The sequence below is a fragment of the Phacochoerus africanus genome, chromosome 9, assembly GCF_016906955.1.
Source record: "Phacochoerus africanus isolate WHEZ1 chromosome 9, ROS_Pafr_v1, whole genome shotgun sequence".
NCBI classification, from domain to species: domain Eukaryota; kingdom Metazoa; phylum Chordata; class Mammalia; order Artiodactyla; family Suidae; genus Phacochoerus; species Phacochoerus africanus.
Window position 1 is genome coordinate 9,757,583 of NC_062552.1, and position 210,116 is coordinate 9,967,698.

At 48.6% G+C, this 210,116-nt stretch overlaps 1 protein-coding gene across 1 annotated transcript; it reads right to left on the reverse strand.

The window, feature by feature from the left end:
- Nucleotides 1–8,758: 8,758 nt before the first annotated feature.
- Nucleotides 8,759–125,837, reverse strand: GFOD1 (glucose-fructose oxidoreductase domain containing 1). Its single transcript, XM_047794428.1, has 2 exons — nt 124,880–125,837; nt 8,759–13,657 (listed from the first exon to the last, which is right to left on the reverse strand). Exons 1-2 carry the CDS (start codon nt 125,130–125,132, stop codon nt 12,738–12,740), a joined length of 1,173 nt encoding a protein of 390 aa, XP_047650384.1. The 5' UTR covers nt 125,133–125,837; the 3' UTR covers nt 8,759–12,737.
- Between the last annotated feature and the right edge of the window lie 84,279 nt (nt 125,838–210,116).

A 210,116-nucleotide genomic window follows, 5' to 3' on the forward strand; every position in this document is an offset into this window, starting at 1 on the left:
GCTGGCAGCTGCAGCTCTGGTTCTGCCCCTGGCATAGGGCCTTCCACATACCACAGGTGTAGCCGGAAAAAGGAAAAAAAAATACATTAAGTGAAAAAGAGGAAGACACAACAGTGTGTACAGTGTATATAGTGTTTGGGTGTGACACCCAGATAATTTCAGGGAGAGGATGCAGGCCATTGAGGGAGTTAACGTCTAGAATGTTGGAAATGAGAGTCTGGGATGGAAGGGATTTTAACATTCATTGTATACCTCTTTTTACAGTGTGGGCTGTTTAATAGATGCCTTGTGTTATTTGCATTTAAAAATTTTCCAGGTACCCCTTCTGCCCCCAAGTCAGTTCAGGTGGTATGGTGCAGTGTCTGGGGAACTGCTTATGTTAAGGTGGCCCTTTTGATTCTGATGCTCAGCTTTGTTTGAGAGACACAGCTTTGGAGCAAGAATTTCCCAAAGACAGGGTGGGGGTGGGGGTCGGGGTCATCTTTGGATTTCAGCGTATCTGTGTTAAACTAATTGTGTCATGACTTAAATCACATTCAAGAACCACGGAAAATAAGACACATCTGCCTATAAAGTAACAGATTATATTGTGGGGTTTTTTTTGTTTTTGTCTTTTAGGGCCGCACTTGTGCCATATGGAGGTTCCCAAGCTAGGGGTCCATTTGGAACTGTAGCTGCCAGCCTATACCACAACCACAACAAGGCGGGATCTGAGCTGGGTCTTCAACCTACACCACAGCTCACGGCGACGCCGGATCCTTAACCCATTGAGTGAGGCTGGGGATCAAACCCACATCCTCATGGATGCTAGTCGGGTTCGCTAATCACTGAACTTTGATGGGGGTTCCCAGGTAACAGATTCTATTGTTATAGTCATCCCCCCATTTTTAAAGGTGTGATAGGGCAAGGGCTGGGCTTTTTGCTGAAGTGTTAAATAAAAAGATCTGGTTGTAGCCTAATGATTTCCACAATTTTAGGGACACGAAGAATATAAACAATATTTCAAGATATCTGCAAAGCCAGTGACGACATCTGAAGTACATGTGATTCTTCTTGGTGTAAAGCCACAGATAATGATAAATCCAAATGTAACGTGATGCCCCATTTGAAGAAAGTGCTAAATTTCAGTTCGAATTAGTGAAAACGAAGATGCCTTTTTCTTTCTTTCTTTTTCTTTCCGTGCAAGTTCAAAAACTCCCTGCATCCATTTTCTGACCCCCTGGAGGCTGCAGGGAGAATTCAGTGGACAGGGAGCGATTCAAGGTGGGGGATGGGAGCAGGCTGGGCAGCGGGGAGACCCAGCCTTCGTTTCCCAGGTCGGACGAGGAAGCCCGGGGACGCAACACAAACCAAGGGACCAGGACAACACGCAGCGGGGGCTCTCCTCCCACGACCTCCATTGGATGAATGGAGAAATGGGAGCAAGAGGCCGTAGCAAACAAGTAAAGCCTGGGATGTCACCGGCGACCTGACGAGACACAGGTGAGGACGCAGCCGGCGGCAGGGCCCAGGGCTGCACGTGGCAGCCAGTCCCTCCATTTCCTCCAGAAAAGCTCTCAGGAGGGGGAAGCCCAGGGCGGGGCAGGCCTGCGGGCGGGGCCGCTGGAAGCTAGGGGGGTGGGGGGGCTGCGTGTGCCCCAAAGAAGGAAAGGCCACCTGGCAGATTCCCGAATGTGTCCAAGAGGCCCTGGAGGGGCCACAGGGCGAAATGGCAGCTGTTGAATCCTTGAAAACGTCAGGGTGGCGGGGTCGTGGGGGGGGGGGAGGTGCGGTGGGGGGTGGGAGGTAGGGGGTGCGATGGGGGGTAGGGGGTTGTGGGGGGTGCAGTGGGGTTGGGGGTTGTGGGGTGGGGGTGGGGTGGGGGTGCGGTGGGGGTGGGCAGAGACGGCCCATAAGAAAAGCAGCAAGGCAGGGGGATGGCATCAGCTGCCCTTGGGGTCCGGTGCTCATTTAACACGGAGGTCAGTATGGACATTCTTGCAGCGGATGCTGACGACGGCTTGGGAACAGCTCGGGGACTGAGCCAGCCAGGCTCTTCCAAGTTCCGGCAAGGACTCCTCCCTCGGGCCTTCTCCGTGCTCTCCTCCCCGCCGTGCACGCTGTTCTCGGGGCACCGATTAGGACTGTCGGCCGCAGAGGAACCACGTTTCGGAGAGCTCACGTGATGTGTACTCATCTCCAGAACCTTCCATATCTCTAATGCCTCTGGCCTTTCACCTCTTTCCCCTTCTTCATCGATTTTCCGCCTGGGCGTGAGTTTCCACCCTTGCTCCTACTCTATATGCCCCCCCCCCCCGCCCCTGCTGGCTCCCCACGAGCCCAGCTCCTCCTTTTTCTTCGCACCCCTTCCCGCCCAGCCCCTCGGGACATGGGACACCCGCCTTGGGGCCGCTCACCGCGGCTGCCGTGCAGCGGCGCTGACCCGCCAGCTCGCGCCTCGGCCTCGAGGCGAACCCCTGGGTGTCGAGTCCCATCCCTGAGGACGGCACACGGAGGGGCGACGGGCGCTCCGGGCTCCCCGGGTCGCCAGCACATCCCAGACAAGCGGCCTCAGAAGGGCTAGAAAAACAGGGGGCCTCTGGTCTTGCCTCCCTCCCGCTATTTTCACCTGTCACGGTGCCTGCCTGGTCTTGGGTTCTGAGACGGCTGGAGAGTCGCCCGTCCCAAGGCAGTTCTCGAAAGGGGAGTGGGGGACTTGAAGGCTAGGGTCTCGTGGGCTGGGCGGACACAGTCCCCACATCTGCTGCGGCCACTCCCGGTCCTCTCAGGGATCCTCCACCTCAGGGTGTCCTGCTGCCAAGGCACCGATGGCCAAGGATGAAGGGGTCAGAGACAATGGGACTTGTGGACGTGTCCCCCCCCCCAGACTGTAACCCTGGGACTGAGTCCCATGGTTGTACAAATCATCACCAAGAAAGGAATCCATCTGTAGTTGCCCAAGAAGATGCTCCTAGAGGGAGTCTTTCTTTTCTTTTTAGGGCCTCACCTGCAGCATATGGAAGTTTCCAGGCTAGGGACTGCATCAGAGCTGCAGCTGTCGGCCTCAGAGGAACCGCATTTTGGCTAGCTCACCTAAGGTTTACTTATTTCCAGAACCTTCCATATCTCAGATGCATGCCTCTGGCCACAGCAAAGCCAGATCTGAGCCTCGTCTGCAGCCTACACCACAGCTCACAGCAACACTGGATTCTTTAACCCGTGGGTGAGGCCAAGGATCTAACCTGCATCCTTGTAGATACTAGTTGGGTTTTTAACCCTCTGAGCCACCATGGGAACTCCCTAGAGGTAGTTTTTCATTTTCGCTCACGGCTAAAGGGAGAGTTTGGTTTGTGATCAGAACCTGTGTAACATTAGGAGAGAAAGGTGTTCCCTTCCTTAGGATATTTGAGAGGAAGTTCAGCGACCAACTTGGGGATGAGCTCATGGAGTAGAGCTGTGGTTGGACCACAGCAATGCTGCAAAGGCTGTTCTCCTTCAAGTCATCTCTCAGGAATGTACCCTGCAGGTGGAGACTCGGAGACAGGATTCAAGAGGAAGCCTGAACTTGAATGAACTAGCAAAGAATTTTGAATGTTTTGCATCAGCTTCTTTGTAGAGGTTTTGGCTCAAGTAAGCTGTCATGCTGTCTAGTTGGCGGTGACATGGCTCAAACTCTGAAGTGGCATCTATTCCATCTCTGTCCTCTACACTTCCTGGCCAGCCGTCCACCAGGGGGCACTGCGCCCGCCAAAGATATAGAGGGACTGCCTAGGAATGTCTAGGCAGAGGGGTCTTTTCTGCTCAGGCAAGATGAAGTGTAGGTTGATAAAATGGGGGCATACAACGTGGAGTCAGGTGAAATGACTATTTGTCATTTCTATGTAAAATTGTGCACACTTTGTAGATGTGTGATTCATTCTCCTAACAACCATACCAGTCTTTTTTTGTTTCAAGTTGTACCACCAAGATTTATCACACTATGTGCTAAAAATGCCCAAGATAAAAGAAGCAGGAGGTGAATATGGAAAATGGCTCTGTGTATTTGTGTGTGTGTGTGGGGGGGGGGGGATTGGTGGCCGGGGTTGTGGGGGGGTAGATAGGTAGAGGAGACATAGATTTCTCTTCCTTTAACCTGTGAACAACAACTCGAATGTCTTAAAAGGTAATTGCAACTGTGCTTTTCAAACATCAGTCCAGAGACTATGAAAGCAATGTGATCATATCCTGTGATTTAACAGGACGCAGCATAATCCCCAGTTTACGTAACAAGAAACAAGCCTATATTGAGAGAAACCAGCACCACAAAGAGGTTCCAAATCTGTGAGGGAACAACCAGCTCCTGGATTAAAAATGTACAGGCGTTCCTGTCATGACTCAGCGATAATGAACCAGGCTAGCATCCATGAGGATGCAGTTTCGATCCCTGACCCCATTCGGTGGGTTAAGGATCTGGTGGTGCTATGAGCTGCAGTGTAGGTCGCAGACATGGCTTGGATCCCGTTTCTGTGGCTGTGGTGTAGACCACCAGCCGCAGCTCCAGTTCTACCCCTAGCCTGGGTACTTCCATATGCCATGGGTGTGGCCCTAAAAAAAAGACCAAAAAAATATACCTAAATGCTTAGGAGTGTAGAGTCTTCCCTCAGGGGCTGGTTCCCAGGCCACTCTGCTGGAAGAAGCCAAGAGGCCTGGAGCCCATGGCAGCCACATTTTATATTTGGGCAAGTGGGCTTTCAGCTTTGACAAAGCAGTCACTCTCACTGCCTTCTTCAGACCTGATCTTAGATCTGCCCACAGTATCATGAGGAAGGCGCATGTAATGTGTGATAATCCATGTAAACACAGGGTTTTGCTGCAATTTCATTGTCTTCGTGGATGGATGGTGTTACGAATGCATTGACACCACAACCTGATCATGAAGGAATGAACTACTGGATCTCAGCTTTGTATTCATTCTAATTCTTCCCTGTTTTCAAGTGAAGGGGAAACATGGACCGGAGGAATTATCTGTGTGCGTTTTCTGAGACAGCAGAGGTAGAAAGGCCAGCCAGTCCACAAGAGACCCGATCCATGCAACTCTGATATTTGGCTGAGCTCAGTCCAAGATGGTGGCCCTTAAACATGACAAAGTCATCAGAGATGGTCGTAAAGGATCAACGGGGCCATTGGAACATGTCTTGCAGATCTTGACGTAATAGAGAATTCTAGATTTGCTTCCCCAGTCTACTCTCTCTGTTGTCATCTTCTCGTTTGTCTGGACTAGTCTTTCACACAGACACACACAAACACACCCCAAGTGGTCTTAGGCAGCTTATTTCCCCTCCATTTCTACATTTTCAAGGTGAGAGTTTGAACCAGATTGCTCTAAAGTGCCTCAGTTCTAACATTTAATATGTCTACTATCAAAAAAAGGTGGGGAGTTCCCATCGTGGCTCAGTGGTTGACAAACCCGACTAAGAACCATGAGGTTGCGGGTTCGATCCTTGGCCTTGCTCAGTGGGTTGCGGATCCAGCAATGCTGTGAGCTGTGGTGTGGATTGCAGATGCGACCCAGATTCCACGTTGCTGTGGCTGTGGTGTAGGCCGGCGGCTACAGCTCTGATTAGATCCCCAGCCTGGGAATCTCCATATGCCATGGGTGCAGCCCTAGAAAAGACAAAAAAAAAAAAAAAAGTGGTGGTTGAGGAGCTGTCGTGGCTCAGCAGTAATGAACCCAACTAGTATCTGTGAAGATACAGGTTTGATCCCTAGCCCCGCTCAGTGGGTAAAGGATCCCAGTGGTGCCATGAGCTGTGGTGTGGGTCACAGACTCGGCTCAGATCCCGTGCTGCTGTGGTTGTGGTGCAGGCCAGCAGCTACAGCTCTGATTTGACCCCTAACCTGGGAACTTTCATATGCCGCAGGTGCAGCCCTAAAAAGACAAAAAAAAAAAAAATCAGGTGGTCAGTGGATTCCATTGCTCACACCCCCCGAAGTACCACCATCACTCCCTCCCCCCGTTCTTGCTAGAGTACCAGGGTCCAATAAACAGGAAAACAGCTGGATTTGTATCTTCAACCTTTATTTGCTACTTCCATTCCTTTATCCCAGCAACACAAACTGGGGAGGACAGCAGGAAGCCACATTTGAAGTGGCCCGTGCCAGCTGGCAGCATGATGGTACGCATGGGCCCCTGAGCGTCACAGAGCTAGCAGGAGGCAAGTGCTATGGGCCGGGAGCGCAACACTGAGGCCCAAGGACCTGGTGAGGAAGGCGGCCTCCCACAGCAGTTTGGCCTTTAGAGCACTAAGAACAGTTGCATTCACTGTCTTTTTTTTTTTTTTTTGCTTGAATAATAATAAAAAAAGAAAACCCAAACCTTCTATAATTTATAAGCTATTTGCTATCTACATTATATATAAAATATAGACTCTGTTTATAACACACATCTTTTCCCCTTGATAAATAATTCTTTAAAATATCTAGTATACATGCCTTGACTTTTTATATATGTTTGTTTTTATACAGATACATACATACATGTACTCATGTTTGTGAAACACAATAAATATATACTTGACATTGACAACCAAACAAATGCAATTTTGGATCCAAAAAAGAAAAAAAAAAACCAGCAACAAACAGTCAAAGCACCAGGCAACAAACAGAAGCCATAATTGCCAGAAACGTCTCCCTCCCCTGGGCAAGGCACAGGGCAGAATCCTCAGTACGGCTGGTCGGATGCCTGACGGAGAAGGAGGGGAGCAGAGGAGTGGCAGGTCGCTTGCCTGTGTTCTGTTTTTTAGCCCGGGACTAGAATCTCAAGGAAGTCATTGGGTTTATGGAGAGACACCACGGGGCTCATTCAACAGCAGAGCCCCTGTGGTGGCTGCACAGGACAGTGGAGACCTGCCCAGGGAAGAGGGGACAGCTGATACCAGGGTTAGCCTGGGGGGCCCTGCTCACAGCCACCCAGGCAGGCTGACTGCCACACCAAGCATGGCACTGCTGCAAGGGACATGGCCTTGTTTTCATCTACTCACAGATTCAGGGTCAGAGATTTGACTCGAGAGGATTCACCAGTGCAACCCTTCAGGCCCGAGAGCCAGATGCCTGGGGACCCCAGTCCACAGGGACCATAACTCAGGGAAGAAAGTCAGCAGGCCAGATACAGGACTAGCCTCACCTCCAGACTCTCAGGAGATCACCGAGCTCCAGCCCCTTCAAGCAGCAGGAAGGTGTCCATGCCTCCTCTCAAACCTGGAGCACTCCCCGTCACCCACTTGTCGGGGCCTGTGGGCTGCAGAGCAGCGAGCACAGCTTTTTTTTCATCCTCCTCCTCCCTGTCCCCAGAGGGAACTGAAATGCAGGGCTCTGAGTGTTGATTTAAAAAATAAAAAAAAAAAAAGGAAAAAGAAGCTGCTCCCCAGTGTCATGGCCTCTGCCCCATGAACTTCAGGACTTGGGGGGCCCTGGATGGCTGAAAAAACAGGCGGTGGGTGGAGCAGGAGTCCTAAGCTAATCAAGGGCTAGATCTGTACTCGGAGAGGGGTGGGGCCTCTAAGAAGAGGTGGCCTCAGGAAACCCCAAAGGTGGCATTGGGATATATGTCCCCCATCCTTGCTTCAACAAATTAGAGGTAATCATTCACATTATAGTCAGAATGGGAAACTTTTTTTTTCTTTCCCTTTTTTGGCCACCCAGAGGCATATGGAGTTTCCGGGCCAGGGGTCAGATCTGAGCTGAAGTTGTGATCCAAGCCACAGCTATGGAAAGAGCAGATCCTTAACCTGCCCACTGTGCCGGGCAAGGGATCGAACCTGTGTCCCAGTGCTCCCAAGAGGCCACCCATCCCTTCACACAACAGTGGAAACTCCCCCAGAGGGAAATTTTAAACAGCTAGTTCTCTGAGTACGAATTTCAAGACATAATTGGGAAAAAAAAGAAAGAAAGAAAAAGTTGACTCTGCTGCAACAGCTCAGGGAATAAATACAGTTTCAGGTCTGAGTTCTAATTGCAACTCTTCCACCAGCTAAGCCATGGGAACACAGCCTCCCTGTCCCCATCTGAAAGCTACACACGCTGTGTGAAGCAAGATGTGACTTGGCATGAGAAAACTGGGAGTGCAGTCCTGGTTCCACGTCTAAGAAGGAGTGTGCCCTGGGCCATGACCTAACCTCCGGGGGATGTACAACTCAAAGGAACTGAAGAGATTGGGCTCTAAGTCCCTTCAGATGCAACTGGATTTACTCCCCCCGCTCCAGGTGCCCTTATCAGTGTGAATCCCCCCCCCCCCCAGCCCCCAGAATAAAAGCCAGGCAACCAGAAACCTAATTTACCACCACAGGTCAAATTCAACAACTGTGACTGAGTTAAGATGATGAGTTAAGAGAATCAAAAGGTACAAATGCACAGCTAAAATCTGAGCCACAAGCAAATCAACTTTCAAAGTCCCACTCCCTGAGAAAAGACATTTTCCTGTGTTCCCCTTAGACCAGGAGAGCCAAGCCCCAGGGCAGCTATAATAATCCGCCAGCAACAAGCCAAAAATCCCCACCTCAGCAGTTTCCTGCATCACCTACAGTTGCAATCAACTGAGGAAGTGGGCTTTACAGAAGCTGAGTGAGGGAGTTCCTGTTGTGGCTCAGGGGGTTAAGAACCTGACAAGTATCCATGAGGATGTGGATTTGATCCCTGGGCTCACTCAGTGGGTTAAGGATCTGGCTTTGCCGTGAGCTGTGGTGTAGGTTGCAGACAAGGCTCAGAACCCACATTGCTACGGCTGTGGTGTAGGCCAGAAGGTACAGCTGCAGTTCTGTCCCTAGCCTGGGAACCTCCATGTGCCACAAGTGTGGCCATAAGAAGAAAAAACCAAAACCAAAAAACCCCCAAGAAGCTGAGTGATATTTCCACTGTGGAAGGGGAAGAAAAATCGCCTTCTTCCATTTGCAACCCTACAGGAACCTTCTGGCAGAACATCAAACATGACGTCCTGCCAACAGGAAGCTGTCAGCAGCAGGACCTGGGGGGCAGGTGGGCGAGACAGGGAGCCCCCCGCAGGTCACACCTAACTCTCATCACTGCGGCTCTGAAGAGCCTGCTAGTTCCCCGAGGAGCATTTGCCTGCTGCAGGAACTGCAGAGGCTCAAACCTTTCTTGGCAGCAGGCAGCTGGGCGGAGGGGAGAGGAAAGGTTTCAGATTCAGGCGACCCCACTTCTGCTTAATAGTTGTGTGAGCCTCGGCAAGTTCCTCCTCCTCCTGGCCTCAGTTTTCTCCTGTGGGAAATGGGATAACAGTACCCAGTGCAACAGGGCTGTTTTTAGGGATTCGGTGAGATCAGGTACTTAAAATACCCTGCACACCTGTACTTAAAATACCCTGCATACGTGGGACCACAGGGAGGAGTGAGGTGGCTCTTTGCAGACGGAGGAAGGGTCTGGGAGAAGTTTGCCTTGAGCTGGAGTCAGCCAAGGCTGCCTTCGAACCCACAGATATTTGCTGCCAGGTAGTCTAAGGAGGAGCTGTGGTCCCTGCGCCTCCTCTAGCTTCGAGGCGTAAAGTCATGGGGAGGCTGATGGCAGACAAGGGCTCTCTCTCCAGAAGAAAACTCAGACTCCAAATCTTGCAAAGCAGCACAGAGCCATTCCAAACATGCGTGGGTACCAGGTCAGAACCCCGGACTCACACTCTTGCTTAGGATTTGGAATCTGGAACATCTGCAGAGACCATGCTCAGCATGAGCCCAAACGCCCAGCTCCAGAGGCACCCACACCACGATGAGAACAAAGCAGGCGGGGGGAAGGAGGGCTAAATGTGACAGAACTAAAAACAGAGCACCCCTGACCCTCGGTCCTCGATGCTCATTAAACAAGGCAGAAGGGCGCGGGGGGACTCCGGAGACTTCATCTAAGCTCAAATCCAGCTGAGGGGACCCAGTTCCCTGAGGGGACCACTGGGGGTGCTGGGCTGGAACCCAGTCCTTCTATAAAATGCTGCCGAAAGCTTGAGATTTCAGCTTTATACGGTGGCTCCCAGTCAGGTCTTTGCAAGCAACAGGACAGGGGCCAAGAGAGCACGAATGAGCCCATTTAGTCTAGTTTTTGTATAAAAATTAAAAAAAAAAAAGAACTCTCTAGGTCTTTTCTTCCTCTCATTCCTGCATCCACCTACTACATGCATTTCAATAGACAAAAATTGAGCACACTTACTAAAATAGTTTCATGCTTCTTGTAAAGAATATATATTCTTTCTATATACCCCTCCCCAAATGAGAACTCTTGTTTCAGACACTAAATATTTATCACAGAGCTCAGCTCCCAAGTATTTAAGTACAGAAACATAAAATCAAAAGCCCAGGAACATCCCAGCTTAGATTAGAAACGACTTAGAAAAATGACACCCATAGAATCACTAGTTTCCTTTCTCTTCATCCTTAATCACAGCCTTTCGGGCTAGCTAGAAAAAATAAATTCTTTCCACAGAAGCTCTTTATCCAGAGGGGAATTTAGGAGGATATGAACCAAAACAGCCCATGGCACAGCCCACTGCTCAAACCAAGACTGGGAGACTTCCATTCTCCCAACTGATAGAGCTGTCGACAGAGCAGGGACGGAAGGGCGTGCGGACAGTGTCAGCTGACTAACCGCGCCATGTGGCAGCGGGGCCCCAGGGAGCCGGTCATTCTTTCTAGGAAGGCAATGCCTACTCCTGCGTGCTACAAAACACCAGCATTCCCTGGGGTTTGGACACGGCCGCACGTCGCCCTGAGGCCACCCAGGATCATCAGGGTATTGACCCTGGGAGGAGGCTGGAAGCGACAACTGATCTGATGGTTTCAGCTTCTGTCCCCAGAGCCTGGGGGGGGGGGGCACCTTGGCCCTTCAATTCCCTTCCCGACCCACTGCCAGTTATATGAAAAGATGTCAAAACTTCACTTGGGGGCCAAAGACAACGGCTGGATTTCTGGGACTCTGAACCAACGCTATGTGGATTCACAAGTAACCTTCTCCACATCTGATCCCCGGCAAATGTCCTGGGCAGGGTGAAGGGGGAGGCTAAGAATACAGAAGGATAATCCCCCATTTTCAAACCACATTTGACTTGGGCTATCTTGAAAGATCTGGTCCGAATATCTTTTTTAATAGCTGCACCCAGAAGTTCCCGGGTCAGGGATTGAACCCAAACTGTAGGGGTGGCAGCATCGGATCCTTTAACCCACTGTGCTGGGCCGGGGATCAAACTCGAGCCTCCACCGTGACCGGAGCCACTGCAGTTGGATTTTTAACCCACGGTGCCACAGTGAGAACTCCAGGTCTGAATTTTTTAAGAGGGATTTTAGTGACACTGGTGGTAGCCAGCATTGACGTGTGTGTGTGTGTGTGTGTGTGTGTGTGTCTGGTTGTCCCCTTCCGGCACTGCCTGCTCCGATCCATCTCCAATATAAGCTCCGTAAACAGGATGACAAGAGAGACGGGAGACCACGGGGAGAAAGATTTTCTGTCCTACATTAGGTTTCTCAAGCCTATGTGACGTCTATACCGCAGGGGTCTCTCAAACCCCATTTCTGAAACACTGAAAATTATGCTTGTTGTCCTTTTGTATTAATACCTATTCACAAATTTTCAGGTGTGTGATGCATGAGAGCAAAGGTCCAAGCTAAGGAGAAGAGGTTTGAGGGGTTTTTTTCTCCCTCTAAGGGATGAGGATTCTATCTGAGTGGACCTGAAGCTTCCCTTTTACATCCGCGAAGCTGGAGAAGCCCCTAAACGCCCTCCCCAGCCTGCTAGGAGCAATGTGCCCAGGGCTGGCTCCCGTTCCCACTGCCACCCTGGGGCGCACAGCTTCCTGGAGGACAGAACAGCAGCCTAGAGTCAAACCACCCCACCCCCACCCCCGCACCAGCTATCTCCTTGGCCCCAAGAAGGGACAATGTCAATACTTCAGGACCGAATCCCTCTCACACTCAATTCTGCTCCACCGCGAATAGTTATAAGGTGGCTCCTTGTGGGCTTTTAATTGCTGACAAATCCAAAGAGATATTTTCTTCTCTGCCTCCCCCGTTTGCCACAGGCTGTGTCCTCGCCCTCTCCTTCTGGCTCAGGGGTAACCTGATTCTCTGCTTGCCATCCTGGCATGCCCCTACGCGACACCCCAGGCCAGGAAAAGGGCAAAAAGCCGATTAGGAAGACACTCCCTCGGCTCCTGCCAGGAGGACCAGTCAATGGCCAAGGTTGTACACTAGGCTCCCACGTGCTTTTTCCTTCAGACACCTCAAGTGGTTTCCTGGAAGCTGAACTTGCTCATTAGCCCCTGCACCCCCTCCCGTGCCCAGACCAGCGGGCTTGCTGGACACCTGAAGCTGTGCCTTCTCCTGCCCTTGCCTGGCGACTGGATACAGGGTCTTGACCCCGCAGGAGTGTTTGGCTTGCAAAGGAGGCCAAGGTGAGGGGGTCTCATGAGGGGCAGAGGCCAGCAACCCCACGGGGCTTCACATAGTGAAGGGGCAGTGGAGGCAGCCCCCCCCCCACCCTCTGCCCCAGGCATGGCCCCTGGAACCCGGGCCCTCTGAGGACTCCTGGGCTGTTAGCTCAGCACCCCCGGTCTCAGCTCAGCACCCCCGGTCTCGTTCCGGCTCCTTCGCCTGGGCGGGGCTCAGCCGCACAGAAGCCGTTTTCGCACACTGCCCCCGCGCTCCTCCTCGAGGTCCCCTCAGCCCCACGCCCTTCCCATTCTCTGGGCTCCGCCCAGGAGGCCTAGGTCGCTGGGTCCCCAGTCGGCGGCGCTAACAATACAGGGACACCCTGCTGCGGCGCATGGCCTCGCTGATCAGGTAGGCGGGGCTCAGCTCGGGCTCCTCGGTCATGACGGCGATGTTCTGCCACTCGCCCGTCTGGCTGGACCGCTTGATGGTGTCCACGACGCACAGGGCGTACAGGCAGTCGTCGAAGGTGGCGGCCATGGTCAGCGGCCGCCCGTCCCACGTGCGCCGGTCGTCCTGGTCCTGGAAGGCCTGGCGCACGGCCTGCATCATCTTGATGGTGCCGCGCAGGTAGGGCGACGGGATGTCGCTGAAGGCCTTCTCGGGCAGCAGGGAGTTGCTGACGGGCGTGGCGTCCTGCACCAGCAGCTCCTGCTCCGCGGCGCTGTTGCGCTGCCCATACAGGTCCGTGCCCACCGCCAGCAGGCGCCCGGCCGAGCCCACCACGGTCACGTCCTGCTTGAACTCGCCGGGCACGTTGAAGTTGAGGGTGACGGTGCAGCACACGCCGCCCTCCAGCACCATCTGGAAGGTGCAGAAGTCGTCACTGGTGATCTGGCGGATGCCCTTGATGTGGTCGGTCTGCTTCACGAAGGTCTTGAGCAGCCCGTGGACCTTGACCGCCTTCTGGCCGGTGAGGAAGGTGAGCAGGTCGATGATGTAGGTGCCCACCGAGTGCAGGCCTCCGCCGCCCATCAGGTCGTCGCAGCTCCAGTTGTACTTCTTGCCCAGCAGGCTGCCGCTGTGCACCTGCACCTCGCACACCAGCAGCTCGCCCACGTAGCCCTCCTCGATGAGCTGCTTCATGCGCACGAAGGCTGGCAGGAAGCGCAGCACGTTGCCCATGATGCTCATGAGCTTGGGGTAGTAGTGGGCGGCCGACATCATGCGGAAGGCGTCCAGCGGCGTGGCCGTGCGGTCGCAGATGACATTCTTGCCGATGCCTGCGGGCGGGAGGACAAACAGCAGGTCAGGGCGCTGGCGCCGAGGGAGCGACAGGGGGCGCTGTGGCCCCCAGATAGTACTGGATGGCCTGGGAACCAGACCGGACTAAGCCACCCTTTCGACAATTTCAAAACATTCCCTAACACCTTTTATTTATATAAAAATAACAGTCTCTGTACAGTGCAGGAGCACTTTAAATATGTAAGTCGAATTACTTCAGTGCTAAACCATCCGCACTGACTTAAATACTAAGATTTATTTTCATTCATTTACACAGTCTATAATTTAGAACGATTTTTAAATGTTTGCTGGTATCAAATGTTTCATTTAACTTTATTTAATCTATAACATTGTATAGACAAATGTATTTTCCTTATAAAATATATATGGAAAATATTTAAAGATAAAAGGAGAGATATATATATATATACATTTTTTTTTTCCTTTGGTAAGGCCGCATATGGAGGTTCCCAGCCTAGGGGTCGAATTGGAGCTGTAGCCACCAGCCACAGCCACAGCCAGATCCCAGAGCCGTGTCTGCGATCTACACCACAGCTCACGGCAACGCCAGATCCTTAACCCACTGAGCAAGGCCAGGGATCGAACCCAAAACCTCATAGTTCCTGGTCAGATTTGTTTCCGCTGCGCCACGATGGGAACTCCTAAAATGAGTTCTATTGAAGTATACAATATAATGTTTTACACATAAAATATATTTTATTATCTTACATATGTAATATTTTGTTTTATTTAAATTTTATGTGTTTTATTTCTATTTATGTAAAATATAATTTTTTATTAAAAATATCATATGTAGAGAAGAAAATAGTGTCTTTATCTGGACAGAACCGGAATACATAATCTGAAACCATGTCCAACAAGAGTCTGATTAAGTATGAGGAAGAATTTCTTATTCATATACTTGAAGAGTCTAAGCTTTACCTGTCTCCTCAACCACTGCCAACAAAGGATTATTTTGAATATTTTCTTGCTTATTTTGCATTATGGCTTAGGGCTGGCAGTAGTGACAGATGTGTTTGTTTAATGTTTTCCTGGTCCTTACGGGATGAGTGGCTCTTCCTTATATTTGATGGGTGGGCAGTGGCCCGACCGTCTTCTGTTTCATGGTGAGGTTCGGTGCCTTTGGCAATGGAGCTGAGGCCAAATAAGAATTAGGCTTACGTGAAGACTGTACCGGGTGCCTAAGTTACAGGTAGACAGAAGCCCTTTAAGAAACTGAGTGGTTCTGGGTCAGAAGAAAACAAAGGATCAAAGAGCAGGAGAGGGACAGGGAATGAGAGAAGGATTCATTCCAAGATAAAAGCAAAAGCAGGGAGAAAAACAACTCAGCTGAAGCTGGGGAAACAGCCAACCAGAATGCGAAAAAAATAAAATAATTAAAACAATAATTAGACAGATTTGTTAGCCAGCCAGAGTGAAGGATGCCAGGTGGAGAGAGTTGGGGAGCTACTGAGTCAAGGCACGTGCCTATGAGGCTCTGCTGTCCCCATGTCCTCGTATGGAGCCCCGAGCACTCCAGCCACAGGGGATGTGGGCTGATGAGACATGTACTCATCCCAGCTGTCCTGACCATGGACGACCTGACTTGACAAAATCCACGAGCACTACCAGCAAGCTGAGCTAAGAGGGTCCTATGGGAGTCCCATAGGACCCACACACAATGTGGGTGTCCATCCCACGGAGATGCCTGGACAAGGCCACGGGCCCACGGGAAGAGCTGCCCAGAGCTAGCCAAGCAACGGAAGTGGCCAGTGCAGACTGGAGAAAATAAATGGAGTCGATGGTTGTCAGTTTCCATGTGCTCATTTCATCCTGGCCCCGAGTGGAAGCCAACACAACAACCACATCTCCTGGCCTCCTGCCCATTGGCAGAGCTGGGCTGCTTTCCTGATGACCAGGAAAGAGCCGGAAGAAGCTCCTTTAATTCTGAGCAACCAGGTGAGGGCTGAGGCTCTGGCAGAAGGATGGGGAAACAGTGGTTTGGGCTACCAAAAGTGCCGTGCACCTGTATAATGTAATGTTCTGATAACACGATCCTACCGCCATCAGGCTCGCGCAGCTCCGGCTCGTGCTGGCAGGAGCAGGTTTCTATGTAAATGGATTGGTAGGTCACAGCAGATACCAGGTGACAAGTGGCGCTAAAATCTGCTCGCACCTGTTGGGTATAGGCTGTGGCCTCTCTTACACCCTACCTCACAGGACCCCGATGGCTATCTTCTCAGTACACTTTGCCAGCCAAATTAATGGCTCATGGAAAAAACCAAGTTTATCTTATTTTTTTCTATTATAAAAACTATAAAATAGTAAAATAAAAAAAATTGAGAAAATAATTCACTCCCCCTCCACATTCCCCAATCATTGCAAGGGTAATTCTTACAAGCTCTGTAGATAAAAAAGATGATGATAAAAGCTATAGACTCCCTTTTTGGAAAGGGACTATAGACTATAGACTATAGACTTGCATGGCCCCCCCAAGAGGTACAGGCATCTCTTCTTTCGGGCTATTTAAGTAGGCAGTGGTCCCACACTATACAACAGTTCCGTAAGGATAAAGGCTGGGCTAATTTCTTAATTATTAATTCATTTCTAATTTCTTAATCATTCATTAATTTCTAATTTCTTAATTCTCCACTCTGTCCACAGCACCCAGAGGCATGCCGGGAGTCTGCAGGAACCCAGTGAGTGTTGCTGCCACCCCCCTCCACCCCCACCCCCAGTCCTTTGCAGCGTCCACAATGTATGGGTGAGTCTTGCTAACATCTTAGCACACAAATGTCTTCAAAAGTCAAAAGAGACTTCTAGGAATCTATCCTAAAGAAATCCTTCAAAATGTAAGCACCGCTTCTCGCCCAAAGATGCCTCTCGCTGCATTATTTATTAAAGCGAAAAGCTGGGAACAATGCAAATGCCCACCATGAGAAGAAAGGGTAAGCAGGCTGCAGTACGGCTGTATAATGGAATATTGTGCGGCCCCTGAAAATGAGGCTTGTAAAGACTTTTTAACGGCAAGCAAGATGGTTATGAGGTCATGTTAAGAGGGCTGTTTTCATAGACATACTATGATCTCAGCTCTCTCTTAAGAGAGAGAGAGAGAGAGAGAGAGAGAGAAACCTGGCCGGGAATACCTCGAAATGTTTACAATGACTCACTGATGAGGGGGATTAGGACTGGCTTTTATTTTCCATATTTCCTCACTTCCTTTTTCCACATGTTCCAAGTTTCTACTTTCATGGTTAGGAAAACATTCGTTTTCTCCTTTTTAAGTCCAAAGGAGACACGAAGACCTCACGTGATGGCAGAAAGGCCCTCGAAAGGCAAGGGCGGGCAGGCAGGTCCCAGAGCTCATGGACCTGCACTGGGTGCCGTGCCCAGGATGCTGGAGAACGCCCTGGCGACCCTGAACTTGGGATGCTTCGGAGGCTCAGGCCGCGCTGCCAGGTCTTCCTGCTCCAGTTCCCTGGGATGGCATCTTGATTCTGCTGGAGGCGACAGACCCTCTCCAGAAGCTGCAGGTCACACATACACACACACCTTTACCCTCAACCCAAGCCTATCATGGGCCCCTCCGGTTCTGAGGAACGGGCACCTCCGTGTAAATTGTAAGGCAACTCCTGAAGCCCTTATAATGTATTGATAAAAGCAAGATAATGCGTTCAGCTTCAATGGAACCCAGAATGCAGAGCCGGCAGACCCCTCACAGATTTATAAAGCAGGGTTTGTCTTCTCTGTTTTTACATGGGCTTCTCATAACCCTACCTCTTGGTGGGGCTTCCGCAGAGCCCAGTCTGGGACCCCCCTGAACCAAGATCCTTAGGTTCGCTCGCCTAGCTTCTCCTCACCAAAATCTGCCTTTCCAAAATGCCCAGAACCCGGAACACCAACATTCTTAGCAGTATGACAAGAATCAAGGGTTTAGGCTAAACCATTCTATCTGTGGACTGCCAGTCATCAGATACTCTGTGCGTGTGTGTGTGTGTGTGTGTGTGTGTGTTGGCCCCGAGCAGCAGTCCCTCACCCTTGAAATCACATGACATGTAAAGGCAGCTGGCATCATCAGAGCAGAGAGGTGACACAGCCCCACATCCAAGTGTGGCAGATGCCGCTGAATATTGCAGGCACTTTTCCCTAAGAAAGCAGACAGATCCCTGCCTTCTAATTCACCGCCATCAGCCTGGTCTTTGGCATCTTGGTGATTTTCATGTTTTACTGCCATGCGTTTCCTGCCACCCCCAGAGAAAGTGCTGGCGTGGGCTCTTTAGGGAGAAGCCCACGCTCTCGCCCTTTTGTGCCGTAAAGAAAACAGGGACACCCGCCTTGGCCCGTGGCTCTGACGTTCCTTTGGGAGGAAGGTAAGGAGATGCGACCCGGGGGACAGGACGCGAAGAGGTCAGGGAGAGGCAGAGCCCCTCAGGAGCCCCCAAGCAGCCAGGGCTGAGTCCCAGTGGGGAAAATTGCCACCCTGGTCTCTGCTTGCAAACCCTCAGAGGACAGCCTGGGCCCTCTCACTCCTGGGGGCCCAACTGTACCAACGGGATGACGGGCGGGGTTGTGTCTACTGCCCCGCATCCACCCGAACTGGAGGGCCCCGCCACCCACTCCCCTTAGGCCTGGGGTTCCTACCCTCTTGGGGCAAGATGCGTCCTTTTTTCTAGGGCCAAAGATCCCAAACTTTAGGGCCTCGGACAATCTTAGAGAAAATCACACGGCAGAAAATGAAGCAGAGACTTGAAACATAGGGACTTGATTTCGCTGCAAATAAACCGGCAGCGCGAAGCGGACTGGGGGCAAGTGGGGGGTACTGGGTACGCTGCCAAACCCAGACACGTCTGAGCCATGGGAGAGGCACACCAAAGCCCACGGGTGCTCACAGAGACCTGGAGGGGCGGTGGGAGCTTTCTTGGCACCCCAGGGCTGGGGCAGCTGGTGGTCACCCTGCTGCTCCTGCCCCTGGTGGGGGAGGGGACGATACTATGGACCAAACACCACTGCCCTGGGCTCAGCCGGCTCCGCCCAGGGGGGCTGTCACTGCCCTGCAAATGGTTTTCTTGGAGCCTTGGTGCATCTGTCCAGGGGATACAGTGTGACGATGCTGAGTGGCAGAGGACATGTGGAGGCCGGCCTGGGCATTCTGGAAAAATCTTCATGACCCACCTCCACGTAGCCACCTGCCCCTTCGTGTGAAGACCAAGAGTTTCCATTGGGGCTTTTGGGGACCTCTGGGCTGGAACCAAATTACTCCATCAAGACGAGAAGCCCTTGGCTGCAAATGAAGGGAGGGCTCCCTGTCTGTAAGCAGGATTAATGCCTTCTCACCCAGGTTTCGGAGCTGAGCTGGGGAGCAAGTGAGATGGATGGGAAATTTCTAGAAGGTGAACGTGCCATGTGTGAGGCAATACATGCACCTGCTTTTTGACAGACGCTTTTACATGAAATCACTTCGAAAGGAGTTTACCACTCCCCTCCCCCGAGACCCCACACAGGGAAATGGAGAACTGGCTTCTCCCAGAGCCTCTGGAGTGTGTGCCCCGTACCTGGGCCCAAATGTCTGCAGCCCTTGGAGTCAGTGCCACAGAGAAAGAGTTTCCTGCTATAGACCCGAAAGTCACCCCCAGGAAGCTGCACCCCCACGCCCTCCAAGCTTAAGGTCTCCAAGCTGTGGCTGAGAACCGCGTGCCCCCCCATATCAATTTCCGGGGACCAGAGCTTTTTGGGGCCTGATATTCCATCTCAGGGCCCCCAGGAGCGGGGCGAGGAGCTTCCCCTTGCCATCCCCTCCTGCCTGCAATCAGGCTGGTGATCCCCGGGTACCTGGAAGAGGGCTGCCACTCGGCCGGCACAGCCATCCTGCAGCATAATCAGCCTGGAACTCGCAGGCGTCCCTCCCTGCCAGCACGTTTCCAGCTCCACGCTCCCGTATCTAGTCGGTGGCGGCGATCTATGAGGCCAGCATGACGTTCCCTCCAGCTCTTCCCGATTCTCCCCCCCCCTTGTTGACAGCCCCCTATCTTCTGAAAGCCAAGGCAGATGCTGGTCCTGCAGCCTGGCCTGCAGCTGTCCCAGAGTCTCAACAAAACGTCCCATTAGAAGTGGCTTCCTGAGAGTTCCCGTTGAGGCTCAGTGGTTGACGAATCCAACCAGTATCCATGAGGATGAGGGTTCGATCCCTGGCCTCACTCAGTGGGTTAAGGATCCGGCGTTGCTGGGAGCTGTGGTGTAGGTCACAGACGTGGCTCGGATCCTGCATTACTGTGGCTGTGTACTGGCAGCGGTAGCTCTGATTGGATCCCTAGCCTGGGAACTTCCATATGCCACGGGTACAGCCCTAAAAAGAAAAATAAAAAAGAAGCGGCTTCCTAGTTTTTCCCCCTATTCATACAAGGTCAAGAGAGCTTTGTCCGCAGCTCAAGCGAGGAACTCACTTCTTCCTTTATATTCATTCCCGTCACACTTCTGTGCTGGGCGCGGGGACCGAACACATGAGTAAGAAAGAGGAACTGCTCACGGTCAAGCAGGAGTGACCAACCAGGAAATGAGTAATTACGGGATCTAACAGATTACAGGATCTAAGTGAAGGGGGGGGCAAAGAGAGCACAAGTGATGGGCTGTCCACCTGAAGTGGGCAGGGTAGAAAGCTCTGCTGGAGAAGGACATGTGGGCAGGGTTCTGAAGCCTATGTAAGAGCTTTGAGTCCCATTTCAAACATGGTCTCAAACAAGGACGGGTAACCTGGGGTCTGAGAAACCTCTACAATTGGACTATTTACAAAGAACGGTGTGTATCCTGATGTTCCATTTTCTGAGCAACAGGGGTCTTAGAACCTTTCTAAAAAATCTCTAATTCAAAGGAGATCAGGAAGAACTAGTGGTTAGAGTGAAGAAAAAATAAAAGCAGGTCAAGACAGATCTCCGATTTTAACAGAACTAAGTATCTGAACAGACAGGCCTATTTATATTCACCCCTTCCCTGCACCTGGAGACGCGGGGCATCGGGTCAGTTTTACTCACTGTGACGTGCCACGCAGGCCAGCTCGTCCCTTTCTTCCTGCCTCTGCATCTCCTACCCTTGCTCCTCACACACACACACACGCGTGCGTGCATATGCATTTTCTTTCCACTTAGAAGGACCACCAGCAGAAATGACCTGTCTAAACCCCACTCTCTGCCCTCCGGCCCTCCATCCATATAAGCCGGAAGGAGGAGAGCCCCTTTGGGGAGACTAAATCTCTTATCTTCAATTCCCAACAAACAACATGCCAGCGTCCACCCCATGTCTGTTCACAATTATCCTGACATAATTTAAAATAACAACGACTGCCATTCACATTCACGGAGCACTGGCTTTGTAGCAGAAGAGGCTGAGTGTTTTAGAGGTGTTTCCTTTTGTTTGTTGACAAAGCCCCACAAGGCAAGCACCAATACTGTCCCCATCTCACAGATGTGGACAATGAGCCTCTGAAAGGGAAAGCAACTTGCCGATGGCTCCACGACACAGTGACGAGTACAGCTGGGATTTGCACCCTGCTACAGGCTCCCGTTCTTGCCGGCCACGTGTGCCTTGCAACATGCATGCAGGACACTGGAGGGCTCCCGGGAGGTGGTGTCACTGACTGTGGTGAGCCCAGGGGCAGAGGGGGGTGGGGCTGCCTCACACCCAGTTGGGTGACTGCCCAGGGTCCCACAGCAACTTGACGAAGTTTCTATTCTACAGTCAAACGTCAGATGGAAACGGGTCAGCGTAAGCCACGTCCAGCGCCTTTGGTCAAGGATGCAGTCAGCGGGCCCTGAGAGAAGCGAGCAGCTAAACAAAGGGAATGGACCTGGCGAGTAGGGATGGGACTTGATACTGAACTGAATTAAATGTTCAAATGCTTTTCTGTATGCAACCTGGCCTTAAAGGCCAGCTCCCATCCCACCCGGCCTTCTAGGGACTTTGCCCATGACCCAGGCCTGTCATCAGGGCCCTCCTTGTGCGCAGAGGTCCCTATCAGTAGTTCGGTTGTCTCAGATGGTTTCATGTGCAGTAGCATCATTAATTGTTGAGCTGTAATGTCTGTAACAGAGGAAGTACTCCTGAAACGCCTTTCATCTTCGGATTCCTCACTGGTCCATCCCCCACCCCCTGCCGTCACTATGGCTCATACAAGTTGCAGTTGAGGATATAATGCTTGGAAGTCTCTAGCCAGCTCCTTCCAGCCTAGGTAGCCCAAGGAAAGCAAACAAAAGCTTGCCACCTGTAGCCTAGGGAGACCAGGAAGGGAGGTTAGGAAACAGCAGGTAGATACGTGGGAGCCACAGACCTTCCAGGCTAGTGGCAAGCTTGCCAGGTAGGGGACCTGAGGCAGCCGTTCCCTGCCCAGGGGTGGCACGTATGGACCCCAAGAAGAGGGGCAGGGAGGTAGGGACCTCCTGGGAGAATGAAGGTCTAGGATCAAATGCAGTGGCCGCAGTGATCAGGGACTTGGGGACAGAGGAGAATGGCTGGGACCATGGGTCCTGCTCAGTTGGTCCCAGATAGCCAAAGGACCCTAACTGCACCTGACTGGTGGCTATTCTGGAGTGTGGCCTGGAATCACCCCTCTCAAGCCCACACCACTTGGAAAAGCCAAGAGTCAGCCGCAGCCCCTGCCTCTGAGGACAGCGCCAGTGGGTTAAGCCAGGCCTTCCCCATCAAAACAGCCACCTTCCCCGATGGAGGGGAGCAAAGGGCAGAATGCTCCACAACTGGGCCACCAGAGGCGTCTCAAAGGGACTTAAAAGAAGAGGTAAGTGACCGGGTTGGGCGAGACGACCACACTGGCCTGTCCCCCCCCGATTCCCGACCTCCCCACCCAAGGGTGGGGCTGCAAACGGGGATCCGGACACCGGCAGAGAAACGCATAAACCTGAACCCTCTCCTCCCAGTGCCAGTGGGAATTCTCATCACACGTCCAGAAGGGCGGGAGGCTCGCGTCAGCTCCCAGAGCCCCTCAGAGTCCCCGACAACCCTCGGTGCCTAAGTGCTGACTGCAGGCTCTTCAGAGCCACCATCCGAGCCACATGCACAAGTGAACACACACAGCAGACTTCAAACCAGGCCACCGCTCAAAATAAAAATATTAAAAAAAAAAAAAAAAACACAACTCTCTAGGAAACTTTTCATTCAAGAAGGCGGATTGGAGTTCCCGTCGTGGCGCAGTGGTTAACGAATCCGACTAGGAACCATGAGGTTGCGGGTTCGGTCCCTGCCCTTGCTCAGTGGGTTAACGATCCGGCGTTGCCGTGAGCTGTGGTGTAGGTTGCAGACGCAGCTCGGATCCCACGTTGCTGTGGCTCTGGCGTAGGCCGGTGGCTACAGCTCCGATTCGACCCCTAGCCTGGGAACCTCCATATGCTGCGGGAGCGGCCCAAGAAATAGCAACAACAACAACAACAACAGCAAAAGACAAAAAAAAAAAAAAGAAGGTGGATTATGCTCTAGGAGAGGGATCATAGGTATATTTACTCAGCAGATTTTTTTTTTTTTCGGTCTTTTGTCGTTTTAGGGCCACACTGGTGGCATGTGGAAGTTCCCAGGCTAGGGGTTGAATCAGAGCTGCAGCTGCCAGCCTATACTACAGCCGCAGCAATGCCAGATCTGAGCCGTGTCTGTGAGCTACACCACAGCTCATGGCAACGCCAGATCCTTAACCGACTGAGCAAGGCCAGGGATCAAACGTGTGTCCTTGTGGATACTAGTCAAGATTCATTTCCACTGAGCCACGATGGGAACTCCAGATTTTTTTTTTAAATCAGTACATTTATACAGTCTGTTTTTGGCCTCTTTTTAAAATAACAGAAAGAGGGAGTTCCCGCCGTGGCTCAGTGGTTAACGAATCTGACTAGGAACCATGAGGTGGCGGGTTCGATCCCTGGCCTTGCTCAGTGGGTGAGGGATCCGGTGTTGCCATGAGCTATGGTGTAGGTTGCTGACACAGCTCAGATCCCGAGTTGCTATGGCTCTGGTGTAGGCTGGTGGCTACAGCTCCGATGGGACCCCTAGCCTGGGAACATCCATATGGCACGGAAGTGGCCCTAGAAAAGGCAAAAAGACAAAAATAAATAAATAAATAAATAAAAAATAACAAAAAGAGCCACAGCATCGTCACTGCTGTGGCTTGGGTCACTGCTGTACCCTGGGTTCGATCCCCAGCCTGGGAACTTCCATGTGCCATGAATGAGGCCAAAAATATTTTTCAAAAAAAAATTAGAGGAGTTCCCGTCGTGGTGCAGTGGTTAACGAATCCGACTAGGAACCATGAGGTTGCGGGTTCGGTCCCTGCCCTTGCTCAGTGGGTTAACGATCTGGCGTTGCCGTGAGCTGTGGTGTAGGCTGCAGACGCGGCTTGGATCCCGCGTTGCTGTGGCTCTGGCGTAGGCCGGTGGCTACAGCTCCGATTTGACCCCTAGCCTGGGAACCTTCATATGCCGCGGGAGCGGCCCAAAGAAATAGCAAAAAAGACAAAAAAAAAAATAAAAAGATCCCAAAATATTGAGTTTCTTCCCCCAGAGCCTCCTGCATGACACTAATCAGCTGGAGCTAAATAAGGGCCTCTGTAGTTAGATCTCGAGAGCGTCTCCACTGGATCACAGGCCTCACCCATCCCTATCGCTCGGCTTGCCTAGTTCTCTACCGCTGCCCTACCTACCACAAGTGCAGCAGCTGAATGCAACACCCAGTTATTACTGCCCGGTTTTCTAGGTCAGATGTCCAGGTGGGCTCAGCTGGGTCTCTTGCCCAGGGTTTCACAAAGCTGCTCCAGGAAAGAATGGGTCTCCTGGCTCCTGACTTGTCTGCCGAATCCAGTTCCTCAGGGCCGTGGGCCTGAGGTCCCCGGCTGCTTTCCTTGATGGCTGGCCGGCCTCAAGAGGCACCTGTGTCCCTCAGGAGCTGCCGCATCTTCAGGCCTCTCGTGGCCTAGGGAAGGCAGTCCTTCTCAGGCTCGGAATCCGACTTCCTCTTGGGCCACCAGCCAGAGGGAACCATCTGTCTTTCAAGGGCCCCTGTGAAAAGGGTCCACTCATAGCATCTCCCTCCGGCCATATAGCCAATCACAGCAGGGACAGCAGGGGGTGGAGGGCATCGTCCAAGGACTCCAGCCCCGTTCCCTCAACCGCCTGAGAGCTCCAGAGAGCCCCACCGAGAGGAAGACGCACCAGGCTCCTCCCAGGTGAAAGGCCTCAGACATCGGCTGGTGTCCCTCCAGACCTCCCTCTGCTTCTGTGTTCTTGCCGTAGTGGTTTTTTTTTTTTTTTACTCCATCAGACAGAGAGACTCAGAGGTACGCTGAGCTTTTAAAAACCTATTATTAGTCTCCTCGTTACCACGGAGATTGTGTCCCCAATTCAGGGCTCCCTGTAGGCAGTGGTAATAGGAACAGTGCCAGGAAGGTGGCAGACCCGGCCTCTGGGGGCTGGAAGGAGCACAGGGCAGGGAAGGGGGGCTGCAACTCTGCTCCATCCACCAGGCACCCAGGCTTTCCATTGGCTCGGTCCAAGGCCACACTGGCATCATTGTCTGCATTTGTCCAGAACAGGGAACAGAGGCCGAGAGTGAGATCACGATCAGCCAAGATGACAGACCTGCGGCAGGGCTGGCTGCAAGTTCAGTTCTGCAATCCCAAAGCTCTGTGTTGCCAGCTTCCATCTAGGGAATCGCTGCTGGTGGGAGGGCGGGAGCAGCATTCAAGGACAGAGCCTCAGGGTACCAGGCAGGTTCATAAAAAGCAGCCGCAACCCTCTGGAGCCCAGCATGGAGTCCAGAAGTGGTTTGGGAAGGTGATGGAGGGAGGGAGATGGAGGGAGAGCTGGAAATCAAGAAAGGCTGGAGGCTTGCCATGGGAGACCCCCAGCCACTGTCGTCCGGGGACACAAATGTCCTTGCTCCACACCTGTGGCAGCAAACTGGCCAGCCGACTGAAAGAACCTTGTTTTGGCCACACCCGCGGCATGTGGACGTTCCCAGGCCAGAGACGGAAGTCAGGGCACAGCAGCAGCCTGAGCATTATCAGGAAGGGAGTGGCTGGGGAAACGGGCCATTGTGGTGACGGGGTTCCCACAGATAAGTCCAGTCCTGCGAGGGCCCGGCCACCTGCCATCTCCGCAGAGGAAACTGGGCAGCACTGGCCTTGCCACATACTTCACCCCTAAGCAGCATACCCAGTGGGGAAGCCCAGGGACACTGCTCCTTGGGGGAATAAATGCCTTGGTGTGGCCAGAAAGCTGCCCAGGAAAGGAAAGCAGCCCAGTGCCCTGAGCTTCCCCACAAAGCAACGGCGGATTCCCCCCTTGGCCTGAAGCAGAGGGGACAGGTCAGGTGTGGAATGATCTTTAATTCAATGGCAATGTTTCTGCTGATGTGACCAGACCACAAATCCATCCCTGGCCGGGAGACAAGCCGGATCCAGGGCTGTGGATGCTCGGATAATCCTTAACCAACTGCTGCCCAAAGCGGGTTCACCTACCTCCGCATGCTAGATCAAGTCAGTGACGAGGTGTGGGGAGTGGTGGGAAGGTGGGGATGCTGAGAAACAGAGAAGCATCTAGAATGAGGGGTCTGTGTATGTTTGGGGCGGGGCGGTGGAGATTTGTAAGGACTGGCATCGCCCCGCCTGCGTGGGAATTTCCTGCCGTGGGAACGTTTCCGAGGCAAACAGCTTCTTTCCCAGTGGCCTTGGCAGTGAAAGCACAGGCACACCTGGTTTGGTGATTAGGGACACCACCTGGGCCTGGTACCCAAGGAAGGAGGAGGGGGGGAGGGTCCAGGCTGGCAGTGGGATAGCACCTGTGGTCCAGGGCCAGCATCATCACAAGCAACACGGTCCATCCATACGGGCTGGCTTCTTCCGTGCCATCTGCACAGATGCCAGCCCAGCCTTTCTTTGTGCCTGTCCTTTTCCAACCCTGCTTCCCCAGCCTCCCCCAACATTTCTGGGATGAATGAAGGTCCTTTCAAAAAAAGTCCCATTCTGCTAAAATCAGCCAGGTAATTCCTATTGTTGGCAGTTAATTTGCTTCCCTAGTGCGACAGGTTTACAAGCTTTCTGGTCCCCTTTCTGGAAAGATTGATTTGGGCACAGAGGAACCACTGTGGGCCCCAAATGAGGCAGCCCAAGATCCGGTATGATTTACTGGAAAAGGAAGCGGAAGGAGGTTCCGGGGGTGTGGACTGAAGTTCCGATTCCAGCAATTGGAACTGCGTGACCCAAGCCATTTGACATGGAGGGAGCTCAGTTCCCTTATTGTAAAATTGGAATAATAACGGCTTCTTCCAAAGGCTGCTCCGAGGATGAAATGACATACAGGTGCGGTCCTGACACATGACAAGGGCTCCTGAATGTCTGCTCAAGTCAAGATGCAGCCACATGCAAATACAAATGGCTCGTGTCACCTCTGAGAGCCGCAAGAATTCAGAATAAGCTGGGGGCAGGGAGGTACGTGCACAGTGGCAGCCGTGGCAGGTGACGGACCAAGACTTAAAATCGAAATGGGTCCTAAGTCTGGCTTTGCCACGGATCCGATGTGCAAAACCCACATGTAGAACCGAGCTGATAGCTGGTCCTGCCAGCTCTATAAGACTGCTGAGAATATGAACTGGATAGGGTGGAGGAAAGTCTGCTGGAAGGAACATGCCTAGTACAAAAACCAAGTTACCAAGTAACTGCCAAGAAGCAGTTGCCCAAAAAAAAAAAAAAAAAAATCCCCAGAAAAAAAGCAACTTCACTGCAGCATCCTCTGCTGGAGTCCCTGGGCTGGACCCTAGATGCTCTCAGGAGTGAAAACAAAATGCAGTGCCTACAGGGTCAGGCTGGGGAGCTGAGTCACTTGGCACTGGGCATCCCCCTGGCGCGGACTCCACTGGCATCAGTGGCTGTGTACGGTGGCCGGGGAGGCAGGCCGTGCCAATGCGAAGGCAAAGGCAGTGTGAGGCATGTAGCTGAACCCCTTATCAGCTGCTCCTGGTAAATAACTGAAGCTCAGCTAGCGGTCTGGGCTGCGCCTGGAACCCCTCTTTGTGGAGAAGCACCCCCTCGCTCTGGCTTGCAGCTGATATCTGGACAGACCTGTGCTGCCATCCTCACTAGAACCAGGGTCCTGTCCCCAGAGCTCCAAAGCGGGCATGACCTGGGGTGGTGGGGGTGTCAGGGGGGGGTTTACAAAGCCCGGAACTGGACCCAGAGATCCAGGCCTCCCTGGGGCAGCCCAGAAGCCAGCCACACCCTCCCTGCGCCTCCCTTTTCTCTTAAAGGGACAGCTTTCAGCTTTTCATCTCTGGACCAGAGGACAACCCCCTGCTCTGAGCAGGTGAATGTTTCAGCAAGTCCGGCCACCCAAGGTTGACGGGCACAGGTGCTGGCTAGGGTGAGTTTGGACCTTTGTGGGGTTAGTTCTTATTTTGTTTGTTTTGGCAACAATCTGCAAATAAAGCAGGCTTTTTAAAATGTTTTTGTCCTTTTAAAAAAAAAATAGGCAAAAACCTAGTTGGCAGGAACTTCCAGAATGCTGGGCATACCTGGATGTGTGTTTGCCCCAGCAGTGCTAGGTGAAAGCCTGAAAAGCTAGAAAGTTTCTGGGCTGCCTGGTGATGCCGGGCTGGGGGGTGGGGAGGAAGCAGCCCCGTTTGACAGGTGAGGAAATGGGCTGAGTCAGTCTTAATACCTTCTCTTCTGCAAAATACTGAGGCCCTGGAGGAGACCCGGATACAGGACACTGGTGACAAAGGCTCCAGCCCCTGGGGCAAGATCCCAGCAGGGCTGTGATGGCTCCCTCCCCCTGCTGGCATGCTGCTGCATGGGAAGGACAGTCACTGACGCCCAGGAGAGGGCTCTGCGTGGGCTCAGCGCGGGAAGAAGTCTGGCCTGGGGCTCCAGAACGCCTGGCCATTCATCAGACTTGCAGAGGACCATGCGAAGACGTCCAGATGTTTTAGACACTGCGGAGGCCCTAACAGTGTGCCAGCAACAGAGGACAAGGACAAAAACCCAGGCTTGGTCTGCTCTGTTGCACAGAGGGGCAGGGTGCTGGTAAGGCACCTGAGAGCAGAGAGGTGTAGCCTGTCCCCTTCCGTCCTGGCAGGGCGCTTTCCTCCATGACAGCCCTCACCCACCCACCTGTCATTAACCCCACATCCTGAGAAAAGCGGGTCACGCTCGATCACACCCCAGTCTAAATGCCCACCCTGGAGTAAGAATTAGAGAAACCTCCAGGGACTGACTAAAGGGCTTACTGGGTACCAAGCACCTGGCAAAGTGCAGCTGCACTGATCTGATGCTCCCAGCACTCTGGGGAGTCACTGCCATCCCCATTCCACAAACCATCCAGCCAAACCCTCCAGTCAATGTTAAGTTCCCATCCTAGTAAAGCGCAGAGCGGGGATTCAACCCACATAGTCTAATTCCTCCTGTGTATCAGTGGCTCATCCTGGAAAGGACACTGCAATTCTAAATGCAACCTGACAGGCAGTAAAACATGACTGCAAAGGAGCCCGGGGGTATCATGGATTTTCAGGTACTTGTTCATTCAACCCCCACACATGAACTAAGGGCCTCCAGGGAAGCAAGGAGGGGGGTTGCCCAGGCTCTGAGCTTTAGAGCCACAGTTCCCACCCTGAGTGTCCTGGCACCCAGGCATCCAGAGGTCCCAGAGCAAACCTTCAGCGGCACTGCAGCGTTTTGTACATTTCTGATGAAAACACAGCGGTACTCAACATCTATTAGATGCTGTGGCGGGTACTAGCTCAAAAAAGCTTGCTGTTTCGTTACTGGATTGCATGACATTCCTTTCAGTGACATCCCATCTCTGCGAAGCTTAGTTGTCGGCAGGTGCTGAGATGGACACAAAGTACCAGGTAAAGACCAAGGTAGGATGAGACACGAGGGTGGCTGTGTTCTACCTGCTTCTATGCTTTGAGAAGCTCTCTGATACTCAACAGGCACCCATATCCCAGCATGACTCATTCTGGGTTTTTTTTAAGAATGAAATACAGATATGTGTATTCCTTCAATGTATGTGTCATTTTTTTCAAGTATCTGCTACAACATCATTAGGACAAATACCATTTGGATCTTATTAACGGACTTGCGAGATGGAATTGCCAGGTCTTTCCATTGGACGAGGAATACCGTGAAAAAAATTAGTGAGATTCTAAGGGCACCACAAATGGTGAATGGTTGGGAACCTTTGTTCTACAGCGCTCTGTGTACACACACACCCTCCTGACCCTCCACCCATAACGAGAAGTTCTTTAAAGGCAGGAGCCATCTTATACTGGTGAACCTGAACCTGGCCTTGAGACGCCCTTAAAGATCAACAGAGGTCCAGCGAGGAGGTGTAAGTGATACACCTACCGGCCCCAACTCGCAGGTCCCACCAGCTGGGAGGGCAGTTATGTATATGGCACTTTTTTTCTTTTTTGGCTGCCCCGTGGCATGTGGAGTTCCTGGGTCAGGGATGAGATCTGAGCCACAGCTCCGACTTAGCCGCAGCTGTGGCAATGCCAGATCCTTTTAACCCACTGTGCCTGGCTGGGGATCAAACCCGAGTCCTGGCACTGCAGTAACATTGCCGATCCCACTGCACCACAGCAGGAACTCATGGCGCCTTCTTGACCATCAAGAATAAATACAATTCTCTGAGCTCTCTGATGCAAAGTAATATAATCAACCGCTTCTTTTGAATACAATGAAGATATAAACTTTGGGTATAAATTACTTTAAACATCTGAGATTCTCTCTTACATAAGTTGAATCTATTTTCATGTCACTGATCTAGATCATTCTTCCTAGTCCCAAAAGGCAGACCCAAACTTCCAGGAAGAAGGGACCCTCAGCACAGAGGGGAGGGTCAGAGATGATGCAGCAGAAGCAGAGTTCAAGTTCCAGCCCTGGGTTCCCCCCAGTTAGAACTCTCCTGCTTCTGGGTCTGCTGACCAGGAGGCCACAGATAAACAGGTTGCTTAGCAACACCTGCAGCCCGCCCGCTAGGGTGAGTAAGGGGAGAGCAGAGGCGGCCTGGGTCCACTGCGAGGCTGGTGTTCTAATCTCAGGTATATGCCAGCATCTCCAGACAGGACCCACCTGATGGGAGAGGATCCAGCCAGGCACCTGCTCCCAGAGGGCTCTGGTCCTAACCAACCGCACATGAGACCAGTGAGCTAAAAATGCCATTGGAGGAGTTCCCGTGGTGGCTCAGTGGTAAGTGAGCCCGATTAGCATCCATGAGGACACAGGTTTGATCCCTGGCCTTGCTCAGCAGGTTAAGAATCCGGCATTGCCCTGAGCTGTGGTGTAGGTTGAAGATGCAGCTCAGATCCTATGTTGCTGTGGCTCTGGCGTAAGCCAGAGGCTTCAGCTCCGATTGGACTCCTTGCCCAGGAACCTCCATATGCCGCGGTGTGGCCCTAGAAAGACAAAATAAAATAAAATAAAATAAAGGCATTGGAGCTCAGGACACTGTCTTTAAACCGTCTCTAAAACTGGCAAGTGATGATCGTGGGAAGCTTCTGTAAAGACCAACCATTCTGCAACAAGGAAGGGTTGCTGTCCTGCTTGGGGCTGGGGACGGGAAGACAGGGATGGGGGGGTTCCAGAGAAGACGCCCATTGCGCATTTCTGCTGGGCTAGGAAATGACAATGCCTTTTCTTTTCTTTTGGTGCATTAAGGTTAATCAGTCATCCAGGGTTTTATGAGTAGAACTGGCCAAACTGTCCTTTTGGCTCACTGAATGACTGAGGGCCTTTTGTAAGCAGGTCCATTTCTATCTGGGGGACGAGGAGAGAGGTAGGTATTAAAGGTAGTGGTATGGGTGAGGGGCGGGTGAAGCTTCACGCCTAAAACAGAGACACTCACTCTATGCCTGGGGTTCAGGTCTACACAGTGCGTTCTGTCAAAGTCAAAAGCACTGGTAGATCAGAACAACAACAAGCAACAAACCTAACAAATAATAACAATGTGTAAGAACTAAATCACTCCTCCTTCCTCAGTCATGTCTACTCCACAGAAAAGGGACTCCGTCTATGCAGCCCAGTTCTTCCTCTTTTTTTTTTGTCTTTTGTCTTTTTAGGGCCACACTTGCAGCATATGGAGGTTCCCAGGCTGAGGGTCAAATCAGAGTTGTAGCCACCAGCCTATACCACAGCCAGAGCAACGCGGCATCCAAGCCGCATGTGTGACCTACACCACAGCTCACGGCAACGCCGGATCCTTAACCCACTGAGCAAGGCCAGGGATTGAACCCACAACCTCATGGTTCCCAGTCAGATTCGTTTCCACTGTGACACGATGGGAACGCCCAGTTCTTTAGATTTCTTTTTACGCCCTGTTCCTACCGCACCCTCGGCATAGGGAAGTTCTCGGGGCCAGGGATTGAATCTGAGCAGCGACCTGCACCACAGCTGTGGCGCTGGATCTTTTAACCCACTGCACCCAGCCAGGGATCGAACACTCGTCTCCACAGTGACTCAAGCTACTGTGGCTGGATTCTTAACCCACTGTGCCACAGGGGGAACTCTCAAACTCAGTTTATGAGACTCTTTACCCTTATTGGTTACTTTGGGCAGTGAGTTTGGGCAATTTCCCTTATTGTTTTAAACAACAGCTTTGTGTTCATAGTCATCTGTTCTCCTTTTATTCCCAGACCCTAAGAAGCATTATGTTCATGTCCCAGAGAGCCTCTGGCTCACCCCAACCCCGTTTTAAACCCAAGCAAACAGACCTGCGCTGTGTTTGTGCTGGACAAATGCCAAGGACCCAGAAGCTCCAGAGCCACTACCTGGAAAGCTGGCTCAAGGGAGCACCAGCCACCCCTGCACACCCCCGCCTGACTGCAAGGAACCTCGTTCTCCTTGGGGAACCTGGGGCTGTCCCCTGCCATCTGGAGCTGGCAGCAGTGTCGTTCTCCTGGCAGAAGCTGCTCTCGGGCTTCATCTGCTCCCCAACTGGGGCGTCAGCCCGGTGAAGCTCTTCTCACTGAAAAAACTCACACAACCTAAAAGGTGAGAACTGTGTTTTATTTGGGGGACTTTTGGAGGACTTCCAGCCCAGGAGGCAGCCTCTCAGGGACTGCTCCAAAGAGCTAAGACAGAAGCCAGGATATATAGGGGGGTTTGCCCCAAAGACCGGGTAGTCAGAATATCAAAAGATAACTGTTAATGAAAGAAAACGGGACATTTTGCAAGTTAAGGCATTTAGCACTGCTCTCTGTCTGGGAAGATGCTGGAGTCTGGGCTCCCTGAAATCATGGCTTTGCTGTGCACCTCAGCTCTCTGGGACCAGCGTCCCCTGCTTTCTCATCCTGAGTCACGGTGCATCATTGGAGCGTGGGGGATGGTTGGATGGCTGCAACACTCTGTTTGCGGATACGGCAGCCAACGTTTTCTCATCCACATCACCAAGCACCGCTTGTCCTGCTGCTCTGCCTAATGCTTTGAACAGGCAAGGTTCCCCTCGCTATCAGGGCTTGAGTGATCAGTACCTGTGGACACGAGGCTGGGGACTTTATGTGGATCCCTGTGGCCACCCCCCAGTCCCCCCAGCTCTGCCCCCTGTGCTTTCTCATCTGCAAAGTGAAAGGGGTGGGGGGCACTGGGCTAAAGCAGCACCTCTGAAGGGCATTCGCCACCACGCCATGCGCGGTAAAAGGATCCCAGGGTCAAGAAGTTCGGGAAGTGCTTGTTAAATATGTAAAAAGTTTCAACTCTGTGTTCTATCCCATCTCAGATCTCACTCCTCAGAGGCCCAGCAGAGACCGGATGTGACAGGGACTCGCCTCATAAGCTTCGTGTGTTTCTGTTTTGATGGTTTTTAAAGCAACATTAATCCCCCCATGATAGAGGCGTAAACTGGAGTTGCAAGCACCCTCCCCGTTTGCAAACAATTTCTCTAATAGAGCACTTCCTTGAGCCACACCCTTGGCATATGTAAGTTCCCAGGCTAGGGGTTAATTGGAGCTACAGCTGCTGGCTTACACCACAGCCACAGCAACAAGGGATCTGAGCCTCGTCTGCAATCTACACCATAGCTCACAGCAATGCTGGAGCCTTAACTCACTGAGTGAGGCCAGGGATTGAACCCATAACCTCATGGTTCCTAGTCGGATTTGTTTCCACTGCACCACTACAGGAACTCTTGGCCTTTCCCTTTTAGAGTAAAGCATGTTGGAGAGAAAAGAGACCACTAGGGTTTGGACTACAAGGTTCGTAGGCTGCCTCCAAGGAGACCATCCATGATTTATATTCTTCACTTAGGGCCTTGCCAAGTAAATCACCAATATGCAATTATTTGGGGCTGGGTATAGAGAAGATGGGGGGTCCAGAGGGGCTCTGATGCTAAGTCAGGGCTACCTATGGTGCCACGGCGAGCCGCCCCTGCCCACCCCCTCGAATAGCCTCCAGAGAGGAGAGCACCTTAGCCCTTCTAGAAGCTACAGTTGAGGGATGTGAGAGCTCTTAAGAACATATTGGGGAGTACATGCTCCCCACCCCCCATTGCACACACACCTTTAAGGTGAATGAGTTGAAAAGAAAGATGTTTGGTCAACTCTTCGGAAAAAGCCTCAGCAACTGGCTATGTAAACAAGACACTACAAAACTCAAAGAGAGGAGCTTTGGCCAACTGCTGGCACCCAATCAAGTTTCTAAAGGTCCATACTGTGCTGATACTGTGGCTTTAAGAAATGTCTAAAATCCCTTTTTCAGTCTATTAGTCTTTTCCAAACACACACCACACATACACACACACTTCCTGTTTAGAAACTTAATCTTTGCCTTTGACCCTGGTACGGCATTTGAGACTTCCTGTGCCTTGGCTGGGCTTAGCCTCTCTCTACTTTCCCCCTGCTAAGTCCTCAAAGTTCAAAGAGGTTCAGTGTCACCGTACACATTTCCACCCTTGTACCTCTGCTCCCTTCCTTCCCAGCCCCCACTGCACCAACCCCTCTGAGGTCAAGCTTAAGTCCCATCTCCTCTGAGACATGTCTCCTGAGGACCCCAAGCCTCAGGGACTTCTTCGCTAGTACTTGGTGCCTGCCTCAACTCTAACTTTCTGAGCCTTTATGACACAACATCTGGAATTCTTAGCCATGTGTCACATGTAATAGTGAAGAATGCCAATTATCTCTGCATTCTATTACTGGAAGTGAGGTGCCCCACACCTGCTGGCTTCAGGATACAGGGATAACGAGAGTTCCCGCTGTGGCACAGTGGGTTAAGAATCTGACTGCAGTGGCTCAGCTCATAGTGGAGGTGAGGGTTTCATCCCTGGCCCAGTGCAGTGGGTTGAAGGATCCGCGCAAAAAAAAGAAAACAAACACGATGACCAAAGAGGAAGGTGTGTGGATAAGTTAGGAGTTGGGATTAACAGATACAAACTGTTATTTACAAAACAGATAAGCAAGGAGGTCCTACTGTATAGCAAGGGGAACTATATTCAGTACCTCATAACAAACTATAATGAAAAAGAATATGAAAAAGAAGCGGTGTGTACGTGTATATAATGGAATCACTGCTGTATACCAGAAACTAACACACTACTGTAAATCAAGTATACTTAAATTTTTATTTTTATTTTTATTGCCTTTTCTAGGGCCACTCCCGTGGCATATGGAGGTTCCCGGGCTAGGGGTCTAATCAGAGCTGTAGACGTCGGCCTACGCCAGAGCCACAGCAATTCGGGATCCGAGCCGAGTCTACAACCTACATCACAGCTCACCGCAACGCCAGATCCTTAACCCACTGAGCGAGGCCAAGGATCAAACCCACAACCGCATGGTTCCTAGTCAGATTTGTGAACCACTGCGCCATGATGGGAACTCCACTTAAATTTTTAAAATAAGAACGGTTCCTTCTGGTTATTGCGTTTCGCCCAATCAACTCACAGATGGTTGATTCATCTCATCTGGGTGGAGGGGAGGGTGGGAGATAGGGTGGGAGGACAGGGGCCATGACCTCAGAGAGCTTTCTGCGGCCATCCTCCCTGACTCAGCAGCAAGGCCACCATGGATCAGGAGCACAGCTGCATCGGGCTCTCCATCAAGGCAGAGCAACAGGGTCCCCCAAAGACATTTTGGGAGGGAGTGGTCCCCCCTCTCATTTCTCTGGAATCTGGTGACACCAAAACTGACTGAAGCATTTCTTTATTTAATTTCTTGTTTTTGTTTTTATTTTTTGCTTTTTAGGGCCGCACCTGTGGCACATGGAAGTTCCCAGGCTAGGGGTCAAATCAGAGCTGTAGCTGCTGGCCTACGCCACAGCCACACCGGATCCTAAACCCACTGGGTGAAGCAGGGATCGAACCCACATCCTCAAGGATATTATTCAGGTTTGCAACCAGCGGAGCCATGATGGGAAATCCCGAAGCGTTTCTTTTTAATAATGCCAACTCCTGCCACTTGTTTCCAATTAAAAAAAAAAAATTGATTCAAAATGACCTTTATGAGGGGAGAGGCATCATTACATATCCAATTAATCTGGACTCTGCAACATTGTTTTCCTTGGCCAATTTCTTAAAGGAATGATAGATAGGCATTTTGTTACCTAGCTAACTGCTAAATAAGTATGTAACTTTCTGGAGTCTGGGGTTAACAGATGCAAACTGTTGCATTTGGAGTGGAGACGCAATAAGATCCAGGCAACCATATCTAGTTGCTTGTGATAGAACATGATGGAGGATAACGTGAGAAAAAGAATACATGTGTGTGACTGGGTCACTTTGTTGTACAGTAGAAATTGACAGGATACTGTAAGCCAACTATAACGGAAAAAATAAAAATATTAATAAAAACGTATGCAACTTTCTTTTAAAAGATTTATGTTGTCATTAAACATCTTTTCGATGATTTTATGTAAATCTTGTATTTCACATAAATACAAACATAAAAACACAAAAACAAAACAGTTCTTCATATATGACATAGAAAGTCACACCAAAAGAGCAAGATGCAGGAAAACATGCCTTGTGTACCACCATCTGTATAGAAAGCAAAGAATAAATGCATATTTGCTTATATTTACAGAAAACTATCTCTGGAAGGGAACACTGATACCCAGCAATGCTGGTTGTCTCTGGGCAGGAAAATGGGTAACTCAGAGCGGGAAATGGGAGGGGACTTTTCAGTGCATCTGTTTTGTGCTCTGAATTTTGAACCCAGTGAGTGAATTAAACATTTAAAAATGAATAGATAGGAGCTCCCATTGTGGTGCAGCGGAAATGAATCCAACTAGTATCCATGAAGATGCAGGTTCAATCCCTGGCCTCACTCAGTGGGTTAAGGATCCAGCATTGCCATGAGCTGTGGTGTAGGTCGCAGACGCGGCTTGGATCCCACAGTGCTGTGGCTGTGGTATAGACCAGCACCTGCAGTTCTGATTTGACCCCTAGCCTGGAAACCACCATATGCTGTAAGTGTGGCCCTAAAACGACCGTTTAAAAAAAAAGAATAGATAAAATCATAATTTTTTGGAGTTTGAATTGTGATTCAGCGGTAATGAGCCTGACTAGTATCTGTGAGGATGTAGGTTCAATCCCTGGCCCTCTCAGGGGGTTAAAGGATCCGGTGTTGCCGTGAGCTGTGGTGTAGGTCACAGATGCAGCTCAGATCCTGCATTGCTGTGGCTGTGGTGTAGGCAGGTAGCTGCAGCTCTGATTCGTCCCTGGCCTGGGAACTTCCACATGCCACAGGTGTGACAATAAAAAAAAAAAATTTTATAATTTTTTATCTGAAAAGGAAAAAGAATAAGCCTCACAATGTCCTTTGGATGGAGGCGGGGCCTCAGGTTCAGGAGGAGGGTGAGAACAGATGACAGAAAGATGGGCACAGCCAGTGATGTGACAGCTATGGCCTTGGGCCTGGCCCTCTGCCAAGAGGGTGCCTCTACCGCTTTATAGGCAATAATGAGCCTATAAATCACGTGCTAAACCCCACAGATCATGGCCTGGCCTCTGATAGGGGAACCTTGTTTTTCCTTCCCTGCAATATAGGAGATTCATGCGTTATCCAGAAATTCAGATACTGCTGTGTCACAGGCCAGACGGCTTGGAAGCTGGACCAATGCCGGGCTGGTGCTTTAGAAGCCGTGCAAATTCAGCAAGAGCGTTTGCCTCTCGGGGGTTTAGCATCCTCTTCGGTGACATGCAGACAGTAAAGTCCTGGGCAGCAAAGAGAACTTATGTCAAGCTGCCAGGGCTCACTCCTAAATGAGAGTTTAAGGGCCGAGAAGCCACCGCCACCAGGGGTGCCTTGGTGAGCTCCTGGTCTTTGCTGCCCCCACAAAAAGAAACTTCGTTGGCATAAATGCCAGCCACAAGGCGGGGAGGCTGGGGACCTTCCCTGCGAGGGCTCAGACTGGCTTGTGTTACCCTTCGTTGGGGGGGTGGGGGCAGGGCTGGGATAATTCTAGGCCCAGCTTGGAGTTCATTCATTCCAGAAAGCCCTGATCCTGGGACTAAAGCTGCCCGAAACTGAGCTGCAGGCAGAGAGGAACGCGGGAAGATGATAATCCTGGGAGGTCGCCTTCTCTGCCGTTTCCAAACCTGTGGCTGCGGGTTAGAATCTGAGAGCCTGGGGAACAGCACTGACATGCTGGATTGTTTTTTACAACCACGGATGCTCCCATGAAGCCACCTGATGTGCAAAACGAAGCTGAGGAATGGTATCGGTGCCCTTTTGAGGTCGTTCCTCAGAAATTCTCCATATAATTACAGGCATCATTTATAGAGCACCTATTGTTTGCCTGCCACAGGGTTGCTAGATATTTTATCTTTGCTCTTCCTGCAAAATGAGGTTCCTGCTTCCATTTGACCGATGAGAAAACGGAGGCTCAGAGGTAGTCTGTTTCACCGGCCGGAGGTCACAGAGTCGACAACCGGGTCAGGATCTGAACTTGGGTCTGAGCGCCCACCTGCTTTCAACTGTACCTCTCAGAGTAAGTGGCGCTGTCACCTACTGGGCACAGGGAGCCTTCCCCAGGAATTGGTCCCAGAGATCTGTGTCCCCTGCTGTCGTAGCACCCTCGTCCCCAGGGTCTACGAATGTCCCTATATGTGACAGCAGACGTGAGGAAGAAGGATCTAGAGATGGGAGAGTAGCCTGGATTACTGACGTGGGCCTGATGGAATCCCAAGGTCCTTATGAGAAGGAAGCAGAATGTGTGGTGGGAGACGTGTCACCGAAGCCAGAGGTTGGAGTGATGAGAGAAAACTGTCACCAAGAAATACAGCCAAGGCAGCTTCTAGAAGCCAGAAAAGGTAAGGGAATGGATTTTCCCCTAAAGCTTCTAGAAGGAACACAGCCCCACTGGTGCCCTGAATTCAGACTTCTCACTGCGGAGATTAACTCCATGGTTTTGAGCCACTAAGACTGTGATGCTTATTACAGCGGCAATCGGAAACCCACACACTGGAGGTCTCAGGGCAGAGGAAGGGGGATCGTTCCCTCCCAGAAGGGGGTGAGGTTCTAGAATGGCAGTGAGCACAGGTGTGCAGGGACACTCAGAGCATGGAGAGGCCCAGTGGGGGAAAGTGCCCAGAGAAGGCCATGGGCACCCACGACTGTCACTTCACGAGTCAGAGCTGTGACTGGGGACTGCGGGACCCGGGAAGCTGGGCTGGAAGGGAAAGAGAGCCTTCAGCCCCTTTCCTCTCCATCAGAGGACAGCCAGCCTGCTGCGAGCAATTCATCTGCAGTGTCACTGCCATTCACTTTCACTTCCTTTCTCCCAGGCCCTCCATCACCCTGGGGCAGCCCCTGCCTTACCCTGAAGGTGGGGGGAGGCTGCATAGATCATAAAACCCAGAGGTGGACTCAGGGGGGACCACGGGCCCTGATACCACCTGGCAGGGCAAATGTCCGCCTCCACCTGCCACGTCGGAAGCCAATGCAAAACAGGGGCGCAGGTGGGAAACAGGAACTGCATCTGGCCAAAGAGCAATTCAGCCTCAGCAAGTCATGAGAAGTGGCCGTGTTAGGACACACTGGCCCGCGTGCATCTCCCTGGAGTGTCCCTAATGTGACCATTTGGGAGGAGACGGGGTGGACGTTTTTACATGAAGTACATTTTGTACTAAAATAAACACAGACACATGTGGAACCAAATGCAAATTCTGCATTAATTTTCAAGGAGAAATTTCTGAAATACTCGCTCTGTCTCTTTAAGTCTGTGTCCTTTTCTCTTAACAGATATTTCAGAAGAAAGTCTGAGAAGCCAGGTTCAGGGCAAAGCTCCAACGCTGCAGGCTTCACAGCTGTGTATGGCTCGGGGCACAGCAGGTGACTCGCTGTATCATGTTAGTTACTGTACTGTTATAAATTATGTGACATACTACATATCATGTATAATATAGCTAGAATATATAACATATCTACAATGTCATATAATGTATATTATATAATGTTATGTGTGTACACACACACAGACGTATACATTTCTATACACACGCACATATATTCTATCAGCTCTCCTGGTATCTCAATCAATGGTGACGTCTCTCTTTCCTGCTGGTATCTGGGCAAGCCAGTGAGTGCTGGGGTTCAGAGCAGTACCCCAGAATGAACCACCGAGGGGTGTTCAGGGGCTCAGAGGCTTTTTAAAAGCCTCTCTATTGACTAAGATGCCACAGACACCAGTCAAGTCTGCTCACTCTCCTTATTTCTTCCAGCACAAAGGATGAGCTAGTTAATAATAACGCCAGGCATTTAAAAGAAAGGGCGGGACAGGCACTTTGGGAAACGGGAAGGTTTTTAAAAATGTAAAACATCTATCAACTCTAAAACCAGCAACTCCATGCCTTAGAAATGTACTGAGGAGAAATGAAAATATGTGTCAACACAAAAGACATACACACGAAAATGCACAGCAGTTCTATTTACAAAAGCTCCAAAGTGGAAACAACCCAGTCTGTCCATTAGTGGCTGAATGGATAAAGGAACTGTGGTATGTCCATAAAATGGAATACTACTCAACAAGAAAAATAAATGAGCTACCAAGACATGCAGCAACATGGAGAAATATCAGACATACCACGCCAAGTGAAAGAAGCCAAGATGCCAAAGGGTACATTCTCTGCAACTCTGTTTATATGACCTTGCTTAATAGGCAAAAGTCAGCTGTCATGACAGAAAGCAGAGCAGTGGGTACTGGGCTGGGAGTGTGGAGTATGGACCACGCAAGGTCATTCAGGCAACTCTCTGGAATGATGGAAATATTCTGTATCCCAAGACTGGGGTGGTGTTACAGAGGGTATACATTTAGTCAAACTCGTCAAACTGAATACTTAAAACTAATGATTTTCGTGTATGCCAATGCATTGCTTGTCCTAAAACCTCCACACAATCATTAAGAAGCAGAGTTGTGGAGTTCCTGTTGCGGCTCAGTGGTAACAAACCCGACTAGTATCCATGAGGATGTGGGTTCGATACCTGGCCTCACTCAGAGGATTAAGGATCCAGCATTGCTGTGAGCTGGGGTGTAGGCCAGCAGCTGTAGCTCAGATTCGACCCCTAGCCTGGCGCAGGTGCAGCCATAAAAAGCCAAAACAAACAAACAAACAAAAACCAAAAAAAACAAAACCTGAGTTCCATCCTAAATGGATTAAACCTGCCACCTCATGGTTTCTAGTCGGATTCGTTAACCACTGAGCCATGATGGGAACTCCGATTTTTGGTTTTAAAAGGAGAGACCTCTGGTCTTCTGATATATTGGGGGGCGGGGGGTAAGTGAAGACTTGATGGAAGGTGGAAGCTCTAGAAAGGACACTGTGCAAGCTATTACATGGAAGCATGCACAGTGTCAGGGCCGAGTTTCAGTCAATACACAGCCAATCAGAGGTCAAAGAAAAATCAAACATGTATCTATCAGTTATCAGTAACCTCTGCCCTGAGATTTCTGAGTACCTCCCTGTCACCCAGGAGCCCTCCACATCTGCCCAGGTCCCGCACCTTGAAGGTTGGCAGCTCCAATGCCAAGACCCTACTTCAGCTCCAAGGTGGCTTCTGTATGCTGGTGGCCTGGTACCTGGCCACACTGGATGGGGAAATATTTTTCATGCCTCCTCTTGCAAGAGCAATATAAATTAGAAGTAATCCACAAGCATACAGTGATGAAAACAGCACACATCTTGTCAGCACAGAATTGCTGCCAATGGAAAAAAAAAAATGCAAAAGTGGGATTTTTCTAGGCACATACCATGAAAAAACTCCTAAGGGATTTTTCCACGTGTACGCTCTGTTTTGGCTCTAATTGCAGGCTTGTGTCTTGCTTCCAGATCAATGTTTTATATGATGGGAAGAGGGAAGAGTCTTGGAAGAACAGAGAGAAAAACCACATCTGGTGACTGGAGGTCAGGGATGAGAAATGGGAACACGAGAGGCTGGTAGTGGAAACTCTTCCACTGGCCGGGAGTGTAGGGGTCGGGGGGAGTCTGGCTCTCTACTCCATTGAGTAAGTGCGATGAGCGTGAGCCTTCTTTGTTACTCCTTAGAACAATTAGTCTTTGTTGCTCAAGTATGGGGGGTGGGGCTAGGAAACAACGGTGTTGTGTCCAATATCTCCATCGGGGATTCTCTCTCCTCGACAGGTGCTTGGAGAGCCAACAACACCATTACACACTTGTGCAGACCAATGGACCTACGGCCGGAGGAAATCATTCTGTGTTTTATATTTCTCTATCTGAAACAAACTGGGAGGGGCCCGACTCCGTCTAACGAGGATGATCCGATGGTAGATGTTAGCTTTATATAAGGTTAGAGATTCTCTGTGCCTGAATTATGTACATTTAAATCCTCAACGCATGAAAAAGAGAAAAGAACCATTAGAAAATGAATGAGACTCGAAAGATATCACTGCCAGGTATAAGGGGAGAGCTAATTTGGATCCTGAATTGAGAAGGCCAACCACGGAAAAGACATTCTGGAGATGATCAAAGAGGTGTGAGTCTGGACTGCGTGGTGAATGAGAGCTGGGAATTCTTGTTAATTGTTATGGGTCCAATAGTGCCATGGTGGCTAATTGAGAAGGAAGTGCACAGGGAGGGAGGGAGAAAAGGAGAAAAGAAGGAAACTAACAGATGCTAACAGGTATTTACAGGTGGAATATTGTATACATATTTTGGAGGGTGTGACATTCTTTCAAATTTTGCAGAAAAATGAACCACCTGAAAATTAAATTAGGAGAACAAGTCTGTAACAGCATCAAAAAGGATAAAATGCTTAGAAATATATTTAAGAAATGTAAAACTTTAACTTTGAAAACTCAAAGAAAAACTGCAGAAGGAAATCAGAGAAGACTGACTTAATTGTAAAGATATCCTATGTTCATGGATCAGAAGATCTAATATTGTTAAGAGGCAATACTATCCAAATTGATCTACAGAGTCGATACAATTTCTATCAAATTTCCAGCTGTCTTTTTTAAAACAAATTAATAGGCTCATCCTAAAATTCATACGGAGATGCACCTAGAATAGCCAAAGCCATCTTGAAAGACAACAAAGTTAGAAGATGGACACTTCATGATTTCAAACTTACTACAAAGCTACAGTAATCAGGATGGTGTGCTGCTGAACTGAGAATTGAAAAAGAGATCAATGAAATAGAATTGAGAATTCTGAAATAAACCCTCACACCTACGGCTAGTTGATTTTCAACAACAGCACAAAGACCATCCGATGGAAAAAAGAATAGTCTTCAATAATCAATGTTAGGACAACTGGATACCCATATACAAAAGGGTGAAATTGGACCTTTACTTCATGCCATGTGCAAAAGTTACCTCCAAAGAAATCAAAGCCCTAAATGTGGGAGAAAAAACTATAAAACGTTCAGAAGAAAACACAGGAGTAAAACCTGAGACTGGGTGTTAGTAGATTATGACTGTGGCATTTGAACCACACAGGCATGAACCGCAGTCCTGCCAATTCCTTGCTTAATTTCACAAGCTTCCGTGAAAATGAATCACGTCCTCACGCGATTGTTACAAGAGGCAATGCCGGCATCTCCCAGAACATGAACTTGGTCTACGTGAGTTCACTGTTAGCCGTGTTCTTAGGAAAAGAACATGTAAGCTACGGAGCAAAATCTATGTGTGGGCTTGGGTACAAGATATCTAATGCCATCTCTAGATTTAACAAAAGAAGTCTAACAAAGTTTGAATTCTCTACAAAGGATGCTTTTTGTGGGATGTGTAGTATAAAAACTGTTTGCTTCCAAGGTCCCAAGGGTAGCATGTTGAAGTCCTCTGGGCCAAATTCCACCTGAAGATGTGGTTTATGGAGCACCGAGCAACTATCATGTACAATTTTTGAATTTGGATGCTTTTATATAGGGCACCTCATCCCAGTAAACCACAAGCCCCACTATTCCCTATTATATAACCTCAGGCATATCTCACTTGCTTACATCATTGTTTGGTTCCTGAATGTGATTAAGTTTCCACATACCATCTCAAATGCTGTGAGATCCCTTTGGAGATTATCCAATTTTCTTCTTACAAATGTTTGGGGAGCCTCTCCTTTTTTAAAAAAAGACTTTTTAGGAGTTCCCGTCATGGCTCAGTGGTTAACGAATTTGACTAGGAACCATGAGGTTGCAGGTTCCATCCCTGGCCTCGCTCAGTGGGCTGGGGATCTGGCATTGCCGTGAGCTGTGGTGTAGGTCACAGATGGGGCTTGGATCCCGCATCACTGTGGCTGTGGTGTAAGCTGGTAGCTACAGCTCTGATTAGACCCCTAGCCTGGGAACCTTCATATGCCGCAGGAGCAGTCCTAGAAAAGGCCCCCCCCCAAAAAAAAAGACTTTTTGAGTTTTGGAAGGTTTTAGAGTTTTTCAAAATATTTTTAATAACAAAAACTATGGCTCTAAAACATTTTAAAGATAACATGTTCCAAGGGAAGTATAACCCAAGATACAAAGGCAAGCCACTTGTGCACTTTTTCATTTTCTAAGAGTCACATGGGAAAAGGAAAAAGAAACATTCTATATTCCTCTTTCAAACTAAGTCCTTGAAAACTAGTGGGTATCTTACACTTACAGGACATCTCAATTTGGAACGGCTGCACTCTGTGTCCTCAACAGCCACATGTGGCCAGTGGTTTGTCCACTGGACAATGAAGATAGAGAAAACCAATGACAGACCAGGCATTGTAAGACCTTCAAGGAAGAGCTGCGGTTATACAGGAAAAGAACATCCACGCTGGAAAGTATTTAAGGGGCAGACTCTGGGGCTTTGGCTTTCACAGTGGTCCGTGGTGAAGTTTGAGATGGAGTGAAAGCGAGATCACGTGATTCTAGTGCACAGCGGGGAGCAAAGGATATTCCGGGCTTCCTTTCCTGCTGTGGTTTCTGCTTCCATCCTCTGTACTCCACGCATATGGGGGGTGAGATAGGACAAAGAAGAGTGGAAGGTGGGGGCTGTGAGGTCACCACTACTCATCCTTATCTCTACTTCAAGCTCTGGCCCCAACTCAGCAGTGGCCTGAAGGTCGTGTGGGGAGGGTCTTTCCTGCTACGCCTGACCTCCCCTCCCCAACTCCCGAGACAGCCTTCTCCATCTCCCAAGAATGGGCCTCCTCCCTCTGCTATTCCAGGAATATTATGTTCTCCCAACTGTGATATTTTGGGTCTTTTTGGCAGGAGGTGGGATGGGCAGGGGTGGAAAGAACTCACGAATGTTCTCAGAACAAGGAATGAGTAAAAGTACAGACATCTGGCCCCAGGATTTTGCTGGCTCCGGGGACGTCACTGTAAACCCACTAACACTAATTGCTTCCACGTCTGTTCCCATTTCTAGTGGAAATAAAATGCCTCTCTGGCTAATGGAAAATGAAACGCCTGCTTGCTCTTTGTTTACCGCTTTACCTAAGGGCTCTCTGCCCCACCACTCCTCCCCCTGGCCCCCCATCCTGAAACCCTTTATTTTTTGTCTTTTTAGGGCTGCACCTGTGGCATATGGAAGTTCCCAGGCTAGGGGTCGAATCAGAGCTGCAGCTGCCAGCCTACACCACTGCCACAGCAACGCGGGATCCAAGCTGCACCTGTGACCTACACTGCAGCTCGTGGCAAAGCCGGATTCTTAACCCACTGTGTGGGCCCAGGGAGAGAACCTGCATCCTCATGAATACTGGTCAGGTTCGCTTCCACTGAGCCAAAACGGGAACTCTCTGAAATCCTTTAAAAGGCATCTTGCACCAAGCCTTCAAGAGCCCAAAATGCACAGGGTAGCATGGATCAGAAAGGATGCCTGTGTTCCTGCCAGGACCAGAGAACGCCTTAATCCCAGACTAAACAAACGCAGGGGGTGGGGAGAGGCAGAAAGTAGAGAGAGACAGAGACAGAAAAGGGAAGGAATTCTACTTTGTTTTTAATTCACGCTTCCAAGAATATGGTAGAGCTCCTTACTTGACACGAAGTACCAAGATCTGAACCTCGGCTTCTGAATTCAATTTGCCAAAGAAGGGGAAAAGATAAGTCCAGCTGAAATTGGGGTTTAAAGAAATGGACTTTCAACCCATTGGGCCTAGTATACTTGTCCTTTAAAATGATGTAGAGAGCTCACAGGGAAGCCATTGACAGTCCTGCTCTAGCTTGGCTGCCTGTGTGTACCTCCGTGGCAGGACATATCACACTGATCTAGTTCCCAGGTCAGCAGGATGACAACTTAACACAACTTTCTACCTCCAGCACCAAGCATGGGTCTTGGCAAAGCATAGGTATAGCACAGACTCCTGGCCATCCTTCCTCTCCCCCTAGTGGTTCTAGTGACAGAACCATTAAGTTTTAGCTGGACCCACGTTGCCAAGAATAAAAACTACATTTCCCAGTGTCCCCTGCAGCTACATGTGGCCATGTGACTTAGTTCCAGCCAATAGGATAGAAGGAGAAGTGATAAACTTCCCATGGTGCACTTCTCCATCTCCCCGCTTCTTGTACAAATGTGAACGGTGCGGGGAAGGCGGGTCGTTGGGCATCTTGGGCCATGTAGGCCAGGACAACACCCTAGAGATGCTGGTGCAACAAGACAGGAAGGATCCTGGACAGTGTGAAGCTTTCAGGCTGCTTTCAGAGCACTGCTGTGTGAGATCAAAATTGTTACTTTGGAACTGGGTTAGAGTAGCTGAAATTATATGCTTAGGATTTATTTGCTGAAGAAGAGAAAGGAGGATACCCCTAAAACAGAGAACCCCACCGTGATGGGTTATTTTATATGTCAACCTGACTGGGCCACAGGGTGCCAGACATTTAGTTAAACGTTAATCTGGGGTACCTGGGAGGGTTTCCTGGATGCAGTTCCCATTTGAACTGGTAGACTGAGAAAAGCAGACTGCCCTCCCTAAGGTGGGTGGGCCCCATTCAATTAACTGAAGACCCTAGTCCGAAAGCTGAGTAAGAGGGAGCTCCTCCCGCCCTACTATCTGAGCTGGGACATCAGTCTTTTCCTGCCCTTGGACAAAAACTGAAACATCAGCTTTCTTGAGTCTCAGGCCCATTCGTCAGCTTTTAGACGAGAACTAACACCACTGGCTGTCCTGGTTCTCAGGCCTTTGGACTGGAACCACACCACTGGCTCCACGGGGTCGTCAGCTTACCGACTAGAGGTTTGGGACCTCTCAGTCTCCATAAATATGTGACCTCATTCCTTATGATAAGTCTCTGCTTTTATTCCTGGCAACCATGGGTCCAACTGAAAGTTCATGGTTTTGTTATTAGAGAAGAAGGGGAGAACTGACTAAGGGGAGGGACCGCCAGGGGTCTGTGCCACATCTATAATTTGCCAAGAGCCACGCTAGATGCTGGAGATAAAAGTGGTGTATAAGATGCAATCCTGGAGTTCCCGTCGTGGCTCAGTGGTTAACAAATCTGACTAGGAACCACGAGGTTGCGGGTTCGATCCCTGGCCTTGCTCAGTGGGTGAGGGATCCGGTGTTGCCATGAGCTGTGGTGTGGGTCACAGTCGCAGCTTGAACCCCGCGTTGCTGGGCCCTGGTATAGGCTGGCGGCTACAGCTCCGACTCGACCCCTAACCTGGGAACCTCCATGTGCTGGGGGAGCGGCCCAAGAAATGGCAAAAGACAAACACACACACACACACACACACACACAGTGATGTATAAGATGCAGTCCTGCCAACGGTCAAAGGGAAGATAGGCAAAGCACTAGTAATTATACCATACCACGAGATATAGACTGACTGATTGATGGATAGACATAAACGTAGACATAAACACAGATACATCTCCAATTGGTTGGTTGTGTTTCTCCAGAGAACGCTGACCAATGCACCACTGTTTGGCTCTCATTCTGGAGAGCCAGCCCCTGGTTCTTCCCCCCACTCCTACTGGTGAAGAATCTTACATCCCTAAGTAGATTATATTCTTCTGGGCTGCAGGGATTCACCTTCTTTTGGTTCCACCTCCCTCCAAATGCTGCTTACTCCAGGCTGGACACAGAGCAGCACTCCTTGAGCAGATGGACTTAGACGGTGGAATAAGGGATCATATTCAAAACGCAGCCCTTGGAGTTCCCATCGTGGCTCAGCAGAAATGAATCTGACTAGCATCCATGAGGACACAAGTTTGATCCCTGGCCTCGCTCAGTGGGTTAAGCATCTGGTGTTGCTGTGAGCTGTGGTGTAGGTCACAGACGCCACTCAGATCCCACATGGCTGTGGCTGTGGGGTAGGCTGGTGGCTACGGCTCCTATTAGACACCTAGCCTGGGAACCTCCAAATGCCATGGGTGCGGCCCTAAAAAGACAAAAAGAAAAAAGAAAAAAAAAGAAAAAGAAGCCCTTGGTCTCGTGTCTTTGGAATGTCTTGGAAATACCCTATTACAATGGCCGGGAAAATTGTCCAAGATGGCCCAGTTCAAACAGCTTATCTTAGAATCAAAACCGTCAAAGCAGAGGCTGGGTTCCATGTAGCTGTGAGGGTCTACACAGCCAAATCAAAGTGGAAACTTGGGGGGACATCAATCTGGGGTCAAATTAAGATCAAACGGGGCTCAGAGGATAAACCTACCGCAACAGGACTTAGTCAGATGGCTTTTCCTGAGTCACCGAATTTCATCAGAAGAGCATTGCACACCCAAACCTTCTGTTTAACGTGGATGGTGATGCAACAGATGGGGTGACTTGAACTCCACCCCTGCCCTCCTCACACGCACCAGCCGGCTTTCTGAGCTTGCCCAACCGAGGAGCAGAAGTTCATGGGGCAGCTCTTCTTGGGTCGGCTCCCGGGGGATGGGAGCACTTGGCCTTGCGCCCGGAACAACCATGATCTGGCAAAGACGTGTGAGAAATGAGCCTTTCCCTGCCGGACGCTGCAGAGGGAGAGAGGGGCCAAGAGCCCGTCACAGGAGTGTTCGTCCCCTGCGTGGAAACTGTCCCTGAACTGGCACATTCGCTCTCCAGCTCAGGAACGAGCTGCCCTGGTCAGAACACAAGTGACCCTGCCCTTGGGCCTGGGCGGTGGCAGGCAGAAGTTAATTTCCTTCCCTCCGAGGGCAGGACCCAATGCCAATTGTCTTCTTGTGCCTAATGCCATTTTCTGCACAATAGAGCATGTGCCTTATCTGGGGCAGCGGGAGGCCAAAGCATCCCTGGGTTCCTCCCTTTGGTTTGAAGTGGAAGTTTGATAAGGGGCACATTTTGCTCTTTTCAAAAAACAAACAAACCCCCCCGCCCCCCCGCATGATTAACTGTGAGGAGAAAATCCTTTTTCTACTGGTACTTTTCCTTCCAGTGAAACTTTCTCTTTGCCTGTGAGAAGCTCGCCACGTGAGCTGGCGGGGAGAAAAGCTAGAGCAGCCCCGTCCAGGCGCTCATGGGACCCACTCAGGACCTGAAGCAACGCAGGCCAGTGGGTCGACATAAAAATCCTGCCACAAGCAAACAAAAGACCTGATAAACAGAGACAATGTGATGTGGGCACAGTCCCTGGGCCTCTGCTTCAGCATGTTCCTGGCCATCGATGCTGAATGTCCGCCTCAGCTGGGCTGCTCCACTTGTTTCCCTAAATACGCATTTATTTGGGGATGACTTTACCGCCTTTTGTTTTTATTTACTTATTTATTTAATTTATTTATTGTCTTTTGAGGGCCACGCCCATGGCATATGGAAGTTCCCGGGCTAGGGGTCCGCCACATCAGATCCTCAACCCACTGAGTGAGACCAGGGATTGAACCCGCAATCTCATAGATACTAGTGGGACTCGTTTCTGCTGCACCACGATGGGAACTCCCCTTACTGCTTTTTGGAGGAAAGACACACATTCCTTTTTTGCTTTTTTTTTAACTGAAATAATTCAGAAAAATCTGAAAGGGAAAATGAAACTTTTAATTCCACCACCCATCGAGGACCCATCATTCCGTTAGGTGACCGTAATCCAGTTATGTTCCCCCCCGCCCCACCCAGTTATGTCTTTTTGTGTGTGTGTGTCTTTTTAGGGCTGCGTCTGAGGCATATGGAGGTTCCCAGGCTAGGGGTCGACCAGGACCTACAGCTGCCAGCCACAGCCACAGCAACGCGGGATCTGGGCCGCATCTGCGACCTACACCACAGCTCACGGCAACGCCAGCTCCTTAACTGAGAAAGGCCAGGAATGGAACCCGTGTCCTCATGGATATTAGCCGGGTTCATGAGCACAGAGTCACAAAGGGAACTTCCCCGGTTACATCTTGATGCGCACGTATATAGCCAGGAAGATGGGTAGCTTTATAGGTAGAACTAATTTAAGAAGGCATTCACCACACTATTGTTAATAAAGAGGACTCCAGGATTTGCACTCAACAGATAAGGAAGAAACTGAAATGAAACAGAATCTGCTGAATTTCTGAAAAGATACAGATTTGGAGCCTGGCAAGATCCCGAAAGGCGGGGGTGAATGTCCAAAGCCGATGGAGGTAAATGCCATGAGAAAGGGAGGTGACGTGGGGAAATAAAACCCCAGCCCTAGGGGATGGGAAGGGTTTTCCAGGCCTGCTGGAGGGACGCCTCCGGGTGAGAGGAGGGCAGTCTGCTTTGGACTCAGCATCCTGTGAGCCCAGCGCCCAGCTCCAACGCCTCGGCCGGCTCACCCTGCGTTTGTGCAGATGATTCTGACCTCGCCAGAAGGGACCATCTCCTCCGTGCTGGGCAAATCCTGACATTGACAGTGAAGGTGGGAAGGAGGGTGCTTGTCACCTCATCTGCTGGCAGGGGAAATGTGGGCAACGATTTGACAGCTCAGGGTTCATTCCAGGGAACACCCAGGAGCGCCGGTGCTGGAGGTCTGAGCAGTTTGGATGAAAGAGGAAAAAAAAGAAGAGAAAGAACGAAGTGGGGGGAGGGTAGGAGAAGAAGATGTCTGGCAACCTTGACAGTGAGAACCTGCCCCGCCCCTCCTCCTCTGCCTGGGCATCGCTATTCACGCAGCAAAGCAGTTGAACCTCCAGGAGACAGTGGGAGGTGCTTTCAGAGTACCAGGGCCTCATCCTCATTGGATGGTAAAGTGTTAAGTTCTCACCAGTAAGACCTGGGGCTGTACAAACAGCCAGGCTGTCCTGGCCTCCCAGCCCAGCCACAGGAAGGAGGAGCCACAGAAGGACGTCTCTGGGCAATGGGACACCTAGGCTCAGAGATGGCAGCTGTGAAAAGGGCGGCTCTAGGCCCAGACAGACCCAAACCCCTGGCTATCAGTGTGCCTCCCCCACTGAGAAGCCAGGACCCACAGAGACGCCAGCTGTCCATCTGCATCCCGTTGCAACATGCGGCCTGTTCCCCTCAGATGCAGGAACAGAGTGTCACCTGGGGGACCTCTGTCCCTCAGAGAAAGGTCAGCGGTTCATCAGCCACAGATGGAGGCCTGCGAGGAACCAGGCCTGAGAGTGACAGAGCTGCTGGGCATTGTCAGCCGACTGAGGCGGGACCTCGCCCCACCCAGAGAGAGGCCCAGGAAGCGGCTCCTTTTTTTTCTTTTTTCTTTTTCTCTTTTCTTTTATTAGGGCTGCACCTGTAGCACACGGAAGTTCCCAGGCCAGGGGTTGAACTGGAGTTGCAGCTGCTGGCCTACGCCACAGCCACAGCCACACCAGATCCGAGCCAAGTCTGCGACCTACACCCCAGCTCACGGCAATGCCGGATCCTTAACCCACTGAGCGAGGCCAGAGATCGAACCTGTGTCGTCACGGATACTAGTCGGGTTCGTAACCCACTGAGCCACAATGGGAACTCCCCCTGAAATTCTTATGTAGAACCACCCCCCCACCCCACCCTGGTACCTCAACACGTGACTGTGGAGTCCGGGTTGTTCAAGAGGTCATTTAAGGTAAAAGAAGTCACAAGAGTGGGCTCTGACCCAGTATGACTGGTGTCCTTACAAGGACGCGGACGTGTGGAGAAGGGAGAGCACGTGAGGACAAGAGAGGACGGCCACCCCCCAGCCCAGGAGGGAAACCTCAGCAGAAACTGACCCTGCCCCCACCTTGAGCTCAGCCTTCCAGCCTCCAGAACCGTGAGGAAATAAATGTCATTGCTGAAGCCACCCAGTCCATGGTGCTTTGTAACGGCAGCCCCAGCAGACTAATGCACCACCAGGCTGAGGCTATCTTAGCAGACCTGCTGTTGAGCCGGTATGAACCCGTGTGGAGGCAGAGCCGGTGTCACATCTGATGGGTGATATCGGTTATAAAATATTGTCCACATCTGCCCCCTCCCCACATCTTGTTAGTCTCATCCCAGTGGTGCCAACCCTCGGATGAGAGACTCAGCCTTTGACTACAGAATCAGCAAGACTATGTCTGCGTTCGGCCTCCCTCATCTTGCCTCCTCTCACACCGCCCAGGGCGCTGCCTCCTCTGAGCACCTCCGCTTCCTTTCCCTGAAGCATGGAAGTTGCAAGAGCGGGGCTCCTCTGAGCAAGGTTATCACTAAATCCTCATCCGACAAGCCCTTGAGATCCTGTAGGCTTTAGAGAGAGAGCGTCGGTGGCTGAGGGATGGGACAGGGTTGCTATGACAACAAGCACCCTCGTGTTGGCTCAGCTCCCGTTCACAGCCTTCCAAGCGCTCTCCGTGATCATCCACTGTACACACAAGACGCCCAGCAACATCTGAACTGGGCAAGAAGTTGTATCAGAGTACCGAGTGGACCCAGGCCAATGGTGCACCCTCTTGCTCTGTCACTGAGTTAGCCTTGGCCATCATATCCCCTGGAAATGTCTGCCCCTGAGCCTATGTATGCTCCTGGCTTTCTCTCTCTCCCTCCCTCCCTCCCTCCCTCCCTCTCTCCCTCGCTTTGGTAAAGCTGCTGGCCACACAATTTTGTGGAGCATTTGCCCATGATGCCCTGGGCCTTTCACACTCTCGCAGGCAGCAGAAGGAAGCAGCAGAGGTGAACTGGCGGTCTTAAAAATCTGCCTGGGGACAGGCACCATGAGCACAAGGTCCCCACTTGCTAGGAATGCTTCTGTTGCCACTGATCTCCACTCTCTCCTGCCACCAAGGTACAGGAGCGCAGCTGGGGCCAGCAGGGACAATGACATGTGATAAGCCTGCATTCCTTGGCCAGAGATAATCAAAAGAAGAAATCTGGGCCAAGAAAAACTAATAAAATCTTTTCTAATGGATGGTGCCCACAGGGGCATTCCACGCCAGGAGGGTGGGGAGCTCCCATGTGGCTGAAATTGAGTTCTTTCCTCCTCCAAGGCTGAAAAGGATGGCTGAGCACTCTTTGGCCAAAACGGGGGGTGGGCGTGGGGGAGCATGGCTCTGAAGCATGCATCGCCCCTCCCACCAAGGCCACCCAGCTCCCACCACATGGCCCAGCAAGCAGCCTGTGCCCCTGTTTCAAATAAGCACGTGTACAGACCAACCCACAGCTAAACCCGAGAGACAGCCTAGCGGATCAGCCCCCAAGACTGCCGAGGGAACCAGGTTCCATCTCAGAGTTCAATTTGGTTTTGCCTTTTGAACAGCAGGAATTACCCAGCACAAAGATGCCCACAACAAAGAGGGCAACAGAAAATGCATGAGATGGCTAAGCCGCTAAAATCAGGCCCTAGCATCTGCAGGTATGGTTTTCTTCCACGTTACAGTTGCTGAAGCAAAACCATGTTTGTTCTGCAAAGGGAGAAGGGCTCATAATATCAGTCGATGGCAATTTGTATCCGGCCGTGGAAGGCAGCCACTTAAAAGGCTGTCCCCCAGTCAGGCTAAGGGGCATGAAACCACTTGTAAGCACCCGCTAATAGGCCAGGCCCCCCCCGGGGGAGGCCACTGGAGGAAAACAAGAAAACCAGGCATGGACCCTGTCCACGAGCATCCTGCAATCTGGATGGGCCGGAAAGATGTGCATATTTGGAAGTGACTGGAGGTGGCAGTGCGGTCACACTGGACAGAGGGCCAGATCGTGTGACGCAGGCATCAGTGCTTAAGAATGTGGAGAGTGCCAGGGTCAGCCAGCCCCACTGTACCGCCAACCAACTAGACAAAACTAGCTGGTCAGGCCACAGGGCCCAGCTGCTTGTCTGAGACGGGCGGTGATGCCTTTGGTAGCTCGGGATTATAACGGCGTCCCTGGCTGGACACACTGCCCAGCACAGGACGGGACAGAGTGGGTCTGAGAGCAGCTCCTGGCACCAGCACCTGCTGCGCGTGTGACCCCAGGCCCCTCACACGATACTGCTGGGCGCCCACAGCTCCAGCTATAAATGGAGACGATACATGCACTCCCATCATTGGGCTGTGGTAGAAAGAGCTTGGGCGCAGTGCCTGGCACCCAGGGGGTGCCTGATAAATGCCATCTGTCATGACCGCGGGCCTGGGCTTCTAAAAGGCCACCCCTCAGCTAACAGCAGGAATCAGCATATTCAGACCAAGTCCAAGGATAGATTCGGTAACAGAAAGTCATCTTAACTGTGAACGGGCAAGGAAGGGCGATTAATTACAAAACGGAAAGAGACTCACAGACAACAGAAAACTAACTTGTGGTTACCAAAGGGGAAAATGAATCAGGAAGGAATACATTAGGAGTCTGGGATTAACAGGTGCGCACCACTCTATATCAAATAGATAGACAACAAGGATTTACTATAGGGCCCAGGGAACTATACTATATTCAAATTCATGTAATACTCCATAACGAAGAATTGGGAGCGAATATATATGCATAAGTGAATCCCCTCACTGTACACCTGAAACTAACATAATATTATAAATCACATCTACTTCAGTTAAAAAAAAAAAAAAGATAAGGGAGTTCGAGGCCCCAGGTGCCAGGAACACAGCATTATGCAGAAGAGGCTGTAGCTCAGAGCAAAGGTCACGGTCCCCCCAGCTCACATGGTCAGGTACAGAAGGCCACCTGCTCTTCCTGCGGGTGGCCAGCGGCTGTGGCACCCAAGCAGGAAACCGAGGTCAGAGGTCAGGGGAAAGGGCATCAGGGATGTTCCAGAACATCCAGCGGCAGCCAAGGAGCCCGCCGTGTGCTGCGAGGACTCACAACCTGTCACCGCCTGGATTCCCGTCACTCCCCAGCAGCCTCCCCCTCCTGGTGAGAACACCTAGAACATTCCCCAGAGTTTAAAACATACCCTCCTTTTCTCATGTTTTCTTTCTTATTTTTTTTAAACTATTCATTTGTTTGGTTATTTATTTATTTATTTTTGTCTTTTTCTAGGGCCACATCCACGGCATACGGAGGTTCCCAGGCTAGGGGTGTAATAGGAGCTGAAGCCTCCAGCCCACACCACAGCCACAGCAACACCAGATCCAAGCCATGTCTGCAACCTACACCACAGCTCACGGCAACGCTGGATCCTTAACCCACTGAGCGAGGTCAGGGATCGAACCCGCAACCTCATGGTTCCTAGTCGGATTCATTAACCACTGAGCCACGACGGGAACTCCCTTGTGTTTTCTTAAAGTCAGTTCCCTCCTCTCTTCCACCCCTTCCAAAAATTTGTGTGTGTGTGTGTGTTTTTAGGGCCACACCCGCGGCATATGGCGGTTCCCAGGCTAGGGGTCAAATTGGAGCTACAGCCGCCGGCCTACACCACAGCCACAGCAATGCGGGATCCAAGCCGCCTCTGTGACCTACACCACAGCTCACGGCAACGCCGGATCCTTAACCCACTGAGTGAGGCCAGGGATCGACCTGCATCCTCATGGACAGGAGCCACAACGGAACTCCCTCCACCCTTTCTAGAGCTTGAACATGCAGGTCTGCTCAAGAGAACATTCCAGAACACACCAAATCACGGGAAACATGATCTTTCCTTGCCAGCCAGATTGCCTGGCCTTTCCACCCACTGATGCCCTTCAACACCGACATGCCCTGGGCTGGGGGCACTCTTCCTAAGGAACCGAATGCAGTGCGGTTGAGTCACCCCACCTTCTCCACCCACCTTGTCTGGCCACCCAAGCTCAGAGCACAGAACCAAGCTCTCAGAACGTGGATGCTACTGGGTGTGGTCCAGGCCCAAGGGCAGCTGGGATGCCTTCCCACCCCATCTTTCCTCAAGGTGAGGCATCTGCCCACGTCCTGGGCCGGAGGGGGATCTGGCCTCACCTCCCCAGGGTATCATGTAAGAGGCCAGAACCCGTGAGGGGCTGGCTTCACTATCTGGGCGAGCTGACTGCTCACACCCTTAGCAGACCAAGATCTGCTCTGGATTGGGGTGTGCAAAGGGCAAAATGAGATAAAGAGCACAAGGCACGCGGCTTGGCGTCTGGCACATGATGCCCACTCGCCTACCCCGTCATTAGCATCATTATCTGTATGTGTACTATGACTGGTGTGCAGTTTGCTTTTCATTCATTCAACAAACACTGACCATGTTTTTCCAGCATCAGCCATGTGCCAGCCACACAGGGTCCCAGGCCCCCCGGAATTTAGAGTTGAGTTGGGGAGACAGCCAATAAACAAGCAAACGGAGACAGACACCATTTCAGGTGTGGAAGTTCCAGGAAGGAAGGCATCAAATGGAGTCTGTGATAGAGAACAGAGCAGACTCAGTTGACAGCCTGACCAGCGACGCCCTCAGCAAAGTGATACTTAAACTATAATCTTTTTTTTTTTTTTTTTGGTCTGTTTAGGGCCACACCCATGGCATATGGAATTTGCTAGGGTAGGGTTTGAATTGGAGCCACAGCTGCTGGCCTACACCCCAGTCACAGCAACACAGGATCGAGCCACGTCAGCAACCTACACCACAGCTCACAGCAATGCCAGATCCTTAACCGAGTGAGGCGAGGGATCAAACCCACGTCCTCATGGATATTAGTCAGGTTCATTAACCACTGAGCCATGACGGGAACTCTGCTAAAAATCGTCAGGATGAGAAAGAGCAGGAGCAGAGGCACATAGCACTCTGAGCAGAGGGAACAGCAGGTGTGATGGCCCTGGGATGGGCAGAAGTTTGACAAGTCCCCCAAAATGACAGAAAGCCGGTATGGCTGCCATGCCATCACAAAGGGAGAGTCGCTGGGTGAGATGGGAGGGTTGGGCAGAGATAAAAACTAAAGGCTTTGGAAGGAAGTTTGCTTTTTTTTACCCTAAGGGTGACAGACAGGGAGACACCAAAAGGTTTTCACTGGGAAACCTCGCTTAGATGGATCACGCCTGATTCAATTATTCACAGCAAACATTTATTCTGTTTTGTTTTTTTTTTTCTTTTTAGAACCACACCCATGACATGTGGAAGTTCCCAGGCTAGGGGTATAATGGGAGCTGCAGCTGTCGGCCTACGTCGCAGCCACAGCAACACCAGATCCAAGCCACGTCTGCAACCTACACCACAGCTCATGGTAATGCTGGATCCTTAACCCACTGAGCAGGGCCAGGGATGGAACCCACATCCTCGTGGATACTAGTTGGGTTCTTAGCCCACTGAGCCACAACAGGAACTCCAAACGAACATTTATTCTTACTGAGCACTCGGTGTGTGCCAGGCTCTGGGATAAGATTTTCACGTGCATTACCTAAGTGATGGGTGCTAGGGTGATGGCATTGGGGACAGAGAGGTGGACACACTTGAGACATATTTAAGAGTGAAGAGGGTGGTTAGGCTTTGCTGGCAGAGCGGACGGGGCCCAGGGAAGAAACCAGCTCAGACACGGCCGCTGGCTTCCCCACCTGTTCCATTATCAGCATTATTATCTCCAGGGAACAATTATCATTTAGCTAAAGGACAAGATTAACTCAATTCGTCAACTAATTTATAAAGCACCCGCTATACACATGGCACTTTGAAGGACAGTGTATTCAGTAAGAAGCACGTGCCAGCCCATGCTTGGGTACTCTGGCTTTACCAATGGCTGAGTCCAAAAATAGTTTCCAGGAGTTCCCTGGTTACCTAGCGGTTAAAGATCTGGCAACTGTCACAGCTGCAGCTTGTTGTCACTGCTGTGGCTCAGGTTTAATCCCTGGCCCAGGAACATCTGTATGTCTTGGGTGCAGCAAAAAAAAAGAAAAGGCAAAGAAATAGTTTCCATAAGAACCTGACAAGTGATAAATGGTCCGGCTGATTTAAGTCAGCTGCGAGAGCAAAGCCAGAGGACAAACCTAAAGATGCAAAATACCAGTGCTAAGGACCAACCCTGTGGTGCTGAGAGTACAGATGGCATCAACTAGCGAGAAGGGCCCTTTTTCTGTTCAGGAAGCCTGACAGACAAAGATGCAGGACAATGTCAGCTCAAAACAGCAACAAAGCCCTCAGATCAGGGATGGCTTCTCAGAAATGGAGCCGGGAAAAAATTGCTGGGACACGGGGCTCTTCCAAGCACAGCATGAATGATACCGTCAGGTGCCACATTATCAAGGAAACAATAATGCATGTCTGGGTTGGAAACCTGCTGGGTCAATGATGAAGCTGAAAGAGCATATAATTCACCCTCGGTGGAGAGTGCGCATGTGCGCGTGTACGCTCGCGCGCCTGCGCACATGCACACACATGCACACACTCATTTTAGTAAGAATGCATCGGGAAAACGTGGACCAAGGTCACTGACGTATAGATGAATTCCACACTGTGCAGCAGGTACACTGAGGAAAGAAAAGCAAAGTGAGAAGACAAAGGGATGCTGTACAGGTGAGCGTCTTAGGTCCCCCATCCTACTCCCCAGGAGGATGGGTTAACCTGCAGGTAAGGAGAGAGAAAGGTATCACACTTGACTGACCTGGCTTCCGCCCCAGATTAAGACTATCATTTTTGGAAGCCAGCCATTCAACTACTCTAAACTCTACACCAAAGCCACTGCAGGGGCTAGGCAAGATGACAAATCATAACAAAGTAGGGAAATGGACCAAAAAAAAAAAAAATGAGGGCTGGAACTGCAAGAGACAGTCATCTTTAGAGTAGGTAATTATCCCTCTCCTTAATTTCCCTTGTGAGATGCAAAAGTCAGACACACAGCCTGATTGACACAGAGCAGATCAAAGTAGGTCCTTCTGCAGAATACACAGCCATCTAGAGGATTCTCCTTGCATGGAGAAAGTTGTATTTTTTTATCCCAGCTTCCGATTGGCTCATCCCTCCTTTAACAGAACAAGCCGGGTCATGCTTATTCTGATATCTTGGAAATGACGAATGCGGAGTCTCTAAAAAGTGGCACAGAGAAGCCTGTCCTACGTTCAGACCCAGACCATCACACTTGAAGGAAGTGCCCTCCAGAAGCCCAGGGTTTGAGTTTCATCCATCCCCTCGCTCCTTATTACTTATTCAACTCTTGGAATTGTAAGGCGTTAGAGCTGAAAGGCATCTTAGAAATCAAGTTATCTAGGACTCACATTCAAGATTAAGGAGGAGGACCAGCAAGGTTGATGCTTGCGGGCACACATCTGGTAGAGCTGGAAGGAAAAGCTAGGTCTCCATGGGAGTTCCCGTCGTGGCTCAGCAGGTTAGGAACCCAACCAGTACTGGATCTGGCGTTGCTGTGGCTGTGGCTGTGGCCAGTGGCTGTAGCTCCCATTTGACCCCTAGCCTGGGAACTTCCTTATGCCGCAGGTGTGGCCCTAAAAGGTTTTAAGAACGGAACAAAGAGAAGAAAAGCAAGGTCTCCTGAGCCCTGGTCTAGAGAGTGCCTTCCTGTTACACCGGGAAATATTTCTCAGTCCTTTTGACTAATCTCACCGATAAAGCAAGGCCCTAGAAGGAAGTCCAGCAGGCGCTGAAGCTGCTGGGACATTCAAAATGCATCCTGAATGCTCTGCTCAGTGCTTCCTGGCCGGACTGTACAGTTGCAGAGCTCCAGCAGGTGGTTCCTGGTTTTGTGGGGTCTGTTTTTTTTCCCTTAAGTTCCCACCCAGCAGAAGGCTTGGCATGGATGGAAGGAAAGAAACAGATGGTTCTGGCTCAAGTCCGGGCTGCCATGTTGGACTTCTACCCCGTTTCCTATTGAAGAAAGAACTTGGAAAGAAAGAATCCTGCCAAGTTGAGATGAAAGCATCTTTCTAGAAGGAGAGGGGTTGTGACTGAGGCTTGGAGCCCACGATTCCAAAGAGGGAACAGACTCTCAGAAGTTCCTACTCTTCCTGAGGCGGGGGGCGGGGGCGGGGGGGGGGGAGTCTCCACCAGCCAGAGCTCTACTGCCAAGGGATGGAGTGTGACCTCCAGGCTGTGTGTGTTCCGGGGGGGGGGGCTGCTCCCACTCCCTGCAGACACCGCCACCCTCTCCCACCCAGACCGTGGCAGTAGCTGCCACTCCCCGTGCTTCTGCCCTGTCCCCTGATAAACCAGAGCCAGAGCCAGGCTGGTAAATGGGGACACGGGACCATGTCCTTCTGCTACCAACCCTCTGGTGGCTTCGCAGCACCTTTGACACAGCATCTGAGTCCTTGCTGTCACTTCCTGGGTGTCCATGGTGCCCCCGCCCCCACAGCCCAAGCCACCCCTTCTCTGGCTTGTCCCCTGCTCACTCCCTCATGGCCTGTGGGCCTCTGCCCTGTCACACGTCCAACACCCGCCCACCCCTTCGTGCTGGCGGTGGCTTCTGCCCGGAACACTCCACCTGAGAATGTCCCCAGACATTCACAAGTCTTGCTCCCTTCAAATCTCTCCTCCAAGGTCAGCGGGCCCTTCCCTGGCCACCCCAGCAGAGCCGCCCCCCCCCCCACACCTGCACTCGCCCTGCCACTCTGTGTCCCCTCCCTGCTCTGCTCCCAGACGCTGCCTTTATCCCCAGCTGGGGGCCCGCAATCTTGCCTTTGACGTTCTTCCCCCACCGGAGTTCTGAGCTGGGGCAGGACTGGGTCTGTCTGCTGCCCTGTCTCTAGTGACAGGGACAATGGTGGCCACACGTACTTGTAGCTGGCATGGACCTGAAGCCCCACCTTTACACTAGACCTGGGCGGAGAAAACACCATTTCCGCTGGAAGACCCCAGGCCATTTGGGCCCCCTGGTTTCTCTGTAGGCTTAGGCTTGTTTCTGAATATGTTTCCTTGCTTCGGGCCACATCCAGGTGGCCCTGCTTCCAAAAGGTGACAACCAAGCCTCAAGAGAGGCTGCAGGGAGGCCGAGGGCATCCCTGTGCTCAGATCCCATGCGTGGCCCCAGTGCTGGGGCATCTCTCAGCAGAAGATCCCACCTCATCTCCTTCTGAGACACAGCTAGCTTTCGAGGGCAACGCTAAGGAAACTAAGAGCAGAGGAGGAGAGGTAAGGAAATCCAAAAGCTGCCGGGAACCCAGGCGGCCCCAGAGCCCTCCAGCCACCTCCTCCTGCACCATCTCCACTCGTTCCAATTTGACACCTCTAATATGCATCTTAAGGAAATGCAATAAAAGAGCTCCCCCCCCAGCAAGTGTCTGGAATAAACTTTGTCAGGTATTTATCCTACTTTCAGGGCTTCAATTCAGGCAGCAGGCTGACATCTCTACATCCAAGAAGGACTGATTTTTCTGAGTCTTTAAGAGGAGGCAGGCACAGGCCCGCCCCTCCTCCGTGGGGGAGTGTGACATGGCACTGAAGCGATGCTGCGATGTGGTGGGTTTTGTTTTTTGTGTTATGGCCATACCCACAGCATATGGAAGTTCCTGGGGCAGGGATGGAATCTGATCCACAGCTGCGACCTATGCTGCAGCTGCAGAAACACAGGATCCTTTAACCCACCACCTCACACTGGAGATTGAACCCTCGCCTCTGCAGTGACCAAAGTCGCTGCAGTCAGATCCTTAACCCGCGGCGCCACAGCAGGAACTCCTGCAATGTGTTTTAAGAGTGTATTTCTTTCTAATTCCATGTCCAGCAATTGTGTTTAGAAGAATTCACTCTAAACAGGATGTAAATCAGGCCAAACGGTATTTGCAAAGATATTCATCAAGGCATGATTTATAATAGAAAAAAGCTGGAAACGACCTAGCTCTCTAAGAATGAAAATGCATGTGACATTCTTAGACCAGTGCCTGCCACATAGCATTCAGTAAGTAGATATACCTTTTTTTTTGGGGGGGGGGGGAGGATTGCACCCAAGGCATATGGAAGCTCCCAGACTAGGGTTGAATCAGAGTTGCAGCTGCCAGCCTACACCACAGCCATAGCCACACAGGATGGGAGCTGCGTCTGTAACCTACACTGCAGCCCACAGCGATACCAGATCCTTAATCCACTGAGTGAGGCCAGGGGTCGAACCCGCATCCTCATGGATACTAATTGGGTTCATTACCACTGAGCCACCACAGGTACTCCAGATACAGCATTTTTCTTGTGGGTAGTTAAAGAAGGGTGGTACACTGCATGATGCATACTTTTTCTTTTCCGAGCAGCACCTGCAGCATATGGAAGCTCCCGGGCTAGGGGTCAAATCGGAGCTGCAGCTGCTGGCCTAGGCCACAGCCACAGCAACGTGGGATCTGAGTCACATCTGTGACTTACACGGCAGCCTGCAGCAACGCCGGATCCTTAGTGCACTAAGCAAGGCCATGGATCGAACTCACATCCTCTCTGAGACCCCCTTGGGTCCTTAACCTCCTGAGCCACAGTGGGAACACCTGGCTACTTTTATTAAGACTTTTTTCCCCTACTGGGTAGTCACATGCCTATAAAAATCTAAGGAAAAATAACAATTACCTTTCAGGAAGAGACCATCTACCCATATTTTCGGAAAAGCCCATTCTATCTTTTCCCACCACCCATCCGTGTATTTGACAACTACACAGAAGGATATCCCACCTATAGGCTCTGTTCCTTCTACCTCAACTCTGCTTTATTGGTTGGTAGTAGCCTTCCCTCTGTGCTGCAGATGGAAAAAAAAATCTGTAATTCAAGCAGGATTTTTTGCATCTATCACATTATGTGCCTACACGAAGCTAAATGTCACAGGAGGGACTGTTCAAACGGTTGGGTCAGGAGCGCCTCTGGTCCAAGGAGGGTCTCCAGGGAGAGTCCAGAAGGTTTGCTGGGCTATGACTACCTTTCCCCAGGGCTGTCAGTCAAACAGCCACAGCAACCTGTGACGGATCCATCAATGGCTGGTTTCTCCCTCCACGAGGCACCAAGGGGCAAAACCGCAAGCTGTAAGTGATGCTTCCTTTGCGGAGAAATAGATTCATGGAAGGAAGAACACAAATCAGCGGGCTTTCAGACATTGAGGGCTTGGTTGTGACCCCTGCCCTTTTTCACCTGCATATACATGTACAGGCACAAAGGCACTCGCACAGACAGCCCTACTCACATACGCACCAACCCACACCCACATGTACACACACGCATGACCTCTCTCTTCCTCTAATCATGTGCTTCTGCAATCAAGGCTGCAATTCAATCCTGGGGTTCTATGGACAAGAAGAACCCAAAGCTCATTTTTTCGGTTTGTGATGCTGTGAAAACCCCGAGTAGAAGCAGAGGCCCACGGAACACATGCTGCCCAACCAGATGCTCCGAAGAGTAAAAGGCTGCAGAGAAGGGCTGGAATGACTGAGGGGTCCCTCCTCTGCCTCTGTCTGCAGAGGAGGATGCTGAGGCTTAACCATGTGATGCTAAGGGTCCCCAAGAAGTAAGAGAGTCCCCACAGCCGCCCCAGCTCTGACCCTGGTCACCACCCTGTAAAACCCCTCCTTAATCCTCCCACCTCCCCACCTGCTCAGGACTTGGGTCCTCACTGGCCAGAAACAGCTGCTTCTCCCAAAGCAAGAGGTGCTTCCATGTCTACACAGCCACCCTTCGCGCATGTCACTAGTGGTTTCACATGGATGCGAAGACAGAAAGACAAAGAAAAAAGAAACCCACGTTCCTTTTGATTCAGATCGTCTCCATCTCGGGAGGAAGCATGTGTTCACCCAGATACCAGTGGGCTTGCTCCTCTGTTGAAACAAAAGGCTTTCCTGGATGCTGCCGGGGACCAGAGGGCACGCATTCTTAGCCAGGATTGTCTCGGAGGGAAAGCAGGAGGTGATCTGGTGGGAACGCCTTACTCTGGTTGGACGAGCCTGGCCCTTCAGCCAGCCGTGTAGACAGTGAATGCGTGTGACTAGCGATTGGACCCAAGGACCTCGTTTACATCCTGCTGCTTTAACTGGCTGTTTCCTCCACCTCTGAGGCCGTTTCAAACACAGACCCTCCCGGGTGAAGCACATATGTGGTGGACACGCGGGGACAAATGCGATTCTCACAAAGAGGAGCTCTCTGAGGGGCGGCGATGCTCCTCACAACTGAAGACAGTCTTGAAAACCAACCAAGGGAGCGCCGCTGAAAGTCTGCTTCACTTCCACAGAAATTACTGGAAGGAAACCCCAGACGGCACTGTATTTGAGAATAAATCCCAATAAATAAATAATCATAAATCAGCACAGTACCTGGAGGACAGAAATCCCAGGCCCCGTTACTCTAGCGTTTAGTTGAGAACAGATGGCCAAGGCTGCTTGAAATTCACGCAGTTACACGGATACTCCGGAGAAAGAGAAGAGGTTCCTTTATTGAGAACCTCTGATGCGCAAAGCACCAGCCAGCCGCTCCTTGTGAGTGTCACGTGTCGCCCAGAGAAGGCAGGGAGACCCATTTACCCTAGAGAGAGCATGCTGAGGGTTGCCAGTTAGGGGCCCACGTCATTCAGGGCATCAGCAGCAGAGCTGGCACAGGACACACCTGGAGCCAGAATGCACCCTCTTCCCGCTCCTTTACACATGAAGGACCTTCTTCAAGTGTCTCAGAGGCGGCTCCTTCTCTGGAGATGTTTCTGACGTACCTCCCACCCGAAGCGGGAATGTCCCCCAAAGATGGTCTTTCATCCTTTGCTTAAATAATTACAGCGACCGTGGGCTCAGAGAGTTACTGCTCCACGGCGGAGCTGAACTGATGGTCAAAAGTGCTGCCTCTACCCTGAGCTGCCCTCGCAGGTGACCCATGGGTTCTGCAACTGATGTCACAAATGTCAGGAAGCTGACGGTGACAATGATGACAACGACATCAACGCTCATCCTAAATCCCCAGCACACAGAGGCCAGATGTCAGGGGGCTCCCTTTCCAACCTAACACCCCATCCAGTACATGTGGGCTATGTGTGCGTGTGAACAAAACAGAAAAAACTTAATACCTTATATCATCGGAATGATGGGATATCATAAAACTATTAACATCAGGTTTCAAAGGATACTCCAAACCGTAAGAAAAGGTCCACCATATACTGTTAATGAGAATGATATAAGCAATATAAGCACAATTTTGTAAACAAAACTGTAAACATATACAAATATATAGAAGACAATGCAAAAAAAAAAATGCATGATCACCCTTGGCAAATGCAGAGGGCTTTTAAAAAATATCTTAGATTTCTGCATCATTTTGAAATTTTACAAAGTTTTCATTTTCTTTTTAAAATGTTTCAGACTTAACTATCCAATCTAGGGAACTACCTGTGAGCACATCCATATAAAGGTTATAATAATAACAACTGTAGCACCTCTGAGACTTGTATTACTGAAGAAACAAGCAAAAAGAAAAGCAGCCCACTTCCGGTACCTGTGAAAGAATTGCCCCTCCTCTGACTGTCAAGCCCGCTTGGCTGAATGTCCCTTGTTCTGGTCCTAGTGAGACCTGGCCCTGGGTGACACGTCACTGTCACTGAGTGGTGTGAAAACTGGGGGCTGGGGAGGAAGTGGGGGGGTGTGAGAAAGCAGAGGGGGAGGAGGGGCCGCAGAAGCTCTGCAGGCAGCAGTGGAAACGCAAACTTGACATTGTCATTTTCCTGTCACCTTCTGATCTCTGGCACCCAGGAGGACAGTGCTGGCTTTTTATTTCCCCAGCCTTCACACCCAGCACATTAAAGACTGCTTCAAGAAGAAAAAACAAAAACAAAAAACAAGTGTTTAAATCACGAAGCTAAGGAACCAGCAAAGCATTCTCTGTCCATCATCCAAGCAAAGCCCCGAGAACCTTCCAGGCCTCCTCCCAGGGCGAGGGGAGGGGCCTTACTCTCCATCACAGGCGCCTCTGGCAACACCTCACCCCAGCCGTGAGCTGAAAGGGGTCCCTGTTGTCCCCCATCCAGAGCAGAGGACTTTCTGATGACCCAGTTATTAAAATAAATAAGGTCCATCAGGAGGCCCACCATGCACAGCTTCCTGCCTGGTTTTGCTCTGACCCGGTTCGCAAGTATCACGTCAGACATAGGCTTTTTTTTTTTTTTTTTTTTTTACTGTTTGACATTTTATTTTATTTTTTCTTTTCTTTTTTTGGCTGCCCTGCAGCATATGGAGTTCCTGAGCCAGGGGTCCAATCCCAACCCCAATTGTGACAACTCCGGATCCTTAACCCATTGTGCCGGGCTGGGGATTGAACCTGAGTCCCAGTGCTCCAGAGAGGCCTGCCGATCCCACTGCACCACAGTGGGAACTCTGGCATACATCTTCCTGGTCATCCCCAAAGTGGAAATAAATGCCGTAATTAGCACCAAAGTCCCTGAACACGAGGTGTGAGGGCACTGGAAAGCCAAACAAGATCCTAAGAGCACGAGCCCAGGCGTGAGTCTACGAAGATTTGCTCGCAGGTGTCTTGTATATGAAGAACCGAGCAAAGATCCCAGGTGAGTCAGGGTGCATTGAGCAGCTGTTAACTCCATGAACGCAAGAGCAGCAGGGATCTCTCCCTGTGGATGAGAGGCCCCGCCAGCCACAGCCCGCCTCCTGGTCACCTGCCGGGCTGGGAGGTGACAATGAGCTGCAGGAAAGAGCTGGGCCCTGCGTGGCAGGCGCTGAACCATCAAAGCACTTTGGGGCCCCAACACGAAATAGTGGCTGCAGACTCCCTATTTGATGCAAAGGAAGTGGATTTCAGACATGATGAGGGGTGAGTTCTGTTGTTCTTGTGGGCAGAAAGGTGTATGTTTCCTGCTGGCCAAGATCTTGGAGTCACTCAAGTGCCACGGATATAAGAAGCCTGGCCAGAAACTGGGTCATGTGTGGCCCTGAGCCTCTGGGCATGACCCAGACACTGGGCTTCTCAGAAGTATCTCTATGCTGAGGAATTTCTGAAAGAACAAGACCAGGGTATAAGACAATCGTGTGTCATGACCTTGACTGGATGGGTGAAGAGCATCTTTCTTAAATGAGTAGAACAGAAAAGAGAGTGTTACATCCATGTATTATGTTCATTTGTGTTACATATTCATATATGTATATATTATATATACATACACAATATACACGTTATACAGTTATGCTACTGCATGTATATTATCTATACACGTTCATGTATATATTGATATGGGAAACTATATTTTCAAATGTGATCGCAGTATTTATAATCTCACATATTCTTCTAGAATCTTCACCGCTTCATCAGGAAGTGATGGACTCTATGACTCCCGCCTTGGATTTGGGCGGGTTTTTGTAACTGGCAGAATGGGGAAAAAAAAAAAAATGCAGTGGAAGTGATGCCATGTGACTTACAAGGACTGGTTATAAAAAGGTGATACAGATCCAGATGACTCCTGTTCTCTCTGTCTAGAAGCTGATGTTTGGATTCCAGCCACCATGCTGTGAGGAAGCCCAAGCCACACACAGCTATTTCCTTGACAGGCCATCCGAGATCTCAGGGAGGAGCTGGGTCAGTGACCAGACAAAAGCGTACTCGAGGCCGCAGGTGACTCCAGCCTCTTGCCTGGCATCTTCAGAGCCCCCCAGCTGATCAGCTTAGAGCAGAGAGGAGCTGTCCCTTCCAACCCTGCCCAAATTACAGATTCAAGAGCTAAACAGACCACTGGTCTTGTTTCAAATGGCTCAATTTGGGGGTGACTCATTCTGCAGCAAGAGAAGCAGATTCATGGAGCTGCAGTATAAAGTGTAGCTCCTACATCTGTCCTGTGTTAAAAAAAAATTGGGGAAACACTAAACTGGACCACCATTCCTTTTTTTTTTTTTTATGGTCTTTTTGCCTTTTCTAGGGCTACACCTATGGCATGTGGAGGTTCCCAGGCAAGGGGTCTAATCAGAGCTGTAGCCACCAGCCTATGCCAGAGCCACAGCAATGCGGGATCCTTAACCCACTGAGTAAGACCAGGGATCAAACCTGCGACCTCATTGCTCCTAGTCAGATTCATTAACCACTGAGCCATGATGGGAACTCCCATCCCTTTTTTTTTTTTTTTGGTCTTTTTAGGGCCACACTCACGGCACGTGGAAGCTCCCAGATGAGGGGTCAAATCGGAGCTGCAGCTGCTGGCCACAACCACAGCCACAGGGGTTCTGAGCTGAGCCTGTGACTTACATCACAGCTCATGGCAACACTGGATGGTTAACCCACTCAGCAAGGCCAGGGATCAAACCTCGACCTCATGGATACTCGTTGGGTTCATTACCACTGAGCCACAACGGGAACTCTCACCCTCATTTTCTATTCATTCATTTATTTACTCTACAAATATTTATGGAGGCTGGTACTATGCTGGGCACATTACATGCCATTCATTGGCCTTCCCAGCATCCCTGCAGGAGCACACCTCATTATCGTCCCTATTGTACAGAGAGACCAAGTGGGCGCCCTGACCCTGGACAACAGGTGAATTCTCCGTTCTGCTCAGGGCAACAGTAAGGACAGGTGAGACAGGGAAGAAGAGCTACCTGTCTATGGGGAGATGCAACAGATAAGGCTGTTTCCTGGAGCAGCTTTGTCGTAGAGGCAAGCTTTCAAGAACTCCCGCAACTTAAGCTTCAGAATTGGCTTGGAAAATCATCCAACCCAAACCCTCCTTCTACAGATGAGAAATCTGCAGAGTCCAGAAAGCACACGTTTACAGAGCTAATACATGGCTGAATTGGGACCAACATTCCAAAACACCAGTCAGCAGCCTGGTCCTGCTCCCAGGCCACCACGTGCCAACAGCGCAGCCTGGGACTTAGTCACAGACCAAAGTAAGTTTCTTCTGAAGGGAGTGGGACCCACAATAAGGGAAGGTGACCTTCAAAAATAAGCAGAGAGAAGGGATTTCCTACGTGGCTGTCCATGTTATTCTGCCTCTTCCCAAGGCTCCTATGCGGGGCTCCCAGAGGATGAGCAACTGGTAAACACGGAGAACGCCAGCGACGGGAGGAAACCCAAGGAGTTCTTGGAGCCCATCTGCTGCAAACTCCTGGGGTGGCAGGTGGGGAAGGAATAATCCTCGTGCCCACCCATCCTGCAGCCCTGGCATGACCTCCACACAATGGAAACCAGGGGCACTTGCCCGTCCTGGGGAGCGCTCGCCCCACGTCCGCCTCCCCCTTCCAAGATGGCTATCAAGCCCCCCACCCCACTTCTCCTACCTCCCCAACACGCCCCCTCCCTCCCATCAGGATTCCCTCCCTAACGAGGCTCAATTTCTCACTTTTTAAAGCCCTTACTTCCAATACTGTGCTAAAACCTTGCATGTGCTTTCCTGCATTTAATACTCACAACCCAGATTATACCCAAGGAAGCTGAAGCATTAAGAGAAAGCCGTTAGGACACCCACCTGAGGTCAAACAGCTAGTAAGAGACGGGTTGGACTGAACTGGGGCACTTGGGTTTCACGTGGTTTGTCCTGAATCCCAGTGTGAAGAGTCGATCCACGAAGGGAATGGGAGATGGAGAAGGGGACCTGACACGGGTGCTGGTGGTGAGGCGGCGACGATGGCCGGAGGACCCGCTGTGCCGCACGACAGCCATAGGACCTGCTGGGCCGCACCGTGCAGCAGATGCTACTTGCTCATGGTTTCCCATACTCGCTACCCGAACCAGCAGAGGGTTATGATGATGGCCCATTTTGCAGAAGAGCAAACTGAGGCTCAGAAACATGAAGCAACTGTTCCAAGGTCCCTGAGGCAGGACCTCCTTTTCTTTCCCCTCCTCTGCTCATGCCCCCCCATCACCCACGGAGAGCCTGATCCCACCCTACCCTGACCAGCTGCACTTTCACGTTGCTGGTTCAGACGTTCACGTCCTCTGGGCTCTTTCTTTTTTTGGCTGTGCCCATGGCATGTGGAAGTTCCTGGGCCAGGGATCGAACCTGCACCACAACAGCGACCCAAGCTGCTCCAGTGACAATGCTGGATCCTTAACCCACTGAGCCACAAGAGCTCTTTCTTTATAAAGTCACATGTCCTAACCCCCTCTCCTGCCTTCACCGGGCTGCCATACCTCTAGACCGTGGCAAATGGACCTGCCTGGCTCCAACTCCAGACTTTCTGAATCGCAGTCTGATGCTGAAAGAATCCTTCTTCCAGGTGATTCCTGCCTACACCATTAGGGCCACATGGCCTTTCGGCCACAAAGCTTGGTGGCACTTTTATAGCCAGAAGAACCTGTATCCACCCTCTTCTCTATCTGACTCGACTCTAAGGAGTAACACGCAAAATTGCGTCTTAAGAATAAAGCTTTTCATTAATGATGGGAAACATCCCCAAGCAAAAACCTAGCATTTCAATACAAACTTGAATGGCCACATATATTCCATCACCAAGTTGCCAGCAGGTACGGAACCTCGCAAGCTAAGAAACACAAATTAAACTCCTTTCCCCCCAGGTCCCACCTCCCTTTTGCCTGCCTTCAAAACCCAAAGCTTGGGAGTTCCCGCTGTGGTTCAGCGGCTAACGAACCCATGCTAGTATCCATGAGGATACAGGTTTGATTCCCCTGGCCTCGCTCAGTGGGTTAAGGATCTGACATTGCCGTGAGTGTGGTGTAGGCTGCAGGTGAGGCTCAGATCCTGCAAAGCGGTGGTGTAGACTGGCAGCTGCAGCTCCTATGAGACCCCCCTAGCCTGGGAACGTCCACATGTGCAGGTGCAGCCCTATAAATAAATAAATAAATAAATAAAAGCTTGCCAGAAAGAGTGGATCCTTCAGAACCTGTGCTTCCAGTGGCAGATTTCATGGAAGGAGTAACTCTCCCCACGCTCAATTCACAATCACTGAGGCAAACGCCATCCCCTCGCGCGCCCCCCCCCGCCCCCGCCCCAGCGCCATCCTTGCTCGGCTCCCCTAACATAGCCCGAGGAAGAGGGGCTCCTCGCTTCTCATGGACTCAGCCCCAGCCAAGCCCCCCCTGCACACACGATGGCTTCAAAATCCATCTGCCCAAGGTCAAACCAGCAAATTCCATGTGCGACCACAAGGGTCCGTCCAGAGACAGAAGGTAGCGAGCACCACACACCAGGAACCAGGCTTCATCCTGGCAGAATGTCATTTGAAAGAAATAAGAATCTTGGGAAGAAAACAGATGGGAGAGACAAGGCAGAACTTCTATCTCCAGAGCGACACTTGGGCTAAAGGGAACCTTCGGGGAAGGCAGGGTCCTAAGATACCGTGTCCCCATCCTGTCCTTCTACCTTCTGCCCGTCAGTGAGGGCTGCTTTTACAAGAAGTTGTGAACTGCGTGGCTTGAGGGACAAACCGTTATTCCTCATAGTTCTGGAGGCTGGATGTCTGAGGTCAGGGGACCAGTGTTCGGTCCCCTCTTTCTACATCCTCGTGTGAGGAGAGAGAGCGTGGTTCTCCTGCCTCTTCTCTGAAGGGCACTAATCCCATCACAGGGGGCACAGGGCCCCATCCACGCAGCCTCATCTAAACCTGACGACCTCCCAAAGGGCCCACCTCCAAGTGCCATCACCACGGAACCCCCATCAACAGAAGAATTCGGGGGACCATGACACGCTGTCCATAGCACCTCCCCCTCATCAGGACGCCCTCCTGCGGGGTTTCTCTTGCACATCCTCTCCTGTCAAAGGCCCGCCCACGATGGAACCAAGCCCCCACGGTTGTCCTGGGAGTGGACAGCACGGAGGTGTGCAGCCTCTGGCTCCTGTGCACCTGCCCATCCCACTCTGACCATCTAGACCACCAAACCTGGCGTAGCGTAACCTCTGGTCATGAGGCAGAAGGCGTCAATGCCCAAAGCAGCCCTGGGCCCCCACATCCACTTCCTCTCAGGACCTCTGGTCATAGAGCAGCCTCTGAGAACAGCACTGGTCAGATGTACAAGTTAATTAAGACACTTCACATCAACTCACCCAGCCCCAGTCTATGTATTCAAGACGCGGCTAAGCCATGGTCCATTTAACTAGTCAGTGTCTCCTGCTGGGACAAGCAAAACTGTCTCCAGACATGGCCAAATGCTCCGTGGGGGACAACAATCTGACCCAGTTGGAGACCCTGGGCTGACCAGCAGAAGGGCCTCCATGGGGAAGCGCCCACAGGGGAATTTGCGCATGGTGTTCGCACATTTCCCCACCCCCCAACACCTTCTCTCTCTTTCCAGCACTTTCATCCAGGTGCCTCTGGCTTCTCCCCGACCCTCCCTCAAGGGCCAGCAGGGAGCAGGTGCCCCCATTAAAGCCTATGGGTTCTTCCAGGCCACAGGGCAGTCTCTGCTCTTGTTCCCAAAGCTGCTTGTCATTCAACAACCATCCATGGAGGCTTCTCATCTGGCTGATCTGGGCCCTGAACACTAAGAGGAAGCACGCGGAGACCTGAGAAGTACCACATCGTGGGAGAGCGTGGAAGCCACAGGCAAATGGCCTCATGGCATCTCACGGGGGGAGTGCAGGGCACCATGAGTCAAATGCCTGACTCACCTGGGGGAGAAGAGGAAGGAGCCCACACGCCCTGGAGAGGTGATGCTCACACCAGCTCCTCGAAGACCAGTGGGAAGCAGCGAGGCGGATGGAGCCGAAGGGAGGTCCTTAGGACAGGGTGGGGGAGGCACAGAGGGCTCCCCAAAGAGCAGGCTGGAGGCCAGCATGCAACAGAAGCACTGGAAGCAAACAGCAAGGCCAAGTGCATCCGGAAAGCCCAAGCCCTGGAGAATTCACCCCAGGCTCGCCAGCATCCGATTCAGTTCGACAGGCCCCTTGTAGCAGCAAAAGTTCACTGTACAAACTCGAACATCCTGAGGGACGTGTCTCCAGCCAAACACCCCCCAGAGCAACCTCTGAGCTGCCCCCTTTTTAGAGCTTTCTCTCTGGAGCACCTCCAAGCCCATGCTGTGCTACACGCATGACCACTCTGCTCACGTATTAGGCTGGCGGCCTGTAGCCTTGGGCTACAATCTCTAGTTACCTACCCAGCAGGCAAATGCTCATAAAGCAAACCAAGGACAGAGTTCCTGCCATGGCTCAGTGGTTAACGAATCCCATTAGGATCCATGAGGATGTGGGTTCGATCCCTGGCCTTGCTTAGTGGGTTAAGGATCGGCATTGCCATGAGCTGTGGTGTAGGTGGCAGACGCGGCCCAGATCCCATGTTGCTGTGGTTGCGGTAGAGGCCGGCGGCTACAGCTCTAAATTCAACCCTAGCCTGGGAACCTCCATAAGCCAAGGGTGAAACCTTAAACGGCAAAAAAAATAAATTAATTAAAAAAACAAAAACCAAGGACTAAACTCAAACATAAGGAAACCAATGGCCCGTGAAGAATGTACCTTTGATTTGTAAAATCATGGTTGTGCTCAGGGCACTACAAAGCTTCTACTTGTATCATGAGAAAGTTGCCTTTGCACATGCTGTTCCCTCTGCCCAGGATGCTGCTTGCTCCCCCTCCCCCCTCCCTTCTCAAGTTAATTTCCTCCTGTCCTCTCTTTTCAAACAAGACTTCCTTTAGTGATGAACTACTCTGACTGCTGGTAGAGGCTCTTGTTTTCTCTCCGTCTCCCCTGCTCTAGGTGGAATTAACAATTGCTCACGTGTTTCCCCTTTACTTGACTGCCATCTGCAAGCAGACAATGCCTACAGCAGCCTTGGGCACCCCATCTCCAGGTGGGTCTGCCTAGGTGTGACCTCCGGTACAACCAAGCAGGTGGTTAAGTTGTTGAGATGCTTCTGTCCTGGTTGGTAAACAGCTACGGTGCCAGACCCACTGCGTGCCTCCCCCAGGACCTGGACTCAGTCCAAACAATGCAATGACATTTTATAATGGGCTTCCTCTCACCCTAACTCAGGGGCTGGCCTGGGATTCTGAATCCCTCCCTTTTATCCATGGCTAATAGGCTTAGTTCTTCCCCAAACTACCTTTCTTTTTCAAATCGAATAATAAAAATACTGAACTGGGGGAGAAGGGGGAAGAGTGATGGCCAGAGAGGATTTTAGCATGCATTCCTTTTTACATGTGCTATTAGAAGGTTATTGCTTTTTAGGGCTGCACCCGCGGCATATGGAAGTTCCCAGGCTAGGGGTCGAACCAGAGCTTCAGCTGCTGGCCAGTGCCACAGTCACAGCAACTCAGGATCTGAGCCATGTTTGTGACCTACACCACAGCTCATGGCAATGCCGGATCCTTAACGCACTGAATGGGGCCAGGGATCGAACCCGAGTCCTCAGAGATACCAGTCACATTCGTTTCTGCTGCTCCACGGGGGGAACTCCCTAAAAAGTTACTTTAAGGTACCTGGAGTAAGGTACATGCAGAGAATATGTCTAGAAGGATGCACACGGGCCAGGTAACAGTGGTGCTCCAAGAGACGGAGCTGGGGGGCCACAGGGTAGAGAGAGGGGGAAGTTAGTGATTCATGGTTTATTCTTCTGTACCTTTGAATTTTAATCACATACCTGTGTTTCCTGTACCAAAAAATATATATATACAAATGAATCAAGTTTTTAAATATTAAATTTCAGAAGTATGTAAATAAAACTTAATTTTAAAATGAAAGTAAAATATGGACATTTCTTTAAAAAAAATCTAACACTAAAGGAGAACATAAAGTAAAAATAAGGGTTCCCCCCTCCTCCCCGGCTATTTCCCAGATAAAAGGGTTGTGAACGGTTTCTTATATATTCTCTCGGAACTAAGGAGGCAACAGCCTTCTTCACAAAGAAACTGCTTTTGCCGTCACACACAGGCTTTTACTACATCCTTTAAAAATAATTAACCTAGGAGTTCCCACCGTAGAGCAGCAGGTTAATAATCCGACTGCAGCAGCTTGGCTCACTGTGGAGGCACAGGTTGGATCCTCGGCCTGGCACAGGAGGGTAAAGGATCTGGCGTTGCCGCAGCTGTGGCTCAGATTCAGTCCCTGGCCAGGGAAGTTCCACAGGCCGTGAGTGCAGCCATAAAATAAAAAGAAAATAATCTTTTGCACAGCAAAGAAAACAAAAAGACAACTTACAGAATGGGAGAAAATAGTTTCAAATGATACAATGGACAAGGGCTTAATCTCTAGGATATACAAGCAACTTATACAACTCAACAGCAAAAAACCAACCACCCAATGGAAAAATGGGCAAAAGACCTGAATAGACCATTCTCCAAGGAAGATATGCCGATGGCCAACAAGCACATGAAAAAATGCTCAACATCCCTGATTATTAGAGAAATACAAATCAAAACTACCATGAGATACCACCTCACACCAGAAAGAATGGCCATCATTAATAAGTCCACAAATAGGAGTTCCCATCGTGGCGCAGTGGTTAACGAATCCAACTAAGAACCATTAGGTTGCAGGTTTGACCCCTGCCCTTGCTTAGTGGGTTAACGATCTGGCGTTGCCGTGAGCTGTGGTGTAGGTTGCAGACGCGGCTCGGATCCCGCGTTGCTGTGGCTCTGGCGTAGGCCGGTGGCTACAGCTCCGATTCAACCCCTAGCCTGAGAACCTCCATATGCCGTGGGAGCGGCCCAAGAAATAGCAAAAAAGACAAAAAAAAAAAAAGTCCACAAATAACAAATGCTGGAGGGGGTATGGAGAAAAGGGAACCCTCCTGCACTGTTGGTGGGAATGTAAGCTGGTACAGCCACTATGGAGAACAGTAAGGAGGTACCTTAGAAACCCATACATAGAACTACCATATGACCCAGCAGCCCCACTCTTGGGCATATATCCGGACAAAACTTTCCTTAAAAAAGACACATGCAGCCGCATGTTCATTGTAGCTCTGTTCACAATAGCCAAGAGCTAGAAACAACCCAAATGTCCATTGACATATGATTGGATTAGGAAGATGTGGTGTATATATACACAATGGAATACTATTCAGCCATAAAAAAGAATGACATAATGCCATTTGCAGCAACATGGATGGAACTAGAGAATCTCATCCTGAGTGAAGTAAGTCAGAAAGACAAAGACAAATACCATATGATATCACTTTTAACTGAAATCTAATATACAGCACAAATGAACATTCCCACAGAAAAGAAAATCATAGACTTAGAGAATAGACTTGTGGCTGCCCGACGGGAGTGGGAGGGATTGGGAGCTTGGAATGGATTTACAATGAGATCCTGCTGTGTGGCATTGAGAACTATGTCTAGATACTTACATCGCAACACAACAATGGGAGGAAAAAGCATGTATACATGTATGTGTAACTTGATCCCCATGCTGTATGGCAGAAAAAAAATGTTTAAATAAATAAAAATTAAAAAAAAAAAAGAAAAGAACCAAACCAAACAGGTTCATGATATACAGTCTATTTTGGATTCTAATTTTCCACTTATTATACCTTGGAGATCTTTCCATGTCATCATACACAATCTAAATTAAGGCTTTATAGGCTATATAAGATTACACTGTATTAATAAAGCAGAATTCACATTTTTTAATCACCTCCTACATCTTTTAATTACCAGAGACCAGTTCACATGCCTCTGAGAAAATTCAGAGCCATTTATGAATATAAAATTATACCTTCTTGGAGTTCCCGTCGTGGTGCAGCGGAAACGAGTCCGACTAGGAGCCATAAGGTTGCAGGTTCAATCCCTGGCCTTGCTCGGTGGGTTGAAGAACCGGCATTGCCGTGAACTGTGGTGTAGGTCACAGACATGGCTCGGACCCCACGTTACTGTGGCTGTGGTGTAGGCCAGCAACTATTGCTCCAATTAGACCCCTAGCCTGGGAACCTCCATATGCCACAGGTGTGGCCCTAAAAGGACAAAAAGACCAAAAAAATAAATAAAATAAAATAAAATTATACCTTCTCAAAAAATGAATAGAAAATAATAAATTGAAATATAAAAACATATGACTTGTCTCAAAGGGTAATATATTAATAACTATAATACATAACAATATATGAAATGTACCATCTATTATATATAATATTAATATACTAAGCTACCAAGTCCTTACAATGGGCCTGACATATACATAACTTACATAATTTCTAATCCGTTTTACCCACCACCGTGCAAAATGCGCACCACTGTCACCATTTCACAGATGATGAAGCTGATGCTCAGTGGCCCAGGTCTGACCCAGGATCCTCACTCAGACCTAAGGCCGAAAGCCCACACGCTCCATGCTGCCTCACGGCCTCACTGCTGGGCTAAACTCTACTGCACTCCGGGAGTGAGCCCTCAGCTCTGCTGTGCCCCCCACACACCCTGGCCCAGGGGTGAACACCAGGTGCCATGCAGGTGCCGGTAAAACCCATCAAACCAGTGCACCTGTGTTGGAGCTGGTACTACGGCGAACGCAGGAGCTGGCTGTGTTCTGAGATCAGAACTGTGAACAGAGACGTGATGTATTACTTTTTTATAATCAATATTTATGGAGGTGACATGGACACATTAATCTTCCATGCATAGGTGTGATTTTCTACCAGTGAGTAAGGACAGAATCCAGAAACGGAGGCTGACTTGGATTCTTGACTTCCAGTGACCTCCATCCCCGCAGGCACGGGACTTGGGAATGAACTGTTCCAGATGCGCCAGGTAGAAGATTCGAGATACACGACCCGAGCTTTCCTCAGGTGTGACTTTTTGGAGACTGCTGCTGGACAGACACTATCATAGGATTGGTGTCTAAGCAGCGAGCACAATGCCACAGCAGACGGGGTGGGGAGAGAATAAACTGGAAAAAAAAGATCATGAGTGTCTGTGCTTTCGACTGGCTTTGGGTGTTTCTGCAGGTCTAGGACAGTCAGACCACAAGGCCACGGCCACCCCGTGCAGACTTAACCCAGAAGGGCTGAACCCCCTTCTGCAACCACTGCCGGCTTAGAGGACACGTCTGCCTGTCTCACATAAGTGCAAGGCCTGTCACCACAGCCGTCCGTCGTGGATGCGAGAAATGTCACATCTGCGTTTCTAGTGTTCACTGTGCAAGCAGAACAGCTGAGCAAGTGACATGGGCTGTCCTTTGTTGAGCTCTTACTATGTGCTGGGCTCAGCACCCGGCCTGGATCAGTTCTTCTTATCTTCCCAGGAACCATAAATGTTACATAATATTATCCCCACTTCACAGCTATGGAGCTAGTAAACTTCTCCATAGTCTGACCTGAGCCGTGATTCTCAACATGGTTGTCTACGCAAGGGGGAGGGCAGAGGGTAGAGAGAGGGCGAGTACTTTAAAAAATACCCACACCTGGGTTCCACCCTCAGAGATGCTTATACTTATACACAAGATCTAGGATGCAGCCCGGGCATCCAGAGCTGAAAGCGCTCTTTGGGGGGTTCTAACGTAGGCAAGATCGAGGACTACAGCACCAGGGCAAGGGAAGGAGGTAGGATTTGAACCCAGGTCTCCCCGATTCCAGAGCCTGCCATCCTAACTGCTTGCCTATATGACCTGTGCTGACCTGAAAAGCACTGGCAGCTGGCCATCAACAACAATGGTTCCAGGAAATCCAACTGGACCCGCCCACCATTCCAGGATGCTTGGGTTGACCATGCAATTGCAGATCTTTCCTTTTAAGGGGTAACACGCGTCCTCCGTGAACGTGCCCACCTCCTGGGTGGGAATCCATCTGCCTTCAGACGTCTGCTCTCAGAGCTGCCCCTGGACAGTGCTCATTTCTAGAAAACCAGCAGCTCAGACTTCCTCCCACCCCAGGACTGGCTTGGTCCCCGGCAGCAATTTTGCTAACAAATGTTTGCAAAGGCAAAACCAGATATGTTTCCTATTAAATCGGAGAGCAGCTTTCTTTTTTTTTTTTTTTTTTTTAATCTTTTGTTGTTGTTGTTGTTGCTATTTCTTGGGCCGCACCCGCAGCATATGGAGGTTCCCAGGCTATAGGGGTTGAATCGGAGCTGTAGCCACTGGCCTACGCCAGAGCCACAGCAGCGCGGGATCCGAGCCGCGTCTGCAACCTACACCACAGCTCACGGCAACGCCGGATCGTTAACCCACTGAGCAAGGGCAGGGACCGAACCCGCAACCTCATGGTTCCTAGTCGGATTCGTTAACCACTGCGCCACAACAGGAACTCCTGGAGAGCAGCTTTCTATGTAAACAGCACCTAAGTTATTATCCAAACACCCAGTTCGCTTTAAGAAACTCAGAGCGCTTTGAATACCTTACTTTTAAAATAAGTGCCTATGTGGGGTTTTTTTGTTTTGTTTGGGGGTTAGTTTGTTTCTTTTTTGTCTTCTCAGGGCCATACCTGCAGCATATGGAGGTTCCCAGGTAAGGGGTTGAATCAGAGCCGTAGCCGCCGGGCTACACCACAGCCACAGCCACTCAGGATCTGAGCCGCATCTTATGGCCCACACCACAGCTCACGGCAACACCGGATCCTTAACCCACTGAGCGAGGCCAGGAATCGACCCCGCGTTCTTATGGCTACTAGTGGGGTTCATTACCACTGAGCCACAACGGAAACTCTTAAAATAAGTGACTATGTTGTTACCGTCTAACAAAGCTTCAGCTTTGCCAAGCGGGCCCTGGTGTGTGTGGGTCCTGCTCTGCACGTTCTCTCCTCTCTTCTCCTCCCCACGGACCCTCCCCCAGTGACAGACGGGAACCACTGAGATCCTCTGGGCTCTCAGATGGGCAGGAATTAAAAAGGAGAGGAGCTGGCCTGGGACAGATTATTGCAGCAGCTCATCAAAAAGTGATCAGGAGTTCCCCTCGTGGCGCAGTGGTTAACGAATCCGACTAGGAACCATGAGGTTGCGGGTTTGGTCCCTGCCCTTGCTCAGTGGGTTAACGATCCGGCGTTGCCGTGAGCTGTGGTGTAGGTTGCAGACGCGGCTCGGATCCCGCGCTGCTGTGGCTCTGGTGTAGGCCGGTGGCTACAGCTCCGATCAGACCCCTAGCCTGGGAACCTCCATATGCCGCAGGAGCGGCCCAAGAAATAGCAAACAAACAAACAAACAAAAAGTGATCAGACTGTGGAAGGAAGTCATTCCAGCATCCGTTCGGCCAGGGCTGATATCATTTCATTATGTGATAAGCAGTTAACATGATGTTCTTGGCCCCTCCCCATCCCTGCACCCCCGACAGAAGCGGCGGGGGGAGGGGGGGCCTGCTGTGCCCACAGTGGCACCCCTCAATGCGGAAGAGCGACATGTCAGCTCCTAGGACGGAGCTGAGCAGGGATGCATCCGTAGCCCAGAGCCAACATTGGCTGGGTTCAGCACCCACAAATGTTTCACGCTGTTCACAGAGAACCCACCAAGTTCATGGTGTCATGGACTCCACTGGGCTAAGAAGCCGAGAGGTTTATCTCAGCGACCACTGTGCTTTTCAGTGAGCTGTGACCTCTGGCAAGCAGCCTAAGGCCTGAGATTTCCCTCTGGACTCTACTCCGAGAGCCCCTCCAGTTCTGCGGGCCCACGGGCACCCTGCTCCTGTGCCCACCCTCGTGCGTGTTCCCCCCGTCCCCACCCCAGGCTCGGACTCCACTTGTTTCTGAACTGGTGGGGCTTTCAGGGAAAAGCTCCCTGGAAAACGACGACCCTGGGATCACCCTAAGTGACAGGTCTCTTTCAGATGAAACGCAGCCCTCCTCTCAGACACATGCCACTGACAGACCCTCATCCAAGGGCAGAGGGGCAAAAAGTTGAATTTGGAGTCCGCTTCAATTTCAGACTTTATGCGAAGCATTTATCTTTGCATCTTCTCAGCTCCACTATAAAAATCAACCTCCTTGAGGGAGTTCCTGTTGTGGCTCAGCAGGTGATGAACCCAACTAGTCTCCAGAAGGATGCGGGTGCGATGCCTGGTCTTGCTCAGTGGGTTAAGATCCAAGTTGCCGTGAGCTGTGGTGCAGGTTGCGTTGCTGTGGCAGAGGCCGGCAGCTGCAGCTCCAATTCGAGCCCTAGCCTGGGAACTTCCATCTACGGCAGGTTGTGGCCCTTAAAAAAAAAAAAAATACACCTCCTCAAATAATTAACTCCCCCCCCCGCCCCGCTCCAGAGGTAACTGGATTAGTAAAACAACAGTCCTTCTGGAACAGCATGTTTATCGCCAGTGAGACAGTGACGTCCCATCTTACGCACTCAGAGGAGGGGACTCAATGTTGCAAAGAAGCAGCTGAGCCTCTGGCAGAAGGCAAAGTGGAGCAAGACTGGGGAGCGAAGCAGGAGTCTGGTAAAGGCGACGGCTGGCAGCTGTCCAAGCCTGCAGATGCTCAACAACTCCTGTCTCTGGAAAGGGCCAGATTTCCTGATGCGGGAGGAGCTTACCCGGCTACGTGAATATCAAGGCGCTAATATGCATCTTAATGAGCTCCTGAGGCGGCCGGGTTGTCATCTCCTATGTGATCACAGCCATGACGTTCCCGCACTTGTGCCTGAGTCTCAAACCAAAGACCAAGACGCAAACCCACCTGCCCTATCAGAGCAGCCAGAGAATTCAAACCACTGAGGAAAACAAGCTCTTGTTTGACGTTTTGCAGAGGCAAAGACGAACAGATCTCGTACTTTGGAGATGCCTGGATGCTATCCTCTCCAAACCACGGTGTGAAGCAGAGAGAAGATTTCTCCGCCCACAGAACTGGGGGATTGACAGCTGGGTCTAGCATCTTGTTCTTCGGAGCAGGTGTGCTTTCCTAAGAAAGGTAACATTTCTCCCTGTCGCCTGCAGCATCAAGAGAGGGACTCGGTATGAGACATCTTAATGCTGCAACTCAGGGGAGGCACCCACGTCATAAGGTGCACGCCTCATCTTTAAGAGCCCAGCAGCCTCAGGCCACATGCAGTACAGCCCGTTCTGCGGAGCTGCACAGCCCACACGTCCCACGCTTGGCCATCCTCGGGCTGGACACCCCAGTGAGGGCTGATCTCTTAAGAGAGCATCTTCCCAAGGCTGCACCCAAGCATGGTGGGCATGATTAAAAGAAACACACAGGGTGGCAGAGGGAAGGTTGAATGCCAGTTGAATCAGAAAAGGGGGAAAGTAACGCTGGCAGGGGGCAAAAAAGACTAGCAGAGGGAGAGGAAACCACAAAGCCACCATACTGGAGTTTGGACCTACCACTCTGCTACCAGCACGGCCCTAGCCGAGCATAATAACCAAGCAGGGAAAACTGACAAAGCCACAGCTCTGGGGGCTGTGACACAACAGGAGGCGGGCTTCAGAAGTATCCATATCATTAACAGAATTTATGTCAAATCACCTTTAAAACCCCCACACACAGATCGATACACTGATGAGTCCCAAATTTGAGTCCCAAGAACGAGCACTCGCAGGCCGCCCTGGAGAATGAGCCTAAAGCCTCAAAAGAGAGACCTGTATTGGTTAGAACTCTGGGGACTACCGGCGGGGTGACCAGTTCTATCACCTGGTGGCCTTGATTTCTAAGCTAGAGACTACAGTGTGGGTGGACCATCCTTCTGGAAAAACCCCTCAAAAAGAAGAGCCTGGGTGTGCAGCCCCAGGAAGGGATGGTGAAATGGCCAAGGGTCAAACCAGCCCCGCTGAGGCCATCTGCTAATCCCAGAGGGACCTTCTCAAGCGGCATCTGTAGACACGTCCCTGAGATTGGCCGTGAACCACACGTGCAGGCTGCTACTTCCCCATGGCAGCTGTGCAGGTGGCGGCCAGTTAGAGCAAGGACTGGGGGTGTCCCAACAAAGAGGGGAAAGCCAGCCCAATCCCACTAACTGGTCTGCTGATGGCAAAGAGGGCTTTCAGGGGATGGAGGCACAGCTTTGAGCCTTTCCTGCTTTACCAGTCCCTATCCTCACCAGCCCAACCCCTGCAAGGAATCTGAAGGAGAGGTGGCATCCCAAATTCTGGGTCCATCCACACAAGGTGTCCAAGTTTTTTGGCAAAAAATTAGCTCATGTAGGAGCTCCTGCTGTGGCACAGCAGGTGAAAGATCCGGCATGGCTGCTGCTGTGGCACAGGTTGCAAGTGCCGCTCGGATTCCATCCCTGGCCTGGGAACCTCCATGTGCAGCTGATGTGCCCCCCCCCCGCCCCCAGTTTTTTTGCTAACCCAAAAGGGAGTGTTTAAGGGATGTTTGGGGAACCTATAAGCCCTCCTGGATGTTCATGTAAACAACCACTATGTCACCATCGTTAGAAAAGATCCAAGATGCAAGCTGGAGGGCGGATGAGTTTGCTAGAGCTGCTACAACAAAGTCCCACAGACGGGGTGACCCAAACAGAAATGCACGGTCTCACGGTTCTGGAGGCTGCGAGTCAGACACAGACAGAGCTGGTTCCTTCTGAGGACCAGTCAGTGCAGGGGAGTCTGTCGACGCCGCTCCCGGAGCTTCCGGTGGTTCGTGGGCCACCGCTGGCCTGCCTTGACCTGCATACGTCACCCCAACCTTGACCTTGATGGTCACATGTGTCTGGCCTTTATGTGTCTCCCAAGTTCCCCTTTTATAAGGACATGAGTCATTCTGGATTAGGGCTCACTGAATGACCTCATTTTAACTGGGTGACCCTATTTCCAAATAAGGGCACATGCTGAGGTATTGGGGCTTTTATGGAACACCAGCTGCTTTCAAACATGCTTTGCAAAAAGAATCCTTCCACAGGCATATACCTATCCCCAAACTCATCGAGGGGTATACATTAAATATTACAGACTTTGACATGCCAATCATAGGTCAATAAAGTTTCTGAATAGAAAATAATTCAATAGTATATGAAAAAGAGAAAGAGAGAGAGAATGAATCCTCTGATTCGATACACTTGAGAAAGGCTCTAACTCTCTCCTAAAGATTCATTATTACAAGACACAGGTGTGAAGTCCCTTCTCCATGTCAGGCACCAACCGGGCTCTAAGACTCCAAAAATAAATGAGCCCAGGTTGCTGCTGAGGAACGAGGTTTGGGGGAGAGTGGGGGGAGTGCGCTGTGCTAAGTGCTACGACAGAGGCAGGCACAAGTCACTGGGGGAGCCCAGGGGAGAGAAACTTCCCTTAGCCTTGGAGGAGAAGTAGAAGGTATAAGAGAAGGCCTCCAAGAGGGGAAATCTAGCGGGGTTTTGAAGTGTGCCTAGGAGTTTGCCAGTGGAAACCATCAGGGAAAATGCATTCTGATCAAGAAAGTAAATAGCAAGTATAACCCAGCACACATTTGAGGCAACATCACAAGCCGAGTACACCTAGATGATAAAGGACAAGATGAGCAGGGTGAGGAAGAGGTATGGGGGCTAAGGAGGGCTTGAGATTTATCCTAAGGCTGAGGGAAGCCACTGGAAATGTTTACACATGGGAATGATGGAATCAGAACAGACTCAGGACAGATGAGCAAGGACAGAGGCAGGCAGGGCCCATCGAGAGGGCATCCCTGTCTGTCTGTTGCACTGATCCAGGCAAAAGATGATAGTGAGACTGGAGTTGGAAAGTCATCATTCTGTAGTTATCATAACAGAGACCGGATAAGAGAGAAACACCACTGAAGGATGCTGAATCCAGGGAGAAATGCTGTCAGTACGCCAAATGGTTTTAAAGAGTCTCCCCACTGATCACTTCTTAGCCGCAATGGAAGGAGTAGTGATATTCAGAAGAGAAATCAGGCACGCCCTCAGCAGGTGACTAAGATCACCGCTACGGAGCTGGGCACCTGGGCATCACGTTTCTCCAGACGGAATCCTGCTCACAACGCGTAACCTGAATTTAACCACGAGGAAACCCAGACAAACCCCAGATGGGAGACATTCTGTTTTTTGAAAATAAGAAGAAATTGCATTCTTCTAAAATGTCATATCATAAAAGACAAAAAAAAAGGCCTGACTATGTTTCAGACATTGGCATTGACATTGGCTAAAAAAGATACGACAACCAAAGGCAGTGCCTGACCCTGGACTGGATCCTGTTGAGAGGAAGACACGCTGTAGGAGACGTGATGAGGTCACCTGGCTGAAACGGAACACGGAAGGCAGACTGGAGCACAGCTATGTATCCATGTCAAATTCACCAACGTTGATAAATGTACGGTGCTTATATAAGAGGACACCCCAGATCTTAGGAAATACGTATTGGAAAAACTAAGAATTAAGGGCCATGGTGCATGCAACTTACCCTCCAATGGTTTAAAAAAAAAAAAAAAAAGATTAGAGGGGTGGGTGGGTGTGGGAAGAGAGAGAGAGAAGAGGAGCAGGCAGGCACAGAAGGGATAAAACATTACCAGTAGGTGAATCCGGGTAAAGGGTCCATGGTGTTCTTTGCACTATTATTATTACTTTTTTTTTTTTTGTCTTTTCTAGGGCTGCACCTTCGGCATGTGGAAGTTCCCAAGCTAGGGGTCTAATCGGAGCTGTAGCCACCAGCCTATACCATAGCCATGGCAACAAGAGATCCGAGCCGCATCTGCAACCTATACCACAGCTCACAGCAACACCGGATCCTTAACCCACTGAGCAAGGCCAGGGATCGAACCCACAATCTCATGGTTCCTAGTCGGATTCGTTAATCACTGAGCCATGACAGGAACTCCATCACTATTCTTATTCTTACAGCTTGTCTGTAAGCTTGAAATGAATTCCAAGTAAGAGGAGGAGGAGAAAAGACCCTGCAGAGGGCCTGACCTGGGATAGGACTGGTGGGCAAGGAGGAACAGAGGGGGTGAAATCTGGGGTGACTGGTAGGATTTAGGGGGTCGAGGGAGAGAGATACCTAGAATGACTTCCAAGTGTCTAGTGTGTGAGCCTGGGGGCTCTTGGTGCCCTGAGCAGAGGCAGGTTAGGCGGGGGAGCGAGCTGGCCTGGCAGGACCAAGGAGATGGCAGTGAATGAATGCCTGGATTTTTGATTCCTTCAAAACCTTTTTTTTCTAATAACTTCTCTCGTTAGCCACACATGACTCTGGCTACAATCCATCTCACAGAGGGGAATGCGCTCACGTACACGGGCATTTGCCATTTATTTATATTTCTGCTTTGCAAGGGCCCATCAGTCATTTCTCCCGGAGGGAAGCCCTAGAAGGGAGAGGAGCAGCCTGGGCTCCCCAAGCCCATCCCCCAGTGCATCAGGCGCAGGGCACAGCCAGCTCTCCGCTCCAAGGAGACGTGCAGGAAAAGCACTGGCCCACGGGTTCCTTTTTTGTCATTTCAGCTCCCAGGAAAGGGTGCTCTTCTGGCCTTCGACCAAATAGAGATCTTACGAACAATTCTGAAAAGAACGTGAAAGTTTCCAATTGCCATGGCAACACTGAGACATCCTCACCAAAGCCAAGGGGAGCAGAGGGTCTGCTTGCTCCTCGAGTATTATTTGCGGCAGCTCCTCCTGTGATTCGATGCCTCGAAGCCACTCTTTTAAGGACAAAGAAAAACGTGCCTGAGCCATGTGTAGGTCAAGTCAGTGTCTTCTCACTCTCCCGACCGAACTGCCAGGGATGGAGAGACTCTCAGAATGGCTCTGATGGCTGTGCTGCCAGCAACCCTCCTCCGGTGGGCGATGCCTGCAGCTCCTCTGTTCCTACAGCTGTTCACGGGCACGTCTGGAGACAGAGCCAAGAGCGTCTTTGAAGCTGGGGCTCATTGTAAATGCTGGAACATGAATCGTGCTAGAGCGATCCTTCTGCCCTTGCAGAGACAAGTCCTCAATCATCCAGGACCACTTGCAAGTGGGCGAGAGAGCTGCTTAAGGGGTCAGATCTGTGATTTGTGTTCTCACGGCCCATGGGAGATTCAACAACCACACGCCAGAGTTCATACTCTCCTCTGCTGACTTACAGATGCACAGTTCTCGCCACTAAGGGTGCAAGACTTTACCCCCCCGCCCCCCAGAACAGAACTATTCTGAACAGAATGCTTTCCCAAGGCATTCAGGAAAAGCGATGTGGTTTCAAAGGTCACATCAACAGTCTAAACATGCTGAGGTTAAGACCTTACATTTCCTCTCCAGTGATCCTTCCTCCATCCATAATTTTTTCCTAACCTATAGCAGACTCTGACACAGCTCTAGGGAATCTGCAACCTCATTTGCTAAAGACTCTCGCTGCCAGAAGTGCCCTGATGAGAAAGCGCGCCAGCCAAATTCTGTTTCAGAAAATTCCCTTCTTATTCTGGAATGTCGAGCCCATCATTCCTTGCAGATTTTTTTTAAACCTGGACCACGAGTGATCTGGCCTCTCAATGGACAGGGCAACTTCCGGATTCTCTGTGTGGCTGGTGGGGACATGTGCGCTACGGAAGCAATAGTCTCCACATTTAAGCTCAAGGGCCTCTTAGCACAAACAGACGAACTGAAACCTGTGTGCCGTGAGTTAGCACCGAGGGACTGCACTGCACTGTGGCCTCATTTGCTCTCAGTCACTTTAAGGTCCATGAGCGTGGAGGTCCCCAAGGCCACCCCCAGGCTTGGTAGAAGGTGAGCTGGTAGGAAGATCCCTAGGTCGCAGCACATAGTTGTATACATGGCTCCGATGACCACAATGAAAGAAAACTCAGCAAAACCAGGAAAAAGCGAAAGGCACGTGGGAAACCGGGCACAAGTTTCTAAGAGTCCTCTCTGGGTGGAGTCAATCCGCATGCACTGAACTCCTCCATCCTTAACTGCGGCCACAGGCGGGAAGCAGCGTCATCCAGGGAACAAACCCATCAGAGGCAGTGTTCAGGGTTTCTCCTAGAAGCTGGCCACACAGGTACCTTCTGTCTGGCATATGCCAACGTTCCAGACGCCCAGAAGGAAAGCTGATGGTCAGTGTACACCGTACTGTTTGCACAAACAGGCACAGTGAAGCCTAGTTATTGCTTAGGGAAAGTTTTTATCAGTGTAGGGACCTGCTGACCAGCCAAGCTCCCAGACACCTGCCAAAGGTCAGCCTGACAGGCGGGCCTTTCAAAGCCAAGCAGTCTCGGGCCTGCACAGCGTGTCACTGAGTTTCAGGCCGAGGTGTGTGAATCCCAGACCACAGCTGCCCAGGTCCTCCTTGCTGAGGTTTCTACCAACCTTGACTTTAGAGTGCCTCTCACCTGCGGGCTGGCCCACCACAACATCTGTGCCTTCCTCTCCAGCAGCTGCCATGTTTCTCTGCACACTCTTTGCAACTCTTGCCGGAGGCCTAATGGACATCAGAGAATTTCTCAGAACCGGAAGGGCCCTGAGAGAACATCTGGTTCATTCCCCTTAGGACACAGATGAGGAAAGAGACCCTTAGGGCAGGAACATGACTTGCCCAGAAGATGTCTGCGTTTGAAAGCTTCTCTTCCTCTGCCAGACTCTTCCCCGCCTCGGCCACTGACCGGGCCCTGATCCATGGCCCTCAGCCAGGACTCATGGGCCTGAGAGGCAAGAAACAAACCACAATGTGGAGGCCTGAGCCCAGGGGGCAGTCTGGCTGTGTGGCCAGGGCTGGGGAGGTCAGGGCAGGGCACGCAGCAGCTGAGTCCCGGTGAACAAGAGGCCACGGCGCGCAAAAGTCCAGCCTCGTGCATCCCCGTCAACGGGGGCCCGCATGCAGGTGGCTTGACACTGCATCAGCAAAGCCCGCCTCACAGCTGTTGAACAGGTGACGGTGTGATGGCTCCAGAGACCCCTCAGTTTGAGGCCAGGAGCTTGGGGACAAGGGCAGCCAAAGGCCAAACAGCTTCCCTTGGCCCCAAGCAAACAGGCTGGGATGTCACCCCAAGACAGCCAACTGCAAATCCACAACGGGACAGGCAGCATCAGGCGTGGGCAGTAGGCCCAAGGTCTGGGGTAGAGGGTCCCCCAAAGTCACTGATGATCCTAGATCAAATCCACCTGGAGGGAAGGTGCCACACGTGATGTTTTCCCAAACAGACCCCGCCCCCCCCCCCGAGTTGTTCAGTTTCACACACAGAAGGGGAGCAGGCCCCTGGGGGTTTGAATAGGACTGAAGGGAGTCTGGCTCCGTCTGGCTACTCTCTTAAACCAGGAGACATAAGGTCAGGTTTCGGTGGTGGTGGCCGATTTCTAACGCCCAGATCAGGAAATGGGAAAAGTCAGCAGTAAAAGAAAGAAGCTCAGGAGTTCCCGTCATGGCACAGTGGAAACAAATCCAACTAGGAACCACGAAGTTGCGGGTTCAATCCCTGGCCTCGCTCAGTGGGTTAAGGATCCGGCATTGCCATGAGCTGTGGTATAGGTCGCAGACGCAGCTCAGATCCTGGGTTGCTGTGTCTGTGGTGTAGGCCAACAGCCACAGTTCCGATTCGACCCCTAGTCTGGGAACCTCCATATGCCGCAGGTGTGGCCCTAAAAAGCAAAAAAAAAAAAAAAAAAACGAAGATCAGATGGGAAACAAGACAGGAAGCTCCCTGGTCCCCTAGGCCCCAGGTTCCAATCCTTCCCAAGGCTGAACCGGCTCCATCTGGGGCTCCAAGAGAGACTGTGTACCCCGATGGTAGCTCCCCACCCGGCCCCTGGCTCTCCCAGCCTCTGACACTGACCAGGCCCTGAGCCTTGACTCACAGGCCTGAGAGACAGAAACACACTGCAACGTGGAGGCCTGAGCTCCTGGAGCTGGTGCCCAAGACGCAGAAGCGAAACAGGCGTCAACGCCCATGGGAGGCCCGGGTGACCCAGGCTCGCACAGTTCACCTCTTCACTATGAGAAAGCACTGCTGTGGGAATGTTCTAGATTACGGGAGGCTAGAGACGGGGAGGCCAGGGATGGCAGGGCCCATTAGGTAAGATGTCTGCCCTCAGCGCCTGCCCAGTCCTGAGCCTCCAACCTCAGAAGCTTGTGGTGGCCCAGCCCGTGCCAGGCTCGCGGTTCTGAAGGCCGATGACAAGCCTTCGAAGCTTTGAGATCTGAGCACAGAGTTCCACCTCGGGGTTCCTTGTCTGTAAAATGTCTAATGGAACAGCAGCCCCCACCAATCCCTTTGCCAAAATCTCTGGCCCCAGAGTCCCAGATGTGAAAATGGTGCTGGGGGCACTTCCTGGATATTACATGTCACGCCCATGCTTTTCTGCAGAGAAATGTGTGAGCAGTCACAGGATGCGGAAAAAAACACTTAAACCAGGAATGGCCTCACATCTGTTCAGCTCAGGTTCTGAAATTAAATGAGTTTGCACCAAGAAATCCAAGGAAAAAATTCAATTTTCAGACCTGAATTTTTCGGGGTTTTTTTTGTTTTTTTGTTTTTTGTTTTTTCCTAGATGAAGGGAGTCTAAAGAGGGGAAGGCCAGGGATGAGGATTAGGGCACATAGCCCTGGATCCATCTCATCAGGTTATTCTGCGGATTACACAGGTTAAGCCAGGCGCTGCTCCACGCAGAATGCCTGTTACCGCCTAGGCCTGCCTCTTGCTGGCTGCAAGCGCCTTAAAATCCAGAGATACTGTCTTAGTCATTCCTTTTATCCACCTTAGCACGTAGCAAAGTGTTCTGTGCACAGCAAGGCTTGAATAAATGTTTGTTAAATGAATAAACCTAATTCCAAAGACAGTTTTTCGTGTTTTTCTTTTCTTTCAATATTCCAAACACAATGGCTCCTTGCAAACTGCCTGCAGGGAACAATTAACTCGTCTTTGGAAGATGTCTGAATCTAAAGAATTCAGATACTCCCATCTTTACCTCTTTCCATTCACCCTTTTGAAAGCACCCTCAATAACACAAGCCATGATAACCTTAAACAAGCAAGTGAAACGGCAGAGGTAAGAGCGGAAGCAACGTACACTGAGCGAGAGCTACATATGCCAGATGTGGCTTAAAGAACTTTCAGTGTTGATCAGTGGATCAACCTTTTTTTTTTTTTTTATTTGCCGAGTTTACTGTATGGAAACATGGCTGACACCCTGCCCAAAGACACACATCCAGTAGACACACAGCTTCCAATCCCAAGCGCTTGGACCCCATGACCCAGGCTCCCATGCCGTGTTGCCCCTCTTACGGGTCGAACTGGGCTCTCCCCTCCTCCACCAAAGATGCTGACGTCCCAACCCCCGTACCTGTGAAGGTGACTTTCTTTGGGAAGGAGGTCTCTGCAGACCATCAGGCTAAAAGGGGTCACTGCCTGGGCCCTATCCCAACACGACCGCTGTCCTAATACCACCGAGACAGACACACGCCCAGGGAGAGCACCACTCAACAGGAACACGAAGATGGTGGATGCTCTAGAAGCCAAAGAGTGACAAAGATGGCCAGGAGCCCAGCAGAAGCTGGCGGGGGGTGGAGGGGAGGCCAGGAGCAGATTCTGCCCCCCACCCCCACCCCTCACCAGGAACCAGCCCAGCCGGCACCTTGATCTCAGCCTCCCAGGCTCAGGGACCCAGAGGAAATGAATTTCTGCCATTGAAGCAGCTCGGTGTGCGGTTACTTTGTTAGGGCAGGCCTGGGAAACTCAGAAACCCATCAGGCTAATAAAAGAGGCAGCCTGGAGCCAGCAGGGCCAGCATCTCCTTGTCAGGGATGGTGCTGCAGTGACACAGGAACTGATAGGGTGACGCGAGGGCACGGGACACAGGACACTAGTGGGGCTTCTTGCTCACTGGCTCGTCCCCAAATCCTACTTCCTGGCCTTTCAGTGACTACTTCTTTTAAAACCAATGGAAAAGAAACCAAGAAAACAAGAAACCAAGAAAAGACACATTTCCACGCTACCCACTCGCTCCCTAGAGTGACTAACAACCACACGAGCCGCGTCCATGAGCACATGTGCTGTCATGTTCACGTGTCCCCACAAAGCAGGAACTTCCCTCTCCGCTGTGTGAGGCCACTGCTGGGCTCCCCACCTCCCACAGGCCACGGCTGCTCATGACTCAGAGGTGACAGCTGGGGATGGATGCCAATGCCTGCCAGCCCCTCTGGGAACTGCAAGGCTGGGACAGAGATGGCTCTACTGGGGGCACCAGAGCGGGGGGGGTTGGGTTGGGAGAAGAGAGAGGGGCGCCTCAGACCTCAGGACCTGGCTTCCTCCCCCCACTGTCACTCACGGCAAACCTCCCCTCTGCTGCCCTGATAGGAAAAACCTCAAGGAGATGATAAGTGCATTTGGTGAGATTTTACACCAGCGGATCTGGTGGCTCCCACTAAAGTGTAGGGTTGAGTCATCTGAGGTCCTCTGAACTGAACCTTTGTGCATGTGTGCCCATCACACACACAGACACACACGTGCCCCCAGCTGCCCCTGCCAGGCCCTGGACAGCATCCAAGCGGCACATGCCTCCTTAGGGATGCTGGAAGCTTGGCAATGAGCAGCTGCACCCGAGAGGTGCCTGGCGGGGGGAGGGAGGGGGCTCAGGTTTCTGACCCCATCCAGACTGAGTTTTACCCCGAGCTTAGCTCGCTCAGAAGGCCCTATCGCTAAATCACCTTGGTAATTCCAGACGCCCATCGGGGTTCTGTTTCCTGAGAAGGAAGCCAGCCCCACTCAAGGACGCCGTGGAAAATCAGAGAATCGGCCCAGGCAGGGAGGCTGCCATGGGCGGGAAAGCAACTGGGTCCCTGGCCTGAATGGGGGCGGGGGGTAGAGACGCCCACCATGCAAATGCGTGTTCCTTCTAAAGACAAAATCCTCCTGAAACCTCACCACAGATTGAAAGGGAACCTTCTGAAACTGCAGGCGAAGGGGCACCCTCACCCCTAAACAAGAGCAAGCCGGGGTCCTGCCCATTGGCTGTGCCCCACCCGGGCCACCGTGCATCCTGCTTGAGCCAAGGATGCCCACACAGAAGAGAAATAAATGCCCCGGCCACATTTGGTTCAGACACCCACACAAAGAGCCACACAGAGGATGAGAAGGCTCACAGAAGGTCGAACTGCCGTATCTCCCCCGCTTCTGTGTCTACACTGGCCCACTGGAACCAACTGAAAGGGAGGGGAGGTAGCCCACCCCAAGCACCCTCACCCAATGGCCCGGTCAGTCGTGGGGTAACGTCTGCCTGGTCAGCCCTCTGTGGGCAGCAATTCCAAATAGACACCATGGGAGTTTCGTGGGACCATTCTCCTAGCGTGACCACTGCACACTCTGGAAATGCTGCTGGGCACCATTGTGGCATGGCAGGCCTGCAGGCTGGGACTCTCCTGGTTCAGCCCAGCTCCGTCCCGGGGAAGCCCCCTCACCCCAGAACTGCCTCATCCACGATGGATGTGGGTGTCAGGGGTGGTCCATGTGCACCCACCTGCCTCACAGCAGGACCCCAAAGGGTCGAGAGGGCGCGAGGCTTCCTATAGGATGGTTTAGCTTTTAAAAAATGTTAACAAGAATTGTCATGACAGAGTAGGTTTATTCCCCCCCCCTTTTATTTTTTTTTTTTTTGTCTTTTTGCCATTTTCTTGGGCTGCTCTCGCAGCATATGGAGGTTCCCAGGCTAGGGGTCGAATCGGAGCTGTAGCCACTAGCCTATGCCAGAGCCACAGCAACGCTGGATCTGAGCCGCGTCTGCAACCTACACCACAGCTCACGGCAACGCTGGATCATTAACCCACTGAGCAAGGCCAGGGATCGAACCCGCAACCTCATGGTTCCTAGTCGGGTTCGTTAACCACTGCGCCACGATGGGAACTCCCCTTTTTTTTTTTTTTGCTTTTCAGGGCCACACCTGTGGCACATGGAGATTTCCAGGCCAGGGGTCGAATCAGAGCTACGGCTGCCAGCCTACACCACAGCCACAGCAACTCAGGATCCGAGCTGAGTCTTCAACCTACACCACAGCCACACCAGATCCTTAACCCACTAAGCAAGGCCAGGGATCGAACCCGCAACCTCATCATTCCTAGTCAGGTTCGTTAACTACTGGGCCTCAATGGGAACTCACCTGTTCCACTTTCAAATATACATTCTTTTTTTTAAGGGCTGAGAGTGTGGCACATAGAAGATCCAAGCTGCATCTGTAAACTTGCCACAGCTTACGGCAACCCTGGATCCTTAACCCACTAAACAGGGCCAGGGATTGAACCCAAATCCTCATGGATACTAGTTGGATTCCTTTCCACTGAGCCACAAGAGAACTTCCACCTTAATTTTTTTTTAATTTTTATTATAGTGGACTTACAATGTTGTGCCAATTTCTGCTGTTCAGCAAAGTGACTCAGTGACACACACACGTATGTTCTTGTTTATACTCTCTTCTATCATGGTCTAACCCAGGAGATTGGATATGGTTCCCTGTGCTACACAGTAGGACCTCATTGCTTATCCATTCTAAATGTAATGGTTTGCATCTACTAAGCCCAGGCTCCCCGTCCATCCCTCCTCCTCCTCCCCCCCCCCCACCTTGGCAACCACAAGTCTGTTCTCCATGTCTGTGAGTCTGTTTCTGTTTGGTAGATGGGTTTGTGCCATATTTTAGACTCCACATATAAGTATCATCTGGAATCTGTCTTTCTCTTACTGATTTACTTCACTTAGCATGATCATCTATAGTTGCATCCATATTGCTGCGAATGGCCTTATTTCCTTCTTTTTTATGGCTAAGATTCCATTGTATATATGTACCACCTCTTCCTTATCCACTCATCTGTAGATGGATGTTTCAGTTGTTTCCATGTCTTGGCTACTGTGAACAGTGTTGCTATGAACACAGGGTTGCATGTATCCTCTTGAATTACAGTTTTATGCGGATACATTCCCAGCAGTGGGACTGCTGGATCATATGGTAATTCTATTTTTAGTTTTCTGAGGAAGCTCCATACTGTTCTCCATGGTGGTTGCACCAACTTACATTCCCACCAACAGAAATACACCTTAACTTGTAACCTACGTACTGCAGCCAAACTCTCACCCTTTCTAGAAGGAATCAAGAATCTAAATAAATCTACAGGCAGAGCTCGGTGGCTCTCTTGCTGCCCAGGACCAATTTTGAAGAGATTGTTAGGTCCTGTGCTTCCTGGACTGGGGCGCCTGCAGCCCGCCCCACCCCAGCCCCACCCCACCCACACACCAGGCATATGGTAGCCTCCCAGGAATAAAAGTTTTCATATTCAGACAATCACAGGGACACTGTTGAGTAGAATGGAAAGTTCACATGAATTTTTCAAGTAAGAACAGGAGACCTCAGAAATGGGACTGTCCCTGCAGGAAGCCACTGGGCTATGCCCCACCCCCACTGTGGAGGACCCCAGCGAGGAGTTTGGGGAGCACTGTGCAAGGTACTCCTTCTGCTGACACATGTGGGAATGTTCCCACTCCTCCCTGTTCCCATGCGGAAGAAGTGACTTTAGTGACCCACAGGGGAAAAAGCAAAGGTGGGTTTTTCTGACATAACCACAAAGCGAAAGGGGCAACACTGCCCACAGCACACAGCTGTGCAGACCAAAAACACAGCCGTCCTGCAATGGAGAGTGAGAAAGACGGACCAGGGGAGCTTAACCTCCTGACGTGCTTCCTCCCACCGATCCTGAGTCAGACTTGCCAGAAGTAAAGGGGAACCCGCCGGGGCTTTGAGAGGTGACCCAGATTTCCTGTAATTTTCCAGAGCCTCAGATGGCGAACGGTCTCTACCAAGTACGACAGTGTGTGAAACCGCCCGATGGACAGACAGCAGGTGCTCGGTCAACGTTCAGAGGTGATGATGGGTAAGGCTGCGCCAGCAAAGAGCCAACCAAGGAACCTGGCTCCCCCACCCACCAGTTCCCAATACTGGAGGGTAAGGGCCAAGAGGTCCCATTTTTAACAAGCCTCTCGTCCAACCCCAACCCAGGATCCTCATAAACACTGTGAGAAAATGATGCAGGGAAAAAAAAAAAAAAAAAAAAAAAGGCACGGCCCAGGGAATGAAGGAGCTGGGACTAGAGGCTGAGTCTGGATGACTTACACTGGATACTTCTCCTATGCCAGGAGGATTATTGATTATTGATGGAGAGCAGGTATTCCCGTCTGTAACAAACACCTGCAGCTGGATGGGCCTCAGAGGCGGCAAGACACCCTCGGTGTACTTCCACACCGGACTCTCTCACGCAGGTTCTTTGCAAGCAGCCGCCGGCCAGTTCTCGCGAGAAAAAATGAACACGGAGCTTCCACAGGCCCCGCCCTCAGTGCGCTAACGTCATTCGCCTGGGCTCCTTCGACGACGACAGTCTTCAGTCTAAACCAAGAATTATCTATCCAGGCAACAGCAGAGGTTCCACATTCCTGGAGCTCAGACTGGGGTCAGTGGTTCAGAGGGACGCTCGCTTTCCTTCCAGCCGCCTAACCCATCCTACAGGCGGAGGGGCTGGGAGCGCTTTGAGCACAGGGACCGCACCGCACTCTGCCTCCCCCAGATTTGAAATAAACATGTGTTGAGTCATTGCTGAGCCCAACTTTGGCGATTCTAGCGGGCCTCCCCCACGGCCACAAATTACTGGTGTTGGATGCGAGTTTGGGGAGAGAAAAGGAATTCCATCATTCTCTGGCCAACACCAGACTCAGCCCTTAGGTTGTTTCCCACCTCTGGGTGGTGGCACCAGTCACACCGGCAGCTCTGGGTTCCAGGGACATCGATGGCACACAATGAGTCACAAACGCCCTGGGGCACAGAACGCCCCTTGAACTTGTCATGCTTGAAGTTGAGAGGCAGCTCAGCAGAAAAAATGACCACAGAGCTTCCACGGGCCCCGCCCTCAGCGCTCTAAAGTCATTCGCTTGGGCTCCTTTGACAACACCCTTCAGTCTAAACCAAGAATTATCTGGCAGGCGAAGCCAAATGGCACGTTCAAATTTTGACTCTGACGGTTTCTGTTTTATTTGGGGGTTTTTTCTCTTCTGTTTTTGTATCAGGTCTACTTTTGATCTCCCAACGTGACTCTTTGGAGGCAAAGGCACCTCCTCCTCATGTCTGGAGTATTCTTTGCAGCCGCTGGCCCAGTGCCTTGTGTATGGGGGACCCCATTGATGCTGCTCCCGTGATGATGACTGATACCTCCTGCCCCCCACACTGGCTCTTCACTGAGCTAGAGCAGCTGGGGAGGAGCAAGGACGCCCCGGTTCCACAGGGATGGGGAGCATCTGCCCTCACACACCCAGCCCTGGCCGACCCATGCCCCAATACCCTCTGAGATGTCCCAAGACTCCAGAGCCACCACAGCTGTGATTCCGCCACACAGCCTCAGGGGGCTGTGATGAGCCAGAGGGCAGCCTCCCCCGGCCCCCCTGCCCTGTTTTTCCATCCACTGTCGGCTCACACCTTCCACCCTCCAGAGCAGGGCAGTACCACTGTGCCCTCACACTGCCATTCCTCCCTCGGCAGCTGCTTCCTGTCAGCTGAATCAGTGAGGGGTATGCTGGTCTTTTCCCCTTTATCTGCTATGCATGGGGTACACTCTCTCCTTCACCCTGAATTCCCGCTCTTGGACTTGAGAGAGAAAAAAGGCTCCTTCTCCACGGCTCCGCTTGGCCCAGACAGCTCTTCCCAGAAAACACACCAGCCAGGCTCAGCCCCCACCAAGCGAGCCGGTGAGCAGGGGGCCGGCCCTCCCAGCTCCCAGAAGACGGGCATCAAGGATGCCCATGTGTGCCTCATGAACCATCTGTGTGTACCCAGCATGGTGCAATGACTCACCAATATTCTGGGCTCGGCAGGCCACCGTCAGGCTGTCCGGCCTGAAGCTGAGAAGCAGCACAGCAGCTTCAAGCCCAAACGGCAGATTTGGGTTCTGACTCTGCTGATTCCTGGCTGTGTGACATGGGGCAAGTTACTTAACCTCTCTGCTTCTCCATCTATAAACCAAGACCATCACTTCCTCAGAGTGTGGTGCTAAGAGTGAAGTGAGATGCCTGACACATGACAAATACTGTATTTCTAACAAAAAGGGTTGCATCTATGTGCACTGGGACCTGACAGAGCTCCTCGTTGGTGCTGTTGCTGGACCATTTTGAAACTCCTGTCATGATTTATACACAGACAAAACAACCAGCAAACTAGAAATGCCCCTGGCAGCCTGGGTCATTTAGTTCCAGTCCGGGGCTGGTTATTTTGATCCCAGTGTCTGGGAGTCATAAGGTCGGGCTCTTCCTAGAATTTCTGTCCCTCTTTTTACCCCTCCCATTGGAGCCAAAACAAACTGGCAGGATGTCTCAGCTTGCATCTGTGCGCAGCACAAAGTAACAGGCTGGAGCTTCTCCACCAGCTCCACCTTCAGCCTGGTCACTGCGGGGGGCCTGCCTGGGACAAGACATGGCTTTGTGAAAAGTAAATAAGCTGAGCTGTGGGCCCCGCCACACCCCACCTCAGTCAAGGTCAACTCTTATTACCGGAACTTTGGGGAGAGGGAGGAAGCAACCACCCCTCCGCCCCCATCCTTTCCCAGGTCCCTTAATTTTTTCCAGCAGGGCTCTGAGCTCACTGGAGTAATGTCTTTTCCAATTCCAACCAGAGTTTAAACACATTCTGCACCCCAAACCTCAAATGGGCTCACTCGCTTTGCCAACCCCATACAACAACAGCAACGAAACAAGACTCCAGCCTGATGGTTAACCTCTGCACCCCAATTCCCGCTGTCCCATGACATCTGTCCAGAGAGAGGTTTCCTCCTCACAAGAAGGAAGCAAAGAAAGCAACCAATGGAAGCCAAGCACCTGGGGTTCAGGTCACAAATGCCACCCGGAGCTCAGCAAGTCAGTGGAGACGGGCTGCTAAGGTTTCATTAAGCAGAAAGCATCTCTCTTTTCAACCCATCCAGGTACGTGGGTGAGCAGTTAAGCCACTGAGAGGGAAGAAGGAAAAGCTTTCTTAAGGACCATTTAAAAAAGCAAAGCCCATGATCTGTAACGCCATCCAGGGCACTTAATTACCTGTAGGCCCCCAGTAAGTAGTCAGCCTGGCCTTCCAGACCACCTGACTCTAGAAAGATGGAGCTAGCAGCCTCATGGGTGTGGGCGTCCTGGGGGTGTGCAGAGGGTGGGGGCACAGGACTGCACAGCTAGTTAGGTAGGAGCAGGGCAGTGCCCCAATCTGTGCTGCCCATTACCGGAGCCACCAGCCATGTGCGGCTGCTTTCATGTCAATGCATTAAAATGGAATGAAATGTAAAATTCAGTTCCTCATTTGCATGAGCCACATGGCACGTGCTCCACAGCCGCATGGGGCCAGGGGCTCTGGTGCCAGACAGCACAGAGCAAACCGCTCCTATCATCACAGAAAGTTCTACTGGACGGCGCCCCTTCAGATGGCAGGATGCCCCAAGGTCCTTCCACTGCAGCAGGGTTTGGGTCTGGATTTCAGCAGAGGTATGCCTCCATTAAGCACTGTGAAACTGGGTCACTGGGACAGGGCAGCTTTTCTTCATGAAACAGCGGAGAACAGAAAATACCCCAGAACTTCATGTGCCAGTGACAAAAGGGGAAGTGCCAGGTGATAAGACTTTTTCAATTTGATTCTTTTTTTTTGTCTTTTTTTGGTCCTTTTAGGGCCACACCCACGGCATATGGAGGTTCCCAGGCTAGGGGTCCAATCGGAGCTGCAGCCACCAGCCTACGCCAGAGCCACAGCAATGCCAGATCCGAGCCGCGTCTGCAACCTGCACCACAGCTCACGGCAACGCCAGATCCTTAACTCACTGAGCAAGGCCAGGGATCGAACCCGCAAGCTCATGGTTCCTAGTCGGATTTGTTTCCTCTGCACCACGACGGGAACTCCCCAATTTGATTCAATTTTATTTCACGAGCACGTAGCTCTTCTCTATATTGCTATATGTATGGTTGTGTATCTACTGGGCCATGACGTGAAAGCTATTTCTTCCTGTGGGTCAGGGTCCAAGTCACACCCCCTGCACGCTACAGTGTGCTGTCTGCAGATATCTGGGTGCTTTCACCCCACTTTCCCCTGCAGTCACAGAGACTAAGGCTGAGTGTCTGCCCCACGGCATCACACACGGTTTCCCTCCAGGCTGGATTCTTCCTGCGTGCGTTGCCCTGTTAATCCATTTCCCCTGGGCATGGAGCCAGGCAAGGAAGGACCCAGATGCTCATCTGGGCTCCAGGACCCACACGGGCAGGCTAAGAGGAGAGGGTGGATGGACAGACTCACAGCCGAGCTGGCGCCGATGCTGCGGCTTGTGAAGTCCGGCTCTGCTCCGTTCACAGCTGAACGAGGTTTGTCAGATTATCAACAGCAAAGATGCAGAAATGCCTAAAATCATTCTTGCTCCCTTGGACCATGAGCTCCTCCCACTCTGGCTGCAGCTCAGTCGTTCACAGAGGCCAAAAGCAACTGGAATGTGCTTTCCTTCGTGTGGTGGTGAATGTTACGTGTCAACTTGGCTAGGAGATGATACCTAGATATTTGGTCAAACATTATTCTAGATGTTGCTGTGAAAGTACTTTTTGGATGAGATTAGCATTTAAATCAGCAGGCGTTCCCGTCATGGTGCAACGGAAATGAATCTGATGAGGAACCATGGGGTTGCAGGTTCGACCCCTGGCCTTGGTCGGGGGGTTAAAGAACCAGCAGTGCTGTGGCTGTGGCTGTGGCATAGGCCAGCAGCAACAGCTCTGATTAGACCCCTAGCCTGGGAACCTCCATATGCCATGGATGCAGCCCTAAAAGGACAAAAGACAAAAAAAAAAAAGAAAGAAAGAAAAATAAAAAATAAATAAGTCAGCAGATTCTGAGTAAAGCACACTGTCCTCCATACTGTGGGTGGGCCTCGTCCAATCAGTTGAAGGCCCCCAGTAGAAAAAGACAGCTCTCCCCTTAAGAAGAGGGAACTTTTGCCAACAGATGGACGTCACACTTGAACTGCAACATCAGCTCTTCCCTGGGTCTCCAGCCTGCTGTCCTGTCCTGCAGGTTTCAGACTTGCCAGCATCCACAAGTGCACAAGCCAATTTCTTACATCTCTCTCTCATTCATACATACACATTAGACATATACACACACAATATATAGAGGACACTCGATCAATACGGGTTTAAACTGTGTGGGTTCACGTATATGGAGATTTTTCAATAGCTAAACCCTTAACAGTACTACACAATCTGCTGTAGGCCAAGCAACAGATTCAGAGAACGGTGGATACGGAGGGCCGACCATAAGTTATATGCAGATTTCGACTATGCAGAGAGTCAGCGCCACAACCCTCACTTTGCTCAAGGGTCAAGTGCATACATGCACACAAATACACACAAACACACAGCCTACTGGTCTGTTTCTCTGGAGAAACAAAAGTTTCCTAGACTTAGACACACTCACAGTCTGCCCCCCCAAAAGCCTCCTCATTGGTTCAAGGGTCTCGCAAAAGCCACGTCCTCTGTGCAGCAACCCTGATTTCCACTGCCAAAATAATTGCTGCTTCTTCCAGGCTCATTTCTGCAGTAGATTCCTGGTGCCACATTTTTGTGGCCCATAATTCTTGTGCCTTGGACCGTGGTTAAGATTTAGATTCTAAATCTTGTTTTTCAAAGCCTTGGTCTATAAACCCGTGGGGTTGGTGTCCCCTGGCATCTTATTAGAAATGCAGAATCCGGAGTTCCCGTCGTGGCGCAGTGGTTAACGAATCCGACTAGGAACCATGAGGTTGCGGGTTCGGTCCCTGCCCTTGCTCAGTGGGTTAATGATCCGGCGTTGCCGTGAGCTGTGGTGTAGGTTGCAGACGCGGCTCGGATCCCGCGTTGCTGTGGCTCTGGCGTAGGCCGGTGGCTACAGCTCCGATTCAACCCCTAGCCTGGGAACCTCCATATGCCGTGGGAGTGGCCCAAGAAATAGCAACAACAACAACAACAACAAAAAAAGAGACAAAAGACAAAAAAAAAAAAAGAAATGCAGAATCCCTGCCTCAGACCTATGGGACCAGAATCTACATTTTAACAAGATACGCGGGTGGTAGATACTGCATTAAAGTTTGAGAAGCACTTCGAGAAGCTTTTAAAAATACCAGTTCCAAGCTGCTAGCCACCTCAAAGATGCTGACGTGATTGGTCTGGGATGCAGACTGTGCATCAGGGTGTTCGAAACCCTCCCAGGGGTTCCCAAGGTGTAGCCAAGCCTGAGAATCTTTGTGCACAAACCCCTCATATCATAAGAGCAGCAAAGTTAAGAGACCGTCAGGCTACAAAGTGAGTTAGTATCAGGAAGAGGATTCCATTAGGTCTCCTGTCTGCCTAAAAATGTTTAGGAAAGAGGAAAAAAAAGGTCAATAGGCACTGTCAGCAAATGGAAAGCAAAACCTGGGTCCCGCCCAGCCACTGTCCTGGCCTCAAACCTTCTGTAAAGAGGAGCCAGCAGGATTCTCTATGATACAAAGAAGCTCTCAGTTTAGGCTGGATCCCGGGAACCCCGCCCATCGTTATTCCCTGTCAAACACTGAAACCAAGCGTAAATTAGCTCTGGGAAAGACAGGCGCCTGCCTGGAAGAGTGACCCAAACACGTCCTACGTGGACACAGACCCTGCCTTCATCAGCGCCTTTTCCTCTGCCAGCCCTGCCTTCTTTGCTTCTGTAATCCCCGTGGAAGGCACAGGATATTATTGCACCGCTTCATGTGGCCGTATGGCCCAGATTTGGTCATCTGAGTTGGGAGGCAACAGCGAGAAAAGATGGGAGGAGTAACCAGAGATATTTTCCTTCCAAACCCCCCGAGTTTATCGTAATAAACCCCGATGAAGCCCACCAATTCCTCTGTCGGGGGCAGGAGCAGTCACACCAGGCTCCCCCCGCCCCCGCCAGTTTTTTCCCATCACGTGCTCTCCCTGGTAGGAAAGGTGAGGGGCCCCATCTGGGGCAGACGCTGGCATGAAAAGTGGCGCCACCCAGACGATTGCCCAAGCGTGACAGGGTGACGCTGTCTATACCAGCCTCCTTTAAACGGTCCCCAGAACCAGTTCTGGCCTGTAGATGCTTGGAGTGAATATCCCTTTGATCTGCTGCTGGCAGGGCAGTCATTCTTGGGCAAAACCACATCTCTCTTAGAGCAACGGTGGGCAACCTGCTTAAGGAGGCACCTGCAGAAAAAACGAACCCCTAACACCCACCGCGCTGATCCATTTGGGCCAGAAGTCACACCAAACCCCACTGAATTGCTAGTTTGAGAGCTGGTTGCAGCAGCTACCCATACAGATGTGCTCTCAGCAGTGACTTCAAAGGGAAAAAACCCCACGCCGTCAAGGGCACATTGCCTGTGGGGATGCGCGCGTGCACACGCGCACACACACACACACACTCACTCTCTCTCTCTCTCTCTCTCTCTCTCTCTCTCTCTCTCTCTCTCTCTGTCTCCCTCTCTCCCTCTCTCTCTCTCTCTCTCTCTTAAGTAAACAGCCTTCCCACCAAACCATGCCAGTCAGGCCACTTTGCCCTCAGGACCCATCACCTCCCTTGAAATAAAGGGAAGACAGCTTCCTGGTATAAAAGAGAGTTGTGTGTGTTTATATAACAGATTAAAAAAATAAGTCAAGTTCCTATTGTGGCGCAGGGGAAACAAACCCAATTAGGAACCATGAAGTTGCAGGTTTGATCCCCAGCCTCGCTCAGTGGGTTAAGGATCTGGCATTGCCATGAGCTGTGGTGCAGGTCGCAGATGGGGCTTGGATCCCACGTTGCTGTGGCTGTGGTGGAGGCCGGCAACTGTAGCTCCCATTCGACCCCTAGCCTGGGAACCTCCATGTGCCACAGGTGCCGCCCTAAAAAGACAACAACAACAACAACGAAAAGATAATCAACCACATGACAGAAACAGTAATAAAACAGCACTTAAAAATATCTACCAAATAAACTAACTCTGCCCAGTTAGTGTCAAGCCTTTAGAGTGAGTGGCTGGAATAGAGCCACCACGTGGGAAAACTCTTATAAACCCACCCTGGCGCCTGCGTTTTTGCAGTAAAGGTAATGAGAGTCTAGGGAGGGGAGGTCACCCGCCCAAGGTCACAGCTAAGGAGCTGGGCTGTCGGGACAAGAATCACCTGTCCAGGCTCCCAGGCCAGCACCCTCTGTCTGCACCCTATCACCAACCACAGCTCAGGAAGGAGCTCCGGCAGAGGGTGATGAGTTTCCCCAGAGCAACGCCTCTGAAGCTGCTAGCCAGCCGCCCCAGCACAGGCCTGGCTAAAGCAAAAACGTCCTGCAAAGGGAAGGGGAAGTGAAAACGGGAAACGTTCCCATTGCACCTCCATCTCCTTGGAAGGCTGAGGCCAACAAGAGCTTCACTTCCCACTCCGGGGGAAGGTCAGGAGGCAGAGGAAAAGGACGGGGCTGCCCAGCACTTTCCAACAGCATTTGGGCTTTTCGGAATTCCAAGTCAACTACAGGCAAGAAACCAGGGCTTCTCCCCAAATCTGGAGTCATTTCCGATTATCTTCCTGAACAAGAGCAGAGCTCCAGACCCACTGCTGCTTCCTGGAAGACTGCCTTCCCCCCTTGGCCAATGCTGGACTAATTTTTACACATCACAAACGCCTGCACGAGCCTGTGGACAGCTGTCCCAGATTTAAAGGCTCACAGAATGTTACAACTGAAGGGTCACTCCAACAAACATTTTCTCCCCATGCTACTGTCTCTTTTGAAAGAAAAAAAAAAATCCATGTACTTTTTTCCATGAGGACAGCCTTTTTTACAAATTGAAAATTTAGAGAAGAAAAAAAAAAAAATCCACAATCCCACAACCTCATAATAACCATCATTGGGATTTTGGCTTATTACCTGCCAGACTTCAATGTCTGCACCAGTATGTGTTTTCAACATACCAAATACCACAATATACAAATACTTTTGTATTCCTTTTCTTTCTAATAAAATTCCCCCATTGCTTCAGTTTCCTATACATAATTCCAATGGCTACTGAGTATTTACCGTATTTACCTAAGTGCCCCCCCACCGTAGAACACTTATGTTTGTTTCTGGTGTTTCACAATATAAATAAGGTTTCACAGAACACTATTGGGCATGCAGGTTTTTGCATAGTGATTATTTGAGGTCATTTCCTTAGGAAGGCTGCCCAGAAGCCAACCTCCCATCTTCCTCACTGTTGGAGAAACAGAGGCCCAGAAGGATGAAATGTCTGATAAGGTAAAAAGAACACGCTCGGAGTTCCCGTCGTGGCGCAGTGGTTAATGAACCTGACTAGGAACCATGAGGTTGTGGGCACGATCCCTGGCCTTGCTCAGTGGGTTAAGGATCTGGCGTTGCCGTGAGCTGTGGTGTAGGTTGCAGACGTGGCTCGGATCCAGCGTTGCTGTGGCTCTGGCGTAGGTAGGCTGGTGGCTACAGCTCCGATTGGACCCCTAGCCTGGGAACCTCCATATGCCTCGAGAGCGGCCCAAGAAAATGGCAAAAAGCCAAAAAAAAAAACAAAACAAAAAAAAGAACACGCTCTAGGGACCTGGGTTCGGTCCTGATCAGCTGTCAGCGATCAGCCGTGTGAACCCCAACAGACCACGCAACTCCCCAGAGACTGCATTTCCCTCGGGCGCCGGGGGGATGGGTCCCTCCAAGCCCTGTCACGGTGTCTCTGTCCACCGTGCCACACGGCCTCCCATGACATGGTTCCCCCCTGTTTCTCTTTTCACATCAGCTGCTCAGGACAATGACAGAGTCAAAGCCCATCAGGAGACCAGACTGGTTTAAACACGTGGGGGCTGTGCAGCCCGGGCCGAGGACTTGTGACCCACGATGGCTGAATCGGCTGTTTGTGGCCCGGTCCTTGGCACCGCTTCCTGAATCCAGGTCAGCCCTGGAATTCCACAGCCCTCGCTTCATCTCTGAGCGTGCTGACCATAGCGCCCAGTGGCAGCAATAAACACACACAGGCCTGGGCGCGGGGACCTCCCGAACTCAGCCCTGCAGGGGAGGGAGCGGCCTGAGTCTCTGCCCAGGGCTCTCCAGGACAGGACAGAGGCCACTGGGCCCCAACCACATCCCCGATGGACCCCTGCGGCCCAGGGCACACCGCACCAATGGAGGACCGCCACTCCCTCTGCCTCATCCACCCAAGAGCTGGCCGTTTATGTGTGGCCTCCTTTTTCTTTTTTTGGCAGTTCTCGGACCAGGGATCAGATCCCAGCCGCAGCTGCGATCGATGCCACAGCTGGCAAAGCCAGATCCTTTGGACCTCCTCTTTGGGGCCGCTTTGAACAATGAGTTATAATCAGTAGAGGAGGGAGAACAATGAGAGCCACGCTTTCTCAACCTTGCAACATCCTGTTTGACGCCCGCAGTTCCCCAGCTATTGTCCCCTCTGTAATGGAAGGAGACGATGATGGGAGCACCGCTCAGGCACCATTTCCCCCTTTTCATATTTCGTCTGTAAAAACCCTCCGGCCTTTGTGGCTGCTGTGCATGGATTCTGCAGCATACTGTGCTGGCAAAACACACAAGTGCTGGAGTCGGGCAATTCCCGGTTGAATTCCGATTCCCCTTCTCCTTAGCTGGGTGACCCGGATGAAACACCCCATTTCACAGAGTCTAAGCCACCACGGCAAAGGCCTAGGAGGACTTTTACCTGCTACCAAGAAAGAAAAGCCGCTGCCAGTTAAACCATGAGCCGGCATGCATTGTAGGTCATGTTCCCGGGTTAGGTGTTAAAATGTAAGGAAAAAAACATGTGTCTTGGATCCAATGATATGTGACATTGAACCTCTGTCCAGTTAAATTTCTCTCTTCTAAGATGGAGAGGCTAATTCCCGTTGCAGCTCAGAGGATGAAGAACCCGAATCGTCTCCATGAGGATACAGGTTCAATCTCTGGCCTCGCTCAGTGGATCAAGGATCCTGCATTGCCGTGAGCTGCGGTGTAGGCTGGCTGCTGCAGCTCTGATTTGACCCCTAGCCTGGGACCCTCCATATGCTGCAGATGTGGCCCTAAAAAGAAAAAAAAAAAAAGAGAGAGAGAGAGAAAGAAAAAGAAAGAAAGAAAAAAAAAAAGATGGAGCCACTAAATGCCCCCTGAAGGCTGGTGGTGAGATGGGGGTGAGCGGACACGGCTGTGCCTGACTCTGGCCCTGGGGCACAGTTACAAACTCGACAAAATGTTAGTTTGCCATCTTATTTCAAAAGGGATGGGTGGGTTTTCGATAGATTAGAAGCTCTTTTAAAGACCATATCTTTATGTCTTTGGCCTCTTGGCAACCCCTGTGACCTAGAAGAGTGCCGTGCACCTTCTAGGCACTCAACAAATGGACAGTGAAGACAAGCACCGAACGGGTTTAAAAACGAACACATGCCCACTCGGGGAACCTGTGCTGGAAGATGCGGCCACGGCCATCGCCCTGGCTCCCCCCACACCTGGAGGTCATGAGCACACCTGTAGCATCCTGGGTTGTGGGGGCTGGAAAGGAGAAAAGCAAATGCCAGGTGCCTGGGGGCACACCCTGTGAAAGTCCCCAGGCGACTCCTGCCCACAGACCAACGCGACATCCTCGTGGTACCCGCAGGCCTCCAGGGGAAAGCTGGGCTGCCTCTGCGCCGCAGATGCGAACAGCTGTGCATATTAAGTCAGACAGGCTACACCCCCCGGGCGCTAAACCTGTCCCTGGGACTCTCAGAGCAACACTGTGCACTGTAAACAGAAGCCCCGCGTGGGTGGTGCTGGAAGGAGCAGGAGTACAGACAAACAGCCACGTGGCATTGGTTATCTTCCCCCTGAAATATTTACCCCTGCTGTGTTTTTCCTCCTCTGGGGCCCCAGCTCTCCTGGGAATCGGGGAGAGCATCTCCTCTGCCATCACCCACTTGCGATGCGCGGAGGAGGTGAGAGGCGCTGCCCACGGCAAGCGTAAATGACAAGTCATCCAAAATCCTGTCGGTGCCCCTGACGTCCGTCAGGAGACATTCTGGGGCAGGCACATGTGTGCTCACACCCTCACCGCCCCCTCGGAGCTCCCCATTAGCTGCAATTTCACAGTCCCGGTTCCCTAAGGATGGCTCACACAAGTGGGTATCACTTTCCCAAAGTTAATGGGACTGGAAGGGGAAAAAAAAGCAATAATAATTACCAAAACAGTAATTACTTATCCACTGAGGCTTCATGCTTTCGTGCCTATGGAGCCTCTCCCCTCCGGTGAAGGGAGGACGGGGGGAGGGGAGACATCCCACTTCCCTTTCTACAGGATATCAAATTCAGTTTGGGGGTGTGGTTTTTTGTTTTTTTTGTTTGTTTGTTTTTTGGAAAACTTGAAAAAGAACTTTGCCCTTTGAAATAGAGCAATGAATGGCGTTCCTATGGTGGCTCCATGGTAATGAACCCGACTAATATCCATGAGGACGTGGGTTCAATCCCTGGCCTTGCCCACTGGGTTAAGGATCCAGTGTGGCCGTGAGCTGTGGTGTAGGTCGTAGACGCGGCTCAGATCTGGTGTGGCTGTGGCGTAGGCCGGCAGCTGCCACTCTGATTAGACCCCTAGCCTGGAAACTTCCATGTGCCACAAAAAAAGAAAAGAAACGGTGCAATGAAAACACAGAGCATCCCATTTGGGGATCTGTGAAGAGGCTAGCCAGTGCACTAGCAAGGCCCTGTTGTCTGACTCCTGGGTCCCAAGTCAAGAACTAACTATACATCCTACCACCGGGGCCTCTCCGTAAAGCCACCTGCCCAGGCAGCTGACTCCTCTGTGGTGGCAGACCCAGCTGTCCCCTCCACGAGTTCCCGCCTCCTGCTACTGTCAAGCATGTCCCCTTCTCATACCCAGAGTGTCCTTCTCCCATGCCTTCTCACCCGGTGACTCCCAGCCCCAGGCCCACCTGGCCCCTCGGATCAGAAGGTACTTGACTGTGTAACAGAAAGACACCAGCATCCGACACAAGCACAAAACCAGGAACTGAGCACACCCGGCTGCCGGCTCCTCCACTGAGTCTGAGCCTGCCCTCTGCATAGCAAGCCCTGCCTGCTCTGCCACTCTGGAGCAGGGCTCCCTCCAAGGTTTCTGGCTCACCGATTTTTGCAGCTCTTTCCGCACCCTTTAGGGAAGCCCTTGTGCCTCCCTCAATGGGGTTCTTCCCAAGGACCCCCTGAGCCTGGGCCTCCTCCAGGGCTGTGTCATCTGGGATTTGAGGCCAGAGAAAGAGGCAGGTGGTACTGCTGATGGGGGAAGGGGGCATTTGGTGGCAAATATATATATATATATACACACACCTGTGTATATACTTTTTAATTCTAGGTAAGGGTTTTTTTAAATTTTGGACATTCTTAAACCACTCTAACTTTGGAGTTCCCGCTGTGGAACAGTAGGTTAAGAACCTGACTGCAGCAGCTGGGGTCACTGCAGAGGTAAGGGTTTGATCCCTGCCTGGCAGAGTGAATTAAAGGGGCCAGTGTTGTGGCAGCTGTGGGGCAGGTCCCAGCTGTGGCTAAGATTCAGTCCCTGGCCTGGGAACTGCCAAGTGCCGCAGGTGTGGCCATTAAAAAAAAAAAAAAATCTACTCTAACTTTGTCCTGGATGGTCAAGGACAGGAACCACGATCTTCCTCATAGCACTGAAGAGCCAGGTTCCTGGAAGAGGAGTTCCCATCAAAGAACCTTCTGGGGAGTTCCCGTCGTGGCGCAGTGGTTAACGAGTCCAACTAGGAACCATGAAGTTGCGGGTTCGGTCCCTGCCCTTGCTCAGTGGGTTAACGATCCGGCGTTGCCATGAGCTGTGGTGTAGGTCGCAGACGCGGCTCGGATCCTGCGTTGCTGTGGCTCTGGCGTAGGCCGGTGGCTACAGCTCCGATTCGACCCCTAGCCTGGGAACCTCCATATGCCCCGGGAGCGGCCCAAAGAAATAGCAGAAAGACAAAAAAAAAAAAGAAGAAGAACCTTCTGCACCTGCCTTTCAGTCATTTAACCCGACCCCCACTTCCTGGTTCAGCATAAGCCCCACCTGCTCCAAAGTTTCTTTCTGAACTGTCTGGCCCTCAGGGAGCCTCTGCTCTCCACAGGGCCACCGCCGCAGGGACCGAGGCTGCCTGAAGGGAAGGCACTGGGGACCCGAGTGGCTTTTTCTCACAGGTCCAGTGTCTTTGATCTCTAAGCGCCCCCCTCAGAAAAACAAAAGCTCAGCCATGAATCAGATCCAGCCTTTCTAGAAGACGGGTCAATCCGTCACCTCCTCTTAGAGGAGGCCGCTTCCAGGTCTTCATTTTACGATGGGGGGCCCTGTTCAAACCGGTTCCCTATTTTTCCCCTTTGTTCCAGTACCTTCTACAGACTGGCACTCGGAAGCTACCCAGGTATTTACTGAAATATATACTGGTATTTTGGGGTTACTCAACCGCCTTAAGCCAACACTTCCTGCCACCGCAGTCTAACGATTCACCCTGGGCTCAGGCATGTATTTCACTGCATTGCGTGTGTTTGCATGTGCTTATCTTCTCTCAAGAACAAAGACCCTATCTTACTATCTGGGGTATTTGCCACCACAGCAAACACAAGGCTACAGGCCTCCAAAGGCACTTGTCAAATAAATATAAATAAAACAGAAAAATGCTCTCCAGATAGATACTGCGAAACATAAAGGACTGAGAGGTCCTGGAGCACCTCTGAAAATGTTCGACTTGGAAACGTCCCCCAGAGAGTGTTCTGTGCAATGTCAGAGCCCGGGGACAACACGGGAGCCCCAGTCATCAGCATCCACTTGGGTGGTTGTCTCAGTCTTCAAAATAATGAACCATTGGGAGTTCCCGTCGTGGCGCAGTGGTTAACGAATCCGACTAGGAACCATGAGGTTGCGGGTTCAGTCCCTGGCCTTGCTCAGTGGGTTAAGGATCCAGTGTTGCTGTGAGCTGTGGTGTAGGTCGCAGACACAGCTCAGATCTGATGTTGCTGTGGCTGTGGTGTAGGCGGGCAGCTGTAGCTCTGATGGGAACCTCCATAGGCCACTGGTGTGGCCGTAAAAAGCAACAAAAAATAAAAATAAAGGGAAGCATTCGAAAACCAAAACAAAACAAAAAACAAACATTTACCCCCTAACTTAAAACAACAAAAGCACAAAACCCTGGCTTCCAACTCAACAAGACAACAACCCAATTTTAAAATGGTCCAGCGATGTGAATAGACATTTCACTAAAGAAATCTGACTGGTTAATAAGCCCGTGAAAAAGTGCTTGATATACTTAGGGAAATGCAAATCAAAATCATCAGCACACCCTCACTAGAATAATAATAATAATAATAATAATAATAATAATAGCAACAACAAAGAGACTGACGATATCAAGTGCTGGTGATGATGTAGAGAGATTAGAATTCTCCTACACAGCTGGTAGGAATATAAAATGGTGAAGCTGCTTTGGAAAACAGTTTGGCAGTTTCTTAAAAAGTTAAATATATACATAGCATTAACCCATCCAAAACACATGAAAATGTGGGTCTACAAAAGATGTGCATGCATATGTTCATAGCAGCATTATTCATAAGAGAAACAATACAACTATCCATCAAATGGTTAATGGATAAACAAAATGTGTCCTATTCATACAATGGAATATTACTTGGCAGTAAAAAAGAATGCACTTATGATACATGCAGCAACATGGCTGAACATCAAAAACAGGCAAGGTTTTTGGACTTGGAGAACAGACTTGTGGTTGCCAAGGGGGATGGGGAGGGAGTGGGAGGGATCGGGAATTTAGGGTTAATAGATGCAAACTATTGCCTTTGGAATGGATGAGCAATGAGATCCTGCTGTATGATAGCCATGGGAACTGTACCTAGTCACTTACGATGAAGCATGATAATGTGAGAAAAAAGAATGTATATCTATATGTATGTGTGACTGGGTCACCTTGCTGTACAGTAGAAAATTGATAGAACACTGTAAACCAGCTATAACGTAAAAAATGAAAATCATTATAAAATTTTTTAAAAAATGAAAAAAAAAACCATGCGAGGTGAAAGAAGTCAGACTTAAACGACTACGTATTACATGGTTCCATTTATATGAAATTTCTAGGAAAGGCAGAATGTTAGAGACAGAAAGCAGATCAGTGGTTGCCTGGGAGCCGGGGTGAGAACAGGGATTGGCCGAAAACAAGCACGAGGAAACTTTTGGGCAATGTTGGGAGTATTCTAAGACTTTCTGTGGTGACAGCTGCCCAATCATCTGAGTCAAACTAGAAATCATCAAATCATTGACAATGGGTAGTTTTTTTCATATATAAGGCATATTGCAATAAAGCTGGGGTTTTTTTGTGGGGTTTTTTGTTTTTTTGTTTTGTGTTTTTTTTGGCCTTTGTCTTTTTTAGGGCCGCGCCTGCAGCATATGGAGGTTCCCAGGCTAGGGGTCTAATGGGAGTTACAGCTGCCGGTCTACACCACAGCTACAGCAATGCCAGATCCAAGCTGCGTCTGCGACCTACACCACGGCTCATGGCAATGCCGGATCCTTAACCCACTGAGCGAGGCCAGGGATCGAACCCGCAACCTCATGGTTCCTAGTGGGATTCGTTTCTGCTGCACCGAAACAGGAACAACCTGCAATAAAGCTGTTTTTAAAACAGCAATGCTAAAGTTGCAGACCAAACTTAATTTGGGGCTTCAAAACTATAGGTTCAGTTTATGGACACTGTAGTAAAAGAGCATCTCAATTCTCTAAAGGCTATTATAGCTGGAAATTGGACATTTAAAAACAACCCTTTTGGGGGGTGGAGGGGAGCCGCACCTACGGCATACAGAAGTTCCCAGGCTAGGGGTCGAACTGGAGCTGCAGCTTCTGGCCTACACCACAGCTCATGGCAACACCGGCTCCTTAACCCACTGAGCAAGGCCAAGGATTGAACCTGCATCCTCACGGATACTAGCCAGGTTTGTTACCACTGAGCCACAATGGGAACTCCCAACAACTCATATCATTTTAATATAAATTTATTTTTTCCACATTTTAAAAATATTCTCGAGGAACGTTGAAACCCCAAGGCATGCCAGGCTTGCCCAGACCTGAGAGACCAGCTTCTCCAAACCCTGCTGACAGGTGTAGAACGGTCAAGGCGAGTGTGCCAAAGTCTTTTCCCAACATCCCCTTTGGCTTGAGTCTGAAATGTAAAGAACTTTCACCATCAAAACCTTCCTGCTCTCCTAGAGAAGCTTCTCCACCAAGTCTCTCCAGACTTGGTGCCACATTTGGGTGCCATGTCTGCCAGGCGTCTCATCGCCCAGCTTGCCTGGCCAGGTGGCCTGGATCCAGCCAAAATCTGTACTCATCAGGAGTCTGGAGAAAAACAGAACCAATAGGATGTGTATAAATAGAGAGGGAGGGGCGTTTGTTTTTAAGGAATTGGTTCCTGCCATCACGGGGACTGGCAAGTTGAAATCTGCAGGAGAAGCCAGCCGGCGGGAGAGCCAGGAAGAGCTGATGCTGCAGTTTCTAAAAGCAGCCTCGAAGCAGAAATCCTTCTTCCTCGGGGGACCTCGTCTTTCCTGCCCTCTTTGAAGCCCTACGTAAATACTTGAACTTGAAGGGTCTCTGCCTCATGGTGGTCCTCTGCTGGCCACACAGGAGGCACGCGGTAAAGGCTTGCCAAACGACAGACGACCATAACACTCCTTGGAGTCGGTCATGTTGATCTACTCCCCCATCACCTGTGTTAAACACACGTACACGCTAAATTTAACCAACGTGGCAAGGTTGGCATCGTCTGATCATCACATATATTTTTCTCTCTGCTATTTTACTATGGTCACTATAAGAGCAATGACATGCCAAATATGTATTGCATAAAGGGGATAAAGAAACCACAGGATCGAGAAATGTCCACATCTGTAGAATCTTCGACTAAGTCTCTGTTCTCATAAAGCAGCACCTCTGCAGAGAGTGGCTCCACCTTAGAATGACCACGGTCCTCTAGCAGAGTGATCCCCGTGGCATTTTGTGATGTGGCCCCCACATCATGAGAGAACCTCCAGAAAGACTGAGCCAAGAGAAAGCATCAGGCAGAAGCAGGGGCACCAGGAAGGAGTGGGGGCAGAGAGGGCTGCACTTTCCAGGTGGCTGAACTGGTAATATTTCTACCTGGGAGCTGCAAGGGGACAGTGTTCCATCCATCACATGGCCCCAGGAAGCAGAGGAGGGGCTCTAGAGGGGGATAGGGGATGACGGTGACACATGGAGAGGAGCAGGACACAGAGAGTAAAATTCCAGGAGTTCCTCGTTTCCAGGTACCCACTGAGACCCAGCTACAGCCCTTCCCTGAGGACCACGGGATAGCCCTGCATCCTTCTCACAAGTGACAATAAATCCCAAGAGACAGGAGGATGGTGAGGTCCTGGTACCGCCATCGGCACTTTCCAGATCATGAATCCGTGAAGCAAGTACTAGATTTTCAGCAAATATGACAACTGAAGCTTGGCTTATGCATGTTCCCCTTTAAAAGTAAGAAAAAGTTTAACTGTATTTTCTGAATCTAGCAGGAAGGAATCATCTCACCTGAAAATGAGAAAATAAAAATCTTCAAAAAAACCCCACTTGGAACAGGCTAAAAAAACCTGACCACACTGGGGAGAAGTAAAACTAACATTTATTGAGCCTATACAGACAACTAAGCGGTGTGGGAGGGAAGAGCACAGACTAGGTCTGTGCACAGCTCCCTCTTTTTAACTGTCCCACCAACTCTATATCATAGTATCTTTAACTCCATTTGATCAATGAAAAACTGAGGCTCAGGAAGGACATTACCTCTCCCAAAGCCACACAGTTGTAACCTGCCAAGCTTTCCTGGCACTGGTTAGCTTTATGAATCATAACATCTTAAATAATGATGCCCTTTGCTAGTCCATGAGTTCCCTGAATCAAAATATATAACTAATTGCCTGTGTATTTCTTTCATAGTGAAACCCTTAAAGCATGCTATTCACAAAGTCCCCATCGTGGCTCAGTGGTTAACAAATCCAACTAGGAACCATGAGGTTGCAGGTTTGATCCCTGGCCTTGCTCAGTGGGTTAAGGATCCGGCGTTGCCGTGAGCTGTGGTGTAGGTCACAGACATGGCTCGGATCCTGCATTGCTGTGGCTCTGGCGTAGGCCGGCGGCTACGGCTCTGATTAGATCCCTAGCCTGGGAACCTCCAGATGCCGTGGGAGCAGCCCTAGAAAAGGCAAAAAGACAAAAAGACAAAAAAAAAAAGGCATGCTCTTCACTACCTAGGAATAAATCTATGTAAGGAGGCAAAAGATCTATAGTCTAGATTCTATAAAATGCTGATGAAAGATATCAAAGATGACCCAAACAGATGGAAAGATACACCATGCTCTTGGATTAGAAGAATCAATATTGTCAAAATGACTATACTACCCACGGCAACCTACAGATTCAATACAATCCACAGCAAATAACCAATGGCATTTTTCACAGAACACAGAAAAAAAATTTTAATTTGTATGAAAACACAAAGACCCCAATAGCCAAAGTAACACTGAGAAAGAAAAACATATCTAGAGGAATTGGGTTCCCTGGTGCTGACTGTACTACAAAGCTACAGTCATCAAAACTATATGATACCAGCACAAAAACAGGAATATAGATCAATGGAAGAGAATTGAGAGCTCAGAAAGAAACCCCACACTCATATAGTCAATTAATCTATGATAAAAGAGGCAAAAATATACATACGATGGAGAAAAGACAGCCCCTTCAATAAGTGGTGCTAGGAAAACTGGCCAGCTACATGTAAAAGAATAAAATTAGAATACTGTCTAACACCATACACAAAAATAAACTCAAAATGGATTAAAGACCTGAACGTAAGGCTGGATATTATAAAATTCTTAGAGAAAAACAGAGGCAGAACACTCTTTGACATAAATTGCGGCAACATCTTTTTTGATCCGCCTCCTAGAGTAATGAAAACAAAAACAAAAATAAACAAATGGGACCTAATTAAACTTAAAAGCTTTTGAATGGCAAAGGAAAAGATAAACATGATGGAGAGCCAATCACAGAATGGGAGAAAATCTTTGCAAATGAAGTGACCAAAGAAGGACTAATCTCCAAAATATACAAATAACTCATGCAGCTCAATATTTCCAGAACAAAAGACCCAAAGGAAAAATGGGCAGAACATGTAAACAGACATTTCTCCAAAGGAGGCAGATAGATGGCCAAAAAGCACATGAAAAGATGTTCAGCATCACTAAATATTAGAGAAATCCAAATCAAAACTACAATGAAGTGTCATCTCACACCAGTCAGAAAGGTCAACATCAAAGCCTATTAAACAGGGAGTTCCTGTGGTGGCTCAGTGGAAATGAACCCAACTAATATCCATGAGGATGCAGGTTCAATCCCTGGCCTCCCTCAGTGGGTTAAGGATGTGGCATTGCCGTGAGCTGTGGTGTAGGTCACAGATGCAGCTCAGATCCCACGTGGCTGTGGCGCAGGGCGGCAGCTATAGCTCCAATTTGACACTTAGCCTGGGAACCTCCATATGCCACAGGTGCGGCCCTAAAAAGGCAAAAAGTCTACAAACAATAAATCCTGGGGAGTACCAGTTGTGGCTCAGCAGAAACGAACCTGACTAGTATCCATGAGGATGCAGGTTCAAATGATCCCTGGCCCACTCAATATTAAAGATTCGGCATTACCCTGAGCTGTGCAGGTGGCAAACGAAGCTTGGAATCCTTTGCGTGGTGAAAGCCAGCAGCTGTGACTCCCATTCAACCCCTAGCCTGGAAACTTCCATGTGCTGCACGTGCAACCCTAAAAAGCAAAAAATAAAAAATAAAAATAAATGCTAGAAGGGGTGTGGAGAAAAGGGAATCCTCCTACACTGTTGGTAGGAATACAAATTGGTACAATCACTAGGGAGGACAGTATGGAGATTCTTTAAAAAACTAAAAATAGAACTACCATATGATTCAGCAGTCCCACTCTGAGCATATATCCAGAGAAAACCATATTTTGAAAAGATACATGCACCCCAATAATCATCGCAGCACTGTTTACAATAGCCAAGACATGAAAACAACCTAAGCGTCCATCAACAGAGGAATCAACAAAGAAGCTGTGGTACATATGTACAATGGAATATTACTCAGCTATGAAAAAGAACAAAATAATGCCATTTGCAGCAACATGAATGGACCTAGAGATTATCATACTAAGTGAAGTCATACAAAGACAAAATATCATTATCACTTATATGTGGACTCTTTAAACAATGATACAAATGAACTTACTTAAAAAATAGAAAGAGAAACACAAACTTCAAACACAAATTTAGGGTTACCAAAGAGGAAAGGTGGGAAGGGGGAAATTAGGAGTCTGGGATTAACATATACACATACTACTATTTATAAAACAGATAATCAACAGCAACCTACTGTATAGCACGGGGGACTCTACTCAATATTCTGTAATAACCTATATGGGAAAATAATCTGAAAAAGAATGGATATGTGTATAACTGAATCACTTGGCTGTATACCTGAGACTCACATGACAAATCCACTCTACTTGAATAAAAAAAGTTAAAAAAAAAAGATTCAAATTAAATTTTATTTTTTATTTTATTTTTTTGTCTTTTTGCCTTTTTCTAGGGCCACACCTGCGGCATGTGGAGGTTCCCAGGCTAGGGGTCTAATCGGAGCTGTAGCCGCTGGCCTACACCAGAGCCACAGCAACGCAGGATCCGAGCCGCGTCTGCGACCTACACCACAGCTCACAGCAACGCCAGATCCTCAACCCACTGAGCAAGGGCAGGGATCGAACCCGCAACCTCATGGTTCCTAGTCGCATTCGTTAACCACTGCGCCACGACGGGAACTCCCAAATTAAATTTTAAAGAATGTTAAGGCAGGCTATTTATGTCCACCTTTTTGGTGTTGTGCTTCTTTCCCAGTCTCACAGTTTCAGATATCAAATATCCAACTTCTTCACATGGACGTTAATTCTTCTCCTCCCTACAATTTAAACATCTGCAGAATTATACATTTTCAAAGCCAGACACCATCCACAAAATGATCACCCACTGGCCCTAAGTTCCGTTGGATAAAATGAGGTTGGTGATGCTTCACTTTTCCTAACAGGAAGTAGAGTCATTTCTTTTATTTACATAATGCCCCAGAGCTTCCTAAACTCTACACCAAATCAATAGACCGAAATCATTTCTGTGTTCAGGGGCAGAAGCTCAAGAGAGAAAAAGGCAACCATCTTTTCCAAAGTCTTCGGACAAGAATAGATTGAGAACAGACTTGAAGGAAGAACAGGAAATACAGGGTTTGGTGGAGGTGCAGAATGCAACTATCAAGTTCAAATACAGTGTTTCGTTATCTGCAGCCATTATCTCTGCTGGTGTGGCAGCTATGACCAGGGGGGCCGTATCTCAACTCTGCTTCCTCCTTACTCCCTCAGGCCCTTTTCAGCAGCCCTCCTCAACCTCCAGCAATTGCTGACACCCCGTGAGGTAGGGCAGAAGAGGACATGATGCTCCAGGGCCTCAGTTGATGATGCCAAACAAGTGGAGGCAAGATCAGCAGGCAGCCAGGTCTAAGCTCAGTAGTACCCTATGGCCTTAGCCGCCATCCCCAAAGAGCCATCCATCCCAAGGAGAGACCTCCCTAAGGGAGCCTGCACTACTCTCTCCAAGAACAGGGGTGGGGGACCATGAAAACAGATGTCATCACATTACACACACCTGGCGATGGGTATTTTAACACAGGTCCCCTGGCAGGTTAATGACTCACGGCAGGGGACATCTTCTTTTCCCCGAAGGCAGAAGCCATCACACCTCTGTGTCTGGCTGCTGCAGCATCCACATCACCCAGGAGCCGGACGGAAATTCTGAACCTCGGGTCCCACCCTGGAATCTGCCTTTTGACAAGACCTTCAGGTACTGCACCCGCCAGTTAAAGTTTGAGAAGCACCGGGCTACTGCATGCAGGACAAAAATGTTCTGTTATTGATGGACACAGCCTGTTGATAAGCCAAGCCTTCATTCACTCGATGAAAGGTGTTCACTTATTATTCCAGAAATATTTATAGCATGCCTACGAGATGACTCAGTGCCTGGCACTGTCTGGGGGAGATAAGGTGACTCGCGGAGCCACGCAAAGGCCCTACCACTCCAAAGAACTGAACATTCTAAATGGAGAGACAAATAATAGGAGAGTAAGCAAACAAATGAGAAGAGTATCACCAACTGTGACAGGGCGACAGAGAGGATAAAGAGGATGAGAGAGAGAGAGATGAGAGAGAGAGGTGGGGGGAGGGCGTTGATTGGAAAGGGAGGATGGGAAAGGCCTCCCTTGGAATTTCTGCCTTGGTGCAGTGGGTTAGCCATCTGGCCTGTCTCGATGACATTGCTGGATCAATCCTCAGCCTAGGGCAGTGGATGGAGGATCCTGCGTTGTTGCAGCCTGGGAACTTCCATATACTGCGTGTGCAGCCGCAAAAGGAAAAAGAAATGAAAGCCCCTCTCCTGATGGAACATTTGGGCTGAAACTTGGAAGTAAGAATAAGCTAGCCCGTCAAAAGAGTGGGGAGGGGGGGAGAAGAATGAGACCCTTCTAGGCAGAGGGAAGAGCCAGTCTGTAAAGGCCCCGAGCTGAGAAAGGGTTTGGGGGGTTTGGAGGAACAGAAAGGCGGTCCACATGACTGGAGAGTAAGCTGGGAGCCGCGGAAAAGCGCAGGCCATCACCAAAGAGATGGGAGAGCTCAGGAGGCAGGGCCATTTCAGCCAAGGAAGTCCCAGTGAGGGGCTTGAATGAGGTTCCAAGTGCCGAGGGAGCCTCTGAAAGGTTCTGAGCAGGGAGGACACAGGACCACACACATCCTACATGTATACGCCACTCACCTGTTGCAAAGAGAACAGACAGGATAAGAATGGACATACCATCTCCATGGAGTGGCCCCTGCAGGAGGACAAACTGGGGACATATTTTTTTGTTTCCGTGGGGTTTTTTTCTTTTTTTGGGGGGGGGTCGTTTTAGGGTTGCACCTGCAGCCTATGGAAGTTCCCAGGCTAGGGGTCGAATGAGAGCTGCAGCTGCCAACCTACGCCACCGCTCACAGCAATGTCAGATCCTTAACCTACTGAGCAAGGCCAGGGATCAAACCCGCATCCTCATGGATCCTAGACAGGTTTGTTACCACTTAGTGATGATGGGAACTCCCCAGGGACATGTTTGACTGACCCCAAAGGCTGGCTGGGGAGTCGTGCTGGGTGCTGCACGCCAGGCTGCCCTGGATGCAAAAGTGAGACCATTCTTGGCAAGGGGCTTGGGGAGAAAGGCACCCATGGAAATCGACAAGCAGCAGTGTCATGCCAGGTGCTAGGCAATCCGACAGTATCTCTGTTAAATAAAATGAGCACATATTTTTTGACCAGCAGTTCACAGGTTTATCCTATGATCGGACTGGCTTGTGTGCAAAACAACATCTGCTCCAGATGATTCATTACATGTTTGTATCAGCAAAAGATTCAAAACAACCTAAATGTTGAGTAACAGGGAACTGATTAAATAAACCTTGCTTTATCCATACAATGAAATACTATGTAGCCAAAAATAGGAACAAGGACACTTTCACATTCTGATGTTCTTTTTTCCTTGTTTCTGAGTTGTTATACATATGTATACGTACATAAATTTTCAAGATACTACTGTTGCATGACAAAAACAAGGTATATATAGTATATATGAGATGCTACAATAATGTGAAAAAATAGTTTTCAGATTCTCATACACACACTCACCAGGATATACTTAGAACAATCTTCAAAAGGAGACATAAAAAGCTTACAACCATGATTGCCTCCAGCTGCAGGACAGAAACCAGGGGGAATTTACTCTTTTTTGCGTACTATTTCAAATATGCTACAGCATTTGAAATGTGTACCATGTGAATAGATAACCTATTTAAAATAACTCAATGGGAGTTCTCATCATGACTCAGAGGTTAGTGAACCCCACTAGCATCCACGAGGATGAGGGTTCAATCCCTGGCCTTCCTCAGTGGGTGAAGGATCTGGCATTGCTGTGAGCTGTGGTGTAGGTCACAGATGTGGCTTGGATCCCGCATTACTGTGGCTGTGAGGTATAGGCTGGCGGCTTCAGCTCCGACTGGACCCCTAGCCTGGGAACCTCCATATGCCACGCGGGTATGGCCCTAAAAAGACAAAAAACAAAAATAAAATAAAATAACTCAATGAAATCTGCCTTCTAAAACAAATGCATTAAAATAAGTGCAAGAAAAGATAGAAGCAGGCAGTGCTGAGACCACAGAGGTGGGGCGCGAGGCTGAGGAAGGGGAAGAATTCCAGAAGGAGGTAACGATGGGACTGAGTCTTAAAGGGATGAACACACACGAGCATCCATCACATGGACGCATGCATCACAACTGAACATTGCCTGTTTCAATTCCAGGCAAATGCCGCTATCTCTAAACCCCACAAGGCAGGTGTTCCTGACAAAGGCACGGACATAGGAATGAACCTGGGCCCTTCCAGAAAACACCCACAGTTTGGTTTCGCTGAAGTGGATAGGGTTCCAGAGCAGCCAGCAGGACTCAAGGCTGGGCAGGCTCCTCAGAGGCCCGTTCTTGTCTGTCATGCCAAGAAGGTGGGGCTTTTCCTCAAAGTGATGAACGGGTTGTGGGAGGGGAGGCAATGACATGATCAGGTCTGCAGTTCTTCAAGGTGATTCTGCGGGAAGGTGGGTAGAGGTGGAGGTGGACGGGGGGCAGCCTGGAGCCAGATTCAGAAACGAGGTAAGGGTCTAGTTCCTTCTATGGCGGAAGAAGCTACAATGCAGAAGAGGGAAGAGAGACAAAAGGGACGAGGAGTTGGCATAACCAGATTTGGGAACCGATACCAAGGGAAGGCTAGACACAAAGAGAGGACCCCTCCACCAGTCTCACCTGGGCCGTCACTCTCCGAGAGAAAGAAGGGACGCAAAGGCACAAGCGCAGGGGATGGAGAAGGAGGAATGATTCTGGGGGAGGCTCAGCCGTGGGTTCACATCCTTAGCTGCATATCCTTGAGCAATTTGATGGGGTGACTATCTATCCTAAAGGATTATTTTTGTCATGAAACATTTCACATACAGCACCTACCATGCTGTACAGAGTAGGTACCTAACAAGAGGCAGCCCTGGATGCTGCAGAAATTACACATGGTAGAAAAGTCTCTGCAACAGAGACATGCCTAGGAGTTCCCACTGTGGTGCAGAGGGTTAAGGAGCCGGTGTTGTTGCAGCTGTGGCAGAGGTCACAGCTGCAGCTTGGATTTGATCCATGATCCCCGAACTTCCTTAGGCCAAGGGTGTGGTTGGGGGTCAGAGGAACAAGAGAAAAGCCTAGTTCACTAAGGTAGGGATTTTGAGGAAATTTTTAGAAATCGAAGAAGGATGGTGTGATTCAACTGATTTCAAGTGTTTTGCCTCTGGGGTTCCACACCGGCCAGTGACCGGTGTGGACTGAGGGCCACGGATCTCTCGCCACTGCTGAGCAAGCAACTCAAAGAAGGACAAGTAGACAAAGGCAAGACTTTGCCAGGACTGGCTTGTTTCCATTGCAGGCAAACGCTGATACTCTCAACCCCCAATGGCCAGACTGGCCCAATAACTGTTTAGGGTTTTTCACTTCCTGTATCCGTATGTGTTGAACCTTTATCTATGACAGCACAGGAAACCAAAGTGGCCAGCGCACTGGGTACACACAGGTACAGAGGGAAGAAGAGCCGTGTCTGGGGATTTTCCAGTGACGATGAAGCCTAGAACGGACCCAAAGCCCCTCCAGATTCAAATCCAATGCCTCCGCACCTCCTGCAACCACAGACCTCCTCAAATTACCTGTGAAAGCAGGAATTTTTGAAAAAATTAAAAGCCCAAGACTTACCACGGACATGTGAACAAACCCCTATTCCTTAATCATGATTATTAAACCAAGTCTATGTCTTATGCCTCTTGGGCTTGGTTTTGAAAAAGGAACCCACCCTAGTCTTGTCGAGAGGGAAAAAAAAAAAAAAAAGAACGATTTTTGAAAATAAGAACAGAAGTATCTACACATGTATAACTGGTGCTACTTCTCTCCAAGTCAGAGCCCCCAAATGCTTTCACAGCTAAAGTACCAGAGATGGTCAGAAAACAAGAACATCGTTTTTCTCCAAACAACCACGCTCCAGGAGACAGGCGCTATGGTTGCTCCGCAGCTCTGACCTGCAGGACTGGGGGTAAGGGTGGGGGTTGTTACAGCAAGGTCTTTCTGATGTGATCAGACATAAGACCCCTGGCAGAGACGGGGCTCAAGACGGACCTGTTTTATACCAACTGCCCTAAGAGACTTATGCTCTAGGATAGTTATAATCTATTTCATATGCACAGATCCTTTGTAAGCACAGGGGTTAGCTACCCAATATATATATTAGAGCAAACAGCAGAGAAATATTGGCCAGAACCTAATGGCCAAAGAAAACAGGCAACAAAGGTCAGCAGCTTAATAAAATTCATGTGAAAACGGACGGCCAAAGAAATCCAATTCAAGGCCAAAGAAAACAGGCAACAAAGGTCAGTAGCTTAATAAAATTAATGGGAAAACAGACGGCCTCCTTAGGAATCTTATCAGATGTCCCATCTGAGTCAACGACAGAAGGGCCTGATAAAAGCGGTTTTCTAGGGAGAAAGAGCTCTCCATTCTGGCCAGAGTTCTCAGAAAGCAGAATTAAAAAACAGATCCAGATCACCCCCTCCATCCATACCTGTTTTTAAAAATAAAACATTCCCTCCAGGATGACATAAATTACCATTGGTCTCTGGATGCTCCCCTCTTCCTTCTTAGTTCTTGCCTTCTAACTCTTCTCCAGTGTGGCCTCCTGGGCCCTAAGCTTTGTTTCTTTCCTCAAAAAAAAAAAAAAAAAAAAAAATACAACTTTCAAGGGTGGCGGATAACATTTGCTCGGGAGTGGAGGATAAGGAGTGAGCAACTGTCCTGGTTCAGGCCAGAACTGCTGATGGACAAAACAGGCTCTTCTTCCTCTGGGCTGCCAGTGAGTGACACTCTGCTCTGGACAGTCGGCCGTGGGTAGGTGGGGGAAACAGGACGGTGAAGGCTGGTAAGCTCATCCCCAACTGCTTGCCCACACCTGGCCTAGGACCTACTCCCACCGGGAATGAAGGACGGGTTATCGCCCGCTTCCACGGGAAACTGGCAGCCTGCGGCCTCTCCCCACGTAAAGCATCCGTGCCTCTGCAATTACTGCCCCCATCCCCTCCAATCTTAAGATCCGTTGTTCCAAGTCTGTGCAGAAGACAATCCCTGGGGTGCCCCACTCGAAAGTTAAATGCCTCTGGTTTTAATCAAATAAATCCTCTGTAACCTCTGCCCCCACCCCCGCATCGTCCCAATAAATCTCCTCCCTTCATACAACCACTTCACTTTCAGCGAAGAGGAAATAATTGCAGCTCGTGGGTCACATCTCTAAGGTCACACTAAACTAACTCACAGCAGAAAGAAACAAACTATCCCAGCAGGGCGCCACATCTGCAGAAAGTCAGGTTGTCAATCGCCCCCGGGGAAAACCCGGCACACGTGTGGGGCCCTTTATTCTGGCGTTCCTGGGCGCGCAGGCGCGCACGCATGCACACACTTAGGCACTATACACACACACACACACAGCGGGGGACTTCGTTTCATGTCGTCCCCCCCCCTCCAGCAGCCTATCCCCAGTCTTCACCATTTCCTCCTCCCGATCCGCTTCCCCGGAACACACGCCTCCTGCAGCCTCCGCGCCACACACGTGGGGAAGCGCGTCCAGGTGGTGCCAGAGCCGAGGAGGGAAGCGTAGTTGTGGGGAAGGCCAGGGAGGAAGGAGAAAGCTCGGAGTAGGATGTAGGATCTCGGGGCCCCGGGTCGCGTGGATGCCGTATAAGCTTCCGGAATGAACCAGGGGCGAGAGGAGAAAAGCAGCGGGGGAGGAAAGAGAGAAGTCTGGAGCGGAGGTGGGGGAGGGGTCGCTCACCCAGGGTCTTGACAGCGATCTGCCTGGTGAGGGGCGGCGGCAGGTTGATGCACACCAAGTCCACATCCTGATGCAGCAGCACCTCGTCAATGCGGCTGGTGTAGAAGGGGACGCTCATCTCCTTGGCCAGCTCCTCCGCTTCCTCCGGCGTGCGGCCCCACAGCGCCTTCACCGAGAAGCCCTCGTCTTTCAGCAGCGGGATGATGACACGGGCCGTGAGGCTGGTGCCGAACACGCCCACCCCGGGTAGCATGGCTGCTTGAGTCCACCTGATTCTGCTTTAGCTCGGATCTCCGGTCGAACACGCGCACACACACCCCTCTAGCCAGTCCCGCACCCAGCTCGCCGCGGTGCGCCAGCCGCCGTGGGCAAGGCGCCCGGGTGCCCAGAGAACACCGAGCTGCAGGCGGAGCGGGCTCGGGCGCCTCAGTTCGGTGACTGCTGCAGTGTCCGCCACGCAGGGCTCCCGTCCTTCCCGGAGGCGGCGGCAGGAACCCTCCCGCGGCGCCCGAGGCCCCGAAGCCCCGCGGAGCCCCGGCTCAAGCGGCGCTCCCGCCGCAGCGCCGGCCGGCTGCGTGCGCACAGCTGAGGCCGCTCCATGGCCGGCTCATCCCCGCACCCGGGACCGGCTGTCCCCCGCGTCGCTTCCGCAGCCGGCGAGTCTCACGCACAAGCCGCGACACGCTGCCGGAGCCCGGACCGGCTGAGCGGCGGGGTCCCCTTCCTCCCCGCCCGCCGCCCCGTGTGAAATAAACCGACGGCCACCAGGAGGCCGGCTAAGCATACGGCTAGGAAGGCGCGGGGCGCGGAACTGGAGCTGCAGCGCGGCGGCGGCGGTGGCGGCCACGACCCGGGACCAGACTCCTCATTCTGCTGCCATGTTCTCTCGCCGCGCGGCGCGGGCGGCCTGGGCCCGGGGCCGGCTCGGGCTCCGGGATCCCGCGGGGCGAGGGCGGAGTTGGCGAGTTGGGCTGTCAGCGGCCCGGGGTTCCTGGCCCCGCCCCCGCCGCAGCGCCCCGCGCCATTGGCCGCCGCGCGCCGCCCCCGCCCCCGCCGCCGCGGGCTCCGGGTGCGCGCGGCGCGGGGACCCAGAACACGCCCGGCTCCTCCCCGGCCCCGCCTCGTTCGCCTCCAGCCCGCTGCGCGTCTCCCCTTTTTTCGCCCTCCACCACCTCCTCTTTCTCCCCGTCTCTTTCCGAACCCCGCCCCAAGCAAGCCAATAAATCTATGGAGACAGGGCACGCCCCAATAGGCTCGTCGTCTGGACCTCGGCAGAGAGCTGCGGGTGACCTGGCCCGGGGGAGGCCCGGGGACGCGGCGAGGTGTGAGCAGCGGGTAATTACCACCTCCGTCCGCTCCGGGGACGTTTTCCTCCAGGCTGGGAACCACACCAGAGAAGCTTTCCACGCATTCTCTCTTAATCCTCGCACCAACCCTAAGGTTATTGGAAACCCATTTAACTGATGATGTAACTGAGTCCTGGGAAGGTTTAGGGACTTGCGCAAGGTCGCACAACATGTCTGGTTTTGGAATCCAGGCTGCAGTTTGGGCCTGGAGTTCTCCCCTCCCCTTCTAAGAGAGCCAGCTCTAATCGTGCCCACCCTCACCCGCTTGCGCACACACGGCCCAGCCGCCTTCCTCACCCACCGCGTGGACGCTGTTGTGCTTGGCAGCAGCTATGGGGTAAGGGTCCTGCACGTGTGTGTTGCATTTGGGTTTCCAGACAGAGGGGTCGCTCAGCGAGAGGGCACGCCAGCCTCTAGCCTCATGCTTCGGTTTTTTCACCGCCACTTTCCGGGGCCTCAGCTCCTTTCCCGAGCCCTCTGCCAGGCCCGAGACTCTCCCCATGCTCCGGGAGGGGTTTCCTACCTTATCCTCGCACCTAGCGCACAGCCTGCCTGACTTGTAGTAAGCGCTGGATAAACATGTGCTAAATAAATGAATGAATGTTCTTCGCTGAATGCCCGCTTTGCACCTGCTCGGTGCCGAAAGGTCAGGCGTCCTGCCATGTTCATCTCTTGTCTTCGGCACTCGGCTCAATGTGGCACAAGGTCTGCTTGAACACGGGAGTGAAAAGCCTGATACTTAGAAGTTTTTAAAACAACTTGTAACAGCTGGTAATGAGGCAGGGCGCGAGAAGAGAGCAGGACTCCAAATATGCGTGGGTGTAATAATACAGGGAGGAGGCCCACCTCAGGACCTTGGGAGACAGGCTCAAAGGACGCTGAGTGCTGGAGTGGCAGAGACAAAAGGGGGGTTGCCATCAGTATTGACAGGCTTCTTTAGAGCAGAGGAGTTCTAAGAAGCCAGGCAGGAACGCCCGCAGTGGTGGGGGTACAGCAATGATTCTTGACAGAAGGCACCTTCTCGGTACCCAGAGGCCAGGTCACGGGTCAAAGATGGCACCATTCATGGGGAGCAGAGGACGTGGCGCTGGGCATTGGGGCTGGAAGCAGAGCTGGAGCATCTGGGATTGACTCCTGGCTCTGCTGTTTACTAGCTGTAAGATCCTAAAAATGACTTGACCTGCCTGGGCCAGTTGCATCTGTAAAGTGGAAGGAATAATGGTATCCACCACTGAGGATTTTGGAGGATTGTATGAGTTAGTTTTATAAAGTTCTTAGAATAGTGTCTAGCACATAGTAATAAATGTTAAAGAAATGGAGAGTGGGTCTGTTATCAACATCATTTCTTTATTTATTTTTTCTTTTTTTCTGTGCTGCTAAGGCACCAGGAAATTCCTCAACATCATTTCTTTCTCTTTTTTTTTTTTTTTTTTTTTTTTTCCTTTTTAGGGCTGCACTTGCGGCATATGGCAGTTCCCAGGCTAGAGGTCAAATCAGAGCCACAGTTGCTGGCCTACACCACAACCACAGCAATGCAAGATCCAAGCCGCATTTGTGACCTACAAAACAGCTCAAGGCAATACCGGATCCAAACCAAATGAGTAAAGCCAGGGATTGACGCTGCATCCTCGTGGGTATTAGTTGGGTTTTTAACCTGCTGAGCCACAGCAGAAACTCCTCAATGTCGTTTCTTGACGTGAGAAGCATTTAGACAAGAGAACAACATCGGGCCAATAAGAGGGAGTTTTGTTTCTGTTCTTTTTAAGGGAATTCTACCCCTAGCTTCAGTGTGAATACAAATAAACCTTTCATCCACATAATATGAAAAGAAAATGATCACATTTGATTCTCATAAGAAATATGAAAATTAAATGTGATCCCCATTCATGAAAGACAAAACAGAATCCTGGCAGCAGCTCAAACTAAAACAGAATGGGTCTAAAACAGAGTGCTTCATTTCCAACTCTCCTCCCCAACCATTTCTCCTCCAGTTATCTGCATCTCAACAAACATCACAAGCAGCCCACCAGTTGGCCCAAAACCTTGGAACTGTAAGACTCCTCTGTCCCATCCTCCCTTCAGCATCAGCAGATCCTGTCTGCCCTGCTTTCACAGTGCATCCAGAGTCTGACCACCTCTTTGCCTCGGTGGGGAGCCCCTGTCACCATCGTCACTGCCTGGACCACAGCATTCATCTCCTTGCTGCTCTACCTGCTTCCACTCTTGCTCCCCATAGTCTGTCTTCTCCACTCAGCAGCCAGAGCAGTTCTTTAAAGTTTTAGATCATGTCCCACCAGCCTTGACACCGGCCAGTGAATAAACCCCAAAGTCTTCAGGATGGCCTGAAAAGCTCTACCCGACCTACCCACCCCACCCCTGCTCGCATGTCTCATCTCCCACCACTTTCCACCCTATGCCCGAAATCCCGGCACACTGGCTTCCTCGGTGTGCACTGTGCAGACCCAGCCTGTCCCTGTCCCAGGGCCTTTGCACGTACTCTTTCCTCTGCCCACTCCCACCCACATCCCCCACACGTATCCATCACTCATTTTACTCAAGCCTCCGCTCAGATGTCCTGTCCTCAGGTCGCCTTGCCCAACCATCCTAAATAAAATGACCTCTCTGTTACAATTCATCCCCTTGGCTTTCTTTTTCTTTTCTTCATGCAGAAGTTCCTAGGCCAAGAATGAACCCGTGCCATTACAGGAACCCAAACCACTACCATGACAATGCCAGATCCTTATCCTGCTGCATCACAAGGGAACTCCTGGGTTTATTTTTCTTTATAGCTCCTCTCACTGCCTCACATCATATTAGATACCCATTTATCTATTTATCATCCATTTGCCTCAATAGACTATAAACACACTGAGATCAGAAGTTCGTGTGTCTTGTTCACTGCTGATCCCCAGTGCCTAAAATTATACCTGGCACACACTAGACACTAATATAAATTTGCTGGACAAATATTTATATGTTCTTCCAATAACCATACTATTATGAGGATTGTCTGAGTTAATATTTATAAATTCCTTAGGACTGTGCCAAGTGCTATGCACAAGAATGGTTTAGGCCCCAGAGAAATAAGGCTGAGGATGGCAGGGCCCTTGCCCCTGCTGGCCTACTGACTGGGGACATGAATTATGATAGCAGTACAGCAACTCATGCCAAGGTAGGAGCCTGCAGAGGATGATTCGGGAGCAGAGAAAGGCTTTGGAATCAGAATAGGAGAACTTTGTGAAGACTGGCAGAGAGAGGAGTGGGAAGGACCCAGGCTTTGAAAGAGTTAGCTAGAAGAAAGAAGGGAGGCAATTCTAGACAGGGAGGCTGGAAACAAGCTAACTCAAGGAGGGAGGGAAGGTCTGTGTGGAGAAGGCCATGTTGCAGTGGGCAATTACTGCACAAATTCAAGTAGATGCTGGACAACCACAGTGTCATTTTAGAACTGTGCTCAGGCTCTCTTATGGAGAGTGGACTGCACCCAAAACAGCCCCACAAGGAGATATTGCAGTGAAATGAGAGTGAAGCAAAGAGACGGAGGATGCGGGCATAGGTGCATGTGATAAAATAGGGCACTTGGTGCTATAGCAAGAGGATGAAATCTTGGAGGCCTCCTCACTAACTGGATGGGGGAGGTGAGGGAGGAGGAGTTGGGACAACTTCCCAGCCTGGGCCAGCGGAGAAGCTGGGTGGATATTTGCGTCTCACTAGCTCAGCAGATCTTGCTTGATCAGTACGGAGCTGGAAAGGATTACACATCAATTCTGAGCTTCTGATCACACAAACCTTTGAACCATAGTGCCTATACACCCAATGCCCTAAGAAACATCTGGTAGTTATTCTTCATGTTCTGCCTGTGAAACCCTCTTAAACCAGAATCCCAATACAACCTGACATTGACATTTTAAAACAGTCCTATAAATAAGCCTAGCATTTTGTTTCTGCTCACTCCATGGATAGTTGCCAGCCAGATTTTAGGCCCATTTTAATGTCATTTCAGATAATTGTCATGTGACTCCAAAAAGAACATGCAAAGCCGTCTTTTAGAAATAAAAATAGAAAGGATTTCTTTTTCTATTCACATTCCTAGCATGATGATAAAATGGAATTTTTTCTCATTAACTTAGTATTAATAATTTGATGTATTTTTCTAAATGTCACTTATACACATTACAGCAATTTCAGAAAACAAGATGACTTCTGCATTAATCTCTCCACACTTTCATAGCATAGCTCCTGTAAATAATTTGGTTTATTTGCTCCCACAATTTGGGAACTACTTTAATGAAAAAAGAGAACAATTTGCTATTTAGATGGGTTCCTTTAGATACAAAGTAGAAACAGGCTTTGGTTATTTTTAGCCGAGTACCCATAAATACCCAATATCCTTATAAATCTTAGTATTCGTGGAATGAAATCCTTTTGCTCTTTGTAGACATAGAGCTTTGCCAGGTGGAAAAACTAGTACAGTTGTGACAGCTGAAGATCCTAGAGCCGTTCCACCTAACCAGTTCTAATATGCTTCATGCTGAAATTTATTCCTCATCTTGTTTTCATTAGTAGATTTTGAAAAAGTACCCATTCATCATTGTGCTTTCAACTCTGGGGTTTTGTTGTTGTTGTTGTTAATAATAGCTGCCATTTATTGGGTGCTCACTATGAATAAGGCATAAGCTAAGCCCGTTGTGTGCATTTATTCCTCGGGCTTTTTCAGGTAAGTAAAATTATCCCCATTCTTACAAAGTAATTTGCCTGAGGGTGGTCATAACGGAAAGCAATTTGACTGAAATTACCTGATTCTGAAATCACAGCCTGGACCCACCAAGCACGCTGCCCTCGAACTTCTGTTAGACACAACAGCCCCTATTTTGCCCAGATAATGGGGCACTTGGCCCTCTGAGGAAGATGGAAGGAAGCACGCTTGCCTTTGTCTTCTTTGTGCTTCTCCCCTTCCCCTGACACAAGTCAGCTCACCCCCAGAGGAGGGCTTCCTTAGAACTGCCATCCAGGTGAGGAGAGAGGTGCCCTGCTGTACTGCTGCTCCTGGGGGACAGAGGCAGGTACCGTACTGCTTACTGTCACCGCTCCCCCAGATGCCCACCGTAACCTCCTAACAGGACTGACCCTTACACTCTTGCTGCCTCTGATCTGTAAGTAATCAGACCTTTGCAAATACATCACAGGCTTGTTTAAACCCGCCGCTCTTTCCCTCCTGCACTTGTAACACAATCTAAACCCCTCACCATGGCCCAGGGGGCTTCCAGCTCTGTCCCTCTTTCTCTGTGTCTGACAGCACTCCCCCTCCAGCTGAGGGTCGGTCCAACTCCCCTCCTCCTGATTCTGCAGCCATGCCTGGTTCCCTGCCGCCTCAAGACTTTTGCTCTTTCTATTTCCCCTGCCAGGAATCCAGCTCCTCGGTCCTCCAGCCACACGCTGGCTTGTGTTCAGCCTTTTGGGCTCAACTCAGCTATGGCATCCTCCCTAGGATGGTAGGTTTCTCCAGCCCCCCAGGGCCTCTTTCCAGCACCCCCCTGCCTATTTCTCTTCATCCGCTTACACAATCTGCTTGAGCTTCCTTGACCAGCCTGTCGTTCCAGGTTGTGAGAGGAACTCCTTGCATCCACAGACCCTATTGGCCTCCTTACCGCTTTATCTCAACTGCCTAAAATAGTACTTGGGGAGCTCCCATCATGGCTCAGCGGTAACGAACCGGACTAGTATCCAGGTTCAATCCCTGGCCTCACTCAGTGGGTCAGAGATCCAGAATTGCCGTGAGCTGTGGTATAGGCTGCAGACGTGACTCAGATCCTACATTGCTGTGACTGTGGTGTATGCCGGCTCTGATTTGATCCCTAGCCTAGGAACTTCCATGTGCCAGGGATGCAGCCCTAAAAAGCATAAATAAATAAATAAATAAATAAGTAAATAAGACAGTGCTTGGTATCTGACACGTACTAAATCTTTGCTAAATGAGGAAATTAACCATGTAGGTAGTAAAATTTTCTAATATCATATAATGGCATGGAAAATGATTATAGCAAATGTTATGTTTAAAAAAGCAAGACAAGATTGCATATGTACTGGTAATGCAACTATATATTTTTGCCTTTTTTTTTGTCATTTTGCCTTTTTCTAGGGCCGCTCCAGTGGCATATGGAGGTTCCCAGGCTAGGGGTCCAATCGGAGCTGTAACTGCCGGCCTATACCACAGCCACAGCAATGCGGGATCCGAGCCACATCTGCAACCTACACCACAGCTCGCGGCAATGCCGGATCCTTAACCCACTGAGCAAGGCCAGGGATCGTACCCGAAACCTCATGGTTCCTAGTTGGATTCGTTAACCACTGTTCCACGACGGGAACTCCTATTTTTGTCTTTTTTATCGAGATAAAATATACCTGAAAATTTCCAGCTTCATCATTTTAAGTGTTCAATTCAATGACATTAAGTACATTTGCATTGGTGTCCATTCGACTGTATGTTTTTAAGAAATAACCTATAGAATGAAAAGAAAAGCACTTCTTCCTACATATCTGTATTTTCATCTTTTTCTTACATTTAAAATGAAGGACTGAGTTCCTGCTGTGATGCAGCAGATTAAGGGTCTGTCATTGTCTTTGCAGCTGTGCAGTTTCGATCCCTGGACTGAAGGATCTGGCTTTGCTGCAGCTGTAGTATAGGTTGCAGCTGCAGCTTGGATTGGATCCCTGGCCCAGGAACTTCAATATGGGGCTGAAAAAAGGGGGAAAAAAATGTAAATATTTCAATGAACTAACAGTTCTGGTCACATGCTCAGAAATTCCTTTCTTTTTTTATTTATTTTATTTATTTATTTTTATTTCTTTTTTAAATTTTTCTTTCTTTCTTTCTTTCTTTTTTTTTTTTTTGTCTTTTTCCAGGGCTGCACCTGCGGCATATGGAGGTTCCCAGGCTAGGGGTCTAATTGGAGCTCTAGACACCGGCCTACGCCAGAGCCACAGCAACTCGGGATCCAAGCCGCATCTGTGACCTACACCACAGCTCACAGCAACACCGGATCTTTAACCCACTGAGTGAGGCCAGGGATCAAACCTGCAACCTCATGGTTCCTAGTCGGATTCGTTAACCATTGAGCCACGACGGGAACTCCCAAGAAATTTCTTTCATCTCTGGTTCCGACTCTGAGTCAAGGAACTCATTGAAGGAGGGATCCTGAATGTGTCTGTCTAGTTATTAGTCCTCTGAAATAACCAAAAATTATGGTAACTAGGTGGTGTAAGAACAGATTTCTTCTCTCTGTCACTCAGCAGGCCACAAGAAATTCAGATGCTCTTTAAAGCACCATCACCAGGAGTTCCTGTCATGGCGCAGCAGAATCCAAGAACCATGAGGTTATGGGTTCAGTCCCTGGCCTCGCTCAGTGGGTTAAGGATCTGGCATTGCCATGAGCTGTGGTGTAAGTCGCAGACTCAGGTCGGTTCTGATGTTGCTGTGGCTGTGGTGTAGATTGGCAGCTACAGCTCCAAATCAACCCCTAGCCTGGAAACCTCTGTATGCTGCCGGTGCAGCCCTAAAAAGCAAAATAAAAGCACCATCACCAGATCCACTGCTCTTGGAAGGTAGGAATGGATTTAAAGAAAGTACACGGGGCTTGGGCATCACAAGGTTATGTGGAAAATTCAGAACTTTTCTTCCTGATGTGTGAAAATCCTCAGGGCACTTGGACTCTTCACGCTCATGACTTCTCTGGAATAATGCGCTTCTATGTGTCAGAGCATCATACACCCTCGGCCAGTATGTGAAGTCATGGGGCAGAGGGTATAATTGCTCCATAAACAAACAGAAAGTATGTTTGGTGCTTTTTCCGGACAGATCAATAAGTACATAGGGGAACTCTTTAGCCTCCCAAATCATTAACACACTGCTTACACACAGAGATTAGCACAGGAGAAAAATAACCCTTGTAACAGTCTGGCAGAAAATAAATACAATGGGGAGAGAATAAGGTGGCCTTTGCAATTCAAGTTAAGAAGTTTTTGCTTTGAAGGGTTAGCACACGAAACAATACATTCCATTTGAAACAATATACATTCTGTTTTTTAATTTTTATTTTTTATATTTTGCTTTTTAGGGCTGCACCTGCAGCACATGGAGGTTCCCAGACCAGGGGTCGAATTAGAGCTACAGCTGCCGGCCTACACCACAGCTCACAGCAACACAGGATCCGAACTGCATCTGTGATCCATATCACAGCTCATGGCAACTCTGGATACTTAACCCACCGATCGAGGCCAGGGATCAAACCTGTGTCCTCATGGATGCTAGTCAGGTTCGTTACTGCTGAGCCATGACAGGAACTCTCAGGGCTTGTTTTTTTTTTGGGTTTTTTTTTTTTTTGGTCTTTTGTCCTTTTAGGGCCGTACCTGCAGCATATGGAGGTGCCCAGGATGGGGTCTAATCGGAGCTTTTGCCACTGGCCTAAGCCACAGCCACAGCAACTCGGGATCCAAGCCACGTCTGCAGCCTATACCACACCTCATGGAAATGCTGGATCCTTAACCCACTGAGTGAGGCCAGGGATTGAACCTGCAACCTCATGGTTCCTAGTCGGATTCGTTAACCCCTGAGCCACGACGGGAACTCCCAAGGGCTTGATCAACAGGGGCAAAGTGTGGCCTGGGTCGCAAATGGCAGAAAGGACACATTATGCAACTCAAGCACAATGAGAGTAGAAGGAAACCATTCATTCAGGGATGAGAGTAAAATAATGTTTAACATCTGGTATATCACGGGCACCAACCAGTCCAAACCAATGCCAGTACCCCTGGACCCGTGTCTCAGAGGCTCCCTGCTAGATCAACCATCAGCATATTAGTGTCTGTGTCTCGGTCAAGCCCAGGAGACCTGGGAAAAGGGCAGGGCACGGAGATGACAGCACTCAAAGCTCAGGGCAGCCTGCAGGACGTTTCCACAAGTCATGCAACCACACTGGGTACTGCGCGCCAGCTGACTGGCAGCCCAGCATTCCATGTAGGCGTTGTTTCCTGCCTGCTCTTTGTGGGCCCCCGAGGTGCTCACTGGGAAGAAAGAGCAAAAAGATGCCATCATGTCCCTCGGGGAGCTTATGGCCTTGTGCAGGGGACAGATAAGCCAAGAGGCACTTGCCCTGTGAGAAGCATCAGAAGGACAGTCTGTGACACACCCACAAACCACACGGGGGGAGGGGTGGAGGAGGCGGTGGGCGAGGTAGGAGAAAGAAAGAGGAAACCTCTCGGCTTACTTAGATCCTCTCCGTAAGCAATGGAGGATCGGGCTACACCGGAGCAGGGGAGCAGCAGCCCTGATCCTTCTGGAATTCTCTTTCCCTTTAGAGTCTCACCAGCTACCGCTGCCGCCGCAATAACCTGGGTGTCCTCCCCCAACCCCAGACGCACACATCTTTCGTTTGTCTTCTTCACACACAGCTAAGACATGACCACAATGTTCCAGCAAAATTCTGCAGAGGGCTGGGAGCTAAATCATCATCTCAGGTCGAACATGAAACTCCAGAAGGTGGCTTACAAATTAAAGCATCTTTATCTTCAGTTCCCAGAGCTTGCCTGCCCTTAACGCCAGGGTACACAGATAAGCAGTGTCCAAGAGCACGCTAGGGTAAATCAAGGAGGGCTGCCTGCAGTGGGCGTGACCTGTGGGTTGGGAAGCTTGCTTATGCAGAGGGGTGGCTCCCCTGAGTGTGCAAAAAATCACAGAGAGGTGACAGGAAGATAAAGGCCACCGAAGAGCACAGAAAAAAGCCTGGCTATGTCTATGAGTGTCCCAACCAAGAAGATTGGAGAGAAGTTAAAAAAAAAAGCTATTGCATTTGGAATGGATAAGTAATGAGATCCTGCTGTGTAGCACAGGGAACAATATCTAATTCCTTGTGATGGAACATGATGGAGAATAATAGGAGAAAAAGAATACACACATACATATATATTATGTAGGTATAACTGGGTCATGCTACTGTAGAGTAGAAATTGACAGAACATTGTAAATCAACTGTAATAAAATTTTTTTTAACTTCCTGGTGATGAATTTCTAGGGACAATTCTATCACCTAAAAGAAAGAACCAGCCCCATAAGGATTCAGAGGGAACTTGAGGAAGGGCTGGTTATAGCTGGAGCTCTTGACCCTGAGCTAGAACACCCAGAGCTAGAACACCAGCCCTCAGGCCAAGCCAAATGAATATTCAATTATCTTTCATCTCATTCACTTCTGTCCACTGTGACCTAATCTGATCATATCCCAAGATAAGGAACCCTATCAGGTGCCAAAAAAGAGAAATATCCAAAACAGAAAGGGCCCGATTAGCCATGGATCCTACCTGTGATGTCTGGATAGAGACTACTTTTTTTTTTTGCTTTTTAGGGCCGCACCACGGCATATGGAGGTTCCCAGGCTAGGGGTCTAAGCGGAGCTACAGCCACCAGCCTATACCACAGCCACAGCAACGCCAGATCCCAACCACATCTGCGACCTATACCACAGCTCACAGCAATGTTGGATCCTTAACCCACTGAGCAAGGCCGGGAATCAAACCTGCATCCTCATGGATGCTAGTCAGATTTGTTAACCACTGAGCCACGACAGGAACTCCAGCAGAGAGTACTTCTGCATCAACCTCTCGGGTCATTAGGAGCAGGTCACAGAAGACTGAGACAGCTGACACCACACCATCCTAACTTGTGCTGGTATCTCAAAGGACAGGAGTGTCACACTAGACCTTCTGCAGCCTGGAGGGCAGAGAGGGAGTTGGTTTTGCCAGGACAAGGTGATGCCTTTTCTTACTCAGGTTCTGCTTCTAGAACACTTCTTCTCTTCTTGGTAAGAGAAGGTTCCTGAAAGACAGACTTTGTTAATCCTGTTTTTTCCAAACAAAGCCTATATATATATTAAGTATATAAGTATATTATATACTTCCTATTTAGAAGTAATAATAATAGATATTTAGGAAGACTCTTCACCCAACAAATAAAGACTACATATCCTTTATAAGCCCCCTACCCCCAAGCAATTACACACTTGACTATTGGTTAGGCCACAAAGGAACTCACAGAAAATTCCAAAGGCATGATGTCATACAGAATATGTTCCTTCACCACAATGCACTGAAAATAGAAACCAACAGTAGACATGTGTTCTCCCATCCCATAAATTTGATAATAAAAGGTTTCATTCTAAACAATTGCTGCATTAAAAAAGAAACTGGGATAAAAATGAAAAATAATTTAGAAATGATACACAGTGAAAACATGCATATAAAAACATATGAGATACATCTAAAATTGTACTCGAGGGAGCACTGAGAGCTTAAGTATGCTTTTTTAGAAAACAAGAGATTTGAAACTTTATGAATAAGCCCTCAACTGAATTTTTTTTTTTTTGTCTTTTGGCTATTTCTTGGGCTGCTCCCGTGGCATATGGAGGTTCCCAGGCTAGGGGTTGAATTGGAGCTGTAGACGCCCGCCTACGCCAGAGCCACAGCAACGTGGGATCCAAGCCACATCTGCAACCTACACCACGGCTCATGGCAACGCCAGATCCTTAACCCACTGAGGAACCCACTTAACCCAGGGATCGAACCCGCAACCTCATGGTTCCTAGTTGGATTCGTTAACCACTGAGCCACGACGGGAACTCCTCAACTGAATAATTTAGAAAGAGAAAATAATCTAGACAGAAAGAATCTAGAAGGAAAAATTAATGTAAACCACAAACGATAGTATGTAAAATCAAGAATATAAATATTATCAATAAAACCAAAAGATTGCTAATTAAAATAATAAAATCAACTTCTGGAAAAGCTGACTAGAAAAAGTAGAGAAAGCAAAATAAGCTGTATTAGGACAAAAGAATACTGCAGACAAATTCTTGTCTACAATTTTAAAAACTTTCATGAAATGGACAACCCCACAAAAATACGTAAATTACAAAAGTGACTCAAAAATAAACAGAAAATCTAACTATAATTATTCAGATAAGTACTAAAATAATTGACAGGCTAGTCAAATATCTCATCTCAAAAAAGACAACAGATTTATCAGAGTTCCCATCGTGGCGCAGTGGTTAATGAATCCGACTAGGAACCATGAGGTTGCGGGTTCGGTCCCTGCCCTTGCTCAGTGGGTTAACGATCCGGCATTGCCATGAGCTGTGGTGTAGGTCACAGACATGGCTCGGATCTGGCATTGCTGTGGCTGTGGTGTAGGCTGGCAGGTGCAGCTCTGATTCAACCCCTAGCCTGGGAACCTCCATATGCCACTGGAGCGGCCCAAAAAATAGCAAAAAAAAAAAAAAAAGACAACAGATTTAGACAACTTGACGGGCAAATTTAACCAAACCTTTAAGGAACAGGTTACCTTAGCCAAAGAGTTTCTGATAGTAAAAATAAATAAATAAATAAATAAATAAATAGGAAAAGCTAACTAATTCATTTTATTAGGTTAATATAAGTCAAAAAGGACAGCATTTTCTTTTTTAAAAAGCAACAAAAGTATAAGCCAATGTCATTTATGACTCTAAATGTAAGAATTTTAGGAGTTCCCTTTGTGGCACAGGGAAAAAAATCTGACTAGTACACATGCAGGTTCAATCCCTGGCCTCGCTCAGTGGGTCAGGGATCTGGCGTTGCTGTGAACTGTGGTGTAGTTCACAGATGTGGCTGGGATCTGGCTTTGCTGTGGCTATGCTGTAGGCTGGCAGCTGCAGCTCCAATTCAACCCCTAGACTGGGAAGAACTTCCATAGGCTGCAGGTATGGCCCTAAAAAAAAGCAAAAAAAAAGTAAGAATTTTATATAAAACTAGGAGAGCTAATTTAGTAACGCATAAAAGTAATCAAAATGAGAGTTTGCCCCTAAAAATATATGACTCAACATTTAAAAATGTATCATATTACTATAAAATATGAAGATACTAAAAAGAAAAAAAAACATAAAAAAACAACATATGATTATCTCAACAAATACAGAAAAATGTAGGCAATAAACTTCAACATTCATTCACTTAAAAGAACAATACAAACTCCTAAGTAAAAATAAATAGGGATGTGATAAACTGTTTCCCCCAAAGAAACCCTATAATAATATCATACTTACTGATGAAATTTTAGACATACTCTTTTTTAAGGTCAAGTATAAGTCAGGGTGCCTATTATCACCCCTACTTTGGGACATTGGACTGGAAGTCCTTGCCAATGAAAAGAGACAAGAAGAGGCAAATGAGTCAGGGAGAAAGAGAATGCTTATTGTATACAAATTGTCTTCACTGAAAATCCAAGAAAATCTTCAAACTATTAGAAAAAACAGGAGGGTTTAGCAAGATTGCTGCAAACAAGATCAACATAAAAAATTAGCATCCCTTTATACCTTTAGTCACTAATCAGAAAATGTAGGAGGAAAAATTCTCATTAACAATAACAATAGCAATTATATTGAATTGAAGAAAAAGTTAAGCAAATGATATTCAAGAAGAAAAGCTGAATACATAGACAAAAAGAATACATTTTTCCCAAAGTGAATCTAAAAGTTCAATATAAAGTAATTTTGAAAACGAATAGTAGGGGTGGGAAAAGAGCATTTTAGTTCTCTATTGACTTACAACAAACCTCCCAATGCTGATGGCTTAGAACAGCTACTGTGACCACAGCCCGGGATGAGCTCAGCTGGGTGGTTCTGCTGCCCTGGCAGCTGGTCACTCCGAGGACTACATCCAGCCAGGGCTCAGCCCAGGGCTGGAGTCACCTGGCTTGCTAAGATAGCTAAGCTTCTCTCTCTCTAAGGATCTCTCCCTGTGGGACCCTCCAGCAGGGTAGCCAGACTACTTACATGGAGCTGGAGCTGCTAAGAACACAAGCCAAAGCTTATGGGCCTAAAGTTTAGGCCAGGAACTGGCAGAGAATTTCCTCTGTGTCATCCTAAAATAAAAGCAAGTCACAAGGCCAGTCTAGATTTAAGAGCTGGGAACTACACGAGTCTGTATACAGGTAGTGTAGTTCATTGGCTCGATTTTATATACCGTGATAATAGCATTACTAATATTATCACGAATGCCCTATCACACATCGAGATTTGTAAAGTTAAAATCTGTAGTGTTGGGAGTTCCCATTGTGGCTCAGTGGATTATGAACCGGATTAGCATCCGTGAGGATTTGATCCCTGGCCGTGCTCAGTGGGCTAAGGATCCAGCATTGCCATGAGCTGTGGTGTAGGTTGGAGACGTGGTTTGGATCTGGTCTTGCTGCTCTAATTTGATCCCTAGCTTGGGAAATTCCATATGCCACAAGTGTGGCCCTAAAAAGCAAAAAACAAAGACAAAAACAAAAATCAAAAAACCCCAAAAAACAGTGTAGTGTTGATGTAGGACCCAATAAACAAATCAATGGATTAGAACAGAGAGCCTAGAAACAAATATCTACTTATGTGGAAACCTGATAAATAACAGAAGTGTCATTATAGATTGGAAAGCATGGACTTTTAAAAGTTAGTAGGGATGGGACAAATGAGTTTTTACCCTAACGGTGGATTTCTACTGCCACACGTTCTGCAACTCTCCTCCCTGTAAGACGAGGCATGTAGTTCCCCTCCCACTGCGTGTGGGCTTGACTTGGTGAATAGAAGTGGGCTCACTTCTGATGAATAGAAAAGAGTAGAAGTGACAGTGTGTGGCTTTAGCAATTATGTCATATAAGGCATTGAAGCTTCCTGCTTGCTCACACTTTCTCTCTCTCGAATGGATCCCTTGCTCTGGGGGAAGCTGGCTTCTGTGTCAAGTGTCATGAGGACTCTCGGGCAGCCTCGTGGAGAGGTCTCTGTGGGGAGGAACTGAGGCCTCCTGACAACAGCCAAGGGGCTGAGCCATCCTGGAAGCATAGCCTCCAGGTGACAGCACCCCCACCTGCAACCTCAAAACCACCAGCTTAGCTGCCCCCAGATTCCCGACCCTCAGAAATTGTGAGGTAGTAAATGTTTGTGGTTCTCACCCATCAGGGTTTTGAGTAATAGTGATGTAGCAACAGGCAACTGACAAAAACTCTCACTTTCAACAAGAAATAAAATTGGATCCTTCCTTACACAAAACATTAGGTCTTTTTAGAAAATAATGAGAGTTCCCGTAGTGGCTCAGTGGTTAACGAATCTGACTAGGAACCATGAGGTTGCCACTTCAATCCCTGGCCTCGTTCAGTGGGTTCAGGATCCGGCGTTGCCATGAGCTGTGGTATACGTCACAGATGTGGCTCGGATCCTGCATTGCTCTGGCTCTGGCGTAGGCCGGTGGCTACAGCTCCAATTGGACCCCTAGCCTGGGAACCTCCATATGCCACAGGTGCAGCCCTAGAAAAGACAAAAAAAGACAAAAAAAAGAAAGAAAGAAAAATAAAATAGTAAGGGACAATATCTATGATTATCAAAGAGGTTTCTTTAATCAGACACAGATAGGCAGACACATGCCATCAAAGACAAGATACTATCACCAGGGTTAAAAGAGAAAGGACAAATACGGAGAAGATATATGCAACCCCCAGGATCCATGGAGAACCCCATGGAAGATGTAAGTCAACGACAAACAGCCCAACAGAAAAATAGGTAAAAATAATAAACAGGTAATTTACGGAAGAGGCAACCCAGGTGACCTTTAAGCCATATCGCTAAGAACCAGAGCCATGCAGATTAAACCAGCATGAGATTCTATTTCTCATCCATCATAGTGAGAAAACTTATCGCTTCTAAAACTATCAAGGGTTGACCAGGATGTGAGTGAATGGGAATTCGCATACATTTGCTGGTGGGATTATACATTGTTACATCCCTGGTGGATGCAGTTTGGCAGCTCGTAGTAAAACTAAACATGCAGATACACTGTGATCTGACAACTCCACCTCTAGCGATTCTGGAGTTTCCAGAGAGAATTTCTGGCACCCTTGCCCAAGAAGACCCATACAAGGGTAGTTATTGCTGAACTGATGTGTGGCAGAGAAATATTTGAAACAACCTAAATGTTCATTCGTAGAATACATAAATAAAAGATGGTATATTTAATTAATTAATTAATTAAAAATTTTTTTTGTCTTTTTGCCTTTTCTGGGCCCACTCCCGTGGCATATGGAGATTCCCAGGCTAGGGATCAAATCGGAGATATAGCTGCCAGCCTATGCCAGAGCTACGGCAACACAGGATCCGAGCCGCATCTGCGACCTACACCACAGCTCACGGCAATGCCGGATCGTTAACCCACTGAGCAAAGCCAGGGATCGAACCCGCAGCCTCATGGTTCCTAGTCAGATTTGTTAACCACTGAGCCACGATGGGAACTCTGAAAGATGGTATATTCAAACCAAATACTACACTAGGGTAAAGGAATAAACTGCAGTTACAGATAATATAGTCCAAGAATGGATGAATATATATCAAGTTAACAGCCTTATATATATAATGGTATTATGTATATAATTATTAGCATCCCTTTATACCTTTGATATTCAATCAGAAACTGTAGTATAGAAAATTCTCATTCACAATAGCAATAGAAATTATATTGAATCGAATAAAAAGTTAAGCAAATGATATTCAAGACTTTATAGGGAAAATATTAAAAGATGCTGAAAAAAGAAAGCTGAATACATAGACAGAATACATCCTTCCCCAAATGAATCTATAAGTTCAATAGAAGGTAATTTTGAAAAAGAATAGTAAGGATGGGGAGAGAGAGAGGAGAGAAACATCCTAAGGCTCTATTTCCCCATAGATTAATAGAATTTCCTTTGGTTTGGAAGACACATATTTTAGTTTCAAACAGAATTTGAGGCATCCAGCATTGCTAACCAAGTTCTGGGTCCTTTATGAAAAGAGACCTGCATTCATGGAAGTCACTGGATGTGCAAAGGATCGATGGTGGCATCCGTGTAAGACACCAGGACGTGCTTCTGCCAGGTTCCCGGATCCGTGGCCATTGAGCCCCTGAGACTAAAGGCAGGGGCTTGTCCCAGAGGTGGCATTGCTCTCATTCAGGAGACTTCAGAGGTAGAGGTTTCATTTTTAATTAGTCGCCTGTTCACCTGTTTGGGATTTCTTCCTCTTATGGATAACTCTCAATTTTGGTCATTTTCAACTTGCAAAAGGACTCTGCTTGGGCCGAGTGCCAAGCAGGTGACCTGTTTCTTCCTACCTACATTGCAGAAACATAAATGAGGTCACTTTTTTTGTGTGTGTGTCTTTTTGCCATTTCTAGGGCCGCTCCCGCGGCATGTGGATGTTCCCAGGCTAGGGGTCAAATCAGAGCTGTAGACGCCCGCCTATGCCAGAGCCACAGCAACTCGGGATCCCAGCCACGTCTGCAACCTACACCACAGCTCACTGCAATGCCGGATCCTCAACCCAGTGAGCAAGGCCAGGGATCGAACCCGCAACCTCATGGTTCCTGGTCAGATTCGTTAACCCCTGAACCACGACGGGAACTCCTGAGGTCATATTTTTACTTAATGTTGTAAAGAGAGTCAGTAGAAGAGTTCCGAGGAGCAACAGAAGCATCTCAGGACCTGTCCAACACTGTGTGCGGGGAAACACTTCCTAGAATGGAGACAGGTAAGCAGTCAGGTGGAAATTACAGTGTTTATTTAGAAGTCTCAGGAGAGATGCGAGTGTGGGACTTGTATGGCCACATCTGAGAGGCAACTTGAAAAGCTTTGGAAATAGAAGCTTGGGTAGAGCCTGTGGATGAAAGGATGAAGTAAGAGGTTTCTAATGCCAGCTGCACCATGTACAAGTGGGCAGCAGGGGGACAAGAATTGAGAAACCTGATGCCATGGCCTGATTCTTGGATCAGCTTCCCCACCACCCAAAGTTCTGCTAAACCGTATTCTACCAGTCAGAGGGTAAGAGAGAGCAGACCGGGCAAAGGAGGACCAGTGGCCATCCTCTACCTCTAGGGCTGGTTAGAGTTGGCTACGCCTCTTTCTCTGAAATGTGAGAGTCACTGTGTTAGTAAGTGCCGCCCAGCTTTCGTAAACCAGTGTCCTTGTCATGTACCACTCATTCCATGAACAGTTAATACCTGTCAGGTGCTGTGCTGGACCATTCTGGAAATCCCTGTGCCATAGAGGAAAAGAGAAGAAATACTGAAAATTAACTGGTCCCATAGATTTTTTTTTTTTTCCAAATGCACACACTAATAAGTGGATTGTGCTGTAAGCACAGACCAATCTAGGTCTGGATCTAGAAGGCAGAAAGCGGCCTTTTCTTTTTCTTCCCTGGGACTCCCTTGAACCACGGCACAGTCTTTATAATACCTGTGCCATAAGTTGTGTGGTTAAAGTAGAACACTCCTGGAAAGCGGGCTCGAAAACTCCATAGCCACATTTCTCACTGAGAACAATGGAAGCACTTCTTACCATATCCACTGCGTGAAGACCTAATACCCGAAGACGCCCTTACCAAGAGGGATGGAGTAGGCACAGGTAAAGGTAGAAGTCCCGACACAGGGCCACGGATAACGAGGGAAACTTAGGGGACTTTGGGAGATCACTGTAAGTTAATAAATTGCTCAAAAAAGCCATCAGAACACAGCAGGCTTGCTTGACTAGTGGAAGTGCGAGAATGGCCTCAGGTCCTTGGGTGGGGGGTAGGATTCGGCCGCATTCAGATTCAGACCAAGGGCAGGAGTTTGAGGACAGCCCTTCTGCTGATTTCAATACACACCTTAACTGGATACTAAGGAGGAGCTACGACTCTCAGAAAGGAAGAGGCGGGCCTTTCCAACCCCTCCAACCGTTGGAGGATAAAACTGTAGCGCACCGGATCCTGGATCCTCAGGGCAGAGCCTCCTTGCCTGCCCTCTTCATCTCACAAACGTCCTCTCCTAATAAATCTATTTCTGGCCTATCACTTTGTCTCTCGCTGAATTCTTCTGCGCGGAGACATGAGACACCTGAACCTCAGTGAGTCCAGACACAGGGTGAGTGATTCTAATGTAAAACTGTGGGTTTAAGTCCCAATCTGGGTTTAGGCTGGGTTCGATTCCTGGCACATGGGTTCAAGTCCCAAGCTGTGTTCTGGCTAGGTTCAGGCCATTAATACTGTCAGTTCCAATACTGGGTGCTATGCCAGCCCCCTTAACATTCATAAGATGCTAAAGACATAGGAGCTTTGAAAGGAAAACTTGGATTGTTCATGTATTTATTTTTTTATGTAATGACTTTTTCCATTATAGCTGGTTTACAGTGTTCTGTCAATTTTCTACTGTACAGTATGCTGACCCAGTTACACATACATGTATACATTCTTTTTTCTCCCATTATCATGAGCCATCATAAGTGATCAGACATAGTTCCCAGGGCTACACAGCAGGATCTCACTGCGGGTTGTTCATCTGAATCCTTCAACAACTCCAAACAGGAGCTGTGGCTCACCAGTAAGCAACAGAAATACACAGAGAATGCTCTCATTTGAAGACTTGGAAATTTTCTGTTCATAGATCTGAGTTCCAATGCCGTGCCAAGACTGTGTCAAGATTCAAAAACTCATATTGCAGTGGAAAAGAACTGAGTCTCTAAAGGTGAACTTTTTGGTTTTTTTCTTTTGAGCTAATAGAGAAGTGGCTATTTTTAATGAATTGTAAGAAAACTGCAATTTATCTGTAAAGACAGCTATGAGAATCTGTATCTACAATCAGAAAACCAACTGATTATTTTTATTCCAAACTGTTATACTGATGTCCAAATGAAACAAATATACAATGATATGCTTTATAACGGAGGCTACCTTCTAATTAGGTGAAGCAGTAGGAATAAGATTTGGGGGGAAAGAATATATTTTCTGAGATTTAGATTGCTCTCCTACAGTATTAAAACTTATGAGGCTGGGAGTTCCCGTCGTGGTGCAGTGGTTAACGAATCCGACTAGGAACCACGAGGTTGCGGGTTCAGTCCCTGCCCTTGCTCAGTGGGTTAACGATCCGGCGGCGTTGCCATGAGCTGTGGTGTAGGTTGCAGACGCGGCTCGGATCCCGCATTGCTGTGGCTCTGGCGTAGGCCGGTGACTAGAGCTCCGATTCGACCCCTAGCCCGGGAATCTCCATATGCCGTGGGAGTGGCCAAAGAAATAGCAAAAAGACAAAAAAAAACAAAAACAAAAAAAACTTATGAGGCTTAGAATGGATTTTACTTTAAAAATTTTGTTTATTAACAAGTTCATTAGGAGTTGCCCTCATAGCTCAGCAGTAACAAACAGACTAGGATCCATAAGGACACAGGTTCGATCCATGGCCTTGCTCAGTGGGTTAAAGAATCCAATGTTGCCGTGAGCTGTGGTGTAGGTCACAGAGGACGCTTGATCTGGCGTTGCTGTGGCTGTGGTGTAGGCCGGCGGCTACAGCTCCGACGAGACCCTAGCCTGGCAACTTCCACATGCTTCGGGTGTGGACCTAAAACGCAAAAAAGAAAAGTTTATGAATCAAAAGTTAGTAGTGAACGATCGCAAGGTGCTCACATCTGTGTAACACGTGCCAGGTCACTAAGTAGAACTTTATCAGCCCCCCTTTAACACCCTCTGTCACTGCCCCCCGCCCGCCTCCCCAAAGTTCACCCCATTCTCACCTCTATCAAAGACGAGTTTGGCTAGTCTTAAATTTTTTATATAAACAGAATAATATAATACGTATTCTTTTTAGGTGACTTCCTTTATTCAGCATTGTGTCCTGGAGAGTCACCCAGGGCGTTAGGCAAGGCTGAACTTCATTCATTTGATATGCTATGTAATGTTCCATCATATGCGTATATAATAATTTATTAGCTCATGCTACTATCCATAGATATGTGAGTTTGCTTACAAGTGGAAGCTGTTAGAAATTGTGCTGGTGTGAACATTCTGGTACATGTCTTTGAACATATACCTCTGCATGGGTTTCTGTTGGGTATACACTCAAGAATGAACTTGCTGCGTCATAGGTTATTTGAACGTTTGGTTTTGAGAAATAAGGCCAAAGAATTTTGCAAAGTGGCTGTGAGGTTTCATTTATTCTTGGCAGTCATTCTTTTTCTATTTCTGGCAACAAAAAGTAGAGTAAAAATTTTAATGTCTTACAGGTTTCTTGGAATAAAATTTCTTTTTATAAACACTATTTGAAAGAGTAGTCTAAAGTAATTAGAGTTTAGAGATGGAATTTATCCCTAAACTACAAACTTTTTTCTTTTTAAAGAAGTGTAAAAGTGCTTGAGGCAAAATACATTTGGGGTTTCCTTGTTGCCAAAATAACTGAAAAGTAATTCCAGCTGCTCAGCTCAAATAATCCACAGCTGGGCTGGCCAGCCTCTGACCTGATATTACCCTGGGGATTTCAATAAAATAAACAAACAAAACACAGAGAAAAGCTAAGATTCCCTATATAAAACAAATGTCACTCCCATGAACTTAAGCAAATATTTTCAATATAGCCATAGATCCACCAAGAAGTGGGGCAGGTTTGAAGACTTATAAAAAAAAGTTTCTGGGGTTCCCGTCATGGCTCAGTGGTTAACGAATCCGACTAGGAACCATGAGATTGCAGGTTCGATCCCTGGCTTTGCTCAGTGGGTTAAGGATCCAGGGTTGCCGTGAGCTGTGGTGTAGGTTGCAGATGCGGCTCGGATCCTGCGTTGCTGTGGCTCTGGCGTAGGCCGGTGGCTACAACTCCGATTGGACCCCTAGCCTGGGAACCTCCATATGCCACAGGAGCAGCCCTAGAAAAGGCAAAAAAAGACCAAAAAAAAAATAAAGTTTCTGAGGATGGAAAGTTCCCTCTCCCTGATGTGGAAGTCAGGCAGAAGCAAACAACTGTAGTTGGAAATAGAAGTTTTTCAAAGGACACCCCAGTGCCCATTGGGCTGTCTCCCACCAACTTAATTATTCAGTGGAGCTGTCTTTCTTCCTGATAAGAAGTTTGTAATTCACTCTCCGGCAGGACTGTGAGAAGATGGGCTTGCCAGCGCCCCCTAGGTTCCTTCAGCCAATTTCTTGCCAAGATCAACCAGGTCCAGTGCAGAACATTTTGTGCATACAGGTTGCTGAAGGTTAAATAGCCAGATGCGACAATTGTCCAGATATCCCACATTAAAAATTGTTTTCAGGAGTTCTCTGATGGCTCAGCAGGTTAAGGGTTAATTGTCACTGTTGTGGTGTAAGTTCAATCCCTGGCCTGGAACTTTCCCATGCCATGGGCATGACCAAAAAAAAAAAAAAAAAAGTTTTTAAGAATAATCGATTAACAGGGATAAATAAATTTCGGTATACTCACACAGTGGAATACTATGTAGCAAAGAAAATGAGCTACAAGGAACACTGCAGACAAGTCTCAGTGGACCTAATGTGGAGTAAAAGAAGTCAGACACAAAAAGAAGCAAAATTAATTTATGGTGACAGAAGTGAGAATAACATGTGGGGCGGGGGGGGGGGGGGGGGGGGGCGCTGACGGGGAGGGCAGGAATCTGATGTGTCCGTCGTGTGCTATCTCTTGATCTGAATACGGGTTACATGAACGAGTTCATTTTGGAAAATTTTAACAAGGTGTGTACTTAGGACGCGTGCACTTGTCTGTTTTGTTTGTGCTGGTTCAGCTTTTTTTAAAAAAAATAAGGTTGCTGTTATGGATGGACCCAGAAATGACCATACTAGGTGAAGTCAATGACAAATATCATATAAGATCACTCATATGTGGGATCTAATAGAAACAATACAAAAGAGCTTACAAAACAGAAACAGATGCAAAGATTTCAAAACCAAATTTATGTTTATCAAAGGGGAAACATGGGGGGGTAAATTAGATGGTTGGGACTGATCTATACACACTGTTGCATATAAAAAGGATGGGAAATGGGGACCTACTGTATAGCAGCGGGAAATCTACTCAGTACTGGGAGGCGACCTATATGGGAAAAGAATCTGAAGAAGAATGGATATTTGTACATGTACAACTGATTTACTTTGCAGTATGCCTGAAATTAACACAACTCTGGGAAGTTAGCTATATTCCAATAAAATTTAATATAAAATAAGGTTGCTGTTGAGAGAAAAGGCAGGCTGACCTTAATTGTGATTGTTTTTTTTTATAGTCCAGCAACTTAGAGTAATGTTAAGTAGCCCATTCCCTGCTCAGGAGCACAGAGTCTCCCCAAAATCTTAGCAGTAATTTTGTTTTAATCTTTAGTAGTACTAATTACCAGTTTATGGAATAACAGCTATGTATTCAGCTTGGTGTAAGGTCTTACAAATGCCTTCTCTCCAGGTCTTCAAACAAACATTCAAAGTAGGTAATGTTGTTCCCAGAGTTCAGATAAGAAGACAAAGTTCAGGAGTTCCCGTCATGGCGCAGTGGAAACAAATCTGACTAGGAACCTTGAGGTTGTAGGTTCGATCCCTGGCCTTGCTCAGTGGGTTAAAGATCTGGTGTTGTGGTGAGCTGTGGGGTAGGTCAGTGGCTGCAGCTCCAATTAGACCTCTAGCCTGGGAACCTCCATATGCCATGGGTGTGGCCCTGAAAAGACAAAAGACGAAAGAAAGAAAGAAAGAAAGAAAACAAAGTTCAGAGACATTTAGCTCTTTCCTGAGGTCACACAGCTCGTCAGATTGGAGCATGACCATGTTTCTTACCATCCAGCCATATAAGAAGTCCCCCTGGGAGTTCCCATTGTGGCTCAGCAGTAATGAATCCAACGAGTATCCATCCCTGGCCTCGCTCAGTGGGTTAAGGATCTGGCATTGCCCTATGCTGTGGTGTAGGTTGCAAATGCAGCTCGGATCTGGCATAGCTGTGGCTGTGGCTGGCACCTGTGGCTCTGATTCAACCCCTAGCCTGGGAACGTCCATTTCCTTATGCCACATGTGCGACCCTAAAAAGAAAAAAAAAAGAAGAAGAAGAAGGGTCCCTGGCTCACCATCCTGCATGGCAGAGCAAGGGGGGCCTGGAGCAAAATTAGATGCACTCTGTGGTAGAAGCTTGCCCACCTGTGAGCTTATGAAGAGGCCACATCAGACAGTGTCCAAGAAAAGAGGTAAACTCAACTCAGGGCCGCTTTAGCCATTAAACCCTAATGAACCACAACTCTCTATCCAGGTGCTGTTATCACAGCTTGGAGCATCCAATCCTCCTCTCCAAACCAAGCACACATGTCTCCTCCTCCATGAAGCCTTCCTAGATACACAAGCCACAGGGCTCTCACTCTCATCTTAGGGAATTCCTGCCACATACACCATTTGATTTCGTCAGCAGAATAAGTTGTCAATAAGTGCTCTCCTTTTTCCTCAAATGAGGAAATTAAGGCTTAGAGAGGCTAAGTGGTTTTCTCAAGGTCAAACCACTAGTTTGAAGTCAAGCTGGGCTTCAAAGTCAGGCTCAAAGTCTCCCAAGCCCTCCCCTCTCCATCCTACCCAAGCCTCTCCTCTGCTATCCCATAGTTCCCTGCAGGGCTGCATCTTTGGATTTATCACACCTTCCTGTAATCAGTGACTCCTTTGCCTGTCTCCTGACCAGATGCTGAACTTGAAGAGGTTTCTTGACTGTATATCCCCAGTCCTTAGCACAGTACCTGATAAATAGGGGTGAATCAATGCATATTAATCCTGCATCCCTCTTGGCTAGATGTTAAATCATCGACAGTGATTGAAAGGCAGGGCAGCTGGGAGGGGTCAAAGCACAGGCTGTGGAACCACACAAGCCAGGTTCAAACCCCAACGCATCTACTTACCAGTTCTGTGCCCATGGGTAGAACATGTGATCTCTCTGTTTCCATATTCACTAAAAGGATGAAAAAAGTGTTCCTGTTTCATAAAGTTGTTCTCTTAGTTCAGGCTACTATAACATGGACTGGCTTAAACAACAAACATGTATTTCTCGCTGTTCTGGAGGCTGGAAGTCCAGGATCAAGGTGCTGGCTTGCACAGCCGGCCACCTTCCCGACGCATCCTAACTTGGAGAGGAAGCGCCAGTGTCTTGTCTTCGAAGGGCACTTGTTCCATCATGGCGGCTCCATCCTCAGGACCTCATCGAAACCTAATTACCTTCCAATGGCCCCACCTTCTCACACCATCACACTGGGGATGAGGGCTTCCACATGAACATTCCGTCCACAGTAGCTATTATGAGAAATAAGTGAATTGAGACATGCTAAGCACTCTGCACAATACCTGGTACCCAGTAAAAGTAGACATACCTAGTACAAGGTGAAAAAAGCCAAGGTACTGAGCAGCTCACAAACAAAAGCACCTGGGAATACAAGGGAGAAAACGGTTATCTACTCTTGGACGTGTACCAGATGTCAGGTACCGTGATCTACATGTCCGTTCACCACCTTGATGCCAGGGATGTCATCTCTGTTTTACGGATGCGAAAGCAGAAGCTCGGAGAGGTGAAAACACTCACCCAGAGATCCCTGGCCAATCACTATGCAACAGGGATGTGAACTCAGGTGTGCTTGCCTTTGCGGTCCACGCTTTAAACAATGGGCTAACTCACGGCACCTGGGGATGGCTTCGAGGGTGAGAGAAGAGCTGCATCTTAAAGGGGAGTTGGATTTTAAGAAGTGGCAGTGTCTGGAGCCCTTTTTGGCACTTCACAATGTTCAGCCCTGTGTTTTGGCTAAATGCTTTGGCGGGATCGCCCTCAACCACTCAACGCCATGAAGGCTTGTCGTGCTGGCTGTTCTGCGCAGGACAGAACGTTTAGCAGCATCCTTGATCTCTGCTTCCTAGATCCAATAGCTCAGCCCTCTCTCCCAGATAAGACAACCAAAAATGTCTCCAGATTTTTCTCCCTGGAGGGGACAAAATCGTCTGTGGTTGGGAACCACTGATCTATGTGTGTATGTGGTTTTGAACACCACTGTCAGCAGCATGAAGCTAGAAACATATGTCTTTTTGCATTCTCCAAAGTAATAACCCAATTCTAGAAACATAGCAATTGCTCCCAAAACATGCATTGACATGAATTAAGTTGTCATCAGAGCCACCTTACATCTCTTGAAGTAATTCCTCTTTGTCCTTCAGATGTCACTTCAGATGCCTCTTCTTTAGGGATGCTCTTCCCAAATGGAGATTTGTGGTCAGGTTCTGTTTTTTTGTTTTTTTACTTTCGGTGAGGAAGGCTTCCCATCTGTAGTCTCTAATTCGTTCCCCGAGCTCCCTGGCATAGTAGCAGAAGACCATGCTCCAGGTCCTATGTATTAATTAAGGAAACTAAGGCTCAGAGAGCAGATGCAGCATGTTCAAGGTCACACTAAAACCCCAGTCACATGACAGGGGGCCAGTCCCCTAGAGGGACAGACCGGTGGATGCTGAGCAGAGCATCAAGGGGGCTGGCATTTGGGGCAGAGCACCTGTCACAGAAGAAAAACCAAAGAAACCAGAGGCCAGTGTGGTGGGAGTGGAAGTCCCCATCGGGATGAGTACCCTCCAAACCCACTCATCGCCAGCCTTCCTGACTGACCCAGGATGAAGGGTTACCCTCCATGGGTAAGCCAACTGGTGAATGAGGATACGCTAATAAATGCCTGGCCTTGGTCCAGCTTGGAGGGGTGCTGAGCTGCAGATGGGGAAAGGAGGCATCTGGATGAGGCAGTCTATCCACCTCGTGCCCTCATGGGTTCGATCCCCAGGGACAGAGTTCACTGTCCTCTCCTGGGGAGAGGTCAGTCATTTATGGAGTTACTGATCTCCGTAACCGATACCCACCTACTGTTGCGCTGGGTCCTGTGACAGGCACAGAAGATGCAAAGGTGAGCCTGAGAGAGGTGGCCCCTATCGCTCCACCCTCATCTAATTATTACACAAATAAATGTTTAATTACAGACTGTGACAGGTGTTAGGAAGGAAAAACACCGTGTGTCGTGAGAGAAGGTAACAGAAGGACACCACCTAGTCTGAAGGCCGGGGAAGCTTTCCCTGAAAAGGTGATCATTGAGCTGAGATCTGAAAAATGAGTAGAAGGTAATTACGTGCCTGAGGACGGAGGTGGGAGGTGGCTCCGGGCTGAAGAAACAGCAGGTCTGAGTCTCTGAGGCAGAATCACAGAGGAATGAGGTTGAGGAACACAGGGCATAGGACCTACGGTTGAGCCCTAGGAGGGAAAGACAGGTTAAAGGGATGAGAATCAAAGAAAATAAAGCTAATGCTCCTTTCAGCATTCTCGCTGGTGAAAATTTCCCTTCCCAAGAGGACAAAAAACAGCGTGCTACTTCAAAGAGAGGTAGCCGGGCTTTGTAGGAGGGCTCCCTGCAATGATGCCATCATGTTGGGGTTGTCAGTCCAGAGTTTGATCTGAGAATGTGCAGCAATTCAATTTTTCCGTTTTATCCAGTCAATCAGATTCAAGGGATTGACTCACACTGGCCAAAACCATGGAAAACGGATGTGTAAATCAAAATGCCTATATATAATTTTGTCATCAGAGACAGTGAGAAATAAACCTGCATTGTTTAAGCCATTCTGGTATTTTCTTTTTTTTTTTTTTATTTTCCCACTGTACAGCAAGGGGGTCAGGTTATCCTTACATGTATACATTACAATTACATTTCCCCCCCCCCCATTCTGGTATTTTCTTACGGCAGCCCTAGCAGACTAAGTCTGCCTTAAAATAGGCAAGACATTTATTTCATTATAAAATAAGGAGTTCCTCTTGTGGCTCAGCAGCAATGAACCTGATTAGGATGTAGCTTCCATCCCTGGCCTCGCTCAGTGGGTTAAGGATCTGGTGTTGTCATGAGCTGTGGTGTAGGTTGCAGACAAGGCTTGGACCCGTGCTGCTGCAGCTTTGGCAGCATAAACCAGCAGCTACAGCTCTGATTTGACCCCCTACCTTGGAAACTTCCATATGCTGAGAGTGTGGCCCTAAGAAGATAATAATAACAATAATAATAATAATCCAGGGAGGGTAGATGAAACATGATTGGCAAAATGTTAAAAACTGGGTGATGGATAAGTGGGATTTCATTACATTATTATCTGAAATCTTCTATCATGAACTATTTAAAAGAAATATTCCTGAGACTATCCTGTCACGACCCAATAATGATAGGAAGAAGTCACACACTCTCTTTATTCTTCGGAAGATGAATGTTTTAATAATGAAATTCTTTAAGTACTTTTGTCCAGCTCTGATCTGTAGCTTCCTTTTTCCATTCAGCCAGCAAGTTCTCATTAAGATATGACTCAAGGACACGGCGTTCATTAAAATGATCATCATATCATAGGGTAGGAAGAATACTGTCAAAAGAAAATCCCCTGTCTCCAGCAGAGTCTGTCACTCAGCGTTTCCGGCAACTGAAACACAGTGGCTGATGAGGGTTTTTGAGATCTGCCTTCCGAAGATTGAGATAATGGGCCACATTACCATATAAATCCCTGTGAAAAGATTCAAAACGCATTAAATACCATTGTTAAGCTCCTACTTTGCCTGGGAAAAGCTAGGACTATTTTCTCCTAAAATTGTATATAAATGCAAATATTTGCATCCAGCTTCCTACGAAGCCATTTTTGTTTTAGCTAAGGAATGTTAAGTGCTGTCATCTGTGGAAATTAAAAAAATAAAAAAAAAAAGCCAGAACCAAAGTTGTTATATAGGATCTTTGGTTTTTTTTTTTTTTTTTCTTAAGAATAACAGGAGCCTTTTCAGCTAATAATAAGTGCGATTTTTTTTTTTTTAAAGGGCCGCACCTGCAGCATATGGAAGTTCCCAGGCTAGGGGGTTGAATCGTCGGAGCTACATCAGCCAGCCTACACCACAACCACAGCCACTGCGGATCCAAGCCACAGCTGCAACCTACACCACAGCTCATGGCAATGCCAGATCCTTAACCCACTGAGCGAGGCCAGAGATCGAACCCGCATCCTCACGGATACTAGTCGGATTCCTTTCTGCCGAGCCACAACGGGAACTCCAATAAATGCGCTCTTGAAGTCTGAAGCATTTTGATGATTTTAAGAACAGGCATTTTCATGAGTTCCTGCTGTGATGCAGTGGGTTAAGAATCTGATTCTGGTGGCTCATCGCCAGAGACTGGGGTTTGATTCAATCCCTGGCCTGAAGAACTTCCATATTTGCAGAAACCTCATACTCTGTATTACAAACTGCAAAGAAAAAAGAAAATCATTCAACTTTTTCAGCGCAGGAAGAAGTGGGTCAGAGAACTGGCTGAAGTGGACAGAAAGGAAGAAATCCCCATCTTCTCTGTCCCCCCAATAATTCATCAGTGGGGCCGCAGCAGGCTTGAGGGACAGGACTCAGCAAAATGGGTTCTAAGTGGAAATGGGGTTTTTAGGGAAGTTGGTGGGAAATCTTGACCAGTATAATGAGAACCTTGGCAAGTGGGTCCCCTCATTTGACGTTTCAATTCACGCTTCCAGAGCTCTGGCTGCCGTTTTCTGTTCTGAGAGGTGTGAGCTGGGCAAGGACAGAGCCAGGCTTCTCCCCCGCCCCCGCCCCCTTCCCCCCCACCCCAGATGCCGGTCCCCGTGTCACCCCAGTTGGTCTGGGCTGCAGGCAGGGCCCCCCACCCCCACCTCCATGCCCTGGATGCTCCCAGGAATCCCAAACAGCCTGGACACCCTGGGGCTGTGTGACAGGCCAGGCAGGCGGGACACAACGGTGCCTGCAGGTGTCTCTGCCAACTGAACAAACGAAAACAAAACCCTCTGGGAAGCAGGAGGGGGTCAGTCTGTCAGCGTCTAAAAATACCCAAGTGGAGGCAGAGAAACATCCCATCACTTCAAGGCCACCAAGTGAAAGTCACAGAAGAGTGCGTTTGCCGGAAAAAGAGGACAACAGGAGAGGGAGGGAGAGGCCAGCCAGGAGCCCTTAGAACGCGGATGCTGGGAGAGCCTCCAAAACAGAAACAGCCTTCAGGTCACAGCCAGGGGAGTGGCAGCGTCAGGGGTGGGTGCTGGGCCTCCCTCGGTGCTAAAAGGAGCAGCAAGGTCACAGGACAGCCTCGGGGCTTCCCTGCTCAACACTGAGACGGCAGGATTTTCCAGAAACCGCTTAGAGCAAGAAGCCACAGCCCGATTACAGGGGTTCAGAGCTGGGGGGATAAACTGAGACAGGGTAACAGCAATCATGGTTCTGCCCCTATTTTTAAATCAGAAAAGTCGGTGGACAAAGGAAGGACTACTCTGGGGGGGGGGCACAAGGATCTACCCACAGGCAGCATCCAACACACTGGCTGTATAGACCTGCCCACGTAGCAGGAAATGCAATCCCAAGTGGGATGTGACAGCCACAGGCTCCCACAGTCTGAGTTCCCCTGGGCGGGCCCTTTCAAAAGCAGCGGTGGGAGCTCCCAATGTGGCTCAGTGGTAACTAATCGGACTAGTATCCCTGAGGACGAGGGTTCCATCCCTGGCCTCCCTCAGTGGGTTAAGGATCCGGCCTTGGCCGTGAACTGTGGTGTAGGTGGCAGATATGGCTCGGATCCTGCATTGCTGTGTCTGTGGTGTAGGCCGGCAGCTGTAGCTCTGATTCGACTCCCAGCCTGAGAACTTCCATGTCCTGCAGGTACGGTCCTAAAAAAAGCCAAAGGAAAAAAAAAAAAAAAAAGGCAGCAGTGATCTCTGTAGCCCCCCCTCCATTCCAGCCAATTACCCTTTCTCTCCCGATGGTGGAAAATTTCAGGTCTTTTCTGGGCCTTGTCCTTCCTTCTCACCCACATTTCCAGGGACACCCTTGCTCTTAGCCAAGGAGAGCTGGCCTCAGGCTCCTGAAGAACACGGCACCTCAGAAAGCTGAAAAAGTACCACGCACCCCCCTCCCGCCCCAAACACACACATACCTCACCCCCCCATACCCACATCCCCCAGCCCCCCCCCACAATCCCCATCCCACACACACCCCAGCCCCCACCTACACCCCCCACACACCCCACCATACCCCTCAGATTCTCTCCAGCACCATCACCCTGCCAGGCTCTTCTCTTCCTTGGGTAAAACTATGTTCCCCACAAGCATTAGTGGGAAACAAATACCTGCTTTTCTTTGGGGAAACCCTCCTGGAAAGATGCTCCTTCCTGAACCAGAGCAAAAACCCACACATGGCAGAAAGGAATCTTCTGACACCGCATATCTGTATAATGCTTTTGAGTTTGCAAAGACCTTTCCCACACGTCATCACAGTTATTTCAGGCAAACACCAAGTGAGGCAACTATGATGAATCCCAGGCTAAGAAGGTAGAAACTCTAACTTGAAAAGCCTAAGTGAGGAGTTCCCTCTGTGGCACAATGGGATCAGTGGCATCTCTACAGTGCTGCGATGCAGGTTTGATCCATGGCCCTGTACAGTGGGTTAAGGACCCAGTGTGGCCGCAGCTTCTCAGTAGGCTGCCACTGTGGCTCGGATGGCAAGGGGGGCGGGGGTTAAAAAAGAAGAAAAAAGAAAAAGAGCTTAAGTGATTGTTCAGAAGTCTCCCAGTTACTCAGTGACAGAACTGGAATTCAAACCTCGTCATTTAATTCCAAGCAAAATCCTTTCTCTAATAAGGTAATAAAAATAGCTAACATTTATTGAGCACTTACTGTGCCATGCCCTATCCTATATGCCTAACTCCCTTAAACTACTTAACTCTCATGAAAGCCCCGCAAGATAAGGTAATGCAATTATTATACCCATTTTAGGAATGAGGAAAACTGAGGCATAAGGAGATTGCATCAGTGTTCAAGGTCACACTGATAGCTGCTTACAATTTTTCTGTTTCTGCTTCCCCACAAATCATGAACGCAGGCTACGAAATGAAGTAGTAAACAGAAAATAACCCACATAGAAAATTCCGGAAAGACAGAACCAACAGTTTGGATCCTGACAGGGAATGCACAGCCAAAAGTTCAGCCCACAAGCCCACAGCTGCTACAGGTGCTCTCTGTTCACTCTGGGTAGACAGGCGACTTATTTTAAGCCTAAAGGAAAAGCAGGTTTACTGACAGTATCAGTCAGGGCCTGGCAGGAAACAGATGGCAGGCCCCAAAGTGTTTCACTGAAAAGAATAAATGAGGGACTATTTACAGAAGGGTAGGCAGGCTTAAAGGAAGCATGAAGGGGTGGTGAGGCCCGGAAACAAACAATGCTGGAAGCTGTGATCACCTCTAGGACTATGGGGCCAATGAGGGGACCGTCACCAGAACGCAGGGAGCGCTGGAGGGGAGGAGGTGCGGGGCGGGGGGTTCTGCAATCACCCCTTCCACCTTCTGCAGGTGTCTCCACCCCCACTCTCCTTCAGCAGAAAACCCAGGAAGCCCAGGGGGCAGAGGGTGTTGTGAAGCTGCCCATCCCAGGCCGCAGTTGGGGAGGAAGAGGGCAGGGGATGAGGGGCGGGGCAAGCAGGTGGGGGGCATCAGCCCGAGACCCACGCGCCTGGTCCTGCCCCGACCACCCTGCCATTGGCGGCCTCTAGCCGCTCCCGCCTGCCCGCTCGTGCTTTGTCCCAAACCGCAACTGTTTCAAGAAGGCCAAATATTCAAGGGAGCATCGCCCTCTCCCGCGTTTCTTTTCCCAGGGAGGGCCCCCCTGGGTTCCCTGAGCCTGCCAGGCTAGCGGCCTTCCCCTCCTCCCGCTCTTGTAACGAGGCTGAGGCTGAGTGGAAGCAACACCCTAGGGCTGTTATTCTTCTCTGCGCCTGTCTTTTAACCCTTGGTGTCTCTCACTTTTTTTTTTTTTTTAATCGAATTCAAGAGGAAGGCAGCAAGAGAGAGCAAATCAGTTTCCAGACTGGCTGAGGTTGCGTCTCCCAGGGGCAGGTGGCACCCTGGTCCTCTTTGTGGGGTGAGGTCAGGACATGACAAGGAGTGGCACAGGGGCCTGCCAAGGATTTTGGCTGAGAAAGCGGGGGGAGCCGGGGGTGGGGTGGGGGTGGGGACACAGACACCCAGGGAGTTCAGTCTGTTACCCCTGGGAGAGAAGAGGAAGGGCTTTCTTCGATCATCAGGGAAACAGGGAGAGAAGGAAACTCCAAAGCAGAAAACAAGCTCCAGGGTCTGAACACGCAACACCCACATTAGAGGGATGGCTTGAGGCCAGACCCTACGGCTCTCCCAGAACTTGGCCGGGCCATTTTGAAGTCCAGAGTCTCAAAGCTTGAGTGACAGCTGCTTTGAAACCTTGGGGTGGCAAGGGGAGGGGGCAGGCTTGACGGGAGGTTTTCTATTGTATCCTTTTTTTTTTTTTCAGTGATGAAGATGGATTTCATTTAAATTGCAGAAGGGGGGCGGTTCTTGCCCCTGTTAGACCTGTCACTCAGCTTTCTCTCCCAAGGCACCTGGAAGTTCAGAATCCTGACGAGTTTTGACAGGACCTTCTCTCAAGTGGAGAACAGTTAGTCATATGAAAAGACAAGTCAGGACAAAACCCACGTGGAAGGATGGGTGGGTCCCAAATACGCTGGGGGTATGGGAAAAGGTGGGATGAGGCATTCCAAGTGGCCCAACCCATGCTTCTTCCTCCTGGTCTCAGGGGCCCTGAAGAAGGAGATTGGTGGGCTCCCAGATAAACACTTACAACCACCCACCCACCTGTCTAGACATCGCAATAGAAATAACATCAGGCCCAAAGCGAATAAGTGGTATGTGTCTTCTGTGACCGTGTTAAACAATAGAGATGACAGGATCAGAGAGGGGCTGAGCCCTGCTTGGACAAAAGACCAAGCGGTCATGTACGCCCCATCCTCAGGATCAGGGAGACCCCAACTACACATGCGCAGAGAGACCCCCCCACCCCGGTCCGGAAGACAGAGGGTGTCAGGCCATAATAAGTTTGGACAACCTTCCCACCATGCTTTGCTCAGGAATCCATCTTGGCCAAAAGATGCGCACGCAGATAGGGGAGGGCCGTGGGTCTGGTCAGGTGTGAAAGAGAAAACAAGATAATTGGCCAAAGGAAGACAAAGACCCAGAAGAACTGCCCTGTATAAGTGATTTATTATTATTAGTTTTTTCCATTTAGGGCCACACCCACAGCATATGGAAGTTCCCAGGCTGGGGGTTGAATCAGAGCTGTAGCTGCCGGCCTACACCACAGCCACAGCCACACCAATGAAACTGACAGGACTAAAAGCCTGAGCCTAGACAGAACACACTCACCCTGGGTCTGGACTCACTGAGGTTCCGGTTCTTCATGCGCCCGTGCAGAAGGAATTCAGCGAGAGACAAAGTGATAGGCAAGAAATAGACTTATTAAGATAGGACGCTCTGCCTCAGGATGGGTGGGCTACAGTTTTATCATCCAGGGGGCGTAGGGGGTCAGAAAAGCCCGCCTCTTCCAGCTCCTCCTTGGTATCCAATAAGGTGTGTATTGAAATCAGCAGAAGGGCTGTCCTCAAACTCCTGCCCTTGGTCTGAATCTGAACTTTGCAGGCCTCATCCCATCGCCCTCCCAAGGACCTGAGGCCATTCTCGCACTTCCAGTCATCGAGCAAGCCTACCTTGTGTTGATGGCTTTTTTGAGCAATTTATTAACTTACAGTGATCTCCCAAAGTTCCCTAGATCTCCCTCTCTATGTCTTCTGCTGGGATTTCTACATCAGCAACACCAGATCCCAGCCACATCTTCGACCTACACCACAGGTTGCAGCAATGTCAGATCCTTAACCCCACTGAGTGAGGCCAGGGATCAAGCCCGCAACCTCATGGTTCCTAGTCAGATTCATTTCCCTTGATTCATGACAGGAACTCCCTGTATGAGTGATTTAAGTCACCTCTCTGGCATGCTCCTCATTCAGGGGGACGCCCACACCCTCGCTCCTTTGGGTGTTACTTCTGCCTTAGATAAATAGACGACTTCTCTGTGTGCTCTCCCACATGGGGTATTGTGTTTTTGAGAATAAACTCTGTACCTGTTTTTACAGCCTTTGCCTTCTTGAAACACTCTTGCTTTCAACCAGGGGGCAAGAATCAGGGCAATTCTGCTTCCAGCCTCTAGCTAGTCTACTGGCTAGAGTTCCTCCTTTTCAACCAGGCTGCCCAGGTTCAGGTTCTGAGCAGGGCATTAAGATCTCGCTCCAAGCCATCACTCACTGCTGTCTCTCCGAAACCAGTCCCCATTTTCCCTTACTCACTGTTATCATAAAGGGTCCGTGGTAGCAACCAGGGATGTGGTGGAGACAGAGGCCAAAAAAGTCACTCTAACAATGCCCGGGGGTGTCTGAGTCTGGGCTGTTCCTCTTGCAGCACTGCTCTATTAAAGGCACGCCTCTTAACCTGGCCACTTGGGCTCTAAACCAGGAAGTCCTCCTGGACGCCTCCCTTCCCCCCAGCACCCCATATTCCAACAGTCATCGGGTCCAGCTGAAAAGTCAAATGAAACATATCTATTATACACCCATGAGGCACCCAGCACAATCAAGATAGTGGCGGGGCGGCGGGGGGGGGGGGGGGGGGGGAGGGGGGAAGATGGGGCTACAGGCATAAGACCTCATAGTCGAGAAGCTTACAGTCTTAACAAGTGAGACTGGTTATACGCTGGTTATTACCAGCGTATGAGCAAAGTCATCTCTGACTGTGTTAAACTGAGCAAAGTCATCTCTGACTGTGTTAAACTGGTTTTGTCTGTTGGGTGAAAGAAATGGGCTTAGTGCTCATGCTGGAAAAGACTTCAGGGATTTATGATCATGGCTCAGAAATGTCACCAAAGATGCAGGTTCTTTCCATCTCTCTGCTCTGCCGTCTTGTTTTGATTTATCTTAAAGCCAGAAACAAGGCGGCTGCAGCAGCTCCAGGCATCATATTCAGATATGATGATGTGATAGCTCCAGATATGATGCCAGAGGGATGAGAGGGGCCTTCTCTTCCTGTGGCATTCCAAGGAGAGAGGGACCCTTCCCGAGAACTCCCACCGCCAAATTTCCCTCGAGTCTCATTAGCTATATTTGGGTCACCTGTCTATTCCAGAACCAAAAAACTAGCAGAGGGAATGCAATTACCTTTAGCTCAAACAAGATAGAGCCTCTGTCCGGAGGGGGTGTGTGGAAGGGTGATGTTTAAGCAAAAGCAGGGTTCTTTTTAGGAAGGAAAAGGCGGGGAGCACATTCTGGGTTGGCAGCCAGCAGTGTTGACAACAATATTGGGGAAAGGGCATTTCAAACCCCAAGGGTCAGGAAAGGCTGCCTTGGACCTCACCGTGATGGCCACTGCCTGGGGTTGTGGCCGTAGCCTCCTAACTGGTCTTCCAGCCACCAGCCACCTCCCCTGCTCCATGAACCCATGCTTCATGTTGCCCCATTAGATCAGCCTAAAATACAAAATCTGCTCCCATCGTTTTCTTGCTTAAAATGCTCCTGGGAGTTCCCATTGTGGCTCAGAGGGTTTAGGACCTGACATAGTGTCTGTGAGGATGCAGGTTCCATCCCTGGCCTTGCTCAGTGAATTAAGGATCTGGCATTGCCCCTACATAGCTTGGATCCAGTGCTGCTGTGGCTGTTGCTGTGGCGTAGGTCTGCCGCTGCAGCTCTGATTCAACCCCTGGCCCAGGGACATCCATATGCAGAAGTAAAATCAACAACAACAAAAAGCTCCTATGGCTTCTTATTTTACATAGAATAAAACAACTTTGTAGCCTGATGTGGTCATCGAATACTTAGCACATGCAACACGCTGTTCTAAGCACTCCCTATTGTGTTTTTAACTTACCTCGCAGGAAATGCTATTATAGCCCCATGGCGTAAATGAGGTGATCAAACACTGCGATGTTAACCAGCTTGTCTCACTATTTGTTTCCTAGTACTGTTGTCACGCATTCCCACAAACCTAGTGGTTTAAAACAGCACAGATTTATTATCCTACAGTTCTAGCAGAGAGAACTCCAAAGTCAGTTTCAAAATCCAGAGGGTGTCACTGCAAGCAAAAAAAAAAAAAAAAAAAGGGGGAGTTCCCATTATGGCTCAGTGGTAATGAACCCAACTAGTATCCATAAGGATGTGAGTTTGATCCCTGGCCTCGCTCAGTGGGTTAAGGATCTGGTGTTGCTGTGAGCTGTGGTGTAGGTCACAGATGCGGCTTGGATCCTGCATTGCTGTGGCTGTGGTGTAGGCTGGCAGGTGCAGCTCTGATTTGACCCCTAGCCTGGGAACCTCCATCTGCCATGGGTGTGACCCTAAAAAAGCCCCCTCCCCCCCAAAAAAAAAAACCTCTTAAGAAAAAAAGATGATGGCAGTGTGTTTTTTTCTGGAGGCTCTGCATTTTCTTGCCTCTCCACCTTTTAGAGGTTGCCTGTATTCCTGGTCCTGGGGCTGTATACCGTGGCCGTATCGTATCATGGACCTATGTTCCCATCACCACATTTCCTTCTCTCCTTTCTGATGTCCTGCATCTTCTTATAAGGACCCTTGTGATGGCACTGGGCTCGCCTGGATAATCTAGGATCATCTCCCCATCTCAAGAGCTTTAACTTAATCACATCCACAAAGTCCCTTTTGCCATGTGAGAAGACAGAGTCACAGGACACAGATATGAGGACAGGGGTATCTTTATTCTGCCTGCTGCTCTCCAGATCATGTGGCAAGCAAATAGCAGAACCAAGGTTTGAACTCAGGCTCCGCAGCTCCAGGAAGAAACCATGCCTCTCTCCCCATCTAGTTGTTTTGTGTTTAACCTGGGATATGCCAGCTCTTGTGTGGGGAATTAACCTTGGGACTTAACCTTGGGACCCAACTCACAGTAATGTCTTTTGGAAAGCCTTCCATGACAGCATCCCTTTGGGACTACGCTAACCCTGGACCCCTCAGTTGGACAAGATGTGCTCTGCTGTTTTCCCACATACAGAGCTCACTACTAAAATATCACTTTTCTTTTTCCTTTTGCAACTGTGCCGCAGCATATGGACGTTCCCAGGCTAGGGGTCAAATCAGAGCTGCAGCTGCTGGCCTTCGCCACAGCCACAGCAATGCCAGATGTGAACCATCTGCAGCTTGTGGCAACACCAGAACCTTAGCCCACTGAGCGAGACCAGGGATTGAACCTGCATCCTCAGAGTTGCAGTTCTGATTTGACCCCTAGCCTGGGAACTTCCATGTACCGCAGGTGTGGCCCTAAAAACAAAAACAAAAACAAACCCCGCATTCTCATGGACATAATGTCAGGTTCTCAACCCACTGAGCCACAACAGGGACTCCTAAAACATCATTTTTAACTCTCAATGGGAACGAGCTTCTGAGAGAGCACCTATAAAGCTCAGGCAAACTGGCTTGTTGCTTGGTTGGCTGGTGGGTTGAATAAAGGAATGGGTTGAATAAAGGAATTGGTGAGGATAAGACACTGGAAAGGAGAGAAATAATTATGAGTTGATAGATATTAGGGAAGGTGGCTTTGGGCAATAGTCTTTTGAAATCTGTTTTGGGGTACATTTTAGGATTTGGAAGACTTTATACTTTTAAGAACCCAAAGGGGTCACTGTGGGCCTCAGAGAAAGGGGCAGGTCAGTGGCTCTCCCACTAGCTTTCCATCCTGATCACCAGCTGGGATAGGAAATGAGTTTCGGGGCAGAAGCTGAGTTCTAGAAATGGACACACAGTTTGGGTGCATCTCTTGGGGATGGGGTGTGAAAATTTGAAACCCAGAATGGCAAAGCTTTAACCACTCCCTGACTTGTGAACATGCATTTTACAAACACACACACACACAGGAGCAAAAAGAAATGAAATATTTAGCTACAGTTACGGAACTAGAAAGTTCTAGAACCAGGCTTGGAGTCCACATCACCCGGGCTCAGCTCTGCGGGCTTACCACTGCACCGCGCTACCTCTCACACACAGACCTTGTTCTATTCTTAAAGGAAACGATATCTGGAGATTTTGGAGCCTGGGCTACGAGCAGAAAGGTCATAGGTAGAAATAAAGGCTAGGAGATGAGCTGGAGGAAGAAGGGGGAGACATGTCTCAGACCCGGATGATGGGAGACTCACACCTGCACACGTGTCGTGTCAGGCCAGTCCTTTGTCTTCTGAATAACTTTCCTTCTCAAAATCAGCACAGATCATTCACAAAGTATTAGCATTTTTACCAGATAAAAAGGAATCTCAGATGCAAAAGGCGTGTCATGCTATAATTCTAATTCAGTCCTATAAACAAGTGCATGATTTCTTGCCCAAAAGGGTGTATTTATTTCAGTTATGCAGTTGAGCACTGAGCTGGACCATTCAGAGCTTCCGAAGAGGCTCTGCCTACGATTCTGAATTACAATTATATCAAATAAAAATCAATAGAAGACCCTCCTGTGCTAAGAAAGCTAAAATGCCCCCATAGGTTGATACAAACCAGGCCTGCCCTAAGCCCACCTGTGTGCACTTCTGTTGGATAATGGAGAAACCGGGGCTTTAATTCTTACTTCCCCAAAGAGGTATTAATCCGTATCAACAGGCATGTGTGAATGCATCACACGTGCACACCCACTTTCACTTGCCTTCCCAGCCATAGGCACATCGTCAAGATAAGCCAGAAGCCTCAGCATGGCAGAGCACTGGCAGTTTTTTCTAAGGTTAGACTTGTTCTGCCAATAGGGAGCTCTGCATCCATAAAAACTGTGCTCTGGCTGGCTTCAACACAACGATGACACCTTGAGACACGGAGGGTCCTATCTTAGTGTCCAGCCCACCTTGTTACAGATGAGGAAGTTAGGGTGATGGAGCTGCATGACTTACTCGAGGCCCCGGAGAATGGGGCAGAGACCCTGGCCGGAGGTGTGGGCGTGGTGGGCTTCCTGATAACCATGAGAGGAGGCCCCCAGCAATGGCCTCCTGGAAGGGTAAGGCAGGGAGAAAACTATAAAGCCTGTAGAGAAGCACTCCTCCAGGTGGAAGGACAACCAAGAGGGTCCAGGGTCTTGGGGACAAGTGAAGAAGACACTCAAGGCAGCAGCAACCGTCAGTATTGTCATGTTCTGTAGAGAGCCAGAAAGAGAAGGGTTGAGAAAATCCCACCGGATGTGGCAACCAAAAGACTCTGAAAACTTCTGGCAGAGCTTTCTGCTGAGCTGTGGGGACAGAACCAGAGCCTAAGGGCTTGCTGAGTGGTAAGAGGTGAGCAAGTCAGGACACAGTTGGGGGCTTCATTTGTGAAGTTGGACTATAAGAGAAGAGTAGAGAGAGGGCCCTGGCTGGAGGGAGACACTTCTTCATGCTCCTGACCTCTAGAGTAAGGCATTATAGAAGGAAGACTAGGAGTTCCCATTATGGCTCAGAGGTAACAAATCCAACTGGTATCCACGAGGTTGTGCGTTCAATCCCTGGCCTCGCTCAGTGGGTTAAGGATACGGCGTTGCCAGCCATGAGCTGTCATGTGGGTCACAGACACAGCTCAGATCCCTCGTTGCTGTGGCTGTGGTGTAGGCTGGCATCTGTAGCTCTGATTCCACCCCTAGCCCAGGAACTTCCCTGTGTCGTGGATATGGCCCTAAAAAAACCAAAGAAGAAGGAAAAGATGATGATGAGTAGAAAGTAAGAGGTCTGAACCACGGAGCCACCATGATGGAAAAAGAGCTTCAGCCTCATTGGAAACCAGCTGGGGCAGCCAGAGGAACCTGAGAAGCAGTGTTCTGCTTCCAAAGGCATTAGGAGAATTAGCTAAAGTCTCAAATACCTGAACTGCTTAGAGAGAGCTGACTTGTGGATGGTGAGGTCCCAGTCTATGATCTGAAAGACCCTGGGGAGGCTGCAGATCTCCCTAAACCACCCACCCTGGCCACGGTGCCTCAGAGATGGCGCTTTTCTCTGCAGCAGGAAAACACTCCAGGGATGAAGGGAATTTTTTCTAAACCAAGTCCATCAAAGAGGCTTTTCTGAACCTAACAAATGACCACAGAGGAATCCCTGATGGCTCCTGGTTTGGCACCTGGACACAACCACTAATCTGTTTGGGGGGATAATTTATTGTCTCTAGAAACTAGCTGAGAACATCCACTCCACCAGTTTTCAATGATTACTATTGTTTTATTTTTTTAATTTTAATTTATTTATTTGCTTTTTAAAGCCGAACCCGTGGCATATGGAAGGAAGTTCCCAGGGGGGGTTCAATTGGAGCTACAGCTGCTGGCCTACACCACAGCCACAGCAGTGCAGGATCTGAGCCACATCTGCAACCTACACCACAGCTCATGGCAACGCCAGATCCTTAACCCACAGAATGAGGCCAGGGATCGAACCCGAAACCTCATGGTTCCCAGTCGGATTCGTTTCCACTGCGCCACCATGGAAACTCCCTACTGTTGTTTTAGATGAAGGTAGTTAATGAGCCCTGCCTGTTACCCCAAACTCACAATAACCAACTGCTCTTTATGGGTCCAGAAGGGAATAAAATCCAGTGTGTTTGGGGCGAGGTCGGGGGCATCCCATGAGCGCATTGGTGTTTGTCTTCTCAGGAGTGAGAGAGAGGTCAGGGAGGGAGCTCCACCTGCACAGGTGTGCGCCGGCCATGGAGTCAGTGATGGGCTACTTTGTGCCTCAGGTCCCTCACCCAGAAGTGACAAATACACTCATCAGATGCTTACTGCTTGTCAGGTGCTTCCCTAAACAGTTTACAGCTTTCTTCTTTCTGACAACCTGTGAGCTGGATGTTATGTCTCTAGTGGACAAGGAAACCAAGCTTCAAAGAGATGAAGGAGGAGTTTCCCATTGTGGCTTAGCTGGTTAAAAACTTGACATAGTCTCCATGAGGATGCAGGTTCAATCCCTGTCCTCGCTGATTGGGTTAAGGATCCATGCTTGCCATGAGCTGCAGTGTAGGTTGAAGATGCAGCTCTGATCCAGCGTTGCTGTGGCTGTGGTGTAGGCCGGCTGCTTCAGCTCCAATGCAATCCCTAGCCTGGGGAGTTAAATATGCTGCAGATGCTGCGGTAAAAAGAAACAAGAGAGAGATGAAGGAACGTGTCAAGAGTCACAAACTAGGGAGCTCCCTGGTGGTCTAGTGGTTAAGGATTTAGCATTGGGACTGCTGTGGCTCTGGTTCAAGCCCTGGCAGGGGAACTTCCAAGTGCAGCCAAAAAAAGCAGAAAGAAGTCACAGGCTAGAATGTGCCAGAACCAAGACTGTGAGCCAAATCTGCCTGACTTGAAATTCCCACACTTAACTCCTCCGTGGCCTCAACAAGGTGGGGATTGAATAAGCCTGGTCTAGCCGTTCCTTCTGAAGAGGAAATGATAAGCCCTGCAGCGCTGTAAAGGGTTTGTGAAACCTCAGAACGGGAAGACGATAACCCTCGTTACGAGTCTCCTCCGCACACGCACAGCGAGTACCGTCCTCGACTTGCGGAGGGGCGTCCACGCAGTCGGGGTGTGTGGAAAACGGAGTCGCTCGGGTTCTTTTCGCTTGACTTCTGCTCGACAGCCACATCATTCTGGTGAAGGAGGACTTAGCGGCTGTGCTGTAACAATGTTTCCTTAGATGCACGCGCAGTAGGGTGCCATGACCGCCACCTCTTAGGAAACATTTTGGCAAATTGCCGCTTTGTTCTGTATTGATGGCCAAGGCGGTCAGGGCTTTCCAGGCCCATGATGCTGCCGCGGGTGAAGCTAGTAAAGCGATTGATGGGCCCACCGCACCGGCGCTTCTTTCGGTTGCCAGAATCCAGAGGGAACCTGCCCGGTCTCGAGAGACGGAAGAGCACGGGGGATCCCGGGGAGGTGGGTGGTTTCAGGCTGTTACCCCAGCTGGGAGGGGCGCGTGAAGGAAGCATCCTGCTGCCTCTCTGCGCAAGCGCATGACCGCATCTCCTCGCCCCACCTGAGCAAGAGGAACCGAGGGCGGCAGCCCTGGTTAGACAAGGGGGACCTCGGTAGACCGGGGCTCCCCAAGCTGTGCAATGACGAATTCTGTCAAGGCATGTGTAGGTGTCTGGACCCAGCCCTCTACAAAAGTTCTAGAATCAACCCCAGAATTTTCTCGGCCCAGGTCTTTATTTGCTGATTCATCATCCAGGTGTCTCAGCTCAAGTGTCTCTCCACGAAGTAGCCTCCTACCGTTATGCTGTTTTGCTTCTCCATCTCTAAAAAACATCTTAAAAAAATTTTTTTTGCTTTGTTTTGTGTTATTTCCCACACTCAGTCTTCTCAACCCCAAAATGAAAATAGAGGTCTGTGAATTTCCCATACTTCCAAAAGCATCTTGTAGGTCATAGACAGTTAATATGTAGTGGCTAGATGGATGGGTGGATGGATGAATGAATGAGATTTTAAATGTTCTCCTTTGGAGTTCCCATTGTGGTGCAGCGGAAACAAATCTGGCTAGTATCCCTGAGGATGCAGGTTCGATCCCTGGCCTTGCTCAGAGGGTTAAGGATCCAGTTGCAGTGAGCTGTGGTGTATGTCACAGACGTCGCTCAGATCCTGATTTGCTGGGGCTGTGGTGGAGGCTGGCAGCTATATCTCTGATTCGACCCCTAGCCTGGGAACTTCCATAGGCTCTAAAAAAGGCAAAAAAAATAAAATAATAATAATAAATAAAATTTTTAAAAAATAATAAAACATTCTCCCTCTATCTGGGCTGCTCCCCTATCTCCAGACCCAGGGAACATTCTTTTTGACTGATGACATGGCTGGTCTCAGACTTAGAAGCTAAAGTGCTCTGAGAGTGAAACTGGATAATCATTAGTTCCAGCCATTTCACCTGTAACCGGCCTTCACCAATCAAGTTCGTTTTAATTGTTGCTACGGAAGACTTGCGTGTGCTCCAAGCAGCACTTAGCCTAAACGGGGAGAGGTTTGCCTGAGTTATTCTCCAGAAACTTGGAATCACTTGTGCCCAGTTCAAGCTGAGCTGGTGAAGTCTGGTTAGGACCACCAACCCTCCAACTGGGCATGTGCAAGTGTCCTCCTGGTGACCTTTTGACGTCTGAGGACTGAAATCTCTCCCCTCAGGTCATGCTAAGTGCCTTCATTTTTTTAACGTGCAGAGACCATAGCTTGGTTACACCTGTACAGAAAGGCTATCCCCAAACTTTTTTCCAGCCGCCTTTCCCCACGCTCCCTATGCCTCAGACCACCCTGCTGCTTTATTCTTTATCCTGCAAATACCCCAGCCCCTTGTGACCCAGGGAGGCAGATCTGAAGTTTGTTCTATCTCCTTGCTTGGCTGACTTGAGAATAAACCCTCTCTTCGTTGCAAACCTCGGCTTGCTGCAGAATGAGCCTGGTTCAGTAACGAGAGCGTGGTCAGAGAGAGGGGCTCTGCTCTCTGAAGCTTCGAGAAGGGATGATTTCATGGTAAAAAGTCCTGTGTGATGTGCCGGGTGGAGAGTGGCAAAGGGTCTGTCGACTGGAGGAGCAGAGAGCTGTCCACTGGAGCCTGCGTGCAAGGCAAGGACGGGGCAGGAGAAGAGACCAGAAGAGGGTCCGGGTCAGGTGGGGCAAGGCCATGGATGCCCAGGTAAGGCGTTTGGACGCCATCTCATAGGAGATGCGGAGCCCCTGGAGGTCAGGGCCACGCGTGCACTCTCGGCTTTTCTGGCTTCCGACAGTGGATGTAACGTGAACGATGAGCGGAGGGAAAGGAACCATGAGAAGGGCCGTGAAGCAGGATCATTAGCCCCAAGTCTGGTCTCCGCTGCTCAGTCACTGCTCATTGCTGAGAGGCCAGGTTTGTCCCCCTTATTCTAGGGTCTCCTGTGCAGGGTAAAGTGCTTTGAAGGGAGTGACATTGATAAGCGATTTGGCTGCGGGTTGAAAAACACAACATTTCTCAAATATCCAGCATACAGTAGGTTGTGAACATAGACCAGGCATATGACATATACCAACCTCCTAGATTTAAAAAAAAATGTTTTTAAAGTCTTTCATACTATGTGTATTCTATAGTCCTGTTCTTTCCACTCCTTCTCAGTGTCAGGGTAATAATTCATCTGATACAGGTGATTATTATTATTATTTTTTAATAGTTATTTACCCAATACAATTTTTTTTCTACTGTACAGCATGGTGACTCAGTTACACATATATGTACACATTCTATTTTCTCACATTATCATGCCCCATCGTAAGTGACTAGACATAGTTCCCTGTGCTACTAATCCATTGCTAATCCATTCCAAAGGCAATAGTTGGTATCTGTTAATCCCAAGCTCCCCAACCACCCCACTCCCTCCCCCTCCTCCTTGGCAACCACAAGTCTATTCTCCAAGTCCATGATTTTCCTTTTTGTGGAAAGGTTCATTTGTGCCATATATTAGATTCCAAATATAAGTGATATCATATGGTATTTGTCTTTCTCTTTCTGACTGACTTAGTAGGACAGTCTCTAGTTCTATCCATGTTGCTGCAAATGGCATTATGTCGTTCTTTTTTATGGCCGAGTAGTATTCCATTGTGTATATATACCACATCATACCAATCATATGTCGATGGACATTTGGGTTGTTTCCATATCTTGGCTATTGTGAATAGAGCTGCAGTGAACATGCAGGTGCATGTGTCTTTTTTAAGGAAAGTTTTGTCTAGATCTATGCCCAAGAGTGGGATTGCGGGGTCATATGGTAGTTCTGTGTATAGATTTCTAAGGTATCTCCATACTGATCTCCATAGTGGTTGTACCAGCTTACTTTCCCACCAGCAGCGCAGGAGGGTTCCCTTTTCTCCACACCCCCTCCAGGATTTGTTGCTTGTACATTACTAATGATGGCCATTCTGACTGGTGTGAGGTGGTATCTCGTGGTAGTTTTGATTTGCATTTCTCTAATAATCAGTGATGTTGAGCATTTTTTCATGTGCTTGTTGGCCATCTGTACATCTTCCTTGGAAAAATGTCTATTCAGGTCTTTTGCCCATTTTTCCATTGGGTTGTTGGCTTTTTTGCTGTTGAACTGTATAAAAGTTGTTTGTGTATTCTAGAGATTAAGCCCTTGTCAGCTGCATCATTTGAAACTATTTTCTCCCATTCTGTAAGTTGTCTTTTTGTTTTCTTTTTGGTTTCCTTTGCTATGCAAAAGCTTTGATAACAGTGATTTTTAACAACGGGAAAAATACCGGGCCAGGTAATCAATTCAATGGCTGTGAGTTATGCTTTCAGTTTTCACCAAAATGTGTTCAACCTATTTTAGGCACTTCAGAAATGGAATTGTCTCCTGAAAATGTGAGTTTTCAGGAAAGAGCCAAATAAGCATTTAAATAGCATTATCTGAAAATTGCTACTATATCCAAAATTCTTAAAAATTCTAGGGAACATATCTGAAAGGAGGACTACTGCACTTGTGGAGAAAACCTGGATTACCCAGGCAGGGCTTCTCGCTATTATAACCACCTTTGCAAAATCCTGATGCCCAGTCATATCCTAGCCCAATTGTATTCTATGCCAGTTGGATCAGACTTTCTGGGGGAGTAACCTGGGCAGTGATAGCTTATTATTATTATTATTATTATTATTTTGTCTTTCTAGGGTCGCACCCACAGCAAATGGAGGTTCTCAGGCTAGGGGTCCAATCAGAGTTGTAGCCACTGGCCTATGCCAGGGCCACAGCAATGCCAGATCTGAGCCATGTCTGTGGCCTACACCACAGCTCATGGCAACACCGGATCCTTAACCCACTGAGCAAGGCCAGGGATCAAACCTGCAACCTCATGGTTCCTAGTCGGATTCGTTTCTGCTGCTCCTTGATGGGAACCCTTGGGCAGCAATATTTAAAATTTCTCTGGTCTCCAATGACTTTCACAGGCCTAGGCAACCCTGAATATAGTATCACCTGGAGAGGTTTTTTTTTTTTTAAGTCACTAGTGCCTGGGCCCCCACTGCAGATTCTGACCCAGCTGATCTGCAGAGGACCCAAGCATTTCTTGAAAGGGCCCAGATGAATCTGTTGTGCAGCCAGGATTAAGAATCTCAAGACTGGAGTTCCCGTCGTGGCGCAGTGGTTGACGAATCCGACTAGGAACCATGAGGTTGCGGGTTCGGTCCCTGCCCTTGCTCAGTGGGTTAACGATCCGGCGTTGCCGTGAGCTGTGGTGTAGGTTGCAGACGCGGCTCGGATCCCGTGTTGCTGTGGCTCTGGCGTAGGCCAGTGGCTACAGCTCCGATTCGACCCCTAGCCTGGGAACCTCCATATGCCTCGGGAGCGGCGCAAAGAAATAGCAAAAAGACAAAAAAAAAAAAAAAAAAAAGAATCTCAAGACTGGAGTTCTTGTTGTGGCTCAGCTGGTTAAGAACCCAATATAGTATCTGTGAGGATGTGGATTCAGTCCCTGGCCTCATTCAGTGGGTTAAGAATCTGGCTTTGCCACAAGCTGCATAGACCTGCAGCTGCAGCTCTGATTCCACCTCTAGCCCAGGAACTTCCATATGCTGCAGGTGCAGCCCTAAAAAGGAAAAAAAAAAAAAAAAGAATCTCGAGCCTAAAGCTGCTTCCCTTAATTAAATCAGTCCAGGCAAGGAACCAATCTTGAATCTTGCTTCTCCCACATATTTCCATTTTCTGTGGCTGTCTTCTGCAGCCCACAAGGCTGGGGGTGGTGGGGGCGTAAAATTCCACTTCTCCCCTTCTAATTTATACATGGATTAAAACCTTAAGCTGTCAGCCATTTATACTTTTGTGCATTTATACTTTTCTTTTTTTCTTTCTTTTTTCTTTTGTTTTAGGGCCACACCCATGGCATATGGAAATTCCCAGGCTAGGGGTCAAATCAGAGCTGTAGCTGCCGCAGCCACAGCCATGCCGGATTCAAGCCACACCTGCGACTGACACCACAGCTCAGGGCAATGCCGGATCCTTAACCCACTGAGTGAGGCCAGGGGTTGAACCTGAGTCCTTTGGATCCTAGTCAGGTTCATTAATGTTGAGCCACAACAGGAACTCCTGCATTTATACTTTTCTTCCAGTCAGCAGCCCTTAGGAAGTTAACTCGTCATCTGCTATAGTAGCAATAGGTCAGCGAAAGACAAGTAGGACAACACCGACCCATCAACCCCCTCCCTTCATCTGAACCTTTCTTGAAGTTCCACGGAACTTTCTCATTTGGCTCCTATGCCCCCACCCGCGGTACAGCTGGTGAAGCATGCAGGAAGAGGGCGGCCTTGAATCATTCAGGCACATAGCAACGTCCCAAAATGGTTGTCAGTGAGGAGGAAGGATGAGAAAGATGCCCTGATTGGGGTGGGGGAAGGTGCAGGAATTTGAGATGGTTCATATCTTGTGCAGTAAAATGAATTCTCTGTCAACCAACCATCTGAGCCTCTAGAGAAGCTAAGCAGTTTTCCTGAGGAGGCAACGTGGTGACCAGGCCTGGATTCAGAGCCAGGTAGGGGTCTGTGAATCTGAATTTGGTTGGTTTTCCTCTGAGTTGTGTGGGCGTCATGTTGAAAAAGGTGTATAGTCACTTACTTGAAACCTCTGGGGCCTGAGTGGCTTGGAGCATTTGGAATATTTTTAGGAGTTTAGAATGGTATACCTGTCGTAGGACTTATGTCCAGAGAAACGAGACCCCCGAGGATTTTTTGCCAGGAAGCAGTGCTTATTTGGGCTGGCACTGGCTCCAAAGGCTGAGCCCCAGACGCAGCAGGGCATCACCTTATATACCCCATGAGGTTTCCCCTGAGTCTAAGTTTCTTTGTCCCACTTATAAGGTAACATACATCATGTAATTTCTGAGTGGGCAGTTACAGATGCACCTGCTCTCATGGATACAGGTTAGGGTACATTGTTGCAGAACTGAGCATGCGCACACAGATGGCGTGGTGCATGTTGCCTTCCCTCTGTTCTGGGAGGGCCCTTCCTCCTCCCCACTGCATATCCATTGGCATCTCTGAGCAAATTTTTTTTTCTTTTGTCTTTTGTCCCTTTAGCGCTGCACCTGCAGCATATGGAGATTCCCAGGCGAGGGGTCTCATCGGAGCTGTAGCCGCCGGCCTATACCACAGCCACAGCAACGCCAGATCTGAGCTGCGTCTGCGACCTACACCACAGCTCAGGGCAACCCCGGATCCTCAACCCACTGAGTGAGGCCAGGGATTGAACCTGAGACCTCATGGTTTCTAGTCGGATTTGTTTCCACTGCGCCGTGAAGGGAAATTCTGTAGCAAAATATTTAAATTGAAGTATATTGGTTTACAACTGTTGTGTTGGTTCCTGGTATACAGCAAAATGATTCAGTTAGACATATATATGTATGTGTTATATATTCTTCAGATCCTATTCCATTATAGGTTATTACAAGAGAGTGAATATAGTTCTCTGTACTATACAATAGGACCTTGGTTTTTATCTATTTTATTTTATTTATTTATTTATTTATTTTTTGTCTTTTTGCTATTTCTTTGGGCCGCTCTCGCAGCATATGGAGGTTCCCAGGCTAGGGGTTGAATCGGAGCTGTAGCCACCGGCCTACGCCAGAGCCACAGCAACATGGGATCCGAGCCGTGTCTGCAACCTACACCACAGCTCATGGCAACACCGGATCGTTAACCCACTGAGCAAGGGCAGGGACCGAACCCGCAACCTCATGGTTCCTAGTCGGATTCGTTAACCACTGCGCCACGACGGGAACTCCTATCTATTTTATATATAGTGGTATCTGTTAATTCCAAGCTCCTAATTTATCCCCCCCCCACCCCGCTTTCTCCTTTGGTAACTATAAGTTTGTTTTCTACGGCTGCGAGTCTGTTTCTGTTTTGTAAATAAGTTCATTTGTATTATTTTTTAGATTCCACATATAAGCGATACCATATGATATTTGTCTTCCTCTGATTTACTTCACTTAGTCTGATAATCTCTGGGTTGTAGCAAAACATATTAATATTTTCACCAATCTGGTCAAGAAGCTTCAGATCAGCGTTTTATCAATTCAGGCAAGGTTATACCACCAAATTTGGAGTTTTCGGAGCTTCGGGGGAATTCGGGCGTTGCAGATAAGGGATTGTGGAGATGAACATCAAAGGAAATACATGTATATACATAACAACGGATATTTATTGGATGGTGAGTATTTGCCAGACATTCTGCAAAGCTCTAGACACGCGAGATTACTACCCCTGAGCTCAAAATCTGCAAAACCGAGGCATGGGTGGGCTAAGTAATTTACCTAAAATCACTTAGGTCCATTCATTTGTTCTGTATCAGTTTTAAAGAAAACCTTTCAGTTTATTTATTTATTTTTTTTTGTCTTTCTGTCTTTTCTGCGACTGCACCTGTGGCATGTGGAGGTTCTCAGGCTAAGGGGTCGAATTCGGAGCTACAGCTGCTGGCCTACACCACAGCCACAGCAACACCAGATCCGAGCCATGTCTGTGACCTACACCACAGCTCATGGCAACACCGGATCCTTAACCCACTGAGCGAGGCCAGGGATCGAACCCGCAACCTCATGGTTCCTAGTTAGATTCGTTAACCACTGTGCCACGACGGGAACTCTTAGTTACATTTTTAGAGAATAACTTTTTCTTATGGAATAGTGAAATATTTCCAGAACAACTGGCTGGACACAGCTTTGTTCAGAATGCCTATGGTTTTAGCTTTAAATTTGCCTCCCGTTTGTATTATCCATCTTGCTTTAGCAGCAGCCAATCCACACAAAACGGGTCGGTTTTCCCCTTCAGGCACCGTTAGAAGCCTTGGGAAGTTCCAGGGAAAACTTACACTTGCTGGGGCCTGAGTTTGCTGCTTGTGGAACATGCACAAAGAACTGGCGCTTTCCCAGGATCAGATCCACTTCTGGCAAAGCAGAACCGTGTTGGATGGTGGAAGAAGGCTTTTCCTTAGTAACTGAGCCTCCACATGTAGATGCAGAACTTGGCCATAAACAGTGTGTTCTGCCCTCTGCATAACTCAATTTCCTCTGGAATGATAACCTTTGCCTTCCTACAGTAAACTAATAAAACTCACAGGAGTGGCTTCCTCCTACTGTTCCTAAGGTTTGTTAGGATACATTTTAAAATCTCTTAAAGATTTATCAGAAAAATATCTTTATTTTAGGGCTGCACCCTCAGCATATAGAGGTTTCCAGGCTAGGGGTCGAATTGGAGCTGCAGCTGCCGGCCTACACCACAGCCACAGCAACACCAGATCTTAGCCATGTCTATGGTCTACACCACAACCCACAGCAACACCGGATCCCTAACCCTCTGAGCGATGCCAGGGATTGAACCTGAGTCCTCGTGGATACTAGTCAGGTTTGTTATCACTGAGCCACGATGGGAACTCCTCTAATAACTTTGAAACACATTCTTGAACTCAGCATGATCATTCAAAATTCTCCAACAACCTGCGTTGTTAATCCTTCCCTTTTTCCCTTGTAGAACTTAAAACTATTGTGCAAAACATAAACAACTCAAACTGCCATGCGTTTGTGTTGCGATTTAACCCAATTGTATTCTTTTAGGAACTCATAAAATTGTTTTTCCATAAATGTGTTCTTTAAAGCCTTGTTTTTTAGTCTTAAGTGATTTTATTATGCCCAGGTAATGAAAAAAATCCAGATGATAAAATCTAGCGGGGGAAAAAGCATTTGATCTATAAAAATTCAGTCTATGGGAAACTTTGAACAAATTTATTCTTAAGAACAGGTGCCTTATGCTGGGATGGCTTGCCCTTCAAAGTGGTCTACTGCTTTCTTCATAAAGCTCCCCCTGGTGTTTAATAAAGTCCAACTTTCCTCAATTCTTTTTGGACACTGATTATCCTAAAATGTGCTTCTAATTATCCTAAAAAGCTATCCATTGATGCCTCACAAATTATGACCAAAGCTAGAACATTTGGCCAATTTTTTTTTTTTTTGTATTTTTAGGGCTGCACCCCCAGCACATGGAGGTTCCCAGGCTAGGGGTTGAATCAGAGCTGTAGCCACCAGCCTATGCCAGGGCCATAGCAGTGTGGGATCTGAGCCATGTCTGCAACCTACACCGCAGCTCATGGCACTGCCAGATCCTTAACCCACTGAGCAAGGCCAGGGATCGAACCTGCAACCTCATGGTTCCTAGTTGGATTCGTTAACCACAGAGCTGTGATGGGAACTCCCTTGGCCAAATTTTGAAGGACGTTGAGTAGATAGTAATTCCTCAACAGGTGCTTGTGGAATGGAATAGCATGTTCTTACCAACTTCACACCATTAACCAGGCAGTCAAGGCAAAAAGAGCTAACTTTGTGCTAAACTTTCGCCTCCTGGCTGTGTGACCTTGGCCAAGTCACATCCCTTCTTAATTCAACATTCATTGTTCTTTAATCCATGCTGGGCACTACCACCTGGCCCATCTCCCTCCACCTGAGCTAGGGACACAATAGTGGGGAGCCAAGTATGGTTCCTGCCTTCACCAACTTTATTAATGGGGAGATTCTCAACTTCCTGGGCATTAGAATCACCCAGAGGACTTTTCTTTTTGTCTTTTTAAGGCCACACCTGCAGCATATGGAGGTTCCCAGGCTATGGGTTGAATTGGAGCTGCAGCTGCTGGCCTACACCACAGCCACAGCAACACCAGATCTGAGCTGCATCCTCGACCTACTCCGAAGCTCACAACCACTGGATCTTTATCCCACTGAGCGGGGTATTGAGCCCAGAGATTGAGCCCATGTTCTCATGGATACTAGTTGGGTTCGTTACCACTGAGCCACAGTGGAAACTCCTCAGGGGACTTGTTTTAAAAAAGATTCCTGGAGCTCCCGTTGTGGTGCAGTGGTTAACGAATCCGACTAGGAACCATGAGGTTGCGGGTTCGGTCCCTGCCCTTGCTCAGTGGGTTAACGATCCGGCTTTGCCGTGAGCTGTGTTGTAGGTTGCAGACGTGGCTCGGATCCCGCGTTGCTGTGGCTCTGGCGTAGACCGGCGGCTACAGCTCCGATTCGACCCCTAGCCTGGGAACCTCCATATGCCTCGGGAGCGGCCCAAGAAATAGCAACGACAACAACAACAACAACAACAACAAAAAAGACAAAAGACAAAAAAAAAAAAAAGATTCCTGGGAGTTCCCATGTGGTTCTGCAGGCTAAGGATCCGGCTTGTCATTGCCGTGGCTCTGGTTACAGCTGTGGCTTGGGTTCGATCCCTAGCCGGGGAACGTCCTTATTTCATGGGTGTGGCACAACAAACAAACAAACAAAAATGGTTCCTGAGCCCCACCCCCAGAGTTTCAATTCTGTAGGTCTGGGGTTGGAGGAGGGTCTGATAATTTGCATTTCTAACAAGTTCTCAGGGGAATGGTGGTGCTGCTAGCCTAGGACCATACTGTGAGAGCCACAGCTCTAAGAGGAATAGTCACAATAGCATATGTGCTATGATAAGCACTCTATGCAGATAGAGAATGTTTCCCTGGACACAGAATATATAATCAATCCCAAGACTTTAACAACTTTTGAAGTGGGAGACAATTAACACTGACCATTCTCTTTCACATTTTAATAGCTCCAAAACAAAAATGCATTTGATGAAACACTGTGACTACATTTAAGCAGAAATAGTAATCAAAGGATAGCCATAGAGATCAGTGGAATAGAATTGAGAGTTCAGAAATAAATCTACACATCTATGGTCAACTGATTTTTGATGGGAGTGTCACAACCATTCAAAACCATTCAATGGGAGAAAGATGGCTTTTCAGCAAATGGTACTAGGATCAAATTTGGAAAAGAATGAAGTTGGACCCCGCCTACCATATACAAAAAATTAAAATGGATAAAAGAGCTAATTGTAAGAGCAAAACCCATAAAACTCTCCGAAGAAAATATAGACATAAATCTTCATAAGTTTGGGTTTGGCAAAAGATTCTTATATAACACCAAAAGCATCGGCAACAAAAGAAAAAATTAGGTTTCATCAGAATCAGAAACTTCTAGAGTTCCCATTGTGGCACAGCAGAAACGAATCCAACTAGGAACCATGAGGTTGCAGGTTCGATGCCTGGCCTCACTCAGTGGGTTAAGGATCCTATGTTGCTGTGGCTGTGGTGTAGGCCAGTGGCTACAGCTCCAATTCGACCCCTAGCCTGGGAACCTCCATATGCCATGGGCGTGGCCCTAAAAAACCAAAAAGACAAAAAAAAAGAAAAGCTTCTTTGCTTTAAAGAACATCATCTATAAAGTGGAAAAGTAACCGACAGAATGGGAAAAAATTATTTGAAAATCATAACGGGCTTAAATCTAGAAAGTACGAAGGACTCTTACAACTCAGTAGTAAAAAGACGGCCCAATGTAAAAATGGGCAAAGAATCTGAACAGACATTTCTCTGAAGAAGATATACAAATGGCCAACCAGCACAAGACAAGATGGTCAGCATCATTAGACACTAGGGAAATGCAAACCGAAATCGCAAAGATACCACTTTACACCCACATAACAAGAGAGACAGATGATGACAAATGATGGCCAGGATGTAAAGAAGCTGGAACCCTCGTGCCCTACTGGTGGGAATGTACAATGGTGCTGCTGCCTTGGAAAACAGTCTGGCAGTTCCTTGGATGATTAAGCGTAGAGTTATCATATGAACCAGCCGTTCCACTTCCAGGTAGACATCCAGGAGAAACAAAAACAGATGTTGAGGAGTTCCAGCTGTGGTACAACAGGATCGGCAGCATCCTGGGTGCCCTGGGACACAGGGTCCATCTCTGGCCCAGCACAGTGGGTTCAGGATCTGATGTTGCTGCAGCTTAGGTTGCAGCTACAGCTCTGAGCTGATCCCTGGCCTGGGAACTCCACATGCTGTGCGGCAGCCAAAAGAGAACAAAAAAGAAAAAGATGTTCACACAGGCGCTTGTCCAGGCGTGTTTATAGCAGCCTCCTTTGTAGGAGCCAAAAGGTGGAACCAACCCAAACGCCCTTCGATGGACAAACTGATAAAATGTGGTACCTCCATACAATAGAATATTATTCAGCCTTAAAAGGGAATGAAATACTGATACATGCGACAAAAATGAACCTTGAGGAGTTCCCGTTGTGGCTCAGCAGTTAACGGAACTGACTAGTATCCTTGAGGAGGTAGGTTTGATCCCTGGCCTTGCTCAGTGGGTTACGGATCTGGTGGTGCCATGAGCTGTGGTGTAGGTCACAGACTTACACCACATTGCAGTGGTGGTGGTATAGGCTAGCAGCTATAACTCTGATTTGACCCCTAGCCTGAGAACCTCTATGTGCATGGCCCTAAAAAGACAAAAACAAAAACAAAAAGAAATGAACCAAGAAAATATCATTCCGGAGTTCCCGTCGTGGCACAGTGGTTAATGAATCTGACTAGGAACCATGAGGTTGCGGGTTTGATCCCTGGCCCTGCTCAGTGGGTTAAGGATCCGGCGTTGCTGTGAACTGTGATGTAGGTCGCAGATGTGGCTCGGATCCCACATTGCGTGGCTGTGGCGTAGGCCGGTGGCTACAGCTCCAATTTGACCCCTAGCCTGGGAACCTCCATATGCCGCGGGAGCAGCCCTAGAAAAGGCAAAAAGACCAAAAATATATATATACATATATTATTCCAAGTGAGAGAAGAAAGCCACAATGACCAATTACTGCGTAATTCCATTCATGTGAAATACCACAGCCAGGAAAATCCAGAGACAGAAAATAGATCAGTGGTTGCTTGGGGCTGGGGGTGAGAGGGCAAGAGGGGGAGATAAGGAGATGACAGCCAAGGAGAACAAGGTTTCTTTTTGAGGTTATGAAAATGGTCTAAAATTGACCCTGGTAATAGTTGCACACATCCATGATTGTACTGAAAACCAGTGAGCTGTGTGCTTTAAATAGGTGAATTGTATTGTGAGTTATATCTCAATAAAGCTATTTTTTTAAAAAGTACACACACTGTATAAGCAAATCCTTGAAGGATGGGTGACGGTTAACCAGGAAGGTAGAGAGGGTTGGTCGGAGTTCCCACTGTGATGCTGTGGGTTAAGAATCTAACTGCAGGAGTTCCCATCATGGCTCAGTGGTTAACGAATCTGACTAGGAACCATGAGATTGCAGGTTCGATCCCTGGCCTTGCTCAGTGGGTTAAGGATCCAGCGTTGCCATGAGCTGTGGTGTAGGTCGCTTGGATCTGGCATTGCTGTGGCTCTGGTGTAGGCTGGTGGCTACAGCTCTGATTAGATCCCTAGTCTGGGAACCTCCATATGCCCCGGGAGTGGCCCTAGAAAAGGCAAAAAGACAAAAAAAAAAGAAAGAATGAAAGAAAGAAAAAAAATAAAAAAAGAATCTAACTGAAGGAGCTTGAGTTGCTGCTGAGGCTCAGGTTCCATCCCGGCCCAGCAAGGTGGGTTAAAGGATCTGGTTGTGGGCATAGGTGGAGGCTTCAGCTCAGATTCACTCCCTAGCCCGGGCTCTTCCATATGCCTCAGGTGCAGCTATTTAAAAAAAGAAAAAAGAAGTTAGGGAGAAGATGGGAAGGGAAGGGGAGAAGAGGAAGAGTATTCCAGGCAGAGAGAACTATGCATGTAAAGTCCTGAGCATATGAAGCATTAAGAAAATAGAACAATTTCAATATGCTTGGCCAATGGTTGGTCTCTTTGAGGGAGACGGGCCAGGCCACAGTCAGCTTTGCTCTCCCTGCTTACACTCCAGGCTAGGGATTCCCAAAGTGTTGCCACCGCATCAGAGGCAGCCAGAAGCCACCTGATCAGAGTGTCTCCTGAGAGGTTTTTAGAGATGCAGATTCCTCACCCCACCCCAGAAGACCCCACTCCAGACCTACTGGATCAGACACTCTGGGGCCCAGCAGTCTGGGTATCAGCAAGCCCTCTAGCTGATGCCCCTGGAGTTTGAGAACCACTTCTCTTGACCTCTTACAAATCTGACTCCTACAGAAGCCGGTGGTGCTTAATAATGTAAATCTAGTCATGCTGCCCCTTTGCTTAAAATCCTCTAACCTTTCCCAGTAGGCAAAGGACTGACCCAACTGGAGGTACACTTTTGAAGGACACTCTGGCTGCTCCGTGGAGAACAGATTAGCAAGAATAAGAGTGAACATCTGGAGACAGAGGAGGAGGTTCCTGCAATAATCTAGGTAAACGCCTTGGGGAGCTGGACTGGTCTAGCTGCAGTAAGGAAGGCAAAAGACACAAGCACTTGAGAGAGGTGGAAGTAGAATCATTAGGATTGGAATTCTGTTTCCAGGTGACTTCCTGAATCGTCTCTCTCTTTTTTTTTTACCTTTTTTTTTAAATTGTGGTGCAATATAGATAACATAAAATTTACCATTATCCATTTTTAAGTGTAGGGTTCTGTGGCATGAAGTTCATTCATGTGGTTGTAAAACCATCACCACCATCCATCTCTGGAACTTTTTCATCACTCCAGACAGAAACTCCACATCCACTCAACAATAACTCCCCACCACCCCTCCCCTCAACCCCAATAACCTCAATTCTACTTTCTGTTTCTGTGAATCTGTCACTTCTAGACACCTCATGTAAGTGGAATCATTTGTCCTTTGTATCTGGCTTATTTCACTCAGCATAATGTCTTCAAGGTTCATCTGTACTGTAGCAGGTGCCAGAATTGTCTTATTATGGCTAAATCCTAGTCCATGGTCTATTTATAGCACCTGTTGTTTATCCGTTCATCTGTGGACGAGCCCTTGCGCTGTTTCCATATTTTGGATATTGTGAGTAATGCTGTAATGAACACTGGTATAAAAATATCTGTTTGAGTCCCTGCTTTCACTGTTTGGGGTATATACCCAGAAGTGGCGTTGCTGGATCACGTGTTTATTCTGTGTTTAACTCTTTGAGGACCTGCCTCATTGTTTTCCATGGTGGCTGCACCATGTCACATTCCCACTAGCCTGCATGAAGATTCCAGTTTCTCCACATCGATGTTTATTTGTTCTTTTGAGAACAGCCACCCTAATGGGTGTGGTGTCTCCATGTTACTCTCAGTGTTGCGGTGATTTGTGCTGCCCTGATGGCTAGTGACGCTGAGCCTCTCTTCATTTTTGCTTCTGTCTTGATATCAGAGTAACATACTTCAATGACTTTTGCAACACAAAAGCAAAAATGAAAATAAAACTTTCCAACAACTCTGTTAAAAAACTGGCAAAGTTTTGAACAGACATTTCTCCAGAGATGACAGAAGTGGCCAATAAGCACATGAAAAGATGCTCAACCTCACTAGCCGTCAGGGCAACACAAATCAAAACAGCAATGAGGAGTTCCCGTCGTGGCGCAGTGGTTGACGAATCTGACTAGGAACCATGAGGTTGCGGGTTCGGTCCCTGCCCTTGCTCAGTGGGTGTTAGATCCGGCGTTGCCGTGAGCTGTGGTGTAGGTTGCAGACGCGGCTCGGATCCCGCGTTGCTGTGGCTCTGGCGTAGGCCGGTGGCTACAGCTCCGATTCAACCCCTAGCCTGGGAACCTCCATATGCCGCGGGAGCGGCCCAAGAAATAGCAAAAAAAAAAAAAAAAAAAGACAAAAAAAACCAAAAAAAACCAAAAAACAGCAATGAGACACCACACCCATTAGGGTGGCTCTAATCAAAAGACAAAATAGCAAATGTTGCTGTGGATGTGGAGAAACTGGAATCTTCATGCACGGTTAGTGGGAATGTGACATGGTGCAGCCACCATGGAAAACAATGAGGCAGGTCCTCAAAGAGTTAAACACAGAATAAACACGTGATCCAGCAACGCCACTTCTGGGTACATACCCCAAACAGTGAAAGCAGGGACTCAAGCAGCTGTATGATTTGCAAATATTTTCTCCCATTCCGTGAGTTGTCTTTTCCTTCTCTTGACGGCATCCTTTGAGCATCATTTGTGCCTCAGGAGCTATAGAAGCACCAAGAATTAAGCAGGAAAAAGACCAAGAATGAGGGGAGAGGATGGTGGATTTGAAGGAATTTAGACAGTCACCCCTTAAGACCTTAGTCTGCCTCCCAGAACTGAACACCTGCGACATGATCCCCTTTGGCCAGCCAGACGCAGAGTATCAGCTTTCTCTTTCTGTCGTTTCTGTAACAAATTCTACTTTCCTTCAATTAAAAAGATGGCTTGAGGAATTGGAGGCCCAGCTCTTTGCCGGGTTTTGAGAAGCAAATACAGATCCCACGGCTGTCTCCGAAGAACACAGCGAGCCCCAGGGAGGTCTGCCCAGCTGATGGAGCTGAGATCTCATTAGCTTCCAGGGAAATCCATCTCTGGGCTTCTGGGTCCCTTGAGAGCTTTTCTGAGGACAAAATCAGTGCTCTCCAGCCTTGCTCAGAGGAGCTACAGAAGAGGAGGGTGGGTTTTGAAGGAAGCTGAGAGCGGGACTTCCCTGATAGCTCTGGTCTTCTCCCCCAGGGGGGCCGACCCCACTGTTTCTTAACACAGAGGCAGTGGTTAAGCCCACAGGAATGGGAACAGAGGGCCGGGGAGATAGGAGATCATGTTCATGACACCACCGCCACCATTTTTCTGGTTCTCTGAGGAGGGGTCTCTCCCTAAACAGTCTTCCTCTGTCCACTTCCTCACGTCGGGCAAGAACAGCCCTCCTCAGATTGGTGACTTTGGAGAAGTCTCCCCTCTGTGCCTTTCTCTTTGGGAAACTGAGTTATGCAGACAGCACTGCCTCTTCGTTTATTTACTTATGTATTTATTTTTATTTTATTTCAGTTCAGTTTAGTTTAGTTTTTTGCTTTTTAGGGCCGCACCTGTGGCATATGGAGGTTCCCAGGCTAGGGGTCAAATTGGAGCTGCAGCTGCCGGCCTACACCACAGCCACAGCAACTCAAGATCTGAGCTTCATCTGCGACCTACACCATAGCTCACTGCAGCACCGGATCCTTAACCCACTGAGTGAGGCCAAGGATCAAACCCACATTCTCACGGATACTAGCCGGATTCGTTTCCACTGAACCATGATGGAATCTCCCTAATTTTTGTCTTTTTATAGCTGCACCTGCGACATATGGAAGTTCCAGGGCTAGCGGTTGAATGGGAGCCACAGCTGCAGGCCTTGGCCACAGCCACAGCAACACTGAGCTGCATCTGTGACCTATACCACAGCTTGCAGCAACCCAGCATCCTTAACCCACTGAGTGAGGCCAGGGATTGAACTTGCATCCTCACTAAGACTATGTCAGGTTCTTTTTTTTTTTTTTTTGTCTTTTTGCTATTTCTTTGGGCCACTCCTGCGGCATATGGAGGTTCCCTGGCTAGGGGTCAAATCGGAGCCGTAGCCACCGGCCTACGCCAGAGCCACAGCAACGCAGGATCCGAGCCGCGTCTGCAACCTACACCACAGCTCACGGCAACGCCGGATCGTTAACCCACTGAGCAAGGGCAGGGACCGAACCCGCAACCTCATGGTTCCTAGTCGGATTCGTTAACCACTGCGCCACGATGGGAACTCCGATGTCAGGTTCTTAACCCACTGAGCCACAGCAGGAACTCCAGCATTGTCTTTCTCAGATATGGTTTAAGGTTAAGCCCTACATGTCCACATGAAGCTTCACCACAGAGGAAAATTGTGCAATTGAGGAAAATTTAATTAGTTGCGCTAGAAGAAAAATTGGATTCTCTTTCTATTTTTTCTACATAAAACGATATTAGAAAACACTGTTGCAAAGAAATAATCAAAGAGTAGGCAGCGAAAAAGAAATAGGGGGGTGTCAAGCAATTTATTAAAAATAATAATTTGTTAAAGTTACTTATTTATTTTTGTCTTTTCTTGAGCTGCTCCCGCGGCGTATGGAGGTTCCCAGGCTAGGGGTCTAATCCAGCTGTAGCCGCCGGCCTGCGCCAGAGCCACAGCAATGCAGGATCAGAGCTGTATCCGAGATATACACCACAGCTCATGGCAACGCCGGATCGTTAACCCACTGAGCAAGGCCAGGGATCGAACCCGCAACCGCATGGTTCCCAGTCAGATTCGTTAACCACTGCGCCACGACGGGAACTCCATGTTAAAGTTATTAATGTTTTAGATTTGCGATATTTGTGGTACCTTGTTAGCTTTATAAAATTGTCATTTGTTGTGATTTCTTTTCTCATTCTAAAGACGTTGACTTTCTCATATATAATTTCACATTCATAATTTTCTTTTTCTTAAAAGGGTCACCTTATTGTATAAGCATCTGGCCTCATAAAACCTAGATCCATTCTCTGCACCCCATTCCCCAATAAATTCCAAGGAATTAGAAAGCTAAAAAACCTCTCCTTAGTCTATTTCCCATCCATAACTGTCAGCCAAATCGTTCAGTGTGAGTCTAGAGATTCTGCAATGAGCTCAAATGATTTCATAACGATGATAAAATGCCAACAACACACCCCGCCTGTCACGATGTTCACCATGGATTTAAAGTTCAAAGATTAAAATCCCCTAAAATTTGAAGCCCAGCATTTTTAAGTTCAATTTCAAGGACATTAATCGAATGCTTTTGCTCTGGCAAATTAATTGAGAGTCCAAATTCCTTAGGTTGACATAAAAAGAAATGATAGTCTTTCTTCAATTACTTCTATGTGGTTCCAGCCGGAGGGCGGGTCTTGGTGCCGTGGGTGCCTGGAGAGACCCCATCTAGGAGCCCCAGCCAGAAAGGACTGCGTTCCTCCAGGATGTCCAAAACGCCATCCCTCACTGCACTTTCCAGAAAGTCCAAAGTGTTCATGGAAGGCAAAGCTGTGGGTGGTCCTGGCCCCACACCTACTCAAAGGCAAACCAAAAACAAGCACAGGCAAAAGCCCAAGCCAAAGTCTGGCCCTGGGAGCAGTTATCTGGGCAAAAATTGTATTTCGGAAACCAACACATTGATGTTGCCCAAGACATCGAGAGCTGGGTGGTGTCAGAAGACAGAGAAGTCTTGATGTCCACCTCTCCAGGGAAAAAAACAGCTAGTCCCCATTACCCAGAATCTATGCGTTGTGTGCTTATGCGTCTTTGGGAGACTATTTCTATAGAGAAATTAATTACGATGACACTCTGTTTACCATACTGGGTAGGAGAGGGAGAGGTGGGGTGTGTGTGGTTCCAATGTTTATCCAATTCTTTTTTTTTTTTTTCCCAAGAAGTAGCATTAAAGACATCCCTACTTTCTTGCAAAGTTCAGAGATTTGTGATAGCTCTAATGACTGCATTTTATTCTTAACTTTTTCCCCCTCTGGGTATTTTCAAATCAATTCCCCCTTTAAGTCTTTTTTTTTGTCTTTTTGTCTTTTTAGGGCTGCATCCATGACATATGGAGCTTCCCCATCTAGGGGTCCAGTCGGAGCTGTAACTGCTGGCCTGCACCACAGCTCATGGCAACGCCGGATCCTTAACCCACTGAGCAAGGCCAGGGATCAAACCTGTAACCTCATGGTTCCTAGATGGATTCATTTCTGCTGTGCCACCATGGGAACTCCTCTGCTTTGAGTCTTAATCATTGAACCTCAGAAGCTAACATACAAACATTCTCTACCACACATAGAACTCGCTCATAGCTTCAAGTTCTGACCTACAGATCTGGCTGAAAAACTCAGTCAAAGCAGCAAAGTGATTGTTCCAACCATTACGATTAAAATTTGTTTTCTATAGAATGTAGAGTTTCTCACCTTTGCTGCACAGTAGAATCACCTGAGAAACTTAAAAAAAAAAATACTAATACCTGGGCTCCACTACAGAGAAATTAAATCAGAATTTGAGGAGAGGACATGTAAAGACGTATGAGGATAGAGGCATCTGTTTAATAAATGTCCCCAGGAAATTGCAAAGGCTGGCCCAGGTTAAGGACCGCATGGCTTGCTGCAGCCACAGCTCATCCGACCCTTCACTATTCTTTGGTTTAAGTTCTCATCTTGATGGAACACATCCTTCAGTAGCCTCCTAAAAAAGGTGTATAGGATATGCATTTTGTTGAGTCTTTAAGTGTCAAATGTCTGTTTGGTTTTCAGCCTTGGGTAAATATTTGCCTGGGGATAGATGTTTATGTGGAAAATAATGATCCCTCAGAGCTTTGAGGCCATTGCTCGGGAATCCTGTGTTGTTCTTAGACATTCTTATGGAATCCTATGAGCCTTTAAGAAGCATCATGCTATTCTTATTGTCATTCATTTAATTTTTTTCTCTGGAAGATTTTATTATCTTTATTTCTGGCGTTTTGAAATTATGCAGGGGTGTGGGTGTGTGTGTGTGTGTGTGAGAGAGAGAGAGAGAGAGAAAGAGAGAGGGAGGTTGCATTGGAATATACTGGGCCGTTTTAGTGGGGACACTCATGTCAAACGCTTTAAAAATCATTTCCTGGGGATTTGCATTGTGGCTCGGTTAGTATCCATGAGGAGGTGAGTTTGATCCCTGGCCCCACTCAGTGGGTTAAGGATCCAGTGTTGCCGTGAGCTGCAGCATAGGTCCCAGCTGGCTTGGATCTGGCATTGCTGTGGCCGTGGGAACCTCCATATGCTGCACATCGCATCCATTACGGCCCCAAATGCATCCACCCCCCACCAAAAAGAATCGTTTCCTTAATAATTTCCTTCCCTCCATTTTCGCTATGTTCATTTGCTGGGGCTCCTACTAACTGCTTATTTGACCTCTTAAATCGAGCCTTCAGATATTTCTTTTCTTTCTCAGTTTTTCTATTTTTCTCCCCTAAAGATTTCATTGACTCTTTTCTAACCTCACCATTGAATTTATTTCAGCCAGCATTTTAAATTTCTTTTTAATGACTATTTGAGTAAATGTAATATACATTTTTTTTTTCTGGGAGTACTTAAGCTGATTTTGACATTTATATGGAAAAATCAACAAGTGAGAAAAGCCAGAAATTTTTTAAGAGAAAGCACATTGAGAGGGAATGCGCCCTATCAGATATAAAATGTACACAAATTCTTAGTAATAAATCCAGTGTGGTGGTTAGCATGGAAAAAAAAAATACTGCAGACAAATCCAAGGAGTAGACTAGAAAGTTCCAAAATAGATGCAACCTTACAGATAAGTTTAACATATGATAAACGTAACATCTCTAATCAATGGAGTAAAGAAGAGCTTTCTAGTAAAAGACATTGCAGTCACTGGATAGCCATTTGGAATAAGACAGACTTGGATCCATACTTCATACCACGCTTCAGGATGGACTCAGAATTAATCGATGATTTCAATGTTAGGAATTAAAATGGATGGTATACGGATCTCAAATAGAAGAAAATAGGGGTGAATTCCTTTTTAACTAAGGATTAGAGAAGGCCTTTCTAATGATCACTCAAAATTCATAAGTCATCTCAGAAAAGATAAAGTCAACTATATATATAGCAAAAATGTTTACGTGGAAAAAAGCCAAAAACCAAAAGACAGGGAACCTATTTGCAAATTATATCACAGAAGGCTAATCTCCCTGGTATATATGGATAAATATCTACATGGCTCTATCCATCTATCTATCATCTGTCTCTCATCTCATCCTCTATCCTAGAAGTCAAGACAAAAACAAAAATGAAGAACAAAGGAAATGGGGAGTTCGTGGACAAAAGTCTGTAAGTGACCCTTAAACATAGGAAAGTAATAAGGAAAAGATAAATATAAGTGGTACCAGGATGCCATCTTCCACCTGTCAGACTCTTTGCTATCACACTCTGTTGGAAAGTTTGAGGAGAAACGGGCGCTTCTGTGTTTTGTTGATGCAAAACCATACAATCCCTTATCGTGGGAACTCTGGTACTATCTACCAAAAATACGTATTTCTCTTTGACCCAGCAATCTCTCTTCCAAGAATACATACTATATAATCTACATAAATAGGAAAGGGCATAAGTTTATTGATTGTTGCATAATTTGAAAAATTTAGAGATTAGAAAACAACCTGTGTATTTAGCAATTAAGTAATGGTTAAATAAACTAAGACATTTGAGGAATATGGAATACTATGTGGCTATGAAAAGGAATGTGGAAGATCCCTATGGATGTGAAGAGATCTATCTACAAGCTATGTCATTAAGTGATGAAAACAGGGTGCAGAAACAGTGTATAGAGTATATTAATGGAATGTATACACTGTGCCCCCTTTGGTGTAAAAGAGATGGAATAAGAATATCTATTACATTTGTCTTCATTAATATAAAAATACCAGAGAGATAAATAAGAAACTAAGAAACATATTCTCTTTGGGGGGGAACAATTAATCAGTACTCAATTTCTCCAAGGGTATTAAATATCTTTGAATGAGTTAATGGAGTTTTGTTCGTTTTCCTGTTTCCTGAATTATTTACTTTCATCTTTTCAATCAGTTAGGAAAACTTTCGACTACAAGTAGCAAAAAACTTAAAAAAGCAGTTTATTTTTCTCATATACAGGCATACCTTATTTTATCGTCCTTCCCAGATAATTGTGGTTTTTTGAAATTGAGGGCTTGAGGCAACCTTGGGCTGAGCAGATCTATTGGTGCCACTTTTCTAACAGCGTTTTCTTCTTTCATGTCTCTGTGTCACATTTTGGTAATTCTTGCAATATTTCAAACTTTTTATTATTATTATATTTGTTCTGGTGATCAGTGATCAGTGATCTGAGATAACTACTATAACTTGCTGAAGGCCCAGATAATGGTTAGTCTTTTTTAACAATATATATATTTTAACTATATTTAAAAAAATACTAACTAGTATTTTTTAACTATATATATATATTGACTATATATATATATTTTTATTTATATTTACATTTATTTAAGGCCACATTGTGCCATATGGAAGTACCCAGGCTAGGCATTGAATTGGAGCTACAGCTGCTGGCCTATGCTGGAGCCACAGCAACACTGAATCCTTAACCCACTGAGCAAAGCCAGGGATCAAACCTACATCCTCACAGACATTACGTTGGGTTCTTAACCCACTGAGCCACAGCAGGAACTCCAGCAATAATATTTTTAATTAAGGTATGTACATTGTTCTTTTAGATGTAATGCTATTGCACGCTTAGGAAACTACTGACTGTATTATAGATATAACTCTTAGAGCCACCAAGAAACCTAAAAAATTGTGTGATTTGCTGTATGATGATATTTATTTAATCACAGTGGTTTGGAAGTGAACCTGCAGTATCTCTGAGGTCTGCCTATAATGAGAAATATGGCGATAGGCAGATGCTGAGCTTTGGTCAGGGCTAGCATCTCTCAAGTTCTTTTGGCCTTTCCCTCATGACCATAACATTGTTGCCATAGCTCCAAGTATCACATCTGCATTCATGATAAGAAAAAAGGATAGAAAGGGTAGTGCCAGCCATTTCCTGATGCTTTTATTCTGCAAAGCAAAAGTTTTTCTAGAAGCCCCCTAATAGACCATCCTAAACTGGATCATTTGGCTCCTCAAAAAGAACGAGATTCTCATACCTGCCTTGGACCAGTGATGAGTCACCATCCAGAACTGGGTATGTCACCACCTAAAATACAGGCAGTCTTCTGATAAAGAAGTGGAGCGTGGCAGGGTAGCCTCTGGTTTCTTTTTGTCCACTTAAAACTCTGGTTGAGAGTTTTCTTCCGGAATCACTGGTTGTCCGTTTTTATCTAAGAGTGGGGTGTCAAAAAAAGTAGGTGGGAGGGAGGCATACGTTGCTTGGGGGTAATCCAGGGGCAGAGAGTCTATCCATCTTTTGCAGAACCCCAAATATCAGTAGGAGGAAGTGGTTTCTGTGGTCCTCTTTAATCCCTCCAGAGACGAATCCTTCTGTCCAGGTCTGCCTTGGAGGAGGGAGAGGTGGCTGGGGATAGGTGTCAGAGGGAGGGGTCAGAGGTCAGCCTATTTTCCTCCCAGGCTCTCTGACTGATCAGCTGATCATTCCCCTGATGACAGCAGCAAGACTCAAGACTCTCCCCCCAGTTTCTGACATCTTCAAAGCAGTGGTTTTCAACAGGGAACGATTTTGTTCCCCAGGCAGGGTTGCCAGATTTAGCAAATAATTATACAAGGTGACCAGTTACATGTGAACTTGAGACAAAACAGCAAATAATTTTTTAGTATACGTAGGTTCCAAACATTGCGTTATTTATCTGAAATTCACGTTGAACTAGTCATCCTATATTTTATCTGATTACCTGGTGGTATCCAGGGAATAGTATTGGTGATGTCTGGATACATTTTTGGTTGTTACAACTCCAGGAGCAGGTAGAGGCCAGGGATGCAGTTAAATGGCCCAGAAGGGTCTCCCGGCACAAAGGATTGTCAGGTCCAAAATGTCATAGGTTCCAAGGCTGAGAAATCCTGCTCTGACGCAAAGCCTTTTCTTTTCAGCTTCTCTAGAGACTAAAGCCCAGACTCCTGCCTGACATTTTGTGGCTGGAGTGGGGGCGCATTCCTTTATTTTTAAAATCTCAGCATGATCTATTATCCAGGTTCACAGCAAAGACTCAAGCATTCTTTTCCTCGTAGTTTTCATCTACAGCTAATAAGCAGACCAAGGATGCGCTGGCCAAGATAAGACAGCAGTTATGTTAAGTGCAGGGGCAGGAGGGCCAGCCTGCGTATGCCCCAGGGAGCCTTTTCTTGGTAAAGCCCAAATTCAGAGCTGGCTTCACAAAGAAGCTCTGAAGGGCTGGGGGTGGGGGTAGAGGGAGCCTGGCCCGTCTCATTCAGGCCAGAGTTCCACCTTCCTGCCTGTCAGGAAAGGGCTGGGAGCCACACAGCTGCATTTCTCATGAAGAGATGCTTTCTTTGCAGGCCCGGGGGTGGGAGGGGAGCAGGAGGAGAAGGTGGGGGATGGTATGACTCGGCTGTTCGTCGGGCGACTTTTCAAAGAACAGGAGAGGAAGGAAGCACAGGGGTGGGGAAGGCTCTGAATGTTTTCTGGTTATGAGATGCGTATAAATTCAGGGGAGGTTATTTGAGGATATTTATCCCGAGCCCTATTCACAGTTGTCCTTGAAATGAATACCAGAACATTAGAATTCAGGGATCATTGCTCCCGTCTGTAGCAACGGGGCCCCCATTTCCGTCCCTCCCAGCAGACCCCTGCCTGCCACCCATGTTAGTGTAGGTACCAAAGAATGCACATGCGTCCTTATCCATCCAATTTGCCCACCTTGATGGCCCTAGGGGGGAAAAAATTGCTAGTAGCTTTTTCCCTTTATTAATGTTGAAACTATGAAATATAAAAATCTTTTTTTTTTTTTTTTTTAATAAAGCCACTAACTGCTGACTCAAGGATAGAGACTCAAGGATAGGATAGGGGTTTTTGAGAATTTACAAATAAAAATCCATTCGGACATTCATTAAGTCAAACAAGATGAATCAGGCTTTTGGTTATATAAAACTAGGCTCTTTATGGAAAATCTGTCTCTGCAGTTCTCTGCTTGCTGGAGAAACGAATGCAAGAAGCATAGGAAGAGGCTTGTGCAGACAGCTTTATAAACACCGGAAAAGCCCCTTTTAGGTTCAGCTGTGGCCTCGCTTGGCCTAGATAACAAAATTGGGAGCGGGGAGGAGGGGGCTGGGAGGGAGGTGATGCCAGCCCCCTGTTCTCGGTGACCATTCATCTGTTTTTGGCCCAGTAAAGTCATTGACTTTACTGTCAAATGATGCTTGTAGTTCCCATCTGATCTCAAATGACTTACTCCATTTCTCTTTGCAAAGTGGTATAAACTCAACTGAATTTTTCAGTTGAAGTATCGTTGATTTTCATAACTGTGTTAGTTTCACGTGTACAGCAAAGTGATTCAGTTATACATATATTTTATTCTATTTTTTGTCTTTTTGCCTTTTCTAGGGCCGCTCCCGCAGCATATGGAGGTTCCCAGGCTAGGGGTCCAATCGGAGCTGTAGTATACATATATTTTAAAGATTGTTTTCCATTATAGGTTATTACAAGGTCTTGAATATTGTTCCCTGTGCTACACAGTAAATCCTTATTTATCTATTTTAGGTAGAGTGGCTTGTGTCTGTTTATCCCATACTCCTAATTTATCTCACCTCCTGTCCCCTTTTCCTTTGGCAATCCTAAGTGTGTTTTCTGTGGGTGTGAGTCTGTTTCTGTTCTGTCGATAGATTCATTATATCGTATATATTTGTTTTTCTCTGTCTGACTTACTTCACTTAGTATAATATTCTCTAGGTCCATCCACGTGGCTGCATATGACAATATATCCTTCTTTTGTGGCTAATATTCCACTAAACTAAAATTTTTTTAAAGAACCTGCTCTTTTCTTTTACCTATGATAAAGTAGTAGAGATATTCAAGGGGAAGAACTCAGAATATACAACATTTGTATATTTTTTAATATGCAAAAAAATCAAAAAGTAGAGAAAAATCAGAATTGAACCATACTTGACCCATAGCTGAATTCTAACAGAGACAGCCCCTGCCTTTGACCTATTTCTTTCCAGGGTTTTCTCAAAGCTTTGTTTTTGGCTTGAAATCCTGTGATGATGTCTCTTTAAATGCAAGGTTATATCTCGTGTTCAGAAAATTTGGAACTGGGAGTTCCCTTCATGGCTCAGCGGTTAATGAACTCCACTAGGATCCATGAGGATGTGGGTTCAATCCCTGGCCTTGCTCAGTGGGTTAAGGATCCGGCATTGCTGTGGCTGTGGTGTAGGCCGGCAGCTACAGCTCTGATTAGATCCCTAGCCTGGGAACCTCCCTAGGCTAAGGGCACAGCCCTAAAGAGCAAAAATAAATTAATTAAAATTAAAAATTGGAACTATCATTTATTGAAACTTACTATTTGCTAGATATGTTGCTAAGTACATTAATGATCAAAACAACTTGATGGGAGTTCCCATCGTGGCTCAGGGCCTAAGGAACCCGACTAGTATCCATGAGGATGTGGGTTCAATCCCTGGCCTCGCTCAGTGGGTTAAGGATCCTGTGGTGTAGGTTGGCAGTTGCGGCTCAGACCCCAAGTTGCTGTGGCTGTGGTGTAGGCTGGCAACTGCAGCTCCGATTCGACCCCTAGCCTGGGAATTTCCAAAACCCAAAAAACAACTTGATGGAAAAGAGACTGTTGCTACTTCCCCTGTAAGAGATGAGAAACTGAGGCTCTTACTAGCCACAGAGTTAGTAGGTGGCAGAATAGATATAGCTTACTTTTTTCACTTAACATCGAGCATGACTTTGTCCCTGTTATAATTCTACTTAATTTATTTTACTTTATTTCACTTCATTTTATTTTATTTTATTTTTTGTCTTTTTAGGGCTGCATCCTCAGTACATGGAGGTTCCCAGGCTAGGAGTCAAATCAGAGCTGTAGCAGAGGGCCTGTGCCACAGCCACAGCAACGCAGGATCCGAGCCCCATCTGCAACCTACACCACAGCTCACTGCAATGCCAGATCCTTAACCCACCGAGTGAGGCCAATGATTGAACCTGCAACCTCATGGTTCCTAGTCAGATTCGTTAACCACTGAGCCATTACAAGAACTCCTACTTAAAAAAATTTTTAGGAGTTCGCGTCGGCCAGGTGGCTACAGCTCTGATTGGACCCCTAGCCTGGGAACCTCCATATGCCGTGGAAGCGGCCCAAAGAAATAGCAAAAAAAAAAAAAATTTTTTTAATTGTTGTCCGGTATTATGAGTTGCTCTATCCCAATTTAAGAAACATTCACCTGCCGTTGGACATTTGGGTTATGTCCAGTCTCTTGTGGTTGTGGATAATGGTGAACTTTTTAAACGTGTGTGACTATAGATAATGCAGTGGGTGTCTTTGAGCAAAGCTATTTTCGGGTTTAGATGTTTTTAGGGATAGATTTCCAAAAGCAAAAGCAAAATTACTAAAAGTGGTTTTAGAGGCGTTTTACCTATAAAAGGGTCACGTTGGTGTCCAGACAGCCTCCCTTTTCTGTGTTGTCATCAGCAATGGAAATTATTATTGAAAAAAGAGTTGATTTTTTTTTAGAAAAGAAAAATTACAGTACATTGTTTGAATTGAATTTTGTTCTATAAGTAATCAGGTCAAAATCTTTTTCCTGCATTTGTTGGCCAGACATAAATTTTTTTAATAAGTTTTTTAATCCGGTAACACTGGGATCTTAATGGTTTCCTAACCAATTGCAATGAACAGTTAGACAGCAAACATTTTCTCATTGGTCACAGTCTCGTATTGCCCTCAGGCAGCTATCTTTCTTTTAACATTGGAGTGCTTTTTTCTTTTCTTTCTTTCTTTTTTTTCTTTTCTTTTTTTTTAATCTTTTGTCTTTTTAGGTCTGCATTCACAGCACATGGAGATTCCCAGGCTAGGGGTTCAATCAGAGTTGTAGCGGCCAGCCTACATCAGAGCCACAGCAACGCCAGATTCAAGCCGTGTCTGCAAACCTACACCACAGCTCATGGCAACGCCAGATCCTTAACCCACTGAACGAAGCCAGGGATCAAACCTATAACCTCATGGTTCCTAGTCAGATTTGTTAACCACTGCGCCACGATGGGAGCTCCATGGAGTGCTTTTTTCTTAACGTTTGGAAATGTGTGTGTAAGCCTCTCATTGTTTTCCGCTGTAACATCCTTCAGGTAGAAGGCAGACACTCACTTATCTTTCCTCCAAGTAACCTGTTTTTAACACTTCTGAGAGCAACCTCAGTAGTATTTCTAGAAATGAGGGTTCAGAATAACACAGAAAGGAAAGCCTCTTGATCCTATCTCAAGCCCAGCCTTACGTGGGCCCCTGACAGCTGTAAACGGCATCTCAAACCAGCCAGAACTGATCTGTGCAAGCCGGCCCCAGGCAGGCTCCTCCATTCCCCTGGCAGGCCAGCCCTGTATTTAAACAGCTCTCATTCTGTGAGGTCGAAAATCTTCCATGACAGCTTCTTTGAAACTCTTCTTCTGCCACGCAGATCCATTTCCTTTGTTCCCTTCTGGGCAGAGACAGAACAGCGAAGCATTGTTCTCCGGGCAGTGGTTCCTCCTGGGAAGCGCCGGCTCCGTCCATGGCGGGCTCTTAGTAAATATTTCTGGGTGAAAGTTGATGTTTAAAATCTCCGATCAGAACTATCCTCAGGCTTCCTTTCTCCAAGTGGAAGGAGTGAACCACTTTGTTTTTTAACCCTTTGGATCAGCTCTGGGGTTCTTTCTAACGCACTTTCGGGAGCTCCCGGCCCTCTTGAAGCATCATCTCCAGGCTGAGACAGAACTTCTGTGTCCTCCGGTCACCCCTGGCAGGACTGGGCTGAGGGCCACCCACACCCGCCTTGGCAATTTGGTCGCCCGGAGATGTGGTACAGATGGCACTTAAGCACCTCTTTCTCGCTGTTAGAAATGCAGGCTGAGTCACAATGCAAGGCCAGAAGGAAGAGGGCTGGCTAAGAGAGAAGTGAGCCCTCAGGTCCAGGCTGTGCCAGGCCCGAGCAGTAACTGACTGTGGCTCAAAAGCTGACATTGGATTGAAGATCAACCTGCTTCAACAATACTAAATAGTCGTGAGCAGTGAAAATATTTATCATGGACACAAAATGATGTGTGTGTATACATTTTTATTTTTTATTTTTATTTTATTTATTTATTTATTCCCTTTCTCTAGGGCTGCTCCCACGGCATATGGAGGTTCCCAGGCTAGGGGTCGAATCGGAGCTGTAGCCACCGGCCTACACCAGAGCCACAGCAATGTGGGATCCGAGCCGTGTCTGTGACCTACACCACAGCTCACGGCAATGCCAGATCCCTAACCCACTGAGCGAGGCCAGGGATGGAACCCGCAACCTCATGGTTCCTAGTCGGATTCGTTAACCACTGCACCATGACGGGAACTCCCTGTATATACATTTTTACATGGAAGTATAGTTGATTTACAATGTCATGTTTGATTCAGGTGCACAGCACCGTGATTCAGTTATATATTATATATATATATGCACACACGTTATGTATATAATACATATATACACATATACACATTTTTTATATATATATACACACATCTGTATGTTTTTTCAGATTCCTTTCCCATATAGGTTATTACAAAATATTGAGCATAGTTCCCTGTGCTAGAAGTAGGTCCTTGTTAGTTATCTATTTTATATATAGTAGTGTATATATGTCATTCCCAACCTCCTCATTTAAATTAGGGAGTCAAAAAAGCAAGACGATATATTAAAGTCAACTGATAAGTCCTTTATGCACTATACATAACTTTCAGAATGATTAAGATATTTTTTGAGCACGCAGTCTCCAATCCTTAAAATACCCTCAGGAAAAATGCGATGAGTGAAAATAGTAAAGAAGCTTGGTTCTGTGTCAGTTGATCTCTGTGTCATCAGATGGCAGAGGTCATCATTCTTACTTTGGAATAAAGGAGCCACAGCCTGGAAATGGGAGGGGCCTTAGCTGATACCTGTCGTTTTACTTCAAAGCTGATTGTATATAGTTTGAATTTTATTTATTTATTTATTTATTTATTTTGTCTTTTTTTTTTAAGCTATTTCTTGGGCCGCTCCTGCAGCGTATGGAGGTCCCAGGCTAGGGGTCGAATCGGAGCTGCAGCCACCGGCCTACGCCAGAGCCACAGCAATGCGGGATCCAAGCCGCGTCTGCAACCTACACCACAGCTCACAGCAACGCCGGATCGTTAACCCACTGAGCAAGGGCAGGGACCGAACCCGCAACCTCATGGTTCCTAGTCGGATTCGTTAACCACTGCGCCACGACGGGGACCCCATGTAGTTTGCATTTTAAATCATCAGGAGTTTCTCTTTCCACTGTTTGAAAACCCAAGTTGCTACTAAAGTTGAATTAAGAACGAGGGATGGATGGGCTCAGAAACTGTGCAAAACCTTGCTCACAGGTGGAAACCAGTCCCCACATGAGCCAAGAAGAGCCTGGTGCCTTAGCCCTGGGTTATGGCTGCTTATGAACAAAATAGGAAGATCCCCCCTTTTTAAAAAAGGTTTAAAAGTGGCATTAGGGAAAAGATAAGCTGCAGTATTTCCACTGGAAGATGGTCACAAGAAAACAGTAGAGAGTCTGTAATCAGAATTAATTAGGAGTTCCCTTTGTGGCTCAGCAGTAATGAACTGTACTAGGATCCATGAGGATGCAGGTTCAATTCCTGGCCTACCTCGGTGGGTTAAGGATCCAGCGTTGCTGTGAGCTGTCGTGTAGGTGGCAGATGTGCTTTGGATCCTGCATTGCTGTGGCTGTGGTGTAGGCTGGCGGCTGCAGCTCCGATTGGACTCCTAGCCTAGCATCTCCATATGCTGCAGATGCAGCCCTAAAAAGCAGAAAAAAAAAAAAAGAATTAAACTTTTAACCTTTATTTTAAAAGTCTTAAAATCCTAAAACATCGATCAGTTATATATTTCTGAATTTATTAATGATTCGTGACAAACTCTACTCACATTTCATGATAGTAATGGACTCTGAAGCTCTGCCTAAATTAATACTAGTAATAATGTAACTACCACTGTTACCATTACCACCAGGTTCCTGTGTACCAAGCATCCTAACAAATGCTTTATGTGTGGTTTGATTTTATGAAGCCGGTATTATTATTCCCACTTTACAGATAAAGAAACTAAGGCTCAGACAAATTAAGTAACTTAGCCAAGCCCATGTAGCCAATAAGCAGTGGAGTATGATTTAAACTTAATCTGTCTGATTCCAGAGCTTAGATTCTTAACCTTTAGTAAGAGCTGTCTGAGCCTGGTTGAACAACTAGCTACATGGCTTTAACTAAGTCTCTTAAACATTCTGAACTTTATTTTTCTCGTATATAAAATGGACATCCGTAGTCCCACCTGTTGCTTTTGCCTGCCCCGCTTCTGTTTCCCCTTTGACTTCTAATAGCATCTCAGTTTTCTCTTGGGTGAACATTCTTTTCTATTCTTACCTAGTACATGTGGCTCAGGTGGAGTTGACACACGTTTCTACTCCATAGGAGGACATGTGACCCAAGTCTGGCCAGTCACCATCTTCCAGCCTCCTGGCCCCAGTGATTACTTTTAGGTTGGTCACATGACCCAAGCTAAGCCAATGAGATTCAGTCCCTATTTGCTAGACCCACTGGGAAAGAAACCTTCTGTCCCTGCTGGTATAACCTTCCAGCAGATAGAGCTGCTGGTAGCCCTCTTCCATCACCTAGAAAGAGCTTGTTTGAGGATAAAAACCAAAAAGGAGGAAAAAAGGGCTTAGGTCTCTGCAATTTACCACTTCTGAACATCTTTGCATTCCTGGTCAAAGTATATTTGACAAAAATACACTTCCATAAGCTAGTTTGAAAGAGGTCTCTGCCTCTTGCAATAGAAGGGGTTTTTGTTGTTTTTATTACTTTTTTTTTTTTGCCTCGGCAGCGGCATATGGAAGTTCCTGGGCCAGGAACTGAACCCCCACCACAGCAGCAACCCAAGCCACTGCAGTGACAATGCCAGATCTTTAACCCTCTGCAATGCGGGAAAACTCCAATAGAAGTTTTGATTAAAGCATTATGTAAAATGCTTAGCACAGTGTTTGACACTATTAAACCATCAACAAATGTTAGTTTTAATATATTAGTTTTAGGATATCTTCCCCAAATTGCATGTGAGATTAAAAAAATTAAAAATCAAAAAAGAAGGAGTTCCTGCTGTGGTGCAGCGGGTTAATGATCTGGCTTGTTTTTGCGGCATTGCCAGTTCGATCCCTGGCCCGGCACAGTGGGTTAAGGATCCAGCATTGCAGGTTCAGGTGAGAGAGGAAAAAATAAAAAGTAAAAAAAAAAGGACTTTTGTTTTGTTTTACTTATTTGGCCAAAGGGAACGTATTTCCCATTTACCACCTGGCCTCAGCTTTCTAATTAAATGCCCCATGTCACTTTCATTGGACAATGACTGTAGTTCCCCTAAAAGAGACACTTCATCTTATACTGCTAACATTCTGCTGCTTCTCTTTTGTAATCCTCTCTGTTTGCATACCTCTTTAGATCCCTATGTGTCAGATTTGTGTTCATGTTTCATTTAAAGAAAAGATTCTGCAACTCAGAACAGTTGGAAAACCATCCTTTCAATTCTCCGATGTAACCAACGAGGAAATATGTCAGCAGGGCTTGGGGTGCTCAGCTCAGACTTCGAAGAAGTTCCTTTCCAACCCCCATACCAGCTTCCTTGTTGTGAGCTGGACAATGAAATGTGGCAGAACCCCCAAAGTAACACGCATTCTTCTCCAGCTAGCAGTAGGACCGTCCATAGGGTAAGCTTCCACTCAAGAGGCTCCATTCCCACCTGCTCTGGGTTAAATAACCACATACTTGCCTTCTCTAGAAATACTGCTTCATGCTGCCTCACAAATAAACAACTGACAGCAAAGAGCTTAGAAAATTCTCATAGATGCCGAGAGGATAAAGGGTAAGAATGAACAAAGAAGTTGGTTTGGGCAGAGGCTTTTTCGGCTGAGACTGAAGAATGATCTATTTTCTTAGCTTCTCTCGTTAAAGCACTTCTGCTTAACTACAGGGATCTCTGGAAGGCCAAGGAAACTGAGTCTGAATTTCCTTCTAGAGCTTTTCTTCAGCCTCTCTGAGAAATGCAAGAAGGGAAATTGGAAGTCAGGCAATCTCTTCTGATTGCTAAAGCCCAGACTTAGCAACTATTGATTTTGCGTGGCAACACCCAGGGATTCCTATCAGGGCTTTTAACCTTTCCTTGCTGGAGGGTTCTACCAAAAAGGCTAGTCTTTTTTGCCAAATATATTTTAAACAGACCCTACTGTTAAAAAAAGAATAGAATATGAGCTACCAACTGCCTTTAAGAAATGACTACTACATTAAGCTAAAATTCTTCCTCCTTCATATCGATTTTAGTGACTCTGTCTCAATCAGCCCTTCTATTTATCCCTCAGAAGGTCACTTTTAGAACACAAGTGTGAATATGTAAAAACACAGGGAGAGGCATCTCAAGTGACAGTTTTAGTGTCTGTGGTCAAGGCTGTGAACTGGATTGATTTAAAAGTCCTATCACAGCAAGATAATGGACCCTTTCCTGGCCAGTATGCCACCTAAGCAAGCTTTGAAACAAACCAGCTCAACACTTAATTCATCTTTCTCTTTCCTTTGACTTTTAAAGTGGCCTGGGTCAAGGGCAGCCTTCTTCCAATGAATCGATGAATGATCTAGTATTGGATTCTTCCTTTTTCTAATGAATGATACAATCCCAGGTCTGGCAGCACCTCACTCCCTGACCTTGGGCCAGGCACTTAACCTCTATATCCAGGTCGCTGCTCCTCAAATGGAAGATGTTAACATCGACCTGAAGATTCAGGGGTGAATAACTTATTAATGACTTGAGAGCCCATAGGACCTAGAAAGCACTATGCAAATCCTTCCTTGGGCGTTCCTCTTGGGGCTCAGGGGAAACGAATCTGACTAGTATCCATGAGGACTCAGGTTCCATCCCTGGCCCCGCTCAGTGGGTTAAGGATCTGGTGTGGCTGTGGCTGTGGTGTAGGCCAGCAGCTATAGTTCTGATTCAACCCCTAGCCTGGGAACATCCAAATGCTGCAGGTGCAGCCCTTAAAAAAAAAAAAAAAAAAAAATTCCCTCCTATGGATAGCATAAGGGAGGCATAGCTGCCAGTCATAACGGTGCAAATGATTCACTTAGGTACCATTCTGGGGCTTTCTGAAATGTAAGCAAGGGAGGAAAGGCCTTTTCCACCACAAAGTTTTTGCCAAAGGGCAAATACATCAAAGTGGACCCTCGTAGATTTACCTTCTACTTATTTCCCCGGGGGCTGTTCTGTAGCAATTTGATATAATCCAAGGCTGTGTCTTCTGTGCCTCATTGCCTTTGGCTATTTTGACCAAGAAGCTAGAAAGCAAAGCTTGCGCTCTTAAGCATGTTGGAGCAGAAAATACTAACACGTTAGGAGTGTGTACAGGTCTGTCTAGAAACTGTAGTGAAGCTTGTGAAAGAAGAGGTGGACTGACAAGCGGACAGCTTGTCAACTTTCTTAATGTTTTGGAAAATGTGTAGTGAACATTTGCATAATAAATTTGGAAAATGTACTGGACTGTGAAGCATTTCTAGACCCAAAGAGGCCAATTTAGGACAACACTTGAAAGAGGTGGCACTTCCTGTCACAGTGGACGTGTCCTTCTTTTTGGCTGCTCGGCATCCCCACGATTGGGGAAGCCTCCCCCCTTAGGAGTTTTGGTCAGAGGCAGAGTCTGCCTTTCACTCTAGAAGGTGAAACTGCAAGATACCTGCTTTCCCAAGGCACAGCTACAGGACAGAGACTCAGCAGACAGAAGCATCTGCCCCGGACTTTGAAAACAGAACTAGTGACACAAAGAAAGCATCAGAGGGAGGAGTTCCCGTCGTGGCGCAGTGGTTAACGAATCCGACTAGGAACCATGAGGTTGCGGGTTCGGTCCCTGCCCTTGCTCAGTGGGTTAACGATCTGGCGTTGCCGTGAGCTGTGGTGTAGGTTGCAGACGCGGCTCGGATCCCGCGTTGCTGTGGCTCTGGCGTAGGCCGGTGGCTACAGCTCCGATGAGACCCCTGGCCTGGGAACCTCCATATGCCGAGGGAGCGGCCCAAGAAATAGCAACAACAACAACAAAAAAGACAAAAGACAAAAAAAAAACAAAAAAAACAAAGAAAGAAAGCATCAGAGGGAACTCTGCATGACAGTGGCAAAGGATGCAGAAGCCCCACTTCCTGGGCAGCAGAGAGAGTGATGCTCTGGTGATGTCCCCATCCACAGTGAGCAGAGTCCATGGTCCAAGTTCAGACGTGGTTCCCGGGGGTGGTGGCTACAGACATTCTTTCTTCAGCAGTTCTAGGGTGGGCGTTTGAATTTTGCTCCTTCCTAGAGATCTCAGACCTCCAGTAATACTGTGAGGTACTCGGTACCCCTTTGTTTCATTATCTTTTTAATATGAATATTTCCAAACATACACAAACCCTCTGTCTTCCACCCTCTACTCCTCCTGGTATAACTTATTGAAAAATTCAAACGTTGTGGTTGAAAAATTCAGTGAGTCTTACTAAATTTATAGCACTATATAACCATCAGGCCAGTCCAGTCACATTTTCATTTCGTTTTAGTATATAGTTCTAGGAATTCTGGCATATGCAGGTTTGTTTAGCCACCACCACAATCAGGGTACAGAATGGCTTTCATCACCCCAAAGTATCCCTCGTGCTATCTTATGATTATACCCTCCTCTCTTCTACCCCTTGGACATCCCTGGATTTTGTCTTTTCTGGAAAGTCATATGAGTGCGATTATGCAGTAGGTAGCCTTTTGTCCTTGCACAATGCCTTTGAGAGTCATCCAAGTTGTTGTGTACTCTTTTCTGTTGAGTAGTCTTGTGTTGTATGGATATACCGCAGTTGGTTTATCCATTCACCTCTGGATGGACTGGATAGACATTTGTGACATTTGTGTTGTTTCTGTTTTGGTTTGGTTTATTCTTTTGAGGGGGTTTGGGGGTGACAGTTATGAGTAGAACTGCTATCCTATATCTTTTTAATTTTTAAATGTTTTATTTTTTGCTCTTTCTCTCTTTCTTCTTTCTTTCCTTTTTTTTTTATTTTTTTTTTTAAGGGCTGCATGCTCTACAGCCACAGCAATATCAGGTCTGAGCTGTGCTGTGTCTGAGACCTACACCACAGCTCATGGCAACGCTGGATCCTTAACCCCCTGAGCGAGGCCAGGGATTGAACCTGTATCCTCATGGATACTAGTTGGGTTCGTTAACCTCTGAGCCATGATGGGAACTCCTCCGATATCTTTTTCTACATTCTAAAGAATATTTTTCATTTTGAAACCATCCAACTTACAGAAAAGTTGGGAACACTATACAAATAACTTTTTTACTAAACCATTTGAGAGGACTTGCTAGTTTGATGTCCCATGAGCCGCCAAACCAACCAGAATCTTCTCCTACAGAACCACAGCGCAGCCACCCAAATCAGAAAATTAACCTTGATGTGCCACTACCACCTAACTCTCAGACCCACTCAAGTTACTCAGTTGACCCAATAATGAACTTGATACTGAATGTATCCAGGTCACAGTCACACGGGGCATTAAGTCCCTTCTGTGTAGACCATTTCCTTGGTCTTTCAGGGGCTTTCATGACCACGATGCTTCCAAAATGAAGGGTCCTGCGCTTTGTAGGATATCCTTCATTTGGGTTTGTCTGATGTTTCTTCTTCATCAGAGCAAGGGTTATCATTTTCGGAAGGCGTTGTATCCTGTCATTTCTGTTTGTCCCATTACGGGTGATGTTTACTTTGATCCCTTGACTTAAGTGGTATATACCCAGCTTACTATATAATCTTTTGCAGGGTGGTACTTGGAAACCTTCTAGAAATCCTGTTCTGCATCAACGTTTAGATTTAGATCTCATGGGTCTCATGGGAGACTGGTTCCAGGACCTCCATGGATACCAAAATCCATAGATGGTCAAGTGCCTTATATAAAAAGGTAGAGCATTTGCATATAAACTATACACATCTTCCTGTCCTGTATATATATTTTTTCTTTTCTTTTTTTTTTTAGGGCCATGCCTGTGGCATATGGAAGTTCCTACCCAGAGGTCAGATTGGAATTGCAGCTGTGGCCTATGCCATAGTCATGGCCACGTTGGATCCAAGCCACATCTGTGACCTATGCTGCAGCTTGCAGCAATGCCAGAGCCTTAACCCACTGAATGAGGCCAGGATCATCCTCATAGAGACAATGTTGGGTCCTTAATCCACTGAGCCACAATGGGAACTCCTTCCAGTATACTTTTTTTTTTTTGTCTTTTGTCCTTTTAGGGCAGCACCTGTGGCATATGGAGTTTCCCAGGGTAGGGGTCTAATCAGAGTTGTTGCTGCCAGCCTACACCACAGCTCACAGCAATGCTGGATCCCCAACCCACTGAGCGAGGCCAGGGATCGAACCTGCAACCTCATGATTCCTAGTCGGATTCGTTTCCACTGCGCCAGGATGGGAACTCCTCCTTCCAGTAGACTTTAAATCATCTTTAGATTACTTCGAGTACTGAATATCATAGAAACGCTATGTAAATATTTTCCTCTCATATGGCATGATTTGTTTTGTTTTTGAAACTTTCTGGAATTTTTTTCCCCCTAATGTTTTTAGTCCACTGTTGGGCAAATCTGAGGATACAGAACCTGTGGCTGTGGATAGCTGTCTGCTTTATGTTTTCATGTATCTATATTCCTGTGGCTTTCTGTTTTAATCAGCAGGTTATACTCCCTCCTTTATGCTCATATTGCCCCCGATTTGGCCAGTCAGGGCCCCTTTACACTGGCTCCTGTGTCCTTTGATGTCTCTGTCGTCCCCAGAGCATGTTCTCGCTTCCTTTTTTCCAGGGTCGTCTTGTTCTTTGCTTGTGCCAGGCACTTTAATTGCTCCCAGTCTTTCACTGGTACAAAATATGAGTGTGTGTGTGTGTGTGTGTGTGTGTGTGTATAAATACACACATTTACATTACATCTTCCTTTCCTGCTTCCTACCTCCCTTCCATATCATCGAGCATCCTCTATCTACTGCAAATTGCATGTTTATACCCATACCGCCAATTTCCAAAACCACTGCAGAGTTCGTTTTAGTTTTTTTTCCTCCTGTCTTGTGACTCCCTTGCTGGCCAGTGAGAACTAGGACTCACATCATTTGCTGGATCAGAGGTAGTTCTGTTTTTAATTTTTTGAGGACCCTCCAAATTCTCTTCCACGGTGCTGCACCAATTTACAAACCCATAGGTTTGTAAGGAGACAGTGCCCCAGGGTTTCTTTCCTCCAGATCCTCCCCAACCCTTGTCATTTCTTGTACTTTTTAAAAGAGCCATTCATTCTACCAGGTGTGAGGTGCTATCTCCTGGTGGCTGGGCCTTACACTTCCCTGATAATAGTGACGTTGAACACCTTTTCGTGTAGCAGTTGGCCTTTTGTATAGCTTCTTTGGAAAAATGTCGGGCCGTTTCCTCTGCCCATTTTTTTGGTGGGGGAGGCTGTACCCGCAGCATATGGAGGTTCTCAAGCTAAGGGTCCAATGGGAGCTACAGCCTAGAGCACAGCCAGAGCAGTGCAGGATCCGAGCCAGGTCTGCGACCTAACCATAGCTCATGGAAACACCGCGCGAAGCCAGGGGTAGAACTTGCATCCTTATGGATACTAGTCAGATTTGCTTCCACTGAGCCACAACAGGAACTCCCCAATCTGCCCATTCTTAACCTGATTTTTTGTTGTTGTTTTTAGTGAGTTCTTGAGTTTTTTAAAATACCCCCCCCTTTTTTTTTTGGCTTTTTAGAGCCACACCCATGGCATATGGAGGTTCTCAGGCCAGGGGTGTAATCAGAGCTGTAGCTGCCGGCCTACACCACGGCCACAGCAACACCAGATCAGAGCTGCATCTGTGACCTAAACCATAGCTCACGGCAACGCCAGATCCTCATCCCACTAAGTGAGGCCAGGGATCGAACCCACAACCTTATGGTTCCTAGTCGGATTCATTCCCGCTGCGCTGCAACGGCAACTCCTAAAATATTTTAAATATTAATCCCTTATCACATATATTATTTATGAATATTTTCTCTCATTGCATAGATTACCTTTTCTTAATGATTTTCTTTGTTGTAAGGGTGTTTTTCTTATTGAAGTATAGTTGATTTACAGTATTAGTTTTGGGTGGGCAACATAGTGATTCAAAAAAAATTTTTTTTTTTTTTTTGGTCTTTCTGCCATTTCTTGGACTGCTCCCATGGCATATGGAGGTTCCCAGGCTAGGGGTCTAATCAGAGCTGTAGCTGCTGGCCTACGCCAGAGCCACAGCAAGGAGGGATCCAAGCCACATCTGCAACCTACACCACAGCTCACAGCAACACCAGATCCTTAACCCACTGAGCAAGGCCAGGGATTGAACTGGCAACCTCATGGTGATTCGTTAACCACTGAGCCATGATGGGAACTCCGTGATTCAAATTTTTATGGATTATACTCTAAAGTTATTATACCACATTGGCTCTATTCTCTGTGCTGTGCAATACATCCTTTAGCTTATTTTATACAAAGTAGTTTGTACTTGTTACACTTTTTGTTTTTGATGTCATAATTTATATCATTTATATTAACAAATGGTTGTAGTTGTTCAGTGGCATCTATAAACCCAAGGGAGGAGTTCCCATCATGGCGCAGTGGTTAACAAATCCGACTAGGAACCATGAGGTTTCGGGTTCGGTCCCTGCCCTTGCTCAGTGGGTTAAGCATCCGGCGTTGCTGTGAGCTGTGGTGTAGGTTGCAGACTCGGCTCGGATCCCACGTTGCTGTGGCTCTGGCGTAGGCCGGTGGCTACAGCTCCAATTGGACCCCTAGCCTGGGAACCTCCATATGCCTCGGGAGTGGCCCAAGAAATAGCAAAAAGACAAAAATAAATAAATAAATAAATAAATAAACAAACAAACAAACAAACAAACAAACCCAAGGGAAAATACCAAAGGGAGGACTTAAAACAACCCTGCCATCGAGATTCCACCCAGGCTCCAGACAAGATTTCAGGAAACACACTGCAGCACAGATGAAGTTCCCAGGACCGAGACAATTTAAGGAGCTGTTAAACCTCAGAATAAACAGAGCCAAAAGGACTGTTAAAATTCACACTTAATGACTGAAACCCTCCTCCCCTGTTTCCCAAGCCCCCTTCCCCTTTTTCCTTGAGACTGTGACCTCTCACACGAAACCCTAACTATAAAAGAGCCCTTGCCCCAATAGCGGGGGGGGCCTGAGTTCTCTCTGCTCAGTGCTCCTGGCCACCCTGCGGGTTGATAAAACCTGCTTGCAATCTCATTGTTCCAGTCTCTGCCTCTTGACTCCGCCATCCTAACAGTAGTTATTTATATGATATCTCTTTTATGGCCTTGTAGTTATTTATATAATATTTTTATGGCCACATCCACAGCATATGGAAGGTCTTGGGGTCTGAGCTACAGCTACACCGCAGCTGTGACCTACACCGCAGCAGTAGCAACGTTAGATCCTTTAACCCACTGCACCTGGCCAGGGATCAAACTGCTCCTCCAAAGTGATCTGAGCCACTACAGTGGGATTCTTCTTCTTCTTCTTCTCCTTCTTTTTTTTTTTTTTCTGTCTTTTTAGGGCCCCGCACCTGCGGCACATGGAGGTTCCCAGGCTAGGGGTCAAATCGGAGCTACAGCTGCTGGCC

Excerpts from the sequence above, each read along its gene's own strand:
- GFOD1 (XM_047794428.1), bottom strand. The coding sequence starts at position 125,132 with ATGCTACCCGGGGTGGGCGTGTTCGGCACCAGCCTCACGGCCCGTGTC. Across the intron at positions 13,658-124,879 it reads GATCGCTGTCAAGACCCTGG|GCATCGGCAAGAATGTCATC; the intron begins GTGAGCGACCCC and ends TCCCGCCCGCAG.